The sequence below is a fragment of the Columba livia genome, chromosome 1, assembly GCF_036013475.1.
Source record: "Columba livia isolate bColLiv1 breed racing homer chromosome 1, bColLiv1.pat.W.v2, whole genome shotgun sequence".
Taxonomy (NCBI): domain Eukaryota; kingdom Metazoa; phylum Chordata; class Aves; order Columbiformes; family Columbidae; genus Columba; species Columba livia.
In genome coordinates, this window is record NC_088602.1 from 144,860,179 (window position 1) to 145,133,543 (window position 273,365).

At 40.8% G+C, this 273,365-nt stretch overlaps 2 protein-coding genes and 1 non-coding gene across 17 annotated transcripts; 1 reads left to right on the plus strand and 2 right to left on the minus strand.

Moving 5' to 3' along the window:
* Positions 1-636: 636 nt before the first annotated feature.
* BICD1 (BICD cargo adaptor 1) lies at positions 637-184,203 on the minus strand. Of its 9 annotated transcripts, XM_065034907.1 has the most exons (10): positions 183,539-183,896; positions 86,458-86,670; positions 51,254-51,406; positions 47,407-47,844; positions 40,389-41,483; positions 32,499-32,650; positions 25,655-25,972; positions 24,488-24,678; positions 11,704-11,779; positions 637-6,433 (listed from the first exon to the last, which is right to left on the minus strand). In XM_065034907.1, exons 1-10 carry the CDS (start codon positions 183,749-183,751, stop codon positions 6,346-6,348), a joined length of 2,937 nt encoding a protein of 978 aa, XP_064890979.1. In that variant the 5' UTR covers positions 183,752-183,896; the 3' UTR covers positions 637-6,345. The 9 variants fall into 9 exon arrangements, with proteins under 9 accessions (XP_064890979.1, XP_064890973.1, XP_064890996.1 ...); XM_065034901.1 differs by lacking the exon at positions 11,704-11,779 and having other exon boundaries at positions 183,539-184,203; XM_065034924.1 differs by lacking the exon at positions 24,488-24,678 and having other exon boundaries at positions 11,704-11,789; positions 25,765-25,972; positions 183,539-183,894.
* A 5,377-nt stretch (positions 184,204-189,580) lies between these two features.
* Positions 189,581-189,652, plus strand: TRNAH-GUG (transfer RNA histidin (anticodon GUG)). The gene has a single exon. It is a non-coding gene; the product is annotated as a tRNA-His (tRNA).
* Positions 189,653-221,909: 32,257 nt separating this feature from the next.
* RESF1 (retroelement silencing factor 1) lies at positions 221,910-257,138 on the minus strand. 7 transcript variants are annotated; one of them, XM_065034862.1, is made up of 6 exons: positions 256,972-257,111; positions 237,642-237,877; positions 233,498-233,580; positions 225,109-230,483; positions 224,256-224,330; positions 221,910-223,106 (listed from the first exon to the last, which is right to left on the minus strand). In XM_065034862.1, exons 4-6 carry the CDS (start codon positions 230,441-230,443, stop codon positions 222,964-222,966), a joined length of 5,553 nt encoding a protein of 1,850 aa, XP_064890934.1. In that variant the 5' UTR covers positions 230,444-230,483; positions 233,498-233,580; positions 237,642-237,877; positions 256,972-257,111; the 3' UTR covers positions 221,910-222,963. The 7 variants fall into 7 exon arrangements, with proteins under 7 accessions (XP_064890934.1, XP_064890924.1, XP_064890913.1 ...); XM_065034852.1 differs by having other exon boundaries at positions 256,954-257,093; XM_065034841.1 differs by lacking the exon at positions 237,642-237,877 and having other exon boundaries at positions 256,954-257,138.
* Positions 257,139-273,365: the final 16,227 nt, after the last annotated feature.

Genomic DNA, 273,365 nt, shown 5'->3' on the forward strand with positions numbered 1-273,365 from the left:
AGTCAAACATGACAGCAGGTGTGGAGGCACAGTATTTCCTCCAGGCTCTTCCCTTTTCCTGGCCCATTTGCTATCCCCCAGGGATACTGCCAGCTGTGAGGGGCCATGTTCCCAGACCACCGTGGGACTGGCTACTGAGGGAGGATTTTGACCCCCTGGCTGTCAGAACAAGGCTCTTGCACAAGGGATGAAAGACGTTTCTTAGTTTAAAAAGCCGGTACGGTGCGCTGTACAGTGCACGGCACTCCCCAGCTGATCTTACGCCAACTTCAGCTCTTCCTTTGCTTCCACATCCCCTGAGGGTGGAGATTTGCATCTCACAAAGCATTATTGTATGTGCAGATGTTGCAGCATTTCAGAGATTACTCAAGTGTGTTGGAAACAGTATATAGGGAATCGGTCTGTATTTTAGTGTCTGCCTCAATCTCAGAAAACAGAGGAAGCATCTTTGCTTTAATTCTGATTCCCTTTTCCTTTAATGTTGATTTATTTCTCTTCTCAATTTCCTGTCCTTTAATTCTGATAACTTTTCAACTTCCAGTTACGGATCTTTAAGAACTAAATAAATGCAAAAGTATAAGCCCAGCCAACACACTGCAAACTGACTTAAATAGAAGTAGACAAGACAGCATTGAATTAAATGAACAAAAATGGCCAGTTTATTCACTGGAACAGTTATGTATTACACTGTAATTTTAATTGGAACATAAAGATGTAAGAATCAGTATATTGGCTTCTTTTAATTATTTTCTTCAGCACTAGAGTGTTTTTCCCAACCATTTGACTGCATGATCATATTAGACATGTACAAGCACAGACTTTATGAATCCCTCACGAGGCATTAATCTAGGATTGTCTACAAGGACAAGGAAGAGTTAACATGGGAATTACTTCAATTTTAAAAACAAATGATGCATTTTTGGAAACAAGAGTTATTTAACTTCTTTGCTTTTAGCATAAAGTAGCAACAAGAAGAGTTTCCAATATTCAGTCTTTAGCAAATGAACATATATACTTTTATATTCTTCACCATCTAGAAACACTCCATCATTTAACCCCAAGAAGGCAGGACAACATAATGTCAATTCAACATAGGAGTAGCTGAGTTATTACAGCAGTACACATACAGTATACAAATTTGTGTTTGTCACAAACTCCACCAATGTTAAAACTCTTTTGAAAGGAACACAGCAATCTGTATGGTTCGTCAGATACAGAACATCATGCAAATGGAAACATTCAATAGATTACAAAAGTCACAAAACATCAGTTTTCTTTTTTCTTTTTTTTTTTTTAAATTGTTTACAAAGGATTGAGTTAATTAACCCCTTAACAGTCAAACCGCAGGGCTGAAAATCAATAGGGCAATAAGTAATAAAATGGACTTAAGTTATCCACTGGCATAGCACACATAGCCATATCTGTGAATAGAAAATGAAAAGCTAGATTACTGTTATTTCTTATTCGTAGCTGATAACAACTCAGCTAGCAAGCCAGACTACTTGAGACTTTTATCAATCGCTTGCATTTACTGATTTCCAAAATGTTACTGAAATCCAATAACCATATAATCAATAAAAACTTTTAAACTCAGTTTACTAATGCTGAGAAAAAACATACAGTCTTCTCCACTCTTTCTTTTACAGGAAATCATGATAATCAAAACAAATACAGAGCTTTGAGGAAAGACATTTTTGAAATGCAAGGCCCTATCACCCAGAGTCTGCCCGCACATTAACTCCAGTCATGGAATATAGGATTTTTCATTTACTTTTTGCCAGTTTGTCACTTGGTTGCAATCAAATTTCATGAAGGGGATTTTCAAGAGCTCCACAGGAAACAGATTAAAATCCAATAAGGATTTAAGCTGTGCACCTCAGAATGAAAGATACAAACTCTCTGTGATAGTCCTCTTGCCTTTTTAGCAAGAGGAATATGCAGATGGCACAAGAAATACGAATTTTCTAGCTTAATTATGGGTATGGAAAAGCTACCTCACGTTAAGAATCTCATGTACACATTCTAAATTGCATATTTAGATGCATTTGTGCCTGAAGGCAGAAGGCAATTACTTTTTTGTTTCTTTTGCACAAGATGCTTAATTGTACTAAAATAAAACCCCTAGTGGCTAAAAAAGTCTGAATATTGTATATCCCTTTCAGACTCACTGCACACACAGCAAAGGAAAACTGAAGAAAAGTGATGACTGGAATTTTTAAAGAGGTAACTGTAGCAATTATCACACTTCAAAGGTAAAACTTCTGTGCCTGTCGTTCTCAAACAAAGATTTCTGAAGTACAAAAGAAGTAAATCCATTGTAACCCCAGTGGATATGCATCTTCTGCCAAAGAAAGGAACAGACTTAAAAAGGCTGATAAAATCTGTACGTTATGATGATGATGATCAATCGAGCTATAGTGGAATTGGTAGCACAACTACAGACTTCGGCATCGCACACTGAATGATAAAGGTTGGTATCAAAATAAGGGCCAGGACTCACGGGTGTTGTTCCCAGGGTGATGAGGACTGGGTCATATTTTGCTAACGGTTTGCTTAAGTATTTGCAACAAAATTATAATGAGCAGCCTTCATAGGTGAGGTCATATTTCATAAGTGAGGTTATATTTCATAACAGAATCTTCTTTCTGTTCACACCTAGTATGGAAAATGGCTCAAACAAGTTCACAATATTTTAAAATAAACTGAAAGTCATCTTGGCATTAAAAATTGCAGCATTACCTTAATTACAATTTCATTCTATGAACCCTACTGTATAGCTATAGTTACATTAATTTAGTGAAAAATGTGGATGGAGAAAGCACAGAGATGCCAACCTGTCAATTAGATCAATAGAAAGAATATCACTATCGCCTTCATCTAGGAGGCAAAAACTTCTATACGATTAGCACGAAAAATGGTAATATTTCTTCTTTCTGTAAAGCCTCAATTTATCTTCTGACTGATAGAAAATATATTTTCAATACTATTATGTTTTACAATTTATTTTTCTTTTACTCCCCTTATATTTCATTTTTATGTTTGCTTCTATTTTTTTTTTCCCCATGCATTTCCAATAAATTGAATTTCTAGAAGTGGATCATTTCACTGAACAAGGAATATTTTTTCAATACATCCGAAAATAAAACCCAAACCAAAATGTCCCAGGACTGAATAGGCTATTCCAAATCCAAAGAAATTTCAAGGCCATCATTGAGGGTTTCTGAGTATACTCAACCCTTACAAACACACGTATCATTTTTTTCTTAATCTTTACAAATCAGAATAGATATCAACACATCATAAATTAATTATAAATGGGCAAAATATAATATTTTGCAACCCTTAAAAAATGGGGGTTTTTCTGGTCTGCATTTAAATATTTCCTGCAAAATCTCTCACGCAGTTATATGTTATCGATCACTATGTAACAAAGAAGAGTTTATCATCTCAAGTTCAAGATACATATTTTATTTTGTACTGGTTAACTGACAAAAGTTGTCCCAGAGACCTACACGATTTTATAACTTACAATGCGATAACTACAGCCATTTGTACATCTAAGTGTTTTTTTTTCTAGTTCTCTTATATTTTCACCACTCAAGTTTAATTACATATTAAAAAATGTAAATTAAAAACTTAGAAATGAAGAATTTAAAGCTTGAGAGAATAAAAAAAAAAAATAATAAACCCATTTATTTCTATAAAACAGGTTCACAATTTCCATACCATTGGACGCTGCTCCATAACTGTGGATCCACGTGGACACACCAGTACAATGTTTCAATTTCCCACAGTTGCTCTGCAAATCACAACTGGAAACAAATATGTTTCTAAACAACTGTCCTGATATAACTTTTTTTTCCAATAAATTCGTATCTATATAGAAAGGAAATGTATTTCACTGAAGTTTTTGTTTTTTAACTTAAATTCAGGGAAAATCTGTTTGATTTGGATTTGAAAATAGGAAAAACTATTCCAAGTGCAACTTGCAGTAGCTGTATTCAAAATGCAATGCGATTTCTTTTTCTTTTTAACAATATACAGTAGCTGTCTTTGTTGGACACGGACGTGGCCACTGTACAATATTCATACACCAGTTTGACAAAGTCAGGAATTCCGAGATGCTTTTTGAAGGCAGCACTTGTCTCAGACAAAATGTTTTGGTTTGGTTTGTTTGTTTTTTCAAATAAAAAAACCAAAATAGCAGCTAATCTCAGTGTCAGACAGTATGATAGAGCTGAACAAGTTTTTACTGGGCTTTTCTATGACACAACAACACATACGTTAAGTATGATACTGAATAGTAATGTAAATGTTTACAAGAAGCATGCAAACTGCATGAAAACCAAACTTGAAACACTGCCAAGTGTTGTCTGATCTGATCAGAATTGGATGTCAGTTTGTTCCTATTTTTTTCCACCTCTGAATATTTTGTTACAATAGCTCAGCTGCTCTGCCAAGGTTACACGACATACACGGTTGATGACATAGAGTATTTCTATTTACAGCACCTTCGTTACTGGTACTATGGTAAGAATGATTTGTTAGGCACACTGAGTGGTCACCGATTCTTTCCTCTGCTGATGTTTTGTGTATCGTAATATTTGGTAAGCACTGTTACTAACAGCAGACTGACTTCGTTTTCTCAGATTCAGGCAGAATATGAAAGAATTATTCCAACCACACCTGCAGCAGCAAATTTTTTTCCCTAGCTGCTCTGTACCTTAGGCTGTACTGTGTTTCCCACTTGTAGGTCATACGTATGCTGCAGAGAAGGAATAAAGGCATGGAAATATCTAAGCCTTTCGTCTGTAATTAAATTAAGGCCACCTGACAAAGCAAGGAGTCTGCTAATTACCAACAAGTAGGCAGGTAGGCAGTACTGCAGCCTTGTTTTCTAGCTGATGACCAGATGGGAAGCCCAGAGATGCTGAACTGTGACCTCCTACTTAGCCACTTGCCTTGCTGTCAGGTACTGTGCAAAATAAATTCTGCTATCCTTGCTTTTATTCTGAAATCCTCTACGTTAAGAAAAAATAAAACAAAAAACCCCAGACCTACTCAGCTTTTACAGGAAAGAATCTTTAACTAGGAACACTGTGCACTGTTGCGATAGAGTCTGCGTAGAGTAGATCACCTGAGTATTTGTCATAAACTGACATGAGCTAAGGTTCTGTGTCTGTTGATATTTGGCAAGGAAAAAAATGCACTACAGTAAAGTCCTGCTAGATTTGATCCACACCATTAACCCTACCTGCATGAGTTCTGTCACCACAGAATGCTTCATACAAAATGCTTACTACTTCATTCGTACTAGCCTTTCATGGTAAGGCCGCGAACCAGTATCCTGAATATGGGAGTGGGAGGAAAGAATGTTTTTAATTAGCACACAACATTTTACTTGGTTTAGATTTTTCTTTCTCAGATACTAAATAGAAAGTAACCCCAAAAAACAGCACCAATTCATCTACTTGTCTGAAACGCAAAAAGATAATTATGATGCAAGCAAACAAATGAAAACAAATCAATACATCATCCTTTCATCTCCTTCTTAGGCTTAATAATTATCTTTCAGTGAAGAGCTAGAACAAAACCAGAAGCTAGTGTAATAGGAATTAAAAAAAAAATAAGTGCATAAACAATATCAGTGCAGCAGCAAAATATACAGTCATTGTTAACATTCCAATTCAACCCATTTCCAACATTTTTGTGCAATAAAAATTGGCCATATGCTGGCCAATGCAACAAGCCTCTTTTAATATTAACAAAGTCATGCTTCACTTAAGCTATTTCTGCTTGTTTTTTTTTTTTTTTAATTTTAAATTAAATCAATTAAATACAACTCCCACAAAAAAAAAAAAAAAAAGACTATTTTATAAACACAAAATTCTGGTGCAAATAAAGTAAGTAATAAATATCACACCCTTAATGACAAAAGGAAATTTGAACTGGCTCCTATGGCTGAACTTAGAGGATTGTGAGGGTAGGATTTTTGTAACATACTTTTTTTTAACATTGGCTTAAGCCTCTCATTATTTCAGAGGTAAAGCCAAGCAGCTGGGAGGAGCATTTTTGTCGAGATGTTAAATTTCATTACACTTTAGTTGTGATAGCAAAGTTTGAATACAATCAGAGGAACCATAAAAAGTCTTCTTGATAGGTTGGGCTCTGTGCTTTGTATTCTTCTTCTCAACCTTCCCTTGGTCGCCAAAGCAGGGGATACGAATCCAGACTTGTCGGTGCAGCAACAAGGCAGGATTGTCCACCCGCTTGCTGGGAACAACCCCAACCTTTGTTGCGTGAACTCCACTCCGTTTGCATTTTCTCTTACATTGCATATGAAGATTAGGGGTAAGGAGGAGGCTTAGAGAGACAGTTGAGAGGGGCACACTGAGAGCTGGAATGTGGCTGCTCTTCTGGAAGAGCATTAGGACTGAAAAATAAAGAGACAAGAGAAAAAGTGCTTAAAACACATGGCAAACTTTTTAGATGCATGTAAAGAGTACAGGGCTGGAAACAAGCTTTAAAAGGGGATGAAACCTCATCTCTAAATCTGTATCTTCAGATAATATACATTAAAAAAATCCTCAGTATGCACACATTCAGTGACACCTGGATGCATACATTAAGTGCCACAGATATTCTGTTTGCTAGTTCACGCACATGATTGCTGTTCGCATGCTCTGATGAAAAATGCTGCATGGAGAAGTGAATGTTTGTGCGAAACATGGGAGCAAATTTGAAGGACAAAATACAGGTGCCATCTTTGCCATTTTTACAGGTGCCAATCTGTGAGCATAAAAATTTTTCTATTTGCAACTGATGAATTGTTTGAAATGAAGGACAGTGTCAATCTGGAAATCAGGTTTCATCACTTCATGAAAACATGATCTCTTACTGAATAGGACCTATTTACTAATACATTCATACAAATACAGTGTAACCTTCCTCATCAGGCAACATAAGCATTACATTTTCTGTAATCAACACTTCCAAAGGGTGGGAGTTATTTGTGGGTTGTTGTTTGTTTGTTTTTAATGTGCTCTTTGAGTCCTTTTCATTTCTGTCATATACTTTTGTCATTTGACTCTTGTACACTTTGTGTGGTAACAATTTAACCCTTAAGCCTGTAAATGTGCATTTATAGTGTACACTGTCATATAATGCAGAGAGGTCTGAACTACCTTTCAGCAAACCAGGTGGGGCTGGAGTAGCAGCCTAGCAGTGGCAGCAGAAACAGAAGGGGCAGCTGGTACAAACACACCCCACTTCTTGGTGCAGAGTCCCAAGATGCTCCTGCTGAAAAGCTTCAGATACTCAGGTTTGCTCATTTAAAGGCAGCCCAGCACCCTACACCAGGGGTGTCAGACTCATTTTCATCGGAAGCCATATCAGCCTCACGCTTGCCTTCAGAGGGCCAAATACATGTATACAGTCCTAAAATTACATTTGACCCTTTGAAGGCAACTGCAAGGCTGATGTGGCCCGCAGTGACAATTAGTTTGTCAGCCCTGACATGCACTACACTGCAGCAGGCAATGCAGGCACAGGTTTAGCGAGTTCCACATGATTCTTGAGCCTTGGCTTGTCTTGTTTTAAAAAGGTGAACTTCAGCTCAACTTGCCAATGTCAAGCTGAGTGACAGACATTAAACTGTCAAGGAAAGCAGGTGGCAAAACAAGACGCCAAAATATAATGCAACTAAATGCAATTTATAAAAAACAACCAAACCAAGCAACAAACCCAAACAAACAAACAAAATACCACAAGAACAAAAAAAAACCCATAAAACCAAAAACCCACAAACAAAAAAACCCACCACCAAACCAAACATACCACCACCAAAACAGTTCTTTAATGTGTCTGTAAAGAGTTTTTTTCCTAATCCTTCAAATATCCTGTGGTCTTGAAGTTTTTCCAAGCTCATCAGTGTGATTTATGCTGAAGCACAAGCCTGTCTTCAAGAAAATTTGCCTTTTCCATTTTCCTTCTTTAGAAAATGTGTTGTTATATATTATCTCTGCAGCACAGACTATTGGAGTGTTGGCTGAAGGAATGCAATTAGTCTATTGCTGGAAATGAATCAATTTGAAATGCCAGAGCTATTTGAATATCTGTCACTGGAAATGCCAGCAGTACTGAAAATGTCTGTAGTTCCACATATAGCATTTACTTAGGGAAACAAAGAAATGACATTGTGGTTTGCTCGAATACAGAAACAAGTGTGTACCACTACCATTAAGAAAGTAGATGGCAATGTTTATATTTTCCAGTCAGAGAAACCTAGGAGACTATGACCATAAACCCACAGATAATACAGTTCAGCAGGAGCTACAGTCCTTGCACTTCTGGGCTTATTTGAAGATCATAGACTTGCGTTTCTTAAGTTAGATTCTATTTCACATTAATGCTCCTGAAGATGAGTCTCCTGATTACAAAATGGCTGGTGAGAGCAGGTTACAGAAGCTCAGGATCTCACAAGCTTTGTCTTGTCCTCAGCTGTCCGAGTAGATCAGTCCCAAAGTGTTTAGCGTAATGAACTATGACTTCTCTAATTACATATAATCCACCCTTAAGCATCTAGGCATATATATTGAATCTAAAATATTTTCTTAGTAGCTGGACTTGTTCAATCAAGCACTCTGAGAAGACACCAGAACTGTCTTCTCTAAGTAATTCTTTCCATGGCTGTAACTGTCTTTTTCTTCTGCCATATTCTGCCATATGCAGATAGAACATCTAAGGAGGGATCTGAGTGAGTTCTTTGCCTGCTCCACTCAAAAGAGTCTGTGTCACGAGTGACTGCATATGGACCCAAAAGGCCTGCATTTGCTCTCAAACTTAGCCGCTCATAAAGAGTCCTGACTTCAGAACCTCCTAAGTTTTCAAGGTAGGCTTAGGAGAAGCACTAGTCTTAAGTCCTTCAAAGAAATAAAAGTGAATTAGAACTTTAACATCATATTTGGGGAAGACAGAGAGGTGGTCATGTTACCCTATGAAGGCTGCCTTACTCTCCTCCCTTGCTGCCCCATTTCTTTCTAAAAAGAACTTCTGCAATTGCCAGAAAGAAACTCAACAGACATTTTCCTTGTTCATTAGCAGAGATATGTGTGTCTTTTGGGGCTTCCTTCCCAGCTTTAAAAATAAGCAACGCAAGATGTTCGTGCTCTGAAGGAGAGGACTGGTGAGGAAATGGCCACAGTTAAGACTAGTTATGTACGGCAGTGGCCTGAAAGAGGACCTCTTTGAGACACAGAATATTCTCCTCTACACAGATATGCAAAACCATAATAATGCTTTGGCATGACCTTCAGTACAAAGTCAGCCCTGACTGCAAATACTGTAATACAAACTATCCCAGACTATTCTCAGATTAGGAAGTACTGTGCTTAGAATGACATTTGTTTTCTCTTCATTGTAATTCTGCCTTCCTTCTCACTTTGAAATATAAGCACTTTTCTATGCACAGAAGAAATATAAAACTTTGTCTTGCCACTCCCATTTTGATCAATAATAAGTATTAGGAAGAGAAAAAAATTACAAGATTATCAGACACCTTTGTGGCAATGTATATATACCCATCACCTGCAGTTTCAGTAGATTTGAAGCTTATCCTAAATCTCTACTGCTATACCATCCTCTCTTTAGAAACACAATACATCCAGTCCATTAATGCAGATTACTGTAGCAGTATGTAAACAGAAACTACATGAGAATCACCAAGTGACAGGCAGCAGGCGGTGCGCCTTGTGTGCCGGTTTAGGTGATTATGGCAGCAGGTCCTGGGCTGAGCTATTGGGCACACTGACAATCGCGGGCAGTAGCGGATGGCAGGTGAGATTAATAACGTAAAGCAACAAAGAGTCATGGAAGCACCTAAAGCTGTTGACTGTTAACTGAGAATAAGGAAGAACATTGTTACGTTCCCCCCATGGGATATGTGCAGCTTTGAAAACATTTGGGTTTAATAGACATTTTTGTAAATTCTCTTTAAGGGCTGGTATCATCTGAGGATTTATTCATTCAGTTGATGAATGAAGCCTGTGTCATTTTTTGTGTTAGTATTATTGTCTGGTTTTAAGCAACTCTATTTTTTTTCCTGCAGCACTCAAAATGCTAATCATGTATTCTAAAATCAATTAGAAAATAGCATGCAAAGCCCTTTGGTGTTATTAAGTACTCTGTTCTCTGTCTTAAAGATGCCATTCGCACGCAATATTGTCTGGCATTGATTGTAACTGTACCAAATCAGCAACAGAAAATACCAACAGAACACTGATGTTTTCAGAATGGAACCATTTCTTTTAGTAATATTTTACCTTATTTTTAATTTATTTCCTACTTTACAGAAAATAAAAGCATTATTTCTTATTAAAATTCATTTCATTTGAAGTATCGGGGGAGTTGTTTTTGTGGTTTTTTGTTGTTGTGGGGGTTGGGGTGTTGTTTAGTTCGTTTGGGTTTTTTTTGTTAATAAATAATTTGGATCTAGAGTTTGGCCTCTCATAATGAAAATGAGGTCTTCACTGCATTCAACAGAAACCTGAATATGATCCAAAACCAGACACACTCTTTTTAAGATACAGATTTAGGCAAAAAGACAGACAAATGTATAGCTAAATAAATTGACTAGATGTGTCCTGGAGTTTCATTTGGCTTGAATCTGTTCATTGCTTATCCAGTGATGTTCACTAAAATCCATGCACTGGAATCACAATTACTAGAAAAGCAAGAGTGACACAAGTCTCACTTAAAATTCAGTATAGCTAATGGATGAGGGGAAAAAAAAAAAACAGGCTTTAATTTTGTGATGGAAAATTACATTGGGTTAAAATAAGACTTGTTGGCATTAAACTTCCATGCAACCAAGGCACCTTATAATACTCTCAAACTCTTGTAACATCTAAAATACAGCAGAAACCACCTGACAGGGATTTTAAGGATTTTAAATGGAACCAGTACCTCTTTTCAATGTGCTGTAAAACTCCAAACTGCAAACCAGTATATGGTACTTATCAGTTATAATGAGCTTTCATTAACTTCTCAGTAAATTTTTCATAATACCCGTATATGGTAAGAAGTTCACAACACTTCCACTTTTGTAGGTAATAAAAGAGGCACAAATGAAGTGGTTTCTCCAAGGCCACTGAGACACCTCCTATGTGGCTCACAGAATTACTGTTCAGCAGTGCTTGAGGTACGGTGTTTGCACCACCTGCAAGCAAGGACACCAGGAGTTTACTTTTAAAAAAAGGCTAAGAATTGACTGTGGTGGGTCCAGGTTTCCAGGTCAGGGAGAGCTTTCTGAAAAGTGTCTGCTAAAATCTCACAAATGCCTTTAAAATACCACCTTACTAAAAGAGGAGCCTACACATATCCCTAAAATTGAGTCTCTCATTTACGTAAATTTATCTAGCAACAAAATAAAATCATTACTATTTTGGCATAATTGTGAAACTGTCCAAATGAGGACTACAGGATCCAACTTCCCATTCTCTTCCATATTTTTATGTAGATATAAGTGCCTGAATGCTGTGATTCATGCTTGTACTGTCACTGCAGAAATTATCACTGTTCCTCAAGTTGTTATAAGTTTGCTGTTAGTGAAGAAGGGTAGTGAAGAGCTTTTGTATAAGGAAGAGGAGAGGAATTGCAGAGACACATGCAGCTGTGTACAAAGAGAAAAGAGTTAGTGAGGTTTACCTGACAGTCTGGCAATCTGGCCCCCTGGCTAGTTGTGAGCCGTGTGGCGGTACGGAGGCAGCAGGCTGCTGACAATCTACAAGAAACTGATAAATTAGACATATATACAGAGAGATTACAGAGCAAGGGGTTAGTAACAATAGTACACAGGCTATGTATCTAATGGAGAGATTTAGTGAGGAATGTGTTCTCGGTTCCTTATCCAACAGAAACACCTTTTTTTTTATTTTTCCTGACAGTAATAACATTAGTTGCTGCCTTTTTTATTTTCATAAGAAACAGTGAAGACAGTTCTGTTTGTCTTTCCTTGGCATTGGTGAAATTTTGTTTAAACAGGCAACAATAATGGGCTGTATTCAGGATCTGGGTTTAAACCTCGTCCTCATCATTCTTCTGCTGGTGATGAAGTTGTTTTGCTTACATCTAATATAAAAAGTGTCAAAGAAGCTACTCAAAATTTCTCCAGAGAACTTACATCCAGATAACAACACTTACAGATGGCATTTCATTACGATTTCTGAGAAAAAGCTTGCAAGAAAGTCTGCACAACTTATAAATAGTGCTTGTGAGATTATTTTTTGTAGGAAAAAGGGAGAAATTGATACACTTGGTTTTCACTGTTTTGCCTAGATTACTTTATCAATTCTTTGCCAAAGCAGTTTCCACATTAATCACTTGCAAAGCTGCATTCTAGTTCTCAATTTATGAAATAACAGAAAAGCCAAATAATCCTTTATTGCTACATTTTTACTGTGACATTTGGAATATGAAAACAGCTTTAAACTCAGTAATGCTTGTGGGACTTAAGAAAAATAGTTTAACAAGACAACCCTGCTTTCTAGCTCACTAGTTTTTACCAGGATTTCCAGATCTCAAGAATTGCTAAGTGTCCCTGCAGCGGTCTGGCCTTTCATTCCACAGCCTATGTGATTCAGATTGTCAGACGCAAGAGTCATCAGGGTCCTTTCAAACATTAAAATCTATGGGTGAAATTGTGACCATCCAGAAAACTACTGAAGATAACTATCTCCAGCAGAACTTGCAGATCTATCCTCCTCTCTGACTGCATCAACCTGATTCTCAACCTGACTCTTCAGTGGAAGGGAGTTACTTTCCCTTGAACCTTAAGAACGAGACAACTAGACTTCGTGCACTTGGAAAGAATTTGATTTTGTTGTTTTGTTTTTCAATTGGTTGCTTTTAAAGCTCAACACCAGTAATCATTTATCTTTAAAATATGGGTGGTTTCCAAAACCCACTTCTATTCTTTGTCTCAGTCAAGTGGAGGAAAGTCTAAGTAATTTGCTGTCAAGAGTCCTGAGATGACATCAAGTACAATGCAGAGCAACACACCTTCCTAGCAACACTGAGCATCATATCCAGTATCATAACATTTCCATTTCATACAAGCCCAAAGTGCTTCTCCCTGCTTCCTATGAAGATCTGTGCTGACCTCCAGTGGGTGAAAGCAAGTGTACCCAAAATGCTAGTTCCTTGCTGCTTCAGCCACAAGGAAAGGGGTTTGGAGCTGTTTTCAAGTACATAGGTGTCTATATCAGAAAAAAGTAGAAGCACAGTTAAGTGCTGACACCATGGTGTCAGGAAGCAGAAATTAAATGTGAAAGATACTTTGTCATTCTCTTATTAGCCAGGATGGCCACTAAAGTCCTCAGTATGTCTTTTAGCAGAGGAGTGCAAGAGTTTGCAGTGTGTTTGAATCACGAATAGAAGAGTCTGTCATTTCACTATAAAGCTGTTAAAAGGAAAGGGCCCTTGGGGGACAGTCAGATCAAGCTAACTGTAGGTGGGAAATGATTATTGAAAAAAAAGTCTTACTCTAAACAAACTACTTTGCAGGAGTTCAAAGCAAAGTCATCCCTGACAACAGCTTATAGAAGGTAGTCAGTGGGAAACGAAATATGATAGAGAACGCTGTGTGATGAAAAGGTGTGGAAGATTACATAAATGCAGAAGAAATTGCTCTGACAGGCTTTTCCAGAACAACGCAAATCCCCAATTTATGATCCTGTTCTAATATCTCAAACATCCTGCAAATATTTTATGATGCCTCTTCATCTGCTAGATTTGGCAGAATGCATGACTAGAGAGCCAGATTCTGCAAGCATTATGCAACTTGGAAGTCTTTTATGTGACCAAACTCCCTCAACTTCACATAAAACAACAGTTCTACCTGGCATCAGCAATGCTCACACAATCTGGCTCACGCTCACATCAGTATGATATCTGGTGATCCACACAACTTTAAATGGCTGAATCCTCCTCCTACATCCTCCAGGAGTGAAGTTTTTGAGGATTATGCTAGGAAAGAGCGAAGCAGAATGCATATGGCTTACATATACACATTGCAAATTCAAAATAGCTTTTATCTACATATGTCCAAATAGCTGTGCCAGAGATAACTTTATTCCTTATATATTCAGTCCTTTTAAGTATTCTGGAGCATTTATAACCCTGTTCATTAATGCCATGACAGTCGTAAACACAATGTAACAAGAAGTCATTTTAAAGGTGAAAATTAGAAGCCAGCATTCAGTCCTTCCCTTCTACTAAAGAACTCCTGCTTGTATCAAATAAATGTTTGTTTCTTTCTGAAACATTCTGTAGAAGGTTACAAGTTTCAAAAATGCCTTTACTGATTCTGTGGTCAGTGTCACATACCTTAAAGACAAGGAAAGACACACATACTCTTTTTTTACTAAAAAATAAAAACAAATATAAAAAAATTAAAAATTACATTGGAAGAGGCCTGTTCCCAGTACTTTTCAAATCTCAAGGACTGTCAGTCGAGCTACAGAATGAAACTTTGCTGTTTGTGTAGAAGACACTTCAGAAACAGACACAGATAATACTTTTCTGGTGAGTCTTCAGAGAACTCTACCAGCAAAATTTTTAATGAAGTTATTAAATACAGACTATCTTATTTGTCCATCACCTTCATTTGCTGTGAGGAAATAAACTACTGTGGGCAGAGGGTGGGCTGGTCAGTCTCTTAAGAGCCCTTTTACAATCCTGTGAACCTATAACAAATGAAGTTCAGTGACCATTTCAACCACAAAAGGCAAAGAGGAGCTATTGTACAGAAAAATTCACACATTCGTTTTCACTGAATTCAGCAGGACTTGAGTCTGTACAGAGTCCTGTGGCAGTAACAGGCAACAAACACCACTGTATCTGTTGGAGCTTTAAGGCTTGACTCATGCTGTACATCAGGCCTGTTCTGGTTCTCCAGTTCTTAATATTTGAGCCATTTGCTGGCAAGGGTGGTGTAAAGGGCTCAGAGATTTCCTCTCTCACAGATTAGCCAGTGATGATTTTCCTTTGGAATCTAATACCTAGTCCTAATTGGACTAATCAGCTCCTGTCGTAAGAGTATTAAAAATACCAAGCTTGGAGAAGCTACATCTGCTCATATGAGGACTGACTGTGCTGCTCTAAGTTGTCTGCCAAGGGCAAATCTCACAAACAAAAAAAGTTTTTCCTATACTTCCTTTCAGGTTGGTCACAAAAACAAGGCATTTCCCTCATGTCACAAGGTGTGCTCTGCCCTCCAGTCTGTGAACTGGGTGACTCCAATCAACACAGGCCTGCTTAGCTGGGCTATCACTGTCCAAGAGATGGGCATCGCCTTCTGTTGACATCAGCAATGTCCCCAGTGAAAATCCTGCGTGCAAGCATTTTCAGTCCCACCTGCTCAGGACCCAGCACATTGCGGTGGAACATTTCAGCACATTTTGACACTCAGTATTCTACTAATCACTAAACGGTGCGGTCAGAGACCGCACCCAGAATCCCAAGATAAGCACTAGGGATACTGTGCATAAGTAACTGATATATAACATACTGTTAACTACGGCTAGTTGAGTTAATCAATGAAGAGGGGTTTTTTTCTCATTTATCTGAAAGGGTGAAATTGAGAGTCAAAGAACAAACCAAACGTTTTTTACAGGTACTCTTACACATTTGGTATTTCTGATATAAAAAACATTGGGAAAAATCTGTTCTTGGTAAAAAAAGTTCTCAAGAAATACTTATGACAAAATGCGAGATTGATGCTTTTCCATTCTTTTAAAACAATCTCTCCTTAGCATCCCATTGACCACTTCGAGCCAAAAGAAAGCCCTTCTTTCCTAGCTAAAAGTTTTTGAGCTATCTCACTTTGTGTCGTGCTACCCTATGTCAATTGAACTTGCTCCATAAAGTTTGAGGAATTTGATAACATGTCTATGAAGGTGTTATTGACAATTTATTTGAAAAGAGAAGCTGTCTCCATTTGTATGGTAATGAATTGTTTTCTTCCCCAAGTTGTCAGTTTAATGGGAAGGAATGAATGGTTAATAGCATGAGTCAAAAGTATTGGGCAAAGAACAAATCAGTAGTCTTCTGGTTGTGCAGAGGCAGAAACACATTGCATCACACAGCAAGTCCTACAAAGTCAATAAATCAATCCTCTCTACTCAAAGGTGGGGACCAAGAAAAAAATTCCAAACCCAAAAGACAAATGTGAGATGTCATGAAGAACTGGGCAAAGGGCACTAAAACACTCACCCACATTGCTGAGTTGAGATTTGTAGAGATGCTTTCAAACTGTAATCTGGCAGGATGAGAAAAGTCCCAGAACTGTTTATGTCCAGGGCTGATGAGGACATGAGCTTGTACCATTATTCGACTAGCTGGTTTCACTTATAATTTATCTCTGTTTTTCTAAGGGATGCCAAGAAAACCTTGACCTTCCTTAAGTGGTAATGGTTATCGCAAAGAGCAGCTGGTGAGAGAACAGCTGTGGCTTACCTTAGAAAAAGTGCACAAACAATAGTACAGGTCAAAGATTAGAAGAGTCTCTCCTTTCTCCTGCTTCCAGGGTTGGTTTGGGTCTGGAAATAACACCGTTACCTCTGCCCTATGCACAGCCTCAGCTGGTCAGCCTGCCAGCTGCACACTGGGTGCAGCTCTGTGTTTTGGCAGGCCAGCCCTGGAAGGAGAGGACTATGGCAGAACAACCACATGGCTTCAACATGGAGTTTGGTCGGCCTTATTAACCCCAGCTCTCTCAGAGCGAGATTAACTCGGGCTTGTCCTGGCCTGGGAGACAAACAAGCAGTGCAGGAGGACTAAGCCACAGTACAGGGTCACTGTGCAGCTCGGAGACAGCCAGCCCCATTCTGGCACAGCTGGCACACAGGCATCCAAATAAACTCCACCAGGTGCAAGTTAGCACCTGCACAGACATTTGCCAGTATCTAGACTCTCTAAGTTTTACCCCTGTTTCCCTTAAACTGAATAATGAATGATAGATTTGAGATCAACACATTTATCAACCAAGTATCAATTTTGGCTTCACAGAAATCTGATTTACTATGAAATTTTTGTGTCAAGTCATACAAATACCCAGGTAACTCACATCTTAAGCTTGCTATTCAGAGAAACCTGGTGTCTTAGATTATTGTTGGAGATGTTTCAACAACAATGAATTATTCTGCCACTTATCTCTTAGTCTTCTCAAAAATTATTTGAAGAACAAAGGTTAAGAGACTTGAGCATGCTGCAGAACTCCTGTTCACACACAGAACTGAAGGTACCAGCAATATCTACATATTGCACAAACGTGCAGTAAGACAGCAGTAGGATGGATCTAAAATCCGCATCTCCAGTCATCTCCAAGTGTCTGCTCTTTCTTGCAAAGTTGGCCTGGGAATGTCCCACTATTTCTATACTCCCAAGTTTCTGACACAGGCCTCCTTCTGCTCCTCATCCTCTCAGTTCTTTACCTTCAGGACAAACATAACAGAGAGACTTCTGATAAATTCTTCTCAGGAGTAAGAGCAGAAGATTGAGGTTATTGGAACAGGTAGGGGATTTAATCACTATTTTCTTATAGTATTTAGCAAAATGCTATTTCTACTGGCAATTCCCACAGACCAACTCATGGAGCATCCCTAACAACTTCATGCACTACCTGACACATAACACAGACAGACATGGTTTAGTAGGTCACCGATTCAGTGATTTTTGAGACATGTCAGGTTTCTTGGCTGTGTTTTAGTGAGGTCTTTCATCCATACAACAGCTACACTACACGGAGTAGGTTTTCCCCTTATTTCCTTATTTTGCATGATTTGATTTCTACTTTCTTTCTACACTTGAATTATCCCCAACCTAAAGAGTTGTTCCCCAATCAGTCCATGTGCTTCAGTGGTACTGGAAGCTCAAAGTATTGTGATAAAGCTGTATCCCAGTGTTGCCCTTCGCTGTAGCTCATACTAAGAACAATTTTTAAAAATATAAATAATACCTAGGCAAGGTACCTTCGCAAAATTAGTGAAATGCATTTCTTTCCAATTGAAGACTAAGAACATTAAGAGGTTTCTTGTCAGCTCTGTAGGCTTTTTCACACTTTCCATATAATGTGTTTGTTATTTCTCAAATGGTTTCTGTGAATGCTTTAAATAATTCCTCATTAAATCTACTGAGAAGCTAAATAATGGGTTAGTAAAATAGCAGAAATGGAAATGGTAGAAGCTGAAAATATATATTCAGTTCCTTTCTTTTATATACAATTCATAAAAAGCACATTTAGAAAGGTCTGATGATTCATTAAATAACCTCTAAAAGACATACACATTTTAAACATTTCAAGAGGGGAAAAGAAAGGCCTTAAAAATACAGAAATCATCACACTTCTGTCCTGTTGGTTACCCATCACTTGTGGAAACATGTCTAGGATATATTTCAGATGGCTAAACCAAAAATATTTGTACTATTTTATGGGTAAAGAAGGGCCTGATCCACAACTTGAAGTCAGTGGGAATGGTAACTTTAGAAACAACATAAGGCAAAACGATAAGCTTTCATAGCCCTAAAGATTCAGGCAGGAAGATACTTACAATGAGGTCTACTAGTCTTGATTAAAGAATTGCTGGTGAGCTTACTTCATACATCACGACATCCCAAGGATCTGCTCTCTTAGAGGGCTAAAATATCAGCATGTCTAATCTAAACAGAAACTCTGTTCAGCTTTGCCCATTTTATCAGAGGCACAATATTGAGTATTTCTGCATATTTGATGTTAAAAATCAGTAAGTCATGAAACCACATTAAACCTTGTCATAAAAGAAGATAAGGACAGATGTTTCTTGTTACCAACATTGTCAAGATGTTTCAATAGCTGTTTTTGGTAATTGACAAGACTGGATTCCAAAGACCAAAATTTTCTTAGAAAGCAACAAATATCTGGTCACATGTCTTAAACATACAATGTGTCAACTACATAGTTATTTAGTTAGAAACAACCAGAAGTCTAGGATTTTACTGGACAACTTCAACAAATGATGCTAATATAAACCAGCAATGACATCATAATTTAGATATAGAGTGAAAAATGTCAATAACCTTTTAATGAAAATATACAGCAGTAAGGCATGGATTTCACTGCATTCTTTTTTAATGTTTTAACAAACAGATTTGGGCTTCTATTAAAAATAGGTTGTATTTCAGAACTGCATTCTTTGCACAGTAAAAAATACAAACAGAAATTAAATGAAACTTGTAGAACTGCAGTGAATTCATGCCATGATAGCTGAATTATATTGAAGTTGCTAAATTATATTGATCAGCATGAAATGTATGGTGCTGGTCTCATCAGTGATAACTGGAAAGCTAAATGCAAGAGAGGAAAAGCATAGAGCAAAAAGGTCCTATTCACAGTGGCACCGAGAGGTAAAAGTACATTTAGCCAGCTGACTTCTTCATCAGTTACAGCCAACTAACGTCCTTGGCAAGGATATTGTTCTTCAAATTCAAAACGGCCTCCACAAGGACAATGTACCACGCTTGAAATGGCATAAATATGTGATGCTCATTAAACTTACTTAAATGAGCATATCAGATGCAGGACACGGCCCCAAGAGCAGGAAGATATATACATGTATCTGTATATATGCACTAATACCGCTCATTAAACAATGACCATATATATACACAAATATGGCATGTTTACAAAACCCACGGAAAAAAATAACAATGCAGAACAAAAAGTGAACACAGATAATAAGTCAATAATGACTGAATTATCCTTTTTTTGTGAAGAGCATCATGTTCAGGTAAAAATACCCTACCTTTAACTTTTAAAAAATCCTGCTAAAAAGCACATAAAATCCATTTTTCATGGAGAGCAGAGATAGATTAGACCGATACTGCACAAGTCTTGCAATAGTCAGTAGTATGCCTGATTTCACAAGTTCAGAGACATCTTACAGGTGCAGAATCTCCATCAACACAAGTACATTCTCGGTGGATAAAAATACAATATATTCATTGCTGAGGACTCAGAAGAATCATCCACAGATCCCTCATTTGGCAAATGGTAATTTCCAGTTCGACTGTAAATTTGAGTTGTCAGAATAAAATTGTGGGGGTGTTTTTTTGGAAAATAATTGTTCTGAAGAACTTTCATGCTCCAGTTGCTTTGCGTTGCTTGGATGAATCAAATCAAACTTACTTGACTGAACAATCAGAGCAGACTAGCCTGACTACTTAAATATTATATGGTTGTATATCTTATTTAGTAGTGGTGGCTCAGTTAACTGCCTACCCTGATTTTCAAGAATAAACTCTCACTTAATGTACAGGTGAATCTATACTGGTCATGAACTAGAATTCAGAACAAAATTCTTTAATGCAAATTCAGTGCAGAAAGAGGTATCTAGATCCTAGTCAAGCTGATTTTCCATTTCATTAACCTATAAAATTCCTTCACAAAGGAGAAGTAAGTAATATTTAAAACTGTTCACTGGATGATCTGAGCAATCATGAAGATCTACAGATCACTCTTCTAGCAAAATTCAGGTCTGAGCTGATAGTGTTCCTCAAAGGACTTCTTTCACAATCATTTTTAAAAGAAGCTGTGCTTTCCTCTATGTTCAGACTTCTAACAGTCCTACTGTTTCAAAATGGAGAAGTGCATAAAAAAGCAAGTTTGAGTTACTGAAGTAACGTCTATAGCAGCAAGGTTTAGAAATCCACGAGGCCCTCTCTCTGACACTGGTATTTAAGCTCAAAAGAAAGCTGGAACTATTTTTGACAAAGTATTCCTAAATAAACAAAAAGTGTGCATAGCTCAAGACCTTGAACTTAAACTCTTTTCACCACACAATTAAAGAAGACCCAAACCTGCTATTAATTTTTTTTCCCCCCTACTTTTCCAATGCTGTAAGGTGCACAGGCTCACCTCTGCAGAAAACCTCTGCTGTGGAGACTTGTGTCAGCCTGAGCCTCGCTTGGTCATTTTCCCAACCCCTTCATCAAAAACAGGAGGGTAAAGACAGCTTCATTTTCTACCAAGGGCTTCTACCCATAACATTCCTTTTGAAGATGTTTTCCATAACTTCGCACTGCCAAAATAATGTGAAGAAGCAAGAAGCAGGAGACAAAGCCAAGAATCTTACCCCACATGATAAATTCCACTTGAACATTATTTTAAGAAAAATGTGTAAGAAGGAAATAGTTCACAATTTAAAAGAAAAACAAACAAAACAAAACTGATTGTATTTCATTTAGGCTTCATTGTTCCTCCACTCCTGAGGCTACAACCTCAAGCCAAGCTATACTCTGCTCCATAGGGTTTGAGTCTGGATGCTGCTCTTTTGCATCCTCTCTAATGAAGAAGCAGGTGTGGGTTACTACATTTCTTGCTGGCTTTCTTGACTGCACAAGTCATCTAAGAAAGGAAATTCTTTCTGATACAAGGCTTTTAAACATTCCCTATGAAAGCAGCAGAATAACACCCTAGGCTCTACAGAGGTATCTGAACCAGCTGGATCATTGTGCTGAGGCTAACTGTATGAGGTTCGACAAGGTCAACTGCTGGGTCCTGCACTTGGGTCACAAGAACCCCAGGCAGCGCTACAGGCTCAGGGAAGAGTGGCTGGAAAGCTGCCTGGCAGAAAAGGACCTGGGGGTGTTGGTCAACAGCTGGCTGAATATGAGCGAGCAGTGTGCCCAGGTAGCCAAAAAGGCCAATAGCATCCTGGCATGCATCAAGAACAGTGTGGCTAGTAGGACTAGGGAAGTGATTGTCTCCCTGTACTCTGGGCTGGTGAGGCCCCACCTTGAATCCTGTGTTCAGTTTTGGGCCCCTCACCACAGAAAAGACTGAGGTGCTGGAGAGAGTTCAGAGAAGGGTGATGAGGCTGCTGAGGGGTCTGGAGCACAAGTCTGATGAGGAACAGCTGAGAGAACTGGGGCTGTTTAGCCTGGAGAAAAGGAGGCTGAGGGGAGACCTTATCACTGTCTGCAACTACCTGAAAGGAGATTGTAGCATGGAGGGGGTTGGTCTGTTCTCCCAAGCAGCAAGTGATAGGATGAGAGGAAATGGCCTCAGGTTGCGCCAGGGGAGGTTTAGATTGGATGTTAGGAAAAACTTCTTCACCAAAAGGGTTGTCAGGCATTGGAACAGGCTGCCCCAGGGAAGTGATGGAGTCACCATCTCCGAAGATGTTTAAAAGATACATACATAAGCTTCTTAGGGACACGGTTTAGTGGTGGACTTGACAGTGTAGGGTAATGGTTGGACTTGATGATCTTAAGTGTCTCTTACAACTAACACGATTCTATGATTCTATCCTTCACTGTTCCTTACTTTCAGGAAACAGATTAGACAGATGGCAAAAAAATAAACCCAAACCTCCTTGGTGTATCATTCCTTTAATCTGTTAACAACAATAAGAAATCTCCTAGAAACCGGTAAGAACAATGCTGAAAAATTCCCTACCTAATCCTCAACCTGATTCTAACATGGGCCCTGCTAATAATGTAATCTGAGTGCTCAGAAATATCTCTGTTTTGAACTTGTAATTGTCACAGGTTGAGATCAAGGTCCTGTGATGGCATAAAATTTTGACAAATGCATTCAGAAATCTGAGACTATTGTAGATTCATAGGGAAAATTATAAAATAAATGAGTAATACTGTCTCAAGACCCTTACATTCTGAACATGTAGAGATGTACCTAAAGTGCCAGGTAAGACTCCAGACAAACATTATTTTTTGGACAATTCTACTTTTCAGGCTGCTTCATCCTTTGGCCTCTGTTACTGGAAAACTTTAGAGACCACGCCAGTATTGCTCAATCTGTGGTCCATACATCTATCATGCTCCATGACATGTCAGATACTGGTTCAGTCAGGATCCAGAGTCTCAAATTCAAAGATCACATATTTTACCTTTTTACTAACAATTTTGCAATACAGTAAATTCTGTTTACCTATCTGTTAAGCACAGTTCTTTTTAAAATCGTTACTTCTTCCAACCACTAAACTGCATTTACAACATACAGTCAGGGTTCTTGACACAAAGATCATCCAATTCTTGGATTAAAATCTGTTTCTCCTTGGCCTGGCAATCTTGTAAATTGTACATGGGAAATGCAATTATAATTAGAAGAGTCTTTTAAGTTGAATGCTAGAAAACTGCCATTTTTGAGCCTAGATCCTTGTACTTCCAAACCAGGGACAATTTGGCTATATAGCAAATGTAAAATCCAGTTTTTTAAAGAGATGCAGATGTCCATCAGAAAGAAAATAATCCTTATTCTGTTGTAGGATGAAGAGGAAAGAATAGAGACAATGACAGTTTAAGAAATAGATTTCTGTCTATGGGGTAGAAAATACACATGGTATTCCATTGCCAACAGAATAAAAAAGAATTGCTGAAAGATCAGTACCATTTATTTCATACATTTTCAAGTCTTTGTTTCTTTCCCTCTCCCCATCTTTTTCTCCCCAGAAGCCAGGTCTTTTATTTATTTTCTGCAACGCTCCATAGGAAAATGTCTTGTTTAGACTCTCTGCAGTTTTACACTTTTCTTCTGAGTGGGTGTTACTTGCACAGCACTACTCAAGGTGGCTGTGATATCACTGGCACTCTGTGAGAGCTATAACATACTATAGGGTATTGCTCAGCTTTTCAGAATAAACATTTACTTGAGCAGAAACCACTTTATGGGGTTTAGCTTTTTATATTTTCTGCTTATGCTTTTTACATATAATAAATTTCAAAACAAAGAATGAAAAAATTTGCCACCAGACAAGAGTGCGCATATTTAAAGGCTAAAGGTTCTGCTCAGGCACAGATAAAAGTAATAATTAGCTTGTCTCTCAGGAGAAGAGAGATGTCACAACCTCTGAAATGGCATTTCAGTTTACATTTCCTTTCTATGCCTTTTTTGAAGCAGATCCTACATTTTGGCAGGAAATGAAGAGCAAAAGCTTCCTGCAAAGATAAACTTCATGGCTCAGTTTATATAAACTAAACCTTCTGTGAGTTTAACATTACTCTTTAGAAAAAAATCACTGGATACTCCAGGGTGAGCAGAAGATGGATGCTGCGTGGGCTCCTGCACACTGCCAGTCACTCCCTCGCTGGTCCTCGCACATCTAACTCCTCCATCCCATTGGCTTTGTGTCTTCCACGGGGACTACCAACACCACCATCAGACTAAGCACCACCCAGGCACAGGGGTGCAGCCTCTGTGGATGCCAACGGGACTGCACCCACCTATAGCACTGCAGGACTTTCCCCACTGCATCTGGAACCAGTTTGGGCTGCTGTCAGCAGAATGTCGGCTCCTGCCACAGGTGACACAGGAGGAGACATTTTGCTTTTTGGGTCCCAAGAAGGTGCCCAAATTAGATTGCATCTGCAGTGGTGGGAGGGTCCCCTGCTCTGCTAACCACTCCGCACCACATGCACCCAAGGAAAAAATGTTTACCTGGTATGGCCACGGTTAACCTTTTTTCCTTGCTGAGACGGTGCCCATGGATGAATTCACTCATGGAAGGGGGGCCCCTCAGAAGATATGATTCTGTGGAGGCAGGATGAGGGGGGGCTCTTAATAATTTCTGGAGGTAGGTCCCTGAAGTCCTGGGATGGCTCTGATCACAAAGGGAAGGTGAGAATAGTCTTGCAGAAGATCCAAGAAAAATACATATGGAAACAAAAGAGTTTTACTTTAATTACCTTTCAAAGCCTCATGAATGACAACATCATGTTAATGTGCTTAATAGGTAAAAACCAGCTAGTGTTGCCACCCCATGTCATTTCCAGAGCAGGGCACCTTGCCTGCATTGGAAATCCTGGTTCCTATTAGAGGAGGAGGAGAGGTGGTTAAGTTGTATCTGAGCATCCTGGAGTCGACATGTACAAGGCTCCTTGACTGTCCTCTTGGTTTTGCATTGTGACTACAGCATACAAGAAAAGGGAATGATTATCTAGGACTTCTCTAAAGGAGAGTCCTTTTCATCTTCAGAACCATGGAGATCCCCACACCTACAGAGCTTTAGCAGGGCAGTCACAAGATGAGAACTCACTGCCTAAACAGTGAAATATTTGCATTAGGTTGTGAATGGCAGCCATCCCCCTTCAAAAGGTTGCTTGCTCCCGTGGAGAAAAATTGATCTGAGTGAACACACCCATATTCTTTTTGCACTGATGAACAACAAATGAGCACCAGAGCTTAACAAAGAGATGCAGTTTCTTTTGTGTTAAGCGCTGAAATGCCCAAAGAGCACAACCCTTTTATAATTTCAGATGCTCATTACAGAAAACCTTAAGGAAAACTTGTTAAAGAAAATACATTCACACTAATATTAAAGACATACAAGATGCACTGAGACACTGACAGAGTATAGTTTAAAACACTGCATGAAGGAGGAAGAAACATCATAGTGAGTAGGTGGACCAGAACCACATGTTGCCAGGCTTTGAATTTCATCTTCATATCCTTCCCACCTCCTTCTCCCCAATCAAAGTACAAAGAAAATTAAAAAAACATTAAAAAAAACTAAGAAGGAAATAATTATAATGTTTACAATTCAGTGAACGACTTTAAGGAAAGTCTGGCCACTGCACTGTACTGTAAAGATTGCTGCATGCATACCTTTTCCTCTGAGTGCCACTGCTGACCAGAAAGTTTGGTTGCTGTGGGCCCTGACTATGCAGGAGGAAAGTGTCTATGCTTGGCACGGTGGCTGATGCCTCCTCACTTACTTTAGGGCTGCCGATCTTGCTCTTTCCCAGCTTGCCTTTGCTGCGTCGGGACTGCTCATGGTCGAACTCTAAATCCTCCAGCCGCTGAGTAAGGGCAAGTTTTTGCTGGATAGCCATGCGCAACAGAGAGTTTAGGGTCTTCTTCTCATCCTCTGCAGCTGCCAGCTGCCTCTGCATCTCATCCAGCTGTGTGACGTACTCATCACACCTGGGAAAACAAAGAAGGCAGAAATCTGGGGAACTAGTCCAAGAACAATCCTACCAGTGATTGCATTCGCTGGCTGCAGTTAGAGGGACAGACTCCCATCCACGTTTTTGCCAAACCGAATCCTGGAAGCAGATAACCTAAATTGTTCTGTTCCCGCTTTGAAGAAATCTGGGCTTGGATTTGAATGCCAACACTTTCAGTTCGGCAGGAGAACCTGCATCTAGAATACTGGGGCAGTCTATGATATCGTTTCTAATGCAGACAACAAGCAATTGGAGAGAAGGTTTGGGATTATCTCCAGGTTACACCACATATAACAATTTTGAGTCCTGGTTCTGCTAGTAACTCACCATGGATAAGAATGTCTGCTAATTGGATTTTTTATATTTTTCTGTTTTCCATAGACAGAAATATCCACTTCAGCAAAATATTATTAAAAAAAAAAAAAAAACACCACAAAAAACAAAACTCTGAAAGTACTTTGAACACTTGACACATCAGATTTTGTGAAATGAGAAACCCCCAGTTGTTTGACATTTTTAACTGATTAAAGAGGTACTATTCAGGAAACCCCACACCTTGAAGTTATTTCACATTTACTGTTGCATCTCTTGGAGATGATTCCTAAAGTTAAGAGGAAGAGCAAGACATTTTAGGATGGTCTTGGTCACTTTTGGAAGTGAAATAGCTTCAGTTTGTTAAAAATAGACCATCTTATCAGTAAGAACCACAAGTGAAAGATGTATTTCAGTAGTGAAACGATTTGCAGGTAGCAGGACTGTGTGACCATTGCACATTTGTGGCAACATCAAAGAACTTTTCACATTAAATGATGCAGCTTTCCTAAATCTCCTCCCCATGTGATCTCTATGAATCTAAACAGATTTGTTGTGTAGTTACAATAGTGTAATGGATGAGAATGTAACTTTATCCGTATCTCTCACAGAAAACATATACAGAAAATAATTTCCATTTTCCTTCTCAAAATGTGTGACACTAAACTTTTGAACTATTGGAAACTGAGGGATGAAACTAATTTCTCTGCAACTTTAATCTTTTCATTGGGAAACAGAAATAAAGTGTACTTGAAAATTCATAGTTAATCTTCACACACAAATACTCATATATATGTATTGCAATCTCCTTTTGAATAATTCAGGCACTGGAAGCAAAATGACTAAGTCAGCCATAGCTTCATCTACAGTTTCAGTATTATCTTTCTTCTACAGGACCTTAATAAGCATGACTGTCTTTATTAAAGCCTTGAGGAAGAGAGATATTTCTGAAACATCAGTTGGCTTAAAGCCAACTTGCACACCTATCTCTGCTCCAGGCCATGAAATGTCTATTGATACTTCAGGCAGTTTCGTTGACAGAAACATTAGAATGCAATCACCATTCTGGAGATTAAATTAAATTAATTCAAACTAGAAATTACTATAATACCTGTGTTATCCGAGTTTTGAAGACTCATTCTTATAACGAGATAGAACCTGTATCCATCCCTCTTTTTCTCCCCTGCTTTCCTCTTTGTCTAGAAGATGCCTTTTTTCCCCCCAAACATTCTTTCTTTTGAATTTTTTTAAAAACTAACATCTGCAGCCACATCTTCAGCACAGTGCCACTGGAGGAACAAACTGCCTTGTTTTAGTATGCAAATAAGCCTTTTTTTCTTTTTTGGAAAAAGATGTGTTTTCTTCGGGTCTTAAGTCTTGGTATCTAGACAACTGCATTGTAAAAGCCGCTAACAGCAGTTAAGAAACATAATCTCCGTGAAGATGGATATTACTGAAACAGATTTAGACAAACCTGTTTCTTGTAACCTGCTATGGACTATAACAAGCTGGCCCTAGAAATCTGGATAAACTTGATGCTGCTAGATGGCCTCATACTCTAGACAAAACCAATCTCGTTAATTGAACATTTTTCAACTGTTCTAATTAATGATGTGCCCTTCCTAGAAGTCTCCCCATAATAGCAACCCCACATTCTTGGCAGTTCACTGCGATGTTTGGGTGGTTCCAGCCATCTGACCTCCACCATGACTTGAAGTTTCCTATTATTTTTCAGAAATACATAGTCCATTGTCTCTGTGTTTTGTTGCTCAAGCTTTTTTTTTTTTTTTTTGAGAAAAACTGCTCAGAAAGATTAAACCTAAATCAGTTAAGTAAAGGGCATAATTAACTTTAGAAACTGCTGAATTAACAGCCTTGGATCTCCTTGATGTCTGCAGCAGTAAAGGTTATTCCATGTAGTGGGAGGCAGCTACTGCCTGCAGCCACAGCATTTCCCTTCACTGAAACATACCCTGCTACGTGCAAGTGTGGGATAAAAAGAGAAGTGTTTCCAATTAAAAAAGAAAAAAAAGCATTACACACATCCAGATTGCCTTTAGCCCACACACTTTATAAACATTTGTGAAATCGCAGAGCATACTGAGGAAGAAAAAGGTTAAGAGCTCCTAGGAGAGATGACTTCTGGCCTGGCACAGACCACTGCAGACTGAGCAGGGCTCCAGGATGCACCAGGGCTCTGAAAGGGTCTTTCAGAAGTACTCAAATAGTAGTAAATAACAAAAGTTGGGTTATGTCCTCCAGAGTCAGAGCTCTTTCTCAGTTTCTCCCTTGCCCCAGGATGCGTGTGTAAGCTGCAAGTGACTACTAAATAAACAGCACTGTCATCTTGCTGTCTGCTTGTCTACTTACCGCCAGAGCAGAATCAAGATTTCACCTATTTCTCATCTTTCTTGTCTCAGAAAGGAAGCAGACAGATACATAAGCCCACTTATTTTGTATGAACTGATCCAAGAAGCTTATATAGGAGTTTAAGGGATTTCTAGTTCCATCTATCTCTCTCTTCCAGGAATGCAAACCAAATACTGAGTCAGGCTTATGACTAATTTAGGTAACATGAATCATAGCAGAGCTTGAGCTAAAATCCAGTGACACTGACAGTGACAGATCCCTGCTCTAGCCATATAAGCATAATTCACTTCTGCTCATAAATGTTTTCTCATCTAGGATCACTCCCAAGACCCGTCTGAAACTCCTGGTCCATCTCCTCAGCACACTTTTTTCTTTAAATTTTAATCATAAGAAAATGTCTTGATGGATGGAGAATAGGAGAATAAAATCAGTGCAGGCAGTGTCAAGACTGTGGAGATATAATGAAAAATGTTTCTTGCTCTCTCCTTTTGAATATCTCTATTTAGGCTGGGAAAGCAAGCATGTGTAGGGAGTCAGTAAAATTAGCTTCCTGAATCCCTTTAGGGATTAAAAAAGTTTTTAAAAAGTTCCTTCTCTCCAATAGCACTAGACACCTCCCAGGGCAACCCCTACTCCTGATGTGAAAAATAATGTTTTAAAGAATTTATTTTTCATTTGCCCTCTGGATGAGCGCTGGTCACCCACCTCACTGCTTCCCACTCCCACGGCTTCCACCCTGGGTCAGTGACTTGGGGTTGGAGTGAGGGGAAATGACAGAAGGGGCAGGAAAGGCTCTCACCTTTTCTTTTTCTGGTCTGGCACTACCAGAAGCAGCCCAGGACAAAAGAAGCAGGCGAAAGGCAAAGGCTGCAAATCTGATGGGCAGCACAGGGCCCCGGCATCCAACAGGGACTTCAGGTCTGCTCTGTAAACCCCATGCGTCCCACAGAGAAGAAGGTTTGATACGTTGTTGCTTTCTTTTGCTTTTTGGAAAGAGGTGTTTGGGGAAAAGGGAGTTTGAACTGTATCAAGGACATGTTGTTGAGAGGTCTGAAGTAAATTCGGAAAGGGATCACAAGGCTAAAGAAGAAGGAAGGAGGACACTGTAGAGATCAGAACCACAGAGATTTTGGATTGGGAAAAATGACCCAGAGGGAAAAACTGCAGAAGCAGAGGTACAGGTAGGACTTCTGAGGGAGAGAAGAACTGAAGAAGGAACCTTAAGGAATGGAAGGATGCACAAATGTCAGGGAAAAAACATAGAAAAAGGATGGGTCCTGCTTTCTGCATAGGAGATGTTTGGCGAAAAGTGTCATGTTTGCTGTTCAGACCAGAAACAGGTGTGCTTGTGCTCTCCTTAAAATGTGGCATGACCTTTGCCCAGTGCATTTGAGGAGAAAAACCATACAGTTCAGCACCAGACCGAACATCCATTTGGGGTCCAAAGGAACAGAAAAGGATGGTTTATGAAAGAGAAACTATAATGCTCTATCAAACAGCATATGAAATCATTTTCAGATCTATAACATAACTACTCTCAGAGGGACGCTCTTGCTACAGTAAAAATTCAGGAATGAGTACCATGTGATGCAGGATAACCATGGAAACCACCATTTTATTCAACAGAAGACTAAACAATTGGGTTTTTATGCTGAAGGTTGCTATTGCATCAATTGTTACTGCATGAAGAATCTTACAGTCTTGTATTTTCAAATGGATTTCTCTTATTGAACAGACCATCTGCAGTATATCAGCTCTCTGTCATTTAAACAAATGCTATTCCAAATGGAGTATTCAGAATGAGTCAATGATTTGTACATCTAGGAAGACTGATTTCATTATAAAGGCCATTAGATTCCAGGGTAAGGAAGGAAAAGGAATATTATACAACAGAAAAATCTGTAGGAGCACTCTGACATTCAAGACCTTGCGGTTAATGATTTTTGTATAGGTGTGGTCAGAAAATACTGGGCAAAACTTACAACCTCAAGGGCAGGGATATGTTCCACAAGCCATGCAGTGAGTGCTTAATCAGTACTGTATGGAGTTTATCAGCAGCAATAAAGACTTTGGGTGGGGTTTATCCCTACTAACATCAGATATTTACAAAATGGAAATCTATAACTCAGCCAGTCATACAGATTTTCTTTATAGTTCACAGAAGAGAAACAGAACCTTAATTGCATTCTACCCACAAGACCTCTAAAAAAGGCATCTACAGGAATGGTACCTTTTAAGTCTAATTCACACAGAAGAAATGCTGCTGTCTCCCACCAGCTGTAGGATATGCCTTGAACCCAAGAGATGTGTGCACTCAGGATGCCCAAATAGGATAAAGAGCATTCAGCAGACCAACAACCTAACACTCCCTTTAAGTAACAACTTCTAAATCTTTGCAAACTTGTTTTACCTCATAGGTTGATGGTTTATGCTCCATGCAAGACCCTTGTTTGCTTTATGCTCATGATGCCACTCCTCTACCCTGGAGTTAATAGCTTTCCAGGTCATCTTATAGAGTTAATACGTTCACATATCTCCTAGATTAATGAGCTTGAAATAAAGATCAGCGTGTGCATTTGTATAATAAAACACACACACAACACTCTGCTTTCTTGAAGAAAATCTCTAGATGCCAATGAAATCAATGGAGCTACCTTGGTTCACACCACCTGCTGAGTTGGTTCTTCATTTCCATTATGGCCCTACTTATACACTTCTGACAATGAACATATTATGAATTTGTACACAGCACTAATGTCACGACACGTGAATATCCCTTCTCCTTCCTTGACACCTCTCTCAGCTGCTGCTGCCACTGTCATGGAGCAACAAAGGACCTTAGAAGGCTGGAAGAGGTGAGATGGCACCTATATACCACCAGGAGCACCGGAGAGATGTTGACATGAGGCATGAAGAAGCCTTATAACTTATGGACTAAAGCATAAGCAAGGAATCTGCATTATGTTTGACCATAAGGGGAAAAAAAAGCCTTGATACAATATAATAATTTCCTGAGGGTACTAATTTCCTTGCTTATTTGGGAATTAAGAATATATTGATGAAAGCTTTGTATCTTTAAAAAAAAATAAGTATTTTTTTTCATAACCTTTAAAAAAGGATCTAAAACCAAAAGCTCTTCTGAAGGCGTGGGAGAAGGAAACATGAGAAATGATTAATCACTGTTCTGCCAGGAGGAACCATGTTACAGAAGATAAGTGAAACTTTTATCTTGTGAAGGAGAAGATAACAAATTGAATATCACAGTGGGATAAAATAAGAATTCATGCTGGAGTAGGAAATTGCAGTGGCCTCACAATTATTGGTGCTAGATTATAGTGTAGGCTGGTTGATGAAATAGATTTTACTAGTGGTAAGTAATAAATCTTATGATAATGAAAACATGGGATTCTGAAGATCATCATTAACCATACGATGGCTTTACATGACAGAATCACTACATACTTCTGAATGTGAAAATTAGCCACATAAATCTACTATTTGATTTCCACTTTAAAAAGCCCTATAAATGCAAATATACTGGAGGCTGATATTGGCATTTACAAAACCTTACTCAAGGTTGTATGGACATTGCTATTCTCCAGCTTTATTTTCCAAGACACGCATCTCAGTAGCACTTGAAAGCTTGCCGGCTTTGCACAGTGTGCATGCTAAGACTCACTCACCTTCATCCAGCAAATCCCTGACCTTGCAGAAAATAATTTCTGTCTCTTCACCTCAGCACCCAACGTACACAGCTAAGTCTGTTCTCAGCACACATGCATTTACAGTGCTGGGCCAGGGAGTGAAACCGTTTCCCTTACCTGGTTGCAAACATTGCTCTCAAGGATGAGAAGGTTGCTGCATCCTCCTTCAAAGCCTTTAATTCATTACGTAGTTTGGTCATAGTTTCAGTCACCATTGTTTTTTCATTTTCATATTTATTCTTCAAATTGGCTAGTGCCACTTCAGCTGTCTGAAAACACAAACAAGGATATATGCTTGTGAGACAGATATTTGAGAAATGGCTATGATGCCATGCTTGATTTTACTTTTGATTTCCTTCTTCATTCACACAGTAAAAGAAGTGCAACCCGAGCTTCGTTGCACTGAACCCTTTAATGTCTTCTTTTAAGGTGTACTCCATGAAACCAGGAAAGGGAGAAAGCAGTTGAAAGGAGAAAGCTGTTTTCAATGCACTGGCAACAATTCGACAGCTTCTATATCTCTGCAAAACTCTGCAGAGGGCCCAGGCAACTGAGTAAGTTACTACAGCTCAAGGAGCTGCTACCACGTTGTTTGAGCTGCAATAAAAAAAACAGCTGTGTCCACCAACCACACTGCAAATGGGGCACGTGGCATGTGAGACTGGGCCTCTGTAGCCAAGGGGGGAACTACCGTGTTTGCCTCCTGCATCCTGCCATCTGCAGCTTTCCTTGGGCGAGGTGACTGCTGGGGCCTGACCACCCGCTTTTATGCCTGAGCACTGGCAATGCCAAGGGTTGTGCAAACCAGCATTAGTTTGGCAGTTTCAGCCACTATCAAAAAAAAAAAAAAAAAGGAACAAAAAAAGTGCAACATAAATTTTCACTAAACAGGAAAGCAAGGCTTTGTATTCATACTATTCCTTCTTTTTTTTCTGCTCCCTCCTTTCTTTTTTCAATTTCATCCATTACATTTCTTTAATTTACTGCCCTGCTGCTTTTAATGGTTACATTTGTCTTATTTTTGCAAAAGTTGAACCTTCTGTTTTACCTATTAAGTTTAGAATCACTTTGAAGAAAGAGGCTTTATACCTACTGCTGCTATGAGACATTTAAAACTATTGCCATTGAATGAGATGAAGAAAAAATGTTTCCTTTTACATTTACTCAGAGGGGATTATGGTTGTTTTTTCACTTCATTTAGAGCACAATAAGTTGCAGCATTTCATATGGGCGATCAATTTCCCCTGTTGATCTTGTCCTTTTTTGAGCCATCACCAAGAAAGAGAAGTGTAGAACAACATCAATTTAAAGCAACCAGTAAGGGAACATGACAAAAGATGGTAATGGCCAAACAGCTGGAAACCTCTTTTATACTCAGTTTTCTGAAACTCAATACATTTCCCAGTAACAATGTCTCTCAACAAAAGGACACGTTAGCATCTCCTACTAAATTACAACTCTGTTCATTTGCATCCAAGGAAATAGCACAGTTAGAAATGGCAGCGTTAAAATAATTCAATCATTTTTCCAATTGTACACTCACCAATACTGTTTTCTCTACTTTCACACTAGTTTACACTGAGAGAATAGATTTTAAAATATTAGTAGTAACTATCTGTCCTTTTAAATAGATGGGTTTTTCATGCCAAATTTGAAATCATCAGCAATACAAGTTAAAAGCAATCAGCCACTTAGGGATATATTCAAATAAATGCAGCTTTTCTCAACCTTGCTGACATATGCTTTGTTATGATGTAGGATGGTAGACACCATCCTACGCCTTGGCAGGATCAAGCAGAAGTTGTCAGCTTCCTGTCTGATTTCAGCTATGATCAAAAAATACAAACTTGGAAATTAACATGGAGAAGAAGGATTAACTATGTTTAATAAAACTACTTTTTTAAGGGAAATCTAGGAAATAGTGCATCAGAGGACAAATTCCTATTTAACAAATATGATTAAATCAGATTTATTTAGGAATTTTCAGGTCACTAATGAGGCAGAAGGGATTTATAAGAGCACAGGTATAATTCATAGTGCAAATTGTGTTCTGCTTTGCCCCTGCAGCAGGAATTCAGATGCCTTTGCTTTGTAAGAGAAATACAGCCCCATGTGCCTTATCCTACCATACCTCATCTTCAGATACAGTATTCATGTAATGATTTTCCTTTGTTTAGTAATGAAAATGAGTTAAAGATATGTGCCATCCAATGCTAGACTTTTTTAAAAAAAAGTTACATTGTTTCAGCAGTGGGATTATATATTCCATGTAAACCAAATAGTTTACACATCACTGAAACTGTGCCCAATTATAAGACAGGCCATTGTGATCCCTACATTTTAGTCTGGAAGTCAGGGTAACTTAAATGGACACATAACACCACAGGATGAAAAATAACTTAGAAATATAATTTACTTGGTGAATAAAGGTAACAGAGGAAGGACTGTGTAAAATCTTCCAACCTTTTTTTTCTTATTATTAGAGTTTTCCATAAAACAACATATGGAAAACAGAACATAAAGTGAAAAACCTATTAGAAGTGCCTTGTGGCTCTCTACACACCAGACAAGGTTTTGAACATGCTCTTTTGCAGGCTGTCAAAGGTCTCCCTTCTGAAAGTCTCCCAAGTGAAGAACGAATGGGCACAAGTGTGCTCTCTGCTAGAGAAGCAAATCAAATTAACAACAAAAAAAGTTTTAATAGGAAAGAGAAAGAAGAGAGAAGCAAGTAAGTGTAGCTTCTGTTGGAAACGTGCAAATGGGCAGCCAGGGCCAGTGGTGCATCCCTATAGCGCAAGGCACAGCACACTCAGGAGGTCCTTGTGGGCACCTGATGGTGCAGATGCTGAGGTTACCAACACCTCATCAGTTTGGGACCTGGATGCTGACTGAAGCCAATTGCTGTCAGACTCCTTGGCTTGAAGGATACCATTTTACAATGCAGTTAAGTCAATCTGTATTGTCTAGCTGCCACCAAAAGAATAACTACCCAGCCTTTCCCCAAGCCTACCCTTTGCACACCTAGTAGTTTTCTTCTTTGCTTACGGTGAGCCAGTTTGGCAAGCCTGAAGAGGCAGAAAACTCACCTGAAGCCAGGATGTGTGATGGGGAGTGGGGCTGAGAAGAGAAGGGGAACTTGGACTCCATTTTTAAGAGGATTATATGAGTCTGGTCACCTCAGCTGTGCTGCTACACTGTGCCAAGAGTAACAGGAACAAAATGAACAGAAGCCATAGCTGCTTTGTGTTACTCTTTCTCCAGCACCAGCTCTAGCTTAAATTACGTTTGTTTCCCCTCTTAGTCCGTCTCCAAATTTGTCCCCATTGAGCCATATATGTGTGGTTGTACCTCAAACCAGTTCTGCAGATTAATCTGGATTTTAAAAACCTGAGGTAAACAATGTGTTCAGAGAGAGCTCTGAAAGGAAGAATGGGGTGAAGAGAAGTCTGCATCTCCAAGTAGCGGGTTACAGAAGGAAGCAGATGCCCAGGATCTGGCTTTGTTTTTAACAGCTCTTTCTGAAGCATTTAGTTGTAAACTGTGGTAAACTACAAAACTATATCAGAGAAACTTTGCTTCACATAAAAATACAACCTCTGCACAACACAAGCGGAAAATTGAGAGAAAAAAAGTAGAAATATGTGAAACTACCCAGACACTCAATGAGCCGCCTGGGGACACAGGATTAATGGCTCACAGAGCACGTAGCATTTGCCGTGCAGAGGATGTCACCTGGTGCTGACAGAAAGGCCTGGAGGGAGCAGAGGGCTCCAACACCTGGATTCCTGCAGGGTGTGAAATGCTAGCAAGGCAAAGAGAGCTGGGGCACACAGAGCTCAGCCCCATGTCCCTAAAACCCAGATATGGAGCTGCACAGGCTGAGGTGGGAGAACACCCAAGCCCTAGGACCCCAGGCACTGCCAGACTAAGGATATTCTTTTAACCCCCCTCCTTATCCTTACAGAAGAGATGCCTAAATCCAGCTGCCCAAAGGCTGCCTCCTTAATCCTGAAATAAGTGAACAAATCTCATTTTCTCTCTATGATCACATTCTAAGGTGACTTTGTATCCCATTTACTTTACATTAGCAGTGTGAGAAGCAAACCAAGTAAAACAAAATGTTGCTGGAAGATGGCCTACAGTGGTAAGCACTTGATTTTTTCACACAGGAAAGCAGAACAGTGGTATTTTAGTGCAGAAATTGAATATAGTACTGGCTCTTTCCACCCAGCCTCACATTTCCAGCAGAAATTCTACTGTATTCTGTCTATATAACATCAGGGCACTTGTTTATAGATAAAGTACTATATGTTTGGGGTTATCAAGTTAATTTTTCTGAAGGACTTTTCTGGGTATCTTAGCTATGGGAGCTGGAGACACCACAGTTACTGCCAATGCAGATGTGAAGGTCTTGCTGACTCAACTCCTTTCCATCGAACCATTAACCTATGAGAACAACCAATTGTTTTTCAATCAGAACTCCAGGATATTAAATTCCCCTCATAGGCAGCTTTGCTTTCTGAATGTTATTAGAAATCAAAATCAAAACCACTATTGAACTAGCCCTAAAAGTGATTATATCATTAATTTGATATTACTTTACAATCTATGCTGCCTGTTAATACTAATGCTACTTGGGTTTGCTCCACAAAACTGGTGCTGACACAGTAATTATGGGTATGAATAAATGAACAAATAAATCAAGACAAGGTAAGCAAGCAAGCCAGCAAGATATATGTGCCTTGCTGTGTTGAGCAATTGATTTAATACTCCATTTTCCTGGGCTTAGGTTTGCAGCTTAGAGCAAATCTTACTCTTTTTTGTGTGTGTTAGAGCTTTGTGTATTTTATTTGCAGCCCAGCCTAACACTAAAAGGCTTATTTGAAAATATTAATAAAGAAAATGCAGCTAGAATAAAAAGAAATACTATCAGATATTGCCAAATACTTTAAACTAACCAACAGCTTGTCAGGTTCAAACAGAAACTTATTGTACGCTGTTAAAGATTTAAAAGCTGTAGCTGCATTGCTGGAGTGCCAGGCTCACTGCAGCAGGAGAAGGCAAAAAACAGAGAATGTTCTGCAGTCAGGTAGGTCCCTTTGAAGAGAATCGGAAACAGCTCAGGCTACGAGGCAGAAACTCTGTTTGCTCTCTTTCTCTTCTGATGACCCATTTGCCCCAGTCTACCTAAGAGTATGTCAGAGCACTGCAACCAAGTGTTAACACCAGGAAAACTACACAATGCTCATTTTAATAATATGATGTTGCAATGCTTCTGGTGGTCACTAGATAGCAGCAGTGCTTCCCTGGTTAAGGATGTGATTTCACTTAAGTACATACAGCCCAAAACACCAGACCCAGAAGCCTGCTGCTGGTCTTTTCCCTTGGATCTGAATCGTGAAGGCCAGGTCTTGCCATGTCTACAGTGCATTTGATTGTGCTCATCTTGCTTTCCAACATAATTTCAGTCAAAAAAGCTTAACCTAAAGCATCTCTGATTGAATTGCCTACAACACAGGGTTTTTTTTGTGATAGTGTTTCTACAAAGCACAATGAGCTATGATGTGGGCCCACTGGAGGCCAAGGACAGGCCAGGGCTGCAGGTTTCCCTCTTTGCAGGGGCCTGCTGCAGCTCTCCCCTGCTACCTCAGGCATCAGCAATGCCTTATCATACAGCATAAAGGATGAAAAGATATAATTTTATATTAATATCCACTTCATTAAGGCTTGAGGAAGATTTAAAAAAAAAAAAAAAAAAAAAGGTCAAGATTCTAGATTCTAGCTCTTGTGGTTCTAGAGCAAATGTGAACCTTTGTCCTTTGTAGGTTCATCTAAACTGAAACACACAAAGGAAAAAATATCCCCAGCCTATTGCTGCTTAAAACCTTATTATTTTAGAGGGGAAAAACTCAAGAGGGTGAATCTTGACTCCTGTTTTTTGACTATGAGATGTGCTTTGGGTGCTGGGATACAGCCACCACTTGAGGCTGGCAGCACTACTAGCACACAGTAAAACTCCCTCCCTCTCTGCAACTTTAAATCTCCCATCCTTTTACATTATTATGTCTTTTAACTTGAAAGTTTGAAGATATTGATATTAGGTTTGCATGAACAGTATTGCAAGATTCTATACCCAGTTATACAATTACCCATAGCTATGCTGCTATCCAAGAAATAGAAGTTTAATTAATAGCGCTGCCTTACTCAGCAAATCTATCTTTCTCATTTCAGTGAGCACGCTTTAAGTTATTGCTTTATTTCTGACAGCAAAAAAAGAGCAAAACTGAGCTCAATTTTCTGGTAGTATCAAAAAATAAATGATAGCTCTGTGCTAATGAAAAAAATCTTTCAGTTGGAATCTAAATGCATGTACCTCAATTACATTTTAATTACACGGAAAATCCACAAATAATTGCTCAGAGCTGTTATTGCTTAGCCAGAGATGGTATTTAATTACTTGAATTAATATTTAACACGTGTTGTATTGGAGGGGGTGAAATGCTATAAAAGACTCAATGTACATTGAAATATTGCTCAATTTAAAAATACCCAGTACTCTAGAAATGCAGTTACAGATACATCAGTCAATTAGACTTGAAACTGTAACTTCAGGCTGCTTGACTATTGGGAATTTTAACACTGAAATCCCATCACTGTCATCAAATTATAGTATTTTAAGATATTAGCCAAGATTCATGTCCCCATGTGGTGATTGCTGCACTGTTTTTAGATAAGAAATATCCCAGGCAATCTGGAATGATGCTTCTTGCATTCAGATTTAATTCTGGGCATAAGGAGATGCACTGAAGTAAATAAGACTATTGGCATGTTTAAATTGCCTTTTAAAATGCCTGCAGACTTGGAGTCTAGTGGATACAAAGGGCTTAGGAGGACATCCTGTGAAAGAGTGACAGTCCTCTTTAAAAACAGATCATTTTGTGGTCCTCTTTTAACATTTGACATAAAATTCAGTAATTCTCAGCTTATTTGAATTGGTGCAACATCAAAAATAAAGTGGTTTGGTGATTTTTTTTAAGCTGTGAAAATTTTCAAAATAATAATTTGAAATTTTTTGTTCTCTTAAAATATCTTTATAATGACTCTTTCCCAAAACAAAAAATTGCAGCTACTGTTTCAGTCAGCTTTACCATGTAATGATGTTGACCCTTAAAATAACCAAGCCACTGATTTTGTTTCTTAAAGGACTGAGAAAATGTTACAATGGCAGGAGAAATTATTTTTGACCAAAGAGAAAAATAATTAAAAAAAAAATCCGACCTCTTATAATGAAAATAACTCAGTATTTCACCTACTGTTTTATCAAAGAAATGTCCATCTTCTGTGTAGTTCAAAACCACTGGTCACACTCTTACATCTGATTCTCTTCCTGAGCCATGCTTTAGCTTTTGTGGCATTTATTTCTAATACCCTTAAATTTGCTGAGGGGCACATTCAAGTTTTGCAGCCTGTGGAGCGTTACCAAGAGCCAAGAAGAACGCAACAGTTTGCTTGGACCCTCTGCACCACCAAGCTCCACCAGCAGGGCCACCTGCAGCTGCTAAGGGGCTGGCCCAGGTGGTCACCCCTACACTTGCCTTCCCCATCGCTCCAGAGGTACCTGCCCTGGCAAGGGGTCAGCACACCTCTGAAAGCCTCGCCATGCACATTCTATTTAATTTTTACATTTTAGTTTTATATAATACTAGCAACATGCCTGTGCATCAGGCTGGCTGGTAGATGGTTCCTCCCTGCCCTTCTCTTGCTCCACAGGAAAGACTTTTCTGCCTGCACCCTCAGTGAATGGCGGATGCTGAGAAAAGCAGAGCTAAGAGATGAGAAAAGAAAAAGGTGGCAGGGAGGAAGGGAAGAAAGGATTGCCCTTGCCATGACTGAGAGGTTAAATAACCTGTGAGCAAAATCTCTCCCCTGAAATGCTCCTGGGAAAGCTTCTAAGCGACCTGTATAAAAAACAGACATTCCCGACTGACTGCTTTATTAGCATCTTACCTGCTTGTTGGCTTTCAGCACTGCTCTCAGGGTTGCGATCTGTTCCCGCTTTGTACTCAGGAGTGATTTCAGTTTCAGTATCTCTTCCATTAAGGCCTCCTTGTCTTTATCGATCATGGGCGCCAGCTCCCGAGCAGCAGCACGCTGGCGGGACAGCTGCAGCGACCGATCGACAGCCTTCTGCAAGTGCTTGATTTGGTCCCTTATGATGGCATTGAGGTTGTAGATGTTCATCGGCTCTTTACGGATGTCACTGGTGTCAGAGACGGGGGAGGAAGGAGGGGCTGTGATGACAGGAGAAATGGTAGGTGTTTTTGTTGGGCTCTGCTCCTTGGCAGGCTCCGTGGCCTCTTTTGTCACCGGCTCAGTTGGGGTCCTGGCTTCTACAGGTGATGCCACCCCCCTCCTGGCGAGCCGTGGAGAAAGGAGACCACGAGGGTCATCCGGTCCTTTCAGGCTCCCGCTGCGGGTGACTCTGCTTTGCCTGTAATAGTCCAACATGACCCTGTTTGGTGTCTCGTTGTTGCACAGGCAGACGTGATGGTAGAGCTGAGCAAGCTCCTCGCTGAATGTCACCAGCTCATCCTGGGCGGTGTTGAGGGTATTATGGTTTTCATTTGCTATGCTTGTCATCCTTTGAAGTTCCTTCTCCATGTGGACCATTTTTTCCTGGCTTTCCTTGGTTGACTTCTCCAGGTTTGTCACCTGTTCATCATATGTCTGGATTCTGCTCTCATACTTGGCCTTCTCTTCAGTGTAGTTTTCCACATATTTATTATATTTCTCCTTTAAGGCTTTGATTTCTGCTTTGAGGTCTATCACCTCAGTAACAGCTACTTTGTATTTACATTCTAGTATCTCCAAGCCATTGATGTCCACTTCATAATCATGTGCTTCCTCACTGGGGTCTCGGCCCTTCTCACAGTCAAGCTCAGCTTTCAGCTCCTTGTTGCTCTGCAGCCCCCTCATGGCATTGACATGCTCCGTGAGCCTGTGGACTCGCTCGTGTTGCTCGGTCAGGGCTCCCTTGGTGTGTTCCAGCTGCGTCTGAGACTCCTGCAGATTGGCCAAGAGAATGGCCTTCTCTCTCTCCACCTGCAACAGAGTCAAAGTAAGAAACCCAGGATCTCCTCCTACTTGGGCTTTTCTGCTGAACATCAAGCCCTGCAGCCACACTCATCTCTTCCACTCCCCCATTCTGTGTACACAACTTGAGGGCTTCAAAAATATTTCAGCCATATATCCTTAAACAATAAAATTAAGTCAAAAAGGCATGTACAGCTCATAGAGGGATATGAAGTTCCAGCCTTGGTTACAATTTGCAATATCACTAGGTTGTGATTTCATGCGTTGCCCACTGCAGAATTACTTAGTACCCAAGCACTAAGTGCCTAGTCACCTAGAGTGATGATACGGGATTTATTACAACATATGTTCCCTAAATTTTATTAGGCATGAACTGCATTCACTGGCAAGTATCAGTCAACTATAAGCCTTTCCACTGGTACATACACATTTCTCAATGGAGGCTGAATGTATTCATTTCCCATGAATAGCTCTACCAGTCCTTCACAATATTTATTTATAACTTTGAACTGTTGCAAACTGTCATTAAGACTTGATTACTGAATGCAAATACAGTAAACAAATGGCTGTGTACATTTCCACAGATTAGATTAAATACTCCTTTGTGTGTGAATGTAAAAGAGATCAGGAGACCGAGCACATGCAATTCCCAGCATTCCCCATCCCCAGCACTTAACTGTGAGCAAAATCCATCCTTTTTAGGACAAGGCAGAAGAAGTGGGATTTGTGGTATAACAAACTACTGGTTCTGACCTGTTAAGGTGCTTTCTGAATACCCACAGAGATATGTGGATATTGAACAGCAGAAGAGGTTATGGAGAACTCCCGCACAAGTTTTAATACACAGCATCTTAAAGTAAGTGTGTGTGAATGATGTGAACTGTGGGGTTGTCCTATGCAGGGACAGGAGTTGGACTCAATGAGCCTTGTGGGTCCCTTCCAACTCAGGACATTCTACGATTCTATAAAGTAAACAAGAAAAGTGAGTGAACAAGAAAAGTTTGATCTGTTCCAGTATTTGCTACTCTTGCTAACACCCCTGGAAGTTTCCCATTTCAGGTTTTAAGTGGAGTGCTCCAACATCTTTTTTTCTGTGCCCTTGTCCTGGTTCTGAGTTGTGAATTGGGAAGCAGAGGATGGCACAAGGAGGTGGGATCCTTCTTGCTTCCATGGCTTTTCCAACAGGACCCTGAGTCTATCAGGTTTTCTGCTCTTTTTTTCCAGTTGTTGCAATATCTCAGCCCTGTGTTTACACACACAGTGAAAACAGCACGCTCCACATTCCCTTTTTGAGTGGCTGAATTACTAATTCAAAGCTGTCAGTTCTGAAAAATGCTTTAAAAAGCCTCTCCTTCCCTATCAGCATCCTCCTAGGTAGTATTTGGAAGAGAGTCAAATCAGCCACCAGTGAATCTTACTGAAGAAAAAGAAAAGCCTTTTAGAGACCAAGAGGGTAATAACACCATCTCACAAAATGCTCCAAGCAGTGGTTCAGATTCCTGTTTTCTCGTAACGAGGCTTTTGAGCAGTGGCTGCTACTCACAAGTATTAAGGCACTAAAGCATATGTTCATCCCCTGGTTTTATAGACAGGCTTTCAAAACACACCTTCTATTAGAACCTGCAACCAACTGCAGGGAAAAACTGTAAGGATAAAAATAGAAGCCATGTTAAAAACTAAAAACAAACAAACAAACAAAAAATCACCCTAGTATTTTCATGTAGTGCTGACTGATAGCTTAAGAATTTAAAAAACAGGGCCAAACTTTATAATTATTTTATGGTCCAGGAAGATTCTGTCTCCTTAGATATAGGACACTATTTAGGCACTGTGTAGTCTGTGAAGAAGAGGACAATCAAATACCATGAGTATATTGGTACCTTTCTTTATTTGATGCTTTTCTCCCATTGCTGCCTCAGTCTGCCAGCCACCCCCCCCCCCCATTTCACTCCTGCATTAGTCCATTCTTGCAGAAAAAAATCCAGAATAGGCCAACCTTCCCCTCTGCCAAGGGCATCTTCTTAAAAGGTGACTGCTTTCCACAGATCTCTCAGTCTGACCTGTCCTGGGGAGCCTCAGAGAGCAACCCAGCAGAAGCCTATTCACTAGCTGTTCTGTTTTTTCCCCTCAAGCCCCAGGTCTGCTCGCCCAGAAATTTTCAGCTCGACTCTAGTTGTTACCACCTGATATAACAGGCTTCAGGTGTTAATTGCATGACCCTCATCAGATAGTGAATGTATTTATTCCTTTAAGCTGGTAAGAGGTGTTACATATCTGCATGAAAATCTGAGTTTTGCTTAATTTAAAAGACCATCTCACCTTATGGTGAGAAGTTGCATGGATAATACAGATCCATACATTGCACACCAAAGGCAGTTGGCTTTTTAAGGTGTATAGATTCACTGTGGCTGTATTCGCAGGGAAGCAGGCAATTAACTGTAGACTGCAGTACTGTAAACATAAATAAGGTGTTTCAGAGCTTAAATTAATCAAACAGAACTGACCCTGCTAGATTACCAGTCTCAGTGGTCGTACTTTCATAAAGGAAAATTATAACAGAGCTAACTGGGATCTTTATGATCATTTATCTGCTGGACATAAATAGGTTCTGGAACCAATAGTTCTTACAAATAGAAGGGATTGTTTCCAGAAAAAACAGGCAACTTTTAAAACCCATACACCAACTTGGATAGCAGGTAAAATGAAATACATAGATCTACTAAATTTTGCTCATGCTGGTCCAGTACTTACGGCTTAAGCTAATCCACTTCTGTTAGAAGTTATGAATACATGCTCCTACTTTCAAAGGTAAAAAAAACCCAACAAACCCAAAGCTCCAACTCAGCCATGAGTACACTTTCTGCATATTAGTGACTTTGCCGTTTCCAAGTATGGTAATTATATTTCTTGTTCGAGACAATATCACACTCTTACTTCCACCCCCAGCAAACTTTTGCAGATTGGAGTTATTTCTCAGTCCAGTTAGTGGGGGCTTTTTGACATTGAAATTAGTAGCTGCAGCAAATGTCCATATCATCTTAAAATGAAAATAAAAACAATTCAATAGTAGCTGTACCTATTTTGCGATGCATCCTTCACTTCAAAGATTTTGGTTTGAGAAGATTTCCTTCCCAATTTGTTCTATAGTTTGCAATTATGGAAACCAATTTTACCATTGCTATTTATCCCTTTTTCCTTTTTTAATACCATCAGAATATCAGTGAATGATTCCTAGTGGAGACTTGAAAAGGAAATCAACAGAAAAAGTCAGTTCAAGAACCGTGTATCTCAGCTGTATTTTATTTGTCAGAGTACCAGATAGCTGGAGAAGAGTGGCAGAATCTGGGACACTTTTTTTAAGAGAACTTAATCCAAGTTTTCCACATTGGCCTCAGGAATAGGGGAAGCAATGCCATGGAAGGAAGAGAGGAGTCGCAAGGCTTTGAAGATGAGATAAAGAACTCTTCACATTGGGCAACAAACATGCGGGCAGAGTAGAAAGCTTCAAGCTTTTCCAAGAAAATCTCAGCATATGAGAATTTTCAGCAAGATGTTTGTTACTTAGTGGATTTAAAAGATAGAAAGGGAACATGTCCAATTAAATCTCTGCTAGGGATCAGCAGAAATCACAGAGCAGCAGCACTCTAAAGCTGCAGAAGGAATTATGTCTGCCATACGAATTTTTTTTGGTGAAGGTGTCTTTTTGAGATTGAGGAGTAAAAAAGTTTGCCGCACACGTACAAAATGGCAAATCTAAAGTTTGCTTCTCTCAAAAAAGGAATCTGCTGTCCTATAGACATAAAAATACTTCCCAAGAGAGGGTCAATTTTTTTAGCAATCTGTCAGGGTACAGCCTTTTCTGAGGAAACAAGAGGAACAAGACATGGCTGAATGAACAGCACATGGCAAAGACACTATGGAAGAGAAAAAATCCAGTTTTGCTGAAGAATCACCTATTGTCAGCTCGAAGTCAATTAAATCTCCACCTAGTATGACGAGAATTTTTGGAGGAATTTTTCACATTTAATTTGCGTTACCCAAGGTGAGCTGATGCAACTCAACAGGAATGATGACCACTTAATAAACATCAGCATTTTGCAGTAAGCCTTTTCAGTATCCAAAGAAACCAGGTTACCAGATGGGTGTAGTCCTTCTTTTCAAACCTTCTGATAAGATCAGAATGCTGAGCAATGATTGTGGCTATTTGTGTGGGGGTGCTGGGGCCCAGCAAAACCCCTGTGACTGAAAATGTTTACATTTATTATCCAGGGTCCTTCTAGGATCCTATGACGGTGAGGTTGTGGCTAGTCACTGTCAGAAGGCCAACTCTTTGTTTAAGAAGTGTACAATAAATAAATAATATTTCAGTCAATCAAAACATTTGCAGTGTCTTTTGTTGATTCAGCAAGCTCAATATTTAATTTAAAAAAATGAAAACAAACATACCCAAACAATCTTGGGGTTTTTTTTTGTTTCCAAACAGCTTTCATTCCAAATTTATACTGCCTAAACTTCAATGAAAACTCTGGTTGGAAATGCTTACACTATATTCTAAGATGTGAACATTTCAAAGCATTTCTTCTGAAGCTGTGTTTTTTGATATTGTATTTCTCATTTAAATTGAAAGCTGCATATATTTTATAACTGCATATATTATACACATAAATGTACATATATATATACACATTCAGATTTATACATGTATATATATGCAAAACACACACTGTTTATATTTGAATACTGGAAAAGTTTCTGACATAACTGTTCACAGGAATAAAGTTCCAAATTTCAAGCTTTCCCACTTAAATTATGTATGTTTTGCATCAAAGTTATTTGTGCAAAATACTAGATGTCATCAATGTTTGCCATGTCACAGCTCAGATCAAAACTTTGCACGGTGCATTTGACAATGAAGTAAAGAGAATAACTAACTCTTCAGCAAATATAGGGCAGATCACATAGGGATTTATTGTTCTCTAACAAGTGCTGAAAATTGGGTTTGGTCTATTTTACTTCCAAATCACCTTTTACATTGTAAGCAGTAAAGGATTTGCATTTACTCTCTTTAGAAGAGTCACTTTTTGGAAGCCTACAGCTAGAAAATGCTAGATGTTTCCTTGATGCTGTCAAACCCTTTCAAGCTCTAGTGGCAGAGAAGATGCTCAACAGCTTGGGCAGTGGGACCCCTGCTCTGTGTGGCACGGTCCCCCTTCCGAGATGATGTCAGCATGGGGCCTGCAGCTTGAGTTTTTACCTGGCTTGCATCCCAAGCTCCTATTCCAGTTATGCCCAGGCTGGGCTTGGATGAATAGAGAACAAATGCTGGCTGTATGGTCCCCAAGGCACCCCCTGCAGCCTGTGCATCCGCCAAGATTGCCAGGGTGGACAAGGGCGCTCTGTGACATCTCACACGCCACATGCTCGCCGAGTGCACGGTTATTAAGAGGAGCGCTCCTCTCCTTTTGTTCTCTCGTGACAGTAAGCCAAATCTTGTTCAAACTGAATTTAACGTCAAGAACTCCCTCTGACTTGCAAGGGAGCATAATCAAGCCTGTCTGTATTTTAGTGGATTTTTTTTCCAGATACTTTTGGTCATACTGAAGAGTACCTTGTTCCACTTGCAATTTTGGGGACATTTCCTGCTGTATCAAAGTGGGAAGAACCTAACCACCTGCAATCACAGCAACCAGGTCCCTTTTTCCTCTTTGCACTAAACATCTGCTTAGGCCACAGGGACTTTTTTACAGACAGATAATCTGTTTACTAGGGATATTTCTAGCAAAATCTGTATACAAAGAAACACCAGAGCAGAAGTCCAAGAACAGGACATATGGGGTCAAGAATATCACTGAGGAAAATAATTGCAAAAGCTGGCACTAGGTTCCATAGGATGTGTGTCTAAGCACTCCAGGACATCAAATTCAGCTCTTACCTGCATGAGTTGCTGCTTCAGTTTCTGTATTTCTGATATGTTGAGCTCACTGAAGAGGTCAGAGACAGGGTGCAGAGATTCCCCTTTCCTACCCGTGGGAGTTCGGTAGTCACCGTTGAGTTTCACCAGAGGCCCATGGATATGTCCATTCATTTTGTCATCATTGTTGGGCTCACCTCCATCTTCTGCAAATTTCAATCCATCTACTGATATATTAATATGGTTATTATACATACTATCATTGAGGTTGATATACTGGGAAAGTTCCTTCCTCAGATTGTTCTTTTGCTCTCTTTCATTTTTTAAAGTTTCAAGGGCTTCCTCCAGCTGGTGCTCAGCAATCTCCTTCAGCCGGATGGCATCTTCTAGCTGACTATTAAGCAACACTGTCTCCTCCTCAAATCGTTTAATCTCATGCTTTAAGCCTTCATATTCAACCTGAATTAGACAAGACAGAGAACATTCATAATACTAAAACTTGAGTCATGAAAACCTGCCATTTATCAGCCTTATTGAAATAGGTGTTACAGAAAATACAGCCTGAAATACCAGACATTGCCTGTAGCTGCAAAGAAATGGCTGCACAGGAAAAGCAAGTCAAGCTTGTTCTGTTAAATACTCCATTGCTTGCTTTTTCAGCATGGAAAATCAAGAAAGATAACACCTTTTTTTCTGAGCACCTTATGACAATAAACAACATATTTCCTGGAAAGAAGGATGTTTAGTAGCAGATATCTTGGTAACCATTGATTTATTATGAATTGCCATAAGCAATGTTGGTATATCATGGTATGTATAGATCTCGGGTTAACACAGTCTGATTTATTAACTGCAAGTATTCTGAAGATGTCTTCTTATGTAAATTCTTACTGGATGCAAAGTCGCTCGGGCATTCATACTTCTCAAGTATGTTATCTCTTAGTAGTGTTCAAGTACAAAAACCGTAGAAGAGCCTATTATTCATACAATCAGTTTAATCTGTAAGATGCGTCAAATTGCTAGAGATTTTTAAACTACCAGGCCTATGTGTCAAACATCCAGCCACACAATCCTTGTGCTGTGTGTTGTGAATACCATTCTGGAGCACTTGGCAACCTGGTTGCTCCTGACAGTGCTACCAAAGTGTTTCCCGCTGTGACCTGGTGTAGCCCCACCAGACTTGGATGGACGTGCTGGTCTTTCTCCTTTCTCAGAGGGCAGGCCCCCTGCCCCACACCTAATCTGCAGTGTTTTATCAAGGTATTTTTCAGCAGTGTGTGCTGAGGAAAAAAATAGGTGCTTCTTTCTTCTTTAAAAGGCAGCTCCCCCATTTATTCAGTCCTTTCTATCACACCAAACAGGAAGCAAAGCCTGGGTAAGTAAACCCAGTCTAGCTCAAAACCAGTTGCTCAGCAATATCTAGATGGCACAGCTGATCTCCACCGCAGAACACCTTCCCTTGCTGGGTCTCTTCGTTTCCTTGGGAAATCCCACAGCAATGAAAAGGAAGAGCTTTGTAAAGGTCCTTGTCCATGATTGACCAACTCTTCTGGTAAAAATAATCATGCTTTGATTTTTAATTTAATTCTAATTATGTCACTCATCCACCTTTTCATTTCTGAATATGAAAAATTCCCAGTTTTGGATGAAATACTTCAGTAGTTTGGTGAAACAGAAAAGAAATACTGACTTTTCATGCTTCCATAAGAAAGATTTTTCATTTAAGGTATTTCTCATTCAAATGCATTAATATGCATCATTATCTGCAATTTCAAAGCATTGTCTTGAATATTTTTTATTTAGCATATACATATATATATGTATTTAAACAAACTATAATAAGGTTCTGGTGAAAACAGAAATATCAACCCTTCCTATTGGAGTAGAATAGTTATTAACCTGTCGAAAGTCTTGTACTCATAAGCCTTTGGAAAGGCAAACTTAAAAGCCAAAGCACTCATTCTCAAACCCAGAGAATGAAAACATTGCAAACAGCACAGAAAGTTCCAAAGTCATATTGGGAAATGTTAAACAGAAAAGGAAAATCCCTGACATTTTGAAATCAACATTTAGGAACTTGATATCTTCTCTGACTGGAACAAAAAAAGAAAGGTCCACCTGAAAAATTATTAAATCCCGTCAAGTAGCTATGTTTATATCTTAAGGACATGTAAAAAGAAACCTTTTCAAATTTTAAATGCATATAAAAGCCAGAGATCTGTATTATCTTTATGGTTACCATCTCATGGTTTCTTGTTTACAAAGCTACAAAATACCCAACTCAGATAATGACAGTTTAGCACTAAGACTTGGAAAATATGGTTTTGTAAATTAAAGTATTAAATACAAAATGCTCTTGAAATTTTATCTTGTAGATCAAACTATTTTAGGAACCATAAGTGCATGGACACGTGACGCAAAATTACTGATTCTTAAAGCCATTCAAACTGTGGTGATGCTTTTTCTCTCCACAGACTGCTGGCATTTGGTTTCATTAAGATGAAATATTATGACAAATAATAACACTTATAAACAGATTTTCTTCGGAGGGAAACTAGGACAGTCCATAAAGGAGTCTTCCATTTCCTGATAGTGTGAAAATGCCTCCTATGAAGTGTGTGTGGGAAAATTCCATGCCTCAAAAGGCAATTTGCTGGCTTAGTAAATAACTCTGACACAAAGATGATCTTCTACAAATTCAGTTTCAGGAGTGTGAAAGTCTGGGTACCTTCGGAAATAAGGAAACGATGTTCCTGTTACCTGCATATTATCTGAGGCACAGCTGCGTTGTTTTAAATGTTTCAGTTTCATTTGTGCTGGAGCAGTAAAATAGCAGTAAAATACAGCTGAAATCATACCACATATTTCTGCAGAAATAAGGCAGCTGTGTTACCAGGCTGCCGTTAAAGACTGTGACAGTCTTGGCTATCCAATAAAAGCCCAGACTGAACCAGGCAATAGGTTGGGATATAAACCAGGGGCTGCAACACTGACTGGTGTCACCGAGTGCCATGTTATGCTGTGCCTAAAAGGCAGAAAGTTTTACATCATCCAACTTGGATATTTAAGTAACAATCACAGCAAGTTAACCTTTCTGATGTGAGAACAAATCTCTTCTGTTCAATGTAAAGGACAGCTGTGTTCCTGTTTGTGTCCTCAGTGGTATATACACTCAGCAGCAAAGGGAGCTGTGCTTTTGCAAGGTGGGGAGAACAGACCCCAGGATTGCTTACGTCTGGATACAAAGGACAAAACTAGGAACATCAGACAGCCCTTCGCCTGTTTTTGAAGCTTGCTAAACTTGTGGGTTAGCATGGCTGAGAAGAGGGAAACAGCAGTGCTGGAAAATCCAGGAAGCAGGAAAAAAAAAAAGAGGAGAATGAGGCGATGATTATTTCCTCTTTTCTCCACTTCAGAAGAGGAAAGGACGTGCAGGAAACCAACTGAGAGGAAATGGAGGGTTGAACTCTGCCGCTGGGCACTGAGTTCAGCATGCAGGGAAGGAGGAGAGGAAAAGCAGGAAGTGAAAAGATGCAATTCTATCTATTTTAATAATTAGTTTGCTATTACAAAGTTCTGTAACAAAATATTCCACCAGGATTTTCCTAAAAGTAAGGTAAGAGCTTCCCCATACGTCAAAAATGACCAATAACACTGTTTAAGAATAAGCTTTTAGTGAAAACCCAGCTGAAAAAACAACAACAGAAAAAAAAACCCCACAAAGAAAAACCCCAAACCAAACAAAAAAAAGCCAAAAAACAAACATACAAAGAAACTTCTATCAAAGTGTACTGTGGGATCACATTATGGAAATTGGAGAAAATTGTGTCATTTTTCAGCAGAGTGTCTGGAATCTTTCGATGCTTACTTGATTCTGTTTCAGTGTGGACACCAGCTTCTGTAAAGTGATGTTTTCTTCTTCAAGCTCGGTGTAGTCCTGTAGGAGTCTCGCCTCTCGAAACTTGTACTCTCGAATTTCATCTTTCATTCGTATCCTCTGTAGTTCCACCATTTCGTTATTCTGACAAGAGAAAATGCAAGTATGTTACCATTCATGCACAGTCACTTTAATGACGAATGCTGTCTTTGGGGAAGATAAAACAAAAAATTTATCCTCAAATTGATTTGATTTAACAGTGCAAACCAAAACTGAGGCAAACCTTTTAATCTGAGGCCAAGCAGCAATTCCAGGTGTGTGCTGGCAATGCAGCAATGAGAACATCCGATAAGGAAGCTCGAGTTAAAACAGTTTCAAGATTAGATGCTCATTGAAATGGAAAACCTGGCAAGGCTTTATCATCTCATTAGTTTTATTGCTCTGCAATACAGTTGGATTTAAATAAAACTGCCACCTGTTTTCCACTGAAGGATGCTTTCTGCATTCAAACAGAAAAGCAATGAGTGACGGCATCTGTTCTGTAAAGACATCTGTTCCTGAGCAAGGCGCACTCACATGTTTGTGTGGAGGCATCAGAGCAGCACGTAGGCAGGTAGGGGGACCTGCCAGGCAAGCGGTTGTCAAGTGCTCATCAAACCTGATAAATGCTTTGCTGTGCTGAGCAGGATTACACCCCGCAAGTCTGAGAACACACAAGGTCACCACTTTATTTTTGCCATTAGCATATACAGTTCCCAGAGAGCCTTATGAGAGAGGTCACAAGGGATCAGTCTTACCAAAAAACTGCTTCCATTGGATTCCAGTTCTGACTGAGTTTGACATAAAGGGTCAGGTTATTCTGGAAAGACTCTGCTGACATGACTCTGGTGTAAAATGCACTATGGGAAGATGGAGTTAACACACAGCTGGAAGAGAACAGTGACCAACACAGTCGGTAGGAGCAACTTCCCCCTCTACATTGAAGAGAAGCTTGCATTTTCCTGATAAATAGGAACAGGCATAATTGGCCATATCTCCTCTTTGCCTGCAGGAGGAACCTGAGCATTGCCGCAGCAGCTGGTGGAGGGAAGCAGAACTGCGACACCAATGCTGGGGTGTCAGAAAGAGCACACCTGGGAAGCAGTGATGGGTTTCTGTAAAAGACATCAGTGTGGAGCGAGAGCAACCACCAGCCTAAAAAAAGTCAAATATTTAAAAAATCATTACAATAGAAACTGTAGTCAGCAAGCCCTGAGTAGATCGACATGTACAACTCACCCTCTGGTACAGAAAGGCTAAAAATCCACGTACTGAATTGAGGATAAACAGAACTTTGCTTATCACTTAGGCTAAATAAACAATTATAATCCCCTAGAAAATAACATTGCAAAGCATGGTGGGGGAAGTTAATGCAGGAGTTACAAAAGCACGTTTTAAAATAAAGCCTTTTTGTTACGGAAAAATAAAAACCGTCACCCTCCTCCTGGCAGCTAATTAAGAATAAATAAAGAAACTACCTAATTCCTTAACTGAAGATGACCAAAAAGATGCCTGGTGGCAGAAGTGTCACAGAGCACTAGATAAAAGTAACCTTCTGCAAATATTCCTGCATCCATCACTGCCTAATGAACCTCTGAGTGAACTGCAAGAATGGCACTGCGGATGATTTCAAGAGGTAAAGGCACCTTACACCTCAGGGCTGCCTATAAACATTTTGTTTCTGTCAGCACCTTCTCAGCTGTGGCTGTTATTGACGCCAGCTAGGTGTGGGTATGTGCGTGGGTCTGAGGCAGTATGTGGGCAACACCAAATGCACAACTCCGCTGCATCAAGTGTAACAAAGCTGCTCTGCAACTCTCCTGGTGTTTGGAGGGTGATGATCAGCCCAGGGAATGAAAAGCAACCAGCTGACATCCATCCAGCACACAGGATCCTACTGCTGGTTGAAAGGAAGGTCTCTCCAAAAAGGGAGGAATTAATAAAGGTGGCCAGAGATGGAGGACCTGAGCAAAGGATTTTTACTGAATCCTGACATATAATTTCCCTGACAGAGTACAAAGCATGCTCCTTTGAAAAAGTCTTGAAAATTAATTCCATAAGGTCAGAGTACTCCTTTTTCTTTCCTATTATTGCAAAAAGAAACAAAACACGAGCTGTCACCTGGCTGGACGGCACCACTATTTCCTTCAGAAGAGAGAAACCACATTTCTTCATCACTTATAACTGCTGCTTCTCCTACATAATCTTGGAGGTATAAACAGAACCATTTATAGAGCTCCTCCTCTTTTTATATACAGAGAAACTATCTCTGCAGAGTAACCTCTACTCATCATTGCTCATGACATTCAGTTAAGGAAGAAACTGCCAGTAAGCAGGGTACATTCTTTTCCATCAAATGCTCTGGTTAAACACAGTAGCTTCTTACAACTCTTTATTTTTATTTTGAACTATTTTAAATCTCTTCCTTGAGCAGACAATACACAGTTATAGAGGACAGATCTCACTGTACTGATACAGTGGCAGTAAAATGAAAAATTTTTAATTTGGCGATTGCATCAGTCCTCTTCTGATGTGACTTGAACTTGTACAAAAACAGTATGAGAGGACTGAAAAACACAAGGCAAAAGGAGTCTGTCAGCAGGACAGTTATCTATATGAGCCACTAGAGGACAACGTAACCTCAATTATTAGGAAAATAATTTGTAATTAAACTTTACTGGTAATCAAGCGCCGAACATTAAACTTACAGGATAGGGCAACTGAGCCAGATGCTTTTAGCAGGGCACTGCCTCAGGATTTTTACATTTCCAGAGAGAATTCCCCTACAAACTACTGTATCTGTAAAAACCAAATTAGTTCAAGTAGTGGAGCTAATGATAGATAAGCAATGTTTTAATGGCTATAAATTCAGTCCTAGTCACCAGCTGAACATTGTGCAACAGCTTTAATGGATCAGTGCCAAAGAAGGAAAAGGCCTTTCTGTGAGACTATAGAAAACAACAGAGTCCTTGTCAGCGTTGCATCTAATTATACACGAGCACTAATTGTGGAAGAAGTCAGTCACATAGCTCAATGCATGTCTAACAAACCTACACATAACAGAACAGACCATGAGAATGAAAACAGAAGGCTCAGTTGAGATAAAGTCTGTTCAGGTCACCCACCCACTAGTACTTTGACATATTTTCACTCGCCGAATATGAAAAGCAAAAGACGTCTTCTAGGTTTTACAGGGGCAAGGATCATATCTGTACAGTACAACCAATGCTCAGAGACCTGTCAGGACTGAAGCAACATTGGAATATAAATATTAAACTTCTGTATTTCTTACCAAATGTAAGTGCAATATATATAGTACTATATTCTTCATTTTTGGTTCAGCGTAGACTTTTAAAATGTTGTATTCCATATGTGACATACAAGCATGTTATATCAATTGTGTGTGTAGACACATTATAATGCATTGTGTAGTATCAAACAACTGCAAGTAAGAAGGTTCTTTAAAATGAAAGCATGGAAATAGCTAATTTTGAAGATTATAAGGACTTTTAGATAAAATCATGATACCCTGACAGTCTTATTTTTTGTGGTGTTGTCAAAACAGCCCCAGTGTTGCCCAAAGAAGCTCCTTTTTACAGCCTTGTGTCCCCTCAGTATATCTAAGGAAAGCAAACTGGGCAAGGGACAGCGACCTGAAGCTGGATATTCTCATCTCAAAGGTGAGAAGTGAGCTCTGGTTGATTTCTTGAACTGTGGGCCCACAGACTGAACTTATTGAAAATGGATGTTTTTTGAGGCCTTCTATTTAAAGTGAATGAAGTTCCATTAACTATTTTTTGTTCTCCCCCATCTTGGTGTATACAAAGGACTTACTTTATTTCTGTCTAGTGTTTTTTGTCCCAAACAAAACTGGTGAACTAGTGTTTTAGCTTTTCTTTTTCCTGCAATTTTTCATATACATTTTCACAGAAAGATTCCAGATCCTTACTGCAGTAAAACATACTATTTTTCACACTGCAAAACAGCCTCATAGTCAAAAATTAATTATATGCCCCAAACTACCCTGACTCAGTCACTATTTATCTATTGGAAAATATAAGCCATAGCATGATCTTGTGTGTAACTTTCTAATTTTCATAGCTTATGAGTAAGAGAACAACGGAAAATTTATATACTTCCAATTTAATAGCATTGTATTATAGCTGATGCAGTATAAAATCCCATTTGATGTGATGACAGTTTTATTGTACTAGCAGTAAACTGAATGTAATAGAAAGTTTATGCTGAGACTAATATCCATGATCTCATGTGTTTGTTGACAAGTCTCACTGTTCATTTGTATGCCGTGTTTACTTTACTCTGCAGAGGAAAATAAAAGGTATATTTTTAATAGGAAAAATAACAGTTACATCCTAGACAATACAATTCAGCTGGGGTTTGAATTTAACTACAAACACACTAACTTTGCATGGGGAAGCACTACCAGCACAACTTTGGCCAAAACCAGGTTTGGGGCTTCCTTCAGGATCATTTAATCACAAAATTAGCCCCACTTATAAATTATTTTGGCTTCTTTTTAAATATGTTGTTTGTATCTACTTGGCAACATGCAAGTAGAAATAAATTCATGAGAAATTAATGAGGAAAAAAAATAACCAAAACCTGAAGTATCTTTGATTCATTACTTTTAGAATACACAAAGGTACCCTTAGAAACTTCAAAGCCCAATTATACCTCCTCTTCAGAAGCCTCTAATGTGAATTATGGGTACACTTCTTTGTTTTCCATAAACAATGGAAAACGTAATTCTGCATCATATGGAGAATTCTTCTCACCAGGACAACACAGCAGGAAAGCCACCCCTCCTCCTTTCTGCTGGTGGGAGAAGCTAGAGAGCAAAATAATACAAGGTAAAGACCCAGCAAGAGATTTGCCACACCAGGGAGGAAACAGGCAGGGAGGAGGCAGCTGGGTGGTCTGTAGGGGCACCCAGCTTGCCCTGACTGGTCCTAATTTTTCATTCTGAAGGAATAAAGGGAATTTGAGAGAAGAGAGGATGAAAGGAGGGATAGAAGAGCGAGGAACATTTTATTTTATTTACCATAATCTTTTTAAAGTTCCCAAAGAAGCTCCTCTAGACTAGCCTTAAAGTTTCCCTCTCTCATACACAGGAATACTCACCTTAAACAGAAAGAATCAAATTTTCCATTTTTCCAGAGATATTTAAAACCATAATGGGATTTAGTGGATGACCCAGTGTCACCTGGTCTGACTCTTTTGCAGAATTTGCAGCCCAATTCCTCTGAATCATAGATGCAGACACCTAGCTAAACAGGGACAGAGCATCTCTTACAGAACCATTTTTGCTTCTCTTCCAATACACAGATCTCTCTATATCCCAAAATAAATTATTTCAGAGATTCTTTTTCCTCATTGTTAAAAGTCTGCATGCTCCTTTTTTGATCTGAATTTATCTGATCTCATCCTTCAAATAGTTTCATTCAGGTGTTATCATTAGAGCTCATGACATTGTATCTGATCTAACCAGCTGTACTGGTGTGCTACTTTAAGAGCATGAATACAGCTTCTATTGTCCAAAACCAAAAACCATTAACTTTTGAAATTACGTGTGATTCTGATATTCCTTAACTTTTGATATATCATTAATTGTCTCAAAAACAAAATAAAAACTATTGTGCACAAGATATATTTGAAAATACATCTGTAGAATAACATAAGTACCTACAGTCCTTCCGTTCCATGGATTTACTTACAGAATGACAGCACTACCAAAGACAAGGATGAAAAAAGCCATGTATTTGTTAGCTATAGCATACTGAATAGAAGCCAGATCAAGATAAATTATGTTTCAAGTTCCTTCACCAGCAATGGCTCTTAAATAAAGCATTTACAATATATCTAATAGTTTAATAATCTGAAATGTTCAATGCATTTAATAGGAATCACTAAATCTAAAGAGGTAAGGTGAATTTCTATCAAGGGCAATTAAATGGCCCAATTATGTAGTTATCACAGAGTATGAAACCCATAATATTTAACGTTGTAAATCTTGCTACATATAAATCCCTATGAAATATCTATTTTATTGACTTTCACAGATAAGTACATATAAAAAGACAAAAACAGGGAATGTTCTGGTTATTTAGGTATTCAATTTTTTTGCTGAGTATCATGGTCATATAATATTATAATGACTTCTTTATAAACTGATATAAACTATAAATCTCTAATCATACATATTTATCTGAAAAGTAATGGTTTGATTTGACTGCATTTATAGCAATTAATGCATTAGTATTCATGCATTAATTGTATGTCAATCATATATTAATTGTCATTAATTATAATTAGTATTAACACCCTAGCACAAACATTGCTGTAGTATTACTAATTCATTTAAAGAAAGATAAACTTTACCCAACTAAGCTGTATTATAGCAGCATGTGAGGAAATTAAGACTCCAGGGTTATAGCACAGTTCAGTTAATATGATCCTTCTGCATATCTGCAGAATGATGTAATACATTAACATATGATCATTACAAATAACAAAATATCAATTGACTGGAAAAAGTTTTGCCATGAGAAGGACATTGTGGAGGTCTTTTTGTTTAAACTTAAAACTCTGCTACTCATCTGTCCCCTGCAGCTCTCCTGGCATTAAACATTTCTAGGAAGGAGGATGATTTATTTCTAAATACCACACTGACTGAAAGTTGATGACACATCCGTGCCTTGGAGCAGACTGATAGCAACATCTTGCAAATGCAGCACTCTCAACAAAGAGTCTTCCCGCAGTCCATTCAGGCCTATGCTGGTCTTTAAATTTCTCCCAGTACTGATGGACAAAACCATATCCACCCAGGGGCCAGCCACAGCCCAAAGGCCAGTCCCACTCCCATTTATAGAATCACAGAATCATTTAGGTTGGAAAAGACCCCCAAGACCATTGAGTCCAACCATAAATTAGTATTGCCAAGTCCACCACTAGACCATGTCCCTAAGCACCACATCTACACGTCTTTTAAACACCACTTCCCTGGGCAGCCTGTTCCAAAGCCTGTCAACCCTTTCTGTGAAGAATCTCTTCCTAATATTCAATCTAAACCTCCCCTGACACAACTTAAGGCCATTTCCTCTTGTCCTATCACTTGCCACTTGGGAGAAGAGACCAACACCCTCCATGCTACAACCTCCGTTCAGGTAGTTGTAGACAGTGGTAAGGTCTCCCCTTGGCCTCTTTTCTCCAGGCTAAACAGCCCCAGTTCCCTCAGCTGATCCTCACAGGCCTTGTGCTCCAGACCCCTCACCAGCTCCTTCCATGCCATGTTGTTGCTGCCACCTGTGCAACCCCATCGCTGCAAGAGCAAGAGGGGCTTTCCTGGGACCTCCATGCTCTGATCAGTGTGAAGAGCACGGAGCAGGAGCATGCCACCAGGGGTGGACAGTACAGTATCTCTTCACATCACACTGGCTGAATTATTTTGCCACGTCTTCATTGTTCCCAGTGCACTGAATAGTGTTTGAGCAACAAATACTTGAGACAGCACTCTCTGAAGTGGGGCTGTTACTCTACATCACCAATCATCCCATGGCTGATTGGGTACTATTATAAAGATACCAAACCCAAATTGCTCTTGCCAAATTAGCTCAGGAAAAAAAAGGGGGGGAGGGGGAATGGGCCCGGGGGATTTTGGACTGAATGGCTTTTTTTTTTTTCTACCAATTCCAACCTTTCCTATGAAATATCCACAATTTAAGAAGCCAACAGCAGTGATTCTACAAGACAATGCCTGAAGGCAAGCTCTTTGATGGAGGATCCACACAGGCCTTTTCAAGCTCATCAGGAAACCAAGAGCTGGTTTTAAAGCCTAACTGATCGCTTGGGAAAGGCATCTGCCAAGTTATACATATCTCTTTGAGAGGCCATCTGTCAGGTGCAAAGTGCCAAATTTCCTTCTAGACCCAAAGGGGCACCAGCCAACTAACACAAGAGAAGTTGTACTAAAAGAGTGTGGGTCTGTGATCAGTTTAAGCTCAGCAGAACCACAGCTGCTGCCTCCAGGTCCTGACCCTCCCTTGGGCCAGCGTTAGCTTTCACATCATAGAATAGTTTGGGTTAGAAGGGACCTTCAAAGGTCATCTAGTCCAACCCCCTGCAATGAGCAGGGACATCTTCAACTGGATCAACAGCCAGATCAGGGGCAGCAAGCCAACCCAGAAAACACATGAACAAAAACTTAGTTTTAATGGTATTTATACTCCCTAACACTGCTGACAGGTGATAGTAGGAGGTAAGGAGTATGAATACATGACATCTCTATTTTGGATATACTTGCTGCACAACAACATCTATGTGCTCTACTGAAGTACCAGAGGCAGAAACTTGGGGCCATTAATATAAATTGTAAAATTTATATAGCCTCTAGCATGACTAAGATTTCACTGTATGCACTGAAATGTTGAGCAGGGAGCAAAAAAAGTGAATTCCCAAGGATGGAAAGAAGGAAAGAGAAAAGACATCAAAGCACCTAAATAAGAGGGGTGAGCTTGAGTATTTTAGCACCCATTGCTCTTGGGAAAAATATGACCCTTTTTATTGACTGTTTGCTTTTGCATTGCTTTCTGCTGTCTAACTTTTGATGTCAGGATGGTTTCACAGTTCCCTGTGGTAACTCCATTCACCCATGTTCCAGGCATGGTGCTATGCTCCTTGTCAGCTTTCCATCCCCTGTGACAACTGCCTCCCCCTCCTTAGGACTCAGAGCTATTTTAATTACAGCTCACTGCTAGCTCAATCCTTCCTTGTATTCCTCATAGCAGTAATCAAGCCACACTGTCAAGGGACGCAAGTGCCAGGCCAGGGCTCTCGGCTCAGCCTCCCCACCCTGCGCTGTGTTACAGCTCTATCCAAGCTCTGCTTTCATCAGTTTGCACGCTGAGACAATCTTTGGTCTTGTAAATACCAGTTAGACATTGTGATATCAATATCTGTGAGCACTTGCTTCTGCCTTCTGCTGCAGGAGGCCTGTGCTGCAACGCTGTGAGAATGTGTTGATACAGAGACCCAGGGCTGGGCAGCAGCGCTAATAAATCTGGTCCCTGGGACAATGCCATTAAATTAGTAGGGGGCCAAGTTCAAGTTAATCAGATGTGCAATTAATTCTGATCCTCAGCTCACAAAAGATCATAAAAATCATAGAGAAACAGATCTCAAAGGGCCCTGTGGGCAGCCTTTAGTCCATTCATCTTTCCCAGAGCAGGAGCAACTACATCTATGTCATACCTGGTATCTGTCTAACCTCTTCTTAAACACTTCCAATGACAGACCCCCTCACTTTTCCCAGAAATTTGATTCCTGACTTCACTTTTGCCTTTGTCAGAAAACTATTTCGGATGTCTAATCTGAACCTGAGTCTTTCACACTGCAAGAGGAAAATAGTGTTTCTTCTCCTACACACAAAGGCAGGAAAACAAATGCATCTATTCCTCTCTGCAGGAGTCCGATTTACCCACTATACCCATTTTCAACCACCCCCCCTCTCCTTTATGAATAGAAGAGCACTTGAGAAGTGAGGATGCCAGATAGCTCCTGTCACCGAGCAAACTCGTTAGATGCCCTTGCATGGCATACAGAAGAAGTGTAGGGAGATAGGTGATGATGACAATGGTAACTAGATGTTGGAGGAAAAAGCAGATCCTAGTTGACACTCTGTATTCCTTCTTGTATCGGTTCCTCATAATGGATTGTGAAAGGGGAAATATATTAAAAACAAAACCAAAAAATGGTTAATACATTTTAGAAAACAGATTGAATAAATAGCTAAAGGATACAAAGAAACTATTCAGAGATACAAATCTATTTCAAGCAGTCATCTGCTGGGACATTCTTTATTGTGCTGCAGAATGGCTGTGAGAGCTCAGCATCAAAGGAGCTCTTTAAGCCCATGATCACAACAGAGCTTCTCCTTCATAATTATTTGTGATTGCCAGCTGCAGAGGTGTTTTAAAAGCTCTTTGTGAATCTGCACCCACCACTCTCCCAATGCCAACAGACTATTTCAAGTTCCCCTTGAAGAATATCAATACATTATAAAAGGTTGCTACAAAAGAAGCAGCAACAAGAAAGTTAAATTGCAGTAATTCTTCTTCTTCTCCAGAAGGACAGAGATATGGCATCTTTAAATAAACACGTCTTTGCCACAAAATTCAAATGTTATAATGTGGTCAATTCTGTCATTATTAAGCGAGAGTATTTCCTCAAAGTCAGGAGTAATTTCAGTAATTAAAATCCATGTAACATTACCCATCTGCTGCAAAAAGAACGGCATTCTGCAGTTTATTTGACCTTGTGTGCAGAACACCCACCCACCCACCGCCGCTTATTCTTCTCTGGAATGAGTAGAAACATCAATTCAGAAACAGGAGTTGATTAATATTAAAAACATTAAAATGACTTGATGACTAATGCCTTTTTTTCCTCGAAAGCTTAGCATTTTTATTTTAGGTAATATATTTGAGGGACTTAGGTGGCAAATACGGATGAAGATAAGTACCTCATCTGTCTGTAAACTATGTCCTTTAGGACTGAAATGTACACGTAATTTTTATTCACTGCAGTGCACATGGTAATTCATGAATACAAATGCCTGCGTAGAAGATTTGATAAAATAAACTGCGCTACAGGTTATGTGAATTTATTGATACGGACAGTGAAAATATCTGTAGTCATAAAGTGTATCTGTAACATGTAGTAATCTTGATTGTTCAATATAAATTGGTTTGAAACCTGATCTTGGCTTTTATAATCTGCCCTTTCCTTTGCTTATTTTAATACAGTCTGCAAATTTCACAGATTTACTTTATATATACATGTTACAGACAACGGTAGTGATTTTTACATTGACGGTTTTCTATCTTGTCCTTAAAAAGCTGAGCAAACACAACACTTGCTGCTGTAAATACAAATGTAATACATGCCATAAGAACACAGTGCAAGGGCTGACTATTAATGCCATAATCTCTGCGAGAGTTACTCAAGCATGTTGCTCATGGCAGCACAGCCTTAGAATTAAATTATTCTTTTGGAAATTTAATAAACACTGAATATTATTCACTGCCTGCAATGCATCACAACAGAAGAGAACGCCATATTTACTCAGAGAGTAAAATATCAGTGAAACTATGGGATTATTCAACTTTGGATATTAAAATGATGCTTAAATCTATTTTTTCCTGTTCTCCTTCACAACTACATCCTGTATTGCACTTTAAACCCACTGCTCTTTTCCTTTCACCATTTGTTTCCACTGGACTTCCATCCCACTCATGATGGGTGTTGGCCTGATAACAGGAACCTTCTGCTAAAACAGATTATTGAATCATTAATTAGATACAGTTAAAAGAACCAAATTCGGAACAACCACAAAAAAAAAAAAAATCTTAAAAACAGCCCTTTGGTTACCTAAAGATAATATTCATTAAAGGACCGATAATTTGTTATAAACACTTTGTAGCAGGAAGAACACGGTGTCTCATGGTAAACACCAAGTGATCTCAGTGATCCTTAAAGCAAAGGGGCTTGGCAGCTCTTGGAGCTGGGCTGCAAAGTCCCAAGTGCAGTACGAGAGGGAAGCGGCTTCCTCATCCTTGCTCAAGTCGTGCTCAAGGACCTTGACACACAAAGAACTGCTATTTTTTCCAGATTTCTAGACATCTAGGAACACAGGCCCATGTGAGAAGCAGAGGGGAAAACATTTTATTTCAAATACACGTTCACCTAAGCCTTATGTATCTCAGTATCAGCGTTTCCAAATTCTGAACTTGGCCCTTGCTGAAGCTGTGGAGGCTGCTGGTGACAGCAGGGAGGAAAGGGGGTTCCAGGTCTGGCCCCGCTTCCCAAGCCCTGGGCAGCGATGTCCCCCGAGGCGCAAGGGCACCCACGTGTAACAAGGGAGCACTGAACTGTAAATCTCCAGTCACTGATAAGAAAATTCTGTGACAGTGAGGGATTGCAGTCCAAGGCCTTAATTGCTCCCTCTGCCTTCTAACATCCCAGCAGGCCACTTCTGATTGATAGCTCATGCTCCCTTTGGTTTTTTTGTTTGTTTCTAACTGATTTTTAATATAAAATATAACCAAAAACCACAGGATGGCTCCAAGACCATTACAGCGTTCTTAAATGTCCTCAGAGTTTTTAAAGTACTCAACCAAGACCCTGATATCACGTCACTACTGATGACATCCAATATCATTTTAAGCAAATTACTATTTAAATGCAAGTTTTTCAGTTCTTATTAAGTTGCATGCCCAGTGGCTTGATATGGCACAAGTGAATTCAGTTATAAACTGGAAAAAAAAAAGTGCAGCAGAATAATCAATCTAGTAAAATGCCATCCATACTCAGGGAGGAAAAACAACATCGCACTTGAACTAGGTCAGAATTCAGACAAGCAAGAGGAATAAGATGAGATTTATGAACTCACCTTCATTATTTGATCAATATATTCCACATCATACCTACACAGTTGTGGCCCATTCTCAGGTTTTTCATCAGTTAAACATTGCTACCAATGTCTACAGGGAAGATGACCCAGGCTGCTAACAATTCCTTGGGCTCTTAATTATACTGAGGTTGAGTTTACCCAGCGTCTCAGCTAGAGAATCTACTCTGCATCTTTCTGATCTTGTATGCCTACATAAAAATATATCGATACCTATAGATATAGATACAGGACATGCATCATGCCTACACACTTGCACCAAGGTCTTTGGGCAGTGTAATATAGGACATTGTCAAATACAAGGGCAGAATTGGAAAAATCCCCCAAACAAAACTGCTGGTGTAATCACAGCTTTTGGCAGTGCATTACCCCTGTCTGAGACTGCACACTTGTTTAATAGCCTCTGACTTTGTTCACACAGAAGTCTCTGTGGCACAGGTAATTTTTCTTCAGCTTGTACAGAGGGCAGCTACCTCTTGTGAAACATTGAAACCATGAGCAGAAAAAAATCAACCCTGCAGCTGCATCTGTCTGTCCTTAGGTCTCATCCTCCCTTGATCGATGGAGCCTCTTTATGATTGAGTGGACAAACTGCCCCAGTATGTGAACCCAGTGTATGAAATTAAAGTGCTTCCCATTTTGGTGCTCCAGAGTATGGCAAGAATTGTATTACAGCAGTTTGCAGTCCACTGCAGGAACAGCATAGCTACAGCGAGCACAGGGCAGGGAGCTGAGCTGCTTTAGGAAAAGAACATCCCCATTACAAATCAGAGACATCAATTGTGTGAGAAGTACCGAGTCAAAATCCCTGGGTTTCCATAAAGTATGGATTTCTTTCTATGTGCAATCCAAAACCTCAAGTTAAAGTTAAAAATCTATTTCTGGCCTTGGTCCAGAGAAAGTAGGAACAACCGCTTTCCCTGTGGACCCTACCAGCTAACATCACTAAATGGGAAGCTTCTGGAGGCAGCTCTCACATAGCAGCAAAAGAATGAATAACACATCAGCCTCTGAATCCTAAATGTATTTCCCCTACTCTTTTGAGCCCCTCAGAGATCACATTAGTTGTGTTTCAGGAGCACCTGGACAAAATTAATATGTACTCTTTGTTTTTAGCCTAACACATTATGTTATCACAACTGCATCTTCTAATAGGGCCTTTTTTTGGTTACTCTTATAAATAAATGTAGTGGAAAGTCTATACATTTTCCTCAGTCAGTCTCATTACAGGACTGGAGCTGCTTAGCACTGTTCTTACAGGCTGCTGTTTGACCCTGACAGAGCTGGTGTTTTATTCAAAAACTGCTTTACTCAGTAAAATACATTCTTAAGAGCAAGCATACTAGTTTCCTCAGGGAGGAGACAGATTTCAAACAAAAATGAACATTCCTATTCCAAACAGGCTTTCATTTTCTTTCTCCTCATTCCCCTGGAGGAGTGTTTGGGTGACCCAGAGAAAGCCCAGTGAATCTTTTTGAACTATTTTCTTCAAATGTAAACATTGTACTGAAAGCTTTTCCTGCCCAGACTTGTTCTATACCCAGCAATACAAACATCCCACCCTGCCTAACACCACCAACAGCTCAATTTTTTCTCTTCTCTACCATTTGTAGTCCTTTTCCTCCCCATTGAAGACTGCCGAAATGTTTCTGTCTTCTGCCTCTCCAGGCCTTACTTCTCACTCCCCTTTTCTTCAACAAGAGTCATGAGCATGCTGAATGTTCAACAAATACTAATTTCTCTCAAATATCTCTCATTTGGGTTAAACAGGAGTTAATGAAAGACACATAAATGTGACACACAATAGCTAAATTCCGAGTGGCAAGAAAATAAAAAAAATTGTTAATCTTGTCAGCTGCTCATTTGCCAAAGTTCATCAACAGAGTGAATTTGTACTCCAGTGATGACAAATATTTTAAGCTGTTTATATCTTTGCTAAAAAAGAAGAAAGTATCATACCTCAATGACAAAACTCAGAAACAGAAACCATCACCAGCAGTCTATGCCACCATACTATCTGTCTTGTGGACAGAGGGACAGACTGGTCTCTAATATTGTGCCCTGAAGCTTTATGAACCTGAGGATACTTTCTGGCAATTAAGGTTTTGTGGTGTTTTTTTTTTTTTGTTGGGTTTTTGTTGAAGGTTTTGGGTTGGTTTTTATAATCAAAACTTTCAACTTCCCCCTTCTTTTTAAGACCATATTCTCATATTCATAAGAAAAACTTAATTAAGGAAAACCAAAACCAAACCAACAAAACCAAACCAAATCATCATTTTGAAAAAGAAAACCCAAATGTCGGTAAAATAGTTGTGATGTTCTTGGCTCTCAGTTTGGCAGAAGGAGAGTCCATAGTAGATATAAATTTTTTTCTTCATGGCACAGACCCCCACTAGGTGAAAATACATATTTTAACATATATTAGCTAACGTGTTAATTAGCCCATATTAAAAGCATTCAATGCAGAAAGTCAGTCATAAGGGGCTTTCATGTTACATGTCTGAGTTCAGCCTCAACAGATGTTACCAATGTAACCTGTTAGCCCAAGGATTTTAATAGTTATCAGCTAATACCTGGAAAAAAATACATCATTTTTTTCTTTATGTTAGACAAGGACCTGATGTTTGCTTAAAATAAAGGGTATTAAGTCAAAGTTAGGCAGAGTTTGACTAATCACACCTGAATCTCATTTTCTCCCACTGGAGAACTACCTTCAAACATTTTACTTAGGTGTAATATAGACTGTGGTAAGAGATGCCCCATGCCACAATCTCTATCATTAGCTGCTTTCTCTTCTACAGAAATCCTAAGTCTGACCTAAATCCAGAGTAATCAGGGGAAGAATCTGGATGGGAAACTTCAGAATACTGTCAGTTTGATGAGCTTTGAATAGGATCCAATGTTTCTGGCCAGCGTGGGACTAGAAGCGGTAGGGTAAGACAGCAGCAGATTGCAAAGCATACACTAGCCTGTGGCACAACTATTTTCTTGCAGCAGCCCTAAGGTCAAGCACCATCTTTCTGCCAGACTCTGAGCAAAAACCAAAGGCTTCCCCTTCTCCCAGCCCTGGGAAATGGCTCGGAGGCTGGGCTCCTTCTGACTGTACCCTGTATTTCATCACACCCTTACTGGTGCTGATTGAGCATTGGACTGATAAGAAGAACCATCAAGGCTCTGGATAAAGCATCTTCTGGCACAGTACAGCTTTTTGAAAACACTGAAATGTCACGGTACTTGTTTCTGACAGGAACTCTTCTTTGTTTTCAAAGGTGAAAGGGGACCTCTTTATATAAGGCAGTCTCCATTAATATGGGCTTTCACAGGAGAACAAAAGCCAATGATGCCATTTTTCCTGCTTAGAATTTCAATTAGAAACTTGGATTTAGCACCAGTACACACAGCTTTGAGAGTAACTGGGAAATGGGAAAGACGAGTTGATGTAGAAGGGATTTCTGAAAAGGAAAAAACCTTTCTTTAAAGAGAAAGCCAGTTGTAATACTCTCTAATGTAATAGCAAATCAAAAAGCATGGTAGGATCTTTAAATACTCCATCGGGGAAAATGCAGAATGTTGCTACTATTTTCTGTGTTTAATGCAAAATAGATGTGAAAGAAAGCTGCTACATGACAGAGTCTGGGTCTTCTTTTGCTGGATATAAAGAAGAATCCAATAGATTAATACCAGCACTGTTAAAAGCTCTTGAATATCAAGAACATGGGAAAAAACTGATTACAATATTTGAACCTTAGGTAGGGAAAGCAGTACATTTCAGTTAGCCTCGTGGATACAAGAATCCCAGGAATTTCTGAGCTTTAGGACGCGATACAAACTTCCTCCATCATCTCACAAAGACCACCAAGTGTCAGAGGAACCAAGAAATGCAAGATGACAGCCAGTTATCAAAAACTGGGATCTCAGCCTCTGTGCCTCAACTTACCCATTAGGGGAAAAATCTAATTGTAGGAATTTTGTACAAATTATGCACCTTAAGAATTTAGAGCACAGTTAAAACACAGTGCAAAAATTTGTTTACCAGGTAAAACAATACATGCATTTATATAAAGAGGTAGGAAATTTGTAAAACAAGTCTTGGTTTAAGAAAAAAAAAAGTCTTCTTGCAGGCATAATTTATTTCCATAGTATTTTATCTCTCATATGAAGAAGATTAATGCGAGCTATAAGAACAGACTGCTTAATTTATCTCACCAAGTATGCAGGGAGCTGAACAGATGGCAGCACCACTGAGGCAGCAACAGGAATCACTAGTCCTCGCTTATCCAGATGATCTTTATCATTTCCATAACATTAGAAAATGATTCACCTACAAAATACAATGTTCTGAAGATGAGGTAGAAAAATTCTTTTTTTTCTCCCTGGAATGGAAGATTATGGAGTATCTAGACATCAGCATTACACTGTTAGTAGTTCTAAAAGGAAATCACATAGAGAGATACCCGATTTCTGCTAATTTGTGGGTTTTCTATTTTAAAGACCACTTATTTGATAGGGAAAATTTATTCAGAATGTATGTGAACTATGTGCAGTCTGCCGTTAGCTGCCTCAAGTTAATTTGTGTCTTGGTAGGCAGGGTTCTTCTGGATAAGATTATCTTGAACTGCACATATACCCTTATCTTGCCCATAAAGAAGACTAGTTTAGAGCATGACTAGTGTTCCCAGAAAAAACATACATGACAGTATTTATAGGGAGTCAATCTTTTATACACAGAAGGCAAACTATGGCTGGTTTTGAGCACTTTCGAATTTATACAGTCATATGAAACACATGGACAGGGGCAGGGAAGGAAATACCTTGGTCATAGTGACAGAGGGAACTAACATTTTAAGGGTTAACCAACCACATAATGAGTGCCTACTAACAAACTAACACTTTAAGGGTTAGCCACACAATAAGTGCTTAGTTTAGAGCTTTATGTAAACAATTATGTTAAGAAAAACAGAACCCCATCGAATGCCAAGATGAAAAGTTTTACAGCACCAGCTGTAAACTTGAGGAGACAAGATAACGAAGATTTACAGCAAAAGGGGGTGCCAGTCTGGTTTCAATCGAGTTGGCAGCTTGGGTTCCGGTCAATTCAACATAATGAGCCAAAGGTAAAACGTTCACTGTGACGAAGCTGAAGGAGCCTTCATCCAAAGACCCCCAAAGACCCCTCCTCAAGACCACCAGATGGCACTGCGCAGGTGCAACAGGCAGGAGTCAAGGAGGAGACTATGGAAATGATTACCTGAGACTCATTTTAAGAAGAGGGGAAAGGTTATAAATATGTATAGGTATTCCTGGGGTTATTATGAATATGTAACACCTTACTGTATTTAAGCACGCCTCCTATTGTTAGAAGGTGCGCATGAATGGTGGAACGATCCCCCTCGTGCCCGACGTCGAAATAAACATATCTGCTTTATAACCTTGTGAGTTGTAAAGTTTTATCACTTTATAGATTGTAAAGTTGTTTCTGCATGTAATAGCAAGAAACAAAGCTTCCTTCTCCCTGCTTATTTATCCCATTGTGCCGTACGTTTCACATTAAAAGAGAAAGGTCTTAAACACAGGAGTTACTGGAGCACCTCCCTGCTCCAGGCTCAGAGCATGGCAGAGCCTTTTCAGAAAAATAACTTTTTATCACTATTTTCATTAACAGCTAGGGCTCACAAATGAGATTTTTAAGTGCTGTGTTGCACAAGAAAATTAACTTATTTGTACTGAATGGAAGAGAGCAGTGTGGAGTCTGTGTTTAGGGTTTGTCTGGGCTGTTTTTTGTCTCTGACTTAGCATGCCAGTGTGCAAATGGTTTAACAGCAACATTTAGCAATTTTTAGCAGCAATTTACGAACAACAAGACAAATATATACTAGATATAGTTCAGCTGAGGTCAGCAGTGATGCATTAGGGATTAATTTTGGCCAAGGTCTACAAACATACTATGCAGACAAACAGGTCTTTGATGCCTCTTAATATCTAGATGAGACCAGTTCCAGACAAAAAAGAAAAATCACAGCACTTAAGGTCTCAGAAACTTGTCCTTCACATAAGCAGGTGAAAAGAGCAGGTCAAATTAGGCCACAGACTGGAATAGAGCTTCTAAAGTCTGAGCTGGCACCAAGTAAGATGCTTCTTGTAGCCAACTGTCTGTAACTTACAGAAAAAAAAAAAGCCTCCCAGGGTATCTCTTGCAGTGTAAGACTGGAAGTGTGCTCTCTGTTTCAGAACTTTATTCCAGTGCAAATCTTGCGTTTATTTTTTCACAGTAACTCTGAAGTTTAATGTCCTTGAAAAGGGCAAGTGCACAAAGCTGAGCAATGGTGACTTTTCTATGATGGCACAATGCTGCAGGGTATAATCAGTGCATTCCCCGAATCTTATAAGGGATTTCTTAACTCAGTTGAAGATGCAATACATGCCTGAGTTTGCTTCAGGCTATTTTTACACTGAGGATAGTCGAAATATGTATCTGGCCTGAGTAAGGAATAGAATTATTAAAAGTATAAAGCTACAAAATATGCTGAAAGTCAATAACGCACAAGAAAGGAATACAGTCCTCCTGGGAGGCAACACACAGAAAAGAAGCCGTATCTGTAGTTCTCCCATTACTCAGAAACAACAGAGAGTGAGATGTGCAAGAGCCATTTCCTGGCTGACAAAAAAAAAAGTGGTGGCATCAGCTCTGAATGTGTTTTTCCTTATTAGCTCTTAAAACACAATCACCAGTCCTACTTACCTTATACAGCAGTGACCTAGGCAAAAAAACCACAGCCTACCAACAAATCATTCCAGAGACAAGTGCAAGTGTGCAAGGCCCAAATACAAGCCCTGAATGTTTGTTACCTTAATCAGAGAAGATGCTCTATTAGTGCTTTGGTTGTTCTTTCATGTTTGCGTTCCTTCATAACTTGTCTGCTGTCCTGCTTATCCACCCCCAGAAAAGCCACTCTGGAGCCCCACGAAATCCATCCATCTCCTCTGGGAGAAAAATCCTCTTTGAATTAGCCCTAAATGCCATCCCCAGGTGCCAGCCAGCAACCTGGAACCGTGGGGAAACCTCCACTAGGACCACATTTATTGGGGTCTTTGCCTTCTGAAAGCCCAGCCACTTACAAGTGCTCAGCACGCACCCAGACACGTCTCCACCATCACTTTTAAACCTTCCAATACAACTACATCTTAGATCTGGCTGGATTTAACTGGAGGGATAGTATGTGGCTTGGACTGTGTGACAATAGTATGGGATAAATAATTTGTTTTAAACGAAGTCCAAGGCCTCTTTTGAAAAAAACAAAATGAAGTACATAAATAGAGAAAAATGTTCACCTTGGGTATACTATCTGCTATTAAAATAATTTGTCAATTCTGCATAATGGAAGTTCTTCAAATAAATGACATTTTTACTTTTCAGTGAAGCTTTTCACTCCAAGGTATGTGAAAATGCAAGGTACTGGTACTGCATGGACCTGCTGGGTGCAAGGACAAGGCTCCACCACACGCACCAGCAGAAGTTGCAGCATCAGGGGAAAGGAGGAGACAGACACTTTGTACTACAGGTGCACTTTGCTGAAGGGCCAAATTAGCGCTTCAGTGCTGCCATTCTTTTCCAAAAGAAAAGTAGCAAAAACTCTAGGAAAATACTAAGTAATAATAAAAATAAATAGTGTTCTGGAGAACATGAAGATCATTACCAAAACAACTGAAAGTAATATCCATATTGCATGTACAACCTTTCTCAGACCAAATTATTTTTCCTCACCCTTGGCTGAACAATGATAGGCTATCAAGGCTGTGCAATAGAACCCCACACTACACAGTGAAAACCAGAGCAAGAAAGAAAAATCTGAACCTATGGAAAACAGCGTAGCTGAAAACTCAGGCTATGTATTCACAGAGGAGGCAGCAGTAAATCATGCTTAGAAGTTAACCCCGATCATGCTGAAATAATGAAAGTTCCTGATGCATTACAGATGGGAGATGGAAGGCAGAAAGCCAGAGGCTCTGCACCCCAAAAGCCCCTGAGTTATGTGCTTCAGTGGAGGGAGTGACATGTGTTTATTTTACTTTGCTGTTGTTTTCACAACCCCTTTTTCCACACCAATGAATGACACCATTATAGGGCCTGAACTGTTTTTCAGCTGCAGCAATAACTTCAAAAATAACTTGACCTTCCAGACCTCAAATGGGAATGATGCTTAGAGCAGCCTCCACTACTTCAAGGCACAAACAAGAGGAGAGTTTTCTTACGAAGTCTGGCATAAAAAACTATTAAACAAAAATGTTTAAATACATGTAACAAAAACTGACTGTTTTTTCAAGTTTCAGTAATAAGACAAGTTTTGATATTTCAAACATTGTAAGATGCACGATTTTGATAACAGAATTTTGCTGCAGTGGTGGACAGGAAAGAAATAGTCAAGGCTAAATTTCCTTAAGTTACAGCAGAAGAAATTAGCCTAATTTGGTTTTATTGTCCTGGGCTTGCTTACAGCCCCCCCTAGGGAAAAGATCAGTGCAACATGATATGAAAAACACAATGATAATCCAGTCTTTGTACTTGGTTCTTGATGGAAAGAAAGAATGCCATGATCTTTAATGAAATGATAACAGGGCTGAAAATCTCTGGTAAATTTGTTAACTTTGGAAGCAAGAAGCTTTCCAGTTCTAGTCAACGAACAAAATTTTTGCTAACTATCCTGCTTTTAAATAGATTATCATGGCTCTTCATGCCTCAAGGCACAACAGTACAGAAGCTGTAGCACTGGTTATTATGACCGTGCAAAGAATCAATATCTCTGATATTTCCAAGTTCAGCTAAGAACAAAAATATAAACTCTGTTAGGGGAACTTCAGAGTTTCAGTTTGTATCATGTATTTATTTGGTCTGAAAAGGAAATGCAGTTCCTGAAAGTAAATGGGTACAAAACAATGATTAATCCACATAAACATTGCTGAAGCTGCACTGGTAGTTGCTTCATCTTGCCTTTGAGATTGTTGCAGTGTGAAGCTGGGTAATAGTATTCATTGAATTCCTGCAGAGCAGTCCCCAGCTCACCTAGGCAATTACAGCCTGAATTCAGCAGGAGGCAGGTGGTGTAGCTGCCCTGTGTTAGAGCTGATCATACAAGAAGAGTTTATTACTATTTATAACATGTTAAAAGGAGGAGGTTTTCCTAAACAAAAACACTAACAGGGTTGTTTCTTACTTCAAGTTTCCAGATCCACATAGGGCTTTTTTCCTTCCCCATGCTCTAAAATTTACACTTTTTAAACTTCAGAATATGTTTCTCTACCTTGAAGCTGTTAATAGAATTTTAAGTGGACTAACAATATGATAGTATTTTTACACTCTATTAGCAATTTAAGGTTCCGTTTAATTTATAACCTATACAGTGACTTATTTTAAAACAGAGTTATGACTGGTTTGTAACTCCATCTCATAACAAATTTGGTGAGAAGAAGTTATGTAGTGAGATTAGGAGAAAGATTCATTCATAACTTTTAGAGGGCAAGAAAAGTGGCAATGGAAAATTCATAACTGGCTTTTTTAGAAGCATTTGCAAAGAATAAAAACATAAAAACAATGTAAAAATCTAATACATTAAAGCTATTAAGGGACTGGCTTCAAATAATGACCAACATCTACAGAGCATGACCAAACCAAGCTGTATGAAAAACAGCTCTACATCTCAGCCTCCAAAACAAAAATATTCTGATGATGTTTAAAGATCTGCAATAAAATCAATGTCAAAACCACACTAATCACATAAATCTACATCTACAGCTATTTCTTACCTTCTTAACTACTTAATGCACAGTAAAACGCTTATCAGAATTGCGGCCAAAACAAGGTGACCATCAATTCTACGAAGTGCCTATGAACATGTCGGAAGTATCATGAATAAGCCTATCCATAGGCTTTCTTAGACACCTTGTATGCTTCTGCTTCAAAACTTGCTTGGATGTCTTTGCGAATTGGAACCTCTTTTCTGACATCTTACAAAAGGGTCTGCAGATTCAACTCTTCTCCTAGATCGATTTTGAAGACTTGGACAACATACCAAGGCCATCCTTTTGCTCTCAGATTTCTGGAGCAAACCAAAGCAGAATCAGTTTATGGAACCTTGTTGCTGACTTGCATAGACCAATATATTCAAGTTCTCTAACTAATATATTCTTAGGTACTTGAAAACCAACATTGTACTATACCTATTGGTTAAACATTTTACTCTTTTCTTCCCTGTTTTTATTTTCTGTCTTGAGGTCTCTGCACACCTCATTTGAGAGGGGCAGATAGTGACTGCACTTGAAACATCCCTTTCTGAGAAGCTGTTTGGGAAAGAATCACTTTCCCTTCTCCACACAAACCAGAATTTTGCCCTTGCCATTTTAATCACATACAGCTACTAAGCGCAGAATCAGAACCTGGTATCTTCTCACTGCTGTTGCGTTGCCACTTCCCTTGGGCAAACAAGACATGAGGGAATATGAGCAACAAATTGAAACTACCCTGTTTCATTAGCTAAAACTAACAGTATTGCATTTGTGAACAGTATTGCCTTTGCATCCCATTTTTTTTGAGTAGGTATGAAGGACTGATGGGAAATGGCCCATTTTTAACCCACCTCAGTCTGAAGCTGACACTGTAATGCCACAGCCATTCTTCACATAGAGTTCACAGCCAGTATCAGAACAGACATCCCGACCGTTTTGCTGAAGTGAAAAGCACATATCTACAACGATGCCTTCAAGGCACATTTGGCTGAAAGAGCCAATGGACTGTGCTTCAGAAGGAGAGACAAGGCTACACAGTCAGAATGAATGAGCAGTGAAGACAAAAATTACATTCATATCTAGTCCTACCTATTTGACAGGTTTTTGGAGCAATAACACCACAAAAGCAGACAGGCTCTGATTACGTATGAGCATCTGCACGTACACGTCTAAAACAGTTGCCAGCAAAAGTGCATTTCTCTCAATCCTGAAGCTTAAAAGTGGATTTGACCATCACAATGAAAGGGTGATAACACTGTCTGACCTCTGCCTGACTTGCTGCCCTCCTCCTGGATGCTGACTGGCACTGACTGTTGAGAAAAACTAAAAATAACCAGCCTGTCTTTTGTATTGTAATAAGGTCAAAGGGAGAAAAAGAGGTGGCATATTTGAGTTCCTTGCTGCTCTTCACCCTCTTGTCATCTTCCTCGTATAGTTTTCCCCTTGAGAACAGAGTCTGTTGCAGAAAACACAATTAGCACAGATGATGGGAGCCAAGAACATATTAATGATTTCAGACCAGTGCCAAACTGGTAATGAGTTTGAGGTTTTGAGGCAGAAAAGGGAATTGAACGAGAGAGCCTACTCCACAAAGAATGGCATACTTAAAGATGGCATCACATTGCTACACAGAGCAGAATTCAGTTTGTAAGTTGTAGGCTGAATGGAGCCCAATGAAAGGATGCCATCACATAGAGCACAAAAATACAAACCCCAAAGACACTCTTTTTTCATATTTTTCAGGGTTTCATAGGTTTGATTCTATGTGGCTTCTTTCTTTTGATGGTTTTCTTGCTAAGGAAATTTTTCCTAAGTTACCAAAGAGATATATATATACATATATATATATATATATATATATCCAAATATATGTACTAGATGTGTCATGCTCAGTCTTACTCTGCACCTAACAAATCACCCACTTCTAGGGTCAGATACAGAGCATTGCTGGCGACCTAAGAGCTGGTATCTAAGACATTTCCCTAGGAAAAGGTAAATCCCATTTCCCAAAATCACCTAGTAGGTCCCAGGAGAAACCCTTACAAATAAATCAGTATTGATTAAAGGACAAGAAAAAAGACATTGAAAAAAAAAAAGTGTTTTTTCAACAAACAAGAGCAGATCTGGAAGCTCACCTACCTTGGCTGGTAATTATAGTCCACGTGTGATCAGCATGCATGAATTTCCCTCAAGATCTAAGTACTAATCACATCACCAGAAGAGATAGTTAGGTTTTTCAGTTTGGGTTGATGGGTCTCATATCTGAATCAATGACTCTTCAGTGCCATCAGTTCTGCACTGCTTAGTCATGAGCAGTATCAAAAGTTCAGGAGGAAGCAGGTTAAGAAAACTGGCAGTGATGCATCCATATACAGAGAACAGGAGAAAGTCAACAACAGAAAGTAAAGTCAGGCAATGCAACAATGCATGTGGGGTCCCCCAGAAGGAGAGAAATAAGACTGAAGCACTTGTGTACTGACAACTGGGAGTAAATCAAGATTGCTATGCTGTAACCCCAACAAGTCCCAAAGGCATAAAACATTCAACAATTGCCAGGCACATTCTAACACTGAATGACTGGGAAGAACTGCATCAGTCTCTCAGAGAGTCTTTAACTGTTCTATTTTTTTTCTTTTCTCTTTTTTAAGTTGGGAAATGCTCAGGATATTAAAATAAATAAATAAATAAAATCAAAGGGAATTCATTGGAACAGGGACAACAAACTTTCATTCTTTGTTTTATATTCTCTACCAGTGGCATGCCACTAAAACTTATGCTCTGTTTGCTTATGCACTCAGGCAGTGAGGACTTTCAGCAAAAATTGCTCCTTTTCCTTGCTATGTCTTTATCTGGAAGAATGCTTAAGCTTTTGGACTTGAACTTCAGAAAGTCTGGCACTCAGGGTATTCTTCCCTTCCCGCTTAAACACAGGCAAATGAATGAAGTCACAAGGTACAAGTCAGTACAGCTCCTGGGCTCTTGCTCCTCAGAGTCCCAATCACATTGCAAGGATTCTCTAAAAATTGGCAATGAAGCTAATCCCAGCACTGCCAAAACCCATCTTACTCCACACCACTTGAATAGACAAAAGCCCAAGTTATTCTTAACCAGCAAATTAATACTGAGAAGACTGAGTCAGCACATGCATTTCTTATGAGGGCTTCCTCATTTAGAAACAAAAACAAATCGGCAAAGTTATGCATTTTGTAAAAAGTAGAGACCACACTAAATGAACATTTTCTCAAGTTCAGAGGGTTGCTGGTCCAACATCCAAGTGTCCGCTCACAGGTGTGTGATACCTGAGGAACAGAGATGTTATATGATGATGCTTTCCCTGGCAGCCCCTCCCAGCCCCCTACATCAAGGGGCTGAGACCTTTCTGAGCTGGTGCTCAGTCTGGATCTTCAGGTATAAGCAGCAGCACTGATGGCCCCATCCTCCATGAAATTTGTCTGGCTCTTCTTTAAATCCAGGTATACCTCTGGCTTCCACAAGCTCGCCTCTCAGAACATTCTCACAGAATGCCTTGTACAGGGGGGCTTTGAAACGTTACTTCAGCACAAATAAGGGGTCATTATTTCACAGATCTTATGTAAGAACAAGCACTGCCAGATCCTGATTTGATTAATTACTGCCCAGAGATTACGAAGCACAGCTCAAAGTACACCCTCTCTCATTTTCTATTTGAGGCCATGCAAAGGACCCTTTCTGAAAGAAAGAGCTGGGAAATTGAGTGTTTATAATAAGGCATTTTGTATTTATGCAACAGTCCCTTGGTTATGCTCCATTATCCCGCCTGGCCTTTTTTTGACCTCCCTACTGTCCATTGTTTGACTCTGTTATTCACAGCAGAGCTAAAGGCCTGAACTTTGCCAAATAAAACGGTGTCACGCATGTGTCAGATCACAAGTTTGCATCCTAAGTTATTGTTTCAGGCTCATTAACAGGAAACACAGCCAACCAAATCTGCTTTTGGTAGCTTGCAGGTATTATTCAAGGGCAAGAACAGCAGAAGAAGCAGCTGACAACTACCCTGAGAAAAAAAAAAAAAAAAAACACAACAAAATGTATTTATCCTGCACTGTTGACCTTTCTGTTCTACAACAGTTGGTGTTTATGATGAATATGAGCTTGGAAACAATCATTTTATGAGCAATTATAGGACTTGAGAAATTTAGGATTATGAACCATATTTCAGAAAATAAAAGGGTGACTCTTACCACAGGTACCTTTGGCTTCACCTGCAAAAGAAAGTGGTTTGTTGGCCAATGCATGAAACAAGAGCTACAAGAAAGTGTTTGGTGGTAACCAAGTAGTAGATGAAGTTGGACGGCAGATTTATAATTAAACCCTTATCTGTTAATAAGGGCACTCAGAAGCAGTCAAACAGGACAGATCTTGCTGCCTATACTCAAAGCTCGCTCTTTGACAGACAGACAGTATCAGGCCACTAGTAAATCTATCCCTTTCACAGCATGAGGAGAGATTTGGTAGGATTACAAGTCATAGCGTGCTGTATTTTTCTGTCTCCAAGACATGAAGAAAGCCATTTTGTTTCTTTTCAGAAGTAAAGTTCTGTGAGCAGGGAAAGTAAATGCACAGGGCAGAGAAAACCTTTAATAACCATTAGCATCTAACTCTACAAAATAACACCCTCACAAAACCACTGTAAAAACTGCACAAATATTAGTAATAAATTTTTGTTGGCGAACACCCATTGATGACAACCTCCACAGTTTTGTACCTTCCAGACTGCTTCATGCTGCAAAGCCAGGCTTTACACTTGAGTGTGCTCTGCGGCTGTGATTTCCCATCACAGCCTGTGGTGACAACAGTCACCAAACCCATCTGCATACCACCATCATTGCTTGTTAAAAGAAACTCTGCAGTGGCCCTGTTTTACAGGGATTACACCTTGGTCCACATGAGTGTGAAGTGAGCAGATGTAGGCACTTGTACAAGACATAGTGTGACTGATAGGAATGTAATATGAATATGTGTGTAAGTGTCAGAAAGAAAAAAAAACCAACACAACAAGGGTTAAAGGCATGGCCTGCTGTGACAGTGAAGAGCATCACTTGCTGTCAATCACTTGAAGATCCACCAGTGGCCTTCACTTACAAAAATGCACTGCTGATTTTCCAGAGACTGTGTCAAGTGGACAGGAACTTGGAGGAAGGACAGGGTCACCCTCCATTCCGCTCAGCCTAAAGCCCCAGGAGATCCTGCAGCTCTCTCCAGCTTAGATAAAGGCACAGACAAGTAGGTGTCTTCACAGGAAAAGCATTAACATCTGTCTGCTCACAGAAACTGTTAACGTGTTTTTAAAGAGGTTCAGATAAGACACAAGTATACACTGGAGTTTGATTAGAAGCAGGTCAGCAATACCTAAGGAAATTTCCCGTGTTACAGAACATTATGCTATTATAAGATAATTACAATTAAGGTCAATCTGAATACTTTTCCTGAAAGTAGAAGGAAACAATGCATTTTTAGCAAACTTTTAGCCTCTCAAGACAAAAAAAAATCCCAACCATTAGCACTATCAGCAGAGTAGGGAGAAATATTTATTAGGCAACTAGGCACCAGCAAGCTGGAAAATCTCCCTTCAGCAGGCTCTTCTGAAAACAGGAGAGAGAAAAGAAAAACACTTCCCAGGGGGCAAAGTAACAGATTTATATTCTAAGCCTAATTCAGAGCCAGTTCCAGCCAGTTGAAGGAAACTTCCAAAACAAAGGAATGTAAATATAGTCAATTAGACTATGATAATACTGCCCTTAATTTGATGGGAGTGCTCTCCTGACGAGAGGACCAGTTCTGCCGTCTCTCTATCACGCTGCGGCTGCACTTTGTTTCTCAGGCAGCTCTGACCCCCCACAGTCATCTCCATGGCCTGCTCTGGCATCACATTCCTACAGCTTCTTTTCAAGAAGCAGTGCTTGCATGAAGGTACATGAAGACAAAGACACCATTACCAATGGCCACATAGAATACTTCACCATATTTCCTTACTCATTCTCCCTCTAGAGATGAAGCCATTGCTACAAGTACCAGCATAATACTAGTAAGAAGATAAAGATATTTACACTGTAGGTTTTATTTAATCAGTGTAAATGCCAAAAGAAACTTCCATTTTTCAGTAGATTGAGTGGGACAACTCCATTGATGAGGCCACTGGGAAGCACAGGATGACACCACAAGGGAGCAGGCGAGATCACAGAAGGATGCTGCATGCATTGTCACACTCAACACTGCAGTCACTTAAATCACTTCACTGTCTAGGATAACTGTCAGAGCACAATCACAGGTTCCTTATTCTATGCATGAAGAAAATCAGACAACTATGAGGGAAAGCAAGCTTCTATCGAAGAGAGTTCACTACTCTCTAAGAGAGCTTTGTCCCTGTGGCCGCCAGGCTGCTAAAAGGTGCTTCCTGTAGTACACGGTTCATAGCAATGATTCCTCTCCCAGACTTATTTTTTCCATCTTTCTTCAACATGGAGTCAGAGGAAGTTACTTCATCTGGTAACCTGGAGCTACCTCCGTCCAAGAGCTCAGTAGCCAAACCACTGGCCACAGGAGATCCAGGCTGAAGACCACGCTCTCTCTGAGAGATGGAGACAGCCTTTGCTGAGGGCTGTCACCTCACAGAAGAGAGACTGGGGTTCTGGTTTATGCTCCAATTAATATTTAAGTACTTATTAAATATTAATTGAAACAGGGACTAGAACTAGTTGCCTATTCCCACCTGAGTGGTTTAGCCTTTAGGCTACAGTCATTCTTATGAGCTTGCTCACCCTCGCTCTTCCTGACCCACAAAATAATAACTATCCCCCAACAAAGTGGAACAGCTTCATCCAAAGAAATGAGGAGCCTGGCAACTGACTGCTAGGGCACTTTCTTCAGAGGCAGAACTGCATTCATAATCCCTCAGGCAGAGAAGAAATTGGAGACCCAAACCTTGCCACAACCACAGAACCAGAGAGTGGAAGGACATCAGTAGGTGAGGAGGTCAGCTAGGGAAACATCTCCTTGGAAGATCCCTGCAGCTCCTAAAACAGGGCTTGATATCCAGCAACAGTGTAGTAAAAGACTTCAGTCCAAGCCAGAGGTGTTCCTGAATGCATCAGGAAAGAGACCTTTACATGGGCAGAAAATGTTACAGGTGGAAACACAGGCACCTAATGATGGTACGAGCCTCCAGGAGTAGGTGACAATTGAATGTAGTAAGGATCTCAGTTTTGGACCTAACTACACCCTCCATTAAACAGGAAGCACTATGTACCCAAATCCTGTTAAAATCTAAACCTAGAGTAACAAAATAAGAACCTGAAATTGGTGTAGGTATTAACTAGATATGTGTTCACATTTAAAGTTTATAGGATTTACTCTGAATTGTCAAAAATTAGTAAAGTCCCTAACTCTTCAGACTGATAAATTATAATTTCTAAATAGGAAAAAAGCCAATTAGGAAAATTTTAAGGTGTATTTGGTATAGAAACATCAGGTTTGTTTGTTTGTTTAATAAAAGTCAACTTGAAGACAATATCTATAATTTTTTTTTCCATTTCTCCTGTATTTTAGGAATGCAGATGTGGTGACATAGCATAAGGTTATACTCTGGAATGGCCATAGCTAGCAGTAAAATTTCTTGTCATGATTCATCCAGGACAAGTCCTCATGCTTTACATCATGCATAGATTCCTCTCAAAAAAAGTCCAGGCTGCCACACCCATAAGTTACCTGACCAGCGTGAAGTACAAGACCATTGTACTGCTGAAGTAAATAAAGTTTAGCTATTGATTTCAAGGGCAGTGGGTTTGCACAGCTTCATCCGAGATTTTTTTTCCACCTGGTTTCAGTATATAATGCCTCACCAATTCATATTCTTCTCCCCATCCACTTTTCCACTGCCCTCATTCCTGCTTTTGGCCTCTTCTAGCCCAGGTGTCTGCTTTTGCCATGGCCCATTAACACTGCCATCCCATAAACCTCCCTGTTCATCTGTTATCTCCTGGACTGCAGGTACCCAGGTGTTGAATTCTTTCTGCAATCCCAGCAGCTGCTGCAGTGATATTTAATAGCACAGACTATAAGTTTTAACCCTTTGCTTCCTGATGTTCTCATGTTATTCCTCCTCCTTTTTACAAGTTGTCTTGAAAAAAAAACCTGACTCATACCTGCAACCTCTTCAGACACAAAAGCACCCATCTACCCACCTCACACAAATCCTGTTCCTGGTGTCATAACACCTACACAACTCAAACTGTACCATCATGTTTCATCTCCATTTTCTACAGTTTCACCTGCATCTCCTCTTTACTTCAGTTGCCTCCAGTTGCCCCCTGCTTGAAGTCAGATGCCCAGCTCCAAGGCACTCAGCCTCCTCATGGAGGAGAAATATGTTCTCATCACAAGAACCTTCTGCTCCAACTTCTGAGCTGGGTCACTTGTGCTTGCATAATCACCTCTGTGTAGTTAGCAACTTCTCACGGTAGTGATTTAATCTTCTTTATCCAAAGTTCTTACTGTTACCATAAGGATAATTTTTCAGTGGCACAAATGGAAAAAAGTCACTCATCTCCTGACGGTAAGAAAACACAGTGTTTTTAAATAGGAAAAAACAAACACCAGAGAACTTAAAAATTATTTTAGAAAAACATACTAAAAAAAATAGTATTTCTTTAACATTTGTAATAAAGGCATGCAATTCATACGTGGCCAGAAAATGTTTAATGAGTTAATAAGTATACTGATCTCTCCACTCACAGAGGCCATCTGCCATAAACTGCATAATGCATAACATACAGATTTTGTAAATCTGGTGTTTGACTGCTAAAAATGATCTCTCTGGCCTCAGTTTTAAAATCAGTGTATTTTTTTGTTCAGATTCCATCAGTTTTAAGACTCTCCAAATAACCTTGTACATGCCCTTTCTGAGGTCTCGGTGGGAAAAAAGAATGAAAAGTGCTGCCTACTTTCCAAAACGTATCTTTTATTTAGTTAGGTGATGGTTAATACTATTCCTATCCAAAACTCTAGGGATTTTATTACATCAAAAAATAATGCTGCTGGTGTTTTTCTCTTTTGATCATTTTAACATGAATCTAGAAAGAAATCTGTCTACAGAGATTCTAGGTTTATCATTCACCATCAGGTGAATGAAACAAATGCTCAGGTTTCTCAAAAAATACATCTTTTTCTAGTGATGAGCATTGAAATCAGGTTTTTTTGCTTTCCCAGATTGAGATGCATAATCTCCAGAGACCAAAGCCTGATATATTCCCTTTTATAACAAGAGGGATCCAGGTCAAGCTGCCCTAAAGACATCAGCTGTGACTATATGGCAGATACTTGCAAAAAGTCATGAATTTTTAAACTCTGGTGCTATGGAAATCCCAAGATTCCTAGAAGCCATTGGCATTCATGTGAGTGTATTTTGATGGTTCACTAAATGCTCATACACATTTATATGACTATGGATTTCTGTGCAAATTCAGAAAGCAGAACATATTCAGAAAGAATTCCCATGACAGACTAGAGAGCAAAGAAGCACCAACTGTGTTATTTAGGGATATAGTACCAATAACATGGGTCACTTTTTGAAAACCTAGCTATCAGTCTTCAGTATCACAAGAGACTGAGCACATGGATAAAGTACCATATATTTCTGTCATCTATGCAAAAATGCAATTTCCAGAAGCACACAGCAGTTTTTCAAACCTTTTATGTTCAGTCTGAAGGTGAAAGGAGTGATTATTTTTTGGTTTAGGTTATGAGATGTTTCAGTAAGGTTTAAAAAACAACTATAAAGCATATTCTCTTGAGGGTAATAGGGGGTGGGCAGGGAGGGGAAGAGGCAGGATGCAGCCAGGTGACTTACATCCATAATCTATCTTTACATCACTCAGTACAGTTGCTCACATAAAGAACATCCTTTTTTCTTCCATTTTTTTTTTCCCTCTAATTAGATCGTCATATATACTGGCTAAAGAGACAAATTACTTTCTCAATGTAACGATCTACCTGTAGCAGCTTCTAATGACTGTCTTCACCTCAAAATGTACCAGGCATTTCATTTTTTCCCCCACCTTAGTGCTTGTCAAGATTTGGAGTAAGTTAAGCCTGCCTTTTCCCATTAGCAGTACCCAAACCAAGACAAGCAGACAAAGTCCATAAACGCAGTAGAAGGACATGTCATTCCTGCAGGCACTCGGACATTGCAGCCTTAGGATTTATGTGTTTGGACCAAGGTTTACTGAGCTGTACAAGGGTGAGACTCCTTTGAGCACAAGGTGAAATAAGGGTGTAATTCAGTGTGACAAGACTCCTAAGACCCTGAGGTAGGTGTCAATCACTCTCTATCTCTTATTATATTCAAGTAATTAATCATAATAGTGTGTAGTGTAAGCTTGGTAATGAACTGACTGCACTAATTCCATTTATGTTTAAATACATTGATTGAAATTCCACAAAAAGTTCAACATAGCCAAGGACTTTATACTCAGGGTCCAACTTCACCTTAATAACAACAATCAGTTTATCAGCCTTATTTTTATTCAAGTAAATTCTTTTCTTGCATTTTAACTAACTACTAGGACTTGTTTCTTTTTAGCATTAGAACAGAAAATAATTGCAGCTGGTCTCACAGTAGGGGTTGCTATTATCTCTAAAGAAATGAGGACAATCAATATTCTAGGGAGGACAGGTACTGAAACTGCCTCTTGAATAACTTATAGATCAATAATCATGACAGAAAATGGAAGAGAGATTTGCATTTGAAGGAATTCCAAGGAGACCCCAGAGGAAGGAATTGAGTACAAAGATGTATTTTTTTCTAACCCTCTTCTTTGTTTGTGACTGAGCTCCAGGTCTTCAGGACATGTGACTTTTAACCTAATGGTTAGGTGTTTGCAGCTGATTGCCTGCTACCAAGAAGATTGTAGGATATGATTTTAGGATGAGTAGATACAAACTTGATTTTTTTTTTTTTAACCCCTGCAACAGAAATTACAATCACATATTTTAATTGGAACTTATGAGTAAACAGCACATATTTACTTCTTACTGAAACCTAATTTGTATTATATTATGGGCAAGTCCAGTGCAACCATTAAGTAAGAATATTCAATGGGAGTAAAGGACCTACTGCCAGGGAGACACTTGTCCCAGGAGTTTCTGTAGGTTAAAAGTATGTCATTCCACTCAGCTACAGAAAACATTACAATCTTGGTTAATTTGTTAAATTCACATGAAATAATCACTTTCCATGATCACTTAGGAAAGATCTCTTCTAGCAGCTGGACACTGGGGAGACCCCCTACGTCCAATCACTCCTGGAGAAAGCAGGAAGATGTAGAGGTCCCATCAAGTGCTACGTTCCCCTGCATGTACTTGCCCTGCTTAGAAAACTGAATTTATAGAAGATTGTAAGAGAAACAGTAAGATCAGTATGAATGAGGTATGAATGTGTGTGTGAAACCACTAGAACAGGGGTGTCAAACTCCTTTTCACTGGGGACCACATCAGCCTTGCGGTTGCCTTCAAAGGGCCGAATGTAATTTTAGGTCTGTATAAATGCAGGAGTGGTTACGTTTATACAGCACTAGAAGAAATGGCAGAAAGATAAAAGAAAAGTGTGCATTGAAGGCACCTTGATGAACACGCCATCAAGATCGTAGCAAATTCATGTACAACTTCTCAAACACTCACATTGCAAAAACAGCCTTCATCCAGGGAAGGAGACTATAGCACAACAAATAGATCGGTAGAGATGGACAGGGACCCACAGCAGTGAGACAGGTCAAAGAGACAAAATATTTTGATAAATGTCAACTCTTTAGAGGCACAAAAGGCACACCCAAAATGAGCACATGGTCACAAACCTATAGGGAACCCAGGACAGGTGATGAGGACTTGATAGTCAGTATTCCTTATCCTCCATTTCGCCATAATTAATGCTGGCCAGAGTCTAAGAAAGTGAGCTAGAGCCAATTTGCTAGCAAAGCTGAAGAACACGGTCACCTTCCTCCTGTGTATAGTCTTGTGTCAGGCTTTGCTACATAATTTGTACAAACTAACTATCAACACAGAAAGAATAAACTAGTAAAATTATACCAGTCCTCCAGTAACTGGGATATAGAAACAGTAGTCAGTAAAAAAAAAACCACCCTTCTGCTTTAAGTTCCAGATTTCACAAGGAAAAAAAAAAAAAAAAAGACAACTTATTAAATATTACTAAATTATCCACTGAAATTAATCAATAACCACTGTGTCCCATATAGCCAGTAACTACATTTGACTTCCTTATTGTTGCCCATCTTCTAAACATGAGCATACATTTTAATTTTGCTCTATGGTAGAAGAAAACTGGTGAATGCTTTAATTCTAGCCAATCATAGAATCATTTCAGTTGGAAGAGACCCTCAGGATCATCAAGTCCAACCATAACCTAACTCTAGCACTAAACCATGTCCCTAAGAACCTCGTCTCCAGACCTTTTAAACACTCAGAATACCTGAGAAATGACGTGAATGTTGAGAAGGAGAGGAATTGCATTAATATCATAAGTATGCAGGAAATGTGTTTACATAAAATTCACTTATATGCAGGGGTTATAAAATGCAATGCAAAATGCTAAGAGTACTTGGGAATTTATAGCTTCCTGAATTAGGTTTTATTGTATTTGTAGGGGTTTTTCTTGTTTAAAAATAATTTTAAAAGCAGCACTTTTTTCCTTTCAAAATTATAGTTCACTCAGGCCAGGTGGTTTCTGGGATGACAGACTGGTAGGTGAGCATTTTTACTTCTTGTGGTATTTTCATGACTCAGAGCCATGCCATCCATGATTCTCCAAGAAAATTCAGCCTCCTGTTCCCTGCAAACCCCCATTTACCTCTTTCAAGTCTTGGACAATAGCAGTGAGTCTCTCATTCTCTGCCTGGACATTGGTAACCACCGCCCTGCTCTGCTTCAGCTCGTTCTGCATCTCCAAAATCTTCCCAAGGTAATAAGCTTCTTTTGACGCAGACTCCTGGAGGAGAGTCTCTTCACGTGTTTCCCCATCTTCAGCCACCTTGCGGTGAATAGAGAAGGACTGTCCAAATGCCTGCAAGAGGAAAACGGCACACAGAATAAAACTAATGAAGCCCTAGAAAAATCATCAACAATAACAAGCAGCTGCCTAGCCAGCAGGAATGAAATAGATCTGTGAGTTCCAAACTCTGACCTAATAAATACTGCCTTAGCAGCTTCCCAGCAGCTGAGGGACACCATTTAGCTGAAATGAGGCATCTTGAAGCTGTTCTCATTTGCAGTACGGATTTATGGCCCCTATCCAGGCAACCTCCACTGAGATCAAGATGGTGCTCTGCTAACTAGCCACTAATTAGCACCAGTGTTTAACTCTGCTGCATGAGGGTCAGCTGATAATCTGTCAATTCCTTTCTTCATTAGTTCTGCAAAACCAATGTGTGGTTTGTTTTGTTCTAAAGTGCATAAATAGCTGACAAATCCTTCTAAATTCCTTTCTATTTTCAACATAGTCTTATGATAGGAGCTGACTTCATGGTATGGAAAAAAACTTCCTATAACTTGAAAGGAAAAATAAATGGTCTGAGTACAAAGCAGTGGCCACTGGTAAACAAAACACAGAGTTTGAAAGCCCCTCCATTTCATTTGTACTCAGTGTTTTCTGTTTCTGCTATAAAGAAGCAATATTTAAGTATTAAAGAAGTTTCTAAATATATAGGTAATTTTCAGTGATTCTCTTCCTCTTTTCTTGTTACTGGCTTAGAAAGATCAGTTTCACAGAGCAATATTTCTCAGTGACAATTTCTGACGGTATTTTGGACAATTCTGAAGCAACCTGGAAGAAAGCAAAGTACAAGGCATGATAGTAGAGGCGCTGGAGATACCATTTAACTAGCAAAGACAGGAGAAAAAACCTGCAATGATATCATGACATAAAAAAAATGTAACAGCACAAAAGAATATATAAATAAAAATAAAATTAAAACAGTAATAAAATAATAAAAGAAAAGCAAAATCTGTTTTGTTTCTATTACCTTTAAAAAGAGACATATGGTTGAAAATGAAATGGCCTAATTCTGGCAAAAGCCAAAAGAAGGCATCTAATGTTAAGAATATTCAGCCTAACATAGGCAAGAGCTCTCTCATATAACTTAACTCAAAGAGAGTATGTTTGAAATAGCATGATTTTTTTTCCCCCAACATGAGAGAGATATAAGTCATGGTGATATATATTCTTTCGGTGGGAAATTATCCCCAAAAGCCTAATATCTACCTATTCCTATGAAACCACAAAGCAGAGTATACATTTGTACCCACTGTAACCAGTGGCCTCCTTTGCCTTCCCATCAATAAGAACTACTTGCGAAATTAAATCCATTGTTTTATTGCTGCTATTTATAGCCTTTCAGAACACCATCTAAGTTTTACTGGCACTAGGACTGAAGCAGCCCCCTAAAAACTTCAAAGCAAAACCATGTTCAAAAACTTTTTATCTTTTAAGTCTACTTCACTTACAGAATCCTGTGAACTCAGCATTAAAGGATTCTAAAAATATTCAATAATGTATTAACCCAGCTGTCTTCTCAAAAGACTGCAAGTTACTGAAATAGCAAGCATCAGCAACTTGCCAAATAGGGTTTTCCAAATAGCAAGAAATTCAATTTAATGAAACTGCTCAGCACTGAATCAGTCACTGTATCTATGAATCTAAGAAGACTGTTTCAGCAACACTGCCAATATCTTACTCTACATACTTATGTTTGATGGCCCACTGTTCCTAACTTGAGACTGAGCAAAAGGCATCAGTCTAATTAAGATCCTTCAAGAAAAATATTAAGGCCACATGTCCAGAGGAAAAACCAAAACACAGCAGAACAGCAGGTAGGACCAACAGGGCTGGAGAAGCTCATGATGAAATGGGAGCTGGAACCCTATCAGAGCACTATAGTTAAAGCACTATGGATAAATGCTAGTACACTGTGATGATGGCCTTCCAGGTTTACGCTATATTTTCCTCAAATGTAGTGTGAAAGTGCATTTTAGCATGTATGATAATCATCTTAAAGCTGCACCAGGGGAGGTTCAGACTGGACATTAGGAAACATTTCTTTACCAAGGGGGTGGTCAAACACTTGGAAAAGGCTTCCTAGAGAGGAAGTCGATGCCCTAAGCCTGTCAGGGTTTAAAAGACATTTAGACAATGCCCTAAATAACATGCTTTAACTTTTGGTCAGCCCTGAATTGGTCAGGCAGTTGGACTAGATGGTGATCCTGCCCCTCTGCTCCGGTGAGAACCCACCTGGAGTTCTGAATCCAGATCTGGAGCCCTCAGTACTGGAAAGAAAGGGCCCTGGTCAAGAAAGGCCAGAGGAGGCCACCAAGATCATCAGAGGACTGAGATACATCTGCCATGCGGACAGGCTGAGAGAGTTGGGGTTGTTCGGCCTGGAGTAGAGAAGGCTCTGGGGAGACCTTATTGCAGCCTTTCAGTACTTAAAAGGGGCCTATAAGAAAGATGGAAACAGATTATTTAGCAGGGCCTGTTGTGACAGGACAAGGGGTAATGGTTTTATACTAAAAGAGGGGAGATTCAGGCTAGACATGAGGAAGACATTTTTTATTATGAGGGTGGTGAAACACTGGCCCAGGTTGCCCAGAGAGATGGTAGATGCCCCATCCCTGGAGACATTCAAGGCCAGGCTGGACGGGGCTCTGAGCAATGCCCCTGCTTATTGCAGGGGGGTTGGACTAGATGACCTTTAAAGTTCCCTTCCAACCCAAATTATTCTAAAATTCTATGATTACTGTAGGTCACTTCCAACTGAAACATTCTATTCTATTCTATTGGTCAGATATTTATAGTGAAGATTTATAGTTCGGCTCCTTGAGAGCTGCTGTTCCTGTCTAGAAGTACTTTGTCACCTATATTAATACCACACCAACTTCTGTTTAAACCAAATTTCAGGTCATGCCATGATGACAAAGCAGGGCTGGGCTATTCCATGCTTTTCCATCTTTTTAACTGGATTGGGACAAGTACATCAGCATATGCTATGGAGTTTTCTGACCTGTCCATGAAGAAGTAACTGCAGAAGCAAAAACTGTGTCTGTAACTGTGGAAATGGTGCCCAACTCACTAGTGTTGTTTCTGCGATGGTATTTCGGATTGGCGCTGTACTATATCTTGCAGACGTATTAATTACTGTGGTTCTTTTCAGTATGGTGCTGCCTTGCTTGGTATGACTACTCATTAAAACCCCTTAAAAATCACCTCTGGTACCTTGGTGGCTCTTAGTTTCAGCAATCACATTGCAGAGCTTTTCTGTCAAACCACGTCATCTTCCAAATTCAAATCAGGACTCGCAGGGGGCTGTATAGCCCTGTCTGACTTCTGTTCCCTTGAGAAACACTCTCCTGATGTAGGCACAATAGCTCAAGTCAACTACAAAGACTGAAGTACATTTACTGTTTTGACAAAGACTGTTCTAATAGATACTAGTCTGAAATTCACCTTATACTACATCAGTTCACTCAAGACTTTGCTTGAAAGGATGCCCTTAACTGAGTTAGGAGACAGGTTTTGTAAGCTGGTCATAAACACTGAGTAAAAAGATGCAATTAAATATTGTATATATATTCTGAGACCTGAAAACTGTATAACAGTATCATGACTTTTTAAGGGCATCTCAGAATGTGAATTTGAGAATGATAAAATAACAATCAATATTTGCTTGAGTGTATGATAAAGGATGGCAACAGTGGGCACACACAGGTTAAGAGGTCAGTCTGATAATTGAAAAAGGTGCAACCTTTAAGGAAAAGGCCATTTGCCATTGAACTCTAAATAACCCTAGACAGAAATCCTCATGTCAGAAGCAAACTAGCATGAAAGAAATAATGCAGTGAATGAAGTGGGCACAGATTTGTAAAAGAGCAATAGAATAACATATGTAAGAATATTTATATGACATATATAAACAGCAATAGAAAGCTAATGTGTAGTGAGTGACATGAAATGGTGTTTGTAAAATGAAAATTATATTTAGCACTTTGAAAAAAAAAGAAAGGAAAAAATAGAAGCTAGATGTCTAATTTAGGTGTAGATAGCAACACATGTACAAAGGATCAGCTAAAAAATTAAATAGGTAATGAAGGACGCTATTTCTGACTTTCAGTTTTGCTTTTACTAGCCACCTCCTGGGGCAGGAATTCTGAAGTGTTTGCATAGAAATTCTCTCTTCCAGTCTGTGATGATTAACAAGCAATAAAACATGACCTCAGTGCTATCAGGATGAGCAGGCAGCCTACCTTTAAGGCTTGCTGTGGTTTTTCCAATGCATAATGCAACAGCATTGAACTTGTTCAAATGATTGCCTATTTCAGCTGCTAACTTGCTGCAAAGTGAAATGTATTATGTATTAGTTACCTCCACATTCTTAACACAAAAGCAGGGAAAAAAATAGTTTGGGATTATCCAGGAGGGTAGCATATTCCGGAGGCAAATATCAGTATGGCACCACATAGGGAAATCTTTGCTAGAGATGCCTAACTGTGGTTAATGTCAGAAACAGGGCTTATTGTGGCACAACCTGAATGCCCACTTATCAGTTAAACTCCCTCAGTCACTTGCAATTCTATGTATCTCTTTCAGATAGGTGGGGGTTTTAATTTGTTTTGGTTGTTGATTGTTGGTTTTCTGTTTGTTTGTGTTGGTGGCTTTTGATTGTTTGAAGCTTACTATATATTTTTTTTCCTTTCTTCACAACTAAAGCTCAGGGTTCTCTGCCATTTTTCTGCTAAGGAGCAATCAGTGGCAGCCAAAGGTCTGTGAGGAAATCCCCTCTATACAAAGTTGAGCAGGGAGATGACGGGCTGAGCAGATTGTAGCCCTCAAAACCAGCTTGTAGAAAACTACCACCCCCTGTAAGGTCTACATTTAGACACATTATTTTCTTAACTTACCTCCACCATTTTGCACCCTGCTCACCCAAACACTGCTAAAATCAACCTGCTCATAACAGTTTCTTTGCTAATAAATCCAAGCCAGCGTTCAGCCTAACTGGGCATCTTTCATGGGCTTTCCTGCAGGCATATGCTCGGTGCTCTATTCCGATCATTTGGCTGTTTGCCATTCTCTGGTCCCTCACACTGTGGGTACACAAATAATCCAGGGTCTTGGACACGGACTGTGTCTTCCTGTGAAGAACACAGGAGGTAGCACTGAGTCTAAATCTGACTTGTGTTTCTTGTCAGTGTTGCAATGCAACTGCAAACGACAACCCCATTGCAGAAATGACTGATGAGCCCCAGTCATATTATATCTGTTTTCTTAAAAAGTGGGAAAGTTTTATGCCTCTAAAATTTATTCATAATGTAGACTGGATCTTTCTGTAGTTGACATCACCTCCTGATCTTCAGTTAAGAGGGCTGAGAGAGGTCAATAAGTTTCCTTTTGGAATCCAATACTGCAATGATTAAAGTCTTCAAATGCAAATAACAGGAACATTGTAATCAAAACACAGACAGATGCATGCTTAATGACAGAAGAAAAAAAATTTGTAGGTATTGTGTGACTGGTGCATGTGAGAAGAACAGCCCATAAAGGCAGGCAGATTGAAAACTCAAAACCAGATTGAGAACACAGCCTGAATCGCCATGGGCATAGAGGCAAGAAAACTAAACCATGAACTTTTGGTTTGACAGGCTAGCTGAAAACAGCTTGTTGTTTTTCAGCTACACAAGTGTCCCCTTTGTCTGATTCCTCTTGTGTTCAAGAAAGCACGATGCTAAACTCCCCTACAGTGAGGCAACAGACAGAACGATGCTCAATCCCATCACTAATTCCTCTTTCAGCTCAGAACAGCAAAAAAGGTTCCTAGATTTAACTAGTCCCCTGGTCAATAGGAATATGAGATAATGTATCAAAATTCAGTTGTATCGCAGCAACTGTCTAACTTCTTCTCAGTGAGGGTGCCAGAGCACTGGAACAGGCTGCCCAGGGAGGTTGTGGAGTCTCCTTCTCTGGAGACATTCAAAACCCGCCTGGACACGTTCCTGTGCAACCTCACCTAGGTGTTCCTGCTCCAGCAGGGGGATTGGACTAGATGATCTTTTGAGGTCCCTTCCAATCCCAAACATACTGTGATACTGTAAGCATTGGTCATTTCATAATTTCCAGGCTCAAGATGATCAGTTTTTTACTACATGCCAGACAACATTCATAAACTATTGTATGTGTATCTGGGTTTTTCCTTTTTTTTAATGTAACAAGATGCCTTTTACTTCATATGCTCCACCTTGGAGAAAAAAATGCTAAATGTGTTATACTTTGTTTGAAGTGAGCCAACAAAATGGGATTTCCTTATTTGTTCTCATGAAATCTGTTAACTTAAACTTTAATCTGTTAATTTAAACTTTAAAGGACAGTTATTTTCAATTCATGCTTTGCTACGGACACTTGATAGGTCCTTAAGGAAATTGTTCTCAACTTCCCATTTCAAAAACAGAGAACAGTAACAGCTATGCAGTGAAAAGGACTGTTAGGATATACCCATTCACAATCTGAGACACAATATACTATAGTTATGAGCACAGTATATAGGGAACTATGATAAATCCATAAATGTGGCTTGAAGGAGCTACTTTATTACCTCCTATGGGCAAAAAGCACTTAACTTTATTTCCAAATACCAGCTTAATTAATCAACTAAATTCAATAATTATGCAAATGCTGGTGCAATGGTAAAGTCGATTAAGTTAAAGTCTGCATGAGATTTAAGTCGCAAAAAAAGACTTGCAAACCAAGGTACTGGAGGTTTTATCTATGCCAGAAATACTGAGGACATCAGATGCATGAAAAACGTAAGTAATATTGAGACTGTTTACATATGCAGAGCAGTAGGACAAATGTCAACAATTCATAGTCTTTTCCCCAAGGAAGCTTTGGATAAAAGCATGCACAGTGTGGACATCTTCTGTTTGTTTTCAATAGATTCCTACGCTGTCTCCAGGCCTGTTGAAATTCATATATCAGATGCTAATCAACAAAGCCTTCCTAAAGCACTGGGGGAAATGAACATTTACATTCAACTCAGCTACAGAGATGGCCGTGCTCCTGCAGTCCCAGTACATATTGTGCTGGTTTCAATCAATACGCCACGTTGCGAGGACTTTGGCAACCGTGCTGCTTTTTTATAAAGAAGGAACAAAAATACTCCTAAATGTGATGGTTAGGAAATATTTATAGACACGAAGAAGAAAGCACTACCATGAAAATGAACATTCACTTCTAACCTCCATTGTTCAACAGCAATCCAGTAAAAGGGGGAGTGAATAAGAATTTCCATTTAATTGCCTTTAACAGCACTCTAGATGAGGATTTCAATTCCCCTGTCCTGAGCATTCCCTCCAGGCACAGAAAACACAAGAAAGGGGAAGCCTGTAACAAAGAGCACCATTTATCTACAACACAACTAATTAGCTTCATGCTGGTAATTTTAAAGCAGCTGAATATGGCCAATAATTAAATTATTTCTATAAACAAGATAATTCACACATTATTAATGAAACATAAAGTGGCTTAAAAATTTGCACCAATGCCTATATTGGTGCTTTTATGAGTTTCCACTATTACCAGGCCAACATCCAGCTATTACAAAATTCCAATTAAAACCAATAGAAGCAATACCAGAAGAAACATGGAAGACTGTCAAAGATACTATTTTTAACAAAATGTGTCTGAAATCTGAGATAGAACATGTGTTCCCCGGAGGCTCTATCACCTTTACACTAAACAGCTAAATCTCATGTTTCACTAAAACTTGATCTGTTTTTGCATTTCTCACTGCTTTTCTTTTTTCTGTTTTTCTAGCTATGAAATGGCTGAGATAATTTCAGTCCCTTCTCGTGCTCTTGCTTGAATAAAGCTGCAAAGAATGCATGCCAAAATCCAATTCTTTAAGAGTTATCAGCCTGCTGGGACATTCTAGTTATTTCACATTAGCTCCCCATAGGTAAATTAATTTTCCATCCTGAGAGTGAATTATAGCACATTTTAGGAGCAGTCTAAGCAAAGCCATGTTGCTAGTGAGTAATAAAAACAATTCATGAAGTATACCAACTGCATTCTACATTGTTGCTACCACTCTTGCCATAGTTTTCTGTCAGAGAGAAATGTCAGTGTTAGTATTGTGTAGGGAAAGATTATTTCCAGCTGCAAAGGCACAACAAGAAGGAGGAAGGAAGGACTCTCATCACAACAAATTAGGACTATCCCAGAGCAGCATACAAGTAAGGGGTGGCTGCATGCCCAGAGTGCTGCTTCTAGAGAGAAGGGAAGAAAGGAGGAGTAGGGACACAACCATTCCCTAGACCAGGGGTGTCAAACTCATTTTCACTGGGGGTCACATTAGCCTCATGGTTGCCTTCAAAAGGCTGAATGTAATTTTAAGATTCAGCCCACGGGCCTTGTGTTTGCCACGAGGTTACGTGCATTGTACTCCTTTATCAATGACACTGTCTCGTAACACAAAAGACATACTATTTTTTCTCCCTGAAACGTAAATATGGATTTGCTTTTCTATCTATCATTAAATTGCCTTCCTTCTGCATCAATTTTTCTCTTACTGGACATTTTGGGGTTCAGACTGTTCCATCAAAGATGGTATGGCGTGCCACCTAAGTAAAAGACCACAATATACTTCAGGGCCAGGTTAAATAATAGTCAGGCCCTCTCACAGAGGCTCACCTTTCCTTCGAACCGCCTTCCCCATAAACAGTCACTCTTTCCCCATCAATTCTCCCCCTCCATCTATCCCAGTAACATTTTTCTTATTCCTCATCGCCAGTTCCTTGTACAGTAACATTTTCCTTAATGCTGTTCCCCGGCATGAACGTTCTCCTCATTCTTCCATGGTGGAATAAGGAGAATGTTCCTTTAGGGGTGGACATACTGGTAATTCTCCTTTTATCACCCACTATGAAGATCATTCTCCTTATTTCACCATCCTCCCCCAGGTAATTCTTGTCTGTCAGGTCTTTCAATGCCCAGTGCAGTTACTGGTGTCCCCATCAGTGTCACCTACTACTCTTCTCACACAGTCTCACTGCCCTCCTGTAGCTACAGCCGTAGCTCCCGCCATTTCCTGCTCCTGCAGCATAATATGTGTCACACACGCTGCACGTGTGACCAGTGCTGGCAGGAGCTCGGGGACAAGGAGCTCGGCATTGCTGGCGGGTAAGTGCCGAGACAGGTGAAACAAGGATGGGGGCCAGATCCGGCCCACGGTCTGTGTGTTTGGCACCTGCGCCCTAGACGCAGATGCACATCAACCAGCGAAGCTGAATGAAGTAAGGAAAAAGAAAGTTGCTTCTTAGAAGATAACGCTCTTTGCAGACCAAAGTATAAAAAGCAATGGAGAAATCCTATATCTGCATCTGCTGCAGATGTAAGGAGTATGCTTCAAAATACGCAACAATTTTTGAGTAGAAAATGGTAATTCTATTGGCATAAAACTAGGTTTCTACTAACTTTCAGAACTACTTACACACCTGTAGGCTACCTGCTTACTGAATCACCTGAAAGTTTTAAACTACCTGGGCCTCACTTTAGGAGGGATTCTGAGATTTGGTCTCAAATTTAGAAGTAAATGGTATTCTTGTGCTTCAAAACACTCATCTGTGTTTACATACATCCTGGAAGCATTAAAACATCAATTTTATTCACATCCTCTTCTTTTAATGTCTTGCACTATTTTATTTCAATTAAAAAAAAAAAAAAAAAAAAAAAGAGAGAGATCTAAAGAGATCTAAAGCTGCATATCCTGAGTATATAGTAAGTGGTAGTATTTTTGCCAAGCAGTAATATGAAGAATTTTCTTCACTAAGAACAGGAAACTTCTCTTGAGTATGAAAAGAAATTACACAGGTAGAACCTCATCTTCAAAGCACTATAAAATGTCACCCTCTGGCAGAAGTCACTATGCTTAGAATAAAGCATCTCTTTGTCATACAAACAAAAGAAATTAGAAGCCAAAATGGGAATTTCATCTCTCCACATATTCACAGACAAAGAAAAAAAACCTGCCTCCTTTAAGGTATTCTTTGAATCCACTGTAACTGTAAAGTCTCAGGTAATGAAAGTAGCAGTATCTTATCCTTGAACTGACATTTAGAGAAAAGCATAAAGACTTGCTCTGCCTTTCTTCATGTTTCTCAAACTTGCTCAAAATACATCCTTGTGGCTTATCTGTCTCTGTGAGTCATCAGCTAGGTGGGGTCCCCAAATGCAGCAGAAGAGAACTGAGTACATACAGCATGTGCAGAGGTAAACACCAACATCCCCATCCTCATAAATACTACTTTTTCCAACAACTTGCAATCCTCTTTTCATGACCCTCTCAGGGGATTGGTTTCTACAGTTTTTATAAACTGCATGGGTGAAAAGAGAGGGGTTATCCATCACTCAAAAAGAAGCAGGTCTTTTGATGCCTTTGCCCTCTCCCCAACAGGCTGAGCATAACAGCTCCTTCTCTGTGACTGAAAACACCAACCTGGCTGTGAGTAGATCTTCGTCATCGTGCTTAGAATATGATGCAAGCACAGACCTACAGAGCTAGCTGCACTCAGATGGGCCTCTCAGGAGACCCACTCCCAGCATGCACAATGGTTCACAATGTGAAGCCATCTAGTAGCATGTTATTCAGAGAAGTGAGAGTCAAAGCTGACCGAAGAGCTGCAGAATGCTCTTAGACCCCTGAGAGACACAATAGTAAATTAAAAACATGCTGTTGAATGCAAAGCAGCACATGGGAGTAGAAGAAGCAGACCTATCCCCATAGGCACAGCAATGAGCGTTATTTCACGTTCATTGTCAACTGCTCCATGAAATGAGCAGCTCAGGAAGAACAGCAGTGAGGAAAGCAAAGTGAGTTTCATTGCTGGGAGTGCCTGAAACTTCTCCTAGAGAGGAAACCTCTATATGTCTAAAATGGACCTCTGAGAGAGACCTGAGTTTTGGATTCAACCCAACATTCCCTGATGCTTGGAATCTGAGACTTTCCATGCCAAAGTGCTTTACTGCCTGGATTAAGGTAGGTCAAAGGCTAAATGTTTGGGGATCTGGAACACATGACATACAAGGAGAGGCTGAGGGAACTGGGTTTGTTCAGCATGAATAGAAAAGGTTAAGGGAGACATACTTGTATTCTTCTGTTGCCTGAAGGGGGATAGAGAAGGCAGAATCAGACCCTTCTCAGAAACGCACAGGGAAAGGACAGAAGGCAAGGATCACAACCCGAAACCGAGGAAATTCTCATCTAAATAAATAAATAAATGAATAAATAAATAAGAATCACCCTGAAAGTGGTCCTGTACTACAATAAGTGCCCAGAGTCGGGGGGCAATCTCCATCCTCAGAGATTTTTAAAACTTGTTTGGGACAAGACCCTGAGCAACACCTTACTTTGGGCTTCAAGCATGGGATGGACAAGATCATCTTCAGGAATCCTTTCTCAACTAAATTATGATTAACAGAGCAATTTCATATGCTGGAAGGTCTGGTATCCACTCCACTTCTCATGGACCACGCAGTTGAAAGAGCTACAACTCATGGTTGGCCATTTTCTTAGGTATCTTCAACACTAGTCTAGAAATGAAGACAATAAAACACAAGACCATTCTGGTTTTACTGTAACAAACAAAAAAATCTGATTATTTAAATATAATGGAGCATATAGAGACCAGAAACATCAACATTCGGAGAGTTGATTCCAAGCACAAACAGACCTCAGTTTTGCTTATTTGCAACGGCAGCACTCTCTAGCAATTTTATGGCAGCAATCCTAAAAATCAGTCCCTGAGAGAGGAACTCAGTCTAAACCAAAGTCCTAGTAACCAGGCAAGACTTAGCTCAGGTCTGTAGCAGTCAAGGCAGTAAAAGATGATCTTCTAAACTGCTAAAACCTCATGAACAACTACACTTACACAACACTTGTTTCTTGCATACTTCACTAAAGTACTTGTGCTTATTAAATTTAAAGTCTTAATTCGTCTGTCATCACTTATAGTCCAGCACAGAAGTTCTGACTACTCTATAGTTGATTAACAAAAATAGACTCTTTTCTTGTGACCGCACATGACACAATGTCAGCAGGTGGCAATCAGAGTTGGGCTTTGGCAATGGAGTGTTCCATGTTCCAGTTCCTAGAGCTGGACTATTTGAGTTCCAGGGGAGGGTGCTTTTAGAAAAATAACTTCTAAACCAAGGGCTTAGAAGGAGAAAGAAAGATGACTCAGACATTCGTGCTGCTTCAAGGATTTATAAAACCTCCCAAAAATTAAGTTGGAAAAATGTCTAAAGAAAAGCATGCCCTTCATAACAAGCGGTCAAAATTACAGACCTCTCATTTATTTTCAAAGAAAGGTTTAATTAGAGTGCTGCCAGCCACAGATTTACCATGGGGAACTTTATGCTTCTATTAGCATTGATGGATGCATGCACACACCTGTTTCACACAATGCTATTGCAGCTGGGTGCTTACTGGAAGTGCTGGATAATCTCACGCCTCCAGACCAAGTGAGATTTTAAGGCATATGGTGGTACCGATAATCATGTTACAGCAACAGCAGCTTGCTCACTTAATCCAAAAAAAAAAAAAAAAAAAAAAAAAGAAAAAAAAAAAGAAAAAAAAAGGAGAATCAAAGAATGGGATTGCTATAAATTGTCCCCACCATAATCCACAGGGACCTTCAATACATTTTGTAATTTTGTTTAGGGTAAATACATTAAACACCACACCACAAACCCAGCCTCCAAAAAAAAAAAAAAAAATACAACAAAACCCATGTTCCTTTATTTAAGCAAAGATAATGAGGAAAGGAGTTTGGTTTACACCACTGACCAGCACATCTCCTAATGAAGAGGGGGACTTGTCTGACACATGAGGTTGCCTGAGAATGCAGATGACTTGGCACTCCTCCAAGTACTACTGTATTCACACCAAATGTGCCTGTCTAAAGCCAACCTGACGACAAATTGAAGAAGTCAGGCCATGCCCCATCCTCCGCATTTGTACGTCTGCTCGTTTTAGTGCAACAGGGCTCCAAAACTGATCAGGGCCCTATGCGCCACCCCAACATATGCAAAAGGCAATAACCAAGACTGAGCTTTATAAACAAGAAATCTGCAATCTAAGCCATTTGTCCAGGCACAGCTCTCCAGTGCTTTTGCCTAAGGACTCAGCTGTCCCCAGCACTACTTTCCTTTTACTACATGAACATAGAGGAAGGCGACTGCTGCAAGGATGGGATTTGAAAGCCACAAGCAAACTGGTGAGATCAAGAATCAGCAGGGAACATCCAGGGTTGCAGGCACATTTATAGAATGGGCCCGTCTTTGCTCAGCCAAAATCATTATTAGTTCTCAGCCTTGTTCTCTGACATAGTGTTAAACACATAATACTGCCTGATGATGAAAACTCCCATTCGTGAAATAAGTTGTGTCCCAGAAAGCAATTTGCAAAGGATAACAAGTTTAAGAGGATAATACGGTTTTGCTTTGTCAGCAGCTTTGTCTCAGGGTGACCTGTCTTCCAGACCGTAAAACAACTGCATAAGCATATGCAAATCAAGTATCCATGCCTTATCCAGTTCTACTGAGAATGTAACCAGAGCTTTCATTGGCTTCACGGGAGCACAGATTTTACCCCTGGGTATTTATTTCTGGATGATATAGTGTATTCTGGCTCCTGGTTCACTTATATTTGCTCATGTGGAAATTTCAAGCAAATTGCAAACAGTTTAAGCAACTAGCTTTTGAAAATCTCAGCTCTTTCAGAGGCAGTCCTATTTTGACAGAGGCTTTCAAACTACTTCACCAGCATCATCAGATTTTTCCCATTAGATTCTCTCTTCTCACAACAGCGGTTTTAGTGGAATGGGAAGTCTTCTTATCTCCCTCGACGCCTGTTCGTGGGAGCGATGATGTCCATGCTCCCGCAGAGCAGAGGATCAGCAGCACAGACGGCAGAACACCCCAGTCAGCAGCCAGCGAGGGAGTGCTTAGCTAGCAAGCTAAATCTGTCGCGGCACCGGATGCCGGAGCTTTCCTTTTCTTTTCCAGAAAGGAAGTTTCACACATCTCTGAACTTGATACTTTAGCAAACCACAAAGGAATGTGGTCCAGCACGAGTCGGATGGCGGTTTGTGCAGTTGTAACATCAGAACGCAAATATCGGTGCCTTCCACAAATGCTTAAGGTGAATGATTTCCTACTCTTCTGAAGACATTTAAAACAGAAGCATTAAGATCAGTGCAAATGAAGTACAAAAGGAAATATTTGCCTATGAGTGCAGATGTGCCCACAGACACAACATAAGAAACAGCAGAATACAGATTAAAAGGAAGAGTAGCAGTGCCGTATATGTGATTTCATGAAAAAGAAAAGGAATAACAAGCTGACCTAAAAATAAGGTGTCAAAATAATAAAGAACAGGATTGGATCCATAAAATATCCAGATAAGGAAAAAGAGAACAATGAAATTCAGGATTTTTGAGGAAAATTGAACCAAAATATAAGGCACAACATCAAAAACACCACCAACTCCTAACAAATACAGTCAAAAAACAATTTGTCGTTACCAGTCAAAAAGAACTCAAGACACGTGTACTGGAAGTCCCCTGTGTCACATAAATGATCCCAATGGGACTACTTGTGCACACATACATGTCTCGGTTCTTGAAAGTATCTGTGTATGAGAGTGTGAGTGAATGAAATCTATAACAGAATGAGTGCAGGTAGGTAGAAGCCAGGCATCTTAGAGATTCTGTAAAATGAGTATCACCTACCTCCTCGCATAAGGTCTCCAGAAGCACTAACAGTTTGCCTCAATTAGGAGGCAAATGTTACCTCTCCAACATTTATAACTCATTACAAGACCTCTTCCTATTACCTGAACTACACTGGCTTCACTGGGCAAACAGGTTTAACACAGCAGGTATTTTGCCAAAAGATGTTCATCACAATAAAAAAATTCCTATTCATCCTTCAATTTTGTAGCACTGTAGCTGGAAGAGTGTGGTACAAGGAGTTAGCGACCCACACCCTTGCTTCCTCCTCACCTGTGCAGGTGTGCTCTGGGTAGCCAGTAATACCAACCAGCCCTAGCAGAGTAGCCACAACTACTTCTCCAGTGTGTGCCTTCATACCACTGCTTGACACAAGAGTATAATTCATCTGTGTACACATAATCAATGCATAGACAATCATTGTGTATATATATACAGTGTATACTCAATTGTAAGTACATGTATAGAACATTCTCTTGTCCTTGAAATATTATGTGCACCTGTACAAGAACTATAATGTTATCGACATAAGGTAGCAGAGCATGTTATCTGAGGTGCTTTTTCGTTGATGAACGTGTATTATGATGAAGGCGCTATAAGAGTAGCAGGTGAACAGAAGGGCTGGTGACACTCACCATGGATGAGAACAACACAGCATGCCATGAGCCACCAGAGACTTGCCCAATGCCACAGCAGGCAGGTCCCAGCACCGGGAAGGATGCAACATTGCTATCACTCTCTCTATAATTTCCATCCTTTATTGAATAATGTAGTTAACCAGCTTTATATATTGGGTGCCTTTGTTACTGAGATTCCAAACCAAATCAGGACTTCCTCAATGCAAAACAGATTATCATAAGTAGTTTCCATTAATTGTTAGCCTTTCATACTCGGTATTATGAAAGACTTCCATTACTTGAAGAGCATTTCTTATCTACATTTGCAACTTACGCTGAATTATATTTGATGATTCATAAGATGAAAAAAATACTATAACGACATCTGACAGAGATGATGAAGCTGCCTATAGGGATGCTGGTTTTCCGTTCATTGCTTTACAGACAAAGAGCCTTTTGAGAGTGCCAGACAAATCCACTTTGGGAAGGTATGTCAGTTACTTGAAGTATTTTAACATCAAAAGGGGACAGAGCTCCCTACTGACTCCCACTTTGAGGCAACACCTGAGAGGTTTGATGGTTTCTTCTATTTTTTTTTAAGCCTACATATCCACAGAACACCTTGACCTTGAACCTCTGAACTGCAGCACATCTACAAGTGCATTTGTTAGAAGCATACATCAATAGAAAGACATACAGAAAGTGAAAAGGATATTGTGTCACCAAACAACACATTTCTTTTGCAATGGATTCACAGTTAAAATACAGTTATAACTACCTTTACTCTTGGGAGTCTGTAAGCCAGCCTTTTAAAGGCTCCATATAAAATCTATGCAGATGATGTTTAAGTCAAACTTCACCGCTCTCAAGTCTCTGTGTACCCAAAGGAAGACATCACAGAACGAACTAAAGCCACGGCACCTCAATGACCCTAGGGAAGCTCGAAGGATGTGTGCATTTCAACATGGTTTTGAAAATCCTGTAAGTACAATTGTGTGCGCAAATACAGCTGTGTGGACATCAACACTGACACATTCTATGCAGCTGTGCAGTTCCCCGTTAACCAGGATCCCTGATCAGGCAGAGACTCTCAAGGGGCTCAGCACCACCAGGCAGCATGGGATGTGGGCAGCAGTAAGGAAGAATGAACCAGCTCTGACTTGACTCATGCAGCTCCAGCCAGCCTGTTTCGTACCACATTTCTCAGCACTTCAGGGCTTCCACAGTGCTTGCTAGTGAAACAAAAGGACTGAACTTCAAAGGTGCTTGGGCTGTGATGTTGACCTCAAGTTCATAAATACCCTCAGGTGGCAGAGTGCAGACAAAATGCTCCACAAAAGCCAGCAGAATTTCCTTCACACCAGTCCAACACCAGCCAAGCCAACCCAGGCCACCTCTGCAGAAAGCTAATCAGCTGTCTGTACCATGTTGCCCCACTATAACGGTTTTGGAGCCAGCCCTGCATGGCAGAAGTTGCCCCTTTTGCACAAAAATCTGAGTTAGGCAATCCAAGCCACCTCCAATAGTTTCTCAAGTGTTGGTTTCCCTTTACAGGATGAATAGCAAATCTCCATAAACTGCTAACACATCACTGTGAGCTGTGATGAGAATTCATAAAGCATGGTTTGGAAGGGAAAAATCAGGGGAAAAAATAATGGAATTAAATATTTTTAGTAAACTCCTAGTTTTATGCTACTATACATCTCTGCCCAATGCAAACCAGAATGCAAAACAGAATACAGAGATTATGATGCTATATCTCTTAAAAGAAATCGATTAGGAGAGAGTTCAAAGAGAAGAAGACCAACTTATGACTCTGCTGTTCACTACACAAATAGCACTATAACACTGTGCTGTGCATTTACACACACATACACCTAATCACACTAGTGCTGATGATTTCAGAACATTCCAGGAAACAGGGATGGATTTTTGGTTTAAAAGACTGTCCAAACCCCTTAGGACTGCTTTGAAAAGAGCAATTTATAGGTTTTTTTCAGGGCTATTCAATCCATTTACACTAACATGCTCCAAGCAATTTTAGGAAGGTCTGTTCAGCAGGAGCAGCATTGCAGCTCAGCTGGGCCAGCCACATGTGGCTTGCCAGCTCGCAGCTGAGAAACAGGCACACACTGAAACAGTGAGCAGAGAGACCAGAGGAACGGTAATAAGAGTGAGGGGAATTAAGTTTCTGGAACCTCCTCATAGCCACATCTAATGTAAAGTCCATCACTTATGTTATCCTGATTAAAGATGTGCCAATGACAGAGAGATAATAAAGGTAAATAGAAATGGGGGGAGGGAAGAAATAATGATGTAGTATAACAGAAAATATTTGAATTATTGCCATTAAAGGTTCTTCCAGATATTACCCAGCACACTGTAATTTAATACTATAAAATTCAGGTAGATACTATGCAAGACTCAAAAATTCAACACAGACTAGGTTTATTGAGCTGTGTATAAAAACAAAAAATTAAACATCACATGGAAGAAGTAAAAGTGCAAGATGTTGAAAATAAATATTTGACTTTTTGGAAATGCAGCAAACAACCGAGACAGCCCTGCTGTCATATCAGTATATTCATTGGGAAGCTATTCCCAATGGGTCAAAAAGTTAAATGCCTGATCCACTGTGAGAATTATAGGAGGAAGGAAACTACTTCATTAGATCCCAAGATAATCATGTTTCATTGCTGACCCTGGCAATACAGCACAGAATACAACTAATATTAGAATGACAGTACACAGTGTGACAAAGAATAGGTACATTTGGAAAGAAAAACAGGGGCTTAGGCTTTTCACTCCAGTGAAATATTACAGAGAAAGGTATGGGATTTTGGCAAGGTTAGAGTAAGAAGACAACGTATTTTGTGTAAAACAAGAAGAATGCGATTTGTTGAAAGCACTGATGAGCTAGGCTTCTCACGACAAAAAGCACTGAAAATAAGCACAGAGAAAGTGGCTAGATTTCCTCTTGAGAGAACATCATAGTATTTGCTACTATTCAGACTTAGATTATGTAGTCAACATTGAGCAAGGTTTTATACATCCTGCACTATCCAGGAGATTAGACTAAACTGTTGTAACAATTATTAAACACAATGATTCTTACTTATTACTTGAGTTTCTGGAAACATTTCCTACATAAAACATTTTAAATGGTGACATGGAGAAGTGCATCTCTCATGAAAAACTTCTCATGAAATCACTTACTAGCTACTTCGCAGAGGGACCACCTATGACAGACATCCTGATCTTAGGAACACTGATCTCTTGTTTGTGGAAAATGGTAAGTTAAGTACCTGGAAACAGGTTACCCACTTGATCTCTTTAAGCAGAAGCAGTGCCTCACGTCAGCTACCAGCCTGTTTCAGCAGAGACCTGGCCAAGCCTCCTCCCAGGGACTGAGGAGTCAGTCATGTCCTGTGACTGTCCACCTTCTTTGTCCATCACCCTTCTAGAAGAAACCCAAACTTTCTCTTCAGCTGCATTGTGACTACCACTATGTAGAAGTGGGAACGAAAGTAAAACAAACAAACAAAAAACCACAAACAAAAACCACAAAACAACCACCACAAAACAAGAAAAACATATTTCTGCTTTAATAGAAGAGGCTACTAAACTACTCTCAATTAATTTCAATTACGAAGGGACTCATCTACTTTGTCTATCAAAAAGATGCCATTTAACGAAAGATGCAAACCTATTTGAAGGGTGGAAAGTACCATGAAACAAGAACTATTTAATCAAAAGGGAAATACATTAAAGTGAGACAAGTCTAAATGAGAAATAGCATGAATACTTTAAAAAGTGACAGCAATGGAAAAAATCACTAGGAAGAACAGCAGCTTCTTCAATGTTAAAATTGTAGAGTCACTGTATTATAACCTGAAAAGGACAAAAATACCAGTATCATAGCAGTATTTACATAGAAGTTAATAAGAAGTTATTAGGAAGAATCTGTCTATATATACCTATATGTATGTACACATTCTTTAAATGTTACTGTGTAGCATGCATTATTACTAAAGAAACCTGGGAAATCCAAGAACCCCAAAGAACAAAGGAATATCACATCATCAATAAACGAATAAACAACCTGCAAGAATCAGGAGACTGCTGATCACACACTAAGTAATGAGCAAATACCAGCTTCAGAAAGCCAGCAGTGGAAACAGGTACAATAACAGCCAGAAAAGCTGGGGAAAATTTGAACTAGAACAGAAACATGTAGCATGACTCACATTTTGCAGGACCTTATGAATGTCCTGGAGAATAAAGCACACGCTCTTCCTACACACCATTGAAGAAGAAATAAATCAAATGCAAAAACTTTGTGACAGAGTACATTATTCAACATGGAGAGCCAAGGATCATGAGCAAAGCAGAAATGAGTAAATTATTACTGAAATGAAATTAGATGCCAGTCAAGTTAGAACCGGACCAAATTATATTAGGCGTTTAAACAGGGAATGGAAAGGCAAAATTTAGATCAAAATCAAATTGCTCGAGCAACCAGAATAGTATATGACAGGGCTGTGCTCAATTCAAAAAGGCAAGCTAATCCAATAACTAAAAATGAGCTAATAAGATGGACTTGATGGGTCTTACAGTGCTTTAAAGGCTTTGCTATATTATCGAGATTGCTTTAATGTTATATATCCTTCACATCTCTCATTTTTTGATTGCTCTTCACAACGAAGCAACTACTAGGAGCTGCAGCCGTGTTACTGCTTAAGGACAAGAGGGAATATAATTATGATGAAGATAGCTTCAAACTAACAGTATATGAGGGACAAAGTCACCTCTTAGAGATGATTACTGCTCCACCAGGTAGCAGCAGCTAGCTAGGGTGAGCTTGTAGATAATTTCTGAAGGATTAAAACATTTTACAGGAAGACTGACAGATGAACTTTGGTGTGCTTTTTTTAATAAGGATGAAGAAGAACCGATTTAAGTAATAATCTACTACAATGAAGGTCTAGAGAGCCAAGCAAAATCCATGGATGAGGAAGAAACCAAAATAAAAAGAAGTGGATATCTTGTAACCTGCATTAAAAGACTAAGCATATCTTTAAAGGACACCAGAAAGAGTGGATGGCACAAAAACCAGGAATGGAGCTGAGATATAAAACCAGTGCTCAGTTAAAAATATGGAGGCAATGAATTACTGAAGCCCACAGTTACAGAGAGAAAACAAAACAAAACAAAACCCCTTTATGATCAGATTAGGATAGCAGTAACTTATTTTAGGAGGGTAGAAAAACTATAAATAAAACCCAGCCAGAACCGCACCTTTATGTCAACTGATTCCACAGTCAGAATAAATAGTATTTAACAGGCTTGAATACCAAAAGGCATCACAAGGACTATATGACAGGAGATGTAGTTCACAAGCAGACCTTGAGCACATGCAAAAGGCCTGGTGTTACAGTTGCTAAAGGCAAAAAAAAGGTAATTAGCATGGGAAAGGAGCATTGTGTGTCCAACTGAAGACAGACACAAAGGAGCACAACAAGCCATACAAGGCAGCTTGTTGTTAAGGGAAAATAATTTGGTGATGATTTAGTTAATAGATGTCAATGAATGAAGTTAGTGAGAGCTGGATTTCCATGGTTCACCCATATCGGGCAATAGGAGCATCCAGCCCAGAAGAAAAACAAATGTGGATATAGTCAAGTGAAAGTACTTATTGCCGGTCCAGCCCCAGCCCCACAGTGCCAGTACAGATATCAAACAGAAGATACCTGCTGAAGAGGGACTGCAGGTTGTCAGCGACAGTTCAGATCAGCAAGGGGAGCGTGTCACTGTACAGCAGCCCATGCTATGCCCAGCTCTCCAGTCTGAATCCTAAATACACTGAACAGTCCCCAACCAAACAGAATGAGCCCTAAACCTTTTAACTCCACAAATAGCTCCAGTTACAGCTAAAACACTATGAGTCTTGGAGAGGCAAAACAGCGTTCAGCAGTACATTTAGCAAATTTAGCAGAATAATACCACTATAAATTTAGTTTGATGTTCCAATGGAAGCAGTACTGTCTTAACATGCCATCGACTTTCCAAAATGCACCTACTCTTTGTCCACCCACCATGCCACAATTATACTCTTCCAGATGACTAATACCCACCCAGTTAGTAACATCAGAGGTCTTATTTTTCTGGATTTTCAGCCACATCACATCTTGACCACTCTGACAGAAAAAAGAGAGTTGCCTCTAGACTGTCTATACAAGACCCTTTGGTCTCCCCTTTTCATCAGAACTGGATATGTGGTCAGTACTCTGATATCCTCGTGTGCATTACAATGTATGGATATATGTATTGTCCTATTACCATCAAAGGGGATACTTATTTTTAGTACTGGGGCTATGTTTGCCTCGTCATTCTGTTCACCTGGCTTTTGAAGGCTGGTGGTAAGGTTTGGATGCAGTAACTGCATTTGTCTAACATAAGCTCTTGTGCTCAACATAAAAATGTCTACGAAATTCTATAGCCTGTACTTAATAGCAAATTAAGATACTTAATATAACAGTCTTTTCTGGCCTTCAGATTTATTCTTAATAGTCTTGGCCTTTTTTTTAAATCTGAAAGAAGCTCATTATTCTTTCTCTGTTCAGAAATTTAACACGGAAAACCCTACAGTGGTAACTACTGAGTTGACCCCAGCTAACTGAAAGCAGCGGTTTAAGATTGTAATTATACCGACACTGTCACTACCCTTAAAAGCCTGCCTTAGCTTATATACTAACATAACTCATAAACAAAGAACAATTCCTTAGTAGAAATCATATATCAATGGATTTTACAGAAGAGAGTTCAAAGACGAGAGTTATGAGTTCATTTAAAAAAAAGAAATTAGAAACCAACTCAGGAAAACTTCCTTTGTAGCCACACTCATTTCACATGACCTCTCTGTGTGAATCAGTCCACCTCTCCACTACTTGACTAAGTTAATTATTCATTAACTAATAAAGATTATTTTTCCTCCTAAATAGCTAGAACTTAGAGATATGACTTCAATATGAATAAATAATAGCATACTAACAGGAATATGGTATTCATTTGGTCAGGAGGATATTGGAGATAGATCCCTGTTCATTTTATTCATTAAGCAGACATCATAATGACCATGGCTTTAAACATCACCACATTATTTTTATAATGTTTTTCAATATCAAAGTGAAGACACTAGCCAACATTTTTCAAGGTGTATTGAGTATCTATAATTATATACCTCAAAGGCCTTTGCATCTTAAAAGGCAGGAGGTCAGTGCTTTCTAAATATCAAGTCCCTCGTAATCTAGTTTCCAACTGGGCACTCATAAGTAATTTATTACTGTTGTTATTTTGGAAGCTTCCTGGAAATACCAATTCTAGTTAGTATTTCCCCTGAAAAATGGAGCAGAAAGCCTTCTCTTCATCTAGGACACTGCCTATTTTTGAATGTGAAAAACGTATTAACCTTTCCGTTTGAAGAGCAAGGAATCTGGGATCTGACAAAGAGAAAGAATCAAAATCCCTTCACTACATTCATCTTGAGAATCCAGGACCGCATAAACATTTTCTTATTTCTCAAAATAGGGGATACTATTTATCCTACTTCGACTTTGTTGTTTACATTATAAAATTGGGTTTGACAATGTTATGGTCTTCAACACGGTTGCTTTAATTTTCAATTGAATTCTGTTAAGGGTAGTCCCAGAATAAAAGGTTTTATTCCATTCTTAAGTAGACACATGCTATAAGCATTATTAACAGAAATAGCATGAAATTACAAATGTTTACCCTTTAAAAGAACAGTTATGTGCTCTTTATAAGTAAGATGACAGAAAACATTTGGCTTAAAAAAGCCAGAAACTTTACATTCCCACTTTCTCTTTGATTACAAAAAGATTTTTATTTCATAAGTAGTTTGTGTATATACAAATCATCAGTTGGTGCTGTAATTGTGTGTTTTTACTGACTTGTTGAAACGCTTCAGAAAATCCAAATAAAAATGTTAAGGTAAATCACATAACAGGAAAGACAGAAGTGCTATTACAATTCTCTGTTGAATCAATTGTCGTCCAAGTAGGCAAAAATCATAACAGTAAAATTATACAGCCAACTTCAATACTGCTGAAATAGCCTCCCAATTTACAGAAAATATCCACAGTTTTCACTCCAAGTGTCACAGATGTCAACTGTGACTGTTACTCAGACCGTAAGGGTTAGTGCATTTGTGTACACAGAATTTAAACTGGCAAACCTCTATTATAGAGAGCAGTTTTGAGATAAACTAATTAGATTTTGAGCCGTTAAAACACTGACAGTGAGTGATGGCCTGGCTGCTTGCCCTATTATTTCTGCTGAACCAGGAAGAAACTCTTATGTTAATAACAGTACATTACTAGAAGCATTTGAAAAGAAGACACTACCTGTAATGAGGATCACGCATCAGTGCAACCTGAAAGTACTTTACAGTGGCCACTGAAAGATCAGCAGATGATGATGCGCAAAAAGCCAGTACTGGTGACATTCAAGCTGATTTATTGCAAAGGTTTATTGCAAAGGACAGTGTTGAAATTACAAGGCTTCCCAAAAACCCTTATATAACTTGGATAAAAATATGTTTCAGCACAATTACTAATCGGTGCAACAATAGAAATTTTAAATAAACATTGGAGCAGGTAAAAAAAAAAATATGCTATTTCTGCTTTTTTCAGTGTGGTCCTACCTGCGTTCACACAAGTATTATTCACCAGCAGGTATCTAACACAGAAATTATACAATGAAGACCCAGCCTTTTTCCCTAAAACGCAGTTTAACACATATACAAGGAGCTACAAGCTCCATGTAGGGTTTTTTGCTATATATTTATGTCCATTCTCTATTGGTAGATGAGGCTTCCATCACTGCTCTTTGGGCATTACTATGTAAAGACATTTTTCCACATTTTCTTTGGGATAAGCTTTCTTCATTTTCATTTCAAGCTGTTCACTCAGCAGGAGATAGGTAGCATCCATGAGGAAAGGAGAATGAAGAAAACAAATTCTATTTTATACTTGAATACTATATCACAGGCCCTTACCCTATTTTCATTAGTCACAAAATTAGAGCCAAAAATAAAAAAAAAAAACTCACTAGTTTAAAAACTAGGTAACTCTACTACAACATGTACATATACAAATGGAAGTACATTTATAGAAACTCAGGCAAAAAGGAAGTTAATGCCAAAAGCCCAAACCCATAAGCAGGACAGAGTTCTAGAGGTTCCAGCTATAAGACTTCCCTCACTTTCTTCACTAGGATTGCAGATAAGTGATTTCTTTTAAAAATAGGCTACTTGTCTAAGTATATACATTTTAACAGTTGGTTTCTCTCTCTTCAAAGCCGAGGTGGATAACACAGGCCTAAATGTCTCTGCAGCTTGTGTGTCCACAGCAAGAGAACCCAGATCTCCTGGTCCCACAGAAATGATCTGACTGTATCTGTTGTAGTATCAGGCATCAGGAAGGAAAACAGAAAACCAAATAGGAAATACTATGGGACATGGGAGGGAAGAGAAGAAATTAAGGACTTCAGTATGGTAAGACAAAGATCCTTCCAGATCCTTAACCTTCCCACTGCCATGACAGGTGCACTGAGCAAGAACAGTCTTAATTTTGGAGTACATGAGATACACGGTGCTATAAGAATCACAAATAAGTGTTGACTTCAGAAGAAAGGATTCATTGAATTTACAAAGGCCATATATCTGCATTCCCCATTTTCTCACTAATAACATATCTAACATGTTTTTTTTTTCCTGAGGAGAACTGCTTACCCAGACTCCATAGACTGTTACACTGCAATAGCAATTCATCTACTGACATGACAGAGACAGCAGTGTATTTGTGCATCTTAATGCCTTCATCGATTTTATTGAATAAGGCTGCTGTCCATTCCAAAGCTATATGTGCAAGAAACATCCTGAACTGCTTCTTTTAAAGAGTTCAACCAGTGCTGAGTATGTCAGAACTGTCTTTAGCAGAGATTTCTCATCATTTTTGAAATGGAATAAGGAGTGAAGTTCAAACATTTAAAGTCATGTTTCTTCATCCACAAAAGCACCCTCACCTCTTCAGAAAGATGGGGAGCTCAGCAGCTTCTTATAAGCACCTGAGATGCTGATACAGTCAGCCAAAAGGAAATTCAGTCTCAAGGCTCATTAGCTTTTGACTTTAGTTTTAGCCTATTGAAAGGAACTGAAGAACCACATTTCTGAAAACATGAGAGGAAAACAAACAAGCAAACAGAAAACAACTCAGTAATTCTAAGTGCATTTCTAACAACTGCAGACTAATTTTCTGCTTTTGATTGTGAAGTGCTGCTAACTCCTTCATGTCATGGACTTTAGATGTAGCTGAAACCTGTATCTGGAATCTCCCAGCATGCTATGCAAAATGAAAAATTCCTGTCAAGATGATAATTCCCCTACACTAAAACTTCATCTGGTTTCTGGGTCAGCTGAAAAAATCATCACATAGAACATATGCCTACAGTGTCAGCATGGTAGGCAAGTGAGGTTGCAATCTGTCTTTTTAACAGTAAAAAACAAAACAAACCAAAAAACAACAACAAACTCTCAAAAAAATCTGTTTGCTTTCTATTTACTGCCCTTTTTTCTTTCCTTTCTAGGAGCCAATTAGAGACTCATCAGTTATATTTTCAAGCTGCTTTGTGAAAAGTGTACTTTCACACCTAATTACTGCACTTACTCTATCAGCCAGAAAACATCTCATTTCCTTTTGCAGGTACGCTCTAGTTTTATTCACAATATTTTCTACAAAGGTCTGGGACTGAATTCATCTTTCCTGACTACACAAGCTATTTTCCATCACCTATCCTTTTCAATATATTACTTCAGAAGGTCTGTCTTATTATTCCATGGAGGTTTCACGCCTGCACAGCCTGTATTTTCATAGCCTCAAATTGACAGCAGCGAATTCTGCAGAGTTTGGGGATGATTTTTTCCTTCATACACATCAGCATCATTCTAGGAAAAACAAGTTGTAACAGCATAAAGAGTTGCCTTAAGACAACAGTAAGGCAATATATATATTTCTAAATACGGATATATGTGCATATGTGTGTATATGTAGTAATTATAAAGAACAGGAATATTTACTGTAATGAGAGCAGCTGGCAGGTGTCTCAAAATCGACAGCCCTTGTTCTTGTGGGTGACTTTAACCTGCCGGATATCTGCTGGGAGCTCAATACTGCACAGAAGAGGCAGTCTAGGAAGTTCCTAGAGTGTATAGAGGACAATTTCCTTCATCAGCTGGTAAATGAGCCCACCAGGGGCAAGACCCCGCTAGACCTACTGTTTACAAACAGAGAAGGGCTGGTGGGAGATGTAGTGGTTGGAGGTCGCCTGGGGCATAGCAACCATGAAATAATAGAATTTTCAATACTCAGAGATGCAGGGAGAACCGTTAACTAAACCTCTACGCTGGACTTCCGGAGGGCAGATTTTCGCCTATTCAGAAGTCTGGTTCAGAGCATACCCTGGGAAACAATGCTTAAAAACAAGGGGGCCCAGGAGGGTTGGACATGCTTCAAGCAGGAGGTTTTGAGTGCACAGGAACAGGCTATACCAGTGTGCCGAAAGGCTAGCTGGCGGGGAAGACAACGGGCTTGGATAAACAGGGAGATCCTGAATGAAATCAGAAATAAAAAGAGACTTTACCGACTGTGGAAAAAAGGGCTGGCTACTTATGAAGAATTTATGGAAATAGCTAGATCATGCAGAAAAAAAAAACAGGGAAACAAAAGTGCAATTTGAAGTTAATTTGGCCAATTCTGTCAGGGATAATAAAAAGTCCTTCTTCAAATATGTTAATAACAAAAGGAGAGGCAAGGAAAACCTCCATTCTCTGTTGGACTATGAGGGAAATATAGTTAACAAAGATGAGGAGAAAGCTGAGGTACTTAATACCTACTTTGCCTCAGTTTTTACCAGTAAGACAGGTGGCCCTCAGGACAACTCATCTCTGAAGGTGGTTGACAGAGATAGGAAGCCAAATAGGCCCCTTGTATTCCAAGAGGAAATAGTTGGTGATTTACTGAGCCATCTGGATCCTCACAAGTCTATGGGACCAGATGAAATCCATCCTAGGGTGATGAGGGAGCTAGCAGAAGAACTTGCCAAGCCGCTCTCCATCATCTTCCAACAGTCCTGGCTCACTGGGGAGGTCCCATATGACTGGAAATAGGCCAGTGTTACCCCAGTCCACAAAAAGGGCTGCAGAGCTGACCGTGGCAACTACAGGCCTGTCAGCCTGACCTCGGTGCCTGGCAGGGTTATGGAGCAGATCATCCTGAATGGAATCACACAGCACCTTCAGGATGGACAAGGGATCAGACCCAGCCAGCATGGGTTTAGGAGGGGCAGGTCCTGTCTGACCAACCTGATCTCCTTTTATGATCAGGTGTCTCACCTGGTGGATGAGGGGAAAGCCGTGGATGTGGTCTATCTGGACTTCAGCAAGGCCTTTGTCACTGTCTCCCATAATATACTCTTGCAAAAGCTGGTAGCCCATGGCTTGGACAAGTGTACTCTACGCTGGGTTAAGAACTGGCTGGAGGGCTGGGCCCAGAGAGTGCTCGTGAATGGGGCTGCATCCAGCTGGCGGCCAGTCACTAGTGGTGTTCCCCAGGGGTCAGTGTTGGGTCCAGTCCTGTTTAACATCTTTATTGACGATTTAGATGAGGGGAATCGAGACCATCATCAGCAAATTTGCTGATGACACCAAGTTGGGAGGGAGTGTCGACCTGCTGGAAGGCAGGAGGGCTCTGCAGAGGGATCTGGATAGACTGGAAAAATGGACTGATTCCAATGGGATGAAGTTCAACAAGGCCAAGTGCCAGGTGCTGCACTTTGGTCACAACAATCCCCTGCAGCGCTACAGGCTGGGCACAGAGTGGCTGGAGAGCAGTCAGACAGAAAGGGACCTGGGGGTACTAATTGACAGGAAGCTCAACATGAGCCAGCAGTGTGCCCAGGTGGCCAAGAAGGCCAACGGTATCCTGTCCTGTATCAAAAATAGCATGGTCAACAGGACAAGGGAAGTGATCCTTCCCCTGTACTCTGCATTGGTGAGGCCACACCTGGAGTATTGTGTTCAGTTCTGGGCCCCTCAGGTCAGGAAAGACATTGAAGTGCTGGAGCGCGTCCAGAGAAGAGCAACACGACTGGTGAAGGGACTTGAACATAAGACCTATGGGGAGAGGCTGAGGGAGCTGGGGTTGTTTAGTCTAGAGAAGAGGAGGCTTAGAGGTGACCTCATCACTCTCTATAACTACCTGAAGGGAAGTTATAGCCAGGTGGGCATTGGTCTCTTCTCCCAGGCAGTTAGCAATAGGACAAGGGGGCATGGGCTTAAACTCTGCCAGGGGAAATTTAGGCTGGGTATTAGAAAGAAATTCTTTACAGAGAGTGGTCAGGCATTGGAATGGCCTGCCTAGGGAGGTAGTGGACTCGCTGTCCCTGGAGGTTTTTAAACCGAGATTGGACATGGCACTTAGTGCCATGATCTAGTAAACAGGCTAGAGTTGGACCAAGGGTTGGACTTGATGATCTCTGAGGTCTTTTCCAACCCAGTCGATTCTGTGATTAGATCTGTTAGATCTTGCACTCTATTAAGCTGGGGGAAGGAGAGAGAGGGAAGGCATGCTTATAAGAACTCCCCTCCCCACTTGGATTTTGTCCAGGTTAACAGCCTGTGATACAAAGTAGCCTAACTAAGTACTAAAAATTATTTTCTATGCATATATTAAAGATAGATAGGTTTTAACTTCTTTTGGAAAACAAAATCATACGGCTTATCTACAGAATCGCAGCCAGAAGTGATACCCTGCACACTCCAGGCTAATTTTATAGCTGGTGCTGTTCACTTTTATAGTTGGTTTGCTTCACTATTTTAGAAAATACATTTTTCATTAAAGAAGACCTGCACACACACACCACATAGAATAAGTGTTTCCCCTCCCACTCACTCCCCGACACAATTTATTCATTCAGCAGTCCTGGAAATTCAGCAGGGAATTATCAGCCTTCTGTTCAGTAACACAGAGCAGCTCCAAGGAAACAAGAGAAAAAAAGAGACTGTGAATTGTGGCTGCCAATCAACACCAAATCGGACTGAATGCCCTTCCTACTAAACTGCAGGAGAGAAGACAGAAAATTACTTTATTTACTGGTAAGTGCTATAGAAATAAGATGGCAAAGACAACCTGATACTTCAGTGAAAGAGCTAGTTCAAAAAAAGCAGCTCTGCATGCCTTAAGAAATCAAACCAATTGTTCTGAATCGAATTGGCTACAAGTAACTACTTCACATGTCTTTTTTTGTTAACCCTGTTAAATGAAGATAGGGCACAGCTCTAGCCCCACCAGGAGAGGAAGGTCAGCCTGTGCTATCTACCAGCCTCCAGCTTGTGCCGTGACTGTGGATAAATAAGGAGTAGATAGATAGATAGATAAGAGGGCACTAGCTCAGCTGTTCAGGTCTCAAGCAAGAAAATAAATGTTTATATGAAGAACAAGTCACTGAACCAAAAGCAGGTTAGTAAGCTATGTCCTCAGGTGACTACAGGAGACCCATGGTCCAAGGAACTGATTAATCTATTGCCCTGAGAAAAACTAGAGCCACCAAGAACATCCAATAGGCTCCAAGAAAAGAACAAGCACGAAGTGCCACCCACATAAAAAAATCTGGCACATGACATGAATATTCTCAAAGTACAGTTCTCTACTAAAAAGTCTGGGCAAAGAAGGCTTGTTTTTTTCTGGTTTGCTTTGTGCAGTTTGCTTGTTTGTGGGTTTTATTTTTTGGACAAGACAGATAAGACTGGCACAAAAGGCTTTCTTATAGAGACAGAATGTACCTGTGTCAGCCTCCACCAGCAGGTTGGGGTCCATGGGAACCTCCGATAGCACACAAAGTGAGAAATAAAACACTGTATAGCACAGCTGCATCCAGTCAGCCCTGACTGACCTTGCTCAGGCATTACAATGAGTGCGAGTGTGCTGCCAGGGTGCACAGCTTGGGCCACTCAAAACTCAGAGCTCACTATGGATTAGCTGCCTGGTGGAGTGCAGCATCTACGCTGCTTCCAGGACAATCGTTCAGTCAACGTGGATCTCTGTGTGCCACTGCATTGTGCAGGTGTACCTACAGTTCCCCGTGGGCAACCTCTTCCAACCGATGTGGGCAAATAAGTCACTTCCAAGAATTTTCAAAAGTGTGTCGATCATCCATGTACTTAAAAGACAAGTGCACATAACATATGCCATAAAGAGAGGCTGCTTATGAAGACAGCTATTTTCCCCACACTGTCACAGTCGTTATCTTAAATCAGTGCATGAGCACATATCACAGAAAAGTCTTCCAGAGAAGAGATGTGGATTTAGAAAGGATGATGTAGAAATTGTTCAGTTTTTGCCAGTGGACAACTTCAAGGAAAACAATGAGAACAAAACCCAGGCCTTTGTTCAGTCTCTAGGGATCTCATAAAAGCTTTTACTCCAGTCATTTGGACCATACTAAGCAAAGTGGGTTGCCATGGAAAAGTCAGTTCTGGCAAGGTACAACAATCAGTCACTGAAGATATGTATACCTGAAGTCTTCTTCATTTATCCTGCTAAAGAAAATAGAGATATAATTTACTTTCAGCTTTGTTTGGTGTATCATTCCCCTTAATAATCACAGATATTTCCAGGTTCTTGGGAAGTTTTCAAGTGAATGATAAATGGTATGGTTTTTGCTACCTACAATCCACATTCTTACAGGGCTTATGGACTGTGAGATGCCCAACCTTAGAAAAGGAAATGCACCCGCCCATCTGAAATAATTCATGCTACAGGACAGCTTAATGTAGTGGTAAGGAAAGAAAATATAACTTCTAATGCTGTTTCAAATAAATCTCTTCCAACCAGTAACAGAAAGGCAAGAAGCCAGGCAATTGCTGTTCCTATATGAGAAAATATCCCTGCCAAAAAAAGTTGATTTCATAGTCGTATGAACTTGATATAACACAAGAAAATAGAAGATCTGCTCATGTTTTAAATAGCTTCAGTGCTTATTCAAAACTATTTTCACTATCTCCTATTGCTGTCTTGGAATAGGAGATTTACCCATAGGGTCTAGAGATTTCTGAGAATTAATCTAGGTAAGTGATTTCCTGCCTTTATCTTCCAGATTCCTATAAGAACTTTGCTGTAACATGAATTTAAGTCTACTGACATTAAGTCTACATTTAGGTTAGTTACTCATTCACCCCTCAAGAGAAGTCAATTCAGAGCTGCTAGGCATCACTTCATCATACATTGGACAACACTCACAAGCTCTCATTTAGGCAGACAGATTATATGAAATATTATGCAATTTTTTAAAAGTTCATGGGCTCCACGGATTTTATCTTGCTATGTTTTCTTTTATGTCATGAAATAAAGTTTGACTACGAATAAAGACCAAGATCAGATGACACCATTTAAGGTATGATTAATTATTTTCCAGAGGCATGGTCTACCTGTGGGGTGAACACACCTCCCCCCCAAAAAAAACCCCTCCCAACCACAAACAAACAAAACCCTCTAATCAGATAACTTTCCATTAAAAATGTTCCTTTCTACTACAGAAACAGCTATTTCCACCACACTATATTGACACGATAAACAGGGAAAATTTTTAGTGGATACAAAGCCTCATTTCAAAAACAAGCCAGATGTAGCAATTACTATACTCAGTTAAATAAACACATTGATCGAAGTCTTTAGGGGGAGCTGGATTCATCCCACTGTCTTAGGCCTAGCATTAATCAGAGGCAAGGTCATACACCTTTTCAGAAATCTTGACTAGTAACTCTACTTAAGCTTTGAATTTTCCATAGCGAAACAGCTGCTCAAGTCCCTAGTGGATCAAGATGTAAGAATAAGTATGTACACATTAATATTGCTTCTTCAGTACACTGTTTTGCATGCTAGAAAGCATAATCATTCTTCCTTTTCATCTTCTCCCCCCACCCCCTTTTTTTGCTCCTAAATAGCTGATGTTTCTGTCAAACAAGATATTTATCTTGATATGGACCCAGAGAATGTCAACTATACTGAAGAATCTCATTTGTGGGACTAAACTGATTTTTAGAAGTTTCAGCCCTACCAAACTCAAATAGAAGCTTAAGACATCTCAGCAGATGTTTTAAGATGCAGATTTGCTCTCCTAACTTGTAAAATTTACAGAATTAACGATCATATGAAATGCTAGTGATTCGCTCTTTATTCAGAATGCAAGATTAATGTAAATGTCAAGAAAAACAGTTACCAAGCTCACTGCACTGACATTGTCATCAATGTCATCACCCTTTAAATGTAAGGGAGGACATTTCACCCTAAAGAGGGTGAAAAAAGGAAGTGGGTTCACTTCAAGCCACGAAGAAGAATAAAAGCAGCGCAAAAGAGATTCAGCATTAGTGGAGGAAACACAGCAGCACTGCAAACCCTCTTTTAGAAGCCAAAATGGCAACAAGATTGATTTTTTTTTTCTTAAGTGGATTTTCAAAAAGATGCAAAAGAGGTCTCAATCCAGGAAAGCACTTAAGCACCTGATAACCTCAGCATGTAAATAGGCCTCCAGGTTTCCAGGGCACTAATAACAGAGAAGATGTTTCATTGGATTAGGACAGAACTCCTTATTTTCTCCTTGCAGCTACTCAGGTAATTATTTCAGGCTGAATAAGGTTTAGAATATTCACAGACAGTTGGACTATTAACTGAAAAAAGCACCAGTCAGATATACTGACCAAAATATTATCCTGGGTGTATTTCATAATCCTGAAACTGAAAATTTCTCAGTTATTCAATTTTCATGAAAAATATCATAAACTCTAAATATGCATTATAAGTAATAAAGTATAATCTATAAATAAGCTTTTTGAACGTTATTAAATAAGATACAGCGTAACACTTTTAATAAATTTAATCTTACATTGATGGTATTTTTGAAGGAGCAGATAATTGTTTAATTTACTTCAAACCAGTCAATCTTCCAACTTTCTTACAAAGCAACATACTATAATGAATATTTCACAAATGAAATGGGTCCTTGGTCTGTTTCCCCCAGTGATGCTTGCTGATCAAGTTTAATAATGGCAAGATTAACACACACCTGCATTTTAACAAAACTCCATGCTGCTAGTAAAGCAGGGAAAGTAAATAACCCTTCTGAGCAGGCAGCCCTGTCTGTTGAGATAGGAATCTGAATCACAACACTATCCCTGTTCCACAGATTTATTTCTCAGACACTGGAATCTGTTCCAGCCAAGGATGATTTTCCCCGCCTCACACACTTTTTGGCCAGCAACACACCCCTATTTAAAGATGCACTGACCCTTTGGCATCACACAGCAACATATTCAGAAGTATACACTTGTCAGATAACCTCAGCTGTTTTTTGCGGTCCTGCTACTGCACTGCTTGTTAGAATCAAGTTAAATAACACCACCAAAATGCTGGACAATCTCATAGGATTACAGTATCTTTTTTCAGCTGAGTTTTATTTGCCATCTGCAGTGTCCTTTTGTCCAAAACGTCACATTCTGATGCATTAGGGCAGGCTGGTTACATCCCAGGCAGCAAAAACACCCCCAAAAAAATGGGGCTGGCAGAACAATGTGGGTCCCCACACCTTCCTCCACAGCATAACTCATAGCTCTGCACTGCTTGGAGCCAAAATGCATGATTCCAGGCTGTCAGCCTCCTTCCATCTTTAAGTATTGATCCAGGAAAATACACTTGTAGACCATCTTTTTCCCTAACAGAGCTGGTCTTTAACCAAAGACTAGAACAGCTTGCCTCTTCAAATGCACAAAGGGTTACTTTAACCTCTGTACTTTGCTCTCAGCAGTTGCAGGAGCAGCTTAATGGTTCCTCTGTGGCTTTTTCCAGTGAAGACAACAAACCAAATAAAAATATTTTAATAAAGTAGATTAATAAAGCAAAAATATATATTTTGAAGCATTGGATTTGACAGAAACAGTTCTAAATGTATTATCTTTAAAAAGAAAAGCATTTAGTATGTGTATTGTCGTTATTGAGCAGATCCAGAATAAATCCCTAGAATAAATGCAATACCAATATACCTGATGAGTATTTTATATTTCTCGTGTAATCCAAGCTTGTTTATCTCAGTGAAACTTCCTGTTGCTTTCTGCATGTATCCTGAAATGGCAATTTAACTTCTGTAATAAAATACAGAATATCATCAGGCTCCTGGTTTTGGTACAATCATCCGTTTAGCTCTCATAAAGACCAAACTGCAACAGATTCAAAGAGAGCAATGTGGAAAACGTAATAGCTCTATGAATCAAGAAAGGTATTAAAAGTGCAGAGAAGAGGATAATGGGCAGCCACTGCCTGGAGAGCAGAGTCCCAGGATTGTCTCTACTGCACCTTTTGGCTATCCAATATCTATCTGTGATAAGAGTTTTTTTCCAAGTTGATGTATTCCACTGCAGTTTCACTGCTCTTGGAGCCAGCTCAGTTACAGAACTTAAGGCTAAGAGACTGAAATTGTATGAGAAGTATTTGCATCGATTTTACCCATACATATTCAGCAGGATCAGAGAAAGCCCTTGCTCAGTTGGCAGGATCTTTCACCGAAGTTACATGCACACTTTTAGCACATGTCTACATCCACCCTTCTCCTTCCTTTATTAAAAATGCAACAAAATATATAAGTGAAAGCAAATTCTTGCAAATTCCTTCAGGAGAGAATTAATGCTTTATCTTCAGAAACCACTTAATGAATCATAGTCCCTTAATATTTCCAAGGAGGCAAGTGCAGATTACTTCACTTCTTTAATTCCAGAGCCTAGAGCAAGTAACAGGAGAGTTGTAGTTGCTGCCTATGCATGTATTTCACACATGTATAAGTAATATGCTCTTCAAGAGCATCCTATTATTATATTTCAAGTATTCCTGTATACTTCACCATTCAAATTCACAGAAATCAGATTAATCTGTTTCAAATGTTTTATTCAGTTGTTATTAACACGACTAATATTCATGTAGTATTGCTTCTACGGCTTGTGGAAAGGAATCAAAATCAATACTATGATTATTTTTAGCCCATTTTTAAAAATTCTGACCTAAGGTTACAGTCAGCGAGCTCCTGCAAAAGCATTGAGTTGGCCCCAACACTGACCACAACTGAAAACTGTGGGATGACATCCTTGACATGACATGAGGAACAGAAATGTTACTTTTTTGCTAGTAAACAGAATTAAAGTGGTTTTTTTTTTTTAAGAAAAAACAAACAAACAAAAAACACCACCAAAAAAAAAAACCAACAAAAATCACAAAACTTTAAAGTGAGAAAAGCTAATCTTTTATTAACTAAAATGTGTTACGAGTTAATGGAACTAAAATCTTCTATACACTTTTATTAACCGTCAGTTTAAGAAGCAAAAGAAATTTGTCAAAAGTTAGTCTTTTAAGTAAAATGCTAGCAACATGAGATTATAAAAAAAAGCAACAGCTGACTACATTTTGTTTGTGGAAATACCATGTATGAGATATACTCAGTATAGTCCCTGTTAATCACAGGGAACTGAGGTTCCTTTCTCTCACCATTACTTCATGCTGACAGAATTCAATTACAGCCATAAACAACAGCAGCAATCACTTTAGAAGACCGGACTGGAATTTACTGGAGTAGGAAAAACCAATACAAAATACAATCAGAAACATAGTAGCCGTATGTTAGCACAAACTCCTACTGCAGTTCATCAGTTTCCCTAGCCACAAGCTTTCAGAACATCTCACCTATTGATCCTATAGTTGCAAAAAATAGAACAAAATATCAAGAATGTTAGCACCCAATATTCATGCTCTTCATGCATACTGTCCTGTTAGAATCCTTTTTTTTCTCTACAGTTACAAAGCAATAACATACACCAGAGTGAAGGAAAAAAAAAGTAATCTTCAGAGTCCTGCCCAGAGCAAAACACCCAGTTAAACTGAGCAGACTATGGAATTTCCACATCTTTCAGTTGAGCACATAATTATCCTGCTATCCTGCTAACTTAACATCTGAAAAGGTATTTCTAACATTGGCTAAGTATTCATAACATACTTAAGTCTCATTGGTTTGGTGTTGAGAGACATTATAAAGCTAACACTGAGCCACCTGAACAGGCACAAGTTCCTGACGGGACACACTTAACAGACCTGCTGTGGCTCTTGAAGCACACAATATTTTGTGGCTGTAGAAAGCCGTGAAGGCTTCTTACCTCACAAAGAAACAGGAACACGCTCAGGATGCTCTGAGGCTGCCTTGGTCCCAACCCACATGCTAGCAGCGCAAATACCAGGCCTTCCACTTGTGCTGTCGCTCAGCTTGCCAAAGCTGAGAAAAGTCAGTCTGAAGTCCGTTTTACTCATCTAATTCCAAGAACTGGCAAAGACTCAGTGTAACTTCAAGTGGCTTCATAATCAGCATCTGGCTGTCCAGGTGCAGTGCTGTACACATGCTGGTCCTTTCCACAAGCTGTTTCAGCCAACAAAGCCAAGAACAGTGGCTGCCATCACCTGAGAATTTCTTCAGGTATGGGAAGCCCCAGCTAACCTGACCGAACACCTATCAAAGACTATTTTGCCAAGCAATCCCACTGATTGCACCATGAGAGGTTTAGGTTGGATATTAGGAAAAATTTCTTAATGGAAAGGGTTGTCAGGCATTGGAAGAGGCTGCCCAGGGAAGTGGTGGAGTCACCATCCCTGAAGGTGTTTAAAAGATGTGTAGACATGGTACTTAGGAACATGGTTTAGTAGTAGACTTGACATTGTTAGGTTTACAGTTAGACTCTGTGATCTTAAGCATTTTTTCTGACCTAGATGGTTTTATGATGATCCAGTATAACTGAAGAAACAAACAACAACAAAAAAATAAAGTGTTTTGAGTAGACAAAAAGATTGATAAATCAGTGGCTAAAACAACTGCATCCCTGACACAGCTCAGAGCACTAGCTTTATTACAGAATTCATGGGTGCACCTATGGGATTAAATGTCCCCATTACCAGACTCTAATCAGAGACTTATTTACAGCTCTCAAGGGAGATTTCTTGCTACTGGCCCAATACTAATATCTAAACTGGTCCTTAAAGCTTGTAGAAACAAGCATGGCCTGGAAATGTGCTGTAAATCCTATGAGCAACAAAACCTGGGATGTATGGTGGCCATACAGAAGTTAGCAGCATCCTTCTTTAGCCAGCCTTGCTGCTCCCCTGAACAAACAAATACCACAGATGCCATTTACCTGTAAGGTTTTATCTGATTCTGAGCACTAGACAAAAATTAGGATGAAAACACAATTCATGCTCACAAAGAGTTTTGATTACAAAATCCAAAGCCTTGTTACCAGACATGGGCACGAACCTTGATTTAACTGATTTAAGTGGAATATTTCAGAGGCCATCAGGAAAAGCACGCAGATGTGAAATGCAGAACTCATTGGCAGTACCTCTGTCTGGAAGAAGAGGAGATAAGACACTGAATAATGAGCTTTTCCATTACCTAGGTTTTGATGGTTAAATTGCTATGGTTATTGCCCCATCATGTATTTAATAAACTTGAACACGTCCAACAAACCCACAGATAACAACCAAGAGGGAAGTAGTGCAGCAAGGGTTACATGGCACATGTGAAGATCTTTGGGTTAGCCTGAACTAGCACAAAACTGAGCATGCAAGGAAGAAGCCCCGTAGTCTCTGTCCAGGTGACAGATTTGCAGTGGCTGGTGGAACAGCCAATCAATAGGAGATTTCACTTCTATAATTACAGCACTGATGGGCTAATCTCATACATATTGTCTTGAATAAACTTCTGCCTTAAGTAGGTTGCAGCGCAATCTGTCTTGAAGTTGGAAGATTGTACTTGAATACTCAAGCTTGGAGTAGTGTAGATGAGAAAAAAATCCACAATGCTAGGACTTTCTTGCACAAAAATCATACCCAAGTTACTCTTCCATTTCAGTTACTTTAGAGTTGAGGAGCTAGATCTTTCATTTTCCCCTCTTCTGCTGCATGCTTCATGGCTCACGGCAATGGAGTACACCTAAAGTTACTCCTTGCCTGTTCCCTTTCTAGAGCAACCTTTTCCACTGCACTATTCATGTGAGTCCAGTCTGTTGGTTGAAGATGGAGCCCTTTCTCTTACCATTGTCCTCTTATGTTTTATCTCTCTCAGTTAATTTATCCAACAGAAATGTATGAACTTGTCCTAGCTGCAGCTCTGGTGACTTGGCTTTCCTCTCACTCAAAGCAAAGTTTAAGTTTCCTTCTCATCCTTAATATATTTTCAGAATTTATATTTCCAGTGTGTACCTGAACAGTATCATTCTTTGTAAATAAAGTCTTTAGCATAAGTTGCATGATTTTTCATATTGTAAACAGAACTCATAAAATCAGATGTGTTATAAGAAATGGTCACAGCAGATGCATCATGTTGGATGGATGACTCCCAGCATGACTGGAGTTTTCAGTAAACACAGCAAATGACATACTAATAAAGCAGATGATAGACTTGGCACACTGAGGACTGCTATTTTTTTAAGTCACTTGTTCCTTCTCCCAAATTCTTACTGTACTGGCAATCCTTCCCTCAGCAGCATATAAAAACCAGACTAAGGACAGTCAAAATTCCACACCAAGGGCTGTTCAATGACATGGGCAAGCGTTCACCTGGCTATTTGCTGATCCCTCAGCTAACAAGGTTAGTTAGATACTAACACTATCATGGAAAACCATCTTGAAACCCAGCCTAAAATTCAGCCATTTCATTATTTAGGGAGTGCATTATTTTTATTTCTTGAGCAACAGTCCTCTGCACCATTCTCTATACTCAAAATACCAGACATCCTCACATTCATAACAAATGCAACCCTGCAATATCTCTAAAGACAAAATGCCAATCCAATTTTTGTTCCTGAGGCTCTGCAGTGATGGTTTCTGACAAGGCAAACCAGGCATGGTGTTTTCAAGACACGAGATCTGAGCTGGCAGCCCTGGGTAATGCTGGCTTCGCTGCTCCAAACATCCCTGAATAGAAGGACACAAGCATCCCCTGGGCCCTGCTAGTCATACACTACTCAGGGCTTTCCTCACCTTTACTCTTCCCAGAGCTGCCGATATTTCTTGTTTGTGCCATTTGCAAATCTGTATTTAGCTCGTGCCTGGATTTGAACCCTGCCCTATAGGCTTAGCAGCCCTAAGGACTCTCTCATGTCACAAGGACACCTCAAGTGTTTCTGCTTGTCCAGCTATTGCTCCCCACAGGAATCTCAGTCTCAACACTCCATCCTTCCCTTTGTAGAAGCATCTGTGGCAGGACTTAGGCAAAAATAATTTTGATTTTAAAAGTCAGGAAAGATGAAAATCAGCTCTTTGTGCTTACTCAAGCGCCCTTCAGCCTTATGCTAGGATTGTGGTGAAAATATTTTTGCTTCTCCTCACATTAAAAGACTCACTTTTTCCCTTCAAGACCATGGTAATTGAAAATGTTTCCTCTTTCTTTTAACCATCTGGAGAACATTTCTAAAATTTGAAATAGCAGCTGAGGTATGGAACTTGGCTGTTCAACTTAAAAAATAATTTAACCAGTCACAGATCATTCAGTTTAGATGGTATAGTACATGCAGCAATATCTATACACATGTCACTAAGTCACTGAAAACACTGATTTCACCTAAATATGGAGCACATCCTATATAACCACCACTTGCATAAACCCTGTTTAAGAGACTGTGAATGCCAGCAGGAGCCTCTTGATTGACTTCAGAGGATCTTGACTGAAGCCTCAGTGTTGTCCTTGCTTGCAAATGTCCTTGCTTGCTTGCAGCGAGCAGGCGAGGATGAAATAAAGAGTTCAGGATATCAAACAACATATTTAAAAAAATAAAATCTATATAAACAAAAAAATAATCTCTTTAGTGGAATTTATTATGTTTAAAGAATAATCACCTGCAAAACCTATATTCACCTACAGTTATAGTCTCCTGTAATTTCCAGCTTACCCTGAAAGAATACTTTTCATCTGCCCTAACAGTGTCTAAGATCAAAGACTGGCTTGATTCTGTCTTTTCAGCATGAGAACGTCATCATATACATAAGAAAAAAAAAAAGCAAAAGTAAAATTTGCATTTTTAACCTAAAATAACTGCCAAACCACTGCAGACAGACAGGCAGGCTTTACCTCACTCCTGTTATCTAAGGCTGCCCTCAGAGGTACAGCAAATGAGGGGCTGGGAGAGTGGCGGGTAACTCAAGTCCAGCCTTTTATTCCCGTAACTTTCAAAGAGATAGAGGAAGGCAGGAAGAATTTTTCTTTGTTTGTTTACTTGACCATCTCAAACTTACTTGAAGGCATAGCATAGGATAGCATTGTTATTGGCTGTCCCAAGAGATAAATCATTCCACACTCAATGTAAATCCAAACAAGTTCTACCATACATCTTCATTTAGAAGGAATGACTTCCCATTGATTTATTATTTGCTGTTGCAGCTCTAAAATCAAGGACTGCTTCTACTTATAAAGGAATTAAGTACATGCATTCAGCTTGCTAATAAAATTATTAATGGCAAAGAACAATGGCAATGAACTTGACCACAGAGGAAAGAAGAGGAAAACGTGAAAGATTAACATTTTACAAGCTTGTAATTGCAGGAAGGACAGCTAGATTTGAAGAAGAAATAGAAACTCTTCATGAAATTGAAATAAAAACAGACCTCCTCCAACCACATGGTAAAGCTCAGTAATTATAACAGATGGCAGAGAAACAAGAAGTTGCAGCTCACCAGTGAGACTTATACAGATAAACTGGTTTAATTTCTCATACTTCCTCACCCATGAATTGTGTGACTGTACATTCCCATCTTTCCACGGGACTCAAATACTAGTTTAAGAAGCCTGGATGTATCATAAACAGTTTCTGACAACCTGTCAAGGCATTGATTTCATCATGATTTGCTTCTTGCATATGCCTGTGAAAATCAATTAACAATAAAAGTCAAGATGATGATAAAAGTCAAGAAGATGCAAATAAGGGAAGATTTTGCTTACGAGATTCATTCTCCAATTGCTTTATTAGTTGCAGGACTAGCTCCTATTTCAAGGCATTGTTTGCATTGTTATGTTGAACCAGTTACATACATAGCAGTAAAAAAAGAAATTGACTGTTTTTTCTTCTTTCTAGAAGAAAGAAAACATTCATAGTGTCCGTATCTAAGACATATTAGAATGGCAAGCCCAGATCTCCAGCAGTCCCGCATCTGTTTATCCTCATCTTGCAATACGTTAGTTTTTTCCTGATAAAATAAAATCATAAATGGAATTATTAGATCAACATTATATTTCCTACCTAATTTCTGTTCTGTACTATTTCAGCAGAGGAAGTGGTAGAAAGTCTGCTAAATGGCAAACTACTCGACTATAGATTCTCTGCCTCAGTTAACATATAGAGTCAGCCACTAAAGTACAGTTCTCCCCAAATTTATATTGAAGAGCCACCCCCCTCTCCCCCCTGAACTGTTCTTGAGGACCCTGCAGTGTCCATGACACTGAACTTCCCAAAAAGAGATGAAGTCCCGTGAAGCCCTCCCCGCTGCCTGTATCAGAATCCATTTCAGGGGAATAATACAGGAAGGACAAGGCAGGAACACATGTGGAAAACGGGTTCTCACATCCACAGAGCACCAACCTGCCCTGCACCCCCGATTAGACAAGGCAAAGCCCTAGGAGAGGGGTTAAATACACCTTCTCCTCCCTTTCAACTATCTCTTCTTGCTTCCTCAGGTAACAGCCTTCTTTTAAAGAGCTTAAACAAAATACAAACTTTTTTTTTCTCCTCAAATAAAAGAATCCATTCACCTTAGCGCAGCCTGAAAAGGCATGGCTAAACAGAAACAAGCGTGCCTGAGTAACAGAAGGAGCAGATAACATGGTTTGTTTCCTTTGACATGGCGTTTGCTGCATTTAAGATCATCCATAGAAAGGCAGATTTAAAGCAAGGTTAAGTCTGCAAAAGTCAGTAACTCTACCCTCCAATCTCAATTTATAAATCCAGAACTATCATTATGTTTTGAAGTGTTATGTAAATTCCTTTTTCCATTGCTGTAGAAGAAAGGATAAGAAAAGGGGGGGAAAATATTGGCATCTTCCAGAAAACATTATCTTCAGTTCTTCAAATGGATGTTTATCCATCTGCTGAACACAGCACTATATCCCCTGCATCAATAAACTCCAATTTAATCCTTATTCAACATCTAACCAATGCAGACCAAGACCACAGCAGTGTAACTTCTTGGTTAAAGCATGCAGAGAGCTGTAACTTCCACAGTCATTAGAGAAATGAAGAGCGGAAACAGAGCCTCACTGAAGCCGTCACTGAAACACAACAACTAGCTGTTATCATCATTGCAGTGTACCTCAAGAAAGAGAGTTTCATTTTATATGTGTGTACACTTGGCAAACTCACATCCTGGTGAATTAATATGGTGTGAAGGAAGGCATTAAAGGGCTAGTTCATTGGAACCTTTCCAAATAAAATTCATTTTACAAAGCCATCTGAACCAAGTTTGTCTGTTAGAAATGCTGCATATGGACATTTCAGTTATGGCAATGAACTGGTTTCCTCTACCCAACATAGTACAGATGGAAAAATATTCCAGCTATTTAAGTTGCATGCTTGGCAAAAGAAAAGTATAAAGCTCACCTTTACTAAAAGAAAGCATTTCTTCTTTCTATTCCTTCCATTTCATCTGCCTCAACTCTCTATTTCAGGGAGCAATAGAAAATAAACTAAGTCTTTATTTTCTACCTATGACCCACAGTTACAATAAGTTAAATGAAAGTTCGATAATGTTAAACATTGCCCTGAATTTAATACTAGCTTACAGATGCTGATGCAATTTGTATCTTCAAATTAATCATGTCACATTGTACTGGGTGCAGCTGAGATGGAGTTAACTTTCTTCACAGCAGCCCATATGGTGCTGGGGTTAGGATCTATGGCTAAACCAGTGTTGATAACTCAGCTGTGTTTTGGTGATTGCTGAGCCCCAAGGTCTCCTCAATTTCCCACTCTGCCCCTCCAAAGTGAGCAGGGTGGGCAGGAGAGACACAGCAAGGAACAGCTTGGCCTCAGTTGGCCAAAGGGATATCCCAGACCACATAATATCAGGCTCTGGGATAAAACTAGAGAAGAGTCTGCCCATGGTAGCCACTCCTCATCATGGGTCTGCTGGCAGTGATTGCCTTCACATCACTTATTTGTTTTCCTCCTCCTGATTACGGTTTGGTAAATCAGCATTTCTGCTTTCTATTTTGGTTTGGGGTTTTTGTGGTAGGGTACAAAATGCCATGAAAATGACCAGTTATATTGCAAACTGAGTTGCACTGTGTAAGAAACTTGAAAAACATCCAAACGCAAGCATCGCTTACCAACTCCCACAAAAACAGAGCCATTCCATAGGAAGGCAGGGAACATTCATTTTAGGAAATAAAATCTGTAATTTAAATTAGAGAAGGCAACAGCTCATCAGCAGACAGACTGAGTAGGGCTGCTGCAGTTCAGCAGTCACAGCACAAGCTCTGCTAGGCACACATAATTCTAAATGCAATGAAAAATGGCCTTCAGACAAGTCTATCAAGTAATTTTTGGAAGCACACCACCTTGAGACAAACTGAGCTCCCATCTATTTCTAGGATGGATCAAGCTGAAGCTTACCAAGTGAATGAGACTGAAAATTCAGATTTCTTCCCAGCTCTGAGGCTGATCCAATCTAGACATAAGTTGAAATCCCTCCAAGTTCAGTCAGCAGGTGTGCAACTGCCTGGAGAGGTTTTCAGTCTCTGCTTGGTTACCACCAGCTGCAAGTTTCCTAAACCACTGTACAATTCCCATTAATTTAATTTTAATGCTAGAAGTATCAATAAAGCAACATATTGGTCTCCAAAACCACATTAGTTTTTCCTTACTGGCAGGCAATAAAAAAAAAAACTATTTTCACTACAACAGAAAATTTTTAGCAATTTTAATAAACCTGAAAAGAAAAAAAGAATCAACTAAAGAACTAAAGATCATCAAAAGTTATTTCATAACATCCCCTGTTAGCTAATAACAACACATAGTTATTTTATATTCTGATTTTAGGAACCTAATCCTACATTTGTGTAGGTAAAAGCAAAATGCAGCAGAGTCCAGGTATTTTTTTCCATGTCTGCCTGTCTCTTACCTTCAGTTCACCTTGTTTATTCAGTTCCTGTCTTGAAGAGATTAATATGTATTTCATACAGTACCATAATCTTGCATAGAGCCTCCGGGCTCCAACAAGAAACTAAACACATCAGTAATAATAAAATGACAAGTTCTATCAGATTCAGAACATGTCTTAATCTGAGCAGTTTTTAAACCTCTTCTATACAGGATTTAAACCTCTTATTTACATATAGATATATATATATACACATATATAATGGTGCATGTATGTATGGGTGTATATAGATGTATATACATACATGTATATGTACAGCCCATATTCATGTTTTACACACATATAATCTATAATTTTATAAATATGCTGTATTATAACTTATAAAATTTACATATATGCATATATTTAATATATATTTTATAGAATATAATCGTGACTGGTCACCTGCTTTCTCCTGACCATTAAATCCATTTCTCTGTCAAAAAGCAATCCTTTTTCAAAAGGAAAAACACGGAGGGTACTGGAAGTAGAGAGCAATGGATAAGTCCAAAAGAAGAGGAAAGAAACTACGAGTTGGATCCCACTTCCCAGCAGCACCAGTGCCTCAGGACATGAGCAGAGGCTCAAAGTGCTGGCAGCTCCTCACGGTACTATCACTGGACCTGGGAGCTCCAGCTCACATGCTTCCCAGTGGGGGAGGATGGGAGAGGTTGGGAAGCCCATGGAGAATGTTCCAAACAGATCAGCAGGAAAGAGTCCAAAAATTCACTATTTCAGAAGGGAAATCTGGCTTTGTTAGCTTTCCCGCCACCCTTATTACCTCCCCTACCAATTTGCTGCTTCATAAACCAGAGCTGAGGCACTAAAATGATGCATTTGTGGACTCCATGGTGCTGCATAAGCTTATAACTCAGTAGACTTTATGACTGCAAGTCATTTGTATCGATTTATTTACTTCATTAGCTAGGGGAAGATGTAATTCCGCATTGATGGAGAAAGGAGTTGAAGAAGGAATAGCTGATTAGACATTTTAAAATCCCATTTTAAAGTTAAGTTTCCTAATGACATACTCAAAATTAAATACCAAGAATACAGAGTTTATCTAAATCTATAGTTAGAAACTCTAAATCACTGTTCTTATCTGTAGATGGACAAGTTATGCAGCTGCTTTTACAAACTGTCACCTTACCTCCCCTACTTGATAAAACTTTGTAAGACCTACTTATATAATTATGAGAACTCTTTAATTGCATAAACAACATTGGAAAATTTTTACTCCTGGACTTTGAAGATGCTCGTTAATGGAGACCAACACTTTCCTAGAAACACAGCTGAATACTCAATCAGGGAAGTCCCTTCCTACCAGCCAGTGCGCACAATGCAGTAAACATTGTGCCTTTGAAATTCAAACCATTTTGTCATTTTGCTTTGATGTAGCCCCTCCAGCAGCACACTGGCATAATTGTCATTAAAGCAATAATTTGGCAAGCATGAAACACATCATCTTTAATCTTCCCAGAGTAAGAGATGTAAATATTTAATTTTAACGTACAAAAATTAATCAGACAAGTGGGAAAAAGAACTAAGTCTATGAATAATAATACTTACCACCTTTCTGTTATACATCTGAAAGTACTATAAAGAAATAAATAGGCATTATTTTCTTGATTTACCTATGGGGAAAGTTGAGAGCAAATTGTTCCAGGCCACAGAGTGAGCCAGAGACACAATGAAGGAGTAAAGTTGAGGCTCTTCAGTCCCACTCCACTTCCCCACTATTGCACAACACCTCCTCATGCAAATCATTACAGAAACAACAAAGAAGACATCTATTCTCCTGTCGACCTCCTCAACATCACCTTTCCTTTGGTGGCTTTCTACAGACCACTTCCAATGTACCTTCCACTTTTGGATAACTCGGCCACCTGGCAAGGCCTTCAATGACTGCCTTGAGCATCCCAGCAAGCACCAAGCCCAGGACAGACCGCCATGCTAGGACATCCCTACAGCTGCAGCCTCCACAAAGACAACTGGGCAACCGCACCAGCAGGGACAGCACTGCCGGAGGAGGCACAAGGGAGGATCTCCTAAGAGACTAAAGTTCTCAGCAGGGCTGAGTCAGCCCCATTGCCGCTGCATGAAGATCCAGGAATGGACGTAACCAAGCATTGTGTCAGCACTCAGAGAAAATAATCTGTCATATCAACCTAATGGAGTATGAATCTTTAATGTGATATTGATTCTGCTAATGTTCCTGCACGCTGTCATCTGGAAACAAAAATACCTCTTTGTTATACAGTAAACTACGCTCAGGGTCATGCAGTACAACAGCCAATATCATTAGGAAGAGGGTTGGTTTGTTCGTTTATTTTTTTGCAAGCACCAAAAGGTGTTTAAAATTATGCATTCAAAGGCAGTCACTAACACTATCAGCACTAAGAAGAAAACTGGTCATGTTTAAATTCCAGCCATTGTGCATTACATCTTCTAATGAGAAAATATACCTCATAGTAGTAGGCATGTCCTAAGCAAACAGGCAAGGCTGGCAGAGCTGCAGAGTTACAGAACAAGGTGCTGCAGAATTAAACTATTATTTCATTAATCAGTGCTCATTTCAAAGGCTCTTGCAGTCAGAGAGTTTGTTCTTTTTGCCACCTCTTCTCACTATGTGAGCCGTAATTCTTTCCTCCCCCCAAAAAGGTTAACAGCATGTCCACTGTATTTAAGTGCCATACTTGACCACGTTAAATCAAATGCTAAACATTCACCAGTTCCTACTGATTTCAGGAGAGCTGTATTATCTCTTACCAAGCTGCAGACACGGGAAACTCAGAACTGACTGGGAGCGACCAGGGAAATTCTGGTGGCAAAAGGTTTTGCTACTAGATTCCTTCAGCAAACCCCAAACATCCTCTCGCTCTTTTTTTTCTCCCTCATCCCACATAGGGCAGTGACAAACTATGATCCCCACTCCTTTCCTCCCTCCCTTGGAGCACAGCCAGCTCTCATCTGCCATCTCACAGCTTCCTGTATCATTATGATCAATAGAATCCTGTTTGTGATAAGTAAGAGAAAAGTACAAAGTACCTTCATTTTTTCAGGGTGCAATCCTACCAGGTATCTGAAGAACTGTGTTTTGTCCAGGTTTTGAAAACAGCAACATTCACGGTTATTCATAATTTTTCCTTTTTATACCGTAACTGCAGGAAGACCAGCTCATTAAGCCAAAACCATGGTGAATAATCTCATACACCTCAGTATGATGTGTTTGAGGCTATTCCCTTTTTCCTCCCCTGTGTTTGATACCTGCTGCCCCTCTCGTTAACTAACACAATGAGGAAAGCGACAGCAATGCACCTTTGGTCCATCTACCTCTTTTTTCCAAACCCAGAGCCGACCCCCAAGCAGAATCCCACTTAAACAACTAGTTGCCCCACTTCTGAAGTGCTGAGAAAACCTTCATCCTGCAGACAGCTGCGAAAACTCGTATCAGTGAATAAATTATGAAATGTCTCTCAAAAAAAGTTGTAACTACAGTTAGAATATATGAGATGTGTCATAATCCTGAAAAATGACACCCCCATCTGTCAGATTCAAAGTCGGGAACTTTATGTAGAAACCATACAACTTTCCTCCAGATAAAACCCTCCTGTCAAATTTGTGTATTTTCTAAAATAGTAACCCACCGTGCCCTCTGGCTCAGAACATGCTATTTTTGGATGATGTCCCACAGCAAATAAGGATTAATTTGTTTTGTTTGCACTCTATGCGGCTGAAAACAGGTAGAAGCCAGGGGAAAGCAATGACAAAATTATTTGTCAGTAAAGGGACCTCTGCCAGATGCCCAAAATGAAGAATGCGGTGGGTTAAATACATTTCACTTCTGAGTGAAGTTAACTGTGCAAATGTAGTTCTACTAGAAATTATGCATACAGTAAAAACTATGCCATTCATAAGCTGTCATTTTTTCTTGACAAATACTAATGCAGAAAAACAACATGAAAAGCATTCACGTATATTCATGTATAGGACGTGAATTTTGTGTTATCACAGGGAAGCTTTTGGTGGTGGGGTGGGTTGTTGGTCATCAGATTTTGACTGATCCCAGAAACTTCTGCTATAAAAGTAATAATACTGATACTCTCCACTCTAGGAAACAGATTTTAAAATATATATATATATATATATATATATATATATATATATATATAAAATCTACTTTGCTGTTTAACTGCTATCTGAATAGCTATATTATCACTGAACTGAAGATGCTACAGCGAAGATTCATATAAAACAGTTTATGCTTGAAGCATAACACCTGCAGTCCTATGTAGGAAAACCACAGATTTTGTTACGCTTAGGCAAACAACAACAACTTATTTTATTGTACCATCTTACTCATTACTTTATGTGCAATTATTTTTCTAAACAACAACAAAAAACCCCACATTTAAAGCACACACCAAAATTTGCAAAGTACCATCTCTGCTTCTAAATATTTAAAACCTGAGGTGATCTTAAAATGGTTTAGTGCTTTGGTTTGGGTGGGTTTTTGTCGTGCCTGTATAGGAGACAGTACCAGAGAATCCTCAGATACACTCTACCTCTTCATTTAGTTAGGTCAGTGAGATTTGTTCCTGCTTTGTTTCACAACTCAAGTGTTTCAAAGACTCTGTTTCTTTTTTTTTCAGTGAAGTGAGCATAGTAAAAGAAGAAGAAATGAAATCTTTTGCACAAAAGTTTGTCTGGGTCATCGCAGAGACTGAACACCTACAGGGAAATGAATTCAGTCATAAAACAAGAAGTTCTATTCAACAAGATTCTCTAAACAGTTTCTGTCCTTTGTGATTTATGAAGCTGAGTCACTGTGCTTCATGGAAAATGAGGTTTAAATGTAATTTTAAAAGAAAATCCATCTATAGCAGTATCAGTCTTCACACTTGCCCTTTAATTCCTAACAGCTTTCACTGTTTCCAAACTTCCTGGCACCTTTCAGGTTAACATTACATAGAAAAATAAACAAGTCCCTTCCACGCTGTCCATGAACAGTAACGATGCTACAGAAGTGGAAACAGAAAAAGCAAAACCTGAAAACATTTCCAGTAGTTTTGCAGGGCAGCTGTAAAGGAACGAAAGATCTTTCATGGGCAGAAATGTAAGCAGCGCAATTCGATCAAGACGTACTTTGCGGCACAAGTGATGGATTTCAGGGCACCTTGCAGCAAAGGAACGGATCGATTTCTGGAGAGGGAAGGGACTCCCTCGCATTCCAGCTCAACAACATAAATAGCTTCACAGACCTTTGCCATGGGTAGAGTTGATAAAAGAAATCAAATTAGCCATGCTAGCTCAATTAAAGATACACAAAATTAGACCAGGAAAATTAGTGAAAAACCGCTACAAAGCTGATTATATGTTAAGCATTAACTACTAAGAATACTAATGTTACAAATTACTGCAATGACTATTTTAAACCCGGACAATGAATTTTTTGCTCTGTAGGTCTTCATTATTAGATATAACCTTTAAATAAAAATTGTCAGCCTTTTTTACAGTTCTTTAAAATAAAGAGTTGAGCTTTTTGAAGAAATACATATTATTTGGAATTCTTTTCCTCTAAAAAAGATGTTATAGTGATTAGGTATGATCAAAAATAGGATTTTAAGTTATCCATTTTGCGCCCACATACTCCATACAGGCCAGTTTCAAGTACGCTAAATCATTAGGGACCACAAACACCAGCTCTCACGTGCCATAGGAAGAGAGATCGAGAAATCAATGTAACTGATGCAGGTCAGAAAAGAAAGAGGAAGATCCACCAACAGGAACAGATTTTTACCACACATTTGAGAGAAGACAATATGCTTTTCAAGGCTGTACTGGAAAATACTTTGCTATAAAAAAGCGTGACTTCACAGGTCACCATTCCTAATTAGCTGCTGGCAATATCTGCATTATATAAAGCTGCTTCTCATACTGCTAAGTGTGTGTTAACCAAGCATGGACTTTCTTTAACTGCTATAAGGTTCAGCAAATCACGCAACTTCTCTTTCAGCTAACTGCTGAATTCCACCATCATCATCCGCTACTGCTGCTCAGAGGAGCCTCTCTGTTTCTGTCACTTCACTCCTCCAGCCAAGAGGGCGATGGACAGGTTACGCTCCCCATCCCCTCTGCAGTCAATTCAAGTGCTGGGGAGCTGAGAGCTCACCCCAGGTGGTGGGCAATGGTGACCTAATATTTTTTTTAGAAAAAAACAATGTGAACTGCCTGTCTCTTCCTATATTTCCTGGTCGCAGCTTTATTCTTCTGCTCTGCCCTGAAAACACCCAAAATAGAAATCATTTAAAGAACCCAGCTCTTGAAATGGTTGCTGTGTCACATTCTCAATGGAAGAACATGAAAGACTTCTTTAGAAGTCTTCTGAGGTTTCTGAGCCCTCTGGCAATACTGACACAACCAAGTATCTGCAGCCTAACCCACACATGATTTTTTTTATTTTTTTTTTAATTCCTATTGTAAAACTTCTGCAAAACCTCTTCTCAACTATAATTTGGTTAGCAACATTCTAACTGAAATATAATACTTGCTAATACAAGTTAATCCATTAACTAAAAGAATCACATTGATTTATGAAACTACCTGCAATTTTATACGAGTTTCCAAGGAGCAAAGCAATTTTGATTGAGCAAATGGAACATTTTTTTTTGCAAAAATGAGGTGTGCATGCCTTCCATGAGCACGCCAAGGTGCACACAGCTTGGCAGTTTGAGCCAAGCACAGGTTGCTTCCACAGCCTTCCCTGGTCCTCGTCCTCCTCGCCACCCATCCCCATCTTTCATACTTTCATACACCCATTCCCATACTTTCATACTCTTTCATCAGCACTAGGACGCACACAACTGTGCTGACTGGCAGATCAGGGATCCGAAAAAGCCAACCCATTATACAACTCCAAACAAATCCCCCCCAAAATAGCATTTAATTCACTTTTCACTCACTAATGATCCTGGCTACCTTTGGTGAGCTTGCTCTAAGTCAACAGGTGTGATCTAGAGTCCTACCTGCTTTACCCATTGCAAAGCGGCTCTCACCTGCTGCTTTCAAGGTAGCAGCTCTAAAAACAGTCTTAGAAACATAAGGGATGAAGAGAGTAATTTGCAAATGCTATTAAAAAAACAAAACAAAACTAAACAAAACTAAAAACAACACAGTCTATAGAATATTAATGCAATTTGCAGGTATTTGTCCATCCATACACTTGTTTTCCATTTTCAGTGAGTTATGAAGGGTTGTATAAGCCAGACAAAAGCCCAGCTCTGCTCTCTAGCAGCCGGCAATAGCAGAGTGCTAGGAAAGCTGCTCATAAGGAGGCAAAGCATGCACCAAGACATCCCTCCAAATACATGTTAGCTTGCACATCTGGGACTTCGTGAGCCAGAAATGCCGTCTCCCCATTTAACATACTTCAATAGATATTTCTGAAACCTGTTCTGTCATTTTCTGAAACAATGCAGCCAAGTGCCATGTGACAAGCTCCACAGATTAACTACGTTGTGCAGAAAAGGATTTCTTTCACGTGCTTTGAGCCTGTTCTGCTGGATGCTTCAAGCTCTTCTGCTGGAGGACACGGGGAACAGTCATTCCTCAGGTATCTCCCCCTGACAGTCACAAACACAGAGACCTCCATCATTCCCCTGCCACTGTAGCTCTTTTCCAGCCTGAAGAATCAAATCGTAGTTCATCATTCCACTTTCAGAAATCATTGTGGCCCTTTAATCACCTTTCTTGCTATTGTCCATATCTACTTCAGCTAGGCTGTATCATTCTAGAAGAACTGCACACAGCATTCAAGACATGGGTGCACCACGGCAAAAAAATTTTTGCTGGTTCTCCATTCCTTGCCTAATAACTCTTACCATTTGATTTGGGGGTGGTTTATGGGTTTTTTTGACCACTAGCCAGAAGCTGTTTTCATAAGAATGTCTTTTATAACCTTAAAAGATCGTTTTTGAAGGGAAACTGGCAGCTCAAATCAATACATTGATTTTCATTTGCCCTTCTATTGCCCAGTTGCTCAAACTTATAAAGCCCATCTGCAATTTTTCAGTTGTGTCTCAGTTTGACTACCCTAAATACCTGAGTATCATCAGCAACTTGATCACTTCACTGTTCACTGTCTCTTCCAAGTTATTCATCAATACATCAAGCAATATAGGCTCCAGCAGAGATCTCTGGAATAGTTCATTGGTGCTTTATCTTCACCAGGAGATCTGTCCACTTTACTGAAACCTGAACTTTTTAATCCATTATTAATGCACACAAAGACTTACCTTTGTGGTCCACTGCAGTACTGTTTTTGTTTATTTTTTTAATTAAGAGAAGTAGGGGATTTTGTCAAATACCTGTGGAAAGTCCATGTATATCACATCATCTTGGAGTCATCTTTGAAGCACATGATGAACATGTTAACAAAGAACTTCAAAAAGTTAGTGAGACAAAACTTATTGTTGCAAAAGCCACGCTGATAATTTTGCTATTCATCAAGCTTATCCAAAAGTTAATTCTATCCTTGAAAGTAACCTCAATTAATCTCCCAGATACAGACAATGGGCTTTTTCATCTTCCCTGGAAACTCTCACCTCCTCCCTGTCCTTTACCATCCTTTCAATCTTCTGGTGCAGAATCATATTAAAGTGAGTGACTACTTATTGAAGAACTGAAAAGCAAATTGTGATGAGTACAATATCTTCATGATGATTTGTTATTATCTGTTTTACTTGTTTGTTCTTCCAGTCATTTCTTCCACAGACACTGAGACAAATCCTTCAATACCCTCCTCCCTTATAAAGGAGAATTGTGACATGTAAATCTCCAACATCATCTTCTGGGTGGGGAGCAAAAGTAAAAAATACTTTGATTTTACTAATATAACCATCTTCTCTGAACATTCTTTTAAAGAAGAGCAAAAAAAACCCCATCCACTACAGGGGTCTGTTGGCCCTGGTGGGGAAGGCAGGGAAATTGGTGACAGTATTCCTACTGCCAATCTATTTGCAAAGAAAATATTTATTTATTTACACTTTTTACAGGTTTACAATGACGTGCCAAGTTTCTGTTACTTTTTACATTCCTCAGGTGGATGCAACTTTCATTTTTCAAAGGAGTCTTTGGGGTCAGTTTTGTTCTCTTGTGTACTTTTGGTTTTGCTGTGGGTGGTTTTTGGTTTTGTTTTGGGAGTTTTGTTTGGGGTTTTTCTTGGTTACAATACCCTCTTTTTTGTTACAATACCCTCTATATAACTACAGTGTGTTCACTTGATTTCCTGACAGCAATACTGTTTCTGTTGGAGTCTCCAGTACAATGTCTTTAAACCATCACAAAGGTTTGACCCTTAACTACACCTTTAAGTGTTTGGTTTAAAAACAAACAACACAGCAAACAAAGATCCTCCTTTCCTGCTCTTAGTAGCGTTGTCCTTAGCTTGTAGGAGGGAGTCTTCTGGCTTTTGTTGCCAATGCAGAGGTGCTGAAGTTACACACAATGTAGTTACTATCACAGGGCAGCTTTTCTACTGTGATATTTAGAAATTAAGTGTGTGCTCAGGGACCAGATGCAGCCTGTCCCCCTATGAATCCCCTCACTGTCAGTGCCTAAAGCTTCATTTCAGTATCCCAACCCAACATGACAGGGACCCAACCCAGACAGACATTAAAGGTACATGGGATGAGGTACAACATGGCTGTTGTATTTCATGCCTCTAGAGTCTCTCATGTCTTCCTCTGTAGCATTGTTGGTGTAACCACACTGATGGCAATAATACAGTCCTACTGACATATTTTTCTTCTCTATGCCTAAACTCACTGGGATTTTATGTTATTTATGGTGGGCTGCTGATTTGACTTGACTTTAAGCTTTATAATACAGCAGAGTTTCTCTGCCAGCTCAGCCTGGTCTGTCTTTCTCTGTTCTTTGATACTGCATTATCCCAGCATTTGTCATCCTCCTATCACGCTTAAGACGTACGTTATGTTAGTATCCACTTTTAAAGACAAGCATTTAGTTCCACATTTTACTACTTAGGTTTCTGTTATTAGTGCAGAAATACATATAACATGTTTTGGTTTTCTTTTCCCTTGTGCATGTTTAAGTAGCACCCCACATGGTTTCACTCTTCTGTTTCCTACCTAATTACTTCTAAGGGACAAATGAGGACTTAACAGAGAGCAAGACAGAGGAGCTACTGCCTAAGCTTTTTTTTTTTCCAGAACCTCTGGATTCACTGTGCTAAGGACACAGGCAAGATACTTTGACCACTGTTTCCTCTCCTTCCCTCCCTAGGAACCTGTCCAAACACCCACCATCACCCCAACACCCAACAAGCAAGTCACTGGGTAGTCCTTACTTAAATAACAGAATCTGTTTTTCAATATATTCCTCATAATTCAATATTTCCTCCTATTTCAATAGGCCTGGGAAGATATTTTCAGTGCAATGGGACACATTACAATGAGAAGGACCCATGATTACACTCAATTTGCTCACCACCATGTCATTACTCTGGTGCTATTAGGCTGTGGCTGCTACTTTAGAGATGGAACTGCCATCCTTAGGCCCTGAGAGGCTCCTCAGCCTAATTTCCCCTTCCCTCAGCAACTACAGCATTGCTCAGCTAAAAGTGAACCTGCATTTAGCAGCAGTGTCAGTGAATCCCTCCATCCCCTCACTTCCCTTCACTTCAGCCACTGTTGACTAAAAAGAGCTTTGATTCCAAGAGCCCTGAGCTGTTCTCAGAGGTGAAGATAAACCATGTTTTGGAAACTGGGAACCTATTTTTCCCTTAGTGGCTTTCTGCTTGCATTTTATTTAGAGAGGACCACTGCCAGTTTAGTCTGCATCTACATTATCGTTTTAACTACATTTTCCATGTTTCATTGACGATGCTGGGGAATGAGAACTTAGTGGCCTCTGACTGTGCAACATATTTGGATTCAGCTGGTTTTCTAGTGGGATTGTGTCTCCAAGATGCAGAATTACCTGAACCTCATATGCTGGGCAGGAGAATAGCAAAGACAGCTGAACTGACATCCTCTCCACAATTTACCTGAGTTTGCTTAACAGAACAACCCTGCTAGAGGCAGATATCACGCTACCTGCAGCTAGATGATTACAGCACAGATACGGAGTTTGTCTGGCTTGGAATCATGGAAATACTCATTGCTATCATTTTTGCTCCCTTAAGCGATATTCACTGACTCAAATTTGAACAAGATTCTCATCCCTTAATACAAAGTTCCTTTCCTCCCTCCCCCTTTCCTGCACCAAGCATGGGACTTTGGTGACAGTGCTTTACCCAGATGAGTATACTTAGGGAAGATTTCTCACTGTTTCAGAGAACCTGGAAAGCACAAACATGAAAGAGATTAAATATCCCTACTTTTGCCTGGAAGCTGATACTCTTAAATCCCTAAAGGCTGAAGCTTTCACAAAAATTATAGTGGCATTCCATCACTGTGAACAACATAAAACCACCCTTAAAATATACAGCAACACATCTTCCACAAGTGATTTAGAGTAGCAACGTACAGAAAAAGCCGAGCTGCAAGGAGAGAAGCCACAGTCCCACCACTACCATCAGCACATCAGGGAACACACAGGGGAGCTGGACTTCACCACCATAGTGGTTCTTTCTCTGCAATCCCTGCACTGCAATGGTGCTGTCACTAAGGAAGGATTTCAGCTTTATATATGTAATTTTGGGGTGCAGGGGGGAAGCCCATCTATAAATACTAGGAAGTAATGTAAGGGAAGCTTTGAAGACAGTTTTTACTGACATTACCAAAGAATGAAATTATTCATATTACCAAGTGCAGAAAAAGGTGCCGACACAGGGAATTGCTTGGACAAGCTTTCCCAGTCCCTGCTAGCTAAACCATAAACTGCTTTTATAAACATGCAAGAGATCTTACTCTTTGATAGATGTTATATGAAGTGATTATTGATCCACTTTATATCTAAATTTCTCAATTATTTTTTTTTTAATTCCTCCAAGACTCTTGTCTGCCCCTCTGATAAAAAACATGGTTTGCCAGTTGTTAAAGAGTTTTTCCTTCATCTCTGTTATTCAATAATGTCCCTCCAGGTATCAGCAGGTACACACATACCAAAGGAGAAGTTTCCTTACTGATTTATCCCAGGCCTCTAATCCAATAAGCCATTTACCACTGCCACACAGATGGTCACAAATACACTTAACGTAACATGTTAAATATAAAGACTATAAAAGGATTGAACCACATTTTCCAAGGGACTTCTGCTCAACCTGCTAAAACACGACAGCACAGTCTACACCTGTGAAACAACCATACTACAATTGCACCTACATCTTTCCACACATAAAAAAGTTGCAGGCACAGCACCAGACACTTTTTCTTTTAATCAAATGGTTCAATGTTGAATGGCTGTGTAACAGTTTGGAAAACCTAGGAATGATCTTATGAAATTAAAAAATTGTCCATAAGTTACGTTTATTTGTGCCAGACATGTAAACCACTGGAATCTAAAAATCTCTCTTCCTGTCATCTCTAAAAAAAAATAAAATAGCAGAAGATGGACTACAACGTGTTCTCTGCCCCTGATTTATTAGATACTTGTAAGAAAGAATGTTTTTTGCTGGATCCCACCATTTCATTTTAAGAAGTCTTTATTCAGACCAATCATGGGGTTTGCCACTTGACTACATGTCTAAGTATAATGTAGATTATCCACTTCATTAACAGACATCATAAAAAGTGTAAAAGGAGTCAAAATAAACTCTTCTGAAAGCTTCCTTGGTATATTGTCACATTTTTATTATTAAATAAATGCACTTGAATGAATTTACATATTCTCTTAAAAAAAGTTATGTGAGTGTTCAGCCTAACGTTATCAACAAATTCAGTACCACATGGAGGCACTGTACAATACAGAGCTTGTTTTGTCAGACCACTAAGAACTATTGCCAAACGCTACAAAAATCTCTCATTTTCGGGTAGCACAACCCTCAGTGCTCCTACTGCAGCACAACTGGATGCTAAGCGTTGATACTTACATTTTACAAGGCAACTGCTCTCAGTCAATTGCTTGCTTCAAGTTAACGCTTGGTTTCAGACTTTAGTAAAGGCTTGGGTCTTGGAAAGCTTCCTTGCTTTTCAACACTTTTTCATTTGCTTCAATAAGAGAGATCACATTTCTTCCCTAGCCTCAATTATTATAGTCTTATTAATGTTACTGTAACTGTGATGGCCTTCTTTGAAACCCCGCGGAAAGTTATAAGCTCTTTTCTGCCATTTCCAAATCCAGTAATGCTGTTATGGTTGGGATATAAAGAGCACATACCTAGCTAATCCCAGAAGCATTAAGTATCACTTTTTGTGAGATTTTTTTTTTTTAAGATTGCTTATGAATTCAAGTTTCATAGTAGCAATTTCTTTGCAACACTTCCCAAAAATTAGAAGTATTTTACAAAGCTTCATCCAGCTTATTACAATACTTTAATAACTGAATGCATGTACAAATGGACCATATCACCAGCTGCTGCAAATTAACATATGTCCACCAAGCAAGCATTTTGGTTTACCACAAAGAGTTGTGTTGAATGAAAATCAGACCTGAAGTAGTTTGGAAAGCCTTTCACATTGACACAAAATTACCTGGTACTAGCCTAACTCAAAGTGCCTGTGCAACAACAGCGAGGATGAAATAGAGAAAATTTTACAAGGGAAAGGTTTTCAAATATTCAGTGCCCTTAGAACACCCTAAAGGTCATTCTGCAATGATCCAAACATGCACATCTTGGATGTATTAGTCACACTGATGTGCTTCAGATTCGATGCATAATTAGATTCTCTCTTCTTAGTCCCCTTAACATTTTCTGTCTTTTAACTTAAAATACCACTGTATATCAGATCATAAAATCCAAATATTCCCAGATGTTACAGATATTCAGATTTAGACAGCAGATTAAACCCCAATGTGCCAACATCCCTTAAGATTCTGCCTCTTTGTTGGTCAGTTATTACGTTTCAGTTCAGCAAAGCAACCTCATACCAAGAAGAGCCAAATGCAGATCACACAGAACAGCTTATCTAAACAAGTTCAGTTTATTTTATAGCTCTAAGAACAACAACAAAAAATAAGTCATGAGTTGGAAAGGCTTATTATATCAAAAAATAATGGAAGTGGGAGACATAAATGCTACTTTTTACAAGGGTCATTATCTCAGGGCATTTGGAATGGGGAGCAGGGAGGGAAGCTCAAGACTGTAGGTTATCAGGAAGAGATATAGGCAGACAGAGAGAATAAAGCAACAACAAAATTATGCTTCATCCAAGAAGGGTCATCAAAAATGATTTTTAAGTCTTCATATTTAGTTGTTGTTTTCTTACCACTTATGCTTATAATTCTCCTTACCACATATATTAACACCTGATTTTAAACACACTGATCTTCTTTAAATGAAGTACGGAAGCACCTAAGAGCACACTGCTGTCTTGCGGGAGCTGACATTTAGCTATGGATAAGAAAAATTTTAATAAATAGAGTGGAAACCTCAGAAATACTTTGAAGTGGCAATTCAGGGAGGTTGCTGAGAAATATTTCCAAAAGGCAAAGGTTTCACTCACAGCTAGCATCCTGAAAGACATGTTTTCTAAAATTAACTCATGGATTGAGTTAAATCATCCCTTCTCTCTGCCCTGTCAGCCAGGTTTGTGGGCTAAGAGCACAAAGGCGCTAAAGCAGTAAGCAACCCCCTCTCTGGAGCTAGCAAGCATTATCAGGGACTCTGGGAGGCTCTAGAACTGCTCAGTTTGTCTGGAGGGTGGCTGAGCCACAGCTGTACAGCCCATTTTGGCACCTGAAAGCAATTGCTAGTGAGCAGGTTGAACAGAAGAGGGCTGTCAGAGCAGCAGTGCAATTCAAACCACATTTCAGCATCTCAGTCAGTACTCCAGCATCTCCCCCCTCCCAGCACCAGGCTCACGCACCATGCACACAAAGAAACCCCAGTTCAGGATGAGATCGTGCAATAGAAATATCTAGAAGTTTCCACACAGTTCAGTAGCTCTGCTGTCTGTGGGCATTTGAGGGTTGGCCTGCCCTGGTGAGACCACATCTGGAATATTGTGTCCAGTTCTGGGCCCCTCAGTTCCAGAAGGACACGGAACTGCTGGAGAGAGTCCAGCGCAGGGCAACAAAGGTGATGAAGGGAGTGGAGCATCTCCCTTATGAGGAAAGGCTGAGGGAGCTGGGTCTCTATAGCCTGGAGAAGAGGAGACTGAGGGGCAACCTCATTAATGTTTATAAATATGTAAAGGGTGAGTGTCACGAGGATGGAGCCAGGCTCTTCTCGGTGATAACCAATGTAAGACAAGGGGCAATGGGTATAAGCTGGAACACAGGAGGTTCCACTTAAATATGAGAAGAAACTTCTTCTCAGTGAGGGTGACAGAGCACTGGAACAGGCTGCCCAGAGAGGTTCTGGAGTCTCCTTCTCTGGAGACATTCAAAACCCACCTGGACATATTCCTGTGTAGCCTCATCTAGGTGTTCCTGCTTCAGCAGGGGGATTGGACTAGATGATCTTTTGAGGTCCCTTCCAATTCCCAACATTCTGTGATTTGCAGGTGTTTGCTGTCACCAGCTGGCAGAGGGTTCATGCTCACAGCCCAAGTACAGTACTTGGAGGCATAGGACCAAACACTTAAAGGCCTTGCACAGGCGTTTGCACCAGAGCTAGGGATTCTGGTAAACAAGTCTAAGAAGATTTAAAATTACACTAGTAGATAAGAATGAGCTCAAATTTTCAGCTCAGCCTTCAGATATTAAGAAACAGTTTTCTCTTGCAAAATTCATTATCACGAAGTTACCATAGCACCAGGTGTTACTTCCAAACAACTTTGATTCTCACCTCCAGATCAGGCTGGGAGATATGCACGTAATAACCGTGGGCACAAATAATTGGTATCTATCCTCCAGACCAGATATGCAATGAAACATGTTATAGTGTGTGACTAGCATTCCAAATAACCAGTATGAGAGGCTTTTTTAGAAAATATAAGTTAGCAATGATGATGAGCCATTAATATCTCCAGTTAATTTTGACTGTTGTCTAAAATCATACACAGTAAAGAATACCTTGTTTTAACGGATGGTCCTGGAAAATTATCAAGCACTGTAGAACAGCCAAATCTACTGAACTGAAAGCAACAAAACACCCCATCTAATTCAGGTGCTTCCTCTCTACCTTCCTTTTCCCATTCAATGCCCCCCAAACTCACCGACTTTCAGGAATACTTTTTCAAATCCTTTCAGGGTGCTCAGACACACAGGGAGACAAAAGGATCAGTCTCATTAGGCTTCAGCATGTTTGTCTCTTGACCTCTGTCATTAGATAGTGAGTGGCAAGTACTCACCACCCACCCTGCACAAACAGACCTTCATGGTTTTTTATGCCAAGGTAAAAACTAGAATGCAGAAAATAAAATAAAAACCAAACCAAAACCAACAACACTGCCTCTTCAGATTAATTTCTTGACAAATGTATTAGTGCAAAGACCCGAGCTATGAAGCAACACACAGCCTTTGCTCACAGCCATGCTCTTTCAGGTTTGCGGGGACTCTGTCCCAGCCCTCACCTCTCCTCACAGGATCCATCAGTCAGACCATCCTGATGGTAACCACAGGGCTATGTCCTGCCTCCTCCAGCCTCCACAAAAACAGACAAGCTTGTCACAACTGCACCAACTGCTTTGCTGCATACTTGGATTTTACCATCATCTTTTGTGACCAAACATTCAGTAGTTTAACTCTTTCTGGCCAGATTTTTAGAGCATTGACTGGTCAAACAGGGTCTGACCTTTAAATAACCAAGCCCTTAAGATATCTAGAAGTACCCACTCTGCTGCTGCAAACAAGTATTACAGCAACTGTTTTCCTGATTGTATCTTCATGGTTTACGCTTAAGAAGCAGAGTAGCATTTCGTCACTAAAACCAGGATAAAGACTGAATTTCAAAAAAATAAATACAAAACCCACACACACACACAACTTTAGACGCTAAAGACTTTAAATACTATCCACAATTTTAAACAAACAGATTATTTTACCACCTGGAAATCATGAATCACATCACCATACCAACTATATAATAACTATTTTGAAGTACCATTGGGGTTTTTATTTATGCTTGTGTAGATAAAGGCACTTGAAATATTGAAAAGAAAATGCCTGTACTTTAAGAAATATGAACCAAAACCTCATTTGTTATTTCCCAAAGTAGCAGGTATGAAGTGAAGATTTACATATGGAGTTGTTACGAGCTTCAAAGTTCCTCTGCCTCCTCACTGCATCTGCCTTGTTGGTATTCTAGAAATGCTGCATTGTCTGAACATGAAAATACTACCACTTCAAGATAATAGCAGATAATAATATTGACATTATTGTGTGGTAAACAAATTTCAGCTGGACAATGTAGTTAGCATATATTAATCATCCTCCTTTAAACAATTCACTCACCAGATTGTTCCTAGATAGCTTAAATAACTGGATATACAAATACTTTTTGTTAATGCTAGAAACAAGGAGGTTAACAGTGAATTATCCTCCTTTTCATAAAGCCAGTCTGTAAAAGAAATGGGAGGCGCACACACTTCATGAAACAAGCTGTTGCTACGAAAGAGAAGCTGCCTTATTTCCGCACATAATCGCACAACCACTCTCAACTGGCAGAACCGGGTGAGAGTAACTGTGCTGTCCCACACTGAAGACTTGGATCTGGTTTGTGCTGTTACAGAGCTGGCCCTTCCTCTGGCAGAAATGAGCAAAACCTTGCTGAAGATGTGGGAAGCCAGGAGTCACCACTTGGGGCTCCAGAACCCACAGGAAGCCACCACCACTTTGGTTAATCCTTAAGTGCTTGCTGAGGGTGGGGCTCCTCTCCAGAAATGTCCAAGCAAGAGAGCTGAGGGTGGCTGGAACCAAACAGGAACCATTTTCAGGAAATCAGCTGTTTGGATGATGAGCAGAGATCCAGGCAGGGTTAGGTAATGATCCAGGAAATACAGAAATAGAAAACCTACAGACAGGGTAGGCTGCCATGATTGCTCTACCTTCCTTCATCTCTGTAGCCCCATGTGGATACACAAAACCACTAGCTCAGGCATCAGCACAACCATCTGCAGCTTCACTAAGAAAGCTGTTAAGCAGATTTGTTCCCGTCTCTCATGAATTCAGGCTCTCCTTCTGATTTATCCCTTCAGTATCATTTGCACAGCCACAGACAGAAATGGGGACACTTGCACTGAGGAATGGAGCAAGTGTGGAGTTCACCCAGGTGGGCAGCAGTCCCGCTGCTGAGTTAGGATTGAGCAGTCTCCAGAAGCAAGTGGAGAAGAGCCTGCAGCTGTGCCCCTCTTGCCCATTGCTTCAGCTGTTCAGAGAGGTGCATTTTAGCCCAGCTCAGAGAAAATACCTTCCTGAGAAACATCAGTGAAAACAGACCTTTGTGCAGAGCCTCCCTAAAAGCACAGCCAGGCAAACAGTTGAATCAACCCGCTAGTAGAAGCAGCAACTTTTTAGAGGAACATGGGAGAAGCTGGACCTCTGAACTGAGAGGTTTCACCAGCAGGAAAGAAATGCAGAACATCCATCTTGCTAATATCACACCATACCCAACTACGGATTTGGGGCACCATGAAGCGTGTGCCATCATTTCTAGGGAGAGGAACTATCGCCTTCTAACACACAAGCATAACCAGAGGTATTAGGGTCTCTCAAGGCAAACATGAAGCTGAGCAAAACCAAAGAGCTTACCCAGCTCCTGTGCTAGAAGCACAGCAAACCATTCATCTGAAAGGGAGATCAAATCTCTCTGCCATCAGCCAGGACCAGGAGCACTGAAGGTGTTATTCCTGGTGTGCAATGAGCCAATCTTACACACAGAGACAAGATATTGTTGTATTACAGGGTTGGATGCTAGAACAAAGCCAGCACGCATCAACACAAAGTCACAATTATTATAGAAAAAAAAAAATCTTATCACTGCAGTCATCACAGAATCACAGAATGTTAGGGATTGGAAGGGACCTCAAAAGATCATCTAGTCCAATCACCCTGCTGGAGCAGGAACACCTGGATTAGGTTACACAGGAAGGTGTCCAGGTGGGTTTTGAATGTCTTCAGAGAAGGAGACTCCACAACCTCCCTGGGCAGCCTGTTCCAGTGCTCTGTCACCCTCACCGGGAAGAAGTTTCTTCTCAAATTTAAATGGAACCTCCTGTGTTCCAGTTTATACTCATTGTCCCTTGTCCTACTGTTGGTTGTCACCTAGAAGAGCCTGGCTCCATCCTCATGATGCTCACCCTTTACATATTTATAAACATTAATGAGGTCATACCTAAGGGCAGTCCTAAAGGGCCAATTGGTTACACATTTGCATACTAGTTACACAATCATTTACTACTATGCATGTTCCCTGAGGAGGGGTGTTAGGCTGGGCCTAGGCCTTCACTCCTGTGGGTGTGATTTTAGCATTACAATGACCAAAGTTAATCTAAAGGACACTTTATATGACAGTCTCAAAATATATGTTAAACAAGACTCATCTAACTGCGCAGGCTCCAGGATGTCTAAGCTGCAAGGACAGGAGCTCCTGATAAGGAGTTCTCCAAATCACTCTTTGTTAAAAGAGCAGCCTGACCTGAAAGTGGTCCACTGATTTACATATCCTTGGGTTAGTAATGGCTGACTGGATTTATATATCTTTAGGTTAGCAATTACAACAGGATTCACTCTTTCAAGTGGCAGTGACTACAAGGGTATCATGTTCCTCCCCTCAGGAGAAGGATTTCTGCAGGCAGAGCAATTGTCACCTCACCAGTTAACTAAAACTGCACAGCTTGATGGAAGAGAAATGGTCCTAATCTCCTTAGCTGGAGAAATAAAGCATCCACACTTGCAAAGGTGCTCAGTGTATAATAAGCTACAAGAAGAGATGGGATTTAACTGGTAGGCGTTGTAGTTCCATCTGTTCCATATCTTGATAGAAAGATAAGTTATACTTTGAAGAGCAGCTGTTACAGATTCTGCCTTTTCCACAACAAATCTGAAGCACTCGGACTCCCATTATGTCCCACTAAGTCAGGGTCTGACTGGAGATGTACACATTACAAGCTCTCCCCTCTGCACAGATGCACAAGGACTTCTGGCATAGAAACAACACAATATCACCAAAAAAACATAAAAATTAAAAAATTTTTATGTTCTGCCCTGATTAAGGAAAAACTATAAATGCATTAAAGCATTCATCATTCAGTCTGTTTTTTCATTGGACTTGATTCACATAAACATCCAAAATGGAGTCACTGAGTCACTGCCCACCCTCACAGAGCAGAGGCTTTTCTAATACCAAAATAAAATAAAATAAAATAAAATCACTCCCACCTAAACGCAGATGACAACAGCACACAGTCCTCACAGCTAAAAAGGCTGGATTTGACTGAAGCATGAAGAAGGTCTGGAGATAACAACACCTGCTAACACAGATCCTACCACCACCACACCTATGCTTGAGCCCTTTTGTGATTCATCATCACACAGTAGGAAATTCTCTATTTGCTCTGCAGTCTCTTTTAAATAATTTATAGCATACACTTTTGCATGCAGTTGTTTCAATACTTTATTTCCATAGCTGTTTTTATTCTACCTCAAGTATATTCATCTCCAATGTAAATAAAAGCCAACTTTAAACAGATAAATAGTCCCAACAGAATTTCCCACAACAGCTTGCAGTTTTATGTGGACATTTTGGCAATGCTACTGATTACATTTTGTCACAGCAGGGTAGCAGGAATCAGCTCATGGTAGTTTTGCTTAGCAAGTAGTGGTAACATCAGCTACAATGATGAACACTTGGCAAATAATCAAGTTCTGTACTTAAGATCTTACTGGACTGCTTGATAAGCAAAATACATTTCCAAAAAAAGACTGATTTTATGAAGTAATAATAAAATACTTTTAATTGTCAACTATCTCTCCCTGACTTTAATCTTTAGACTGATGGGACAGTAAATGCAGAAAAATCAATGAGTGTGCATTGCAAGGAATAAATAAATATGCTGGAAAGGAGTTAGTTACTGCTTGTGGAAGCAGTACACTTTGGATATCCTTTGTCTTGAGCCGCACTAATGATTTAGAAATTAATATATAAAGGTTCAGTCAATCACTCTTCCCAAATCATAAACAACCTATTTACAATCCTGACTGCAGGACTGACATTTCTGAGAGGCAGAAATCAGAGCAAGGTAAAGGGGATGAACTGGCAGCCATGATCTCACCCACCACGTCTCCAGCCTTTTCAGAATGCCAATACCACTGAAAATGAGAACGTGCTTTCACAGATAACACTTTAAAAAAGGAAAAATGTGGGCCACACAATTGATAATGACACTTTTCAGGAGCATCAGAGGGACCACACAACATGTGAGATGTTGCATGCAGCCATTGAAGGAGGAATGTTGTTTTTACAACTGATCTGGCACCTGACCCCAGCATGGGGGAGAAAGACTGAGAGATGTCAGACTATGAATCCTTAAAGTCTCTTCAAACTAATCCCAGAATGCATACTGATTCCTGTATTTAATAATAATAATAATAATAATAATAATAATAATAATCATAATAATAATAATCTATGGGGAAGGGTAGCTGAAGAGCCAGGAATTCATATTTTAAATAAATTGATACGGTGAAGGGCATTGTTAGAATGAGATGAATGAGATAGGTAAACTGAGGCAGGTGTCGGGTAGTCTGTAAACCCTGCAGTACCCAACCAGTGGGGAACCAGGGAGGGAAGTTGTGTCCAGGATTCAGGAGGGATAAAAAGGGCTTTTTGTCTGGCATGATGTGCATCTCACCTGTGCAGTCAATCACTTCATGATATAGGTGAAACAAAGTGAGCATTTATGCAGAACAGACCCAGATTACTGCTTCATTAACACTCAGTGATTTTTATTAAATATTTTCGGAAGGAAATAATTCTATACTCAGCAAAATTGCTAGTAACAAAATTATCACTTGAGTGAAAAAGGAATTCCAAACAAAAACATCAAAACTGCAGAATGGGAAGAAAAAAAGAATCACTGTCTACTGTTATTACTCTAATATACTGTGCAATGCTATTAATCATTCAAATAACCATGTTATATCAGGAGCACTACAGAATGCATCTTGTTAGTACTGGGGAACCATTACATCTCCCAAAATCAAATCAGAATATGCTTAGGTTTTGAATCAGCCAATGTGAAAACCCCTTTTGCTGTGGCTGAACGAAACTGGAAGAGGAAGTGTGCTACTCCCACTTGAGATAATATCAGTTTATGAAATTAATGCACCGCCTGTTTATTGCAACAGAAGTTACACACATATCAATGTCTTCTGTTTGTGTTGCTATTGAAAGCCTTTGAAGCTTTGTTGTACACCAAACTGCTTCAAAAAGATGCACAAAGACAAAAAGGGTATTTTTCCATTCAGTATACACACAACCACTGCACACATTTCATTATATTTTTAATGTTAATGATATTTGGTGGACAGACATAAAAATTACTAGCGCAAAAAGGTGTACCCTGGGTCACATACCTTTAACCTCCTGGACTTCCATAAGGATCTAAAACAGAGAGACAGCAGCACTTTGACTTCTAACTGATCAACAGCACATGACATTAGAAGCTAATAACTAATTAGTTTCCAATTAAACTGTTTACATCCTTTCTGAAGCAAACCAACTGTAATATTTTATCTTGTTTTAGCAGAAATAACTACTAACAGGATATACTAAGAGGCATCTTAGTTAACATTGCATGTTTGATTGAATGACAGATTTGAAAACTAGATTTTAAAACGAACAAACAAACCCCACCACCAAACAAAATACCCACAAGGCATATGTGATTTAAACTGCTACGGTCTAATTGCATAAAAACATACTAGGTTTTTCACACTGCTTGTTAACAAATTAGGCAGTTAGCTTTTTAGCCTCGGGGATAAACTGCACCCACATCCAGCTGGTAACATCTGCAATGATGTCTGATTAAAAAAATATCAAAAAGGTGATAGTTGAATAGAATATGCTGTTACAACACAAAGATTAGCCACTCCAGAGCCCAGTCAGAGGTACTCAATAAAGGCAGGTTGAGTCTCAGGGAGAGCAATTGCACATGTTGCCATTCACCGAGTGATACACAGCAGTAGCCAAACCTGCACACAACAAATGCGCTTGCATTTAGTGGATGGTCATTCCCATGGGATTGGTAGGACAACACAGACCATTACATCTACATTCATCTACATCTACATTCACTTGCAAATAAAATATTCAATGTGGCAACACTTAGCCAGCTGCCAGCCAGATTCCTTCCCTGAGCCATCTCAATATATAACTACTAGTATTCCAAGTGATAAATAACAGCCATAGGTTCATAAAGTGTACATATTTATTTCTGCTTCCACCTCATTCTTCAATTCAGGCAGGGAAGCAATTTCTCCCATGCAAACAGTCACTTAGAAAAGATCTTCCCAAAGGACTCATGGCACTTTCCAATTAATTGTTGTTCCATCCCAAGCCCCTTACAGGCACATTCCCCTTGAGCCAAACAGCAGACCTCAGCTGGGCTATTACTTCTTTCCTCCTGTGCAGTGTCTTGACAGACAGCACAACGGAGTTGTTACGCCTTCAGTATATCTGAATGGGAATTTCCTCAAGCCTGAGTGAGTTTATGCTTTGGCTGGTGATGGCCACAAGCCTTTTACCCTAGAATGACTGTCTTCTAAACTTACAGGCCATTTTCCCCCCATCTATCTTCCTCCTGCATGAGATTACACAGCACTCTTTGTTTTAGTTTTCTCCTCCTCTCTGTATATATCAAAGAAGATACCACAAATGCATCACACCCCTGTCCATACAAGCTTTCTTCAAACAGGACAGACATTGTGATGGAGTTCCTGTGATTACAAGTCAAAGCTTTTCCTTGTTGGGAAATGTGATTCTTCTAGAGTCCTACGTTCACTTTTTGGGGGCAAATGGTATGACTAGAACTAAGTGATGGTGGTGAGGTGTGAGTAGTCAAGTTTAAAGTAAAATATTGTTTTGAATAAATGAAAAAGTTTTTTCAAGAAAATCCCAAACCTAGCATTTGTATGCTTGCCTATACAAGAATATTTATTCTGTTCCTAAGGTTAAACACATATTTGAATTTGTTTCCCAATAGATAGCATTTTTATCTTTTAAAATAGAGATTTCTCAACCTGCAGTTTCTTGATACTGGAAAAAGTATTTCAGCAAAAATTAATTTTCTTTTTTCCTAAAAAACCCCAACACACTTAGTCTGTTAGATCAACAGTTTTCACCATTATGTCATACCCTGAAGAGCTGTAAAATTTCAGGGACAAAAGTTGTCTCCTGTTTCTGTACTTGCACAATGTCTAGACTGCAGAATCACAGAATGGTTGGGGTTAAAAGAGACCTCCGGTGATCATGTAGTCCAACCCACCTGCTAAAGAAGGTTCACCTAGAGTAGGTTGCACAAGAATGTGTCCAGGCAGGTTTTGAATGTCTCCAGAGAAGGAGACTCCACAACCTCTCTGGGCAGCCTGTTTCAGGGCTCTGGCACCCTCAAAGTAAAGAAGTTTCTCCTCATATTCAGATGGAACCTCCTGTGCTTCAGTCTGTGTCTGTTGCCCCTCATCCTATCGCTGGGCACCACTGAAAGAAGCCTGGTCTCATCCTCTTGACACACACCCTTGAGATATTTATAAGCATTGATGAGATCCCCTCTCAGCATTCTCTCCTCCAGGCTGAACAGACACTCTCAGTCTCTTGTCATAAGAAAGATGCTCCAGACCCCTAGTCACCTTCATAGCCCACCGCTGGACTCCCTCCAGTAATTCCTTGTCCTTCTCAAACTGGTGAGCCCAGAACTGGATGCAGTACTCCAGATGCAGCCTCACCAGGGCAGAGGGGGAGGACAACCTCCCTCGACCTGCTGGTCACACTCTTCTTAATGCACCCTGGGATACCATCGGCCTTCTTGGCCACAAGGGCACATTGTTGACTCATGATCAACCTCTTGTCAATCACATAAGTTAGATCCTACTCCACTGCCAAGACTCATATGGGCCATAGTAACACAGATAACAGAGAGTGATGATAACATATACCTTCTCAAGTAGAAGACAGTAGGTATGCAATAAGGAGATGTACTCACCTACAGTGGAGGTGAGTGACCTCCCGCCCACATGACCCATAACTCCCTTAGCTAACCTCTACAGAGAGCACAGCAAAATAGTCCCATCATGGTGCTGACAGCCTGTTCATACAATTCAGGCAAAGCGCAGAACAGCAAATGACATCTCCTTCATGAGGTGATGATCCAACATTAGAGCAGTAACTTGTTTAGCCTCAGAAAGGTGGTGTGACTGGCCATACCAAGCTCACAAGCATCAGCTAATGACTCTGATCATGTCCCTCAGCGGCCAACATGTACCATTCAAATGATGCTATGCCACTGGGAACCAGTGCAAAGTTGGACCACCATCAGCTGGTGAGAGGAGCTTCAGAAGCATCTGCTGCCATGTGAGGTGCCACCACCTAAGCCATCATTTAGACTAGCAGAAGAGTCTATTTTTCACCACCTGGTAACTGCCACATTTTTGTTTTCACCATGAGATACCTAATGGCAGCAAAGGCCCTGAGTTTTTACTCCAGGACAAACTCAGTGAAGGTATGATGGCAGGTTATTACCCAAGAATAACATTCACAGGTGCCCTCCACTTAGAATCTGATAGCATCCTGCTGATCACCTTAGTTACCCTAACTGTTAATTTTTATTTACAGTTCCCCAGGTTGGTCAGATTGAGGCCCTTAAGGAAAGGCAAATGTTGCATTGCACCTCACTAAGATATTAACAGCCAAATGCTGAGGCTTTAGGCTGAAGGAGTTCAATGCAAATATAATGCAAGCTTTGCTCCTATTCTTTTCTTCTCAGAACAACAGAAAATGGTGGCTTAAGAAATTGCACATTCGGTTACTATAGTTCTCCCCCCCCCCCCCCCCAAAAAAAGGATAGCAGAGGGCCCATTCTGAAGTAGTTACCTGGTCAGGCCACTCTCCTGTACCACCAGGCTGGCACTTAATTTTGAAATACTTAACTCCACACCTTTCAGATCACCTGCGAGGGATGTACCCATTATGGTATTAGCTCGTTTGACACTTCGCCCTCTTTTTTTTTTTTTTAAATGAACTTAATTGCTCAGAATACTCAGATTTGCCCCAATTTAAGCTACCATGCTCACAAAATAGAATTCCTCTACCCAAATAGCCCTAGTTAACTCTTGCTCAATGTTTTGGATTAGCATCCAAATTCATCACACGAATGCACAGACTTACACACACAGACACATACCACCGCCCCCGTCTTAAAGTAGATTTGGTTAAGTAGTACATTAGTATTCAAAAAGCTCTTTCCTCTCCTTAGCTTAGGTTAAGCAACTTAGAATACTGTACTTTCAGTGGTATGATTGTGAAGATAAATATACTACTGTTGGGGTTTTTGTGGGTGTTTATTTTTTTAAACTCATTGGGTTCCTTTATAAAAAAAATTCTGCAACCTTGGAATTCCCTACAACATAATGCATTTTTTGAAAACTCTGGGGAAAAGGGGGAAAAACAAACAAGCAAGCAAAAAACAAACCAGAAAAATCATTATCTGCAGCTATGCAATAAGAAAGAATGGAGATATGAATCAGTATTTTTCACACTACCATTTGAAAGGTTTTGCTATCAGAGTCATCCCATTATATCTCAAAGATATGAAGCGGTTAATCTTTTCCTAATTCATTCTATTGAAGAGCAATTTAAAAGCCTAGAAATTAGCTGTCAAAAATCTTCATATTTCCTTAATTTCATATTATTATCCAGATAAAATTGCATAACTGCAGGCAGATAATATGATATACAAGAGATAAAACAACGAGTCAAATATGCCTTTTCATTAAACTTCCACCACTATTTTCTGCTGAAGAGCAGAGACTGCAGAGTCTGTTTCTAATTAACGAAGTCCAGGTCTGGCACTATTCAGTATTTTTATGAATAATGTTGGCAGTTACAAAAGCTCCGAAGAGAAATGAGACATGGTAGAGGATGAGCAATTCAGCACAAATCTCAATATGATTCCATGTCAGAAAAGAGCAAGTGCAATCCTCAGGTGTATAGAATGGAATTAAGAAGCAAGAATACAATTTTTCTCCTCAAGTAAGGTATTAGCTACATTGATGCTGGATTAACTGAGAGTTCCAATAATTCATTTATTTTAAAGGACACTAAAAATTTAGAGATTATGCTGAGAATTACAATACCGTCTCAAGGTTACATGAAAACTCAGTATTGAGGGTAACAGGCTCACTCTATTTAGCAGATGAAAGGCAATGCTCAGGCGACTTGACTACAACATCTGAAAAAAAAGAATCACCTCAGGCAGAAATTGTTATGTCCTTGGGGCTTTTTATTCAAGGAGAGAAAAGCATAGAAAGGAACTTCCAGCTAGAATTTAAAACCAAACACATTACAATCTAAGATTAGGTACAGACTTTTTTTTAATCATAGAGTGAGTTTACTACTCAAATTAATTGCCAAGGAAATGGTAAGAGTCTGCCTTTTAATGTCTTCATATCCAGACTGGATGACTTTTCAGAAGATGATAACAAAACAAATGCAAAACATGGAGTATAACACTCCTATCAGCTCTGTGCTGAACCCTAACGCTTATTCCAGGGATCACACTATGCAAACCATAAGCACTTTTACCCTGCAGATCTATTAATTTGTTCATCCAGCCAAGAGCAATTCTGAATAGTGTATCTGTAAGCACTTTAGATGGAGATTTGCCTTCCCTAACATCAAGCCACCTAGAAGTTTGTTGTCCAACCTAAATACCCCAGTAGCTCCTCTCACTGAAGGCACTTCCAGAAGTGACCTCTTGCAGTCCGTCCGTCCCTCTCCCTCTACTAGATAAGAAGGGAGTCCCAAAGGCTACAGTGCTTAACACCTGGGTGGCAGAAGGTCAGCAAGATGAATCCAAACTTTCATGACAGTACATAACACTAATAAAGACAAAAGCACAAATTAGTTACTCAGATGCTAGAAATGAAATCTCGGCCTGGCTTAAAGTCAGGAGGAGATTTGCCTTTGGCTTCAGTGACTCTAGGACTTTTGTCCCTATTATGAGTTACCTTCATGGCAGTCGCACCTACTAGTCTTGGAGTCAATGACTGGGATCCAACAGAGCTGGGTGTTCCTCAGAGAACCTCCCTTGCTCCGGGGGGTTCAGGGTCCGAAACAAGAACAAGAGAGATACATGGGGCTGTTGGAGAGCAAAGGGAAATGACCAGAAAGTATTTGTCAGAGCTGCTTGCTGATGTGTTAGACACGGTGTTCGAACAGCACCGGAGCTACTCCAAAGAAACACTCTGTGGAAAGAACTGAGAGGAAGACTATGAGATTCCTTATAGGGGTGTACAGAACATCTCCCCCAAACGCATGCAGTGAATTTGCCTTACAAGGCATTACTCATTAAAGCCAAAATAATACTTCACCATCACGCAATTTCAATTTCTTTTTCAATGACAGATTTAAATATTTAACATGTGTAGGAGAGCACAGTTGAACAGAAGTACTTCCTTACTAAGGAAATTCATATCAGTAACCAATGGTAATGTTGCAATATGACAGCTCATTTTCTGATGGGCTATCACCACGGCACAGATTTCCAGCTTAACAGCTAGATAAGACTTTTTTTAATGATCCCCCCTCAAAAAAAAAATAAAAAAACATCCAACAAGAGACACCATGTAATTCCACCCCCCCCTTAGCATTTCTTACCTTAGAGAACCAACTCCTATAAGAACTCATGAAGCTAAATGCAAAATTTTAAATATGCCTTTACATATGTAAAAATAGCTAGTGAATAAGTGTTTTATCTTCTAAAATGATCCCATAAATTTATTTGCCATTAAGGTAGTCTCTGAGTACAAGCCAAAGAAATATTTTGGAAAGTCTAGACAGCTGTGCATGATGCAGTTTTCCAGAAATTTAGTCCAAACACTTGAGAGATAAAAGCCTAGTAAATGGAAAAGGAGGCAGAGAAATTAAGAAATTAGGAGAAGAGACTAAAATGACACAGCAGGAAAAATGGACAGATTATGCACATGCATCAGCAATTATTTGTTATTTAAAACTTCGTAAGAAGCTTGTCTTATATGATGATTACAGATCAATTTAAAGACGGATACAGGGCATTACACATTTGAAAAAGGACATATCAGACAACTTCCTCAGGCCAAAGAGAGACAAGTGAAACAAGGTCTAAAACCTGAAAATCATTGTTTCCTGTTAAGCCCAGTTCTATTAACAGTCATGGCATGGCTGGTTTTGAGGGTACATTTCTGCACTTATGCGGGGAGGGCTCCTTTAATTCTAGCCCCTGAGCTTTGGGATACAGCTACAATGGAAAAAAAAATATCTCACAACAACACATACACACAAAAAATAAATCTACATTCTGTTCTTTGAGTCCTTTCGAGCTACAAATGTATTTTGTATTTTCAAAGAATGACAAGCTGGCATTGAGCAGATGATCTCTCACCTTTTGAGAGGCAGAAAAAAATAGACAACACAGTAAACAATGTTAAAATATGAACAAATCTGAGATTTAAAAAATTGCGTTCCAGCTGGTATTCAGCAAAACCTTCTATAACTAAAATGAAAACAGGATGAATTTGCATTTAATTCACACCTCCAGTATTAGTGGTCTTCCTAGTGCCTATTGACGTTTTAATCTAAGCAACAAATTGGAAGAACAATTGCACTTTAGGTTTTTGTTATCAGTTTGATGCATGCAGGCAAGTAGCAAGGACAGAAGTAAAGTTTCGAGCTTCGCTATAGACTAGTCTAAAACATAGGTTTAATTAATGGAAAATGAGACAAAGCCATAACCTGGTAGTATCATTTCTAGGAAGAAAACCATGTCTTATCAAGAACTAATTTTTTAAATAAAAGTAGGTGTTGATATGACTGCAGAACAGTTTTTTTCCGCATAGTCTCCATTTAATCAGAGCCACTAGTACAGACATTTGCAGCTGGGCAAAAGCTCTAGATATTTGTAAGCACTCAACCCTGTTTTCTTTCGTGGAAACCATCATGAACCTAACAGCCCATGCTGCCCTTAAGGCAAGCCTCACATATTTAATATATACAGGTAGGCAGAAACAAATGTAATCACGCCACACATAATACAAAAATGTTTAAGCCTAGAAAAAAGACTATTTTGTGGCTGTAACAGACTCTTCATCCTGAAGCATCAGTTGAAATCTCTTTGAAGTTCACCCATGATGAACTGCAAAAGCTGCATCCAGATCCTCATTCAGCCTAGGAAAGGTACATAACCCTAAACCCCAAATGCTACACATTAAACCCTTTGGCCCTTTGACCAACTCATGCAACACCTGATGGGATACAGAAGCCTCATCTACTGGATTCAGATAGGAGAAAAAAAAAATGCCATAGAGAAGAGAAAGGGAACATGAAACACTGATCCATCAAAGTACTTAGTTTCATACAGTCTTGTGGAATGGGCTACGAATGTTGAAATTACTGTACTATCTGACACAAAAATGTCACTAAATCATTAGCTAACAAGCAGGGAAGGCTGTCCATCTCTCAACTGTACCATGTGTCTGACACTTGGTTAACCCATGGGATCAGCCAAGACTGCAGCCAAAATAAAGGCGCAGTTTTGTGCTGAATTACCAAGTCTTTTTCTCTCCCACTGCGACCTCTCCTACTCTCAGAAAAGAGGATAGAAAAAGCAGTAATTTTAGGATTCCGTGCTTAGAATTTTATGGTAGAGCTACTTATTTAACAGAAAAACATAAGACTTCTCTATATGTCACTCCCAATACTTGCCAACAGATATGAAAGTCACATGGAGCTCACCGCTCCCCACACACCCTCAGAGAAAAGAGATTCCAGAAGCTCAATTACCACCTCAGTTATATTCCTACAGCTGAGCTTCTAAAATTGCAGAACTGAAGAAAGAGAATTATTTAAGACCTTAGGTACCTAAACAAGGATGAGAAGATTCTGATGTCTTTCAGGACAGATCAGCAGAAAGCAGCACATTTCATACAGCCAAGACAAAGACATATGGCAAAGACAACCACCGTTCATGGCTAGGTAGTTCCCACAGGCCTGCAGCCTGTACATGGAGTATTTCTGACCACATTGGAACCAACACAAAAAATGGATAAATACATATGATAAAACTGCAAAATTTTCTCTCAAGGTAAGTATAGTACAAGCCACAGCCCTAAAAAGTCCCCAGGCTGCTCCACACACATCCCACCCTCCTAACCCCTACTACTCTAGCACTTACCCAGCTGCAAGCAAAATCCAGACACTCCACTCTCCTTAGGTACCCCCACTTCTTGTCTTTCAGGGAAATGGGTCTTTATAGCTCCAGTACTAATAAAGGAGCACAACCTTTGTAAAAGCCCCAGGAGCCCAGCACTTTAACACAGGCAGCCCTAACAACCCTTCCCTGCAAGGGGCAGCAAAATGTACAACCTACTGCATTAGTGTAAACCCACTTTCACCTGCAGCAGGAGCCAATACCCCAGAGTACAGCTCCCTGTCATTGCAGCATCACTTCAGTATCAGGAGGCTGAAGTCCAGCAGAGAAGCAGAGCGAGCAGCTGGAAGTTAGTTTGACACATTTCTTCACTGTGAACATGGCAGGATTGTTTATTTATTTGTTTTAACCTCCCAAGAACATCAAAAACCTGCAGAATAAACATAACAGACCCCGAGCCAAAGTACACCCTTAATCACAGCTCCTGTGCTGTCAGCTGGCCTATATCAAGCTGTGCTAGCCTTCAGGGACACACAGCTGAACCAGACAGGCTGCCTAAAGCCTTCAAAAGCAGCTGTTTTTCACTTTGCATAGTGCTGGAAGCATACACATCAAAGCAGTATTTACTAACTCTGGTGTGAAATAGCTCCTGGAATATTGCTTAGGATCCACCTATAGTGGAACCTATAACTTTCTAATCAGGATCCACTTGGCTTCACTGTTGTAACCACAGGACATCCCCACCCCATGAGACCTACCTTCTTTCCCTTCTCCTTTACAGGTTATTTCTTTTATTTCTCACCTGATCCTGTTGCTATGCCAAACCTATAAAAAAGGAATCCCCTACATTTCTCTTTTCCACACAATATTTCTAAAACTCCATGATTAAGGATTATAGACTTTCTGTTTCACATGTTTTTTCCAGAACTGTATTAAGGAGTAATCAGGCAACCAGTAGCGGGCAGTGACGAATGGGGAAGGGAAAATCAATAGGTAAAAGCAGTAATCCCTTATTCTGGTATAACGACAGGAGGAATAACGTATTTGATCGCAGGCTTAATTATCCCTGTGCTTGCATAGTGGGATTTCAGGGACAGTGAAAATACCTGGTCTCTTGGGATTGGTGTAGATTTATTCCTGTAAACCCTGATTGTGCAGAGAAACTGGCTCAGCCTGGTTTTTCCCAAATACATCGAAACAGCCTCTCTGAGGTGCTCTTTCTAGGAAAAATGCCATCAAAATTCAATTGCTCTTTAGACACTGCTTCATGCAAAAGATGGGGGACCCAACACTAAGAGCACATGAATGACGTGACCTCCAGTAAGACATCCAGCAATGTAGCAGCAGCCACCAGCAGATTTCATGTTTATATGTAGGCATATTCCCCAGATTGTCTCATTGTATGTTTGGCAATAAAACTGTCACTTCATGCAATACTGAAACCATATGAATTAAAAATGAGCTTCTTCATGACTGTCTATGTATACCTATAACAGACGACTTCAACATTCAGAACTTGTAAGAATGTTTGTCTGATTCATTAATTATGAACAAGACTACTCTAAGCCAGACTGATTACTACAGGTATCCAGCACTATGCTGAAATGTAATATTTACATAGAAATGCCTTACTAAAAAGTCAATATTGTAAAGCCTATAATAACTGATTATTTTGGACAAGAACTTCAGCAGATATGAAACAATGCAGCTTTTTTTGATGGTGACAGAGGCAATCCAATTTACCAGCTGTAAACTACAACAGTTTTTATGAAGCTTTCTAGTCCTCTGTTGCATACATTACATAGCATGATCACCTGCACATCTTACGAAGACTATCATAAAAAATAAAAATTTGCAATGCAGTTCACTTTCATTCACAAGTAACTAAAAATAATTATAGACAGGAGAAATATTTTAGAAATATTTTATGTGATTATGGCCAAAATCAGGAAATTATGGCCAAAACAACAACAACAAAAAAGTCTGTTGCAGAAGATGGTAATAATATTCTAATTTGAAATGAACCACTACTGCAAACTTTTTCCCCCCATGCTTTCTCAAATGACTTTGTACATCTGTTACAAAGAAGGTAAAAACTTGCCCACTTTGAATGACATAGATGTGTAAACATAATTGAAACAATGTCAGGGAAATAAAAGCTTCCACTGGAACTGAAGGCAAATACTGTAATTTATTTTAAATTGGTTTAATTTAGAAACTGTTTCATTTCAGCCAATTACAGATACAAGTTTAATTTTTACATCACGGCCAAAATTATTGTGATCACAAATATGGCAGAGCTCGCTACAAATGGTAAGATTTATATATTCGAGATGCCATCTCATCCCAGTTCTTGCTGACATTTATATACCTATATAAATCGATATACATAAAGACAGAGAGGGCAGGGGAGTTGCTGTTAATTTGGTTTTGCTCACTTTTGAGGGAAAGAGAACCAATGTTCTGTTTTCCCTCCCTTTGCTCCCAGCAGGTCATGGTTCACCGACCCTGCAGGTCTCTGTTCACAGAAGTGGCCAACACAACTCTGTGCAGCTCAGCGGGCGGGATGCACATGTTACATACACATCCTGCTGTTCTATAGGTACCCATCTCCCCTCTTAATGTTGCCTGTTCCTGTGGGATGAGAGGCCTGCGTATGGAGAAATGTTATATTTCGATTACACATACTACTGGATAAAGTTCAGAGGAAAAATAACAAGTGCAGCACACTTCACCAAAGATGTGGTTAAAGAAATCTTTAGCAATGAGATCATACAAACAAAACCAACTGAATGTACCGGGCTCATCTAACACCTGTCTTCCAGTTCCAGTTAGTTCAGGAGGTCTCCACAGCTTTTTAAAGTTAATCCTGCTGGAGACAATCCAGTGTGCAGCCTGCCCTGGTGAGATGCTTCTTCTATAAAGCTGATCTGTGCTTTGCTTTTCTGTTTTATCTTTATAAACACAATGAAGGAATGTGAACGGAGAAGCAAAGATCCTCCATGGATTTCACTTGTACCCCTAGAGTTTTAAAGCCAGTTTTAAGAACTCCTTGACTCAGACTCATAGAATGGTTGAGGCTGGAAGGCACCTCTGGAGGTCAGATGGTCCAAGCCCCTGATCAAGCATGGCCACCTAGAGCTGGCTGCCCAGGACCATATCCTTCTTTGCTAACTTAATATGTTGCTTTAAAAGGCCTCGCTTCTGTAAGACTCCTAAAGGAATGTAATCTATTCAAGACCTTTCAGGGTAAAGTGGTTCTCTGAAGTGCATATTTCTTTCCTGTTTGCTTCTACAGTCAGTGGGTTTCGGACATCACCTATAAAAAAATCTTTCACCAACTACATAACACAGAAGTTCCTTAGCTCCCCTCCCCCAACTTGCACAACTTAAAATTGGACTTTTTTAGTATTTTCATAACAACTCAATATAGGTATTAGAGAAAAAGACTAGCTATACAATGTTTCTGGTGGTCCCTTAGTTCAATGCATGTTGAACAGATTCTGAAAGATGTATTGTGACATACTAACAGGTGATTAACTTGGGGACTGATGTGCCCATGTTTTCTTCTCCTGTCAGGTTTACAAATTTGGCGGTCAGACCATTTGTTCACTCTGATGGAGTTTTAAAGCATATTAGATAAATATTTCAGCTAACATTTGCAAAAGGGCACAACTTCTGGATTAGCCATGAGGACCAGATTCTTCTCTTATCTGTTCCAGTGTAAGAAGCTGCCTGGTTTGTAGAAGTGACACTTGCACTGCTGCCCTTTTCATGCCACGCTGCACTGAGTCAAAAGCCTTCTCACAGCTATCATAGAAGAAAATCTCCTTTCTGCAAGCAGAACCCAAACCTGAAAATGAGAAAGGAATTCGGCTTTTGAACCTCATTAGGATGAATTTCAGCATGGAAGGTGACCCAAGTTCAGTAATGCAAATTTAGATGTAATGATCCAGGGCAAACAACAGCCACCAAGTCTTAGCCTGTTTCCTATGGGCTCTTAAAATCTCACGTTTCCTAATAACTTGGGATCTGCTGGCTCATTATGACCAAATTTGACTGAAGAGTAAAGACTTCAAAGATGATTAATCTCTCCTACCAGCTCTGTGAAAACAGACATCCATGGTTAGCTATCTTGATATTAAATTTAGAAAACAAAAGCAGCAAGAATACTAATCTTCCTTTAGAAAAAGTAATATGCAATAATTTTATGACAACAGGTGGGTTTACATCTCGTAAAAACAACATAAAACCCAAACTACAAACTGCACCACTGGGGCACCAGTTCATTTGTGGCTCAGAATGCAGAGCAATGCCCACCGAGTCACCAGTGCTTCCAGTTTGCTGCCAAGCCCTTCCATCAAAACAACTTATAGTTCTAGGAACATCACCGTGACAGTCACTGTTACAGCTGTGTGACTTAACACGAAGAAGGACCAAATTATTTGCTAGCATATTTCTGTGGATTTCAGGAGAGGTGAGGCAGTGAATTCAGATCATATTTTGAAGTGTTGTCATGACGCCAAATATTTTTATTTAAAAAAAAGATTTGAAAAAATACTTGCTGTACCTGGCTCTGCATACTTTAATGAGAACAGATAAAAATCACATTCTCTATTAGTATGAGTGCCTTTGGCTCCAGGCCACAGCATGATCTTTATAACAACAAACTGCTCACCAGAAGAGGTTTTGGTCATGGACAGGTTAAAACCACAAAACTGTAGTGTAATTACCATGGTTACCAGAGTACAAATAGAGCAGGAACTGAAAAAAAAAAATAAAAATCAGAAATTACTATCCTTCTCACCAGCACCAATATACTGAGGACACTTGCATTGCTTACTGGGAGCCCAGTACTCTAAAACCCTGAATTATGATGTGACATTCCCAGTCACCCTCATGTTCACCATCATGTCACCAGCTCTCAGATTCCTGGAAAAGTCATTTTTGTGTTAATTGAAGGAATAAGATTTTCATTATTAGCAAAAAAAAATACAAGGGAATAAAGTATCTTTTGAATACCTAACTTTAAATTTTAAAGTCATTAATACCTTTTTGGCAGAGTTCTGACAAAGGTTGTGGAAGGGCTTTCTTAAGTCCTCTACAGTTCCCTTACACACAAGGAAGAAGATGGACAGAAGAAGCCTTCAGACCTCGATAAACCCCATGGACAGGATGACCCATGTTACTTTGTTCCTTACATTGTACTACCACCACTCCCTAGGCTCATCTAAATGGCCATCTGTGGGTCAGATGCCACCCCTCCTGTGAAGGAGATGAAGAACAGCTGTGGAGAACCATGATGTGCCAAAGCCACCAAACGCATTATCCTGCCTCTAGGTCCAAGCTGCTGTGTGGGTGAAGGCAGGATTCAGAGTCACCACCATCTCATAAACCACATCTGGAAGCAAGAGCCTACCTCTGGCAGCTACAGCAGTTGGATCACCCTGAGGGCAGTGCATTGGCAGTGCACAACACAGATAATTCTGTGCGCTAAGTGAATCGGGGGCAGAACAACAAGGGGTCAGTGGCTTGCTTTGCATGGTTTTGCTTCTTTTCCCCTTATTAAAAACAGCAACAGTTGAAACACATTCTTAAGTGAGAGGATCTTCAGTCAAACAAGGGTCCACTGCATGAGAGCTCAATGCTGCAAGAAAAGATGCAGAAACCAGTGAGCCATTCGACAATTTCATTTTGGGAATTTCCACCACTGCCTGCACAAACAAAGCTAAAGGTTTATGACATCTGCTTGTGTTTCGATTATCTCTTTCAGGATCTCGGAAGTTCAAAACCACATTCTAGAGAAGCAACTGGCAGAAAGAAATTACTTCTAACAGCCCATCCACAGAAGAGGCCCCATTATTATTATTAATTACTCATATTGCCATAGAACCTAATTGTCCCAGCGAAGAATAGAGGCCCACTGTGTTACATTCAATACAAACAGGAGAGTAAGGGCAGGCCTTGCCCCACAGAGCTTGCTCTCTACAAGCTCCACATTAACCATTGCCAGCTCTGCAAGAAGCCTGAATTAGTGTTCAACACACCCTGTGAGATTTTAGCTGGCCTGAGCTCCTGGAGAACTGCAAAAGTCATGCTTTGCAGAATTAAATTAATAATTTCCCACGTACTCTCATTATAAAGGGCATCCCACATGCTGGAGCTCAAAACAGTAAAGTGTGTCATTTAACTTTTCCCCTTGGAGCAGGAGGAACAAGGGGTGCTTTGTGGGATGAGGCAACCCAGAGACGGTGGGCGAGGAGGGACGAGATGCATTCTTCACAGGGAGAGGTGGCTGGAATTTGGTTTCCTCCCCTCACAGAACAACTATACGTGGGGAAACAGCAAAGAAAAACGAAGCATTTCAACCAGCTGTAGGGATTAGTAAATGCTGATGTGAAAATCTCAGTCACAACAGAGTAATGATTCGGAAAGGGCTAAGTGGGGAGGAGTAGGAAGGTTCTTAGGGACGTGGTTTAGTGCTAGAGTTAGGTTAATGGTTGGACTCAATAATCCTGAGGGTCTCTTCCAAATGAAATGATTCTAAGTACTGGGATGGCAGCCTGGAACGGTCGGCTTCCAGAGGGCAAGAGGGCAGAGCAGAAAGGACAGCCAGGGGTGAGAAATGTGCTCTGGGATCGCAGGTACTTTCCATGTGCTCATGGATCACCAAAGTACGCGGGAGAGGGATCACAAAAGGATGGCAAGGCGAAGGGGACAGAGATGCAGGCAGGGAGCTACTGATGGTCTCTAATGACAAGGGCTTAGCCTCTGAAACACTGCCAACTAATGAACTAAGAAACCAAAGAGGTGTCCATAAGATTTTCACCCTCATTTTTCTTTCAGTTTTGATTGTGTTACAGTAGCAAAACAACCAGCAAAACCATTCCTATATGGCCTTACTGGTCACACTGGCACCAGTGGGAGCTACTACCAGTGCACACACTGGTCAGTGAGTACAGGGCAGTTGATTGCTTTGGCTTTCTGGTTGACCAGCTTTATAAAATGGAAGGATTTTTGGAAGATAAATGATTCAACTGGAGGAAAAATGTGATTTTCCTTTGTGATTTAGCCACAGATTTCCTAGGAAACTATGGCTGAACAACTCGACCCTCCACAGCTCTTAAGCCTCCATCACTCATCTGTAAATTTCTCTTATTATTCCTTAACAGCAAATCCCTGACAAGGTTGTCTGTTTCCACTTGGAAATATCTAAGCTTTTATTTATATGCCTAAAACTCATTGTGCCAGGCATCACAGAATCCCCAAGTACTACTGTCATGCAATAAATAACAATCTATCCCACCCTGCTGAGATTTAGTGGACAAAACAGCAGCTCATGAGAAGAAGCAATATTTGATTTTTTCAGAATGTGTCCACTTCAGCAGTCTGTTCTTTCACAGGGTAACAAAGAACTAGACCTGTTTGCTAACAAAATTACTTTTTAATAACTGCAAACCATTTTATGCTGATGCATGTTTTCATTACTACTATATTCATGTGACACCTGTCAGACACATACAATCAGTGATCACTCCAGTGAATTTTATTTCACTGTAAGCTCTTGCCGCTGAAGATCCTAACCAATGTCGATGACCTTCGAGGCTGGATGCATCACCCATCCCTCTGGCAGCAGCCAAGGTCATGCTGTCTCACTCCCTCCAGCTTTTTCCCCACATCCATCCCGTGCTCTGGTAGGTGCTTCACCATTCATAACGCTCTCACTTGCAAAGCTGTAATTCCTTTGTCCACAAGCAGAACAAAGCATTGGACTGCAAGCTACTAAAAATGTTGCTTATCAGATTTTTGGACTCCTTTTCAAGCAGTAGATTACTTTCTGCTAAAAAAAAAAAAAAAAAAAGGTGATAAAACACTTGAAATAGAGGCCTCTCACTCTTAACCAGAGAGTTTTCCTTAGGAAACAGCTGAGCTGAGGAACCTGGCAGGATAAGAGTCTCTCCCGTAGGGTTTGGGGGCAGAATTCAGGTTCCCATTTTCCACACTCACTCCTTCAGAGTGGAATAATTAACAACAGGATCCTTGGGTAACAGCAAGAGAGCAGTGACTGTCGGTACACAGCCCAGCTTCAGCTGTGGGTGCCTAACTCCAGTTCTCACCAGTAAAGAAACCAGGGCCTCCATTTCAAGAAGAATCTTGTAAATAAGGGACCTCCACAGAAAAAAGAAAAAGTATACACAGCATGGTCCTTAATTGCAAGCCTTCCTGTTACACACAGGGAAAAACGTTACTTTTACCCAAACAAGGTTTATATGCCCTTTTTATTTTCTTCTCATCATCCTACTCTGCTACGAAAGCAAATTCAACAGCCATAAAACACAGACGTGACTCTGAATGTCTCTAACCTCAGCCCAAAGAACAGTGAGTAAAGTACTTCAAAAACACCAAGTGCCAAAGCTATACTCAAGGCATCACTGCATTTTCTGTTCTCTAATAAGTTTCTCTCCATAAGCAAGAAGGCAGAAAACATTTGAAATCACCAATCATGAAACAGTATTAAGTAGATTACATCAAAAATGTTTAAAACTTGGAGCCTAAATGTGTATCCCAAAATCTACATACAGTCACTCAGACCAGTGTGATCTGTAATTTCAAAGTACATGGGCAAAAAGAAGTCATATAGATTTCATAGAATCATAGAATCATTTCAGTTGGAAGAGACCCTCAGGATCATCAAGTCCAACTGTAACCTAACTCTAGCACTAAATCAAGTCCCTAAGAACCTCGTCCAAATGCCTTTTAAAGCCCTCCAGGGATGGTGACTCCACCACTTCCCTGAGCAGCCTGTTCCAATGCCTGACAACCCTTTCTGCGAAGAATTTTTTCCTAATATCCAATCTAAACCTCCCCTGGCTCAACTTAAGGCCGTTTCCTCTTGTCCTACCACTTGTTACTTGGGAGAAGAGATCAACACCCTCCATGCTACAACCTCCTTTCAGGTAGTTGCAGACAGTGATAAGGTCTCCCCTCAGCTTCCTTTTCTCCAGGCTAAACAGCCCCAGTTCCTTCAACTGCTCCTCATTAGACTTGTTTTTCAATACAAGATTGCTTGGCCCGCTTAGTAAAGCAAATTCAATGTTTTCCATTATAACTAAAATACAGACTTCAGAGTCCAAATTTCCAGGTATCTAAATCTGATAATCCAGTTCTGTCACTTTAACATGGATTTTATTTTAGGAATAGTAAGCATCTAAGAATATATAGCACCATTGTAACTTCAATTTCAACACATCTGGAAAAAAAATGTTATCACTCAACTGCATTGTTCCAGATTTGCTCCTATTTTTACACAGCTGAGCTTACAGCATGCTAAGGGAAAGTTCTGTTATTATCAGATGGCAACCCATCATCCCTTAACTGACAGAAAAAATAAAAAACTTACCTAATGCCCAAAGTACTGCACTCCTGACATACATCATGTGCCTCTATCTCCCGTATTTGTATACATAATTATATGCCATCTAACTACTGTTCCTCTTTATGTAGTTATATATCATATACTTATTTCACCGAGGAATCCTTGTTACCATATCCTTACATTTTACTTCAAAATTTGCCACCAAGGAGCCAGATTTATGACTGAGATTTTATGGATTAGTAATTGATCTAGTGCACATTTTTAGCTTACTGCAGATGGAAGGTACATGTCAGCCGGAAAATCTTTCATCAGGTTTCTGCTGGGTTTTATGTTTGGTTTTGTTTTTCTTTCTTTGCCCTTACACATTTGGAACTAACCAAGCGCATGCACATGATCAGTTACTGGAGCACAGCTGCGTTATGACAATTCATTAAACTGCAAGAATAAGATCACATATCTACGACCCAGTAATTATAGCTATGCCAGTTCTCCCTTCTTTGGTGGGAAGAAATTTGAATTCTCAGTTTATCGTTCACATCCTGATGATAGCGCTGATTGCCAGAAGGTGGTGGGCACAGACTCAACAATTAAATCATTGTCCTGTTTTACCTTTGACTTACCCATGTAGCCAGGGCTTCAACATTGGTCTTCAATCATACCTGCTATAAATGACCCTGAGGCACAATCCTACACACATTGTTATAGATAGCATTCTTCAAGGAGCTGCTTAAATAAAGCCTTTCCTTACTGTTTGTAGGTGGGAATCACACGCAGTTATCAAAGAAAGCAAGAAATTGATATAAATGTTCCCCTCAACTCAACTCGGATGAGCTCTGTGTGTTTGCCATTGCTGTGCAGACACCTGGAATTGTCCAGAACAGCACAACCTTCTCATGCTTTGCAAAAACCTTGTGAGGTATTCAGGGTATAAGAAAAACTTTTCCTACCCACCTAAAAAGGCCCCAACTTGTCTTTATTGAAACTATGAATTATACAAACTACAAGCTATTGAGAGCACATTTCTAATAAGAGAAATCATAGATTTGAGTTGAACAATTAGTTGTTAAGTATCTTGGGTTAGCCATCGAATTGAGAACCAGAAGCTATGGCTACACAGAGTTTAACCCAACTGTGAACTCCCCATGTAACCCCGTAACAAATGTTCTAGTTCTCTTAAAACTCACATGCCAAAAGGCTGAGATCTCTGCCTTGATGGAAATACGGTGCCAGGATTCAGTGCAATTTGGTCTCCTGCATCTTGCCTTTTGGATGTGAGTAGACAAGAGACTCCAGTCCTGAGCAAGACTAAATCCAAATCATGCTGTGTTCATGTTTGGCCAACAGCCAAGCTTTTATAAATGGATTGTTTCACCACGCTACCTGTTCCCTTTGCCTGACCCAAATTCCTATCTTTGCTCTTAGAAGCTTGCTGACCCTTTTCCATCTTCCTATCTCAGCTTTACAACTACTAGGAGCTGGTTTTCCTCCTCTAAGGATCCCAACCAGAAGTTAAAACTGCTACTGTTAGCAATTTTCAGCGTCTCTTTGTGCGTGTTGCCAGTGAGGACAAACAGCCCTCCATGGTTCATTTTCAGTACCCTGACATTTAAATCCATCCGGAATGACTGGAGAAACCAAGGAAAAGCTGTTGGATGCAGATAAACCTCCCAGAGCGCATACTGAATGCATGGCATTGCTTCTACTAACCCTGTGTCATCTGTGGGCTCTGAGAGGTCACAACATTAAAAACAAACAAACACAGACAAAAAAAGAACAGGAAGGAAAGAGGAAGTTTATATAATTCAGTTTAAATCTCCCTGGAAGTTGATTGATTGAAGTGAAAGTGACTGACTCTGGTAACTGAGGACTTCTTTTATGCCTCTTGCTTAAGCACAGTGTTGTAAATATTACTGCTAGCACTGGGAAACTACTTGCTGTGTAGATGGGTTTAACACAGCTGTGCAGCGCAGAGGCAAATGAGGTGTGAGGAGAGAGGGTGATGGAGAGGACACGTCCATGTGGGTGATGGGCCCCTCTCCCAGCACTGACCGCAAGGACTGAGAACACTATCTAACCTCACTGGGCATCAATTTCCCTGTTTGAGGTTAAATAAATAAACAAGCTCAGAAACCAAACAATAATTTTTCAAAAAAAGTTTTGATTTTTGCAAAACCTTATGGAAAAGTGTCTTCTTCCTGTGCATACACTCAGTCAACCTCATTTTAAAGCTGCCTTAAATGTTGTCTTTCCAAGGGTAATTTTAATGGTGAGGACACCACAAAGCAGAGCTGACAAATCCTCTGCTGTTTCATTTTCAGCCTGTGTTAAAACAACATTTCTAAGTATTTCTGGGGTTCCCTCATGTCATTGCAGTGTCTGAGCAGAGCACAAAAGGTCTAGTCTGCCACGAATGGCCAGATTTCTTACGCTCATGCAATGACAAAAAGGGTTTTTAATATAAAAAAAATCAACTCATATCTTACAGAGTAGCAAATCAATACTAATAAAGACTGAAAAAAAAAAGAAGATTAAAAAGTCCATAAACTGTCACAGACAGGAGACAAATGCTATACAAGAATGACAAGCAGAAAAAGACATGCCAGAGAGGGAGGAACCACAAGAGAGATGCAGAAAATGAGAGCAGACCAATTTCAGTCTTAGTTGAAAGCCTCGTGGTGTTAATAGTTTTCATAGGTCTATCCCAAACCTACAGATTTAGGCCAGTGGCCTGCTCCTTTTAACTATTAAGTTAATTAAACTTTGATAGTGAAAGACATTCAGAAACACAAATATGATAGTCCCAAAATTATTTTTAATACTACCCACCGCAGAGTTCCCATTAAAACACTAATCTGCAATCTAGCTTAATTTCTTCCTGCTTACTTCAGCTTCGGACACCTGCCCTCACTGAGATGCATTTTTCACCTTCTGACTAGTACTAACTACTTCCATCTGTAGCTGGTCTGTACTCATGGGCTGCTTTCACAGCACAGTATGAAAAATTGCTGTTTACTCCTCATAATCATCTGCTGCTAGTGAAGCAATGGGTAAAGGGACAAAGGGCACATTCATGTCTCTACATGCCATATTAATTCCTCTAAATGAGGAAAATACCCTCTTCTCCTTCCCTATAAAAGAGAGTGTTGATGAGTTCACGAGGAAATGAGGAAAGAAGACTATAGAAGTCACGCCACAAATCTATGACAGTTCAGCAGAAATGAATGCATGCTTTTCAGTCTCTGCCATTATAAATTAAAATAATCCCAAAGAAAAAAAAATGTATGGTACAGAATTGTATTGAATTAAACACTACCCACCCTCCCCCGTGCAGGTACCAAACAAATACAGAAGGGAAATCTATAGCAAAGGCAACTGCAGCAAAGCCCTACAAGGTAGCGGAGCCATGAGGGATACAGAAACAAGCTGTGAATCTGATTTTATTCCAATTGTCCATATGCAAAAACATAAGAGAAAATGAGGTGCTGAAGAATAAACATAACCAAGCTCATCTGAATAAAAATGAGAGGTTGGTCAAGAAGAAAGCTCTTTTTCTAGAAGCCCTCAAAACAGCCAGAAAAATACATGTCCTTGCATGTATTTTCCTCCAACTGCCAAGTGCATAAGGTATATAAACGTTGCCCAGGTGCAAATTTAGTCTATACATCTGACTTTGAGAATGCTCTTCACTTTACCATGATGAATGTTCACAAATTACTGTTTTATGCCAAATCTTATTTTCTCCACTATTGTTTTGCCCCTAGTTGCAGTTTCAGTAAAGCCAGGTGTTCAGTCTGACTGCTGTTGTGCATACAGACTCCATGCACACCCCTTAGAAGGAAAATCCACAGTGCAGTACAGAAGGGGCGGAAAAACATTTCACCTAAAGGAAGGTGAAAAGATGGTAGCAAATTATTTTTTTAATCCATTACAAAAGGCCTAATTCCAAACAGATGTGGACTTTCATATTAAAATCTCTTCAGTGAGGCCTAATTTTATATTAGACAGGAAGTACTTCACAATAATAATGCCTGATTTACCCATTAAAACTTCAAGCAGTCATTTTAAATTGGGTACTAACCCAATATTTTCTAGAAAAGCTACAAAAATTAGCTTCTGCGTGACATAAAATCCAGTTGCAACCCCCCATTATCTCAGAGCAGTTCAGCCCAGATGACTGATTCAATCAAAATCCCTCAGATTAGAGAGGGATTTCTCAGATTTCTTAGATGAAAGATTGAAAGTAAGAAAATAATTTACCTGTGGGGAGAAAACAAATAGATCTCTAGTTAGATTTATTTTAGGAATGCATGAACCCCAAGTATCTAGAGCTGACTGTCATTGTTTAAGGGTTGTTTATTGTAGGAAGACTAAAATCCCATGTTTATCTGTACTGCCTTGTAAGGATGCAACACAATTACTGAGAGCAACTGGCAATACAGGTCCCTGGGGAGAAAAAAAAAAAAGGTTCATCTACATTTTTCTTTGTATGCTGACAAAGCTCCAACAATAGCCCTAATTTCCCCTAAGATGATTTCAGCTGCTTATGTTTTCTGTAGGCTAATGCACAGGATTCATTTCCTCTTAGAGGAAGCAATCCCGCCGTAATTTGATGAGCATCTCTTACCATCAGTACCTGTTTAAGCAATCCATCCCATCCCCCTCTTTCCTCCACATATATCCTCGCACTGAATTTTGGCAATACAGGTAAAACAGTTTAGGGGAACGTATTGTGAACCAAATCGTGTAACCAATCTGGGTTACAGATCGCATTCACCCCCTCCTTGGTTATTTTTAACTGAGGTCAGTTATCCTACCCTGGTGTGACAGTATATATAAAGGGTTGCAAAACTGAGAGCAAGAACAGGGGCAGAGATGACAAAGGGAGATGTGGGGTTGTCTTGCTGAGAGAAGAGCACGTGAAACTACGCCCGTAGTAATCCCAGGTCAGTGCAGTCTTAATGACAAGCAAGAGGAAATTAAATTCAAGTAAGAAGTGAGACTATGGCTCTGCTAATGGTCAGTGTTTCGAGGCAGCATGCTGTTATGTATTGGGTGACTCACAGCAAGCTGCTACTGGAATTTAACTGGGCAGAGTGGGCACCCTCAGAGACCTTCCATTGTTCAAGGTCCCCTGCTGTCTCTCTCTTTCTGTAGTCCAACTTCCTGCTCGCAGAAGAGTCAGCTCTGAGCTCAGAGCGAGTTCCTTAGGTTTGTACCCAGTTGGGGCTTGAAAACCAGCATGGAAGGACATGACAGAACCTCTCTGGACAGCTTGTGGCATTGCCTGTCCTCACAGGGAAGCAGTTCTTAAATCTAGTCTGAACCCCTCTAGTTTCATTTTATGCCAGTTGTCTCATGTCCTCCCACCATCCACCACTGTGAAAAGCCTGGCTCTGTCATCTCAATAATCTCCTTGTAGATATGAGCAGGCTGCTGCTGGGACCCCACAGCTACCTCTTTTCCAGGCTCAGTGAGCCCAGCTCCCGCAGCCCTTGCTCTTCACAAGGCAAGTGCTTCAGCTCTTGACCATCTTGGCGGTCCTCTACTGAATTAGGCCCAGTTTATCCATGTCTTTCTTGTACTGGGTGAGCCCAAAACTAGATGTCATTTTCTAGATGGAGTCCAACAAGTGCCAATTTGAAAGTGACAATCACTTCTCTCAACCCAGCAGCTATGCTTCTGCTAATAACAGTCTGGGATGCTGTTATCCTTTTCAACATCAGGGCACACTGCTGGCCCACATTCAGCTCAGTGTCCTCTAGGACAGGGGTGTCAGACTCATTTTCACTGGGGCCCACATCAGCCTCGCAGTTGCCGTCGAAGGGCCGAATGTAATTTTAGGACGGTAGAAATGTAATGACTCCTACATTTCTACCATCCTAAAATTACATTCGGCTCTTTGAAGGCAACTGCAAGGCTGATGTGGCCCCCAGTGAACATGAGTTTGATGCCCCTGCTCTAGGATACCCACATCCTCTTCCACACACCCACTCCTCAGCCAGTCAGTCCCCAGCCTGCAACAGCCATTCCTTGTAAGCATACCTCCCAAAATGTACTGCTTAGAGCATCTTCAGACTCCTTTTGCTGCAGACCTATGCTTATAAGTAAGGTGTAGAGTGATGAACACCACTTAGGGCTGTTCTGGATCCCACTGCTGTGTGAGCCCCTGCATAATAGCTTGATCACTGATGTTCTTATATTCACTTGCACATGCTCCTTTCTACATGTAATGGCTTCACATACTGCTCTGCTCTCTTCTCCTAACCAAGACAGCTGTGAAAGTGAACTTGGTAAAAACTCTTCTGTTAGCAGCATATGCCTTAGAGACAGAGGTTGTGTTGGCTGGGCTCTGGAGGAGACAACCCTGAAGAAAGTGTCTGAGTACTGTCCCTCCAGCTCACCCACCATTGCCCTGTCCTCACCTTTGAGCTGGGTGCTGGGCACTGCAGCCTTTCTGAGTGACACACGAACACACACCAAGGACAAAGTGTTGAGAGCAGGATGAGATGGTGAAAATGTTCAGCCTCATCCAGCACAGGCCCACAGATTCTGTCACTGGAAGGAGGTGTAAAGATATACTGAGATGGCATCAGTTCACAGCTTTCTAGTTATGTATTTGGGACACATTCATCTTTGGGAAAAATTCAGAACATTTCGTTGGGATTTATAAGCAGCTTCACACTTTTCTAAGCATCCTGTGATGCAGGCAGCTGCGTAGAGCAACCCACATTTAACAGGGCTGCATTTGGGACGGGGAGTCTCCCCCTCTTCTGTCTTTTTTGGGTCCAGAGAAGCCCTAGAAACTGTACACTTCAAAGATGGAAGAGGCAGAGGTGACACCAGCAGCAGGCGTTCAAGAGGCTTTGGAGAACAGTGGAGGATCTGAAGGGGTAGCACCATGCCAGAAGAGAGGGGAGATGGAACTCAAGTCCCCTGCATTAAAGTAGTGCAGGGGAGAATAGAACAGGAAAGAAGCTGCCGGAGAGAGCTTCAGGTCTATTCCCCAAAAACCCTTTTCAGTCACAGACCAACAACTGTTTGTGGAAGCCTTATTACTAAACTGACTAAGCACTTCATAATCATTGATAGAACATCTCCATGAGGTAAACAAGAATTTTCAACCTGCCAAGGATAGGCCTGCTCACCAGTAGCCTGGTTTCAATAATTTACCAAGGATAATTTGGCTTCAAGTAAAACAAACACCAAATTACATCTTCAAGCTGGAAATCAAATAGTCAGCTCTAGCCCAGGGGAGGAGTTTGTCTCAACAGAATGAAATACATAAAAGCCAAGAAGCCAAGTAAGACGTTGCCTAAGTCAGTCAGTCAAAGAGGGAGTCAAGGAGAGGGACTTGAGGTTCTACTCAGCTCTTATGTTCATTATTTGATTCCCAAAGAGAAATCTCCACATAGGAACTGCCAGGCCTGAATGTCTTGCAGAGTTGGATATCAAAGCTTCCTTCCATCCCCATTGTATCACGACTCAGGATGACTTATAGTTCTCCCCTTTAAAAATATTACAGGCCACGAGTGCACAATAGCTAATCACAGATCATTAAAGGGTTGAGGTTGGAAGGGACCTCTTGGGACTGCTTCATCCAGCCCTCCCTGCTCAAGCAGGGACAGCTATAGCAGGTAGCACAAGCAAGAAGATCAATATGAAGCCATTTTATACTTCATAAAAAGAATGAAAACTAACAACATTGTGAACATGTAAGACCACAAATACTAAAACCACTGGAAAATTACTTCCATAATATATGATGGTCACTAAACTTCCACAGCAAGAAAATGCAAACAGGCTGCCTTCAATCCCATGACTAATAGCAATGAGTCTTATTCGTTGCATTGTCATGGACTGCAGGTTAAAAGGCACGTCTTCTAAAGTAACTTCCTGAACAGGGGATTTAAAACTATAGGGTTTCTACCACAGGGCCAAAATTCCACTAAGTTTGAGACGTAACTAAGGCACACACATCATTTACAGACTGGGGAAAAGAAAAACAAATATTTAAAAATATTAATGTTTTGTTTAACACTATAATCTTGTCTAGCATCAGGACCACAAGCACTCCACCTCATACTACTGAAAAAGCTGTTAAAGTCAACACAATAGAGTATACCTTTGCACATTCCTGACATTCAGTTCATTTCTGAAAACATAAGATTGGTAGCTGGTAGATGTCTTGAGTGTTCCCTGGACAGCTTGTGTGTGTAATAACTGCTCTAATTGGGAAGAAACCAGGACACTGATTAAAACTTCAAATTTTTTGTAATGTAAATCAATCTCCTGGCCAAAAAACATCTAAATCTTAGGCTAAAGCAGAGACCTCTGAATACAGGACAAGAAACATCAGACCTTACCAAAATAATTCATATTGCATGGTGGATAGCATATATCCTGTATATAAATATTAATATTTAATGTAATGTATTGCAATTTGCTTTTACTTCAACATCCTATAATGGCTTTACTTTCCCACCTCACTCTCCAGCAACAGAAATTATCGTATAGCTGAAGCTCTGTATTGCAATCTATATAGAAAAGGCCCTGCTGAAGTTCACTAGAGTTTTGAATTGCTGAGGAGCATGGGAGAAGACCTCAGATCCTTGACTGCTAAGCCATGACTGAGTAAAGACGGACAGCTCTGTTTGCTGAGCAATAAAATACAAAGAGCTCCTAACAAGACAACACAGGAATTTAATAATGAAACAATTAAAAAAAGAAGACTTGCCTTAATAAAATTCAACCCCCATAATTAAAACCGTTCGGTAAAGGTCTGCAGGAGAGGTTAAAGTCCTAAGCATAATCCTGCCCACACTCTTGCACCTACGATTCCTCATGAATGGATAAACTATTTGTTTCAGCATAAACCTGAGGCCTAATTTCTATACCCAAATATGACCTGGGAGAGGCTGCAGATGTAGTGAGGGAAGAGCAGAAGCACAGATCTTCACTGACACACTGGGAGTCTTCCAGGCTCCCATTAGTCAGTCATGGTGTTTTGATGTCCTGCCATGCAGACCACACCAGGCCATCATCCAAGACATCCTCTGCAGCTCCTGCTGGAGATGACACACAAGGACTCTCCTCCACACATTTTGGAGGGAGCCTTAAAAAAAAAAGCTGTCTTTGGACTTCTGCCACTTTGGGAGCTTTCAAGCAGAACCCTACAGCCCCAAATCTATGTCCCCGAGCCTACACAAGACACTTTGCTCGAACTACCTGAATTCTGCCTTGCTAGTGTTGTCAGAGGTGCTACTTGCTTGTGTCTCACAGTTACAAGTCTGATTAGCATTCAGGGAACAGCCGTAATGGAGGTGATAACAGAGAAGCTTAGAAAATAGATAACAGTGACAGGAAGGGATATGAGCAAATTCTTCTTTGCAGGGCTTGATATGCTATAAGAATCAGTGTGTTAGAAGCAAGAAAAAATCTGAACTGGAAACTGGAGAGGCTCCAGTCTTGCTTGTCATCAGGCAAGCTACAGGATTTATCCTCTTCATGGATGGCCTCAGTGTCCATGCTGTGGCTGGCACAGCATGAAGGCATGGCCCCACGGGAGACATTCTGGGCTGCAGAGCATGCAGTCCCACTGACTTCAAAGGGAAGTAAACGGGAAGGGAACTTGTGCTCATCTTTGATCTCAGTTAATCATGTTAACTAATCTTCTAGTTTAATAATTTCAACTCAGTTCCTTGCACTATCCCTTCTATCTGTGGCCATGTGCACCCATGTGTCACCCTGGTTTCTGATCAGTCTTTAGTACATTATTGTGATGGGATAACAGCTAGCTATAGTTCTGTTTATCGCTTTCTTCTCACCCCAGCCCTCGGAAATTGCATTGTACTTTTTCCCCGTAATTACTGCCGGTTCATTTCAAAGAGTGCCGCCTTCGAGCCAGTGCAAATTCTGTATCTCTATTCCGCAACCTGTGATTACTGGTTTCAAAGTCCTGAGCCTACTGCATAGGCTCAGCAGGGGTGGGGAGGCAAGAGATCAAGTTTAAGGAGATCAATAGGTTTTTCTGAACAAAACAGCTTCATTCTTCTTATTGAAAATATATTTTTTTCAGTTCCCCTGGACACTTAACCAAGACTGTAGAATAACTCACCTGCAAATAAAATTAAACCTTTATTTTATTGAAAACACTTCTAAAAGTGCATAATTTAGTTTTCTAAAGAATAAATTCATACATAATCTAAGTTTTTTTAAGTGGCTTCCCTTGATATGGAATATGTTCATGATTTCTAACTTAACAGAATTTCTGCACATTATATATAGCAATATATTTTTGTAGAACAAAAAGATACATTTTAAATTTGGGAGAATATCTGTTTCATGCTTTATCTTCTCTTTTCAAAATATGTGATTAGTTACATTCTAAGACAACATAAATATACCATAAAATGTAGAAACACAAGTGCTGCATATGTGTGTACACACACCCCTTCTGTAGCTCCCATGTATGTGCACTGTATCAATCTCAAGTTACTTCCCTTAATGATGAACATAGGAAGAGTGATGATGTTTCAGAGTCATGTTTAGCAAAGCTGAAAGATAAGGTAGGTGCAGCATTCCCCTACTTTATACTTTGGATATTACAAAAACACATTTGAAAGATAAACCAAGACCACCCCTCCAAGCAAATATTTTATCCTTTCAGCATGACGCAGAAGTTTAATTTCCACTGGTGGGGGGATGACCTCAAGACTGTTGTACGGCTACTTCACCCCCCTTAATGGCAGCAATTCCCCTGACTGGCAGAATAGAGCAGGTCTATAAATAACTTCCAAAGGAATTGTCTCTCTCCTCACGCACTGCAGACAACTGTTTACATAGATCCCGGGTCCTTTCATACTAGGTTTACTCAGTTCTCATCCTACGGGCTGTTTAATATCCTCTTTCTAAAAAAAGCCTTGGACGATGCAGGTATGACAGGAGGCACCCTCCAGTGCTGCAAATCCCTGTTACCAGAAGTTGTGGCTCCCGGCGGCCGGGGCAGGAGCGCGGCCCCGGCTCCAGGGAAATTTCCCATGGCAGAGGGGTCGCAATCTTGTGAAATGCGTCCTTAGGCTCCACAGTCCCGGCCGATTCTTCGCTCCCGGGAAATCCCTCCTCCCCACCCCACGAATCCCCGCAGCCACTCCAGGGCCCGGGCATCTCTGCTCGCCCACCTGCAGGGGGCCGGTCCGGGGCTCCGGGTAGAGACACGAGTGGGGCAGCCCCGCACCTTCTCGCACCCGGCGGGACTGCGCACCCCTGCGCGGAGCGGGGCGGCGGGGAGACACAAAAGCCTGGGCTCGCTCACCTCCTTCAGCTGCTCCAGCTCCTGCTTGAGGCCGTCATACTCCGCCTCCAGCTCGTCATACTGCTGCTTGAGGGTGAGCTTCTCCTCCAGCACCACCAGCCCATACTCCGCCGCCTGGATCTTCTCGTGGGTCGTCTCGGAAAGCTCCCGGGTCAGCCGCTCGATTTCGCTCTTGTAATGGTCCGCACCCTGCAGCACCTCCTCCGCAGCCATAGCCCCGCCGGCACTGCCGCGCCGCCGCGCCGCCGAGGCAGCCAGGGGGCGGGCGCGGCCGAGGGGCGGCACCGGCACCGGCACCGCCGGCCTGGGGATGGGGATAGGGATAGGGATGGGGATGGGGATGGGGGCCGGAGCCGCCTGCGGCAGCCGCCACCGAGCGCGGAGGCTGGCAGCTCCGGCGCAGCCGCGGCACCCACCCCCTCCCCGGACTCCCGGGAGACGGCGAGGCCCTGCTCGCCTCCCCCGGCCCTGCGGCAGCCCCGGCTGCCGGCGGCAAGGGGCGCCTGGGCCGGGCGGGCGAGCCCCCGCTGCCCGGGGAGGTAGCGGCGGCGCGCTGGAGGCCGCGGCGGCGAGTGGGTCGGCCGGGAGCGCGCCTTGGTGCGGCGGCTCACAGGGAGATGCTGCCGCTGGCACCCGCCTCTTCCCGGGGAGCCGGCACCTCCGCCTCCCTTCTACACGGTCCCTCCCCTGCGCTCTTTAAGATGACAACAGCGTCCTCAGGTTTTGGCATTCGCCGCCGGGGAAGAGGAGAAGCAGCACCCAAGCGCAGGGGCACGGTCAGAGGCACCCGGGGCGGTGGATCCAGTCGGAGCCCGGCGCACCTCACGCCGGGGTGTCACCGTGTGCTCCGTGCTGCCTGTGCGGGGCTGCTTCTGAAACATCCACCGGCCCCCTCCTCTCCTGGCAGCGGAGCGGGGGCTGGCCAGCCAGCCGTGGTGCAATATTAGGGCCTCTCGGTTTTTCTCAGCATATTGCAGCGATGGGCACATCAGCGGCGGGGCTGGTAAAACAGAAAGGGAGATGAGACCACATCTGCAATATTGTGTCCAGTTCTGGGCCCCTCAGTTCCAGAAGGACAGGGAACTGCTAGAGAGAGTCCAGCACAGAGCCACGAAGATGATGGAGTGGAGCATCTCCCTTATGAGGAAAGGCTGAGGGAGCTGGGTCTCTTTAGCTTGGAGGAGACTGAGGGGTGACCTCATTAATGTTTATAAATATATAAAGGGTGAGTGTCACGAGGATGGAGCTAGGCTCTTCTCTGTGTCAACCGTTGATAAGACAAGGGGCAATGGGTATAAACTGGAACACAGGAGGTTCCATTTAAATTTGAGAAGAAACTTCATGGTGATGGTGACGGAGCACTGGAACAGGCTGCCCAGGGGGGTTGTGGAGTCTCCTTCTCTGGAGACATTCAAAACCCGCCTGGACACCTTCCTGTGTAACTTCAACTAGATGTTCCTGCTCCGGCAGGGGGATTGGACTAGATAATCATTTGAGGTCCCTTCCAATCCCTAACATTCTGTGATTCTGTGATGCAGTGCAGTAAACTGTGGGAGCAGGAGGGCAGCATCAAATATTCCCCTGGTATTTTGGGAAACTGGAAAGGAAGAGCTTCCCACTCCCTTCCCCATGGGAATAGGCAAGGAAACCTGGACATGAAACAGCAGCAGGATCAGGGCACTGAGCAGAGGCCACGCTTCCATGACTGTTAGTGCAAGATCTCTGCACTACTGGTTAGACAGCAGGACAAAAGTGATTCAGACCAGATGCAGTCACACCATTGTTTCTCTGTCAAATTAACCAGAGGACCTGATGCATAGATTATGTCAGTTTTATGCTGGCTGCAGAAAGACAGATGCTACTTGTCCAGCATAAAATTAGAGTGGTGCAGACAGACAGTAACTGATCTCATACAAAGCCTGCCAGTAAAAAGTTAACACACTGGATTAGGGGCATTTTACGTATTTGAACTGGAAGAGCAAGTTCATCCTGGATCGATGTCATAATGTCCCACGTAACAGCCTTTTTGTTTGGTACTACAAGTCTTAAACTCAAATGTACTGTTTCTTCAAACTATGGCCTGCAAACAGAGACCTGATCTTATTGATATTGATCACGTTTCACTGTAAGTACTAGCAGGACTGGGTTTTCACTCTTTACAAATATCTCTCTTTTCTTTCTAAAATACTAGCAATACTACATTTTTGAAATTCAGCAACTGAGGTTGAATTCTAATTTCCAGGAAAAGAAAGGTGGCATTTTTGGTTGTTGTTTTTTGTTTGCTTGTTTGTTTTTTTTTTTTTAAAAAAAGATATATACATGATGGATATTGCTGCCCACCAATGGTGCACAGTATTGGAAATCAAAGACATAGATTCACTTTCTTGTTGACCTGTTAATGGGGTTTTAAACAAGCAACAACCCCCTTCTGCCTCAGCTTCCCCATGTCTAAGAAAGAGGTAAAAATGTTTAGACTCTTCAGCAGAGAGTTTTGAAATCTGCAAATTGAAACTCTAACGCTAGTTATACAATTTATACATACAGTAAATAATACCTATTTTATAGATATATGTGCATGCATACATAACTAACTCATCGTAATCTAGCCTGCATAAACACTTCTTTTCCTTGGCTAGAGAACATAAATGGAAGAAGCTAGCAAAGTAATAGATGTTCTGTCAATTTTATATCTTGAAAACAGCTTCCAAAAATGCACATATTAAATCAATTCTCGTGTAGAAGCAAGTGTGAATATTAATAGGAAAGAAACAAATGTGAATATGAATAGGCAAGGACAGTGAGTGGCTCTCGTGGATGACTGAATGTCAAAACAGAGAGGAAAGCACCAGCACTCCAACCATCATTCCAACTGTACACCTAATCTCAAAATAATTTTCTTAAAAGAGCAGAAAAGATTCTACAAAACAGAAGGAAACCAACTAAACAAACAAAAGTAAAAAAAAAAAGGCAGAAGCAAAATGTTGTCTCAAGAGTTTTTACAAGTTCTAGTCTAGCTGCCTTCCTCAGCTTTTGACCTAGGCGATTGTGCAAGCAAGCCTTTCAGGAGCACTTATTCAGGAATGGATTGGAAAACAAATAGCTTAAGACCGGAGCCTAAAACGAGCAGTTGGGTCAAGGACAGTGTGGAAACTGGCTGAAGCAAACAGATGCCTATAGCTAATCTAGCCTTGTGTAACTCCATTTAACATCGTTTAGCTGACAATGGCACTCACAACCCAAGAGCAGCCTCACCACTTGTTTGAACATCTGTACCCCAGAGAGAATGTGTCATTTTTCTGCAGCACTTCACAAGAAATTTAAGTAGAATCTTTCCTTTTAAATCTGGAAGGGGGAGTGAAGTCCAGATATTGTGCACTGTGCAGAAGTTCACAGTGGCTGTGGAAGAGTTTCCATAAACCAGAGGACCTGCAGCTAGTCTAAATGGAAAACACCCAGCATGTCCTTGATCTGCTATCATTTGTACCCATTTATTCTGCATCTTGCCTCCTAAACATATGCAACATCAAATCTGGCTCATTTGATAATGTTTGTCTTTGTTTTAGAAGATTATTGCTTTAGAAGTCTTCTTCAGGAGGAAATGAGTCCTGCCACAGACTTGTCAGTTTCTCTCCGCTGACTACAGAGGACCTGACACAGATGTATACACTCAGACATATACATTTGATTAAATGAATCCTGCATTTTGCATCTCTGTATTTTCTTAGGGCTTAAAACTGGCACCTACACTCTACTGTCCAGAGTCCTCCATCTATATTTATAATGGATCACTAAGGCCACTGATGGATCTGAAAAATATTCAAGCTCCTTTCCCTAATATAAGGAGCTCTGGTTCACCTCATTCCTGACTCTGTGGAGATGAGAAAAGATGGACAGTCCTATAAATAGCCTTTTGTTTTTAGGAAAAAGGCATAATTAAAGAAGGACATGTTGCAGCATGACCCAAAGGTCCCTAGTGAAGCACTCATAAATGAAGCAACACAACGTCCTTTGATAGAGATTTCTTGCTTTCTGGAGTGCAGGTAATAATGTATGGATTCAAGTGACAGTACAGTGGTGCCAGCAAAGTGCTGGTCTCCGTCACAGATCCGGGGTACTTTTGGGAGCATATTTATCAGTACAGATAGCCCTAAACAATTATATTGGTATTTGAAACAATTTCACTGCCTGGATATACATCACCTCACATTGGTTTAAGCCCTGCTACAATGCTCTTACATTTTCTGCCTCCCTCAGCTCTAAGAACATGCCCCAGTCTTATTAAAAGTTGGCATATCACCCACCCTGTGTCATTATTTCTCCTTCATTTTGCCCTGCTGCACCCCTTTCACATGAGTATTTCAGACCAGTCTTTAGTCATTTAGTGACATTCAACATATCCTCATAAAATGAGCCTCCTTCTGATTGCATCCATATCATGAGCAGAAATTGCCCTCTGAATTCCTGACATGTCATACTGGTGGACTCCTAAACTAAAGAGAGTAGGTTCCACTACCAAAAAATTAACTTCCGATTGCACAGTTTTTGAGACAGTCTTGACATTCAAGGACAGGCAAAATGATATAGTTCAAATCTTGCTCCAGATAATATTATCCAAATTTCAAACCATTTAAGAAGCATTTGATGACCTATATGAACTACTGTTTCTACATCTTATTGGAAATATAGTTATAAAAGCCACCCTGTACTATATATTGCAGATGGCTGAACCCCTCCACCTACAGCATACACGGAAATCACTTTGAGGCCATTTGTTTGGTGCATCTCAGAGGACCATCACCCAAATCTAACAAGTGCTCATTAGTACTGTTTGGCAGGCTTGCCAATGGAAAAGGGAAAAACAAACAAACAAACAAACAAACAAACCCAACACCAAACCAAAAAAAAAGTATAAGAACCAATCTGTCATGGCTGGTAGGAATGGGTTTGATTTCCTTTAAGTGAAAAGAGAGGAAAAGCACTGAGGGAAAACAGTAGGGTAACTGTGCTGGGTCTGGTTTGGAAATAAACAAGTGGCTGCTATACCACCAAAGCTTTGTCTTTCCCAAGCGCTAATATCCACCACACATTTGTAATGAATGACCAGCCTAGAGATAAAAGGAAGGCACTGAGAGGAAAATGCAATTTAAAAATATATTTCAAGATCATAGTGCAATACAAATGGTAATAGGTTTGAGGAAAATTAGTTTACAGAGCATGTTAAGAGAAACTAAACACAGGAGCTAATAAACAATAATGCATGTAATGAAAAGTAATGATATTATGCTGATTAACATGAGCGTCAGTAATCAGAAGAAAGGCTTTCAACCAGTGGCATCCTTATGCAAATCCTCTGTGAAATACCTTTAAAGGATCTGCAAAGGATCTGCAAAATAAAACCTACGGTCATATGTGCTTAAATTTTGTGTACAGGATCCTATATCCCCATCAGAATAATCCTGGGCCTCAAAAACCTGAAACGGTTGAAAACCACTAATGTAGAACAAATGGAATCCAAAAGGAATACAGGGTAAATGAGAACACTCCAACAAGGAAATCACAAAAAAGAGCTTTACATAAATGGTTGGCAGTATGTCTTGTGTCCAATGAGCAGGGGTTAGAGAATGAAAAATGAGTTTTACAAAAAAACTACCAAAAATAAAGTGTAAGGACATTTAGAAAACACAGTCATCAAGAACTAAGCAGCACACTGGTACCTGCTGTATAGAAAAGCTACAGACTATAGCAAATAATTTGAAACGTTATTCTGTTAGATTGAATAATACCACAGCCTGAAAGGATGTTGCTTTCAGCAAGTGTTGCACATGGGACTTGATTCAGCTCCACAGCCATCAGCTGAGTCTTTCAATTGACAGCATTGCTCCTGGGCTCAGGACCCAGGATGCAGCTCTTCCACACTTTGCATAGATTTACAGTACAAAAAAAAAATGGTTGAAAGCAACACAGAAAGGATCATTATGCCAGTTTAAACTACTAGGCACTTTCCTGTGACACGAGGAAGGTCTGTCCACCAGAAGCTGAGTGGCTGTGATCGTACAGTGGTCAGTACTCTGCGTTGTGGCCGCAGCAACCTCGGTTCGAATCCGAGTCACGGCAAGAGCAATTTTTGTTGAGGGAGGTGATTGTCCCGCTCTGCTCTGCACTGGTGCAGCCTCACTTGGAGCACTGGGTGCAGTTCTGGGGGGCATCACAGTTAAAAAAAAGGACATAAAGCTACTAGGGAGCGTCCAGAGGAGAGCCACAAAGTTGAAGGGTTTAGAGGGGAAGCCGTATGAGGAGTAGCTAAAGTCTCTGAGTTTCTTCAGCCTGGAGGAGACTGAAGGGAGACCTCATGGCGGCTACAGCTTCCTCACAAGGGGAGGAGGAGGGGCAGGTGCTGATCTCTTCTCTCTGGTGACCAACGACAGAACCTGAGGGAATGTCAGGAAGATGTGCCAGGGGAGGTTTAGGTTGGACTTTAGGAAAAGGTTCTTCACCCAGAGGGTGGTGGAGCACTGGAACAGGCTCCCCAGGGAGGTGTCATGGCCCCAAGCCTGACAGTGTTCAAGAAGAGACTGGACAAGCCCTTAGACACATGGTGTGAACTGTGGGGTGTACTGTGCAAGGACAGGTGGGACTTGGTGATCCTTGTGGATCCCTTCCAACTCAGGACATTTGATGATTCTATGAATACTTTGTCCTAATAGCTTCTCAGCAATTATATCTGGATAACTCAGAGTGCAAACTGTTCATTACCAGACAAATTTAAAACCAGGATAAGAAGGGAGAACACAGTTTCTCTCAGAAGCGGAAGCATCCATTGCCCAGAGAACCACTACAAACAGGGCTCAGGCAAACTGCAAAACAGCCAGCCATCTAGGGCAGCAAATTATTATGAGAAATGAGGGCAAAATACTATTTCCCAAAATGCTTTTTTACTTCTGCCAGAGCCTCAGAAATCCAGGCATCCAATGCTGTGCCTACTGAGAACCAGGTGATGTAGAGAGGCAAGGCAGTTGTATTTGGGAGACTGGGCCCTTCCAACAGTTCAGCTCCACTTTCTCCCTCTGAGCTTCAACAGAGCAGCAGGACAGTGTCTCCACTGCTCACTGGCTGCACTTTGCAGCTTTCCCCTGCCTTATATGATACCCCCTTCTATCCTCACCTGTCACTCACTCCTGAGGTGTCCCAGCCTCTGAATTACAGACATGGAGGGCTAGGAGGCTCTTAGAGGGTCATTGAGTCCAATTGCACAGGGAGGTTGGGATGAAATGCCACCGGACCATTCATGGTTAGTGTTATCCAGCATGTTCTTATAACCCTGAGTGACAGATACACAACATGCCTACAAAGCCTTTTCCAATATTGCACCAGCATCACAAATGAAAACTTTTCTAATGTAGAGTTTAAACTTTTTTTCACTACAGATCAAGGCGATCTATTCCTATGCTTCAGTAAACACCATGCCCTCTACTTTGATTTCTTCAATGTTTGAAGGCAAATCAGTTTTCTCTTTTCTTCATTAAGCAAATTTCCAGTGTTTCCTCAGACCCCTCAGTCTGCCCTTGTAAATCATCCCCTCTAATCGTGTCCATTGCACTGAACTGCCTTTTCTGAACTGTCCTATTGCTTGCTCTTCCAGGCTGACCATAGTCCCACCAGGTGAAGGCTTCCCCACTACTGAATAGCATGAGTCAAATACCTCCCACATTGGTAGTGTACCACTCCTAGTACTCCATCTTATGTTTTAAGAAACAACAACATATCGTTAATTAGCATGTTCTTTGTGGTCTATCATAGCTTCAGGACCTTTTTTTGTCCTCCTGCTTTTCCAGTCATCTACATCTTTGCGTTTATCTCTGCTGAGGTTCATTTTTTTGATTTTGGATCTCTTATTCAGTACATCAAGATAATTTTGAATATCTTCCTCCAAAACACCCACAATTGTTTTTTGTACAGAGGCATCAACAAAGTCACATGAATGTGTGTTTAGCTGTTCTTGGTCTAAAAATCTCTCATTCCCTAAGAGCTGGATCAGATCACGGAGTTTCTTCACTATGCACAGCTGAGTTTGCCACATTTAACTCAAATCCAGCATGATAGAAGCATGTTAATTTTATGCCATCACAACAGCTGAGGGGATTTTAAGCAGAAATACTTCAAAAACTGCATGTAATTCAATTTCCTCAGGGTCTGCTGGCTGGCCACAGCCTCTATCTATCTTCCCCTGCTTAGAAATGGCCACCTCACTCCCACCACAGCTGCCCTCCATCTCTACCAGCCCAGCCCCAGGCACGGGGCTCTGCCCTGCTGGAACCCCTCAGTGCCCTGGCTACATGGGGGTCCTCCCCATGGCTGCCAGACAGCCCACCCATGGCTCCCCAGCACCCCCAGGTAAAGCTGTCACACTGCCGTCAAGCCATCAGTAACAACCTCCCCGTAAGTACCTGTGGAGACTAACGAGGGGCTTTGCCAGCTGGAGCAGCTGGTCCCTCCACACAACAGCTCTCCTCAAAGCAGAAAGGGACAGGTCTGGTGCCCTCTTTTCTTGGCAATTCTACCCTGGCACTTTTTAAACCTGATTTATTCCTTTTTCAGACTCTCTCAAATCTATTGCTCAATCATTTTAGTGTCTTTCTGGGAAGTGAAATGAGGCTATACATTATTCCTCTGGTCTCCTTGTTTTTATTATGTCAAGTCTCCGCCAACATCTTTGGAGCGAGTGGATGTGCAGAGCTGCCCAGTTCCCAGGCTTCCTCCTAGCATGGCAGCATGGGCAAAATCAAATTAACAGGTACATCCCCTGTTTGAAATCGGTGCTGATTATGAAATAAGAACCAAACTGCAGCTTATGGTCCTATTTTAACTGTTTTTTTCTCCTCAGAAGTTATTACTGTGGGAGAGGAATTAATTTGTATTTAATAATGCGCCTTGTCTTGAAGCTGAAAGTCAAGGATCTGCAGTGCACCTATTAAATATAGCTTCAAAAAGCACTCATTTCTGCTAAAGTTAGAATTTGCCTTACATTCATTATCATGCATCAATGGCTAAAAACATTTACAGACAATGACAGCTGAGAGAGAAACTGAAATTTTTATATGAATCTAACTATAATGTTGTGTTGATAATATGAGGAAAATTTGATTTAGATACTAAAAAGGGTATATAACTTAGCTTTTTTTTTTTTTTTAAAAAAAAAAAGAGCTATAAGCTAATATTTCAGTGCTCAGGAATAGGTTGATTGTGGCCTTCTCTCAAATGCAGCTGCTAAACACACATTACAATGAATGCAGAACACACAACACAAAGAAAATTACATTATGTTTCTATTCAGTGAGTGTGGCATTTGGGAAAGGTGCCAGGTTCATGACACTATCCTATAAACTTGGGGTTTATTAGATTTTTGTCAAAATACATAATGCGGAACAGGTGGCATGTATTCAAAATGCTAAAATAAAGGCTTACAAAGAAGGCATCTGGATCAAAGCTACAGCTGTTTTCCTCAGGTGAAAGAGGAGTCAAAGCACAATTAAGAGATTAAAATCTTGAACTAGAGATTGACTTCATTGTGAATTTTCCCACTTACACTTTGTATGTCTTGGATGAAACAATTAGTCTATCATAAACCAGGGTATTGCAATCTTAACTACTTAAAAACATCCCTAGAACATTTTTCAATAATTGCATTTATACTATAAATGCTGCTTCTTTTAATAATCAGATTATTCAAGATACAAACAAGGATTGGAATAGTTGAAACACGTATTGCATAAAATTATTTCATTTGAATTCTGCGCTGTCAAATCTGACCCTTAAAAAAAAATTGAAACCCATAAAAAAAACAAAGAGTAGTTTCTTTGTGGTTTGTTTCACCATAATATTTTGGGCTATTTTCATTTGCCTTATGCTTTCTGAGCCAAGTCAAAACCAGCTGGTATCTGACTCCAGCTTTTCTTTACAACCAAGGCCCTAACAGATTACTGAATGGACTTTTGAGGTCTGGGAGAGATGGACTGTAACTAAACCTGCGAATTAGCAAGACATCATGAGAATGCAATAGCTGCCAACCCTGACCATACAGGCCAGAAAGCATGAATGAATCCCCAGAGCTCTTCTGGTAGGAAACCCGGTAAGGATTTTGGGTGAAGCATTTTTCTTTCAAAAGAAAGTCTTGTCAGCAAGGACAAGTAGAAAGATATCGTGTTGTATTTTAACAATAGCTATCTGCATGTATCTGGCTGGGAAACAATAATATGGTATAAGAGTAGAGTAAACCAGTTGCAGTGTGCCAGAGCCTTTCCTGATACGTAGTACCATTTGGGAGGGGGATAAAGTTAATGGGGAGTTTCTGTGAAGTTGTCTCCTGAGGCTCTTTAAATTTCTTCTGGGATGATTAGGAGTTTCTTAAAGTGCAGCAGATGGAGCTTGGCATAGGGAGTCTGTGAAGTGGGGGCATAACCACCTTTGGGTGCTGAGTGTTACGGTTGCTTACAGGAGTTTCTGGTATAACCACAGGCAAAGGCAAGAGGGATGCTGCTATTTGCCTACTTTTGTTTGCCCAGCTGGGCAGCAAAGGATCAAGGGAGAATAGAAGAAATAATCAAATTCTTGCAAGCGTTGCACAAAATTGGGAAGAGAAATAACAGATGGTAGTTTCTTTGATGCAAGAAACCCATCTGCTACTGCTTCACCCATAAGCTCCTGGAGATACTATGTGGAAAAGCTTCAGAGACAGCCTGTGAATGGAAAATGCGAATGTGGGTTGTATAGAAGATGGAAGAGTAATTCTGCTTGTGGAAGGGGACATGACAAGAAGGGGAGTTGTACTTCTGCTCAGCTCTTGGTAAGTCCCAAAATAGACTTGTGAAAGCCAAAACAGCTCAGCTATATAGGACAACATGCAAAGTAACTGCTCCCTGATGTCCCACATTGAATACACGTGAGTGACAATGTCTTCTGAAAACCTGGTTACAAGCAAAGTCCACGCAAAGATTGTACTATAGCAGTGGAACCAGACTGTGCAGTCCTGCAGAACATCTCAGTTCTGCTATTGCTCTGACCACACCTCTCATTCTTGCCTGCTTTGATGAGCAAAGAGGTACTATATCTAGATACTAGTTAAGATTGACACCTCATTATTACCATTTATTATTCTTTTTAAGATTAATAAGTTCATGAATTGAACTAGTTTTCAGGCTGTCTGAAAACTCAGGCAGCTATTATAGTCACATTTATCCATGCCTTATGAATGGAGCAATCTCTGCAAAAACAGACAGAGACATAAGCTTATCTCAGAAAAAGAGATGGTACTTTGGAGCATTCAGTGCAACCATGGCAAAACAAATGTGGGCACCTGATTGTCCTACTTCTGCCCCACTTCCAGCTGCTTTGATGTCTGTTGCTGATCGCTCGAAGCTGTTGATGACAAGCGACTGAATAAACAGGAAACATCCTTCAATAAGAAAATTCACCACCACGGAGAAGACAATACAAGTGCCCAGCTAAAAGGAGAAAACCAAATACTAACCCTTCTCTCTCGTCTGCTTTTCTTTAAGAGCATTCCTACTCCTCTATATTGTGAGAAAACAGTAACTGCTACATTTTAAGAGATTTGGCAATTTTCTGATGTTAGATGCAGAAAGGAAGGTTGATTTGCAAACTTGTCACAGATTCTCTCTGTAAGGGATCTGTCAGAGTAGAAACATGTTTTGAAAATGAATTAGCAGGATGAGGGACTTGTTTTGAACAAGGGCTTCCTCACAGGAACGGTCAGGGGAGACATCTCTTGGCTGACCTCTATGGCTATTAGTAGGCCCTTGACTCCAATCCATGGAAAGCTGGAAAAGACACACACCCACGCATATGCTTCAAGGTTATCTGAAGAAAAAGGCAAGCAGAATATTATTTTCATTGTCTTTTCCAACAAGCAGTTGAGAGTTGCTGTTAAGTAAACACAAAACAAGATTTAAACACCCACAGACACATTTATTTATATACTTGTTTGTAAATAATGATATTACAGGAGCATCGTGACTTTGCCTTGGTCAAGGGTTGAGTTACTGAGCATTATGAGCTATGGTTGATAGGATAATGCAAATGGCTGAGTGTGATGAGCCGTGGGACAGGCCATGGACCAACAAGCAACTGAAGAACAACATCTGAAACTGCTGGGAAAGTGGTATAATTGTAGACAGATTTGGCTGGTGGCCAACACCTGGCTCTCAGTTCCCCAGCACTACAGAGTAATAGAGCCTTGGGGGACGCATTGCTCTGCAGATGTCCAACATCGCATGGAAGCAGATTGCTTCAGGTGGGACCACCAGATGTTGGTGCTGAGCTGCTGCCCAGAGCCTGAGACAGGGACAGGTTGGACAGAGTGTCACATTCCCATGGGCTTGATTGTGCCAGCTCACTGTGTACGGTGAAGGTCTGTGTTAATTCTGTCTGTGTGTATCAGCTTTCCCTGATGCAGCCTGTCCCTCACTTGGTGAACTAAGTTGAGCTTGGCAGTATTACATTGTCTGGTGTTTCTTTTCCACCTGTGGCCAATGGGAACTAGAAAAGTGGACAAAAAGAGAGAGGGATGGAAGAATGATTTCAGCAATAGATAATAAGGGAGAGGGGGAAGGGAAGGGAAGGGAAGGGAAGGGAAGGGAAGGGAAGGGAAGGGAAGGGAAGGGAAGGGAAGGGAAGGGAAGGGAAGGGAAGGGAAGGGAAGGGAAGGGAAGGGAAGATCATGATAAGTATGGGAATGTGTGAGACTTCAGTGATTGGCTGAGAAGGGAATTGTCAGTGAATCAGAGACAGAACTAAGGGTAAGGATTTGTCTACCCAGTGCAACCCTCAGGGGTGGCAACCTGCCATCTGATCCTTGTCAGCAATGTCTGAGGATATGATCAGAGAGTGAAATGGGTCCTCCCTTCCTGGCCCTTCAGGAAATGCAGCCAAAAGTACATTGTTGCTCCCAGGCTCATGGGAAATAGGTGTCAGGAAACTAGCTGCTTGAAATGACAAGCCTACCCCAGTGCACAGCTTTCTCTTCAGTCTGGGGCTTCAGGAGCTCCAGACTCTACTGTCTCGATAGAGAGGCTTGAATAAAAATATCAAGAGAAAACTTACTTAGGTGACTAAGCACTAAAAAAATGAAGTGAGAGGCCCATTATATGCAGCCTGGTAGACGAAACTTGAGTTGAAAAATGAGATTATATACAGGAAAGCTGTTGGCAGCCTAAGGGGAAATGAAACCTCACTATTAAGCAAAGTTTCTTTTCAGCTATTGCTATTAATCAGCTGTGCTTGAAAGGATTTGATGTAATAAATGTACGTAGATGTTACATTAGCTGCTCAAAGACTCCTGGTTTTCTTTTTAACCAGTGATCTGCTTAAGGAGAAAAGCAAAAAATACTAGAGGTGACTAAAATTTCCTGGTGGTTCACTTCCCTTACCGTGCACAGCATCACAGGCTGCCAGGCTGGCTCGGGGAGGAGGATGGGGATGCTGAGACTCTGGGAGCAGGCACTGCCCAAGGCATCACTCCCCAAACACCCTCCCACCTAAACTTGACTGACTGTTGCAATTCAGGATTAGTTGAGCATGGCTAAATTGCTTCCTCTGACTGCAGTTAACCTCTACACAACTGAACACTTAAACTTTTGGAGCATGAGGTACTGACTGGCAGTGCGAATTTTTAAAAAGCCTTTAAACATAAAGGTCTCCACTGCCTTTTGTTTCATTTTCTCCACATCACACAGATCGGATGTTTTCACTGGATGGCTCTGCATTAATGGTGTCTATTCCTTGAGTTAGGAATGATGTCCAAAATAAATCAGTACTTCTCTAAACAATACTTCATGCTGAATGTTGCAGACCTGGCAATACACGTGATAGATCCCAGTTACCTGTTTCACAGACCAGAGGACATCTCGTCATCTTAACCACTAAAGCAGCTCTGGGCTGACAGAGGGACAGCAGAACTGAAAGATGCCCAGGGTGAGTGTTTGGTCTTTCAAATGTTGAAGGTAGGTTTCTGTGAAAATTACAGATGTGTTTCTGCACTTCCCACTGCATCTGCAGATGTTCCTGAACAACAGGCAGCAGTGGGCTGGGATACCCTTTTTCCCCGAAAGGAAGACAGGGTTTTACATTAATTTTTGCTCCAAAACCTATTGCTTCCTTACATGTATAGCTGCCTGGACACTATTTAAATTGACATTTTTTTAATGAACTATAACTAGGGCTTATTTTTGGAGAAGGGCTTATATTTCAAGCATCCTCAAAAATCCTGAAAAATCACAGCAGGGCTTATTTTCAGGTTAGGTCTTATTTTCAGGAAAACGGGGTAGCTCATGCCTACTGCAAGAATTATTTGCCATAGGTGTTAATGCTTTACATTTCTGTTCTCTGTTCTTCCTTGTGGGCGTGTATGTCAATAGTTTTCAAGCAATTTCATTTGGTTCCCTGGGAGACAAAAATATCTGCTTGTTTGGTCTTTGAGCAGCATTGTTTTTCTTAAATCCCCCTCTGACAATACACATCACTCTGTTCTGCACATTTGCCTTCTTTTTTGTCCACTCTCCGTTCCTTATTATACTCCCTGCTTTCCTCAGGCTTCTCCTGCTGCCATAGCACTGACAATACTAAGTTGTCCTACAAAAGCTGCACTTCTTCAGATAATTTAGTTTCATATTTATACCGCATAAAATAAAAGAGAAGAAGCCTGTTTCCTGCAAAGCTGTTAATAAAGCAAAAATTCACAGCATTTCTATATATAACTCTGATCTAAATAATACTGTCATCACTGCTGGGTTCAGCTGCTAGGTACTGACAGGACAGTGATAAAATATACATGTGATGCATTCCCATCCATAAAAACACATAGAAAAGAACTATATACCAATGAGACCAATTATTTTTCACTCAGTATAATGAAATGTGCCACAGCCAGCAAGGACTCGTGAATGTATCGATCCCATGTCTAAGGCTGTTCTAGTTGCAACCTCAGAGATCTCAGACAGACCTCTCGCACATCTCCTCCCCATGACAGCAGCTGATCTGTCATTCCTCCCGGCTATCTGTCCAGCCTGTTCTTGAAAATTTTACTCATGGAGACTCCACAGTTGGGGATCCTATATGTAGCCTCTGCCTTCAGTTTATATGTGAAGTAAATGGTTCGTCTGATAATTTGGGAGGCAAAGTAAGCTGAGAAAAAAGAATTATTGTATTTCTTTTTGTTTCTTTTACTGCAGGCTGCTTAACAACTGGAAGCAAACACAAGATTTTTATTTATTTTTTCTGTGAGATGCAGCATAAAAAACTCTATCATTTGTGATTTGTTTGTTTGTTTGCTTGTTTGGTTTTTTCCAGCAGGGCTAGTGCTTTGGAGTGGCAGAATTGAACTTGTGTCGAGGGTTTTGATTGCAGGGTGACAATAAAACTGTGGCAGATGTATTGTTAACCCGCTCTCCTCCCCTTTGCCCCTTCAGCCTCTCCCTCTCCCCCCTTCCCACTCAGGACAGGCGATCCGGAGGGAAAGAAGGACAGAGAGAAGAGAGCTGGAAAAATTAACCATGTTTTACTAATGCTACTAATAAGAATAGAGAAAATAATACAAAATATACAAAACCAATCTTGAAAGTCCCAGCAACTGCAGAGCCGGCACCCAAAGTCCTGGATTGGACTCTGCAGCCAACCGGAGCTGGATTCAGTCTCTCACTAGGCCTCAGTTTGCAGGGATGACTAGCAAGGTCCTCTCCTAATGTCGGCCATAAGCAAAAGGGAAAAAAGGGATGAGATCCTCTTGATCTCCCACTTTCATATGAAGTATTCACGTGAATGGGATGTTATACTCTGTTGGTCAGTTTCTTGGTCACCTGTTTCTTGCTGCCCCTCTCACGAGATGTGAATCTGTCCTTATCAATAATCTCACATTCCATTGCTATGTTTACCAAAACATGTATCTGGTTCTCCAGGAAAATGCAGCTAATGTGAAGGCTTTAGCTGACAGGCAAATTCACTAAAAGAGAAGCTTGTTTTTAAGAAAACCAGGACAACTTGCCAGCCAGAAGTTACAGAAAGATCTCCCAGCACTGCATGAGTAACACAGTGGCAAAAGAAATGCAGCAAAGCAGTGCACATGGTGAAGAGTGACCCTAATTCTGTGCTCCCGATAGCGAGTTCTCATGTCAGCTTTCATCACCAAGTAAAGTAATCTCCTGTGTCGTTACAGATAGCTCTTTGGAAGATGAAGCTTCCTACTCCCTGAGCATCAAAAAGGCCAGGAAGAGAATAGAAACTATCAGCTGGTACTTCGTAAAGCCATGATGTACCCAATCTTGTGTGAAGGTCTGGTCACTTCAAAAATGAGATTTTACAACTAGAAAGTATACGGAAAAGGAAGGTCATATTGGTCAGAAATAGGAAACCATTTCTGCTGCAAGAGAAAGTTGTTTTCCTCAGCTTGGAAAACAGATGACTGAGGACATGACAGAGGTCTAGAAAAACATAAATCATGTGAAGTAGGTGGCGAGGGAATGATCAGTCATCATTTTTCATAAGACAAGAACTATGGGGCACCAAATGAAATCATCAGGCAGCAGGTCAAAGACTAATGAGAGTAAACACTTTCACATGCAGTGCTTAATTGCATTGCAAGACATAACATCCTGTTTTGTTTGGATGCCCAAAGAACAAATACATTCCAAAAGCTACTAGATGGGTTCACAGAAAAAGGTCTGTCAAGGGCAGACAGATGAGATATGTAGATATAATCTGTCAATCAGAAAGTCTCAAAATCAAAAACTGCTGGAAACTGAGAGAGTAACTTGGAAAAATTACAAATCGAAGATTGTCCTGGTTTTATGGCTTTTTCTTTACTATCTATCACTGGTGATAGCAAAGATGTATCAGATAGGGTATGTTTATTCTGATATACTACAGTTATTTGCTTGCTATTTGGTCAGAATGACTATTTACAAATGCTGTATAGTCAGTAATGGGAAATCATATTAGAGTAATTTATGTTGATTGTTTCAATGAGGCAATCAAACATGCAGAAGCAACAGTACTTTTCCCTTAAAGAAAATCTACATATTTCAAATAATAAAAAAACTTCAAAATCCTAAAGCTGAAGGACTGGAGACAAGAGAACAATAGAAAGCTGTACAATTGCAGGGGGGCGAGGGGGCAGAGTGGGGTGGGAAAGAGAACAGAAGCAAGTAGATCTCTGTGAGGTTGAAATCATCACTTCAATGACACCATAAGTTTTTCCACTGTTTGCAGCGAGACTAGGATTTCATGTGGAGCATTACTTTTTTGGAGGAGTCAATATGGCAAAATAATAACAATATCAGATGTGTTGTTTCCCTCCCTAACCAGGGGTAAGAGGAAAAATACAGGTTTTTGGTTTTTAGTTTTTTTTTTCAAAACTCACTGAACTCAGAATTTAATAGATCAATCATAGGAACTGAGGAAATGCACAGAAATAATACTATGAATTAAAAAGTGAAGCTTTCATGTCAAATCTAGTATTTTTTTTCACATTGTTTGTAAAGGTGATGCCAGGGAATTGAAAACAGACTTAAACCAAAATACTACTTTATGCATCAGTATTTAACTTACCTTCCAGCTCATATCCCAACCAATGCCAGAGATGTATTAGGAAACTGATCAACGAGAAACCTTATTTCCAATATGATAAGGAATTGCTAGGACCATCTTGACAGATAAGTACTGTAAAAAATAAATATTACTAGAAGAGAAATCTATTTCCTCAGATAAAGTAATAAACTGTTTTACCTCAGTATCTCTGTAACAGATTTAGATAAAAATATTCTTCAAATAATACATTCCCAGAAAAGATTTTAATATTCATCTTCATTCACAGGACACCTAGCATTAATTATTTCGATCTAAAAATTATTTCCAATTATTCAGGTACATCCTAGAGATTCTTTCTATCCCCAGTGAGCCTTGCAACTTTATTATAGAAAGTTGGTTTTTAAAGAGGGTGATTATTTATCATTTTTGTTATTAGGCTGAAAGTTAAATCGCATTACCATGTATGAAGTTCTAAGTAGTATCTTGATACAATGCAATATCCACTTAATTGGCCTAGATACAGAGGAAAGTTTTGCTTTCCTCTAATATCTGTATTACTTTGAATCCTTGCAGAGTCTAAAACTTAGGAGTAGGTGGTATATATTTTATTTGTGTTTCTTTCGGCTTATTTCAATTGAAATGTTTCAGCATATTTCCTTGGGAGGGGGGTAATTTATACATTTTGAGAGGGAATCCTAATAGATTCCACTTACCTCTTTTCATGGGATTTTCCTGCCCCCATAGACCTGTATCCCTGGTGTCAGTACCCAGACAGAAGGAGTGTATGTATATTTGAAAGATATGTTGGAAAAGGAAGAAGTTCTCCTCAAATAGTTTTCTTCAGCTGCATTGTTCTACGCTTTTGTGATTTGCATTGTTATCAAACCTCACTGGTGCCAGAAAAGCAGTAGGATCGTGTTTTATTTTCCAACAGAAATTTCCATGTGGGTCAGCCTTTTTGATCTCATAATATTCTGCAGTACTGGAGAACAAACTCAATCAAATGATAATCCAAACGTGGAAGCTGGCCCCATTTTTTCTCTTATACAGCCCAAACTACTTTATTTTTAGATTACAGCACTTTGCACACCTTCCATAAATACTCCTTCTTTTCACTTTGATTGCGAGTTCATAATTAATTTATATTAACACATTTAAACCCAGAACAGGCACCTTCATAATGATTTGCAGATTTTAATAGTTCTTTGGCATCTCCTGTCTCTTCTTCCATTTATCATCCTCTCCACAGTTTCTAAACAGAATGGATAAACTTTAACCCAACTGGTAAAGCTCTGGATAAGCTTCATCTGCAGAAACTACAATGCTGATCCCAAACTTTGATTTTCCAGTATCTTGTGCAAATGGGGCTGGCTGTTCCTTAGTGTTGTATCCTTCACATCTGGGGCTCTCAGCTCCTATGCCACATAAATGCTCTGTAGCCAACAACTCAATGTAGTTCAGCTATATAGCCTAGAAAACAAGTACTGGCTCATTCACATCTCACCTGCAGCTTCTGAGGGTACCCCAGGCTGTGTCGGGTTTCCCTGTTCGTGGGTGATGTGATAGAGCAAGTTACTCACAGAGCCTTCAGACGAGTATCTAAACACAAGCTTTACTCTAAAGATCATCGAAGAAATTACACAAAGCCAAAGAAAAACAGCAAGACCTGCATACAATTCCTTTCCTCAGCTTTTTTTAATGTTCCATCCCCCCGGTACTCACCCTTCCAGGCAGCCACTTTCTGCTTTGCTCTACCTGATTCCAGGCCAAATTTCCGCCTTCTAACTCTCTCCAGAAATAGATCAGCAAAGAATTGCTTTTTAAAAACTCCCTATCTTCTGCTACCAGACGGTTTTCCTCAAGGACTTCCATGCCTTGCCAGGTAATGCAAGGTTTGTTACAAACTTAGATAATTGGATAGGTTCCTCAGATAGCAGCCAAAATTATTCTGATTACTTTAACTAGATCTTTGTTTACTTACTCTTCAGAAAATACTAAAGCAACACACAAAGATCTAAGATTTTAGTTAAAAGTAGTTCATTATGACTCTGGTTTTGCTCGTATACATTTTCCATCAAGCACCATCAAATTGGCACGTAATGTGTTTCTGATTTTTTTTTTGTACCCATTAAAATGGTGTAGTTACTACACGCTAGTTTCTGAACCCAGATGCATCACTTGTATCATATCAACCTTACTTTGTTTTTTCCAGTTCACTTGAGGAAGCAGCTGTTGATAACTGGGTCAACAGCAGGACAAAGTTTAATTACAGTTCTGAGTAGGCTTGATCATGTGTTTCCTTCTTTCTGATGAAACCCAAATAAGATCAAAGACAACAGGTCATATTTTCTGCAGTATGGGCCCTGTACTGCTACCAGAAACAGTAAATTATGAAGTCTTTTGGGCATTGAACAGTTAGCTCATTTACTGATATAAAAGCAACTTTTGCAGAATTAAAGTTTTCCATGAGGAAAAATTTCAGTTTACAATTGGAATAATTGAAATCAAATATTGTCTTCATTGAACTCAATGCAGAATATACTTCAGTTGAAGTTCAATATTCTTCCAAGTGACCCGAAATGTTTCATTCTGAAGCACTTCTACAATAAAATGAAACTGTTCATTGCAGTGTCTGTCATGATACAAATTAGAGGGCCAGCCTCTGCTCTTTCTTAATGTTTTGGTTTCCCTGCCATAATTCGCTGTGTTCTTTATTTAAACAACATGGATGGTATACTGTGGGAGCCACAAGATTCTCACAGTGCTATGAAAAATGTGTCTGACTATGAAATTCTGCGTTGTAGTGAACATCAGGTTGCTCAGAAGCAACATTCAAGATGCAGTACAGAAAACTGGAAAAGCTGTATGTGACCTATTACTCTAAGCAAAGCATTTTTAAAATGAAGAACTATTTTTCAGGTAATAGGACTTGGTCCTGAAGTTACTCACGTGGTTATTATACAGTGCGGCTCTGTTCATTTGTTGTAGAGCCACGTTCTGTTATCAGTTACAACAAATTGACTTGAGATGGAATTACACTTGCTTATCTAAAACCAGAATTTCATCTCTGTTACTGCAATTTCATAAGAAGTTACAGCAAAATGTGTTCGCCTTTCAGGAATGCCAAGTGGCTTTGTTTTGATGCAAATTTTTATTAATAACATTTCTAGAACAAAATATTGAGGGGAAAACATTTCTTATTTGCATTCAAATTTAGTGTAAAACTAATGCTGCACTACCAGGTTTTCTTGATCTCTTTTTCACCCAGCTTTAGAAATTAGCTCTTACAGTCTCGAAACCTGCCATGTGAGTTTAACTAGGTGACTGCAAACCTTTCTGCCTTCACATTTGCCTTGGAGCCTCCACTAATGAGTAAAATACTTTTCCTGAGATCCTAGGTAGCTATCAGTCTCCTCTTTGCTAGAGCAATTTATTTTTATGAGACCCCTCCTCTGTGTTATAGCGCTGCTTTTCTTAGCGCAGTCTGCATCATTATTCTTTCTACTGAAGCTTACAAATTGTTCTGGCTTTGTTAAAAAACAACTTTCTCTTTTAGTGAATTTCCCTGTCAGCTAAAGCCCGCATATTAGCTGCATTTTCCTGTAGAACCAGATACATGTTTTGGTAAACATAGCAATGGAATGTGAAGTTATTGATAGGCATGGATGGACATCTCGCGAGAGGGGCAACGAGAAACAGGTGACCAAGAAACTGACCAACTGTGTATAACATTCCATTCACGTGAATACTTCATATAAAAGTGGGAGATCATGAGGATCTCGTCCCTTTTTGCCTTTGCTTTTTCCCTTCTGCTTATGGCCGACATTAGGAGAGGACCTTGCTAGTTGTCCCTGCAAACTGAGGCCTAGTGACAGACTGAGTCCAGCTCCAGTTGGCTGCAGAGTCCAATCCAGGACTTTGGTTGCCGGCTCTGCAGTTGCTGAGACTTTCAGGATTGGTTTTGTATATTTTGTATTATTTTCTCTATTCTTATTAGTAGCATTAGTAAAACATCTTTAATTTTTCCAGCTCTCTTCTCTCTGTCCTTCTTTCCCTCCGGATCGCCTGTCCTGAGTGGGAAGGGGGGAGAGGGAGGGGCAAAAGGGGGAAGTGGGGGGGAAGAGGGGGTTAACAATACATCTGCCAGGGTTTTATTGTCACCCCGCAATCTAAACCCCCGACACAAATACAGTTATTTTCATAAAAAGCAATCCTGTGGTTTTTATTTCAGCATCAAGGCACTGAAGTACATGCTGTTTTATTAAACAAACCTCAATATATTTCTAAAAGAATGAAACGAAAACCAACTAAAAGTGACTAAAAATCATACAAAGATCAGATGCATATTTAACATGAATAATTTTTATCTGAGAAGATGATGTAAAATGAGATATCTATTAAAAAAACAGGATTTCCTGGATACTTATTTAATTCTTTGCTCTGCTTGCAAATTAAAAATTCCTTTAGCAGCATTGTGTGGCCAAGAAGGATTTGTAAGTTTATACTGCACCGCAGTAAAATAAGGCTTTCCTTGCAACGTCCAAGTACCCAAAATTAAGCACGTGCACATTCAGGAAATACTTACCATGATAATTCTTAAGCCAGAAGTATCAAGAGGTTTTACAATGCAGCATTTTCTTTCGTTAAAGGGTCAGATTCTGTTCCTGCCTACAAACCACTGAAGTGTACAGGAAACCAGGCCTCCCCTTCCAGTACCTCTTCATGTCTGCTGCACCACGGGTCTGACCAGGCTAGCTAAGTGAATCCAAACATTTCTCCTTAAGTGTCTACCATAATGTCATCCTCTCAGATGATGTCCCTCACTGTCATTTCAACTACAATATCTTGTAAAATGTCTTTCACCGCTACATGGTTTTATAAGACAGGCCAGGCAGCTCACTGTGCATCGTTCATAGCACAAATGATGGCTTTCCTGAGGCCTAGTACACTCCCTGTACCCTCCACTGATCAAATGAATTTACAGTGTAGGCGTTTGTGGACAACTCACTGAAAAAATAAGAAGGAGCCTGGCATGTGACAAACCCATGAGGAAAGCTGCCACAGTCCTGTTTATTGACCCTTCTGAGGGAAGCAGTGTCACTTCAGGGCAGGGGTGTCAGACTCATCTTCACCGGGGGCCACATCAGCCTCGCAGTTGCCTTCAAAGGGCCGAATGTAATTTTAGGACTGTATAACTGTAGGAGTAGTTACATTCATACAGTCCTAAAATTACATTCGGCCCGTCAAAAGCAACCGCAAGGTTGATGTGGCCCCCGGTGAAAATCAGTTTGACACCCCTGCACCAGAGGATGCTTTTTGGCTTTGTTGAGCTGGCATCAAAAGCTCCTCTCCCTTCCGCAGTTTAAGGGTTGCAGAAGCAGACCCCAAATGTTTGGCAATCTAGAAAAATAACAAGGTTACTTAGTTTTCCATCCTAATTTTTCATTGCTTAGCCTGCTCTGCTGGCAGGCAATCTCACGAAGATATGGTCTGATAAACTGACTTTGAACACTGAATCAATTGTGTGATTTAAAGTAAGAGCCCAAACCCAGCCAGCAAGTCATAAAGCAAAAAATTAATTAGAAAGAGAGCTGCAGTAAGCCACTCTAATAAAGGCCATTCTAATGTTTTTATGTTCAAAGCGTCCTTTAACAATAAATGATACTGTGTTTGAGAAGTAAAGAGATTGAAATAATTGTTTATGAAATTGCAATATACAGTTAATTTAGAAAAAAATTAAGATTCACAGACATCCTGATTTTAAATCCTTCTCTGCACAGCCACCTGATGCAAAGGCCACGAAAGACTCATGGATCGGGGGTTATTAAGTGAGATTACTCATGGTATTTCTTTTCCTCTTTCTAGTTGAAAGAAATGGCAGTAAGGAAAATTAGACTGAGAAATCTTCCTCTAGATGGAAAGAAACAGCAGAGCAAAAGAAAATCCATCCATTCTCACTCATGGAATTTCACGTTATCCCATATAAGGACAAGTTTCTACAGCACATGAAATCAAAAATCCTAAACCCCTGGCTGTTATAAAATCACCAGGAAAATAGCCAAGTACCAGTTTCAAGGGATTTGTATCAAGTTAAGGCAAAATTCAGGGCACTCTGGGATTCCGGTGCATGGTAAGCTGCGCTACAATAAACGACACAACATATTAATATTTCATGTCTCTCAAAATAAAGCATTTTTTAACAGGGGAGAGATGGAGCAGAAGGGAGCAATGGAGTAATCACTGCAGCCCCACAGCCAACAAGGAGATGGTTTGTGCCCCCCCCCAGATGGTTCATATACCCCATAGCACTCCTGCTCCAAGGAGGCCACTATGAGAAGACACCACTGTAAGCTCTCTGGGCTGTACGGCAAGAGCATAACTAAAAACCCTTAACATTGCAAGGAAGGGGGGAAGAGCAATCAACAGAACTGGAGTGAAGTGCAGACAATATTGAAAGTGTGTGGTGCCTGACAAAATGAAGGATATTTGACAGGACTAAGTAATAAAGATCACATCGATCAATTTAAAACAAGGCTAATCACAGCAACCAAGGTTTGCAGACTCATTAGCTCGTATTGTGCCTGTATACTGACAGCACATTTTTAAAACACAGTGTTATCATAAAAATTACATTACATATATATATATATGTAGCTTTATTTACATTAATCTAGTTTTCACTGATTTTGATTCTTTGCTTCAATTTTATTTCTCTTGTAGTGTAAACTTCAGCTGAATATTAAATATTCAGTCACCACTTTTAGTGGTCCTTCACACTGCAGCTACAGTGATAATATCTGTACACTGGGTCACGCCACATCCTGGGTGGAGCTCAAAAGAGGCTGCACGGAGAAATGAGTGCTATGAAAGGAAATCTGCTGTTCCCCGGGTGTTCTTACCTTGCTTTACCCATTACATCATACAAAACTGGAAAAGCCACAGAAGCTAAAACTGTGCTGTGTGTCTAGTCCTTGTCAACTCACTTTCTTCTAATCTCTTTCTTCCAGTTTTTTCTTTGCTGTATCAGCCAGTGGTCCCTGGGGGATGGCAGGGCCAGGCACCACATGCTGTGGGAATGCACCGAGGTAGCAATGGGAAGAGTTCATAGTGTTCAAACAGAATCATACAACCATAGAATAGTTTGGTTTGGAAGGGATCTTCAAAGCTCACCCAGTCCAACCCCCTGCCATGAGCAGGGGCATCTTCAACTGGATCAGGTTGCTCAGAGCCCCGTCCAGCCCGGCCTTGAATGTCTCCAGGGACGGGGCATCTACCACCTCTCTGGGCAACCTGGGCCAGGGTTTCACCACCCTCATTGTAAAAAATGTCTTCCTCATGTCTAACCTGAATCTCCCCTCTTTTAGTTTAAAACCACCACCCCTTGTCGTATCACAACAGGCCCTGCTAAATCATGCCTGCATGATTGTCTGCAAGGCACAGCAAAGAGATGGTGGCTGCCCCTTCATCCTTTAGCTCACTTTACATCATCACCCCCCAATTTAATTCAAGTCCCCAGACCTCTAGGCTTAGGAAAAAACAGCCAGTGCTGGAGAAGTGACAGTCGATTCTTTCATGCCAGCATTACCTTTATTGTTAGTACCAACCAAGACCCCCTTCTCTCCATGGATGCATGCGAAGGCCCTGGGTATGAGCAGAGGCACATTGCAAACTTTGATGTTCCAGCAAAGCAGTGAGACAATGCTAAAAGGCCTTGTAAAGGACAGATCTTGCTATCGGGCTGAATGCAGTCTCCACACTGCCATCTAGTGGATTTAGTAGTGACATACAGAGCTCAGTGTAGTACTACACTAATTTCACTGGACACACTGCAGCTAAAACTGTGCAGGTTTTTGGTTTCGTTTATTTTGTTTGGTTGGGTTTTTTTTTTTTTTGGTTGTTTTTTTTCCGTGCAGTTACTGCCTTTTTCTCACCCGGTTCTCTTGGGATTGCTCCTTTATGAATCTCCTTTTTACAATAATTTTATTATCTCCATTTTAATCCCTTTACACAACAGTCACTTTTGCTTTGGGTTACTGTAATTCCCAGGCTGCCTAGTTCTCCACTGCCAACTAGTGACTGCAGAATGTCTTCTTTCCTTCAGGAAATTACCTTTTCCTTACAGTAAGGTAGAAATAAGTTATCATCTGTGAAAGACAGAATAACTGCCCTTATGGATTTACTGTAAGTGGTGTAGGTGCCTGTGAGTCTGTAACAGAAGATTGACAAGGATTGTAGAAAAGCTCAAGTGTCTTGCGGCTGCAGTGCAGAAAACCACATATATCATACTAATTGTTGTTTACTCGTGTGCTTGACAAGTAGAACCTCTGTGTGTCGGTAACATAGGCCCGTGATAGAATTAGAGGCACCTTATCAAACATTTTTGACATTCCTGCTCTGCTGTGGGAAAGATCAAAGCAAAGTAGCAAACTAGGTTTGTGTGAATCCCTGACAAACAGGCAAAACCAGCAGGTTTGAAAAACTCTCCAGCTAGGACAGAGCTCCACAGCACCTGCATTCCCACTTGTGTGCCTCTGCCTGGGAGCTGCTTTGGAGATCTCCCACTTTGCGAGGTAACAGAAACAAATTTACTCCTTGCATTTAATCAGTGTTTTTGTGGTTGTTCCTGCATCCTGCCTGTGTCAGCTCACACACTGCCCTTTGACACCTCTCCGGTTTTCAAAGACAGCTCTACCAGCTGAACACACTGAACCTCTGTCTGTCTCTTGACATCGTGTCTCTCCTCTCCACGCTCTGTTTGCAGTCTCCTACTCTGTGAAATTGCCCAATAAACTCAAGTACTGCAGAGGTATGGAAACTATGACGTACAATTATGGCAGTTTTGTTTGCCTAAACCTAACAAGTATGTAACTAGGATAAACATAGCAGATAAGATATGATAAATATTAGTAAGGTGGTGTTATTAGCATGATAAGCACTCCCAATATCCTGAGTTCTCCCAGTTCAAGAAGGTCTGTGATTTGCAGCTATTGGCCTTAAGGTCCATGCTCATGACATGGTGGCTCCAGCTGTGTCCCACCTCAGGCATCAAGGTGGCCAGGGGAAGATGTTCGTCTTCATAGCTGTGGACTCCCAGACAGTGTGATCTTCAGTGCTGATTCTATTCTGCTGAACCTACCTTTTGGTCTTTGATTTTCCCTTTTATCCTCTCAGTTTTGGAGACCTGTGATCTTCTGTACTTGCTCATTTGTGCATCCAGATTGCTTGTCCTCCCTGCGGAGTCAGCTCTGAATCCATCCCAAAGGCAACCCATCACTCCATCCGCATCCCACAGCTGTCTTCCTGAGGAATCAGCTCCCCAGGCTGACCCAGAGACAGCCCATCATTTCGGCCTCACTCTGCAGCTGTTTTAACCACAGCGATTTTACAGTATCTATCCTGTGGTCTACCAGATGTTCAATCTGCAATTAGCTAAATTTATTAATTCCAGGTCAGCAATTCTATTACTGTTTTACAGTTATACTAAGTCAGTGATTTGGCCAGTCTCTGTCCCAGCAGAAGACATGCTAAATATGTTTGTCCTGGTTTAGCACTTTAGTCACTGGCCCATCTCAGCTCTAAGATCCTCTTTCTGTACCAAGAGCCAGTGACCCCCCACTGCCTCCAGTTTTCCTCTTACAAAACCGGAGAGAGTCAGGAGTCACAAAATAGGAATATGAGGCCATTAACATGCAACAGAAAGGAGGGTGAGACTTTAAACATTGTTTAGTAACACAGTCTTAACAGTTTACAAACCACAAGCTAATTGTCCAGACCAGCTTTCCTTCTCTAAAACTGTGCTTCTGCATTCACATCAGAGACTCTATCAAAAACCTTTTGCATGATTGCATTCTGAGGTTATTTTTAATAGAAATCTCCAGTTTAATAACAAGTTTAGTGTCCCTCTGCCAAAAACTCTGAGAAACAGTCTGTTCCACAGGCTACAGTATTGATCTAGCTGGGAAAAAAAACCATTGCCTCACTCATGGCTGACTCCTACACAAAAGCTGGGAGTACAGAATTCAGGCAACTTGCTCTAGAAAAAGCTGGCTTCTTCAGCAACTTATTTTCAATAATTTAGATTGACTTCAATGATAATAAGTAAATTAAGCAAGGTATGATGCACAAAGGACATAAGTAGTTCAGAAATTGGTTTGTGCACTACATAGGACTTAAGTTGGAAATTAAGTCTGTGTTAGATCTTGCTGGCCAGTTTCCTGGAGATGATGACTAACCTGCCTCAGCCCCCAGCTCTTAACACAAACCTGTCCCTGCTGAAAGGACCACTGGAGTAACAGAATTCAGTCCAGGAGAAAAATTATTTCAGAGCAGAATTCTCCTTCTATAATCTTATCATGAACACATAGACCAAGTCTCCGAAGTAAGGCAAGTGGATATACTTGCTACTTGCAGTTAAGCTCATTTGTAGGAGGGAAGTCTTAGTCCATTTCTCAATTCTGATGTGTCTCATTTCTGAGCTCTGTCCCACTGTGCTACTTCAAACTGACATGATTTGGTCTGATTTAGCGAAAATGTCAGCTCTATAAATTATCATTAGTAAAAATCCTAATAGTAGAGTTCTAAGTGTCAAGTTCACTCTATTGCAGAAACATGAAATTTCACAGGTGTTGTGTAACTTCTCTATTTTAGGCACGCTAACAAAAAAAAAAGTAGAAATTTAAAATTATTTTCACGCAAGGATAGGAGAACGAAATCACTGAGAAAGATAAGAAGTGGTGAACACAGCCCTGAGAGGAAACTAAGACCTGATATTTCTTTTGGGCTTTTTGCTTGCTGGAAAAATGGACAGTCAAATGTGGGGAGAGAAGCTGCCACCTCCTCCCACTACTAGAGGTTTCTGTACTACTATGTGACAAAGAAACCCTCAAGGGTGTAAAAACACAAGCTTATGATGTGGGAACTACTGTAGGCGTTACTGGAGGCTTTCTGAGCTCTGCTTGTGAAAAGAGTTCAACAACCCTTGAAGAGATACAACCACACAGTGATTTTACACGCTGTGCTCCTGCTGTTGTTTCCATTTGGGAGAATAAGCAGCCCCTTTGCTATGATTATAGGTAACATTACGCATTGAGCACTGGTGTCACAGCTTCTGAGTATCTATAGAGCTAATACACACCTAGGATTGGAGGACTTGGGCATCCTGGCCATGGGCAAGTGGTGGATTTTATGTTCTTCACACCTCCTTGTGCACTGCTCTCATGGAAATATTAACTGGTCTTTCAAGGTATAATGATTTTCTCCTTAAAACCTGTGATGGGCCACCACCTGCTTGTTCATCCCTCATTCATCTCTCAGTGGGATGGGGGAGGAACCAGCAAAAAAAAAAAAAGGATGGGAAAACTTGAGCTGAGATCGAAACAGTGAGATCACTTACCAATTACTGTCCTGGGCAAAACAGACTTGCCTCAGGGAATTTAATTTAATTCATTATCGATTAATATAAATATTTGAGTAGTGATTTTGATTCTTCTTTAAAAAAAAAAAATCAAGCATTTATACACAAGGAAAACACTTTTCCTCTCCCATTCCCAGGCTCAGCTTCACTCCATCACTCCAAGCACCTCTTCTCCCGCCTTGTTACCACTGCAGGGCACACTGGGGCCCTTCACGGAGACAACAGGCAGTGCAGGGCTTGCGGTCAGGACACAGCAGCTTCTCTCTGCTGCCCTTTCCTAAACTGCAGTCCTCTGTGGGCTGCAGTCTCTTTGGGGGTGTACCTGCTTCAGTTTTGGCTCATCCATCAACTGCAGGTCTTCTGAGGAAGTATCTGCTCCAGTGTGGGTCCTCCACAGGCAGCAGTTACTTTGGGAACCACAGAGCACCTCCTCTTCCAATTCTGGTGTTCCCTTTGTTGCTTCTCACTCTTTCATTTCCTCCTCTCTCTTTGGTGTTTTCTACCCTTTCTTAAACACATTTTCCTGGTGTGGGTGGCAGGCTCAGCTGTGTCTGGCAGTGGTTCATTGTGGACCTGGGTGGAGCCAGGGAATCCCCAGGCCTCCTCCCACAGAGAAGCCCTGCAGCCTCCCCACTGCCAAAACCTTGATGCTGACACCAAATACAAAATTATATACCTATTATCAGAAAAAAAAATCTATGTGCATCTTATTAATCGAATTTAAAAAAACCCGCTAGCTTGCTGTTATGATGTTTAACCCTCCAGATTTCTTCCCAGACTCTCATTAAGACATTGCCTAGAGTCAGAACCAAAAGGGACATCTCAGCCTGACTAAACCAGGGAGCCCTCCCAAAACATACCTATTTGCTAATTTCAGGTTTTTTCATCAAGTAGCTGACCTCTCCGTCAACACTGATCTTTCAAAAGAGAAGGTTCAAGAAGTAAAATGGCACATTGTCAATCCACTTTGTGCTTTCCGCAATTTGTATCCTGATACGAAAAGGCCTAAACTATAGGCATGGAACCAAAGTTGACTTCTGAGTGAACCTCCCAACCAGCATCATTTTAGCAAATCAAAGTTGATTTCTAAGCAGACTTCCCAATCAGCATTATTTTACCACGCACAACGTTGACCTCTAGGCGAACTGCTCGACGAGACTCATGTCAGCATAAAATGTGCAAAAATAGAGATAAATTAGCAGAACAGAAACTCCTCGGATGAGGCCAGGCTCCTGGCCAGACCTGGGGCATGTTCAAGTGAGGAAACCAAACCACCAGATGTTTCCATGCATTTTGAAATATGTATTTGTTAAGCTGTGTATAAGCAGGACCCCCTCACAGCAATGACAGAGTCCCCACCTACGAGTGGATGCACTGCACAGGATTTCCCAGTTGCCAGGAAAGGTTCTCCAATCCTTCGCTGTGACAGGGGGTCCCCAGCTGAAGCACAGATCTGGATGATGGTAAAGTATTAGGGCAATTGGTGATGCATCTTTCTTAATCACTATAGTTATTTCTGTGTAGTAACAATTAGGTGCATTGTCTTGCTTCTTCTTTTGCTGCTTTAAGACAAAGTAAAAGTAAGCTTCTCTTTTGGACTTGTTGTCTGTGTCCTTTGTGCTGACACTGTCCACTGGCAAAACATGTCCACATCAGAATTAGCCATGAATATGCATCACAACCAAGAAATAGTTACAAATCAATCAGGACTACAGAAAGACAGCAGAGATTTCTTCTGCTGAAATCCCAGGAAGACCTCTGACCAGATCTGTATAGGAAACAGCACTTGCAGCTACTAGCATCTAGTCATCATTGACTATGCATTTTACCCTTCTCTTGGTCCCAACACACAGACCAGTGGAGAAAGTGAGGGTCTCAGCAAAACATAACAAAACAACTCCATGTAGTTTCTTATCTCTCTTGCAACAAAACATCCCAGGAGTACAGAAGAGCTGAAAGCCGCTCGCACTAACCCAGCACAGAGTGCATCCCCACCAGACAGCAGTGGGACTTCTCATCTTACTCCATTTTTTTCCCTGAGAGCTTTTCTTTACACCATATATGGAAACCTATCATCTCAGTGCCAAATTAAAAACAAGGCAAAAGCATTCTGGGACTAGCGTTCACAAAGAAATCTAGTACAAGTATCCTCGGGATACAGTCATTACTAAACATCTCTTTTATCTTGCTCATTATATCAGGGTGAAGCTTTTCCAGAATAGGTGTATGTGAGGGGCAGCAATGACTTACCCAGAATATATATTGTCATAGCAGAGTATGAAGATGTCTTTCAACATTAATACCACAAAATCAACAAGGTTTACAGAGCCATTAAATCCTTAGAATTAACCTTATTTACATTTATAGGTACGTCCAAATATTAAATCATGTCATGGTTTTGCATTTTACTTGAGCTCTCTGTCCCGTATTATTTCTATGAAGAGTATCTTTTTGTCACAAGAACATTTTAAAATTTAAGGTTTTGGGACTCATGCATGTTTAAGTCTTGTCTGTAGCTGTTTAAAGTCCTATCAGAGAGTAACTTTGCTTTGGATGTACTTCACAACCTCACAACAGGTTAAACCATAGCTGCATGAGATGCAGAGCAGAAATGTTGAGAAGCAACATCAGGTTTCCCTATAGAAAGCATTTCCTGTTGGCTCTTCTGTCCAGCTGCTCACTTATACTGTAGTTGCCGGAGGTACCCGCAGGTGCAGCAGATGGTACCAAAGACAATCGTGTTTGGTCCTCTGCTACGCAAGTCTGTGCCAAGCCAGCACCACCACAATGAGAGGTTTGATGTTAACATGTGACATTTATGCACAAATCCAGACCACTTCTTCTGTGGAGCAGATGGTCTTCAGGCCTTTTACGCTGCTCCCTGTAGATACTCCTTGTAGCCATAATGCTGCTCCTTGCAGGTATTTTCCTCCAAGCAGCTGTCTGAATGGACGGTGGCCAATTTATCAGTCGTGGCAATTTATCAAAGAGATTCCAATATCAGCAAAATCACTGTGAAGTTAATACATCAGAGACTGGAATGGCATAGAGTGGTTTAAAATAATAGCAACCTGGTGAATATGGCATCATTGAACCCAAACTGCAAATTACATTCAAGGGCATTTGCTTACAGAGCTGGACAAATAACAAATGTATAATAACCTCTGATGTATCTTGAGATTAACTGCCACTAAACTGATTATCCATAGGATCAGACAATTTTCCCTTTGTCAATATACCTTGGCAAGCCAGCTGTGATAATGAACAGAAAAAAACTGCATTTTTTCCCACCTATATGATTTTTGTCTTGCTGCTGTCTTTTTCTTAGTGTTCATATTTGGAAATAGACGATCTTTGCTGTTTTACTGATATGGGGATTCTTAATATTGGTATGATGATTCCATTTGTCTTTTCCTCCTGTGCTGAGAGTATTTTTTATATATATATATATCTACATATATATATTTATAGACAGTTTTGCAGAAGTTTCCTGCAAAGCATGCTGCCAGATCTAGTTAGGATTCTGCAGATCACACTTTAAAGAAAAGCACCTGTTCCACCAGCTCACAAGTTGTTGTCGTGGTCCTGATGGCTCGTATTAGGAAATCTTCCACCCACCTACAGACTATGTCTGCTATGCGTACCAAATATTTTTGACCTTTCTTTGGTTCTGACTAAACGCCTTAGAAGATGCATTTGCATGGGGGGCCACAATCTATCTCCTGCTGGGCTCTAAGGAGAGCATTCTTTTTTCTTGTTACTTGCAGAATGACTGCATGCACAGGTAGAACATTTATCTTCGTCTTCATTCATAGCCATTGTATTTATAGCCTGTTATTTCCAATCTGTATTGTCTTGACTCTTCCTCAAAGTCCTCCTGAGAGAATACTATGAACTAAAGGATGTCTTTCAGGTTTATATTGGTGCTGCCCTTTCTAGTTCCTTATGTCTTTGAGCACAAACAAGCAGCCCTCTATGCCAAACTTAATTTTGGTTGAGTTTAAAGGTGAATCCTGCAATAAATTCTCCTTGCCTAAGCTGCTTTTAGTGCTTCAGGGAACGCCGCATCTTGTTTCTGCAGTGCCTGAGACTCAGGATAGTCTCTGTACCTCTAAAGCATAAGACACGTGTATTTTTTTAATGAATGTAGTTACATTGTTACAGAGGCAAATAGGCAGAGAAGTACTGTAAGCAGTGAGATTAACAAAGTGCATCCAACATCTCCAAAGAGATGCTCCCCCACCAATGCCATCAGCAAACTCTCTACAGTGTCCCCTGTTCAGACCTGTATTTCCCCTGGTGCAAATACAGCCCCCTGATTTCATCCCACATCCTTTCCTGGTAGGGTACAATCAGCATCTCTTGGGGCTGTCTAGGAACCACATGTATGCTAATTTGTGGGCAAACGTGAGGGCTGAGCTCTCCTTGTCTTTACCACCGTGTTGGGGGAAGGATTTTCTCCTCTCAAACCAGCCACCAGCATTATATTCTCTGTTTTCTGCTTGATGTCGGCCAACAGAGTCCAAAGTTACTGGGTAAGAGCACACCGGCAGGGTAATTTGTTTCTGAAAGTATCTAATAGGATAAGGCACTAAGGAAAGGCATTAACATACAGAGCTTTTTCTTTTTTTACTCCTTATTAGCTGTATTTCCACATTTTGGCCTGAAAACCATCTTCTATGGTGATTTACTGCAGAATTATTTTGTTGCAAATTATCCATTTTCTAGTTTCCAGTCTGTAGTCTATTGAACACATGTTGCTATAGCAGAGGAACTTTATTTTTTCATTTTATTTTTAAGGAGAATGCTGTTTATGGCTTTTTTGAAAGCACTGATGATTGGAGGAAAGAGGATAGTCCCCTGGGGGATATGGGAGGGCTTGAGATGCACAACAGTGCAGGCTCAGTTTCACAGTCCTGACACCCTTTCGGAACACGTTTGTTTCCTCTACGCACTTAAATTATTAGTGCCATTGCAACGCAAAACTGAAACAGAAGCAGGAAACCTCTGTCATTTTACACTGAGGCACCTTAGTCATTTTTAAACTGAAATAATTTAAGAATCATCTAAGCCAGCTTTAAAGGCTCAAACCAGTGATACTCATCAGTTAGCATTGCACTGAGACACACAAGGAATGATACGAACTAATCAGTACTGCAGAATGCTTATGTGTAGCAACAGAAAGCAACGTTACAGAAAACAGACACCTTGGCAAAGCCCACCATTGCACTGTATGAATGTCTTTCCCTTTATGCCGCGATACAACCATAAACGTAGAAATGTTTATCTTCCTACTGTTCATTAAATGCAAACACTGAGGTGAATTTTACCTTCAACATCAAAGACCGCAAGGCCCGCCTTCATGTGACCTTCAGCAGACACCGTTTTCCATCATCACAGCCTTTAACGCTATGGAGGTGTCCTCAGAGTCTCAGCACAGGGACTGAGATGCTTGCAGAGAGACACATGGATCTTCATTTTCCCGTGACAAGTGTCATAGCATTAGACTGAAAACTTCAGCCTGTCTTTGACTACGTACTGTGCCTGGTTGGGATGGAGTGAATTTCCTTCATATGGTGCCAGGTTTTAGATTTGTGACTAAAACAGCACTGCTAACAGACCACAGGAAGAAAAGCTGGTGCCCAGGAAGAAGAGAAAAATGTTTTAAAAAGCAAGGTTGCAGTGGCAGCCTTGCAAATTCAACAAGAAGTCCCAGGCGGGAAAAAAGGTGAAGATGAAGGCAAGGTTTCCAAAAGGGTGAAGTATTTAGGTCTAGGAAGGCAGAAAGACAAGGACTGAGACAGGGATGTAGTAAGTGTGGCCACTACAGCCGAGTTTAAAGGACAACATTTCTAGAATAAAGGCTGTATTCTAGATTACAACCTACCTGTCTGCCACCAAGAAAATCCCTCTTCATTGGAAAGCAGAGCACAGACCTGGCTAGCATCCAGCTAATGAGGCAGTAGTGGGAATAACTATTTACTTCCAGTGCCTGGGAAGGAAAGTACGGTCAACACCAGAGGTGGTGGCAACATTTTTCCAAGTTCCCAAGTCCAGCACTTTGTAATGCGTGTTTTCCTGCATGTTTTGTTTTTCTTGATGACTGGCTTTATTCTTGATTTAGAAGGACCAGGTCACTGTATAACTGGACACATGGCAAAACAGTGGGTGTGATTTATAACATGTCATGACAATTATGTTATGGCCACTTAATTTATGGCATCTGTGTTCATATCTGGTCAAAGGAAGCAACAATGTTGTGCTAAACTATGTTAAATTTGTTATCTCACTCTTACACAGGCTTCCAGACTATTGCCCTTCTTGAACATGACTTCACTAGATGGTTTGGGCAGGGGCTCCTTATCGGGTCATGGAGCAGACATGAACTCAGTTTCTACACAGGCATTGCTGCCTGAAGCCAAAGATAGGCACCTGCTGGACAGACCATCCTTCGGGGCCGTGGTCTCATCACACCACCAGCCCTTGTGAGTATCTCTGATTGTACCTGTTGGAAGTGGGCGAGCAGAAGCAAGTGTTTTTGGGAAGCACTCTGTGTGCATTTCTCAAACTTCCACAGAAAGTTACTCTTTGAGTTTCCTGAGGACCCCATTTTGCCATGCAAACCTGCAAAGGTTCATTACAACCCATTCTCCAACTCATTAATGAGGATGGCAAACAATGACAGCCCCAGTATCAATTGCTGAGGAATGCAGTAGTAACCAGATGCCAGCTGGACTTTGTACCACTGATCACAGACTGTATCACTCCAAGCCCAGCTGGTCAGCTAATTTTCCACCCAGTGTGTAGATCACTTATCCAAATTATCTCTCTCCAATTTGGCTACAAGAATACTATGAGAAACCACATCAAGAGCCTTGTTAAAAGTAAATAATTTCTACAGTCCCCTTGTCCGCAGAATCTGTCATCTTATCATACAAGGCCATCAGGTTGGTCAAGTGTGATTTACTCTTTGTAAATACACACTGACCATTCCAAATCACCTTATCCTTACTGTATTTGGGAGGTCACGGCTTCAAGAAGGATTGTTCTATAATCTATAATCTATAAGCTATAATCTATAATCAAAGAAAGGGGACAGGCTGGCTCACCAGTCTCCTGTAGTTTCATGGGTCATCTTCTTGTATTTGAAAATGGGTGGCAAATGACGTTTACCTTTTTACATTTATCAGGAACCTCATCCATGACTCTCTTGGGGGACAAAGGCAAGAATGATAGAAGTGGTAGTTCTTCCTACTGCCACTGAAAGTTTCCTAGAAGGGAATGGGAAGAAGAGAGAAGACAAACACCAACAGGACAGGATGTTGTACACCCACATCCTACAGTTCTGCATGTCAGGGGTCAGCTGACCAATGGCTCCCTAAGGGCCAGGGCCCAGAGGCCAAGGGAGATAGCACAACTGGTAAGGCAGGAGCCTCACCAGCCAAGGCTCCATCTCCACAGCACCCAAGCAAGGAAAGCAGGACAGAGATGGTAACCAGGGACAAACCAGGGTCCAGATCACCGGACAAGCTTGTAGTGATGAAGGAGGGACAATGTGAAACCAGGCAGCTTCATAATAATAATAAGATACATCTGGGTCCAGGCAGGAAGACCTCCACCAGTCACAATCTGGATCAATGGGCAATTTCCATGCCCACATGCAGGCATGACTGTAACAGAGCTAGAGACAGGTAAACCATGAGCATTGCTCAGGCAGGGACTGAAGCTCTGGCTTGATCTTAAATAGAGTTCCTGGGCCTGTGAGCACGGGGTGCAGGTGACAGTCCCACAGATAGATGACCAGGACCATTAAGACCCATTAGTGCTCTCAGAGCCACAACAGGATCCACAGTTTGCACAAACTAACCCCACTGGTGACATTCATATTACAAGTCCTCTCAAGTACAGGCAACGCACAAGAAAATGGGCACACATCACACCAATGATGGGTATCTTCAGTGCTAGTGAATGCCCTCATGCTCAGGTTTGTCAGTTCACTTAAAGCAACACAGCACTATTTTTTTTTTTCACAATAGCCACATCTAGGCAGACGTGAGCATCCTGCCAGTCCAAGGCCAAGGGCTTGCTGTAGTATTGTGGCTCCAGTCAGCACCCTAAGGTGCAGGAGAAATGGTAACTAAGAGCATCTGGCACAGTCCTCTTAGTAGGCAGGTGCACGCAGCAATTACACAGTAAGTGCAGCACGGGTAGGAGGCCAACCCTAAGTGCAGAGTACTTCAAGTGCAAAGTTTTATGGGATAGCTACTGAGCCAACACATGACCCAAGCAGAAAGGATGTGACCAGCCTATCCTAGAGATCCTAGCCATACCAAAGTGGTGTAGGCACAACTCACTGTGTAACCACATGGTCACAGAGCCAAGATTCACTCCTTGGTGTTAAAGAGGAAGAAGATGTAGCTCTATCCACTGGGTCTCAAAACTGGCATTCTCACCTTCTGGATCCACAGGATCAGTAAGAAAATTTCTCCAAATGCTTAGAAAGTAGTTGTCATGCATCAATGGATTGAATCATTTCCTATTGAAAAGAATTCACTCAAGCATTTAAGCCAGCTTCATGTATCATCATACAGAACAAAACCCAAAATCAATTCTTGAGAGGAATTACGTGGGTTTTGTACCAGGTACATTTAAGGCTACAATGAATTTTCCTTAATGCAGACAGTATACTACAGGTGCTAAACTCCCAAGAAAATTAAAAATAAAACCTTTTCAGAGTTGTCAGCATTATTACAAAACTCTCCAGTGGCAATGTTCCCCACAGACTAATAGCTGGGCATCCAGCCAGAAAAAAAACCCACTAAGTTGTTAGGAAGCTGTGCCAGACAGGAAGGGAGCTTAAAACCTCCTGAATAGCTCCCTAGTTTGAGAAGAGAAATGTACAAATGATGGAAGGGGAGGACTTCTTTCTCTCAAAAAACCCCATTTTTAGTTCAGCATACACACAGAGCTAGGAAATTATAATGCTATGCTCCACTGGGTAATTACATCCAAGATGCCTACAAACATACATCTTCGTGACCAGAGTAGTACTGAAGCCTTTTTAAAGTACTCATGGCGATCAATTCCCAACTCCAAGTCAGAGCAGGTGAAAGAAAAATAAAAAAGACGTCAAAGAGAAAAACACTCCTGATGTGTTTTCTGATGTATAAGTACACGTTGTTAGGAGTTCCTTAGAAAAAGCTGGGACTCAAGTCCAGTTCTCACTTGCAACTATAAAGCCGTTTAAGAAGGAAGATCTGGCACTTATTTTAAAGCTGCTTTTCATCTACAGGAATATCTTCGATGCCTGTTTAACTAACTGCAATAAACACAACTTCATAGTTTTGAACTAAAAAAGAAAAGGCATAACCTTCAAAAGTTTATTTAAAATATAAAAACTGTTCAGTGAAATATCTACAGAGCTTTTACTTTCAGTAGAAAGATTTAAACAGATAGAAAGAATCCAGTACAAAATTTCTGAAAAAATACGGTTCAAACTTCTGAACAACAGTGAAAAGGCACTTAAACAAAAGACACTCAGCAACAAATATAATTCATGTCACAGTCAATGTGTAGTCAAACATTAACTAACACTTCATGAACAAAGAAATTAATTACAGTCTGGTTAAAGTGAGCAACATAGTCCAGATAAGAGTGAGTTCAAGCTCCCTGTACTTCAACAAAAGCGTAAAGAAAACAGAGAGAAAAAAACTAAAGAACTCTTCAGTCAACTAACAGTTTACGGCACTGAGTTCAGATCAAGAGCTCAGTGTTCAATTTGAACAAGTTCCACAAAAAGAAATGTAAGAAAACTGGGTAGCAGCATAAACACTTCATGGTATCCCCAAATCTGTATGTTTGAGGGTTTTATATTTGTATTCCCAGTTTAAAAAAAAACAATAATAAAAGTTTCTACAAAAACAGGAAGCCTTGTTAGAAGCACAACAATCAGACTAGCATAAGCAGAAAATAAACACGTAATGCTTGAGAATTCACTGCAATCCCTTTCCAGTAGGAAAACTTTTCCACTGTCGGCAATGGAAAGAACCACAGGTATAAGTTTTCCAGAATCAGGAAAGGAAATAGACTGTGACCATTTAAATGAGGTTTTGGGTTTTTTTGGTCAAGATTCAACTAACTCCTGTATCTTCAAAACAGAACTAAACAAAAACAAGCATGCCAAAAGGAAACAACACATTTGACAATGGCATTTTCAGCACCAAAGCATATTTGTGCAATAAATACGGAATAAGATCTCGATCATTCACAAATGAGGCAAATAAGGGAAAAAATTCCCAACACCCAAAAAAATGTATTTTAAAAAAAATTATGCAGAAATGTGAAGTAAACAGGAAAAAGGATTTTACTGTTGGCATTTTTCCCAGTGATACTGAGTAAGACCTATGATAGAGGAGTGCTATCAAGGCTTTTGCATCTTTTTTTCCAGATACTTTTTCCTGTAGGTCTGAAACATCTCTTTTGAGTCTTTCATTGAAATGTGAAGAGCCTCGACATCTCCATCCAGGATCTGTATAGCTGTGTCAAGTGGAATACTGTCCTTGGCTGAAAGACAGACAGAGAAGCAGGTTAAAGCAAAAGTCTAAGAGTCTTAAATGACCCTACTCCTTCTGCATGTGGTACTTAAGGCCACACACTGTCAAAGAGGATGTCACAAACTTCCTTCCTAAAGCACCAGTCACCTCAGATTTAAATCATCTTTAAAGCACCAACTGGTCATTTGGGCCTCTTTGTAATTTCTGAAGAACATTAAGAAAGGTGTAAATGAAAGCAAGTAGTTGTGAAAGTAAGAGAAGAAGCCAGAGGAATGGCAGACACCAACAGCCAAGGACACATTCAACAGCAATAAAAGATGTAAACATTGCAAAATGTGTTGCTTGCATCAAGACCACAACAGATAACTTGTCAGCAGAGGGCTTGCACTCTGATAAGAAGAAGATGACAACAACGTTAGAGCATGCTGAATGCACCATTTCACTCCCTGTTAAACAAGCGGGAAAACAAGACCATAGCCAGAAAGACACCTAAAGCAAAGAACCAAAGACAGCAGGGAGCAACCTCACCCAAGATTTGCAAAGGATGGAGCAACCAAGATCTTGAGATGAAAGATGCCACTGTTATAACTGTTGATGCCTAAAAGGTATAAAAGACCATCCAGAAAGTAATTTGCCAATCAAGAGAAATGAGGCAGATGTAGGTAGTACTGGCACCACTTTTCCTCTGTCTGTCATATAAGTAATTCTGTCCAGACTACTGGGACACACAGGTCCAAGTGCTTGTGAGCACAGGTGCACATGCAGACAACATCAACTTACTGTGAAAGCCAAATAAAATTTAAAAATCACTTTCTGTTTTTGTAGTCTCACCACAGATTTTGTTATGTTATTTCCTACATTTTGAAGTAGGAAAGAACTTAGTCTTTAGCTACAGTTTAAAACTGTACTTGAATCTTGTTATCGCTGCAACCTCAAATTCAACTGCACACCCATATGCAGGAAAATTCCAACAAATTTTTATGGCAAGAAGAATATTTACAACTCGTATGCTTACTCTACAGAATTCATTTCAGCAGCAGAACTAGTAAAGAGTAAGTTAAAGCATTTTATTAAGATTTGCTACTGTAAAGAAATACTTAAACCCAAGCAAAGAGTATTCAAGTTGTATTTCGAAATGGATCATCAGAAGTTATTTCACCTGTAGCGATCTCTTCCAGGTTTTTTTGCTTCACTGGATCACACTTTAACCAATCTTCTTTTTTACTTTTCACACCTAAAGAGAAAATTTTAAAAATGTTTTTGAGTTTCCTGTTTTACCAGTTTGGGTCTCCGTTCAGTATCAAGTTTTAACACATATACTAGCACATGCAAAAGAAAACTTCCTTTAGGTGTGAACGTGACTGCAAGGGCTGGTATGTACAGCTTAAGATTTGGTTTTATTTAAAATCAAATATAATGTTTGACACAAATATGTTTTACATTGCACCATGCGAAATATCAAAAGGTTGGGGATAAGGAGGAGGAAGAAAAGGCACCTTAAAGCAAAGACGGCAAAGGCTACTAAGACTGTGTGTAGGACATGTCTGGCACAAACCCTCTCCCTCAATACCACAAAAGATCTCTCTCCCTCCTCTCTACCCAGCCAGATCTATGCACGACCAGGTGACCACTGAATGCAAACCAGATCACCTTTGGTAACTATGCCAAGGGAACCTGCTTTCTATGAACAAGCCAAGCTACCTTCTAAAAGCAGGTTAGAAAGCATTCTTGCAAAGTTACTTGAAGCTGCCATGCTCTGAGCTACTCTAACATTATTCTGCAAAACTTAAGGAAAAAGAATAAAACACTAAATTGCAGGAAAAGTCTCATTCTTTTTCAGCTTAATACACAGCTACAGTCTGTCAGCTGGCTAAGCTATTTTGACCTTCACGTTCTAGAGCCCTACACATTTGCTATCTGTAGTTTTGTACAGCATGAATTTTAAAAGCAGTACATGCTTTTTACTTGCAAATTAATTTACTTACAAATTAATAATCAAGACAGAATCATACCTGCCACAATGGCTTTCTCTCTTTCCAGGGAATCCTTTGCAGCTAAGCTTTCATCATCAGCTGTTGAGTTTCTGAACAGTATCTCTGGACACAGCTTAAATTCAAGTACTTCCTGTTTACAGGATTTCTCACCTTCTGAGAGAGAAGAATCCCTTTTTCTATCTGGGTTGTTTTGTGACACTTTGGGCTCTGTATGCCAGGCAAGTTTGATAGGTGACGTCTCTAATTTTGTCAGATATATGCGTTCCTGTGCCATACGTTTGAAGGCAACTCTGTTCAGGTAATGTTTTTTTGGTTCCTTTTGAAGATGCAATTTTAATCTGCTATTTCTTCTGTTTAAGTATAGCAGGTTTTTATCAGGAAACATTTTCTCAGAGCACTTGTCTTTGTTTTGACCATCAAGATGTCTCTCTTTGTTAGAGAAGAAGTTTTTCGAGATGGCAGAAGACAGAGCTTTTTTTCTCTGTAGTTTAAGCGCAGAGCGATCTGCTAATGAACTCTTCATTTTCCAGCCATTTTCTCCGTTCAATTTTTTAGCTTTGTCAGTATTTATTATGCAATTATATGAAAGTTGCTTGGAATTCTTTGCTTCCGATTGTTTCAGTCTTTCCTCTTCTACCTTTGTTTTCTTAGGGTCTCTCTTCCCAATCATATTTTCCTTCCTCTTCCGTTTGTATTGCTCCTCCTGTGAAGGATGAATTTTCATAGACTTATGCTGAGAATATACGTGGGGTTTTGACTTGAAGTCTACAATGCCAAAATTTGGGACCTTTATAGCATCAGCATGGTAACTATTCAGCTTTTTATGTTTTATTTCTGCTGATAAACTGTCTTTCTCTGTGACATTAATTCCTACGTCTTGCCCAAGGATCCCCTTTTGTTTCTTACAGTTCTGTTCTTCAAGTGAGTTCTCTTCACAGGTATTTTTTTGTCCCTGAGTGACTTCAGCACGTCTAATTTCAACAGTTTCTGACTTTGTAAATTTGCTAGCTTCTGTTTTGGATTTCATGGTCAAACCTGGTTTGGTTTTATCTTTTGAAAGGGACTCCATTTCGAAAATACTCTCTCTCTTTCTGGATGACTTGGTCACATTGTCTGCATCTGTATGACCAGCTTTCCCTGACAACTCTTCGGAGACTGTCTGATGTTCTTTTTTGTCAGAATGAAATTCTTTGCCTAACAATGGGGTTCCTCTGCTGACTTGCAGCTTTTCCTTCCAGCTGCTCCTTTTAGATTCATCAACATTCTGTTTTTCAGGGGAATTAGGTGGTCCAACTTTTTCCTGTTGTGTTGTAAGTGGTTTGTGTTCATCATTCACCGTTAGCCTAGTTTTTTTGCCCATTACAGAGGTGTATTTGCAAATATCTTTTTTGGTTTTGCTCTCACCATTTGACATTTTTTCAGAAATTGGCAGGTTTCCCACTGCACAGTTGTTCATCGTTACAGCATCAGATTTACCGCTGTTTTCTTGCCTCTCTGCAGAGCCAGTATTTTCAGCTTTTGGAAGCTGATTGTTCTTCTCTGAACCAGTCATTCCAGATTTACTGGGGCAGTGTGGCACTTGACGTGCTACAGATAGACAACCCATTGAAGAGCAATTGTTTTCTTTTCTGGGGTCGGAGGTTTTTTGCGTTGTTTTCTTCTCGCATAGACTCTGAGTAGGCTGAATGCTGCCTTGATGGTTCTTCTCAGCTGAAGCCTTTTCTGACTGTGGACTCACCATGCTCCCACTGTCACTAGGGGAACACTGGTTGTGTTTAGGAAACAGTTCTCGCATCTGCTCAGGGCTTAACACTGCAATTTTTATCTGATCTACTGGGTCTTTCAAATGAGAACTCTTGTTGCAAATTTCAGCCTTTTTTTGAGGTTGATTCTCCATCCGCTCAGCCACGGAATTATTTTGTACTGGTTCTTTTGTCAGTGCAGTAGCACCTTCAATGCCATATGGAAACTCTTCCATTAGTTCAGACAGCTGATTACTTAGACATTTAATAGGTTCTGCTCCAGAAAGTTTCATCTCTTTTTCTGTGCTCTTTCTGCTGGACTTGTAATCTTGTTTACTGTTGTCTCCTGGAACAGTGAATGTATTTGTTACAGCAGAAACATCGATAGAGAAATCCAGTGAATTTTGAGCTAACTCCTGGTTTATACTAGCAAGAATTTCTAAATCATTTTCAGGATGCTTGACAGATGCATCCAAGGACTTTTTTTGTTCCGAGGTAGAAACTGTTTTAGGAGGATTGCCACTGCTTTCTTTCTCCAAATGACTAGTTGTGATGCCATCCAAAATTTCACCTGCTTTACTCTTGCAGTTTGTTGTTTCTTCCAATGTCTTTTGCAGCAAGCTCTCTCTTTGCACAGTGTTATTGCTCGTCTCATTTTTACACAAGTCCAGCTGTTGCTCCTTTTGCTTTGTGTCTGATGCATCTCCTTCTGATGAGGTACCATTTAACTTATGTGTCTCGGGAACTGACCTGAAGATACTTGCTATTTGTGGATTATAAGATCTATCACCTTCAACAAGAGAACATACACTAGAAATGCAAAACATCTGTTCATCCAAGACAGCTATGGATATATCTCCTGTCTCTAACACACCTTGCTTGTCTTTATGGTCTCTCATATCTTCTTGAAAGATTTGACTAGAAAAATCTATGCCCAATTCAGGAAGAGAAGGCTTGTTTTGTACTCCGAGCTGCAGATTTTCACTGGCATCTTGTGCAGATTGACTAGCTTTCCTTTGGTTTTCATCACATGACTCATTTGCACTCACACTGTTATTCACCATTTTGTTTCCATCAGCTGACTGAACCGTTTCTATGTTTCCTTTATCAGTATTTACCACATTTAAACAGTTTTTCCCTTCTTCTTGCAAGCTTCCCGAGTCAATGAGTGGACAGGTTTTACCTGCAGATGTTGGACATTTGTCTGCCTGCTCACTCTGTGTTCTCTGTTCAGAAAGTACTAAAGGAGAGACAACTGCAACTTGGAGTTCAAAACTTTTTATTAGATTGCAACTCAACGTATCAAGTTTTTGCCCTACAGAAGCAGCAGTTACAGGTAAAATTGCTTCATTTGTATCAACCAGAGCATTATTTTGTTCTCTGCTTTTTGTGTTTTGGCTGTAAGATGAAATCCGATTTGTTGCGGGGTTTTCATTTGACTGCTTATCTTGCACACTTACAGATTCCGACGAATGCTTTCTCCACAAGCCCAGGCACGCAGCTAGCTCTTCCACAGAGTAACTGCAATTGCTCTGTTTAACAGATGTATTTTTAGGAATTGGTGTTTTTTCCTGAGCTACACTGCTCTGGAATTTAGCTTCACCAGATTTGGTTGTTTCTGACACAGGAGAGTTTGTGTTAACCGTAAGTGCCTTATCACCTTTCAGACCTTCTATGTTCTTTTCACTAGTGTCATTTAGTAAGCTTCCACCTGAGACAGATGTATCTACCAGTGGTTTTTCACCACACAGAAGATGAGTCAGTATTTTATCAGCAGTAGCACCAGCTGTCTTCTCTTTCAATATATTTGTGCTGCTCAGTACAAAATGAAGAAATGATGAGTTTTTGGGGTACGATGGCTTCTCAGTATTAGCGGGCACATTGTTCAATGCAATTTTGATAGAGCTATCCACTTGACTAAAAGCGGAAGCATTGTTCAAGGATGTCACCGTTTTTTGAGAAGAGGCCAAGGCATTTGCATCCCTTTCTTTTGAGATGGGAGTGCTCTCAGAATTCTGGGCTGGGAGTTTGCTCTGAGAGGGAAGAGGAGCAGAGCTTAACAAAAGGTTTCCCTGCTCCACCTGAGGGTTACTTTGAGTTACCTCTAATCCTCTGTTATCAGCATTGGCTATGTTTTTGTCATTGCTTTCTTCAGGTGAAGAGTTAAGTATTGGACTCTCTGTCCCTGTTGTTTCAGATGGGGCAGGTGGTACATTTTGGTTGGGCATCCATAGAGAATGATTAGCAGGAGTATTTTGATTACTTGGAAGAGGTGGGGGATTACTATTGTTATGTTCTGAAGCTGCTAAGAGTCTTCTTCTATAATGATGCATCCTTTCAAGGAGGACAAATTTTTTTTTAATACTGAGCAACCTTTGAGCTTCCCAAAATAGTCTTTCCTTTGTAACCGTTCCTTCATCTGCTGCTGCTGCAGAAATTTGAGAATTAACAGGCCTATTCACTAAACTACTAGTCTGGCTTTCTTGAACTGAAGTAGGATCACTTAGTGGTTTTGAAGCAGCCACCAAAGAAAGAGTTTCCATTTCTTGCACATCGTATGATTCTTTGGAAATGCCAAGGGATGGCACAGGCATTCCATTAAAAGGCTGATTTGATGTTGCACTTCCACCTGAATTACATACATGACTAACTGATTGACTGATTTCTCCAGACTGCTGTTTCTGACAGTATTGCTGAACACTGTTAAAACCAGAAGCATGTTCCGGATTCGATGGGCACCTCTGTTGGCTAAGGGTGCATGCATTAGGTACATTTTGAACTGTCTGTGATATACCTACTGAGGACTGTGCTGTAGCTCTTGAATCACAGTTAGTGGGCAACAATGATGGTGCAGAACATCCATTAGGAACTTCTGGTCCCATCTGACTTGTTTGATATTGCAGCATCTGTACATTTGCCACAGTATTTTGAGTCTGTGACTGTAAAACCTTAAACTGAAGGTCGGGATGATATATCTGCGTTTGGACATGTTGCCCAGATGTACTAAGAGACATAGAATTATTCTGAGAATTAACGTTACTCTGATATAACATTGTAGTTCTCATAGAATTGTGCTGCAGTATTTGTGGCTGTGCAGTGTAACCATTTACTGTGAAATACTGAGATTCCTGAAGTACATTCCTCGTGTTATTTCTAGTTTTCACTAAAGACGACACGGGAGGCAACTTTCTACGAGAATAAACGTAGGTGTTAGAGTTTGGCCAAGTCCGAGTCACCTGTGTCTGCAAGTGTGATGTCTGATTGGGAGGTTTCGGAGCTATTGGCCTGTAGGATGGTAGATATTGATCAGAGTATTTTGAGATAGAAGAGTCATTACCAGCTACAGATGCTCCTGGTAAGGCCTGATCTGAGGTTCTGAATCCTTCAGCATTTACAGAAGGGAAGACAACATTGCTGGTTGGCAGATACACCATTTGGTTATTTCCAACATAAGTGCATACATTTGTAGAGGAATAGCCATTTGTAGAGGAATAGACATTTGTCTGAGGAAAAGTATGTGCATTAGAAAAGAACTGAGTGTAACATGTTTTTTCATTTTGCAGGTTATTATTTGCATCAGCATTCTGGAGTGGTCTTAAATTCCAGTCCATCTTTTCTTGAATTCTTTTTCTTCAGCCAAAAATCAAAATGCTAAAAAAAAAATAAAAATAAATCAAACAAAACCTTAATCTTTCATTTAAAACCTATTTCACTTACCCACAAGTGATTTAGAATGCTTTATGAACAGAACTGTCAAACTTAAATTGCTAGGTAGAAGAGCAACTCCTTGGCACAACCCATGGACATCAATGTTGTCATGTCAAGTTGCATAAATTATTTCCCAGAACACAGTTAAGGTACAAAAAGACAGGGTAGCAACTGACAATTCTGTTGATTGTCCAACGAATAATAAAATCCTCACATTATTCTGCTAATTCTACTATCATTCCATTTTTTTATTTAATGGTAGATTGCTACATTTACCTTCTCATCCAAAAGAAATGGAAAAAAAACAATATGTTTATATAACACGATATAATGAGAAACGCTAACAGGTGAGCATAAGAAGCACCCACAAAATATAATGCAGGTCACAGTTTTCATACAAGAATGGACTGCAATTATATCTTCAAATATAACAAAAGAAAGGAGAAAATGAATTTGGGTTCAGTGAAGATGGCTCATAATAATGTGGCCCACTTTTATCTTACATGCCATTTGCTCTTCCCTGACACTAATTTTTGAGAAACACAAGTCTGTGACTCTAGTTAACAATACATGTAGATAAAAGTAAACCAGCCCTAATTCTGTTTGGTAGCATGAACTTACTCAAGTATGAAGTATGGAGACAACACTATCATCCCTGCTGCTGCAGTAAGTACACCTCAAAGAGGTGACCAAGTCACAGATCTCTAATTCTCCACAAGTTATATTCCAGAATTTACAACTATTACCAACAAGTCCAACTGAGTAAGCATGTTACTTCTGAAGGATCTCTGAGAGGTTCTTAGAGATGTCATCTTCAAAGCCAAACACCGTTTCAGTCTTCAAAAATTGAAAAGCGCAAAAAAACCTAACAACAACCAATAAGCATGAATGCTGTTTGCATCTCAGTAAGTTCCTCTCAGTATGGTCAAACCCACCTAGGACAGAAAAAACACCTTGCTTTGTGCAGCGTGTTAGACTACTTCAACAAAATATTTCAGGTCATTTCTCCCAGATCACCAAAGGCTCCCAAGTTTCTTTCATGGGCTCTTTTAGATTTTAGGACTCTCCTGATTTCAAACATGGGAAATAGAAGCACCACTCAGATCTAGCATATAAGCGCCACAAAGCTAGAATTTCCAGAAGTTATTACCGAGATTCAAAGATTGCTCTATCTTCCTTCACTCTTTCTTTTTACTTTCTCTGCTCTCAAAGGACAGCAATAACAAAAGTAAACAGGAAAACAAAGGAACTTAATAAAAAAACGTCAACAACAGTATCAAGGTGGTATTCACAGCGATGCAGACTTTTGCATCCAAGCTAAAGATTTCAGACTGCTAATATTACACCACATATTTCCCGAAAAACAACCAGGGCATAAAACAATCACGTCTTTGAATTAGATAACTGCTGAAGAAATTTAAGACATTTATACCTTCCAGAAACATGACTGAGATATGTAAACAAGACTAAGATGCCAACTAGTAGTAACTGTAAAGAGAGAAGAAACTTTGACTACATGGAACACACAACTTAGCCATGAATAAAACCCAATTCTTGTCACAATCAAGACCATAAACATGAGGAGTACAACCTTAGTTCATCATCACTATTACTTGGATTAAGAAAACTAAGTTTGCAACTGTGATCACAACCTGAAATGTTTTTATAACTTTAATACAAACTATGGTACTTTAAAAAGTGATATTTGGCAGAAAACACTTGTCTTCAGAAGATTTGAGAAGATCAGTATCAGTACAAGACTCCAAAAGACAAAGAAAAGACTCTTCCTCACACATACCCGCTTCACTCCTTCACCTGCTACTTTCTCACTTTGACTACGAGCCTCAGAACTCATCAGAATCTACTACATAGGCAACTACCAATTTTTCAATGATGGTACATAGAAAGGGAATGGAGACACCCCCCATTGAACACAGGAGTAACTGCACAGCTCTTCAACAAATCATATCATGTGATTAAAACACCTCCACTTAAGCTCCTCTACCAAACAGTTTTAGGTAAGTATCTGGCCCCATCTTATGTAACGTCCCTGAATCATTCTGGAGTCACCCCTATTCACCTCAGAGAGGGATCTGAGGGGAATTTGGGCCACCTATATAAAGAACAGTGAATTCAACTGTTACAGGTTTCTGTTTTAGGGGAAAAGGAACAATGCATCCAAACAGCAGAAGGCTACATTTGCTTCAGTTTTCTAATAGCCTTAATCTACACAAAACATCTAAGCTTATTTCTGATAGGAAAGACCTCCATTTTCATTAGCAATGTTTGTTATTGATTATTATTGATTACTTCTTAGAGGCCCCTCTCCAGGAAAATACCAAGAAAAATAAATGAAGCCTAAAACACAGAATAAATTGTTACAGGCTTTTGATCTATTAGATTGGGTAAGACATGCCAGCAAAGATTTAATACTTCATTCACTGAACACTGTAACTTAACATTAAAAACTGTACAGCTGCACACTGGAGCCAAAAAACACCTAAACAGTGAAAGCAAAGGGAGAGTATGAGACAATGCAACAATGTTACACTGGACTCAGGAGAGGCAAACCAAGATCACAGTAACTGTTTTTGACTCCTCAAGTGTACAAAAAGCACAGACAAAACCAGTTCGCTGTCACCAGTCAAGAGGATAGTGGGACACACAGTAAAGACTCATGAGGTTGCATCCCTTGTCCTACACATTGCTGGAAGAGAAAGTTAACATTAGTGCGGCAGAAGGCCACAGAACCATAGTGTGGGAACTACTGTGCTGACACTGGACAGTAAGTGAATGACCAGCCCCAAGCAAACATTTACCGTTTCTGCAGAGAGCAGCTTGGCAGTGACCAAACTGCTAATTTAGCGTTAATGCATGCAGCATTCTCGTTAAATGGTAAATGCAACAATAGAGCAGGTAAGACACCTGCATGATGATCATCAGGGTGAACTACTCACCTGTCAATTGTTTTCTTTGATTCACCAGGGAACATGGGCAACCAGTTCAAATGGAGTAAGCAACTGCAGAAGACAACAGGTTGCTGAAATTAAAGGACATAAAAAGATAACTCACCAACTGTGGGTTAAGATCAGCAGCAAAGGATCACAACACTGAAGATCCCAACAACCTGAAAAATCAACAGTTATGGTGGCAAGCATCTTTCTCCAGGCTATGTCAACACAAAAGGACAGATGATCCTGGAGAACCCATGTCATGAGCATGGTCTCTTACGGGCCCATACAAGGATCTTTCGGACCATAACAGGCCAGGAGAACTTATTCTGGAGTTGCTCTTATAGTCAACCCATGACAAACTGGCTGGATAATAATACCTCGTAAGGTCAGAAGGCAAGTGTGCATTCTTTGTGTGTACATGTGCAAAACACTAATATATCTGGAGGGCATCTGCCCAAAATTAATCAAGTCAAAAGGGAAGATGGTCATCAACTAATTAATGGTGTTGAAGAAGAATGCAATCATTGTCTGGATTAAATGATAACTGGGGAAGCTCAAAGACACTTTTGGAACAGAAAAGGATTCAACAGAAGTGTAAGAGAAACACGATTTTTTTTTTTTTTTTTTTTAATAAAACACTTTGGGGTGGAAACAGTCATCAAGATCTGTGTGGCATTGCCCAAAGTCACCCTGTCATCATCACAACTTCCACCTGTGCCAGACAGAGCATCATCTCCATGAGATGCTGTAAGGGGACCAGCATGTATTCAGCTGAGGGACTGACAGTGCATAGTAAAACAAGTAGGGACTCACAGCTCAGCTGTGTGCATGCAAACTCAGATGCCTTCTCACCAGCAAAGGGATCAGCAGGTTATAGGGAACAGCAAATGCTCGCATAAAGCTGAAGCAACCCCATCATCCACAGAAGATGTGTGCAAGAAGAGGGCTTGTGCTTCTAACCCATACAGCAGGAGAAGGTGGAGAAAGGGATGCACATCACAAAAACAGAGGGATTAGAACTTTCTGGGATAAAAGAAGGGTGTTTAGAAACAGTAGATGCTTCCAGAAACTGTAAATACTTAGCATTTTTAAAGTGTTGCATTTTATGGTTTGTTACATTACCAATTTTCCTTCTGAAGATAAGAGTTGAGTGATAGCCACCTAAATACATGTGCTTCAGTCTTTAATAAACTACATGAGCAGAAGAGTTCTCTACTACAGTTTACTATAACCATACACTACTGTATTCATGCAGGGTTTTTTTATTGCAATTGTACACTGTAGTGCCTGGGCTATTTAAAACAAACCAAATACCACTGCAATGTTTCCATAGTCATTTTCCATTAGGTAACACTGCTATACATTTGTTCCTGCTAACAGACTGACCTTAAGCATAATTAGTGGAAAGAAGTAAACAATATTCACCTGGAAATGAGTAACATCAGTAACCCAGAAGTACCATGACAAAGTGTCCAGCAACAGGAAATTAAAGGAATGACAACAAATAAAGGCTATTTGATCAGGTGACCCAGTCATCAGGGCACTAGTAATACAAATTCAGCACAAAGCCAACTCTGTGGAAGATCCTTTGATCACTCTGGAGAAACAGCCACCTGTAGACCTCATCGCTTTTCAAAAGCATTGAAGTTTACTTCATCCAGATCCACTGATAAGGAGGAAGCTAGTGTTGTACCCTGCTGTGGTCAGCAAAACCTCATATTTACCAGTGTGAATGCCAACATAGGGCTGGTCTCTCCCCAGTTACTTAGCAGGAGCCCAACTTACTTAGCATGGGAGCCCAACTCCTCTGATGTAACTGTAGCAGGGTTTGTGGTAGGTTGACCTCGGCCAGCAGCCAAGCATCCATGCAGCCACTTGCTCACCCACAAGCAGAAAAGGAGAGAAAACTGGAAGAACTAAAAGTGAGAAAATTCAAGGGTCGAGATAAAGAAAGTTTTAACAGGTAAAGGAAAAGAAAAGCAGTGGGTGGAAACAAGCAAATCAAAGGAAACCACTCACTATCTCCCACAAGCAGACCAATGCCCAGCTAGTCTCTGAGCAATAGCCACCTTGGAATCCAAACCCTACTTCTTCCTCCATCTGTTTTTTATTAGTGATCACGAAGTTATACTATATGGAATATCCCCTTTCACCAACCTGGGTCACCTGTCCTGGCTGTGTCCCCTCCCAGCCTTTGCCTACTCTCATTCCACTTGCTGCAGAGGGGCAAAGTGGAAAACAGAGGCGGCCTCGGCACTGTGCAAGCACTGCTCAGCAACTGCGAAGACACGGGTGAGTTACCAACTATGTCTTAGGCACAGATCCAAAACCCAGCACCATACAGGTGCTGTGAAGAAAACTAACTCCATCCCAGCCACACCCAATACAGTTCAATGCAGTTTGCAGCCCTGTAAATTTAATGCCTCATATGCTTTATTTAGAACTACCGATTTATTAGTTTTAGATAACAGATACTTGAATTAATTAAGGTCTCAACTTTTTCCCTAGCATAATGACTTCTGTGCTAATCAATCAACTGCCCCAGCACACCATGATGAAATTCAGCGTGCTGAAAGCATTAAAGGTATTGACCGCTACGAATTGATCCTTGTGCTCTAGGTGCCATGGCTGGCCTCGGACACACTGGTGGAGAACACAGGAAGCACTGAAGCTGTCCAACAACAATCTCTCCACACCACGTAAGTAAATAAATGGGGGACATAAATAGGAAGTAGTGCATGGCATAGAAAACAATGTGAATAAAAGTAGTTCATCTGCCTCAAGTTTGCAAGGTGATGATTTAAATGTAAGGGTTAACTAATAAACATACTATTTATTTCCATTTAGGTACTGAGCCTTGTCTGTCTAAGTACAGACTTGCTCTGTGTTTTAAGCTGGCCAAATAAGATCCAGCTGAAGCCTGAAGGTAACTGCTCACGGTATCACATTCAAGCCAATATGCTTTGCTGAAAACAACACACCACTTACGTATGGGAATTTAAGTTAAAGCTGTGTTCTGAGCTCCCACTTTTTCTTAAATCAAACTGGACATAAGTTTATTTACATATACATATATAAAATGAGAAATATAAATTAAGAATAAGCCTCTTCAAATTAACTGACAGTATCCTCAACTTAACTTTTCTGAGTTACTCATGTAAACTGCTAACCTGAACACCCAGTACAACAGCATTAAAAAGCAGCCTCTCCCTAGGCACTACTCCTATGTGTAGGGCTTGCACATGTGACAAAGACACACATGTACTCAGAGAGTACAAAAATTAAACTGCTGTGGGTAAATTAGTTCAAATGGTGCTGTCACAGTCAGATCCTCTGCCACTATCTACCCCGTGAAGGAATAAGGTTCCAAGGCACAAAGTGAGATTTAGTGGGATACTTAATGTAGGTAACAATTCTACCACCCTGCGAGAGAGGACTATCCTGCTTCTATTCAAAACTCCTCATCATCTACCTAACAGGTATCACTCAGTTCCCAGGAAAGTAGCCTCACCCTGAGTCCCAGGTTAAGGGGAGATGACCAAGGCACGAGCCAGCAGATCCTCAGGAGTGCTCCAATTGGGGCTCCCCAGGAGTGGTTTATACATTAATTCCCTTGGTGCTTTCTGTTGTCACTGCCTAGGAGTGTCATTTCACCCTTGCCAGACAAGCCCAAGGCCCTACTTGATCTGGATTGTTTCCTCACAGGTCCCTACACATTTGGGATCTCCAGGGTCCCGGGTAGCAAGTGCACAGGCTTAAGGTCCAAATTCCCAGTGAGATACACAAATCACAGTAGTCAAATTCAGAGTCTTATTTGACAAAAAATAAGCTACAGGAACATGAATATACAAGCACACACAGTTCACTACAGGACTCCTTAAAAATAGCTGGTGGTGTATCAGGAATTAAACTAATGAACAACCAAATCTTTAGTCAGCCCTTTGAATGTGAGCGTTACTAATTTAACATCAAATAGGGGCTATATCCACAGAAATTCTCCTGGCAAGGGGGTCTCCCAGAACCTGGGTGATTATCCAATTCCAATCTAAAGAAACTTACAGCAGACACAAGTGACTGAAGTAAAAAGAAAGAGTGAAAGCAAGACAGCTTTACTTTGTCATATGAATAAAGTGAGGAGAATTTATACCTGTCTTTAAATCTGTGGTGAGTGGAGTCAGGGTCCCTGGTATGAAATTCAGATCTGCCTGGTCTCCTTCCTTCCTTTTGCTATTTACATTGATTCTTATGAAGCCTTTTCAGGTTTACATGTGTTAGCAGAAAGGGGTTCTTCAGTTGGAAGAGATGTTTGGGCCAGCACCCGTAGGCAATCAGGGCTGCTCTGAGTCCAGGGCTGAGTCTGGGAGTGGGAGATGGTTGCTTCTTCTGGGAACAAAAGAGAGACATCAAAGAGCCATTCCCTTGGAAAGGCCACCCAGGGCAGGGACATCAGCAGCTCACAGCTCTTCCTGACTGCTCCAGGCACTTGTCCCCCAAATGAGACTGTCATAACATGTCTTGAAGGGGAACTGCATCCTGGTGCACCCCCAGGCCACCACAAGTGCCAGGGAAGAGGGTCCAATGGATTCAGAAGCACTTGAGCCTGATTGCCCATCCAGCCCATTTTCTTTTCTTAATTGCCAAAGACTCCTGCCCACTCACCCTCAGGCACAGCTGGGCAGCCTGCCCTGCTTAACCCTTGATGCTTTGGAACTGACATTCTGTGAGTCAGTGGATTGCCAGGGAGGAAGCTGCAGCTCTGCACAAAACCTCAAAATACAGAAGTCTAACAACATCTGCAATGCACTTAGTTGCATCACTTTCCTATCTTCCCACCAGAATTCTGTAGCACAACCAGGAAAGAGAATCAACATCCAGTTTTAGCCCTACAAACTCTCCTTCCAGTTTCAGCTATGTGAGATTTCACAATTTCTGGAAAGAACACAGTATTTCCATTTCAAAGAGAAAGCACAGACTGAAGGAAGAGACTCCACAACCAAACTCTTCTCTGTACCTGACACCCTCAAGAGTGTGCAGCATTAGACAGCAGCCCTGGCATTGCACAGCAAGGACAAGACAGACACACTTCCCTGCACTGAGTCACATAAGGAAGGGGTGGAAACACGGGGTTACTATGTATTATACGGTATTTTCTGTGCGCACAAGGGAAAGAAGCAGCACAGAAGGGAGCAGAGGTGGGATGTGATGACAGGTCAGCAAGTCCAGATAGTACCTTCGTGACTCAACAATAAAAGCTAGACAGTCTGATAAAAAAATTTCTAATTCCTCAGGCCTGTTGGCTGGTCAAGTTGCTTATCTGAAGAAGCCCTGCCCTACTTCCTGCTGTCTTGCTTGACAACCATGCTCATGCAAGTCTTTGCAGACCCCAATATTAAGTTGTTTATTAAATTTGATTTATTGAATTAAGTTTAGCCCAGTGTAGGAAACAATTATTTTGCAAATATAATAGGCCCAGGCAGGATCTCTCAGCAAAACATATTTTAATAACAATTTTGCAAGACCGGGTGTTCTACCTAAAGCTAGGCACACCTAATAGGGCAAAAAGCCCCTGCTTATATCTTCCCAAAATCCCACCCACAATTTCCCTCCCCTGTTCCCCATTGGCTGGGTACTTCAGGGTTTACAGACTATCCCAACGCACACAATACCCTTCCCCTAATCAATCTATTGAAGATACAGATTCCTGGTACTTTGGCTACTCTTCCCCTTAAATTAACTTACCAATACAGGTATTGGTACATATACAGGTGTCAATACATATTCTGGGAAGAGACTGTGTATTACATTAAGAATTCAGAGTCTCTCGGTCCTTCGCCCCTGCTGGGGTCAGGTGCCAGGTCCTCGGTTATGTAAAAACAACAGTTCCTCATTAAATGTTCCTTATACCCAGTATTACTGAATTACTGGATTTAAAATTATTTTGACCCAGATAAGTGTACTACTGATTGAATCTTGTTACTGTACTGCTATTTGAGACAATTTTTTTTATCCCTAAAGCTGTTAGTACAGTGTCGGTTACTGTATCTTGAATCTAACTCGACCAGGATGCCTCAAGCCCCTCCGCTCCATTGTCAGAGGGATGCAGTACATGGCACCCTTACTGGCCCCAGTCTCGCAGCAAGTGCCTGAAATGTTCAGAGGCCTTGACCCACCTGTGGGCACCAGATGCTCTTACGGAGGCAACTACCTGTTCCCTTCTTTCATTAGAGAAAGTCAGAAAGATGACCACATGAAGAGAAAGTTACCCTGCCTATTTCCCTTAGCTCATGGTCTTAGAAACACTGAGCACCACTCAAATGCAGTGGAAGGCCAAGTTGTGTTCTTACAGAAATTAATATCTCAAGCCCAGCAGGACATTTGGGCTAGGATAGATAAGACTCTTGGCACTGCCTGTGTTAGAAGTCTTCACATGACTGTGCAGAAATGAGAAGGCCACATGGCCCCTGTGGTGATAGTACCTGCCCAAGAAAAACTTGACAGGTGGCTGGAAGATGCCAAGAAGGGAGTTTTTGAAACAAAAATACATTAAGCTTCATATATTGATCAAGATACCTGGGGCAGAAATATTTGATCCAACTTGACTTCAGAAAATTGTGTGTCCTGACTGGACTTACAAATCACATGAACAATTAAAACTGCTAATGCTAATGGATGCTAATGGCAGCATTGCAACTGTGTTTCTGTGTGCTCTTTCACAGGCGCAGACTTAGCCAAATCAAGCAGACTCACAAATCTGTTACTGTGGTTTATTTAACCTGTCTTGCAAATATGTCACATGATGGGGGGGGATATAATCTGAACTTCAGAATCAGAAGCCTGGATGCTCCTTTAGGGTCTAGAATCCAACTACAAACTTCAGTGAAAAATACATACTCTGTCTTTCAGTCATCGCTAGTGCGTGCTCAAAGGTAAAGGCCCCAAGATGACTGAGGCCCACCAACTACTCCCTGGGCCAGTCCCATAGATTTGGCATTAAGCACAGGTAAGTTGGTTATCAAACACACTTTAGATGTAGCCCCTGTGCCAGACAAAGCCCTATCAGGTTGCCATCCCTTTGTGGCCCAGCAGCACCCACTAGTCAAAAAAGGTCTACTCAGAGCCCATTAACATCGACCCGCACTAGATTTACAGGCACATTCCCCAGTGCCACATGGTCCCAACCATTAGCAAAGCTGATTCATGTTATGCTCATTCTGTCATCCTCCCACCTCTGCAGCTAGTTACTACCAAATGCCCTTGTGTCCAGTTAAAAATCCCCCTAGGCTTGTGCAAAAGGGCCCTGACCTTGAAGCATGGAAAGCCTGTTTGGCCCTGTGCATTCCCAAACAGGCAGTCCACAGAGTCCCAACATCTGTTTTACTGGCTTTTGCCAACAAACCCCACCATGCCACAACTTTTCCCACCAGAGCCTTAGCAAGGGCCCCTAGTGTACCTCCTGCCAGCTCATCAGCTGGGAACTAGAAAAACCCCCAGCCCTTGGTTACCCAGACTTGTCAGACATATAATTAGCACCCCAGGGGAACTGGTCAGAACCTGCTGATCCTTCTCAGGTGGCACAGAGGGTACAGCTTACAGGGACTTCCCATCCAGAGGTAGACACCACCAATGATGCTATCATTTGTCCTCATGGGCACTCAAAATTCTGCCTTCAGTTGAGCACACTGGAGGGGACCACTTCCCTTACCCTCTGCAGCAGTTGATGTGTTCACAGGAGCCCCTTCCACCCTTTCCCATAGTCAAGTGCAATTTCCCTAAGAGACAGATGGCCTAAGGATCTGAAGTTTTTTTGGAGGTTCTAACATCCATTGCAGAATAACCAAAACACAATTCTATTCAGGTCAGAACAGCAACAGTGCATTACTGTAGCTACAAAGGACAACACAGAGCAGCAGAGTGGCAGCCTCTGCTGGCACAAACTCTAACCCAGCTGGGGCAGTGACAGAGTTTATATACTTCTGGGTTACACAACTTGTTTTTCACAGAATTACAACTATGTATCAGGTAAGCAGGATGTAGTAAATTACCACAAAAATGGTAACACATGGATTACTCCAGACAGTACTTCCTTCTACGAGTGTCACTTCAATATTTGGGTCACACTTACACAGTGAGTCCATTAGGTAACGCTGCAGATATTTCTTAACTAGAGAGGCCTGCAAATGCCTATGAGGCAATAGCTATTTTACTTCCACATATGGAACTACTCAGACACCAGGCCTTTCGTGATGCTCAAGGGAAGGTACTTCTCCTGATACTTCTGAACCAAAACTCATTTGGGTATTCTAAGAAGCACCCTCCACCTCCAATGACCCGTGCTGTTAACAGCTTGTGAACCCGCAAGCCCCAAAACTCATTATCTCCCTTCTCACAGAACTAGAAAAATAGGCAGCATTCACTTGCATCCAACTCCCCCCTTTTAACAGCCCCATCCAGTCAGCGCACAAACCCAGCAGGTTCCGACATCTGACCAGTGACTACCAAGGCATAAACTCTGTTCCTCTCTGTCTCATGCTGCAGTCCCAATAGCTGCTGAAGTAATCAATTCCTCTTTACCTATTGCATAGGGGGTTTGGACATTAAAGACATTTTCTTCCAGTGTCCCACCCACTTGCACAACCAAGCTCACTTTGCTTGTACTTGGAATGGCATTCATTATACCTTTACTCATTTGTCTCAAGGGTTTTGGTGTAGTCTTACCATTACTGGTCAACGTTAGCTGAAACTTCTCCCACTCTTTATGTCTCTCACCACCAGCATACTGATGACATTTTCTTAGGCAGACATAGATGGGAATCTGTTGCACAAGTTATGATCTCAAATTTCAGCACTCAAAGATCACCAGGAACTTTATATTCCTCCTGGTAAATGCCAGGGTCATGCCCAGAATGTAAGGTGTTCGGGTTCTTTTTAAAGGAGTTTTCTTGTGTGCACATACCAAAGCTATTCCTGAAAGTGTTTCGCAACATTTCCTTTACTCAACATATTCCCTCCTCCAAATGCAAACATTAAAGTCTACTGGGCTCTTTACACCTCTGTTGTGACAGGCCTGGGTTTTAGTCAGCTAGCCCATCCTCTCTATTCCTTGCTGTGCATACATTTCACCTGAGACTGGAACATGAGGCCCAAACCCTTTTCCTAGAAGTATTCAACAATATTGGTATTTGGGACCCCTCGCTCCTACTGGTGGACTAGAACACAAAGTCCGGCACAGTCTACCCCTAAACCAATTCCTTGAGACAGCAAAGGGCAGCAAGATGTGCAAGCCTCAGATGGGGAATGGCATTGTGCTTTACATACCACCTTACTTGTCGTTTCTGATATTGACAAAGCCCTTGTGGATTGCCTTCTTACACTGGATGGTTTTACAACCTATTCTTTGCAGTGTCCTTCACACTTTACTTTCCCTGAAGGATGTGTGCAACCCATCACCACTCAGCATTGGGTTCCTGCTTTCTCTGCTATCAGAATCCAACCTTTAGGCCCTAACCATACAATTTTCACTTCCTTCTCCTTCAGCTATAAGCAACCCATCAGACTCACCTATTACAGAAGCCTATCCTTTCAACACACCACAGAAGGATGGTTCGTTTACTGAAGCCTCCACAATTCTTCACCATGATCCCTGGTTTGGGCACGCCACTGGAGATGACCAAGCTGTTAGACCTGATTGCCACGATTGCACAGAGAAGGCTGAACTCTTGACCCTTTACTTAGTCATTCGCTCCTCTCATGACCAGGTCTACAGTGGCTCTCAGGCTGTTCTTGCAGGGTGCACCCACTGGCTTCCCTCTTCTTCCCTCTTCTTCAACACCCATTCTGGGGATATTTGGGGCCACCTTCTTTGTGAATAAATACAGGACTATGCCCACTCAGGTTATTTGGCTGTCAGCCATGCTGATTCCCACTTTGCTAAACCCATGTCCAATGCCTTTTGCAACGCCCAAGCTGATGTAACTGCTGTGATCATAAGAGTGGCAATGGTGGCAAACACTGACACCCGTGGTAAACCCAATCACAGGCCAATTGTAGCAGATGAAAATGAGGAAACTTCAGCCCCAGTCTCCAATCTGGACCACAGAACCACTGTGGTAGCTCTCTGGTTGCACAAACATTGGGGTCTTCCTGCTGCTAAAGCCTTAGTCAAAGTTGCAGCATGCTATGAAATATGTCTTCCTTTAGACATGGCACAAAGGATCACACAGGCCTGTGACACAGTTCCCAGTGGGGAAGAACTGGTCTCTTTCAGCAATTAGCTACCCACAGGCAGCACCATGGAAATACCAACAGACATTAAACTGATTCAGCAATCAGTGTGCCATGTACCTGTACCAACCCTTTTGTGAAATGTCCCTTGTGGCAGATGCACACCCCTCCTCTCTACCCCTCTCTTTCTTTGACATGGAAGGCGCAGACACGTCTCCCCCCACCCTCTCCTGCAATGGGGTTAACAGCTTCTTTTGTTTTAACTCGTTGATCAGGGTCATTGATCAGGGTCGTTAAGAGAGAGAAGGGGTGGGGGCATAGAAGTGCCATGGAGCCGCTGGGCGTACACAGCCAGAATGGGGGTGCTTAGAAGTTTCAGGACACCACACAGCCAGAGTGGGGGTGCAGAGAAGCTTCTGGAATGCCTACAGTCAGATCTGATCAGGCTATATAAAACGGGATTCTCGTTGAGGCTCCACCCCTTGCGTGGACCTCTTGGAACATGAGCCAGATGCTGTGGCCGAGAGCCCCTCCCTTAGGCAGAATGGCTGCCTAAGGTAATCTTCTGGGACCGGGATTCCCCACCCCCCACCGAGCCACGTGGGTGAGTGACAAAATTTCCTTAAGGTAATCTTCTGGGACCAGGATTCCCCCCCCTCACCGAGCCACGTGGGTGAGTGACAAAATTTCCTTGAATTCCTCACAGGATCGCGAGTGCTTACTCCATGCTTCAATATAAGCACGTGTATTTTCTTTAATAATTCCTTGCCAGATTCAGGCAAGTGTATGCTTTTCCCGGAGTCAGGGACGGCTCTGGCATTGTTTTTGGAGAGCCACGTGCATGCACACCGTGGATCTCCATTGTTATTATTTTGCTGCACCTTTAATAATTACCTTGACTGATACTCAAACCTGTATTTATGTCACTATTGGAGAGCTAAAACCCCATCTTCGACCGATTAATCTGTCGCATTTTCTTTAGCGAATACAAGTTTGTTTTGGACCTTGTTGTCCGTCTAAACTAACTTTGGGGTGCCTCCGTGACAGTCCTTTATACCTTTCTCACTCAGTTGACATTGTGTGCCTTTAGGTTAAGGTGTTAATCACTAAGTTTAATACTATTCTCTTGTCTGAGTCCCACTGATATTTCCCTTCCTGACCTCACCACAACCAATGCTCCAACTATTGTTCCTAACTCACCCTCAGCTCCATCCTCCATCGTTACTGAAGTACAGAATGGAATCACAGAACAGTTTAGGTTGGAATGGACCTTAAAGACCATCTAGTTCCAAGCCCCCTGCCATGGGCAGGGACACCTTCCACAAGATCAGGTTGTTCAAAAAGCCTCATCCAACCTGGCCTTGAACGCTTCCAAGAATGAATCATCCACAGCTTCTTTGGGCAGCTTGTTCCACTGTCTCATCATGATCACAGTGAAGAATTTCTTCTTAATATCTAATCTAAATCTAACCTCTTTTAGTTTAAAGCCATTATGCCTTGTCCTGTCACAACACTCCCTGACAAAAGACTCCAGCCCCAGTTTCCTTGTAGGTCCCCTTTAAGAACTGGAAGGCTATTAGAGGGTCTCCCTGGAGCTTTCTCTAAGCTAAACAACCCCAGCTCTCTCAGCCTGTCCTCACATGGGAGGTGTTCTAGCTCCCTGATAATCTTTGTGGCCCTTCTCTGGACAAGGCGGTACTGATGCGATCAGCAAAAATCAGACGCAACAGCTATTTTTAGATCCTAACTAATAGGCAGAGTTAACACTGCAAACCAGTGTATCTAGACTGAACTCAGCAGAATCCCACCTGCTGAAACTCAACAGTTGCCTGAAATAATGTCACTGACACAAAATCACACCTACAAGCCTGGCAGCCCTAGTTAAACTTTATGTATGAAGCAAACACAGACTTAGCTGCTCCTTATACATTGACTATAGGAGATGCTACTACTGAATGAACCTGCCCTATCTCCAGCTTTACATCCAGATAGATCTGTGACCCATCCCATGGATCACTGACAACAGGCCTGGCAGAGAAACACAGGACAACAATAAGTAAACATTGAAGATGACATCCCTGGTCCAGGACAGGGCTCATGTGTGAAGGGAGTTCCTCTGGAACCTCTGATATGTGCCTTAATTCCCTGGGGGACTCTGGCATTTTTCATTAGACGCTAACGAACATGCTAAGACAGTACTTGTCCATATCAGCAATGGCTGTGCATGTTTCTGATCTTGAATGGTCACCAACAGCAACTGGAGCTTTGAATTTGATGTTACATCTAGTTGTGGGTTTGTTAGTTTTGACTTTATTTTGTTCATTGCTTATAATAATTCTGTATATACAAGTTGAGCAAATAATGAAACAAATTATGCTAATCCAACATGTAGAAGATATGCAATCAACTGGCTGACTGTGCAATGGTATATAATTAGCATTAATTGTAATGCTTAAGTTAAGCAAATTATCCATTTATTGTACCCTTACCACTGATCTGCAATATGTTGCATATTTATGACAGAAAATAGGTAACTGTACTATTACTCTGTGAGTTGATAAAATGGATTGACTGTAGCCACATGGTGGGGTGTGATGGATACATTCAACTCCTTGACTAAATTAGTGATAGTTTGGTTCAGGCTCCCAAAGGAAATTAAGGTCTAGGCCATTACCAGGTCAAGAACTTATCTAGTTCCAACTTGTTCTTTGAAAATCCACAAAGGAACAAGGTGACACGGTGAAGTTTGATGCATATGAGCTAGGAAATCAAAAAACCAACCATGCGATTAACACATGAATAGCAAGTGCTTCTTCCAAGGCTAATTTGTGAAGGAACAAATGAAGTTGTGGGTACAAGGAGTTCAATGCTTGCCCTTTCCATTGTATGCAATTTGACTACAACCCAACCACTTTATTCCATAAATATGACAGCCTGAGGGAGCCTTTTGAACTCTCCCTGTTAAGCGGCTGGCTGCATGGCAGTGATCTCCTCTTGAGTTGGGATGCCTCCCAAGGTTACTCCTCAAGGTTGAGAGATCCCTTACCAACTGCAGATCTTTGGCAAGAGATCAATAACACATATAACCTCATATCACAGGGAATTACTTGTATTGGTATTTTTGAATTACTATTATATCCCCTGTACAGTACATAATAGATTGGACTTTCTTAAGCGTCACTTTTACAACATCTTAATTCAATAAGATGACTTTTGCTGCTACTTTTGGTGGTGGTTTTTTAGGCAGTGTGAATCTCCCCTGTGACAACTGTAAATGAGTCACTTATAACAGTTTTAAAGTGTTCTTGTTCATTATTAAAAGCTTCCTTTTATTGACCAAAACTCTAAACACACATATTTCAACGCCAGCCACTCTAATCTTGGTTGTTTGTGTCACAAATACGTTTTTTTACATCGCTTTGGCTTAGTAGCAATTTAGGATTTATTAATATTTTTGAGACATCACAAGATTAGGTTGTATAATTCTTAGTAGTACTTAATCATCAGCCAATTTAAGAGAGCAATTTAATGGAACCATTTTGTTACAATCAAAATAGTGACACAGTTAACAATTCAAGAACGGTAGAGTTCATAAAGACTGCACAGTTTCCTCAATCAAATGGTACATACAGATAGAGGTTAAATCAAATCACACACACAGATAAACAGTTCTAAATCAAATTGCACATTCATAAACAGGTTAACCTATTATTAAAATTTCCCATTTTGTGAATATCATGAATTACTTTGTGTGCTGCCATTCATCAACAGATGGTTGGTGAACCTGGCGAAATCAGGCCTTTCAGTCCTTATGGAACAGTCAACACACGATCTTTCAATCCTCACAAAACCTACCCTGGCAGGTATCCCAGCTCAGGGGGAGATAATGGGTCACACAGCTCACTGCAGTGCCACAGAGTTCCAAAAGGTCTCACTTTGGATCACCATCTCTAGGGTGTCAAGATGATTGCCTTTGGTTGGTATTTTCCATTCTGGCCACAACTGGTGCTGAGTCATTCCGTATACAATTCAGACAGCAGATGGCCCAGGTATGGCCAGGGAGTGCCTGACACCCCAGCCCCAGGCCACTGCAATTGTAATCAACATAACAGAACAATGGGAGATCTTCCCAAGCTTGTAAGGCTTATCTCACAGTAGCCTGAAGCAGGGCTGCACCACCACAGTTGCCTACCCCTTCAGAACACGGCCTTCAGCAAACACAAGCTTCCAAGAACTGAAAGAACTAAAGTTCAGCTGCAGGCCAGCAAAACTTTTCTCCCTTGTTTCTGCTTTTGGATTTCTAACAGTCAGTCTCAGTTAAACAAAAGCATTTAAAATTAATTCAGTATGTCTGACATACAGTAAAGGTTACAGAAAGGTTAGAGTAGCCTGGCAGACTTGCACCTGGGGTACAAGATGGCCTGAATCAACCAGGCGTGTGATCCAAGGAAAAAGTATGTATGCACACACCAAAAACTCTCATTTTCCTCAGTTCATTTAACTGGAAGGCTGGAGATCAGGTTGTTTGGTTTGGGTCATTCAGTTTTTTCTTAAGTGAAGACAATTCATTCAAAACCCACCTAGATGCATCTGCTCTAGGTGAACCTGCTTTAGCAAGTGGGTTGGACAGATGATCTCCAGAGGTCCCTTCCAACCCCAACCATTCTGTGATTCTGTCCTCAGGATGCAAATCCAGCACAGTGCGAAGGGCACTTGGAACAAACAGGACCTCTTCAGAACACATGAAGAAACAGGACATGAGATTTTTCAGTTCAAGCAACAGTCATTAAAACAAAACCCATCAAAACTATCCTCTTCAAATCACCTCATTAACATAGGTCCAGTGCTTGTTAAGAGATGCTGTAACTGACCACCTCCAGCAGCTCTGTGGCCTGGTGGTTCCTCCTGCCCAAAGGCTGGAGCCCAGTCTGTCTCCAAGGCTGGAAACCCAGGTGTCTCCTCTCCATCGCAGGCTGCTGTACACAGCTGTGCTGCTGCTTTCCTGTTTGTGTGTTCGACCAGTAGCAAGGCCAGACGTGTATTCCAGAGATACACACAGGACACTCACACCAACAGCCACAGACAAGAAGATGCTGCCTTCAACAGCACCTTCACATATGACTCACAAAAAAAATCCAGTATAGACAAGTCCCTTTCCTCCTCTTTGGCTGGTCAGAATTAAATGTCTCTAAAACTCACACACCCACACTCTCTACGGTCACAAGCACACACACGTTCCTGGTTTCTTTAAGAACCAGCACAGTCCCTTGGCCCATCCAATACCCCTCCTGCACAGATCCCAGGCCCTCTTACCCACTTCAAAGGGTCTCTCCTTGCTGGTTGTCCAGCTTAATGGTCACCAGCAAACAGACGCCTGCACTCACACATGTTTCATAAGCAGTCTGCACTCACAGATTCCCTCCAAATACCAGCATAGACCCTCTGCCCATCTGATACCACTGCCTGGACCCAGGGCCTCCTACCCGACACCTTGAGGCCTGCTAGTAAATTATTCAGGCAAACCCCAGAGACCCAATTTGGAAAAGACGTGTCCCGCACAACCCCACCAGCAGCCAGCACGTGCACTGTGACCCACCATCCCACTCTAGCCACCAGTATTGAGCACCTCACTCGTTCCAATCGCTGACACTTCAGTCCAGGGGTGCCTGCACCCCCAGGTCTGACGCCAGCTGCTGGCAACAAACCCATTCATGCCAATACCCCCAGTAGCTGGTACTCTGGACAGAAAGTCTGTGGGACCTGTAGAGACAATGCCAAGAGGAACAGTCCTTCCAATTACTGATGCTGAGACATCCTCTCACTCCAGTTGCTGACACCATGGGCCAGAGATGCCTACACCTCCAGTCGGACTCCACTTGCTGGTCCAGTTATCAACTCAGACCGGGCTCCTCAGTAGCTGGCAGTCTTGCAGCATCCACACACAAAGGACAGAGAGACAGTCAGGGACAGACTCAAGACATGACTGGCTGCAGGGATCGGGCCCAGGGCTCAGTCAGACAGACCTCCTGACCAGCCACAGTTTACATACAACTGTTCCACCATCCTCTTCCACCCACACCTGGGATGCAAAGGTTTTCAATCTAATCAGTTTAAAAGTCATGGTTTGCCCACAGTTTCTCAATGGCTCATCAATTATCAAGACTGACACTGTTTGTTTCTTCTGTCTCCTTCACATCTGCCTGTCAGGTTTATCTCTCTAAGTTTTGTTTATTGCTTCCCTCTTTCCTCTAGAATCCCATTTGACAGGGTCCTTGATCAAATAATCTTGCTGAAATAAACACTCTTACATCCTACACACTCAATTAACATAGCTGAGGACATTTACTTCTTGTTATTATGTCCAGCATTGTTTATCTGCCAAGTTTGTGTCTCTAAACATTTGGTTTATTCCTTCCCCCTTACTATCTCCTTTTTCACTGAAAAGGTCCTTGGGCTGATAACCTTAATGAAGCAGATGCTCTCACCTTTCACAAACCCTTACACTCAACACATTCCCCAATTTTATTGCTGCAGTGTCCTGGAAATGATGCTCCTTCACTGCCAAAGCAGTCCGTTCTTTTAACTCTTGGTCTGCTGTTTCTCCCGCTGCTTTCTCAAACATTTTCATTGATATGTCAGTCACTGCAATTTTAATATTTATGTTACAAACCTCGAATTCAGGACTATACAAAACTGAAGGAACACTTAAGGAAAGGATCAAATGTAGGGAAAAGGGGGATGTGTAAGAACAATGAGAGATGGAAATAGAGAGGAAGAATAAAAGGAGCTCGTGACAAGTAAGGGCTTGGAGGTCTCCACAACAGCAGCTGGAGAGACTGTCAAGCAAGCAAAGTCTGGGTGCCAACAACTGGAAAAGGAGTGGAAAAGTCAGCATCTGGAGAGACCATGGGGTGTGCAGGAAGTCCAAGCACCAGTAACTACAGGGACATAATTGTGTTTCTATTTTGCCATAGTGGATTTATGCCAATGTGCGTGGGTCTGCAAGTTTGATTTCACGCTGAACTAGCCAGAGCAGGAGGAAAACCCAAAAGATTATGAGAAGCTGCTACATTAATGTATACTCTGATTATATTACAAAAGATGTACCCATCATTAACCAGTTGACATGAGATAAATGCTTTTAAGCAAATGCAAAACAAGGGGATATTTTTCAAGTTTTAGATCCTTCTGCATGACAAGAGGGAAACAGAAGACTAAGTAATACATTGTTTAGAAGCAGAGTGCTTAGCCTATGTTTGACTAGTAATTAATAGATGTGTTGTAAGAAACTAATAAATTATAACTAACTTTATCAATTATTTCTTTATATAGATATTTTATGTTAAAACTTTCAAAAATTTGTAATGAATATGCAATAATTGTGCGAACATAAGCAATGCAAGAGCATCCAGTCATCAGAGCACTTATGGAGGATGATCCTCAGCGCTGTTAATAAAATAATGCCTGCTTAACAGTATAATTGACTCTGCTGTTAAGTTTATTTCTTCATTTGGAAGGCACTAAATCAACAATAGACCAGTATCAAAGTCCATGACCCAATGCTCCTGTACTCATGTGTCAGTTGTGTACACAAAGTTGGTCAATAAAATTAACAACTTAAAAATTTTGGTCAATTTTCTCCAACGTGTAAGATAATGGTTCATAACTCTCATGGGTGTCTTGCACTACAGAGACTTCTGCACACTACACTACCCAGAATTGTTTAATACCCTTCAGATAGTGCTAAAATTGTGTTTCCTGTAGCAGGCAGTTAATAACAACTTGAAGAATTACCATTATATTCTTCAATTTTAAAACTAAAAAAAAAAAAAAAGAAAAAGCACTCCTTGACACTGCAACTGATCCACAGTCCTACAGCTATAGAACCACACCCAGCAACACTGCTGCAAGAGTAATGGGAATTGCAGTCACAGCCAAAATGGCAGCAGGAAAGAGGCCATTCTTCTCACCAGGAATGAGATAACAAATAAACGCAATGCCACATACCAATAATTGGAAGTGCTAGACACAGAAGAATCTGATTTTGTCATAAGTAGCATCTAAACTGAGCTCAAACAGATTATTCTGAAAGATAAAAAGTGAATTTTCTTTAAGCACCATGAACTCCAGGCATTTGGAAGAGCCATGTTTCACGAGTTTTAAAATTCTAGGTCTCCACAACATCAAGCAAGGTACCGACATCAGCAAAAGAGACATCGCTGTTCAGAACAAAATGAAATCTTCAAGATAGTATTTGATTCCTTGATGGCATTAACCAAGTGTTTATTGCTTACATTCCTCAAGGGAAAAAGTAAGTTCACTTTTGACTAATAGTCATAAGCATGAGAAAGCAATTTTTAACACACAAGAATAATATTTGCAGTGGGTTGCATATGTTATACATGTTGGATCAACATAATTTGTTTCATTATTTGCTCAACTTGGATATACAGAATTATTATAAGCAATGAACAAAATAAAGTCAAAACTAACAAACCCACAACTAGATGTAACATCAAATTCAAAGCTCCAGTTGCTGTTGGTGACCATTCAAGATCACAAACATGCACAGCCATTGCTGACATGGACAAGTACTGTCTCAGCATGTTCGTTAGCATCTAATGAGAAATTCCCGAGGAATTAAGTCACATATCACAGGTTCCAGAGGAACTCCCTTCACAGATGAGCAGTTTGAACTCTGCCTGCTAGTTAGGATCCAAAAGTAGCTGTTGCATATGATTTTTCCAACTCGCATAAGTACCTCCTTGTTCAGAGGATGGCCACAAAGACTTTTAGAGGCTGGAACAACTCCCCTATGATGACAAGTTAAGAGAGTTGGGGTTGTTCAGCCTGGAAAAGACCTTATAGCAGCCTTCCAGTACACTGGCTGAAGTGCAAATTAAGAAGTTAATTGAATTTCAGTCACGGAGAACAGTAATCTTTCACCAGCACATACTCAAAGAGCTCTTTAACATTTTACGGAGACCATTTATACCATTAATAACACATATTACTAACTTCAAGATCAAAGGAGTGTTTTTTATAAAAAAGTACAGCTGTGATAATGCCTCTGTCCTCTGCTGATTTATCAAGTTTCCTAAATACTGTAAGTTACATTAACATTTACACTCACTAAATTGTCCTTCCTTGCAATTCCTCCAAGTATGAAATTCAAACGCTTTTGCTTTACATTTTCACTGCCCTTTACCATTTCAAAACTGCTGAGAACTTACAACTCTCATGATTAAGCAAAGACACATATAATAGTCAGAAAGATCCTAGTAGTGCTTATGAATCAAACGAATTAAAGAGAAAAAAACTCATTCCCTGTCAGCAATGGAAAAGTAGAACCATTTGAAAAACTGTGGTTGTAACAGTATTAACTATAGAATAGAAATACTTGGAGTGGCAAAGACATGTTGAAAAGTTTACATCTTCCCCACATCCATTTCCCAACCCCCCCCACTGACATCTTCAGTTGCACTGACGCTGCTACTTGTGGTGCTTCAGGATGAACCAGACTATAGATAATAAAATAGCTTCTATATTTCCAATTAAAAAAAGAAAAAAATCACTTATTTCAGCAATCTTGTGTGTCCCTTCAGACAGATGTGTAGCACCCACCGCAAGAGCAGGAGCTCCTTACCGGTCTTTGCTCCTAGAAGAGACAATAGTCATTAAGCTGCAAGTGCTACTATTACAGAAGCAGCAATGACCTGTACCAACAATATCACTGGACGAGTGTCCCTGAGTACTAATAATACAGCAGAACATCCCCTGGCAGATTTTGAAATCCATTTTGCTGTGAAGCAACAGCTTCCTTTCATTAGTGCCCAGAATCAGCTCATAAAAGCAAAGAATAACAATCACCTAACACTAACAACCAAACAACCAAAATGTATGTTTTCACCATTTTTTCCTTGTGTGTGTATTGTGGTTTTTTTTTTCCCCCTCCTCTTAAGAGCCACCAGCAGGCTCTACAGTTTCTCACAAGCCTTCATAGTCAGGCTCAGCAAAGCAGGAGCTGTTATTGGAATTAAGATAGTCAAGTTGCACCTTCTTGACCTTCTGTTCCCTTTATTTGCTGTCTTCAGCCTTGCCTCCCCTTACTTCCTTTTATATGAGGGGGTGGCGAGTATTCACCTCCCTCCTGTGCCAGTTTGTTTGTAGGAAACAATTATTTTGCAAATATAATAGGCCCAGGCAGGATCTCTCAGCAAAACATATTTTAATAACAATTTTGCAAGACCGGGTGTTCTACCTAAAGCTAGGCACACCTAATAGGGCAAAAAGCCCCTGCTTGTATCTCCCCAAAATCCCACCCACAATTTCCCTGCCCTGTTCCCCATTGGCTGGGTACTTCAGGGTTTACAGACTATCCCAACGCATGCAATACCCTTCCCCTGATCAATCTATTGAAGATACGGATTCCTGGTACTTTGGCTACTCTTCCCCCTAAATTAACTTATCAATACAGGTATCGATACATATACAGGTGTCAGTACATATTCTGGGAAGGGATTGTGTATTACATTAAGAATTCAGAGTCTCTCGGTCCTTCGCCGCTGCTGGGGTCAGGTACCAGGTCCTCAGTTACGTAAAAATAACAGTTCTTCGTTAAATGTTCCTTACATGTTGATTATTAGTCATCAACAAAGAGAAGAAAGGCTCAACATCAAAATAACAAGTTAATTATTGCATTAAGACCAGGAGAAGCCAGAAACACTGTGACAAAAGTCACACATCTCCAGCCCACTGACACGCTGCTCCCGTTTGCAGCAAATGAAGCTGAGCAAGCACCATACATACAGAATTTGAGAAACCAATTCCCTTGTTTGCAACCCACAGCCAAAAGCCAACAGACCCAGGTAGTGGCTCCAAAGGTCATACTAGCCATCTCAGCTGGTCTGTTATGGGCAAACAGCCTGGCAAGAAGACTGCCTGAGGAGCACATCCCCTCACCTGGCCAAGTGCACCATCAGGCCTCTACCCCATCAGAGTAAGCAACTAAGCAAATACAACAGGCCCCTTTTGATCATTTTTCCTAAAAAAAAAAAAAAAAAAAAAAAAAAAAAGGGGGGGTGGGAGGGGACAAACAAAAGAGCTGGGAAAAATTTGTTTGTGTAATTTTTAGAAACAGATATAAAAATATTCTAGTACCCTAACATGTTTGCCTGCAGAACCCATGCAAGCTACATAACTTGCTGCCTTTTAAAAAGCCACCATCGAAGGACAGCCTCCTGCAGATCTGAATATTTTTACTTATCCACAACTATTTTTGTTGAATAGTAGGAAGGGGGGGTGAAAAAGCATCTATGATTTAAGTAGAAAGCAGAACCAAGATGACAAAAAGTTTTTCTAAACACATAGCAGAATAATGAACTGGATGAACACTTTTAGTTATTATTAAGCTGGAAACGAAAACAATGCATAGCTGATTTGATATGAAGCATGCTGTAATGTGTTTTTCTGCCAGAACATTAGACGGTACAGTATTTCCTGAAACAAAAATATTGTTTAAGCTTGAATTATGAAGAGGGCTTCATCCTTTAACCCACCACCCAAATCACTGCAGCAAGACAGAACTAACAGTTCCTGACAGACACCTTCAGAACTACCTCAGCACATTGGCCAAGGCTTTGCTTTGAGACTCAGGGGAACTTTGATACTGGCACGGCTATCAAGAGTGAAGGATTTAATTTTGTGGACAATAATATAAAAGTGATCATTAACACAAGTCTGCTTTCTCTGCCAGGAATGTCTACCTAAATGTTTTGGGACACTAGCTGATTAATTCAAGGAAATCGGATGATAAGAGCCCAGTTAAAGAGATTTTGATGTTTTGCTCCCATCATTCTCAGGTGCAAGAGCTAGAAAATATTTACTAAGAGTCAAGATGCACTGGTTTGTTTTGTTCCATTTTTAAGTCGTCCCAGGAGGCTAGTTAAGAGAGCGGGGAAAGGCCCAATGTTACCGCAGAGCTCCTAGAAAGAGGTGAGTCAACTTCATAACAACTTCTAGGAAAACAACCTCCAGCATTCCTATGGGTTTCCGAAGCACACCCAGAGCTAGGAAAACCCACTCACATGCTAGCTGATAACTCTACCTTTCACCTATACCAAGGGTGTATGAAGCACGCTTCCCAGAGCATACGAAGGAAGTTGATAAAGTAGTGTGGATAGGGTACTTGCCTTTTTTCTCACTTTCCATCTGCCTTTATAGATGGAATAAGGTAGCTAATCCTTTCAACTGCATTACTCAGACAACTCTAAGCAGAAACAGAAACCTATACCTCCTGAAAACCTTTTTTTTTTTTTTTTTTAAGTTATATAAACAAGTTTGCCGGCTCAACCACAATATTCAACTGCAGGTGTCCCTCTTACACAAGGCCGAGCATCAGCTCCTTACCACAGGCCTTGTGATGCCCACCTGAAGGACTGAAACAAAACAAAATAAGAAAAAACACGGGCAAACACCAGACTTCCATCACAGAGCTTAAACACGGGAGACTCAAAACACCTGGTCTTCCCCACAACTCTTAAATCTACTACTTTTTTTTTTAATTTCTAACAATATATTTCAGACTTATCGCCCTAGATTGCCACAGCCTATGGAGAAGGACAGTAAATTAAGCGCCTGCTGAAGGCGATCGGGGCGGGGGATGTCCCTGGAGGCAAACAGTTCGGCCGGAAAGCGCGCCTGCAGATCTCATTTTGCTTGTTCCGGTCGTTCGCTGGACGCTTAATTGATGTAATTAACTGGTTCTGCGACAGGAGCATCTCCGCACACACAGACGTGCCTGCCGGACACCGCGCGTCGTCTGCCTGACCCGTTCCCCGCCACCCACCCCGGCCCAGCGCCGCCCGTGCCCGCCAGGACGGGCCCGCCTGCCGCCTTAAGAGACCCGCGGCCGCACCGGGAAACCACCGTGGCCCTGCAGGGCCCTCGCCTGCCGGCGACCCCGGCCGGCTCCGCCCGCGGCCTCCCTCGCTACCGCGGGGAGGAGCCGGGAAGAGCCTCACCGGCCCGGCCCAAGGAAACGACTCCGCCACCCACCCCGATCGCCGCCGGAGGCGCGGCGCGGCCTTTCCCAGCGGGCCGACCACTTCCTCCCCGCCCGCTCGGGGGCCTGGGGAGCGCCTCTCCGCAACCACCGGGTCTCCGGCCCCGCGGGCTGAGGAAGGCACGGTCCCCGCCGCGGGTCCTCCCCGCGCCGCCGCCCGCTCCCCTTCCCTCACCTCCCGGTCCGTCCTCACCGAGCCCGGCGCGGCCGCTCGGCGGGTCGCTCCGCGCGCAGAGGCGGAGCCAGCGGCCGTTAGTGCCCCTGAGAGCCCGAAAGGAACCGGCAGCACCGGTGCTACCGAACCGCCGGCGGGCAGGGGCAGCGGGGGGAGCGCCAAGGCCCGCCCCGGGGCGGGACCCCCCGCGGGGCGGGGAGCGGAGGGGAGGGGAGGCAGGGCCGCTGGCGTCGATCGCTGCCGCTCTGCTCAGGCCCGGCCGGGCCGTGCGGGGGCCTCTGGGGCTGAGAGCCGGAGCCGAGCAGCGCCCGCCAGCCCGGCCGGAGGCGGCGCGCCGGCAGCGGTGCGCGGTTCAAACGCTGCGGCCGGGCGGTGCCGCCGAGTTCGGCAAGCGGGAGCAGAAGTTTGCCTGCGGTGTCGCCGGGTCGCTGAGGGGCAGCCGTGCGGCGCGATCAGTTTGGCTTTCGGTTTCTCAAACCCCTCCAGACCGAGCCCCTCCTCCCCGCCTGCCTTCTCAGGCCCCCAGGGAAGTCTCGCAGCTCCCAGCTTCCAGCACATCACAATTTCTGAGAAAAATACAGTAGGTCTTTCATCCCCCACCGTGAGCTGAGGATCAACTGGGACTTACAGGGCAGCCTACAATTAGGGGAACTGGTAAATGTAAAGGCTCTATAGTAAAAAATAGCTAACAGGAGGAAAATATATATATATTATTTAACGTGCAAAGAAAATATATGTAAGCAGTAAGGTACTTGCCGATAAATTTCACATCACAAAATTTCCAGAGGGCTATTGAAGAGAAACTGCCAAATTACTCTGATTAAGCTATAAAAGATGTACCCATCATTCACCGATTGACGTGATAAAAGCTTTCTGACCACCTGCAAAAAGAGGGGATATTTTTCAAGTTTTAGACCTCCTGCATGACAAGGAGGAGACAGAAGATTAAGTAATACATTGTTTAGAAGCAGAGTGCTTAGCTTATATTTAACTAATAATAGATGTAAGTAAGAAACTAAACAACAACTAACATCAATTATTTCTTAGTATAGATGTATGTCAAAATTTTAAAAAAATGTAATGCATATGTAATAATCATGTGAATATAAGCAACGCAAGAGCATGCAGTCATTGGAGCACTTATGGAGTGTTCCCCAGCATTTGTGCCCCAGCGCTGATAAAATAAAGAATGCCGCTTAACAGAATAATTGACTCTGCTGTTAAGTTTATTTATTTGTTTCACTGTGAAGTGTTTAAAAGATCTAAGTTTAAATTTTAAACAGGTGACAAGCCTAAACTGAATAGATCTTACCTTAAGTTGTGTTTTCTGCTTAGCATTCAGGGGAACAAAGCTCTTATATAACTGTATAGTCAGGGAAAGTCATTTTCACTGAGCTTTATAAATGACCTGACCCTGCTCACTCACATGAGCATCAGGATCTGTGTCTCCAAGGAGGCCGCTGTTGTTGGCAAACAAGACACATAACCACGAACGTAATTATGTTAGCAATCAGGACACATAACCACGGGCATAGTTATATGCGGTGCTGTATTTCAGCGCTGGGAAACCAGGGGTTCGCACCCAAAGCTAGCTTCCCTGGTCAGTTTAAGTTACACACAGTATTTATACAGTCCGTTCACATGCATATTCATATATTTATTAAGATACGTAACGATTACTCAACATTGATTGCAACATTGACTGCAACATCTTGGAACTATTTTGATCATGTGCAGTGTCCTCTGGTGGTCTTTCAGGGGGTCTTCAGGATGAAGTAAGTAGTCTTCATCACTTCTGTCCCTTTCACCTTTGGGTACTGCACAGGCGTACTACTTCTATAGCTAGATAACTGCTGACTTGCTCAACCTCCAGAGATACTGCATGTACTTCTCCTCACTCTATGCGTATTTAGGCTAAGATAAAAGCTAGATTGTTAAGATAAGAGTATACTCGAACATGATATGCTTGAACATCCTTTCAGGGACAGTTTACAAAACTGATTCATCCTTTCAGGAACATTTTGTAAAACTGGTTCTGTTACTAACAGTTATGTGTGGTGCTTTATTTCAGCGCTGGAAAACCAGGGGTTCGCACCCAAAGCTGTGTTATAGACGATCACGATAAGTAGCACGCACTCATTGGAATAAATTGCTTAGAATTTATTGCAGCAAGCGGGCAAAACAGTGCTGGGCAGCTGGGGAGTCTGTGCTCCACCATGGCGCTCCTTTCCAGCAGCAGCAAGCTTGGTTAAATGTGGTAAAGGATTACATATTCATGGTTATTCCAGGAACACCTATACATATTCATAACTTTTTCCTCGAAAAGGCCGTTCTTATGAAAATGAGTTCCAAGGAATTATATCCAGAGTCTTCACTTTTGGCTCTTTCCTGTTGCGCCTGCGCAGTGTCTCCAGGTGGTCACGGGCTTTTGGATGAAGGCTGCAGTCTATCTTGTCGTGCACTTCTCATCTTTGGCCTACCACGCTGGGTTTGGCCAAGGCTCCAACGGCTTGAGCTGGTTTTCCTCCTGCTTTGTGCTGAAGACCCCCGTTACCTCGTTCACACAAGGATGCAACTGGGCCCTTATCTCAGTCAGTCTCTTACTGAATGTTCTGCAGGGTTCACTAGATTAGGCTTTTACACATATCTGTGGAACAAGTGTTTTACAAAGACTGCATACAGGTTGCATTGTTTAATGGCAGCATGTACTAATATCATGTTATATGCTCAGGTTTCACAGCCACTGATAACATATCCATTTAGACCGGTTTGATTAACAAATCTATTACAGCTGGTTCCAACAAGGAACCAGGTTGTGTAGGTCATGAAGGCTATAGGAGATAGTAAAAGCACTCAAAAGCCACAGGTAGTGCAGAGTACACTCATTCACAATCCTTCTCCAGCGACTTTGCAGACTAGAGGGGCACTCTCTCCCTCAATCACCATACATATTCCTCTTTTAAGGGGTACTTCCACGAAAGCAAGCAATCTAGTTATGTATACTGCCAAGAACCCAACACAATAACAAAATTCAGACACTCTGCGGTGTGATCCTAAGCGTGGTAGGACCCACTATTTGTGATTGCCACACCCTTGGGACTCTTTTCACTCAAGTGTAGTGTATCCAGGGGTCTTTTCCAGCAACCTTACTTGCGGTAAATGTAGTTAAGAGTACTTGATAGGGTCCGTCCCAATGTTCTTTTAAAGGTTCTTCATTCCAAGTTCTTATATACACCATGTCTCCAGGCTCTATATCATGTACCGGATTCTCAAGTGCTAGTGGGCAATTCCACACTAGTGTGGATCTGAATCAATTTAGTGTCCTGCCAAGAGACAACACATAATTGTATAAAACCTGGTTACCTCTTACATGTATACTTGGATTTGGGTCAGGTGCTTCATATGGTTTGCCATACAGAATTTCGTATGGACTTACTGACATTCCGCTCCTAGGTTTAATCCTAATACGCAATAACGCATAAGGTGAGGCCTGAGGCCATTGAAGTTTTGCTTCCTGACAAATCTTGCTAAGTTGCCTTTTTAGGGTTTGATTCATTTTTTCCACTTGTCCACCAGACTGGGGTCTCCATGGGGTATGTAACTCCCATTTAACTCCCAAACATCTGCTGACTTCCTTTACCAATTGTGCAACAAAGTGAGGTCCCCTATCAGGTGATATTCCCAGTGGTACCCCAAATCTAGGTATTATTTCCTTTAGTAACCATTTTACAGTTTCTTTCGCCTGTTTGATGCGACAAGGGAAAGCTTCCAGCCATCCTGAAAAGGTATCATCCCAACTAGTAGATATCTAAATCCTTGAGTTCTGGAAAGTTCCGCATAATCTATTTGCCAATAATCTCCGGGTTGTATGCCTGTCTTAATTTTCCCCATTTCTATTTTTCTTTTTACTAAAGGATTATTTTTCAAACAAATTTCACACTTAGCTGTAATAGACTTTGCCATTGTTAACATCTGGACCAAGATAATTCATTTTCTCAGATATGGTACCAATGCTTCTGCACCCCAATGACACTTCTGGTGTTCCATCTGAAGTATTCCTCTCATAATAGTGATTGGCACCACAACTTGTCCATTGGTGGTTACATACCACCCAGAATTATCCTTGCTGGCTCTTTAAACTTTCCAATCTCTTGTCTTCTACAGAATATTTAGGTGGCTCTGAAGGTAATAAATTAATTGCTCTTACCTTCTGGGAGACAAGACCCACCATTGTCCAACCTTGTCATGCCACTGATCGAGCTGTCTGATCAGCAAGCCGATTTCCCTCAATAATTTTCAATGTTCCACTTTGATGAGCTTTACAGTGCATAATAGCAACTCGCGATGGTTTTTGAATGGCATTAATCAAGTTTAGTATTTCCTTCTGGTATTTGATGTTTGTTCCTTGAGAGGAGAGCAATCCACGCTTTTTCCAGAGGGCTCCATGCACATGAACAACACCAAACACATATTTTGAATCAGTCCAAATATTGACTTTCTTGTCTTCACTGAGCTCCAATGCCCTAGTTAGAGCAATCAACTCAGATTTCTGTGCTGATGTGTTTGATGGTAGGGATTTGGCTTCAATTACTGTTTTGACAGTCATAATCTCATATCCTGCGTACCGCACCCCACTCTCCACAAAACTACTGCCATCAGTAAAAAGTTCCCAATCAGGCCCTTCCAATGGGGTATCCTTCAAGTCAGGATGACTTGCGTGGGTATATTCAATGACCTCCACACAATCATGTTCCAAATCCCCTTCTTCAGTTTCTGTACTTAAAAACACAGCTGGATTCATTAAGTTAGTTGTTTTTAAGACAACATCGTCTTGTTCTGTCAGAATCGCTTGATATTTCATCATTCTACTTGGGGAAAGCCAATGGCCCCCCTTTTGTTCCAATACCGTAGTCACCATGTGAGGTACAAATACTTCGATCTTTTTCCCCATGGTCAATTTTCGAACTTCTTAGATTAATATTACTGTAGCAGCCACCGCCTGCAAGCACGCCGGTCATCCAGCACTTACCGGATCAAGTTGTTTAGAGAAATACCCTATGGGCCTTTTCCAGGATCCCAGTCGTTGGGTCAATACTCCTAAGGCAAGTCTCTGTCGTTCATGTACGAATAACTGAAAATCTTTACTCAGATCAGGTAGGCCCAAAGCAGGTGTATGCATTAAAGCTTTCTTTTAATTTTTGAAAAGCTTCTTGTTGTGGCTTTCCACACACTAAGGTCTTATTCTTCTGTGCCTTGTATAAAGGTTCGGCAATAAGTCCATAGTCCATGATCCAGAGTCTGCACCATCCTGTCATTCCTAGAAAAGATCTTAATTCATGTAAGTTTCGTGGTTCTGAGATAGCACAGATAGCATGCACACGGTTTATACCTAATTTTCGCTGTCCTTGAGAAATCTCGCATCCTAGATAGATCAGAGTCAAGGATGCAATCTGAGCTTTATTTTTTGACACTTTATATCCATTCATTCCTAATTGATTCAATATTTCAATTGTTACCTGGATGCAGAGTTATTTGGTCTCAGCAGCAACCAGAATATCATCCACATATTGCAGCAACAAATACCATTGTCGGGGAATTGTGATGTGGCCTCTTGTAGTCCACTCCTCGAGCTCTTTGGCTAGTTGATTCCCAAAGATAGTCAGACTATTCTTAAATCCTTGTGGAAGGCACATCCAGGTTAATTGGGTCTTTCTTCCATTGTGTGGATTTTCCCATTTGAAAGCAAATAACTTTTTACTTTCCTGGTCAAGGGGTATGCAGAGGAAGGCGTCTGTTAAATCAAGTACTGTAAACCATTTATATTTCTCTTTCACAGATGTTAACAAGGTATATGGATTTGCAACTACCAGATATATATCCTTAGTGATCTGATTTATTGCTCGTAAATCATGGACTAATCGATACCTACCATCAGGTTTCTTTACTGGAAAAATTGGAGTATTATATTCTGATTCACATTCTTCTAGAATTCCATATGTCAATAATTTCTCAATCAAAGATACTATTCCTAGTCTAGCTTCTAATTTCAATGGGTACTGCCTCAACTGTACTGGTTTAGCATCTTCCTTCAGCTCCACTTTCACAGATTGAGCTGTTTTTGACTTCCCGGATATGTCAGTTTCCCACACTGTGGGAATCACAGCTTCTTCTACTGCCTGTGGTATTTTTACAATTGGATTTTCTTTTAATAATAAAATTTGTCCTACCTTTGACTCTGGAATTTTCATTACCAATTTTCCATCTTCAAATGTTATTATGGCATCTAATTTAGTCAGCAGATCTCGTCCTAAAAGAGAGACTGGACAATCTGGGACATATAAGAACTCGTGGGTTAGTTCCTTTTCTCCAAAGCACAAATCCAAGGCTTGTAAGAATGGCTGTACCTCTTCCTTCCCTGTGGCACCAACAATTGTTGTAGCTTTATGACCTACCGCTTCCTGTAACGAATTCAGTACAGAGTAAGTAGCCCCTGTGTCTACTAAAAATTTTACATCCCGATCTCCCACTTGTATTGTCACTAGGAGCTCCTTGTTCTGAGTTTCCACTTTCATACTTTCATATAGTCAGCTGTCATTACCATATTCTCCTAACACCATAGTCTGTACCGCATTTCCTACCGCACTGGGCACCTGACCTACGAGGTTCTTAAGGATTGGACACTCATTCTTCCAATGCCCTTCCTGCTTACAATAAGCACATTGATTTAAGCCAAGTCTCACAAAGGGTCCCAGGGGAGTTCCTTGGGTATTCCATAAACCGCGTCCCCGACCTCCTCCTCCACCATTTCTAACTCCTCTACCACAGACCCCTGCTCCCCTGCCTTGTCCCTGGATCAAAGCTAACAGATGTTACTGGTGATGTCTCAATTGCTCTTTTTCTCTATTATTGTAAACTTTCCAAGCTGTTTCTATCATTACGTCTAAGTCTCTTAATTGTGCACCCTCTAGTTTCTGCAATTTCTTTCCAATGTCATCTTGAGATTGTCCTAAGAAAATTAAAGCTGAGTTTTTGCCTGTTCTGTTTCTGTATCTAAATCTGTATATCCTTTGGCAGTTTCTTTCAATTTTTCTAAAAAGGCTGAGGGAGACTCGTTCTTTTCCTGCCTTACATTATATAATTTTGACCAATTCATTTGCTTCGGCATAGCAGTTTGAACACCAATCAATAACCCATCCTGATACTTCCGGAGACGGAGTAAACCACCTCTTGTATTATAATCCCATCAGGGATCTTCTTTTGGGAAGTTGTCATCAACATTACCGTCTACTTTCCCATTCCGAATATTTTCTCTCACTTTATCCTTTGCAACCCGTATAACCATATCCTTTTCTGTAGAGTCCATTAATGTATCCAAGATCACTTGTAAGTCATCCCAATCCGGATTCTGCGTCTTAGTCATCATCTTGATCACTCTTGCAACCCTATCTGGATTTTCCCGATAAGGGCCAGCTGATTGCTTCCAGATTACTAGATCCTCTGGTGAAAACAGGACTTTTACATAGACTGGTTCTTCCCCCATCCCTACTGCCTGTCGCAGGGGTGCTATTACATTTGAGGATCCACCCCCCTTTTGAGCTTCCTTTTCCTTTTCCCTGTTTCTAGTTCGGTGAGACACTGGTGTTACCGTTATACCTTTTACACCGGTTACTACCTCCTTATCATCACTTGAATCATTATCACTATCAGTAAGAGGCATAGGCGCAGAGGGTCTAATGGGTACCGTTTCCTCAGAAGGCGCAACATCAAGACACAATAAAATCCATCTTTAAATCATTACCACTGCTATTTTACACAGCGAAACATGTCATGCATTTCTTTTCCGCTGTACATCCCGTACATTTATTTTCATCATTACTCTGCACTAACATCAATCCGCAACCCTTCCTCCAATCATGCTTTTGTTCAAGGTAGAAAAAGAGATCAACATATTGTACCTCATCCCATTTTCCTTCCCGCTGACAAAAACGTATTAGCTCAACAATAATTTCATGATTCAGAGTACCCTCCGGTGGCCACTGAACTTCATTAGGTAGTTTATACTGGGGCCACCAATGGGTACGATATTTGATTAACTTCTTTTTATGCATGGACTGTCCAAACCCAGCCTCCTTCCAACGCTTCAGTAAACAATTCAACGGCGATACATTTGAATCAGACATATTATCAGCACAAATACACAAACCAAAACAAACCAAATGACGTGCCTGCAAAGGTTTCCCTTTGTCTAACGGACAGCGCTTAGGCTTCACTTCGGGAGCTCCCTGCCCAACCGAGCGAGGCTTTTGCTGCGTCTGACCGGCAGGCTACCAAGCCAAATATTGGATACCCAAGTAATAAAAGCACCTTCTTACCGATCAGAGGTCTGTCAAGAGCAGTGGAGGGTCGGTTGCGTCCGATGTGCTCCCCAAGAATACCTCGGTGCTAGCTGGAGCAGGATCAAGACACGATCCGCCTCAGCAGTGCTCACGAGGTCCCATCGGGGCCACCAAAAATGTTAGCAAATGAGACACATAACCAAGGACGTAGTTATATGCGGTGCTTTTATTTCAGCGCTGGGAAACCAGTGGTTCGCACCCAAAGCTGGTTCCAACAACTGATTCAGACTACACTATATTTATACAACTTGGTCACATACATATTCATTACAATTCTTGACAACCATTAGCATATTCCACACCTGTTCTAACACAAGCTATCTGTTTAAGCGATGCTAAGTAACATTCGCATGTTTATCAGTTATTTCTCAGTTACCTGTTTTAAAAGAATATGTCATAAATCTATGTCAGTTTTAAGAATAGGGTATGGTTATATAAAATCATGCTTGAATGCACATCCTGAACTTGGATACAGCCCGCAAAATTTCAAGATAAGGTAAGAATCTTGGATACAGCATCTTGGATACAGTTTACAAAACCAAATACAGCTTACAATACAGCTTACAAAAGTTAGTTCAACTGTAACAGTGTGACATGTAGGATGAGGGACTGGCACATGACAGGAGACATGGCACCTGCTGAATCCTCTCTGTATGTCCCGAGTTCCCCTTCATTGCTGAGGACAAACTGCTTTTGAATTTGGCTTGTATATATATAGCACCTTTTAGAGCCAACAAGGTCTGTGATCTTTTGCCTCAGTGTCAGTCTTAGGAAATGCTGCTGTGCTTTTATTTTCACTTTCTAGTTACCTTCTGGCTCCAGGCCAGTTGTCACCCAACCCTACAGTGACAGGCAGGTTCCTTTAAAGATGGATGGTAGAGTGAGAACTGGCCACAAGTTTGTAGTTATAACTAAAAGTTTATTATTATATAAATATTTTAGCGATCAGCGTAGCTCATTGTTACAGAGAAATTCTAGCAACTGGCATAGCTTTCCAATTACCTAAAACTTGAGCTAACAAGATTTTTGGTCATGTGGACCTCCTCTGCAAATTGGGTCAAATTCTTAATAATCAGCACACAATACAATAATAATAATCTAGACTCTGACTTTTAAAAGTACATGACTCACTGCTGGGGGGGGCTTACAAAATCAAATTAGGCAGGTGATAAACTCAAAACACACTTTATTCTAACCAAAATTGTTTAGCAGAAAACCAGCTAGAAATGAGGCTTATCAAAACCATTCAACTCTCTGACAATGTGATTACAATGAGCAAAGTTTATCCACAGGACACGATTTTAAAACAGCTGCTGGCTCAACAACCAGCATTCTGGTTAGAATGGGGAATTGTCTGTTATTTCACAGTGACTGATGCCTTATGTGCTGAGAATGTGGTTATAACTTTACTCTGAGTAAGTGTGCTTTCGATAATTAGTTTGATAATTTGCCCCTCCCCCGCACCCAGTAATTACTCCACACAACATTCGTAAACCACAAGTCCAGGATGTATGAAGAATTAATACTGCATAGCTGACTTAAGAATTGTTAAGTTATAGAAATGAGGATCCAAAATGTGCACAATTACTGACACATAAAGTGAGGGCTCTCAACCTCGAGGAGTTTCCTTGGGCACCATCCCAACCCAAGGGGAGGGTCCCTGACTGCAGACCTGCTGCTCTGAGGAGGACCAACTCAAATGGGGTCTATAGTGGGGCTTCATTTATAGCCTAGTCAATTCTGGTCTGTCGTCCTATTTGGTCAGTAGTCTAGAGACCTTTCTTGAGCGAGGCATTTCATTAGCTAAGGACCCTGCCTGTCAACCAAAGTATGTGACCATACTCACCACGCATGGTCTACTGGTCAAGAAGTTTCTGATGTTGTAGAAGAGGAGGAAGGAGTACACATGCCACACCTGCCTAGTGCTCAGAGAAAGAAAAACAATGGAGGCTCATTCTCCAGCCAATGGTGAGGGTGCTGGTGTTCCCCGTGCCTATATCATGCGGGGAGAAACCCCACCATAAGTCCTGACCTGAGAAGGCGGAGGAAGAAATGCAGCCGACTCAATATGAGTGATAAAGCATACTTCGATTTATTGATAAGTTGCACACACTCATATAGCCCTTTAGATAATTATGCCTACTAGTCATTCAATGATTGGAAAGAATACATAATTAGCCCAACCCTCCTTGCGGTTTCTCTGGTATGCAAGTTCCTTCTTTTCCCGGAGCTGGTTCCTGAAAGTTGTTTACCGAAACTCATCTTTGCCCGTAAGTGACCGAGGTTTCCTCCGGTCACCAGCTGCCTCTGACTCTTGCTCACTGAGGCCTACTGGGGCCTACTCATGCTAACTAGAACAAACTTTCCTGATACAGAGGATCACTGGAACCATGCCCCTTTTCCCATAGCCATTCCCCAACAATATCACACTGGGAAACACAAAGGCCTTAGCAGTCCAGCTGCTGTTTAGTCCACCTCAAAACCATTTGGATAAGCTGATCTTTATATACGTCTCAGTTTGAGAGTTTGGTCTTTACCACCTCCATAAATCAGTAGATTCTGAAGAGGCTGCCAGTATTTTGAATTTTGGCTGCAGAAGACAGCACAGTCAGGAATGTCTGCATAATGATGGGTCCCTTCCAACTCAGAACATTCTATGATTCTATGATCTTTATCTCTTCCTGTCCAGTTCATACTCCCTACCTGGTATTGCTCTGGCTTTGACCTAATGGTGCTGCTCCCAGCACACGTCAGGCCTTAGGATAAGCTGTGTGTTAGACAAAATCTGAGCAAGAGTTGAGTGATCAGTGTTATGGTTCAGCCCCAGTCAGCAACTAGGACCACACAGCCACTCACTCAGACCTTCCTCCCTCAGTGGAATGGGGAGGCAAATCATAAATCTAAAAAAAAAAAATAAGCAAAACATGTCGTTCGGGATAAAAACAGTTTAACAGGACTGCAAAGGGAAGAGATAATAATAATAACAAAAGAATGTACAAAGTGAGGGATACACAATGCGATCACTCACCATTCTGAAACCAATGACTAGCCCACTCCCAAACACCAATTTCTGCCCCTGCCAGCTCCCCCACTTTATATACTGAGCATGTTAACATATGATATCAAATATCTCTTTGGCTAGTTTGGGTCAGCTGTCCTGGCTGTATTCCCTCACAGGTTCCCATGAAAATTAACTCTATCCCAGCCAAACCAAGGACAAGCAGTCACATGAGGCATCCCTGACCTCTGGGGGATCACAGATTTTGCTGTCCAGAATATCTCATGTGCTGTTACATTTCATTGTTCCGTAATGGGGGTCACCATGTCCTGACACAATCCTGTACCAGGTGTCAGGAGTGGGGGATACCAGTCACATGGCTTCAGTTTCTTCCTAACTTGTTATTATGAAATCTTATTATGCTGTCTTATGAAACTATGCGTAGCTTGTGCTGTGATCCAGGTGAACCACCAACCTTAGGTAACAGAGCTTCATCCACATTTTATTTAAAACAACCTCAACATTTCTCTTCCAAATTTCTATGGTCCCACATACAAGAGGAAGTCCAAAAATAACCAGAGGCAACAAACCCACAGTGGGGGAAATTGGACCATGTGCCACAACAGGACAGGAACCAAACTCCAAGCACAACACAAATGCATTTAGCATTTCTCGTGGCGAGACAAAGACGAACTTGCTGGCTTAGCACATTTAAAAGATTGCTGATTTAACATCTGGAAGGCAACAGGGTAAGCAGTGTAACAATGCTGCGCCTAAGAAAGCTGCAGAATAGCGGTGCAGTGACCAATTATCTCTGATTATCTCTGGGCTGGTTATACAAATTGTGATTTGCCAGGGACGATTAGCAACTAATCTAAAGGATATAAGGAAGGGGCCACAGGTCACAGAAACTAGAAACAAAAATAATAGTTAAAAAGCATTAAAAGGCTACTCAGAGACTCAGAGACTGAGGTGGCACCAGCAACAGAGAATCAGCATTGAAGGCCCCACCATCTCATAGCATCCTTCTGGACAAAATGACCAGCACAGAGCTAGACAAGCCTACAATACACCGGGTGAACAATTGGGTATCAGGTCAGGCTCAAGGAGTTATATTAAATGGGATTACATCAAGCTGGCGGCCAGTCACCAGTATGGTCCCCCATGGCTCAATTTTAGAGCCAGTGCTCTACAATGTTTTTATAAATTATTTGGATGCAGGAGTCCAATGTACATTAAGTTTATCGCTGATACTAAATTAGGAGGAGCTGTGGACTCCCTCGAGGGTAGAAAGGCCTTATAGAGATAGACTTGAGAGCTTGACCAATCACCAACCGTGTGAAATTTAACAAGAGCAAGTGCCAGATTCTCCACCTGTGACAGGGTAATCCTGGCTATACACACAGACTGAAGGATTTGAGGCTGACAATCAGCCCTGTAGAAAGAGGTCTGGGGCTTTGGGTTGATGTCAAGTTGAACATGAGCCAACAGTGTGCCCTGGCAGACACGAGGGCCAACCATGTCCTGGGTGCATCAAACACAGCGTTGCCAGCCAAGCGAGGGAGGTGATTGTCCCAGTCTGCTCCGCACTGGTGTGGCCTCACCTGGAGCACTGGGTGCAGTGCCACAGCATAAGAAGGACATCAAATTATCAGAGGGTGTCTGGAGGAGAGGGATCAAGATGGTGAAAGGCCTTGAGGGCAAGACTTCCAAGGAGTGGCTGAGGTAATTTCATTTGTCCAGCTTGGAGAAGAGAAGGCTGAGGGCTGACCTCATGGCAGTCTACACCTTCTTCATGGGGGGCAGCAGAAGGGCAGATGCTGATCTCCTCTCTCTAGTGACCAGGAGCAGGACACAGGAAATTGAATGAAGCTGCATCAAGGGAAGTTCAGGTTGGACATCAGGAAAAGGTCCTTCACTGAGAGGGTAGTCTGTCACTGGAACAAGCTCCCCAGGGAAGTGGTCATGGCACTGAGCCCATCAAGAGTTCAAGGAGTGTCTGAATGGCGCTGCTTATCACATAGTTTAACTTTAGATAGTTCTGCAAGAAGCAGGAAGTTGGACTTGATGATCCTTATGGGTCTTTTCCAACTTGAGATATTTCATGATTCTGTGATTTATGTGACCTGAAAATCAATTGCTACAGAGATGAATATCCTTCTCCTCAGTATACCAGACAGGTTGCATGAGCCCGAGAGATGTAATGCAAATGAGGAATTCAAACTTGTGTTTTTATTAAGACAGGCTCAATGTTGTGCTATGTGTCTAATTACCCTTGCACAACATACAAACACACTCACAAGCACTTCACAACTTCCTATTACAGCAGAGAGATCGGGAGTCTGTTGCAGCAGGTAGTCTTCAGGTGCTTATTGTGTATGGGTTTTCTTGTTGCCCAAGACTATGGTTTCTTTGCCACTCAGAGATTAATCTTCTGGACATCCTTGACCTTTTCCTTCTACAGATTCCAAGCTACAAGAGCATGCCTCCCAACTTAGTGCCGTTTGTGTGGCAGCCCTGACCCCTTTCTCCACTGTCAGGTGTGGCCTCTTCTTGGTTGAGAACTGAGTATACTGTGCAAACAGGAGCTGCCTATACTGAGGTGTGACAAGCAGGATGATGCAAACAGGAACTGGGTGTAATGAGCCTTGGTGAGTGCCACAGATGAACTACAGACAACAGAGAACTCTGAAAAATTGAGTCAAGGATAAAGTGAAATCACTCTGTTTAGAAAGCATATAATGTAAATGAAACATAACCACCATGAATTAAGTGTTGAAAGGTAGTGCCAGGATGCAAGCCTGCTCTACTTGAAGGCCGATACAGTCCAGCAATTATATAAGTTACATTGGACTGAGCCAAAATTGTCTAGATAACGGTGTTGGAAACACCAGGTTGAGAAGTGGGAGCAGCAGAATTAAGGCCAATGAGGGAGAAGTTATTCGGGGAGTGTTGTTTATTTAGGGAGGAGGGAGGAATCTGGGCGGAGATCAGTGGAATGTGTAGGGACAGTGAAAAGGTGAGCTCAGGGAAAGAGAAAATGGATTGTCAGGTATGATAAGATGTAAAGAACAAAGAAGGGTGGGATCTTTTGGCACTAGGACTGGGAATGCTTATTGATGGTGGTATTTAAAAATTGAGATACCATGGACTGAACATGTCCTGGTTTCAATTTCCATTCTGTCCTGGGGTCTCACACCCATATTAATCTCACGTCTTGTTCATGTGTTTCAGCTCACCTAGATGTCTGTATTCCATTAAAGTTGCTCTATGTTGTATTGATTTTTAACAAGATTGAGTCTGAATAAAATCTCCAGGTTAGGTTACTAGTATTTTTAGTCCACACAGAGTTCATTTTCTTCCAATCAAATACCTCCATTAGTAACAGTGTTGTTCCTAGGATCTTGAAACACAATGTTACTGACCCACTGCCCTGACTTTCAATAATTCTTAGAGTAGTGAAGCGAAACACACTCATTATTTCCATGATTGTCACCAATAACAGGCAGAAAATTATTTTCACTGAAAGAAGCAGCGTTTCGCTTGCCGTGGAGATGCTGTCAAACTGCAGCCGTTTTTTATTACCCTGATCCATTTCATGGACCTGAGGTCACTAGCAGCCATGAGTCTCCCTGCCCAGCTATGGCCCAAGACCCCATTTCATAGCCATCCCAGGGCTCCAGTGTCAGCCCCTGCTCCAGTGACACCATGGCGGGGCCAGTCTCCAGCTCCCCACAGCCCTGCTTGGCCATGGGCCCCACTGAGCTGCATCGACCCCCAGCTTGACATTCTGGCCCAGTCTTGGCCCATCTCCAGGGCCTGGCCATCCTGGCACTGTGTCTGTCCCTGGTTCCCCTGACTGGGCCCAACCCTGACTCACATCCATGGGCTGATGTCACAGCAGTGCCCATCTGCCCAGCTCCCGAGCTGGGGTGGTGGGATGGCCCTGGCTGCCAGCCTTGCTCTGCTGCCCATGGGAAAAGCAGACCTTCAGGGTAGGTGTCCAGTTGAGGCTCAGCTCAGGGATGTCTCTGCCTCCACTTACATACTCTTTTATTTTTGACAGCAGATTATGTATTACCGCTCTCACGTGGGTGCACATCAAACAATTCAATGTTGCAGTAATTAGAAGCTGGGGTCACTGTGAACTGGTGATTAACAACAAGGCAGAACGTTCACTTTGTGAACTGAGGCTAGATCATGCACACCAAGCCATGTCCTTGACTCCTCTCCGGTTTTCTGAGTCTTCACTTTGCAACGAATAACATTGCTGTCTAAGGGATATAAAACAGCAGAATATTCTTAGTAGTCCATACATTTGAACTGTGATGCATGTACTCATTTTTCATTATGGCATTTCATTGATTTGATATGACAGAGAACCCATTCTATTTATAGTCACAGATGGACCCTCACCTCTATCCTGCAAATTGTGTTCTGTCAACTATTTCAAATACAAAACTGTGTTTCCAAGCTCTGCATATATACATATTCAAAGGGGCACCTTCACTTCTATTGTTCCTATTCTTTCAATCTTCTACTTTATTCTCTCTTGTATCTCTGACCATTCCTGATGCATGTCAGTTATGCAGGTTAAAATATGCCCCTCAAAAGAATTTTCTAGTGAAGTTAAGGGCATAATGAACAGAATCTTCTTTCCAGAAAAAGGGTTTGGAAAAACTAAATCACAGATGCTAATCAACTGGAGCTTCTTAAAACAGTCGAGATCATGCATAACTGGTAATGTCCTTCCCACACATATTCACTGTCTTCTGCAATGCCACTGTAATGTTTTGATTTTCATGCACCATGTGTGCACTTCAGGATGTCTGAAGGTCACTTGCAACCTTTGCTTCATCCTCAGACCTTGGAGTCTAGTCATGGTCAGTAAACCGTTGAACCAAAGGCCTCCCAGCTGAGTCACTGACTTGTGGGGTATGTTCCTTCTTTCACTCATCCTGTTCCTCTGATGAGCTTTCACATGTCTGATCAACAAATGGTTCCCAGACTCACTCATT

Excerpts from the sequence above, each read along its gene's own strand:
- BICD1 (XM_065034901.1), bottom strand. The coding sequence starts at position 183,751 with ATGGCTGCGGAGGAGGTGCTGCAGGGTGCGGACCATTACAAGAGCGAA. Across the intron at positions 86,671-183,538 it reads AGCTGGAGCAGCTGAAGGAG|GCATTTGGACAGTCCTTCTC; the intron begins GTGAGCGAGCCC and ends TTCCTCTTGCAG. Across the intron at positions 6,434-24,487 it reads GTTAACCGTGGCCATACCAG|TCCTAATGCTCTTCCAGAAG; the intron begins GTAAACATTTTT and ends TTTATTTTTCAG.
- RESF1 (XM_065034841.1), bottom strand. The coding sequence starts at position 230,443 with ATGGACTGGAATTTAAGACCACTCCAGAATGCTGATGCAAATAATAAC. Across the intron at positions 224,331-225,108 it reads AGAGAAAGCCATTGTGGCAG|GTGTGAAAAGTAAAAAAGAA; the intron begins GTATGATTCTGT and ends TTTTCTCTTTAG. Across the intron at positions 223,107-224,255 it reads CCTGGAAGAGATCGCTACAG|CCAAGGACAGTATTCCACTT; the intron begins GTGAAATAACTT and ends TCTGTCTTTCAG.